The sequence below is a fragment of the Centroberyx gerrardi genome, chromosome 12 (genome assembly GCF_048128805.1).
Source record: "Centroberyx gerrardi isolate f3 chromosome 12, fCenGer3.hap1.cur.20231027, whole genome shotgun sequence".
Classification (NCBI taxonomy): domain Eukaryota; kingdom Metazoa; phylum Chordata; class Actinopteri; order Beryciformes; family Berycidae; genus Centroberyx; species Centroberyx gerrardi.
Window position 1 is genome coordinate 17,483,408 of NC_136008.1, and position 283,482 is coordinate 17,766,889.

Here is a 283,482-nt window from a genome sequence, read left to right on the forward strand (position 1 = left end):
AACCCTTTCACATAATTTGGAAACTATAATTTTTCAACAGTATCCTTTACTGAGGCTTTGGGTCATATTTATTTTTCAGTTACATAATGTCATTGAGTAGTATTTAAAACAACACAGAATAAGTATTCCAGATGCCATCACCCAGGGAGAAATTTCAAACTCAAAATGCCTCATTGTAGCCTATAATCTACATATCATGTGTCATATTCACCCAGATCATTGGTGCGTCTGTGTATTAGGCGGCCATATCGTTACAAATCAGCTTCAACTATTAACTTCCAACCAAGCTATACTGGAATCTAATTCAAGCAGATAGAATACACAAACAAACTTCCGAAATGTCTATGATAAAGGGGAAAAAAATAGATCAGGGAGGTAAGGGTCAGTTTACTTATTTTGACTAAATTAAAATGAAATCCACTGATTAATACAGAGCTGTCAGTCCCAAATGATTGGAGCCAAATGGGTTGTCAGCCTACTGGCAGTCGATATTAACATGTCAAGAGTGTTTTAATGAGCCGGGGCCCAAGAGTGAGATACCAAATTTCTCATTTGGATACCAAGATGAGAGTCCCTAGATTCCAGCTCTAGTCCCCTGATGTAATTCAAATCCAATTGGAAGATCCACCTCCTGAATTGATTCACTTCAGGCCTAGAAACAATCACACTACTCAGTTGTTCAGATATACTAATTGCCACTAGGTGTCAGCAGAGTCAAAGATATGAATGTGGGACTGCTGCTGTTTCAGTTCATGCCAGACTCTTCAGGCAGTTATTAGGGGGTAATAAGGGCGAATATCCCAAGTGCCACATGTCAGCTGTTTCTCCCTTCAACTCAGATTTTTGATTTTGTTTGTCTTCATCACCCACTAAGGAAAATAAACTATATCTATGTCATAGTTGTCATTAGGCCCTAAGGCATCCAACTGAAACCTTCTCCTCAAACATCAGGATTTACCTTTAATGGTATAACCTGGATATCCCACAGAATACTTCAACTTCAGTCCAAAATCAATAAATGGAGATACATCTTGACAACAGTATCTTTATTCAGTTTAGAACACGCAGATGTATTTTAACATGCACAAGAATAAGGGCCAATTTGTTGCAGTGGCATGCTTCCTTACGGGAAAAATATTTTTTACCACAAAAAATACAGATTATTATTATCAGCTGCAATACACAAACCTACAAGTGAAGAAAAGCCATTCTATATCCACACCAAATCTAACATTGGGTAACATTAAAAATTAAGATTGAACAAATAATATACTGTATAAGCATCAGTGAACAAAAAAATATATATCTTTGGACATGTAAAAAAAATCTTTTTCAAATCCTTAACAAATTAGTTCTCTCTTTCTTTTGTCTCCTTGTTCTTCCGTACTTCTTCAAGCTTCTTGTCCTGTAAAATTTTTTTTTTAAAGAAGATAGAAAAATCACAAAGTTGTAATTACTGTTTTCATTTATTTAAACATTGAAGATGAAGATGAAGACAGGGGTTTACCTTCTCCTTGAATTTCTCATTGAGTGCTGCCATGCGCGCTGTGCGGTTCTCTTTGTTGGCCTCCATCTTCTGATTGAGCTTCTCTTCTGCCATCTTGCTGAAGTTGGTGTTTTCCTCCATGGCCTTCTGGATTACTTCCTTCTCATGCTCTCGTTTCTCAGCCAAGTGTTTCAGCACCTCAGCCTCTTGATTCTGACAACGTGAAGAAACAGAACTTTTACAGTAAGTTTATTTCCTGGAACTTGAATGGAAATAAATCTAAAACCCTAAACCTGATGTGTGGGCTGGTAGGCTCTAGGCTGAACTGCTCAGTCATAACAGCGGTTTGCACAGGGATAATCTGTCCTCATCCGTTAGTGATTTATGTCATTTCTGGAGATACCTTGCGTCTCTCTTCTGCAGCTTCCAGTTTCTTCTGAATCTCCTCCAGGGACATTTCCTTCTTCTTAGGGGGGGACAGGGGAAATTCCCCCTTGGCATCTGGGGCCGAGGGGCTCAGGATGACCTCAAAGGCTTGACCTGAAGCACGCTTGTCTAGCTCCTTAACTTGGATGTCTGAAAAAGAGGAGGACTGAGTGTTGACAAGTGCAGGCGATGGTCAAAGTTAAAGTTAAAAGTTCCAGTTGTCGGTATATGGTTAAATGTTGCACTTCAGTTATGATTTCAGAGGTCTTAAAAACACAGCTGTTTCTCTTTGCGCTATTTTTCTAGTGAGAAATGTTCCTGGTTTTGATAGATGTATACCTGTTTTATTTTTGTTTTTTAACTCTTCTGGCTTATTTGGAGATGAAATTGGTCTTACATTTGATTTGAACTGGCATTAAAAAAGTATTTAAAAGTTTTGAATTTAACTTAGGGACCTGTCGTCCCCCTATTTGGTTTGCATTTAGATTTTGTTTCCCTATAAATAAAAAAATACTGAACCCAGTATTGTGTATTGAACTGAACCGTTTGCTGAATGTATCTTTAGGCTACATCCCAAAGGACCACTCATCCACACAACTGTTTTGTTTGTGTGTAAAATCCACCTACCTCCAGAGGTCGCCATTTCAGCAGAGTTGTTACAGTTAATATCACTGGAAGAAAACATGACAAAATAGAGATCAGTCTAGTATGAAGCAACACATCAAGCATGTCTGTGCACATCTGTGAATGGATAATGGGCAAAAATATCTATTTCACTTGGGCCAAATGTCCATTTGTGAACGGATGCATCACTAGTTTTGCAGCAGATGTGCAGCCATGGTGCCGGAGCTGAGGAGCGCTCATGTTTTGACAGAATAGCAGATCAGTCAGGCATACAAGTTGATATAGTCAACTCTCCTTCGACTCATAAAGCTTTTTTATAAGTAGCAAACACGTAGGTTCAAGTGGCATTTAGTTAATGACTAATCTCACACGTGTACTGTATCTTCTCACTATTCATACGAATTGCACAGCGGCAGGTACGTAGGCTATAGCGTGAATACTGGTCAACATTACTTTTTTGGCAAATATAATACGTTAACTACTAGGGGACTAACGTTACGTTAGTCGAATATTCACCATCTAGACTCTACGAAATGAATCATCAGTTAAATTTGCCTAGCATGTCACACATGTTGCAGACAAAACAAGTTCCCCGCCCACTGATGCCCCAGCTGTTGTAACGTTAGAAAGTGAAGCAAATTCACACAACGGAGGGTCTCAAGTCAGGCAGGATGTGAGTCTGTTACACATAACTACATACATTTCCGCCAGACTCCATTTACCATACAAACATTTATCAGTCAATGCAACTTTCGGAAAAAAATACAAGTAGATTCCCAAGTAACGTTAGCGGTAAGAAAGAAGTGAACCACCTGACCCGAGCCTCAACCACTGTAGGTTTATCTCAGTTCATAACTAGATCTTCACCCAAACAAAGCTGTCTAGCTAACGTTAGCTGACTAAGTTGGTACGTTAGTTCGCTCACCTCAGTATCTGACAAGCTATGAGGTTGAATGATGCCTTTCATACATTAATAAAGACCAGATACCTTTTGAAACATGAATACCTCCAGATATTCAAACCGCGACACAAGACCAAGGCGAAATACTTGACACCAATTCGACAAATGATCTTTGTTAACAAACCTGAATAGCGGCCATAACGTTAACGTTAGTTGTCGAAGTTAACGGCTGTTACCTGACGTCTTCAACTATGCTGAATCTGTTCCAATTGAATGCTGCAAATGTGTCCAAATTAATCTAAAATACATTATCATCGCTTGTGCCTTTGTTTCAGTTGTCCTAAAGACTAGTTAAACATTTAGCAACCAGAACTTTGTTCTCACCGTCAAGTGCTTGGGGTTACGGTGCTGCCCTCCGGTCACCAAGGTCTTGTCTGTCCGCGCCAGCCTCAGCAGCTTCGCGCAAAAATCTACTGAATTGCAACGTCATCACAGCTCTTCTCAGGCATTGGCCTAAATCCACCAATCATGAAAGTCTTTGCAACTGCGTGTGCTCAGACAAAACAAAGGCACAAGACCCCAGGGTCAACCATCACATTATGGCAGCACTGTTACTGTCAGTTAAATCAGTTACAATAGCCAAATGTTTGATGATAATTATGTAAATCGAAGGGGACCTGGTAAGTCTGACTGAAATAAATACTGGTGCAGTGAAGTGGGCTTGGTATGTGGCAGTGTATAGTAGTGAAATCACTGACACTTTTGAATTATGATGTTGCCATAAACTACTTCGTCACACTGTGTTCCTCTCTCTCTCTCTCTCTCTCTCTCTCTCTCTCTCTCTCTCTCTCTCTCTCTCTCTCTCTCTCTCTCTCTCTCTCTCAAACATCCACCAGATTATTCTGAGATATTCTACTAATGGCAGGTCATGGTCAATTAGAATGTTTACCTGTAAACACTGACTCATCTTTTCCTTGTCCCTGTAATTGGTAGCTGAAAATGAATGGAGACTTTCATCATTCCCTGGGTTGCTGTGTTTCAAAGGATACATTAAACTTAATTTTTGAAAACCAGATTGTGGCGGTAAGTGAGCTGCCACCAACTGAAGGTGTGAAGAGTGTTTACAGACAACCTCAGAGAGTCCCAACACACTCCCTGTTGAGTGTTATGAAACACTATATCAAAACATTGTGCCTTGTTATACATGGTGTTTTGATGGCTTTTAAGTGCATCAAAAAAAAACAGGGAGATTTTAAAAGCCTGTTTTGCATTTCAGAGAACTTGAATGCTGATGTTTGGTGTAGTGTACACCGTTTTAGCTTTGCACCCCTGCAAATCCCAGTTCTCAGCTTGGGTGCACTATTTTTCTTGCTTTCAAAAGCCAGTGGTGGTGTTTTGAGCTGCCCTCCTCTAACAGTGTAGAACAGAAATAATATTCTGAAACACATGCTAAAAGCTGTGCAGTTATGAACATGATGCATGAGAAAGACTTTGGCCACATGTGGATTTTGTCTTCAACAAAACTGGACAAATGCCAGTTGGGACATTTGCAGATGCCAATTATCAATATAAAAGTACAATTTTAATTTGATTCAGCCCTTGACTTACACCAGTTATCTTCAGGCTAGGTTTAAGGAGTTTCCCAGATTTATTGTTGTATTTAATCGCATTTCACAGTGTTTCCATAATACCCAACAAACAGACAGTCCTTTTTATTCCTCCTAACGTCTTTCTTTTGTTTGTTTGAGTGCAGCCGTTGCTTAAGTGGAAAACTACAAGCATTTCCTTGGAGTGAGTGATGAAAGAGCAGCGATGGATGAGAGTAAAGTTGTAATCCTGGCAGCTGCGTCCTACGAACAGCACAATAGTGAGGCAGATATCAGCTGCTCAACTGCTGCGGGCCAGGGGAACCCGCCAGCACCAGAACAAAAGAGGTGATTATAAGTGCCTGAAAAGAGTGAGTGGCTAAAACGCCCAGTAGGTTACAGGCGTTGGTAGCATGGAGTTTTGTTTTCAGTTAAAAATCTGCCCCCTCCAGACACATTTTCACAAACTGAAAAGAAAAAAACTTTTAAGATTTAAGATAAGATGAACTTTATTGATCCCAGAGGGGAAATTAAGTCATTGAAGGTAATTTCTGTATGTCAAATGGGTGTGAAATATGCATTAACGTTGATCCTTTGTCAACTTGTATGCTGCAACATATTCTTTAACCAGTAGATATTACAGTTACTCTTAAATGCATCAGGAATATCTACACCTTTTTATCAATAATAATCAATAGGCATATTGCTAAAAACCGGTTCATTGTCAATGTCTGCATGTATATATTCTCTAAAGATGCTGCACAGTTGGTTGCCCAAATTTCTCTTTGCATGTCTTCCCACAGAGTGATAATAGCTTCTCCCGGCAGAAGTTTGCTATTACAGTAGATGAACTAAGTGCCCCCCTCCCCCATATGTTGAATAAAACATGGACATTACATAAGGTATTCCCTTCCCCGCAGCAGTATGGGGATTCTCGGTCACCCATATGCTGATTCTCTCTCTTTCTAAAATTGTTCTTTCATCTATCAATCGTTGCATTGTCCTTTGCACTCTATACTAATAGGCCCTGAAATTACAGATAGAGTCACTGAATATACTGTCAGCAAATATACATTTTTGACATGAAGAAGGACGCAGTCAATTCAAGTCTGTCACTCAGGATGATAGTATATGATATGAACTAGAATAGTTATTCCTCCCCTCTTCCCTCTGGTTCTTTGCTGGCACTAAGCTGGCACGTTTTGCAGCATGTGCTGCTTGTCTGAGCTCAACTGACCCTCTCTCTCCCCCTACAACCCTTTGACACTCTCATTGCAGTTTGATTGGCTCTAATGCACGGCCGGTCACTGGTGGCATCACTGTATGGTAATCAGATTGAGGTGTATGAAATGGTAAGATCTCAGTGGATAATCATCCCTTTATATCATGACATTCAGGTTTCTGTGTTCTTTAGCACTGGACACACAGATTTTTCCACTTCGGTAAGACACTGAAGTACATGACCTTACTGTGGTTTATCTAAACTATTAGTTAACCATGATTCAACATTACTCTACTGAGATTGCCTCATCAGTCAAGTACTTGCATTAATGGATTGATAGCTTATACATCCTCTTTAAATATTTGTCTGCCCCAGTTGACTGAACACTGGCCTGGTGTAATTTTAGGGCAGCACAAATCATATTTCTTCATTAGTAGGCTGTAGTGATGTAGTAGGCACTCTCGTTGAGCAGCTCCCATTCATTTTACTCACTAAAAGCATGTAAGACTGTCTTGTTGCCATAGGAATGATGCTTTTTATTTTTAGCTCAGGGTGCTGCTGTCCAGGGCGGATAGTAAACTCAGCATCAGTGTCTGCGCCTGCTTGATTACAGAATTAATGTTGTGTTTTATTAAACATTGTTTGTCAGAGCAAGTGCAGCCCTGCACAGGTACAGGAGTTACAACTCAGTCAGCGTTACATATACTTGCGCCATAGTTAGCTATTAATGTTTGCTTTTTTTCCTAAGCCCTAGAACCAGTTAGATAGAGCCAGGTTTAGTGGGTTTATTTGCATATGTGGATTATTTAGTAAAAGTTTGGTTTGCTGTTATGAACTACCAGATAAAGTAGTTGCTTTTTGTTATATGTCACTATTTTTTTAGAGGGTGTTTTCCAGTCTCTGACCCCAGACTGGACAGTTTTTATAAAGCTGGTGGCAGCCTTATGCAACTGTGCTTATTACAGTAATCTTAAGCTTTAAAGCCCAAAAGTGTTATTACAGTGATGAAGTTAAATCATTCTTAATTTTTCTGGAGGCCCGTTGGAATATCGTCAAGGGCTTCTTGGGGTCCCCGGACCATCCTTTGAGGATCATTGTACTGAGTAATATATGCAGGCGCTTGACACACACTGAATTTGATTATCTGCAACTTTCATGTCTTTAACTCCCTCCCTTGAAATAATCATTTGATGCCAACTTGTGAGGATGTTTTTAAAATAAAATCAAGCCATTCAGGTTTTTGAAAATGTAACAATTTAGTTTCCTCATTGCAATTACTTTTCAAATAATTAATTCCAAGAATAAGAGCATAATCCCCTGAGCTCTACCACACATCAGGCTAGTCGCCATGTCGCCCCTAGCCAGCAGGACGTCCCTACTCTTATGATGATTAAGGTGAGCTCCAGTGATGAAATGCATTCCTTTCCGAGTAGACTGGAGTTTGAATGAATGTGTCCTATTTCAAATGCCATCCTGGACCCCCCAAAATGTAGGGCTGGCTCTGTCCTTCAGTTCAATACATCATAACTTTATCTTCAAACACATAAGTTGCAGAGAAACGATGTATCTAATATAGAACATATTGACAATCACAGTGTTTCTACGCAACCATATGATTTTATAGATAGAGCAGCTGGCATCATGGACCAAGCTCATGTCACCCTCTCTGATGATCCGTGAGCTGTCTCCGAGCCTGGTGGCTATGGCAACAAGACAGACAAAGTTAGATACAGTATCAACAGCACAAAGTTACCCTTCTTCATTCATTCTGCTGCCAATGAGCACTTTATGCAGTGGAATGGGAAAGCTGAGAGACGAGGAGTTGTTGTGGTCATTGGGAGTGGCACAGATGGGTTTGACATTATGAAGGATCTTACTTTAATTAAACTTCCTTTAATCCAAAACACCAGATGTCTCTGTTCAACCAATAGAGAGTCAAACAGTCATAAATGAAGACATTAGCAATAGACCCAAGTGTCAAGATATCTGATATATGATCTTTCTCCTTTTGCGTTCAACCTGATTTAGTGTTGATTACAGCAGCATCAAAAATGTCTGAGAATTATTACCTGAAAAGGTTGTTGTTTTTTTAAATCTATGAACCATCAAACGGGGCTGTAAGGCTGACATTTTCCTTCTTCAACATGACACAAAGATCTTAGTGAATTGGTTAACATCTGTAACAATGTAATAAGTGGCTTGTTAACCTCCTCCCAAAATACTCCAAAAACAACTGCACCAGAGTTCAGTTTACAGGCTAAAATGCAGCTCTCTAATGCTGCTCTACTGATAGATTAGATTAGATTTGACTGCCGGGGCTGGTGTGGTGCGAGGCATGCTGGGACTGGGACATTAAATCACAGACAAACTGTCTCCCAAAATGACCTAACTCCACTCCCTCCACTTTAGGATGCTTGATGTTGCTCACAGTTAAAAGCACACAGTTTACTTTTAGTTTTACAGTGTGTAATGTTTCTGTGCAGGAACATGTTCAGTGAAGAGGTCAAGCTCTGTGTGAAGCCCAACCTGATGACCGTCTTAATATTTTGTTGTCAAATTATTGAATATTGATTAATCTTTTGTGATCTGAAATACTGTATATTTTACATAGTAACCTACCATACTGCTTGGCAGTAGTGTAATTGAGGAAATGCTGCCACCTAGTGTTGAATAGATGGATAGAAACTGACAGAAATGAACAATGCACAGACAATTGTGTAGAAAATAGAGTATTTATTCAACATACATAGGACCCAAAAATATATGCTACTAATTAGAATTTTAATTAAATTCAGCAACAGATGTTATTCATACCTATATTAAGTGGACAGTATCATGATTACATAATGAGTCCTTACTTGTAATATTTCAGATCAGTGCTGACACTGTGTCAACAGTTTAATTTGTTTACCAGTAAACAACAATATGTGATAACAACTTCAGTAATTGACTAAAACAACGATCATTATTGTTTATGATTGAGGAATTTTGAATTTGCAAAAGTAGTAGAGAATGAACATTGTTGTTCTATCAAAAGATTATTGTTCTATCTATCACCACATCCAAAAATCAATATTTTATTCATGCGCTACACTTTTTTTGATAGCACTGAACAGTGATGTGACCTTTTTATTCTGCTACAGATTTAATGTACATAGAAATTCCCGCTTACTTAAACCATGCACAAAATTCATACATCATAACTATTCTCAATAGATTGGTTGTAAAAAATCTTTGTATAAAATCATCCTCCAATTGAAAGAAAATAGATAATTAAATAAAACCATCACAATCATTAAAACTGTCACAGCTGCATCTTTTGCTCCCCTGCCCTTTTATCTCATTCCTTCTCAAACATACTGCATTTTTCATCTTTGGTCTGTAAATTTCAGTCAACATAGTTGGTTGTTGGGAAGGAACACAATGACTAGAGAAGTGAGCTTGTTACCCGAAGGCTTAAATCCCAGTTTTAGTCTCTGGACTGGTTGGGAAAAATTCTGACCATGGGAAATAAACTAAAAGTGCTCTCCCCTCGCTTGATTGCCCTTCCCAAGTGTCCTTAAACAAGGCACTTGACCTCTTAACCCAACAGCGGAGCTACTACAACAGGACAAACTTTGGTATTACTCTGCAGCTCTCAGGAATGGGTGTTTAACCTTCCCTACCCTTGCAGCAACTCCTTCAGGCTGATGTTGTATAGAAACTGTGTTCTTAGTCTACTTTCCTGATTAAATAAGTTGTACTTTGCTAAATGTGTTTTGGGTTCCAAGACATATGGAGCCATTTTTATCCATTAAGAGGCTTCCATCCCTTCTGTGCTGCCGGTGGGAGTGGAGGAAGGGTCCACTGTACTTGGCGACTGGGGCCCACCTGGACCATCTGAGAGAGGGGAAGATGATGCAGTTTGTTATTTAATGTACGTGCACGTGCTCAAGACCAGATGTGTGCATGTGTGTGTGTGTCTGACCCTGCAACGACCCCACCTGTTAGGGCCAACTCTGCCAGCTTCAGGGACAGATCCACTGGGTTGACGCCTGCTGGTGAGGCCAGGATGTCCGGCAAGGCATTTCTGCGCCCAGTGCGGCCTGAGGAAGCAAAGTCCAGCACAGGCGCCTCGGTCATCTCAGTGTTCCTCAACAGGCTGCAGGAGAGAAGCCACAAGAGAGATATAGGCTAGAAAGAATGACATTCAAAACAATTGATATAGTTTGGCCAGGTTGTGCTATGGGAACCATGTTGCTGTTCCTTCAACCAAAAAGTGTATACCATATATATGTGACAGTGCCACGTGGAATGGGATAATAATAATAAGCTTTATTTATATAGCACTCATCTAAAAACAGAGTTTATACAATGCTTCACATAAAAACAAAAGAAACAGTATAACACATGGAATAAAAAATAAAACGGGACCAGAAGAAATAAAAAGGATAGGAAGATTAAGATAAATTAGAAAGCAAATCTATAGAAATGAGTTTTAAGAAGAGCCCTGCCAGAGGATCTCACACTGCACTCAAGTTCATAGGGGGTTAAAAGGTCTGTGATATAGCTAGGGACCAAACCTTGCCAAGTTTAAAAGTAACGGTAAAGCCTTGAAATCGATTCTAAAACTGACTGGCAACCAGTGTAAAGATGCAAAAATCGGGGTGATAAAGTATCTTCGTTTAGCAACACCTTAAATCCTAGCTTATGATGATAGTAGGAACAACTGCCCCGATTCTGTTCACTTCTCCTCCTTCTCTCATTCGCTTTCCTCCCTTCCTTCCCTCGCCTCCTCCGTGTTACTCCCTGGTAGGAGACGAGTGGTAGTGAGGGAGGAAACGAGCAGTAATGAACGGGACGCACCCCCTGTTTGCTTTCTATTTCAAGAAGCCAAACAACTGCAGTGGCCCCAGGAATAAAAAAACAAGCGTGCTGCAGATTTCAAACAACAAACCCCAATGCGGCCTCCATTAACATATCCTTGGGTAACATGTCATTACAAGAGTTTGTCTCTGTGTAAATAATGTTTACGGTGAAACCAATGCCAATATGAACACTATACTGTACATTGCATGTGTTAAACTAAACAGTAAAATCCATGCATGCTGAGTATATTACAGGTAATATAAATCTTGTATTGCATTTGTGACTTTGGTATTCATGGCTATATACCTTCATTGAGTTTATTTTAGGCTGTAATACCAATAAATCTATTGCTATATGCTCCTTTTCTCCTTGTCAAGCCGATAACAGAATCATGGAGGCTGACTTCATGTGCATCAGAGCTCTACAACAGTTAAGGTCTCCACCCCTCTCTTTCATCCTGTCAGCCTGGCTATACATTTTGCATGAGGTTTGGGGATTATGAGAAACAGGAGGCTCTGCTGTAGATAAGCTGTGGACCAAATGCATCCCGAGTCTGTGTCCTTACTATCTGAGCTTAACTTTCCCCTTCTGCCTCATCTATTCTCATGGCCAAGATCCTTAGCTTTGCCCAGACATGTCTAATTACAAGATCAGCCACTTTGGTTATCCTGTGTTTGTTATGGTGACATCTGTGAATAAGAATGATTTATTTATTTGTGAACATAGCCTATTCTATGAATTTGTGAACATACAAAATCCTTTCTCAGCATTACAAAAATGCCCATGATAAGGTTGTGTGCTGTTGGAATTGAGTGCACAGATACATCTCTCTCCCTGCGAGACTTATGTAAGACCTCGGTGATAGGAACATTGTCGGGGTGACACTGTAAATAAACACAGACAGAAATGCCTCTGGGATGCAGAGATTCCTAACAGTTTGAGATTAATCACTCCCCTGAAAAAGTTCTGTCTACCTCCTTTAATGGGGTGTTATCACCAGGCCTATCTGTCATAGAAATCCCCTCAGGAGGTCAGGGATAAACCTGTGCACTCTGAAAGAGATGAGACTTCTATAGTGTTCACATATATTGATTATAGATCAAATCCAAATAAGAGCCTCCCCCAAAGACAAACTATGAGCAGGCTCTCATATTTTGTCTCTCACTCTTCTTTTATTGAATTAAATCTTAGTAGTTTTGCCTAGAATTGCCATTTGTGTAGAATTCACATTGCATAAGCTATTTGACATTTGGGGGTTTCTCTGCTGCAGTAGGTTATATGAGATCATGCTTTCATCTGGTCGCAAGGGCACATTGACCAGGACCCTTGTGCTTATATTGACAGGCTGACGTTAACTCATACTTTGACAGCTTAGCAACAGGCACGGCTATAACTAATTGGTCTATAAACCTGACTTAAATCTAGATGCATATGCAGATCCATCGCCTTTTCTAACACACAATGCAAAACAGCGCGATGTTTCAGAATCCGATTATAAAATACGACTGATGTTGCCAGGATATGATTCTAGTCGTGTGTTTCAACTTCAGTGCAAGCGTCAAATACATGATTCAGTTCTGGGTTAATTAAGGAATGTTCAAATTGCTGGTTTAGCCTACTTACCAGTTGGAAATGCCGCCCTTTAACAGCAGGAGAAACACTTTAACCTTGTAGCTGTCCCACCTTCATGCCGGGCAAGAAATGATAAGATTGCAGCAAAGAGAAAAGCTTGCGAAGAGACATATTGTATCTTGGCTGTTTAGGTCAATTGGTGTGAAGTAGAGCGTGCATGCTCAGGACAGAACCAAAGCGAAAACATGCGGGGGTGTTGAACCGATCCACGTTTGCTAGGAGAAATCTCTGCAAAAAGGAATATATGGGGAAAATTGATATAGTATAAATTCCTGGGGACTTGCGTCTGTGTGGCGGGTTGGGTTGGTATGAGGAGCTGTCCTGGGTGCTGGCGTCTCGAGCCCCTGAGCTCTGCCGAACAGCCTTCACGTGCAGGTGGCCTCTGTCAGACACCCTGCAAAGGAAAAAGATCCAAGCATTTAGGTAACAGCATGCATGGCAATTAATCGTGTCAGAGCCATCATGGAGATAGGTCATTGCTTTTCTTGCAAGCATTTCCTATGCATTTTCAAAGATCAGTGGTTTTTTTATTCTTTTACACAATTTTACACTCTAAAAACGTTATAACTTTGCCCACTAGATGACGTATGGCGCAGTACATAATTGGAGCCATAGACGTTTTGTGCAAACTGCTAATTTTCTTTCACTTAGTTGTGGAATAACCTCTGGATATATAGTCCCTGATATAGTGTGCTATTACTTATAAGGAACAGACATTCCAGAGCATGCCTTTTTAAGGAATATGTCACTCGTGAGTCGTGAAACCCCTGTTGCAATTGAACGCTCCTAACCATTATTAATGAACTTTAGCCTATAGTGTTGGTTACCCACCATACCGGCGCACTACCAACAGTTTTTTGCTGTAGGCTGTTGCTGTAGCTGTAGACATATAATGAGACTTGCTGGACTATTTCGGTTGGCTGAAATAAATTGGTAGCTCAACATCAGACACAGTTCAAGTAACTTAAGGTAGGCCTTAGGTTAGCGTAGGTTTTGTGTTCTCATCCTCAAAAATAGGTCTGTACAGCTAAATTTAATATGCAGTTGTTGTTTTTTGCTGTTCCAATTTCATTTTCACTCAACTCACTTTGTTCATGTTCATTGCATCGCCATTGGTACTTTCTAGGTCTATTACTCTGAAAAGCTTGTCATTTAGGTTTATCGTGAGGACTTTTATTTTGAAAAACCCAGACGGGAACGCCTGCCTGTGTGTTTGTGTCTGTCAGATTGTTTGGGAAAGCAGGTTTTACTGGAGCTAGCAGCAGGACGTCGCGACCATACTACTGATTTCAGCGTTTTGATATCAAAATGGGGGCTTGTCTGGCCTTGTGTTCCTTAGCTAGTTGTGTAAGTATCTACCTCAATACGAATATTAATAACGTAAGGCTTTTGTTCACTTTCGTCGAGCTAAATTAACGTTAGCTAACGTTAGCTGTTTAGCTAAGACTAGCGTTTAACGTTTCAGTTAACCTCTTTAGCTGAAGTTAAAACGTTTACGTAATATAAATAGCTGTAGCTGCCACATCTTACACAGGGATACATTAATATATTTCGAGGAAGTTGGCTTATCAAGCTAGTGAATCACCAGGCCACAACATGGTAATGATTGAGGAAGTGTCAGGGAAAAGGCCATCATTATTTGCACTGGAGATGTTCAGATCGTTATCACCATACAGGTGTCTGTTCCTGATCTTGGACAGCAACACCGCCCGTGGTTATAATATGAGCCCATGCCAGTAAGCAGCTAGCTATAACGCAGTACAGTATAAACAGTGTAAAAGATCGTCTTAACCTGTTTTCAGGCCGTAACGTTACATCGTAAAAGTCAGGTTGAAAGTGCGGTCTGATGTCCTAGTTTTCCTTCATACACTATAATTACCACAGGCCCATGTTAATAGGTGGTAATTTGGATTTAGACTTTGAGATAGTCGAGTCAATCATTCAGTTGTGAGTTAAGCTCTTCGTAGACTTAGATCCAGTGTAGGAATCTTCACTTTTCACCGTTCACGTCCCAGGCCACAGCGGCTAATGGATTCTAAAAATCCAGCTATCACGATTAATATTTTAACGTCATGATGGTTGGTTATCTGCCAAAGTAGCAGACTAAATGCCAATAGCTTTTAGCTCTCTCTCTCTCTCTCTCTCTCTCTCTCTCTCTCTCTCTCTCCCTCTCCATCCCTTCTAGGCCTCCTGTCTGTGTGGCTCAGCACCATGCCTGCTGTGTGGCTGCTGTCCCTCCTCCAATAACTCCACCATCACTCGGCTGGTTTTCTCCTTCTTTTTGCTGATGGGGACCATGGTGTCTGTCATTATGATTCTCCCTGGAATGGAGGCCCAGCTCCAAAAAGTGAGATCACTGTTCCCCTAATACAATTATGTTATCTCCTTCAGGATTTATTGCATTTTGTTCATTGCTTTACCAGTAGATTTCTGGAACTATGCAAAGGGTTTGTGTTGTATGCTTTGGTTCTTCCTTACAGATGCTATATATAGGATTACCTTGCTAATATTTGGTTTGAATTAACTGTGATGAGCCGTTTTAGTTGGTCTGTGGCTTGACTGCCTGTGAAATCCCCTGAGATAAGCTGATAAGTTACACATTAAAAGCAGCGCGGAAGGGAAATAGAATAATATGGCCATTGTAAACAGCCAACAGGAGTAATAGAGCATAGTGCCAGTGGTTGTTATCACAGTTATTTTATAATTTAACAATAAGAGGGAAAATCCCCTGTTGGTTACCTTCAAGTACGCTCAAGGAAATCCACTTACAAATTCTTTCTAGTAAACGCTGTCTAGTAAAGCTTAATTGAAAGATGTTTTTTTCTGCCTTTTTCCTGCGGGTTTGTAGATCCCGGGGTTCTGCCAGGGTGGAAGCACTATACCAGGTTTTGAAAACCAGGTTAAGTGCGACGTCATTGTGGGCTACAAGTCTGTGTACCGTATGTGCTTCGCCATGGCCTGCTTCTTCTTCCTTTTCGCCGCAATCATGATTCGTGTCCGTAGCAGCAAAGACCCACGTGCAGCTATCCAAAATGGGTGAGTACTCTTACGGGTTGAATCTTATATGAAATTCATGTGTTCAGGGATGAAACTATTTAGCTGGCTTTTCCTTACCATCTGCATTTTCATCTCTGTATGTGTTGCTGTTCACTCTGACTACCATTGTGATGGTGGGTTTGTAATTAAAATTGTTTTTTTTTTCCCAGGTTCTGGTTCTTTAAGTTTCTGATCCTGATTGGGATAACAGTGGGAGCTTTTTTCATCCCTGATGGAGCATTTCATACTGGTACTAACAAGCATTGTTAAATTAAGTTAAACAGCAATGTTTTTTAGCTTGAGGACACTGACTTCATCATTAATCAGTGGCTCAGACACAGGAGAAATATCTTTTGTTGATGAACAGTTTGAGGAAATGTGATCAGCTGCGCTTATTGCTCTGTCTGTTTCCTCTTTACTTCGCAGTGTGGTTTTACTTTGGAATGGTGGGATCCTTTGTTTTCATTCTCATCCAGCTCATTCTCCTCATCGACTTTGCCCACTCCTGGAACAAGGTGTGGGTGGAGAATGCTGAAAGCAGTGACAACAAATGCTGGTTTGCAGGTACAGTATTCACTTAAAGCCAGGTGTTACTGGTGTTCTCGTATTGGTTTTTGAAGGCAGGATTCATGTCACACTAAGCTACATATTAGTCATATGAATAAAGTTTTGTCTTAATCCTTGAATAGATTCTAAACGTGTCTACCACTTGCAGTCTTAACCCAAGGTTTCCATGTTGTAACCTCCAGGCCTGCTGTCTTTCACCGTCCTCCACTATGCCCTGGCTTTCACTGCTGTGGTGCTTTTCTACATTTACTACACGCAGCCTGATGACTGCACTGAGCACAAGGTCTTCATCAGCCTCAACCTCATCCTCTGCATCATCATCTCCATTGTCTCCATCCTGCCCAAAGTACAGGTACAGCAGAGAGCAGTTATACTTTGCAACTTATTATTAACTCATTTTAGGAAAAGGTTTTGTGATTAACAGCAGAGCCAGAAGTAAAATGTAGTATGGTACTCCATGTTTAACGACTGTTGCTCCACTACTGGATTTATTAATGAATTGATTCATTGGATTGAATATATTGTTTCCAATCTCAATTGAGTGAGCTTTTGATGCAAGGGCTAACAATATTTGACATCCAATGATGACTAGTTTGACAATTTTGTTTTGAGGCAGCCAAAGGTTTGTTTATATTTTGCTGTTTATTAAGCTTGTCAGACCTTTGTCCATGAATAGCTCAAATGTGCTTATATGCTTGCATTGAATGCACTAAATACACAATTTGAGATTACTGCAAATTTAATACCTTTACCAAACATAGTACTACCAGTGGGTTTTGATGAGGTTGTGAACTGTCAAGAGTGTCATTCATTTGAAAAAGGTCTTTGCTAAATCATAAATCGGCTGTATCCTTTCATGGCTTTAGTAAAGACAAAATATTGCTTGAGTGTTTTTTCTTAACATGATTAATCAAAGTTTCACACATTTGGCAGAATTTAGGGTTCAACCAGAGAAAAAAGTAGCAATACAAGGAAATATAGTCACAAAATATGATACTCTGGAGTCCGTTATTATGGCTCCCATTGGTTTTCTGGGGAAGGTCCATATCCATAACGGCTCTGGCTCTAGCAATGCTGATGCAAACTGTACTCAAGTTTCCATCATACACAGCTGTGTCGGGGGCAAAGTGGGTGCACTGACCAAATTCTAACAGGTTATATTTTACAAAGTCACTGGCACAGTGGTGTGGCCTACATCAAACCCTCTAATACTGTATGTATTTCTGTATGCATGTTACAGGAAGCCCAGCCACACTCTGGTCTGCTCCAGGCTTCACTCATCTCCCTCTACACCATGTATGTCACTTGGTCTGCAATGACCAACAATCCAAGTGAGTCTCCTGTTGTCTCATTCCACAGTTATCATCTCTCCTCTATGGCTTTTGTTGCACACTCATTTGGGATTATACTTGCATGTATTTTGAATATCTATGTTTGCTGTCCTGGCTACTGCAGCATTTTGATTATACTGGTGAGTTTTATAAGCTGTAATATACGAATGAACAGCTACTTTGTGCTAATAGTTTGCTCACCTTCCTTGCCTCATGCTTTGTGATCTGCATTTCCCAAGCAAATCTTATTTTAAAAACAATTGACAAGCTTGTGGTAAATGTAGTGTTAGTGGTAGACTGCATAAGTACTGTTACGCTTTAACATTTGTCCCGTATCTAGACATAGAAACCATGCATCTCAACTATCCACATAGAATTCTCTTTCCCTTGCAAAATGCAAATGTGCATCATCATTCTGGTAACTTTCTCTACTGAAATGTTGTAACACTACATGCACTTCCTTTGCTAATAATCCTTTGCTAATAATGTTAGCATATCACAGGCAACAGCTGTTCTTCTAGAGTTATTTTTTATCACAGAGGACAAACACAATTAATTAGACAATACACTTAAATACACAACAGACATTTCAACTTAAGTGAGTTATTGTATAGTATATGGTTGTTGCATTTACACTTTATTAATATGGCAATGACCAGCTTCTGAGGCATTTTTGGGCTTCTTCAGTGTGTCTTGGGTGCATTACACCTGAATTTTTAGACATTATCAGGATGGAAAATGCCCAAAGATGCATGTTAATGCCAGGTGTAAACAGGGTCACTTTATTTTTCTTTACTTCCTCTATATTACAATGTCTAATTTTGTGTTTGTGTATGTGATGATGTCTTAGATCGTAAGTGTAACCCCAGCCTGTTGAGTCTAGTGTCGAACGTCAACACCACTGAACTGGGCCCCGACAGCGCCCCAGGACAGGTGCAGTGGTGGGACGCTCAGGGCATCGTTGGTTTGATCATCTTCCTCTTCTGCACTCTCTATGCCAGGTAGGTGTAGCAAAGATAACTCCAGCACATTTTCTGTTGTGTTTTTTTTTTTGTATTTACCCTCATGGAACGGCAATGTTAAAAAATGACTCCCTCTGTTTTCTCACTCTGTCTCACACTACTCTATCCCCCATGCCTTCTCTCTCCCCCAGTATCCGTTCATCCAGTAACACCCAGGTAAACAAGCTGATGCAGACAGAGGAGGGCGGCGGAGGTTCAGGTGGACAAGGTGAGGTGGGAGAGGACGGGATCCGCAGGGCCGTGGACAACGAGGAGGAGGGCGTCACATACAGCTACTCCTTCTTCCACTTTCACCTCTTCCTGGCCTCTCTGTACATCATGATGACCCTCACCAACTGGTACCAGTAAGTATCTCTCCCTGGCAGATTCATATGCATGAATCTAAGTTAGATATTTACCATAAATCCTAATGTGGAAAAAATACACTTTTCAGCGGTGTCAGAAATATAGCAACCACAGCTGCTGCCATCTTGGAGGTCCAGTGAAGAATTTTGGAAACAAGAAACAAGAGGGCTAGAAAAAGAAAGACATCTGAAACTTTTATCTTTTGCAGATGCAACAGGCTGACAGTGTCCAATCACAAATTAGTTCAGATGCATCAATGACAAAATGATCAGTCCTGAGACAAAAACGGCACAGAATTTAACCATGTCGATTTGGTGCTGTTCATGTGGCCTTAAGTGTCAAGTTAAATGCAATCGGCTGTTCTGTCATCGTTGCCCAAGAGTTGTTGACCTCCAATATGGCCACCAGAGGGCGCATCACTTCACCTGAAAGCTCTCTATTTCTTGAGCCTAACTTGAATGTCACAGCTTCTTTCCTTTTGTTTCCAAAATGAACTCGATTCAAAAAAAAAAAAAAGTATAAATATACTCATTCACCATAGTGATTTTTTGTAATCTATCTTTCACAAATATATGAAAAATATGTGTAGATAAATTTCTGTGGACTTGACATGTTGACTTGGTTTTACTAAACCAGAGTGTCGCCCCTCTGTCCTCCCTCAGACCAGACACTACGACCAAGAGCATGCAGAGCAGCATGCGGGCAGTGTGGGTGAAGATGAGCTCCAGCTGGCTGGGTCTGGGTCTCTACCTCTGGACCCTCATCGCCCCTCTCATGTTCCCAGACAGGGATTTCGACTGAGCAGGTCTTGTCCTGTGATTATCACGTGGTTGCTGTCTTTTTCTGTTTTCTGGCATAGGATGTTAATCAGTGTGAAGGATATTATAGTGAAAATACAGTTCATTATTCTTTTTATTGGTTTTATTTTATTTTTTTAAATTATGGTCTCTGCTGGTTTGTGTGTTTCTATTGTTTTACTCTTCTCAGTGTCCGTTGGGTGTGATAATCACTACAGATGTTATGTTTGAAAATAGAAGTGGATTTTTTTAATCTGCCTGCTGGTAATGGTTTTAACCACAAGAAGTTATTTCATTTGCCAATAATTGACCTCAGTTGTAGTCTCTCTACCTTCCCTATAATATGGTGATTCTATAAGCTTACTATAAGCATTAAGCATGATCTTTTTACAGGATTTTAGTTACTGGACTATAGCAAAGACTCAGCAATCAGGCACATACTCAATACCTCAGACGTTTCAGTTAGAGATTCCCCAACTAGGTCAGACTTCTCTGATTGGTCAGGTCTGGAATCCCCTCCTGATTAGTTGGGCTCCATCAGTGCTGGGGGAGGCGAGGGTAACCCTCTTTGCGCCCCAAAGAGACTTGAGTGTGAGTGCTAGATAAGGCTAATATGACACACCCTACAACCCATAACAGGGTTTCCCTGTTGCTGCTAGATTGTATGCAGATCCACATCATTGCTCATCAATGCACCTTGACCCAGAGAGTCCCTATACACAGCTAGTCTAATATCAGCTCTTCCTAGTTTACCACACTACACCCTAAGTTAATTTATCTCTGGTGCTATTCCTTTCCAAGTCCTGCTGTGTTAGGCCTTGTTCAGCCACGGGCAACAATCTGTACCTGTATAGCAGTCTCTTTGCAGTAGGGAGACATGTATTGATCCATAGCAATCAGCATCATGAGATGTGCAGTGGTGGTTGAGGAGGTGAGGATAGCCTCAACTCCACTCTGCTGCACTCTCACAAATGCCACCAGTATGTTGCCGGACTGTTGCAGAACTTGTTATTTAGTTAAGAAAAAAGGAATTTTTAATGTTGCAATGTACAGAAAAATAACCAAGCATTTCAGAAATGATAAGTTGCTGTTAAATGGTATTGACTAAACAAATAGTATGTTGAGTTGGTTGGTACAGTAATTTTATGCATTATATATTTACCTCAACTTGAATATGAATGGGATGAGTTAAAATAACATCAGTATGTTTTGTACTTGTGAAAAAATAGTTTTTAACACAATCATGGAAATGTTGCCTACGTCATGTATTTTCAGAAATTTCAATGCCCAGAAATATTGATTGAATTGAATTTCCTGTTTCACTGACTGCTTGTACAAGTGAGTATTGTGAATGGATTTTCTCAAGTGTTGTGATAAATTGAAAATGCAGTTGTTATATCAGTTTTATTGTTTATCAGACATGTCAATATTTAAATACTTTACACATTTAATACTCTAGCCCTGCTAATGAAGTCATCAAGGCATAGGTTTGAATGATGATCTTGCAGAATTGCCAGTGCTATAACCAATATTTCAAAAAACTATTAAGTGCCTTTTTGTAGTCCTGCATTTCAAAAAGAATGTGTATTTAGTATGCCTTGCCTTACACGTTGTGAGTCAGCCCTTGCATGCCATAAGGCATAGGCCTATCACATGATTGAATATATGAATTGTTATGTAAATATTGTTTTTAATAAAGATGGAAGTCTTTCTCTCATTCACTTTCCTGATCGGGTGTGTCCCATGAGAAAATGTCCTGCTTAACTTGAATGCTAAAACAAATACACAGAATATGATTATTTGATACTGTCTGCACAAGGACACTATGAAAACAGTAGAGGGTAAAAAGAGTCTCTACATGACTTTCACATGCCCTCATAATTGATAAAAGCATGAAAGGCGATTACTTTTACTCCTTTGATTTACTGAGATAAAATATATACATTTAGGGGAGTAGCAGAGGTGCCTGTGGATTGTTATTGATTGTACTGACTTAAACTCCTTATCTCTAGTGGTTCACCAGAATGAGAACATTATCTGTGTGCGGGCGTATGATAGCATTTCCATCAGTTTCTGCTCGAGGGGTCCCTCTCAGCCCCAGAGATTAGGGTGAAGAGGTCCCACAGTTGGGGACTGAAGAGGGGCAAATAGGGACAGCACAGCATGCTCTTTACTCTGGGTGAAAAATTAGGTATGGACATCTGCCTTGATAAACAAGCCAGGCAAACCACATGGTTGACATGTTGCTATGGTGCAAGCACTGTATGTCTGATGGATAGTTTTAGCACTGGGCCTTACACTGCCAAACCCCTGCAGCGGTTCCCTGTCGGCTACTTAAACTCTAACACCATTTCTCTCTGCAAAGGCCCCCCTCTCCTCCAACAGCTTTGTGCCGATTTTTTTTTTTCGACGTACAAGAACAGTGTTAATTTCACTGGTCGCGCCGTGGTGGAAGCCACTGGTGTCAGTGTCCTAGCTCCTTGCTGAGCGTTCACTCTGCCAATTAGCTGCCTGTGACAGAAGTCATCGTGGGCAGCAAAGCCAAATTGAAAGCACATGACTTGTGCGTGCTAATTATAGTCTTGCAGGATCTGGCAAGCAGAGGTGTTAAATCAAAACAGCTATAGTCTTCTGAGCCAAACAAAATGTCTTTCTCTCAATGTCACTTTAGGATCTCAGAAATGCCACAGTCACTGAGACTAGGCACTGAAAAAGAAATAGAAAGTTATTGTGATGTTAGGTACATTAGTTTTTCCTATCTTTTGCCTAACTGTAAAACAGGCCACAGTAGATGTGTCTGACTTGTCGCTTTACTGTTACAGAGTGCTGTGTGCCAGTGCTTGTAGCCTTTGCTGTGTTATTTCCTTCTCGCCTGGCTGGCAGACGGAGCTTGTTGACTTTGGCTGCTCCAGTCACCAGCTCCAGTTGGCACTGTCTGGAACTCCTCAGGACACACTACCTCCTGTCGTCTCCGACCCTCCTCCAACACCACCCCTCTGTCAGCCTATCGATGACGACCCAAAGCTGATGGATTGACTCACAGCCTGGTATGAATTCTAATTTCCTCGGTATAGAGGAGGAGACATCACATCCAGCATGGACAACTGGAGGTTAGATTCTAGGATCTTCAGCAAGGTCTGCACCTATTGCCACCAGTCTGAAAATGTTGCTCATTAAAGGAGAAAATTTGTGTAAAATAAACACAAATGAGCAAAGTGAGCATTATGCAGGGAATATTATGCAATAATGCACCAGAATCAGACAAGGTTTCTCTGAAAGAAGAAAGCAGTGATGCAAATTGCACAAAAAATAGAGCAATGAACATAATGAAAAAAGTGTTGTGTGTGCCATTACAAATGCTCCTTATTTTTCAGTGTTGAAAGTTGCAAACCTGGTCTTTTTGTATAAACTCCCTGACCCTCTCAGTGCTTCTCCACTGGACTTGCTGTGAAGCTGGAACATTGCACATTGCGTGAGTGTCTGGTAGAGTGGAAGTCCTGTCTTCTCTGCTTATAGTAGTGTACACTGGCCTGACACATGGCTTCACTTCGTGGGTCAGTTGTGTGTGTGTGTGTGTGTGTGTGTGTGTGTGTGTGTGTGTGTTTGTGGAGGGGGTGGGGGTGGGTGGGGGTGGGTGGGGGTGGGTGGGGGTGTGGGGGTGGGTGGGGGTGGGTGGGTGGGTGGGTGGGGGGGAGTCTGTCGGCTCTTGTGCAATCATCATAGTCAAATGCACGGACATTGTAGTCTACTCACTACACGCTACCTTTCCTCTAACCAACAGCCATGAAGTCACTGCTCTCATGTCAACAGCAGAGACAGAGAGCATCTCTTACAAATCTCTGGCATCTAGACCATAACTGCTTCAGCCTGTCTTCACATAATCCCAGCCTCTACTCCTTTAAACAGCTGCCCTGACCCTTGTAAACTAACATCTTATTTCTTCATTTCTCCCTCAGTGATTGAGAAAGTTATAGTATATAATAAGTACTTTGAACGGAGCAAGTTCTCCCTCTTAGCGTGAGACTGAAGTGGTTTTCTCACCGCTCTTCCATTAGCCCCATCTGAAATTTAACAACTTCCGAACACAGCCAACAACATCTGAGCACAAACTGGCTCGATGTCATAAATCCCACATTTATTTCCTCTGTTATCATCAGGTGCACAAATAGTGAGCCGAGTTTTTCTCCTAGGATAGATTTAAGACACTCTCCTTCTTTGGCTATTGACTGCAGTGTCATAAATCCCACCTTCATTTCCTCTGTTATCATCAGATGTAATTTGTCGCTGTAATAAGAGATCAGAGGCTGTAATGTGTTGATTATGAACCACTTAGTGTAACTCTGCTGCCATGCTTGGTTAGGCATCATGGGATTTTTAATTGCAGATTGACTGAAACAATGGTTATCATTTTACAGTGTTATCCCTGACCTTAATCTTCACTTCCCTTTTCCCACAGTAGTTTGGAAATGTCATCATTTAGCTACATTTTGCATCTGTCAAAAATAAGGTCATCCTCTATTGCCTGTGAAATAGATAAATCATATTATTCCAATGTTGTTCCAGTGTTTAATATTACAATAAATGAATCTTGTTTGGTTCTACTGATGTGGATAAGCGCTCTGATGAGAGGCTTGTGCATCCCTGACCACCTCTATTGACAGAATGACTGGAAATGCCTGTCTGAGGTGTAATTGCATTTTAAGTGTGGGATCCAGGCACATTAAATTATACTCTGCATGCAGGGGAGCTAATTGAGTTTGGGCCCTGCTGGCATATGTGCACTGGAAACATTTACCCAACATTAAGCCCCAATTAGGCTTTCCAGGATGGGGAACTTGTTGCTGGGTGACAGGAAGGGGAGACGCTGATGACTGTCACACTGAACCAAAACTCAGTACAATACCTGAACTTCCACTGGACTTTCAGGGCATTCCTTATTTTGTTTCACCGCCTGCATATCCCCCTTATTGACTGCATGCTGGCTGCAGTGCAATGCAGTCACTCTGTCCTAAGCTGGAAGTCTGAAAGTCTGTGTTTGTGTGTTTGCGTGTGTTTGCGTGTGTGTGTGTGTGTGTGTGTGTGTGTGTGTAGGGCTATCCTGTGCGCATGCTCTCCCCCGGCTCAGAGGAGCAGCTAATGCAGTTATATAACAGGCAGTGCAGCCGGCGTCTGCTGTGAGCCAAATGCCAGGCCAGTCTGGTTACATAAGCCTGTCAGAGTCATATTGTAGCAGTACGGAGCGCTCACACCACAGCGTGTCCCTGCGCTCCTTCTCCTTCCGCCGTCTCCTGCTCCGTCTCTCGCTTCCTCCCACTCTCTTTCTTTGCGTCCCTCTCCTCTCCTCTCCTCTCCTCTCCTCCTCCACCCCTCTCCTTCCCTCCCTCCGTCCCTCCCTCCCTTCCTTCCACTTTCCCTTTCCTTCCCCTTTCTCCTCGCTGCGGTGCTGTTCTCAACTCGGGGAACAAAGAGTGAGCGTGCTAGATGCAGATGCACAGACAGCTCCCAAAATATGAGGCACAAAGAGTCAGACTAACTGTACACTCACTGGCATGCAGAGGGAGGGAGGGAGGGAGGGAGAGAGAGAGAGAGAGAGAGAGAGAGAGAAACTCTACATCAGTTCCTCCTCTAGGCCTACTAGACACCCTGAAACATATAATGCAGTTTCATGGTGGGTGCCGATGCTTGTTTTGGTGTCGCCCCTGTTTGCCCGATGGCCCTCGGGGTTGATTGAGAACAGCTTTCTCCCTCCACGGGCTCCCCGTGTCACCATGACGATGCCGTGAGTCAGGTGAAAAGATGAGACGCGCCGCCAGACAGCAGCAGCACCACCTGCGAGCTCTGATGCCCGCTGGCCTTTACAGCACCATTTGATCTGCAGGGTCCCGAGGCAGCGGTCACAGCCAGCCACGAGACGGGCCGCCCGTCTGTCCCCACTGCCTCTCACATGACCTTTCCTGTTGTATCTAACCCTCCGGCCTGCCTCGTGGTCCCCCAGGTACGGACAGGTCGGACACACAGGAATATCATCAGATCAGCAAGAAATGCACTTTGCGGGTGTATGTGCAAAATCCCAAACTCTTTCTCTGACCCTTTAGCAGTGCCGAGCATCTAGGAGAAGTTAATTGATTTGTGGCCTCGGGTCCTGACCTCTGTTATGTTTCCCGTGTGTGTGGTGCAATGTCAGCATCTCCTTATAGCTCCCAAGGTAGGCTGTTGGTAACCATGCAGTGTTGGAGGAGAGCGGGGTCAGGAGATACCTTGTAAATCATGCCGTCAGCCTGTCCCGGTAAAATACTGCTGCATGAGGCAGGAGGAAATTGAAATAAACCAGCTTAGACCGGCGGGGACTATCCCGAGGGGATGCAGCCTGCGATAACGGGATGTATGATTACCACCATCACTCTAATAAAACTCATATTATCCTCGTTTACGTGACTGGGGTTGACTGGCTGATTAGAATTAATGGCATTAACCAGGAACTGCTCCGTTTAGCCAATGCCCGCTTCCACTCCCTCATGATTATTCATCGGGCGGGCTCGGCGCGCCAGGCCAGTGGTGGAGGCGGAGAGGGGGCGGCGTCCTCCGGACCTGCCGTGCCGTGCGGGGTGGTGCGGAGACGCGGAGCGGTTTGCGTAGGGCGAGATGTTGTTTTGTTGTGGCGATCAGCTGAATGTGGCATCGCTGTCCGGTCTGACAAGCCAGTGGGAAGCACCCCGAGCCCCTCCAGCTCTCCCTGCCCAGAAGCACGGGCACCAAGATCAGCTCTATCCGACGCAACATAATCCAGGAAATGCGGACTTCTGGTCCTTTCGCTACGGGATAAATGGCTGCAGCGCACGTACTGTATCCAGCTGGTAAATATAATATTACTACCTGTTTATTACTTTGTTTCGATTGTGTTATGGGGTTGTCAGCCCCGAGGGGAGGACTGTGGCCGAGTTATAGGAAGCATAGGCTACATCTGGTGTGAAGTTGAGGAGAGGATCCCACACCGTATTTGTTACAGTAACAGTGTGTCATGAAGTTGAGCTGCCTGTCTAGCTGATAGGTGATGAAAATGTGAAGCTGGGCTACATGTAGCGGGCGAATTTTTACTGTACCAGTCAGTTCAGTGGGATTTGGGGATTTTGGGACCGCCGCGGTCCAATGGAAACTACACGCAGTCTTGCCTGAAGTAGCGGCGGCGCTACATACAGTAGGCAGCAACATATGCCTCAACATTTACCTAGATTCACCCCAGTTCCCGCTGTCTTTAATAAACCAGTTGAACTGAGTGATAATGCTGACTCCAACACACACATACGCACGAATTTTGGATTCAGACTATGCGATCCATGTCACATTTGCAACGGGCTACTCTTGCCAGATTTTTAGGGGATGACATCATGCTTTTGTACTCAGTTGATGCACTGTGTCATATGATAGGTAGGCTAAGTTGGCCAAAATAGGTTTATTTTGGCTGCTACACAGGCAACAATACGTGCACTGCTTCACGTTCAGTCCTTACATCAGTTATTTTAATGTAAGGCCAAGTAACCCCCTTTTGCCCAGCTGGCACACATACACTGTTTTATTCACGGCATGGTAATGAGAATATTATTGTACAATGGTGAGATAGTCGTTCATTTGCATACAGACACAAGGAATAGGTGTTTCAGGTCAAACGGCTGTTGTCTTGCATGCACATGATGCAAAATAGTGGTGTTAAATTTTTGTGACACATTTATAATAATTCATTTATTCAGTCTTTCATCATGTCATTCATGTCATTAGCAACATTGTCTTCTTCCTGATGGACAAGAGTGTAAAAGGAACCTCTTGTGTGTCGAAGAAAAGACCTTTAACTTTTTCCCTTTCTCCTAGTATTTGCCATTATTTGCACTTGATTTGCTTGAAACATTTTGTGATGACAGAAGTCTGTTGGTTGATTTCTAGTTCATTTTTAGGGACAGATACACACTTCACAAAGTTCTTCCGCTCTCTCTCTGTCTGTCTGTCTGTCTGTCTGTCTAATCATTCCATCTATGTTTCCATCTCTCTATCTGAGTTGTAAGTTGTCTGTCTGTACATTGAGTTGTATGCTGTTTAAACTCATAACACCTCATGTCCCTTTCCCATTTTGCTTATTGCTATGATAAAACAAGAGCAACCACACGCTGAAATAGAAGAAATAGGCCTACTTTAAGAAGCAGGGGGAAAAATCAGGAAAATAAGCAACATGACATGAGGTGAAGTCATTGTGCTCTTTGCCTCTCTGATGCCAATTTGGCAAAGAGGTGAGGCAAAAAAATGTTCCTGAATATTCTTCCTGGGATCGCTCTGGATCTGAATCAGAGTGGTTACGTAGCTGTCTAGTCTGAAGCCAGGCTCTGCTGAGAAATACTCTGTTTATGATATCAGTGGAGGCCCGGCGCCCTGGAACATGTAACTCCCCATCCACTCCAGGGCAAAGGAGACGATGCTTAAAAAGCAACAGGAGCGGCGGTACTGCAGCGTCCTTCCCCGGCCCTGGGCCCGTTCTGTAATGTACAGCACGGAAATACAGTAGAGTTAAGTGTCAGACCGTGGTGGTGAAGGGGGCTGAGTGGGGAAAGGCCAATATGCAATTATTTCTTATTGAATCAGCACAAAGTGGCAGTCTTACAGCGCTCCACTCTGGCCTGGATCAAGACCACTTGTGGTGCGGGCTGAAGAAAGAGGCGCTAGCTCAGCAGGGAGACCATGGAGAGACTGCTCCATTTCCTTGCACATTTCTGAGATTGTTTGACATCATAAAGCATTTGATCATTAAAAAAAAATTCTAGGCTTTAGGGATTACTGCCATTTATGGTTACTACATGGATGGGGATAAAAGCTGCAAGCCAGTCTCGCTTTGATGTTTTTATACCCATTGTAACTTGGCAGAAATGTTTAGGAGATATTGGCTTGTTAAGAATAATTACTATGATTTAAAAGTCAAAGTGAATGTGTTATTATCTATACAAGTGTAGAACCTGTTTTTATATTGCCAGTCAACGGTCTCATAGTCAGCAGTGCATTACCAAAAGGTTTGGTATTCAGAAACATAGCTGACGACTTGCGCAATGAGTTGGTTCAGGAACAATAAAGCTGAAACATGATTCTCTGTCAGTTCTAACACTGCAACACTACAGAAGACACCAGTCAGTTAGTCAGTCAGTCAGTTAGGTGTGTGTGTGGGTGTGTGTGTGTGTGTGTGTGTGTGTGTGCGTCTTTATATCTCCCCCTGGCACAACGAACACTCCAGATGGGAAAGGGCAATTTTCTGCCAATTAACACAGAACCACTCAACACCTTACATATCCCTACTTGCGTGCACACACACACACACACACACACACACACACACACACTCACCTGGCATCCCCATCCCCATCTCCATCTCTCGCACACTGAGTCAGCCTAGCAGGTGGCAACATGCTGATTTAAATGCATGAAATGCCATCGGCAGCACGAGGGTCGCGTGGAACTCCTGCTGCACTTGATCCAGCCTCTGAGCTTCCTGGATCCAGACACACTTCCTACAGATTACAAGGTTTGATAACCATGGAGACACTGGAGCAAGGGATCAGGGGAGGATTGTGGATTTCAGCAAAACAACTTTTTTTTTCACCAGTAAGAATGGCAGCTTAGTCTGAACCCTTGAAGTGAATTTGCTAGATGTTACATGGATGGTGTGATGCATACTGTGCCATAGAAAGGGTCTGGTCTGTTCATCTGCTGCATGCATGACTCTTGTGTTGACAGATAAAGTATTAAATGGCATGTAGGAGCACAGAGAGTATGAAAGTGGGATAAGCGTTATTGTTGTCAATTTCCCTTGCTTTCTCCTACCTGTGGTTGTAAGAATACACACACACACACACACACACACACACACACAGGCTGTGTAATCCTGGTGGCTGGTGGACACAACCTTTTCATGTCCCTGCCGCTGGTCATTAATCCTTTTCTCTGAAACACCAGGGAAGAATAGAACCACTGTAGTGCTGGGAGACCAGAGTGAACCAGGAACAAGGCCTTGGACACACACACACACACACATACACACACACGCACACACACACTCCAAAATGGAGACCAGGAGTGCCAGTCTGGCATCCTCTCAAATGTCCCACTAGCCTAATAATTTTATTGCAGTCATTCAGTCACATTGTAATGGACTTTGAATAGCTCTTTTGTTAAGACGTTTGAATGTTTTTTGTCATTTGGTCTTGTGGCCTCGTGTGTAGTCAGTGCTGTGGTTCTGCTCTTGTATCATTTGGGTCAGTGTGTGTGTGTGTGTGTGTGTGTGTCGGGAGGGTGGGGGGTCTATCAGCGTCTGGCCTCGACTCAACCTCTAGACCAGGCCGGTGTGTTGCCCAGTGTGTTGGCGTCCTTTCAAAGGAAGATAGAATTTCCTTGTCTTTGCTAGTGAGCAGAGTCTGGATGTGTGTTAGTGTGGCTGCTGGCTGGCTGGCTGCTGGCTGGCTCCCGCGCGGGACGGCCCACGTTATGTAATGATATACGTACAGCAGGGCAGGCAGTGCAGGTTCTGCAGGAAGAGGACACAAAACAGAGAGGTTACTCATTCTAACACTCCCTTCATAATGGTTAATCATTACCTACCGCGCCACAGTTGGTAGCCAAGTGGAATGTCAAGGGGTTTGTTGTTTGCAGTGGCAAATCTCTTCTCAAAATAGACCAGAAGTTGTTGTTACAACTCTAACCCCTCAGTTTCTAGCATATGCACCGAGCTATAATGTGTCATTCTGATTACATTTCAAATTTTCTGCACTGTATATGTTATTATGTATCTACTATTCCTTGATAGCAGCAGTAAGAAAGTGTGTATGTGTGTGTGTGTGTGTGCTTTCCACGGTGGCCATTGTTGTGTAATAGCGTCAGTGTATGCTACTGTGCTCCACACCACAGGTATGGCTGTGGGAAGGGCTTGGCCAGAATCTCATTGGTGAGGTTTGTGTTATGCTAGGGAGAGGCTGATGCCTGTCTGATAAAGCGAAAATACACACAGAACAGCTCAGCAGTGACTGGAGAAGCAGATTTTGAATGAAGTTAGCCCAGCCTTCACTATAGGGCGGACCGTGCATAACTCTCCAGCGAGGTTCTGCGCTGCCTTGAAAGATTAGCGATAGATGCATGCCTAGCATATTTATTGATTGGTGTTGCAGGCGAGGTATTATATTTCACGAGTAGATATCTCCCCCCCCTCCCGCGTCTCTCGCTCTTTCTCGCTCTTCCTCTCGCTCTCTCTGGGTCCCAGGATACCCTCGCCTCGCACCACACCCCTCAGCACACACTGCATTTTCACAATCTCCAGGTGTCTCCTCGCCCCACAAATCTGTGTTTATTAACTAGAGAAAACTTGCGGTTCGCCTCTGCTTTCCCTCCTCAGTGTGTTCTTCTGAAATGTGTTTCTCACTTTCATTTTTCAGGTCTCTTTGCTGTGTTTCACTCTCTCTCTCTCTCTCCCTCTCTCTCTCTCTCTCTCTCTCTTTCTCTCTCTCTCTCTCTCTCTCTCTCCCTCTCTCTCTCTCCCAGAGTCTCTGCAGCTCTCAAACGTCCCTCTGCTTTCCTCTCCCAAACCTCTGTTTTTTCTGTCCATGTGTATCTGCATTTGTTCTGTACAGACTGAAACTGGTCCCATGTCATCGGATAGAATTGGTTGTGTGTGTGTGTGTGTGTGTGTGTGTGTGTGTGTGTGTGTGCACGCGCGTGTGTGTGTGAGACAGAGAGAGGGGGAGAGACCTCTATAGTATACTCTTCTATACTTAATATTTACATTAATCTATTTTTTATTTTACATATATTGCTATTATTACCATTATTATGATTGTTTCTTTTTTATGTTATTAGACTTTTTTATCATCATTATTAATGTTATCATTATTGATTACTACCAAAGCTTTGGCAATATATACTGAACTGCACTTGCACCCGAATTGCACCCATGCCAATAAAGCTCACTGAATTGAAATTGATAGAGAGAGAGAGAGAGAGAGAGAGAGAGAGGTAAAGAAAATGAGAAATATGAAGCAGATCACCCATAGACATATCTACTTTTTTGCATCACCCTAGCTCCCTTCTTCATTTTCCCTCCCTAAACTTGACTCCTCTCCTCTCCTCTCCTCTCCTCTTCCTCTCCTCTTCTTCTCCTCTTCCTCTTCCTCTCCTCTTCCCCTCCTCTTCCTCTCCTCTTCCTCTCCTCTTCCTCTCCTCTCCTCTCCTCTTCCTCTCCTCTTCCTCTCCCCTCCTCTTCCTCTCCTCTTCCTCTTCCTCTCCTCTTCCCCTCCTCTTCCTCTCCTCTTCTTCTCCTCTTCCTCTCCTCTCCTCTCCTCTCCTCTTCCCCTCCTCTTCCTCTCCTCTTCCTCTTCCTCTCCTCTTCCCCTCCTCTTCCTCTCCTCTTCCTCTCCTCTCCTCTCCTCTCCTCTCCTCTTCCTCTCCTCTTCCTCTCCTCTCCTCTTCCTCTCCTCTTCCTCTCCTCTCCTCTTCCTCTCCTCTCCTCTCCTCTCCTCTTCCTCTCCTCTCCTCTCCTCTCCTCTCCTCTTCCTCTCCTCTTCCTCTCCTCTCCTCTTCCTCTCCTCTTCCTCTCCTCTCCTCTTCCTCTCCTCTCCTCTCCTCTCCTCTTCCTCTCCTCTTCCTCTCCTCTCCTCTCCTCTCCTCTCCTCTCCTCTCCTCTCCTCTTCCTCTCCTCTTCCTCTCCTCTCCTCTTCCTCTCCTCTTCCTCTCCTCTCCTCTCCTCTCCTCTCCTCTCCTCTCCTGTCCTCTCCTCTGTGAGTCCTTTGTTTCAGTGTGTAAGGCGTCCCTGCGGTAGCTGGGGCTGGAACAGCAAGTGAGGATCGGAGGGGATTTCTGCTCTGTGGGAGGGTAAGAGGGCTTTGGGGAAAATCCTTCCAGCCCTGCCGCGGATCTGCCGAGCAAATCGAGGCGGCGGGCGATGCTCCAGCACAATCCTCCCCAGCCGTGTCTCTGTCATTGAAGCAGAGCGGGTGAACTCGACCCCCCGTTCCCCCCGCTCCCCTTCCCCGTTCCCCCCCGCTCTTTAAAAGCCGTGGAACAGCCTTCAGTAGAATTCAGATGTGTTATCCCGTCTCTCCTATGGGTGCTGACTGTCTGCAGCCCGCTGTGTTCAGCCTTGAGGAACGCTGTCTTGCCTGGTGTGCCTTCATGCCATGAAATGCGTTGGCTCGCGGGCCGCTCTGGGGCTGTGCTCGCAGTGCTGTGGGTTCGAGTGCCTCTCCCAGTGGGTGTCACATGTCGTTCTCTCGCTCTCTCTCTCTCTCTCTCTCTCTCTCTCTCTCTCTCTCTCTCTCTCTCTTATCTTTTGGGTCATAAAGTATAACTACCATTAAATAATCCAAGCTGATAAAAAATCAAAAAAAGTTTGTATGTTTGGTGTGTATGAGCATATTAGTGCTGAAAGATAAAAAATGAAAAATGAACATGAAAAATCTAATTGCGATTATTTGACATAATGTTGCAATTGCAATTTAAACTGCGATTCACGTCATCAAGTTTTTTAGAACTTTAAAATTGTTTAAAGAAAATTGATTTTGTTAAAAAAAAATAGATGTCAGTATGCAGGATTTACTGAGTTTGAGTATGATGTAAGGTTTCACCAATATTGTACTTGATTCATGGAATTGTGCACACACCCATGCGCATATACATGCATATGCGCATGGGTGTGTGTGTGTGTGTGTGTGCATGGCTGAGCAGGCACGCATGCAAGTTTATGTTTGTTATTTACCGCAGAGTCCCTGTAGGCAAGCTGCGCCCTGACATTGTCAGGTAAGGTCATACAAAGAACACGTTATTTCAGATGCTGTTAATTATGCAGGAGTGTGGTGGACTGCCATCACTTGGGAAGGTCATTCGCTCCTCACCCTATTAAAAAGCCCAAAACTCGACAGATTTAGGTCTCTCGGTGTGTATTGGGGGAGAATTGTTCGTTCTTGTTATGGCTCTCTGCTGGTGATGTTGTGCTGACATCCTGTTCGAGGTTAAAACTACCTTTAGAAGGCTGAAGGTTTTCTGATTTTGTTTTCCATTTGATTTCAGTTTGCAGTGCACACAAGCGGTTGCGTTAAGGTATATTTACACAGTATGTGTTTGTGTACACTGTGTAGGTATGTGTCTGCATGTTTATATATATATTCTGTGACTGTTTATGTGTGTTATGTTTTTGCTGATGCCTCCATATTGCAGCCCTATGCGAGGGCGTCTGTTTCACCTAATTGAAGGTCAATATTTGCATGAGCATTCCTACAGACAGCTTTCCCAGCCTGGTCTGGACAGAACACAGCCTGGCACTGTACTTAAATAAGATTGGAGTACTTGTCATAGTCAACAAAGTGGTGATGGGACATGTGTAGCTTTGGGCCTACAGTACGTTGCATCAAGTGTACAGAGCAGCGCAGCATGTGGCTGCACGGTTGCAGCAGATGCAGGAAATACATGACCTGGTTTCTTAAACTATGGGTTGGGGCCCAAAATAGGTTGCAGACCTACTTCTGCTTGGTCCCCACTTGGCAAGTCTAATAGTATGTTTTGAATGACCGTGGGTCCAAGGACAAAACTGAATTTCCTTATTTGGGTGCCTGGCTGTCTAATAATCTTTGATGTGAGAGACTGTTACTGCTGTTGAGTTCAGCCATCTGTCACTATCCTCACAGACAAACAGAAAGCAGGGCAGTAGGTGAGTCATCTTGGCCGGGATCTAGACCTACAGTGCACTGCAACATTAGTGAAGTAATCTCATATCACATCTCTAATAACTGTCACTCACACTGCTAGGCTGGATAAACAGTTGATGTTGAGGTCAGGCTGCCAGGTAGAGAGGACAGAGTTTGTTCATCAGTCATGTTGACGACCCAGTCTGTCAAAGCCTGGACATCTCTCTCTCTCTCTCTCTCTCTCTTTCTCTCTCTCTCTTTCTCTCTCTCTCTCTCTGTCTCTCTCTCTCTCTCTCTCTCTCTCTCTTTCTCTCTCTCTCTCTCTCCCTCGCTGCACATATCACAATGATCACACAAGGCAGTTTTCAGTCCTAGTCACACTCGCAGGCATGCAGGCACACATACACACACACACACACACACACACACACAGTGCCTTCTATGCTATGTGTTGTGATGCTCCCTGTAGGAAGTTCTGTGCCCCAGGAGAGGAATCCCCCCCCCCCCCCCCCCCCCCCCCATCCCCCACCCTCCTAACCCCAGAGCTGCTGACGCAGACTAAGCCACTGTATTTGAGAAAATAAACATTTGATACAAAAAAAAAAATGTGCCACTCGTCATAGGGCTACGTGTTTACCCTGTGCCCCTGGGTATTAAAGCCACAGCTTTCATCACCTTTGGAGGAGCAAGGGATGGAGTGTGTATGTGGGGGGTGGGTGGGGGGATTGGGGGGTGAAGGGGAATGAAGACAGAGAAAGAACGAAGGGGAAAGGGTGAGGGGAGGAGTGGTAGGCATTTGAAAACCCCACACATAACAGTAAAGTTTGATTTATTGGATATTACAAAATCTTGTGGTCAGGGATTTTACGATTACCAGCCTGCAGGCGTAGACTGTGAAAGACATGGGGGAGAAGGACAGAGGGAAAGGCATGTTTTTTTTTTTGTGGGAGAAGGACAGAGGGTTGTGCAAGAGGCTCTTCATCACTTGGAGGTGTTGTGGTGTTTTCTGTTATGTAATCCTGCTGTCCCCAACAACCCCAAGCAGTCAGCAGTCCCAGTGTTTGCACCCAGGTAGTCCCCCGCCTCCTCCCTTTCTCTCCAGCTTTGCTCTGTCAGCACTCTGCCAGGGAGCAACCCTAGCTTAGTCGCTGCAGACTTTGATTTTTCATCTACGCTCTGCAACTTTAATATGCTTAATGGCGCCGCGCTCGTCCTCCGAGGACTCCCCCGCCCCGGTGGCAGCTGATTGACGGGTTGTCGGGCCAGTGGGGAGGCGTGGGAGAAGGAGCGGGAGCGCTGTGCCAGGGAGCAGAGTAGATGGGCACATGGTGCTCCTGGCGCTGCTCCGGCTTAGGGCTAGGTGCCATATTTCACTCTGACACCCGCGCCCATGGGGAGACCAGAAGCTGCTCGTCTGGTAGCATGTGACCAGCTGTAGGGTACAGCGGGTTCAGCTCTCCTGACTCCTCCTCTCCTCGTTCTCCAGGTCCTTGTCTCTCTTTCTCTCTGTTTCTCGCTCTTCCTCTCTGACTTTCTCCCCATTGTGCTAATGATGGCTTCCCCCTCCAGTCGCTGCAGTCGAGGCTTCGGTCCGGGCTGTGTCCGTCCGGCTGTAGTGGTATGTGAGTAGGTATCTGAGAGGCTGATTGAGATTCTTTGGGAGTAGTGGTAACAGCAGGGCTGGGTTCCCACTCGCTGCCCCAGAGTAGGGTGTCCATTACAGTGGGAGTGCCTAAATTACAGAGAGCAGGGAGACCAGGAGAGACCTAGTGAGAGAGGCAGAGCTTAGGAGAGAGGGAGGGAGGGGGGGAGCAGGGTGGTGTAGAATGAAGAAATTGATTTGTCTTTGAGTGAAAGATGGTAGGACACACACACACACTCACACACAGAGTACAGTATGACTCTCCTCCAGCTGTCAGTCCTAGGTGTTAGCAGGTCTGTCTGCCATGCCTTCACTTTACTTTGTTTGTTTCTGCATGCTTACATGTATGCTCACTTACACGCCACACACACACACACTCACGCACGCACACACACACACACACACATACACACGCACACACACATAAACACATTATTGCTGAGGTAGGAAAGATACAAGGTTTTCACCCAGCAGCAGAACCTTATATCTCAAAAATGTCAACTTTTCAGGAATTATGAAAAACAGCCTTGTTTTCAGCTTTGTTGGCCAGGAAAATTTTGAATTTATCAAACTGGCTTCCTCAGCCCAAGGGCTGTAGAATTGTCTCATCCTACACAAAACCATGCAATCTTTCAGTGGAAATTAAAATATGAGAATCACCAAATTTGGAGTTACAAGGTCTTCTTCGCAGCGATGTAACAAGATTGTAAGCCTTGAGTTAACTTGCTGAATGCCACGTGAGAATTTTTGTCGCTGTGAAAGGGTTAGTGTATAAGTAAAGTATAATGTTTCTTTGTCAGCCTGTGAGATGGATGTTCTCTCTTGTCTTGGGAGAGCAGTCCCTGTTGCTAGGCCGGACCCAGCCGTCCTCCTCCAAAGCTCTTTTCTTTTATTGGTCATGCTCGTGGTTTTGCACTTGTACGATTGGTCGATTGGTTGTTGTCAGCCTTACAGATACACAGGTCATAGGTCTGCTGTTGTTTGTCATCGGCCAGGTGGACAACTCTATGGCTTTGGATTGGTTGCATAAACGGAAAGGGGGAATGTTTTCCCTCGTCTTCTACAGTGAATCGCTCTTTTGTTGCTCAGCTGCAGCCGCAAAACTCAGGACCTGCACTTGCTTTGCTGAAAAGTTCCTGTATCAGTGTTTCAACCTGTCAATTTATGTAATGCGCCGTTTATTGCTTTTTTATGTAACTACAGCGTTATCAGATTAGCCACAATGCACAGTTTTTCATGGTGAATATTCTGTTACAATGCATTCTATCTCTCATTCCCAATGTCTTCACCACTGTGTGAAATCAAATAGCCTAAAGATTCACTAAAACATGCCAAGACGTAAGTGTGCCTAAAGTGCGTGTGAGTGTTTTTTTCTTGTGTATGCGTACATTTGTGTTTAATGTGTTTTTGGTTTGTGTGTGTGTGTTTGTGTACGTGTGCATGCATATGTGTGTGCCTGACCATAAAATCCAGGCACTGTGCTCGATGAGGCCGAGGCCGCCCTGATCCGCACTTCCTTGTCCCCGTCTTCCTCGTCACAAGCCTCAGCTGCGGCGCTCGCTCTCCACACACACTCCCCTCACTTTGTTGGATTTGCTCAGATGCTGTTTAACTTTAATGGAATGCACAGTTTGAGGTCTTAGTTTCCTACAGTTTGTATTCAGACTGCTTCAACAATGAAAGCTATCGTACTTGCCAGTCCCCAGATTAGATTTTCTTGTTCTTTAGATTAGATTTCCTCTCTCAGTTTAGCAGCTCACAGAACGGCACGTCTTGTCATTTGTTTAAATTTTGCAGGTTCAGGCTTATGACTCCCTCATCTGCTATTTAAATGGTCTATAAACAGATTGCTAGTCTTCCAGAAAGATCTGTTCTTGTTCTGTAGTTTTTGCTGAAGTATCTGGCCTACTGTAGCCAATGTCACTTTGTCTCGCTCATTTGGCCTCTGCTGTTTCATCTCTGTCAGAGGGCGACAGGTCGGTCTATTCTGACCGATTGTAGGTGGTATGCGAGGCTCCAGTTGCATCTGTGTTGTTTCAAACTAGTGATAAATTTGAGTGAGAATTTGTTATAAGTTTTGGTTGAGGTATATAAAGTGAGGCGCACTCAAAGCAGGGACAGCTGTACAAGCTGGAGCGGTGAGAATTTGACCCCACTGACCAGAGAGGCAGTGAATTCAAAGCATGAAAAATATTGAAACTCCATCAATAAAAAAAATGAAACTGTTTTAGAAAACCTGTCCTGGGATGAAAAAATATATCCAAAATATCTCCATGTGCAAATGGTTCCTCTGCGACGAAAACTGTCATTACAAGAAACTGAAAGTCCAATTTCGTGCCACATATATGAGGGCTGTGTACGACTATTCAGCAGGAATTTGAGAGGGTGAATAGGTCTATAGTATGTTTAGTGATGGCAGTGCATTTGATTGTACAGTAGCTGCCTTTCATTGATTAAACAGAGAGCTACACAAACCAGATGGTGCTCAGCCATTGCTTTCTCTCAAATCCTTTACCTCCCACAGAAAATGACAGGCACCTTACCACTAGGGCTGCAACTAACGATTATTTTCATTGTCGATTAATCTGTCGATTAATCTGTCGATTATTTTCTCGATTAATCGATTAGTTGTTTGGTCTATAAAATGTCAGAAAATGGTGAAAAATGTCGATCAGTGTTTCTCAAAGCCCAAGATGACGTCCTCAAATGTCTTGTTTTGTCCACAACCCAAAGATATTCAGTTTACTGTCATAGAGGAGTAAAGAAACCAGAAAATATTCACATTTAAGAAGCTGGAATCAGAGAATTTTGACTTATTTTTCTTAAAAAATTACTCAAACCGATTAATCGATTATCAAAATAGTTGGCAATTAATTTAGTAGTTGACAACTAATCGATTAATCGTTGCAGCTCTACTTACCGCTGTCCCTCTGCTGCTCTGTCCCGCTGGTGCAGTCAACTTGCTGGACACACACTCTGGACACACACTCTGCTGTGACTCGCTGTGTTTAAGCAATAAGCCGTGAGAGGCTGTGCTTCGCCTCTCTGTTCTAAAACCTCTGTAAAGCACCGCGTCGAGTGGCTTTTTTATTTAGGAAACAGCAGCAGAATGAATAGAAATGTTCAATGAATCTCATACTTTTAATCAATAATAATTAAATGTTTAGCTCTTGAAGAGTAGCTAAACAAAGTGGTTGCTAAGCGACACATACGCACCGGTATGAGCGGTTTTGATTTGTGTAGTATTAAATTAACAGGTATGCGGTCTCAGGTGTGCGCTTATTGGGTGTTTTATAATGTCTTCAAACATGTCTCATCCAATCAGAACTGAGGATTGGAGCCATCTATTTTCTAATGAGTAATTACCAGCTTGTTCCACCAAGTGCCAGTTTGACACCAAGCCTAAAGTGCTATCAGTTCTATGCCGAGCAAATCGCAGTAAACATTCCCAGTAGGGAAACTTTCTCTCAGTAACATAATGATCCAGTGTGTGTAAATCCATAGAGAGAAGCCAGTGAAGCCCGGCGCTGGGCATGTCGAGAGACAGTGGTTCAACCTGTATTGGGTGACGGATCAGCCGTACGTAACTGGGCAAGAACTAACAGGAAATCGATGTATTCAACCACCTATCCTACATCAATACAGTGTCTCACTTTCTCCCGATAAGCCTCCTCCTCTCTCTCCCTCGCTGTCTCCCTCCCTCTCCCCCTTTCTTTTTCTCTGTCTGTTCCTCGCTCTTTCTCTGCAGTGTGCTTCTTTGAAAGCCACAGCATCTCTATTTTAAGGACATCTTTGTTTCTCTGCTTTGTATTCAAATGATCAGGCTTACAGGCAGGAGGATGCAGTTTTGACGATGGGTAGGTTGGCGGGAGAGGAGGGGAGGGAGGGAGGCGGCGAGTCGGCTGTGGAGTCAGGTTTCTCCTAACCAGATCTTTATGAGCTGATGACAGCTGGAGGAATGCACCGCTAATTCCCCTAACACGGGTCACGTGACCTACGGGCTCAGTTACCTTTTAGAGCGTTGTGAATGGTCCGGGCGGTCATGGGAGAGACGAGCGCGTGCGTCCGCGTGCGTGTATGTGTCATATACGTTTACTGCATATTCATACTATCGTTGTATCTCAATCAGCAACTGTGTGTATTCGAAGGAATGTGGGTTTGTTACCGTAGCCTGCAGCCAGACGGTGTGGCTGTGTGTGGCCTTCCCTAGTGGCCAAACAAGTCCGCACCTCCCAGCAGCAACGAGTACAGCCAGTGACACATTTCTGTCTGTCTGGTTACACAAAGTGGGCCAGTTGGTTTACAGTAGAGTGGGCCATGTTTGACTTAACACACGGACACACAGAGGTTATTATTGCTTGATTCTTTTCATCTTGCAAGAGGCATCTTTTAAGTTACAACAGATTAGCTGTTTGCCCACCAACCTTTTTCCTTGGAATTGGATTCCTGTGTATGTTTGCTTGTTCTGACAGTTTGTTACTAAGCAGCACACAGGTGTTGACAGTGATCTTGACATCATAATCCTTGTCAACCTTGTGTGTACAGTGCTGTAATGCTCTGTTTCTTTAGCTCTCTGTTGTTGACAACCTTCGTTGTAAGGTAAAGTTAGCGAAGGCAGCATGATGATTTCAGGTCTAATAGTGTCTTAAGGTATTGTGTTGGGAATGAAATAAAGTAGAGCAACATGAACACTTTCACAGCAAAAAAAAATAAATAAATAAAAAAAAATCACGACCCAGCTCTGTCAAAGCCTTGTGCATTGTTGCCCATGATTGCTTTGGAGGAATAGAAGAGCCTGTGCATAAGCAACCTTTTATGCCATTAATGATAGGCATGTATTCATGTATTTTGTCGATTCAGCATTGCACAGCCACGTACACACACACACACACACAAACACACAGATTTACTAGGGGACTGTTTTAGCTGAGCTTGATTGCCGTGTGTGATTGATGACTTGTCTCTCTCAGCCCCGGAGCTGCAGTCCCAAGATATAGAGGCTGCACACTGCACACACATTTGATAGGCTTTATAAGATTCTCTCTCTCGGATGGCAGATAGAATGTAAAACCTAGGAGTCACTGCTGTGTACTGAGGACACGGTCTGAAATGACCACATACAGCACAAGAGCTCTCTCTCTCTCTCTCTCTCTCTCTCTCTCTCACACACACACACTTTCTCTCTTTCTCTCTCTCTCTCTCTCTCTCTCTCTCTCTCTCTCTTTCACATGCACAGATACACAGACAAACATACTTACTCCCTCAACTGAAGCACTAACTCAAGTGGATGCACACATAAACACAAAAACATAGGCCTTGTCCATCAGCAAATACACACTCACACACACACACACACACACACACGCACTTACACACTCAGGCGCTCGGGCAAACAAACACACAAACAGATGGGTGAGGGCGCGTGACCGTGTACATTTGGTTTTAAGGCCGGCTGACAAGGCGTTGACGCGTCAGGAGAGTCTCTGTTGACAAGCCGCTAATGCAGCCAGGCAGTGTGGCGCTGGGCCGGACAGAGTGGGGCAGCGCTGGACACACAGAGGAGGAGGAGGGAGAGTAAACTATGGACCGACGCTTGGCCTGAATGGAGTTGTTTGTCACTGTGGGTAGCAATTACTGGCCTGGCCCTGAGTACAGTCCCTGATCAGAAGGGTGCCCCTCTGCCAGGCTGGGAGGGGGGGGGGGTGAAGAGGAAGGTGGTGGTGGAGGCAATGTTTATACATTCTGCGGCCTGGTCCTGGTGTTTGAACACACTCAGGCAGAGCTTCCACCTGTTGACTCTCCCCTGAGCCTGTGTTTGTGCAGGCAGCGCTAAAAGCACCAGCAGCTCAAACTTAACAGCTCGAATTAACATAGTCACAGGTTACAGAGATGTGTAGATAAGGCATGGCGCCGGGTCATACGCAGTGCTACAGCAATGCTAGTTATACATAATGCAGCTTCACACACAATGAGGTACAGTGAACTCAGCTGATCGAGGCTTTCCATCCTTGGGGCAGGAATTCACGTGGGGTGACATATAAGAGTTAGATAACTAGATCAGTTCTGAGAAAACTGAAATTACTGTACTAATTTGATTGCCGCTGTAACATGAAAGATAACCACAGGTGGCTTTTGGACGAAAACACATTTGGACTCCAAAATCCACACAGTTGTCATTGGGGAGCTTGATCTCCCCTATGAGAAATCAGAAAACATCAGAAAATGCTTTAATCGTTGGGCAATCACAAGACTTTTCCAACCTCAACCTGCCAAAACAGGTTGGAAAACTCAGTTCTAGCAAGCAGAGCTGCTGTTAAAAAGCCTGGTAGATATGTTAAAATGAAAATGAATGTTTTTATTGTATATTTATATTTACCAGTAAGCTATATAGTGTGTCTTTTCCCCCTCTCCATCCATGTTAATCTGACTCGATAAGTTCACATCATCACAGGTTTGCCTAAACCCAATTCTTGTGACTTCCAGCATGATTGAGAGAGCAAATTTAAAGCAGCAGAAAGTGAAAGACAGACACGGTAAGCTGTGTGGGAGGATTTTGCACTGTGGTCTTGACATCCACACAACATCAGTGAAACCTGTGGGTGCAGGGAGGACAGCTTTTGAAAATGTCACTTCCTCTTTCTATATTTATCCTCTCCTGCTCCCCCATGCTTTGTCACTCTTTTATTTCATTTGCGCACCGCCGTTGCTGCGATTGTGTTTTTGATGTGGAGCTATCCAGAGGCAGCTGAAGTGACTTGACAGACATGCTGTATCTGTTTCACTTCTGTTACAGTAGCTCTCTACAAGGCCCTGGAGTCTGTTTGTTCACTGCTGCAGTCCCTAATGTATCGCTGTCATGTTACCAGACCATTTTTGCCTTTGTGGTATTGACTCAAACCTGTTTTTTTTTTCACATTTTACTGTAATACTTAAGACTCTCAGGAAATACTAATAATGTATAATCATTTAAGTTAAATATACCTTTTCAAATTGCTGATGATATATTATGTCTACATATGGTATCTACTTACCAATCAGGGAGTTTACTCAGGGCCGGGCTAATTTACATAATCACTACCCACAGCAACCCAGCAGACATGGTTTCCGGGTAGCCTTCCTCATAACATACATAAAGTTTACTTGGCCACATTCAGTATAAAGACAGCGGTGCTTGCTAATGCCTCAGCGCCGTGGTAAGGGAAAAGATAATGAGAGTGGGTTGTGAGGATGAAATTGAGAACTAAATGGGGAGAGAGTGACTGCAAAGAGGGAATTGTGCGTGTGTGTGTGTGTGTGTGTGTGTGAGAGAGAGAGACAGAGAGACAGAGAAAGAGAGAGACTACAAAAGAGAAAAAGCGAGATGATGAGTGAAACAGAGAGGGTGGTCAGTCTGTCAGTGTTTTACAGGATCAGATGTCAGATCTGCCGAGGATAAGTATCGATTGGCATTAACAAAAGACTGGCATGCAAGACTCCATTAGCTGGCTGGTTGGTTGCATGTCTAAGAGCCCTCCCCTCCCGCTGCATTGTAGCTGTCTGTATGTGTGTGTGTGCATGTATATTTATAGGCCTAACGCATGCGTTTAGCGCTGTACGCTTCATTAGGTCTATACACTAAACCCCGATATGACATAACAGACACACCGTGCTCTATAACACGCATTCATCGTGTCTTAATACTGTTTACTTCTGCTCTCCAGTCAAGATCATCAACAGATTTTCAATAAGAGGCAGCCGTGCATCACCTGCTCTTCTAATACACACTAAGAGAACCAAAGACGTAGGACAGTAGCTGCACTTAGGGAGAAAACCGATGGCATGTACTGTAATGTACACTACTAGTCAAAAAGTTAAATGTACTATGTTTTTCATTATTTTAAAGCCATTTTGATCTAAAGGCTTATGCTTAAATGCTTGAAATGTGTTTCTTAGACAAATATAAATAGTGAAGTTGATGCCTATGTATGAAGTTCTTTCCAAAGCCTTTGCCTTTCCATCAAGGCAAAGGGTGGCTACTTTAAAGAATGTAAAATATAAGCTAGTTTTGATTTGTTTAACACTTTTTTGGTCACTGCATAATTCCATTTGTGTAATTTCATAGTTTTGATGTCTTTACTATTATTTGCAAAATGTGAAAAATAGTAAAAAAATAAAGAAAAGTGCATGTGTCCAAACTTTTGGACTGGTAGTGTATGACCCCAGGGTGGTGAGGTTACATTTTATGTCACACCATAAAATGAATTTATGTTTTATGTAGGTTCTATTCTGAGCTAGAGGGTGAAAATGAGGTGATGATATAGCTGGTGTTTGCCCATGTAATGACTGGACTCGGTTGGTTTGACAGCCAAATCCCGTTCCCAGAAGACCACCTCAGACAGGGACACTCAGCCTGCTTGTGAGGTGGGTGTCTCCTTTGCCCCCAGTCCCTTTCTGAACAAACACAAATAGATACAGCAATACTGAACCACAGTGGCTTTTATACACTAGGTGGGCTCCCTCTTTAATTGGATCTTGTTTCTATCATAATACCACAGTCATATGGACTGAGGGGGGGGGGGGGGCGCGGTTTACTGGAAGACCACACATCTGAAATAACCTGCCCTCTCTGCCCTCAGAGAAGAGAAAACCCTCTTAGAATACTCCCATATTTGCCCATTTTACTGCCTGTGTCTGCAGTTTATTGGGTGAAAGTCCAAAAATATGTCATCTGTACGGTTGTCTGTAAATTCACACACCGCTCATTTAGTCTAAATTATAGTCTGTGGCTGCACCAAAACAACATGAATTTTCTTGTAAAGCATGATGTTTGCATTTAGGTGTTGCTTGCCTCTGCTTTATATTTGTCTGTGTCATATATGTGAAATTGCCTCATGTGACCATACCATTGGGGAACCCGTGTTTCCATTTAAATGAGAAAAGTTAGCTTGGCATGCCTGGGGCCTATGGATGGGATATAGTCTCCAGATAATTGTGCATTGTGAGGACTTGCTTTCAGGCCTTTCCTGATCTTTGTGCTTCCAGTGAAAAACCCATTTTCATCCCAGTTCTCAAAATTCTAATCTACTCTTTGGGACTGTTGAACTTACAGCTCTTTTGCCTAGCTTCCAAGCAGAGTGTGTGGCTGAAGCCCGGTCCCCGGCCTTGCTAATCGTCATGTCTGTGTAGAGCAGCTTCCCTGTCAATCATCACCACAGAGGCAGTTTTGTTCCTCGGCCTCCGCCCCCCCCCCCCCCCCCCCCCCCCCCCACCTTCCCGTCAGAACCCCTCAGTCTGAGGAACAGAGGACAAAGGGATGACGGATGGGTGAAGGTCCCTCACAGGGAAGTACAGTATAGAAGGTGCGTGCAGCAAACGGCGACAATGAGCACATTCAGACAGACACAATACAGTCCCTCGGCCAGCGAAACCCAGCTTAACCCAGCATCAGGCCAGCACAGTCCCCCTACAGCAGTCAGCCAGCAGCCACACGGAGCCAGGGGTAATCACCGAGTCCTGAACAACACTCCTATTGACTGCAACCAAATAAAATAAGAGCGGAGACACAGGGCAGGGGAGAAAGAATAGGGGGAAATGCGGGCAAACCGCGAGGAATGACAACACAGGGGAAGAGGAGAGGGAAACAAAAAAAGGCTAAATGGAGATATTTAAATGGGATAATGAGAGCAAACGAGGAGGTGTAAAGACGAAGAGCTTGAGAAGAGAAACAAACAAAATGCATAGAGGAATAGACCCAGGGAACAGTGACCCATCCCCTCCTTTGACTCATCCCGTCATCCGGCTGTGAGTCCCACCAGGCCTCCGCGTGTTGCTGGCCTGTGAGGATCCATGTTCCCTCTGCCTGCCTTCTGATCAGTAGCCCAGCCATCCGCTCGTCCTGTGTGCCGGCTCGTCACTGTGTGAGTGTGTTTATTTTAGAGTATGACTCACACTTCCTGTACTCTGCCAGTGAGGCGAAGCTCTATGGAACAGCAGGACCTCCTTTCATTCTCAATTCTCTCTCTCTCTCTCTCTCTCTCTCTGTCTCTCCCCCTCTCTCTCTTTTGCTTTCTCTCTCTCGCTCTCTCTCTCTCATGTTGCACTAGCGATAGGCGTAGCCTGAGTTCTGCGTAATGCGGGGGTTTGAATGGATGTGACTCTGGAATTCATTTATGTCATTTACAGATGCAGCTCACTGGCGCTCTAGCTGGAACTGGAAGATTTATGTGAATGAGACTCGTTCACGTAGGCAGAGAGTTACTTACCCAGAAGCCCTCCGCATGTACACGCATGGCATTGTGCATGGCATTGTGCTTCAGAATGAGTTCTTCACCCATCACTACAATTGGCTAACTTTGTCGATAAGGAGGTGATAATTGCTAGGCTCCTCTGTACAGGATCCGCCTCCAGGGTCCTGCGTTGCAGGGGAAAGCCCCGTGTAAGACCTGTTTGTAATCCTATCTATCGGCACGCTGCCACCGCCACTGAGTGTGTGAGTTAAAGAAACAGCAGCAAACGCTCATGTCCCGACTGAATGGTTGCATTTTGTAGTCTGCGCTGTCCTGGTTCGTCATGCACTAGTATTGCGATTCATACCGGCAAATCTGGCAAAAAGAAACATGATGATTTATGGTATGATGAAGATAATGATGATGGTGTTGGTGATTTTTGATTGCGATTCGCACCTAGTTTTTTCTTGCTACCGCATCCTTCCTCCTCCCCTTATATTTGTACAGTGGAAACATTCATTTAGTTTAGTCTCTCTCTCTCTCCCTCTCCCTCTCCATCACTCTGTTTTTGCCTCACCCCCACCCTCTCTCTCAGCAACACACCCACTCAAACAGTCATATCCGCTCTCACTCTCTGGCTCTCCCTGCTTGTCTCACAGTGCCTGTGAAGCGTCTCTGAGGGGGAAGACCAGACTGCTCTGTCAGGTAATCAACACTCTGTCTCTCTCTCTCCCTCTCTCTCTCTCTCTCTCTCTCTCTCTCTCTCTCTCTCGTCTCTCTCTCTCTCTCTCTCTCTCCCTGCCTCTTCTCTAACTTAACTCCATCTCTCTGCCTTCCTCCCTCAATCCACCTCTCCTCAATCTTTTCGCCCTTCTCTCTCCCCAACTTTACTTGTTGTCAGTCAGGGTAAATGAGTCATTAGGGTCAGAGTGTATCATATCGTTAGTTCTTGCAGCTGTTTCAGCGGTGTGTGAGTTGTGTAAGCATTTGATCATTTGCTGTTGCACCTTTGCAGTTTTTGACTTTGTAATCCATCTCAGTGCTTCCTCAGTATGTGTTGTTATGGCTTCAGTTTGTTAGTTACAGGATTTAAGCTCATCTACTATCTGAATGTTGGAGACTCTCTTTCATTGATATAAAGCAACAAATCTGAAGTGTTATATAGGGCATAGGGCATCACTGAACGGTATGGATGTTATTATACAAGGCTTCTAATTCACAGATTTAATTAAAGTTTCGTTTTCCTTGCTGAACAAATAGATGATTGTCATTCGCGAAGGGCCTTGCCCCGAATAAAATGATGGAATTCCCAGCGACCTGCGATTTAGTTGAAGTTTTGGTCAGTTTGTTATTACAGTTGATTATGTTACCAGAGGGACAGATTTCCCGCTGCCGGGGGTATTATTATTAAAAACCCCTCACCACAATCTCCTCCTGCCGTCGAGGTGTGCGTTACCCTCCTGTGCCACTCCACTCAGGCCAGTATTGACCCGCAGTTCAGTGGCTTGTGTTTAATCAAAGTGAACACTGCGATGGTTGTGAACCGCCTGTCTTTATCAAAGCCCTGTAAAATCCTCCTCGACTCCCCGCCTCAGAGGTACAGCGATCCTGATGCATCCTGCACAGAGCGGAGAGGCAGAGCGGGAGGGAGGGGGGGGGGGGGGGGGTTGGGGGAGTGAGAGAGAGCTGTGGTATGTGGTCTTTCCAGACAGCGTCCTCCTCAGTGCGTGGCTCCGACCCACAGCAGTGATATCCCCGGGTGAGTCTGAGTCTCGGGCTTATAGGTTTCTACGCTCTCTCTGCCATCTGGTTCTGTCCTCTCTGGGTTTCTTTTATAGTCGGTTACAACCAAGCCAAACAGTTTCTTCCCTTGGTTGGGAGTCTGGTTAGCATTACTGTCTGGGATTTGGGGCCTGAGTCCGATACGACCAGAGCGCTCTGTTAGACTTTTAGGTGGAGGCTAGGACTGTGTTTACATCTCTGAGAAGCTCCTATTCACCTTATAATTAGGGAACACTGCAGAGCTTCTTGTACAGTATCAAGTGTTGTATTGCTCCATTGAGACTGTGATTTTGAGAGTAAGCTGAGCCTGGACTGTGTGTATTTGTCTGCTGCATCTTCAACCTGTCGCCGCTCTAAGGGGTTAGAGGTCAGAGATCATGCCAGCTTGGCAACGCACACAGAGGCCAAGCTTTTCCCCCACTTCCTGCTGCCAGCGTGCGTCTGTACTCAGAGAGGATGCTGGGAGATAAATTTAGACCTCCAGCTCCCTCTCCATCTGCCGTTGCTCAGAGTAGGCTGGTTTCCATGGGAACCTGCACCAGGCTACCGCCAGTAAGGAAGAATGGGGGGGATGACAGCAGATTTTTTAAAAAGCACTTAAGAGGGTTTATCTCCTCTCGGGGCACAAGGTAATTTAATGTTTAGCCCATATTTTTATCCATCATTACCAGCTGCATGAATACGGCGGAGTATTGATGAGGAAATGAACACAAACTCTGCCTGCTGTACTCTCCTGTGCATGTTAATGAAGTTTTAACTATGGAACCGCTGCAAAGCCTCTTACCAGTATAGCACTACTTACTGAGCAGGAATTGAGCTAATGTTTGCTTTATTGGAATTACAGTTTTAAATGTACAGCGACTGGACTTAGTAGACACAGTAGAAACGGTGGAAAGAGTGTGTGTGTGTGTGTGTGTGTGTGTGTGTGTGTGTGTGTGTGGGTGGGTGGGTGGGTGTGAAGGCGACAGAGTGTAAGCGTGTGCTCGTGCTCCCTTGGGTACCTGCATCAGTGTCTGTTTCTGCTGACAAAGCCCCTATACAAGTACATACACACACACACACACACACACACACACACACACACCATCTCTGTGCACATTTCTCACTCTCACTCAATCTCTCTCCTTCTCTCTCTAAGGAGCAATCTTAATCACATTTTAGGCACAGACACCAGAAACTAGTCCACACAACAAATCACCGCGTCCACAAGCTGTGACTGCTCGGCAAATTAGCATACAACGGTTAAAGACCGATCCAAGGTGGAATACTGGGGGACACGATGCTGCAATGTTCACAGTTTGTTGTTTCGCATACTGCGACTAATATTAGCTTCGTGGTTTTGCTCTGACAACTCATATCAAAGGAACATAACACTATAGAACAGCTGCATCAATGGCTTCCAGTAACTGTAAGCTTGCACCTCGCAGTCTATAAATAGAGCAGAGTGAAGAACAACCTTGCCCCACCCTCATCGATCACGGTAGACAAATTTACATAACCTGTGTGTTGTGCCAGAGGTCTTACCATTGTAATATGGTTTTCACCTGTGCGCAACTGATCGCGTTGATTTCTATTTGTGTGTATGTAATGCTATCGTACATGAAAGTGTTGTGCGTAATAGGACCTCTCGACTATAAGTCATCTTTGTGGAATGAGGATGGGAAAGGAAAACCCCTTGTGAAAGAGCAGGAGGTTACCTCAGGGCTCAGCCTCTGATTGGCTGGTCAGATCTGTCAGAATACATTTAGCACGGCTGTGTGTTAGCGGGCATCGCTCTGAGGGGGAGTAGTACTGTATGTGTATACTGTATGTGGGCTGTAGGGTGTTTGTGTGTGTGTGTGTGTGTGTGTGTGTGTGTGTGTGTGTGTGTTGGCTTATTGTAGACCAGACTAGACACTGGCATTCCTTCCCCTCGTCTTCCTGGCAGAGTCCTGACGGTGTGTTTCCCCGCTCAGAGCTGGCAGTCTAGACTGCCATGAATAATGTAAGCAGTGCTCTCCCCAACCTTAAAGCCTTCTAATCGCCCTGTTTAAGGGCTGCATCAATAGCTATGCCAGAGATCATTAAGCTTACACTGTGATGGCCAACTACATGTGCTCAGACATCTATTACAAGGAGCCTGAGGAGGACACACTGGCTTGCTTTCACTCTGCTTCCCTCTCTCTCTCTCTCTCTCTCTCTCTCTCTCTCTCTCTCTCGCTCTCACTCCCTCCTTCTGTTTTCTACACACAGAATCATCCCACTTCACATCCAGACTCCTGTTTTACACCCACCCACTTTTTTACCTGTCTTTTCCCATCAGGTTGCTCCTCCCGCTATATTTTCCCTCGTCTGCTTCTCCGCGACTCCTTTTCTCTGCTTCTCTTTCTCACACGCCCCCTCCTTTTCACCATTGTTCTTTTATTGCCACCTCACTTTTCTCTCTTGCATTTAGGGGTGTGAGGAGCCACACTTGTTCAGCATCTGACGTACAACCCTTTTGTGCGCTCCATTCCCTCCGGATCTAACTTATCCAACTCCAGAGACGAATGCCTCCCCGGAGCTCAACAGCTCGAGACGGAAAAAGCTATAGCTGCCGCCACGTAACAAAGTCTTCCCAGTTGTATGTCTGCCTGTCCAGCTGAGAAGGCAGAAGACAGACAAACGAAGACAGACAAGTGAATTTTAATGGTGTTGATTTGGTTTGTTATTCTGCCTAATTGCTGAGTGTTGATGGTAAAAGTCTGCTGTAATCAAAGTGTGGGTCTGCTTGGAGAAACACACTAAATAGATGATCAGCCCTCAGCAGATGTGGGGGAACATGGAAATGGAGCCGAGAATCTGTCAAGTCGTTTCCAAGAGGAAGAGTGATTCTCTTTCTTTTTTCCACTGTAAACTGGCTCTAATGAAGGCTGACTGTGCAATGTGTTTTTTTTTAGACATATGGGGAGAGCGAAAGTGTGGCTCATTAAAAAAAAACCTGTCAGTGCTGCCTTGCCACCACTGGCACCTCAGCTGCAGTCTTCTGCTAGGCCTGTTTATTCAGCCACTGGATCACTGATTCACTCCATAGTCTTCCCCTTCTGCTCTCTCTCTCCACCTCTTCCCACTTCATCTGACTCTCTTGCTCCTGCCCCATACGCTTGTCTCTAATATTATAGAGTATCTATATGTATTCTGTTTCTCACCGCCATTCTGTCAGTCTCTGGATTTGCTCTGTGTCGGTGTGAGGTACTTAAACGTAGAATATCAGTTTGTTTTTTACATTTTTCCTGCTTATGTAGAATCATTGGCACATTATTTAGAAGCCTTGTTATCTTTTCTGCCGGTATGTTCTGGCTGTCAGAGGTGGTGCACACTGTCCACATCATCACACACGTCTGCAGCTGTGAGGTGAACACACACCGCGTCCTCCCTCACCGAGCGCTGATCTCCAGAGTCTGACAGAGTTTTGAGGGGGTGCAAGAAGTGTGGATGTCTCTGATGATGATTGATACTCTGGATTAGCCTGTGCTGGGACTGTCAGCGGTTGGGCACGGCCGCTCAGTAAAAATGTTATGATTGGCCCTATCCATTCCCAGAATGTGTTTTGATTGGCTGTGGTACAAGAATCCTGTGTCTTGAGTTGAGGCTGAGTGCAGGATTTGTAGTAAGTGGGAAATATTACAGTACATATATCTTGATAAAAGGGGAGATTTCATCATACCCCCATCCAAAAGTCTTTGTCATGACCGGCTATACTTGGCCCCTCATAAACGCTGCTCTCTGGTAGTGTGTGAGTGGGAAATATTACAGTAGATATATCTTGATAAAAGAGGAGGTTTCACAGTACCCTCCCACAATAGACTTTGTAACGAGCAACCATACTTGGCCCCTCATAAACACTGCGCCCTAGTGGCTGTACATAACAATACAGTGTGTGGGGCATAGGCTGAAAGCCAGTAGCTGTCAAGTCCTCTTATCCACTAGAAGACAGCCCCCCCTCCATTTACCCCCTTTAGCTTTAGTGCCAGATCAGATAAGCATAGGCTATATTTCCAACATTTGTTTTGACTCTTTGCCCTGACACTGCGGTCTCCTCAGTTGGTGCCTGTGCTCTGGATGCCCTGAGCTGCTCTGACTCCTGCAGAGTAGGCCAGTCATGGGTCAGATACACATTAGTCTGTTTAGAGAAGAAGTGTCTATGTGAAGGGAGTTTTTCCATTTTGTCTCTATGTAGATTCTAAGGAGATTCACAAGTGTTAATGTGTGTGCCTGCAGACATTTACACAGATGCTTGTGTGCAGATCATGCATTTTGAAAATGTTACAATAAGAGAACATCTGGACCTAACAATCCTAGAGGTACAGTAGGTGTGCTGTCTCCTGAATTAGAGAGAAGTGCACTGCACTGTGATAGCCTTGTTCTGTATCACTGCACATTATCTGACAGGGGTGCTCATTTAGAGTTGAGGCTAGGACAGATGAGAGCAATAACATGTTACTGATGCAATTACGCTGCTAATGTTCTCATTACAACACTGACCCCACTCAACATTACGGCAGGAAAATGTAACCCTATTTGTCAAGATATGATATGTGGGGGCAATTCTTAATAGGGAGTTTGATAATAGGACACTAATGACTTTGGCCTTTCTGCTCTACCAACATAACTCTTTTTCATCAAAGGTTAGCAGCATGGCAGGCTTTTTGGGACTGCTTATGATGTCAAGAAAGTCATCAAAAGGTCCTATGTGTTTTCTAAATTTTGCTGAGTGTGCTGTAATGAGCTGTTGGCGTTAATGGAGTCAGCAGGGCAAGACTTCATCACCTCTTTCTGTTTTGTTCTTTTTATTTTGCAGCTACAGGAAAGTGCTGTAAAAATATGGTTCTTCGTAGCAGTAGTAGTAGTATCTAATAGTTGCCTTTGTGTTTTTCCACTTTGGTAACTCAGTGCTTCTGTTTCTGTGTTTCTTCAGACCCATCTAGGAGCTGAACGACTAATTATCTTGAGAACCAACCAGAACAAAACAGACATGCAGAGAAGACCTTGGGAGAGCTGTTAGAATGGCTGAGGCTGGACAGGAGCAGAGCTGTTCAGTACAGAGTGATGATCCATGTTTACCTGCATCCATGCAGCTCCAGGGCACCTTTTAATGATGCCTTATTTGGTCCTCTTGAATAACTTTTGGCCCACACCAAAAAAGGCCCTTTGTTGTGATTTACGACTCAGTCTGTCGATGTTCCCCTGCCCCTGACCTCCCTGCTGCCATGCGATCAGCTCCATGAGGCTCCCAGAGCCCTTACTTGTGTGTCTGTGAGGCCTCCTCCCCACTCTATGGAGGCTGAGCCCAGCCGTCCGGCCGATGGGGAGCGCTCCGGAAGGGAAGAGCAGCAGCCTGTGTCTGCTGAGAACCCACTGGGATCCCGTCCACCTCAGCAGCCGCAGCAGCCTCCCAACCCCCGTCCCGTACACAGAGCCCTGGGCCGCCTGCAAAATCGCCAACCCAAACGCAGTGACCTTCTTCTCCGGTTGCAGCAGCAGCAAGCGGTAGCATGGCAGCATTCAGACACCCCAGGTCCCTCAGGAGGCAGCTTCCTCTCTCCAGCCCCCTCTTCCACCTCACCCCTTCCCTCCACCTCCTCCACCCGGGGCGAGCATGGTCCGGGGGTCCCATCCCAGCCCAGCCAGGAAGGCCCAGAAGGGGGTGGCCCATCCAAAAGAGGGGAGAAGAAACCCCAAAAACCAGGGAAATATGTGTGCACTTACTGTGGCCGTCCATGTGCCAAGCCGAGCGTCCTTCAGAAACACATTCGCTCCCACACGGGAGAAAGACCCTACCCTTGTGCCCCCTGTGGCTTCTCTTTCAAGACCAAGAGCAACCTGTACAAACACCGCAAGTCCCACGCCCATCGCATTAAAGCGGGCCTGGCATCCAGCCGTGATGAGCCCAGTTTGAGTGGACCAGAGGGCACGGGTCTGGGAGAAGACCCTGAGGAACCCACAGAGGGAGAGAGCACAGAGTCTGAAGAGGAGACGGGCCACCACAGACAGTCCTCCTCTAAGGAGATGTTGGGCCAGCAGAGGAGAGGCGGTAAGGAGCTGTCAGGAGGCTCAGAGGAGAGCCAGAGACCTGAGGACTCCCAGGCTGTCAAACAGAGGCTGGCAATGAGGCTTAGCGAGAGGAAACGAGGTCCCATGGCTTCTCCAGATGACCCTCCCTCCTCCCTCTCCACCTCATCTTCCTCGCTGGGCCCTGGCAGTAAAGGCAGCACAGAGTCTGGCTACTTCTCCGGATCCGGCAGTACTGAGCTGTCCCAAGTTAGCCCTCCCAGTGCCAGTGCCAAAACCTACGCAGAAATTATCCTGGGGAAATATGGGAGACTGGGAGGGCAGCAGCGCAGTCCCCATCAGCAGCAGCCCCATTCTTCACTCTCCTCACCCTCAGGAGCAGAGGAGAAGAGCATGCCCTTCACTGTACCCAAAACACAAGTCATAGAACACATTACCAAGCTCATCACCATCAATGAAGCAGTGGTAGACACCAGTGAGATTGACAGCGTAAAGCCCCGACGCTCCTCTCTGTCCAGGAAGAGCAGCATGGAGTCACCCAAATTTAGCACCCCTAAAGATCCCTACGCATTTGACCCCAAAGCGGACGCCCCTGGCCCCAGTGGTTTTGGGCACCTCCACAGTCCTGAGGTAGATCCATCAGGTTCCCAGGAGCTGTCCACAGTGCCTCTGCTTAGAAGCCACTCAATGCCCTCATCTGCCAGCCAGGGAGACCCCTCCACCTCTGGCACCATGTCCCCCAGAGGCTTCCGTCTCTGCCACTCCTTTGATGAGCAGCAAGCGGTGGTAGCAGAGATGAGGGTCGGCCATGCCCAGCGTATGCTGAGGCGCCAGCCTGCCATAGAAGTTCCCCTGGGAACTGAGCTAATCCTGGAGGAGGCAGGGCCCACCTCCTCCTCAGCCAGAGGCACTGACCTAGCCAGGCAGCAGCAACAACAGCAACAGCAAAGGGGTCCCAGCCTGTACGAGTGTGAAGCATGCGGGGCCCGCTGCCAACAGAGAGAGGGCTACGAGGCCCACAGAGCCGTCTGCACAGGACAGCAAACACTGGAACAAGAGAGTGGGGATGTGAGTGGGACATGCAGGGAGGACCGCCCCCAGATGATGCACTATAAGTTCCGAGCGCTGGCCATGGCTGTGAGGAAGAGGAGGAAAGAGGAGAGTCTGGAGGAGGATCCTCCCAGCCCTGGGCCTGCAGCCATGTCGGGCAGCTCTGCAACCCTCACTCCAGTGCCAAGCAGACCGGAGCACAGCCAGGCCCTCTCAGGTTTGTTAATGTATCCCCACAGTAGCAGAAAGAATTCTAACATGATCTTCCTCTATAAACAAACAAGTTAATTTCTTATCTTTCCTCCCTTTTCATCCTTTTTAACATCTAAAAATTTTGAATGGCTAAAGAGAAGGTATACATATAGAGTAGATATGTGCATCTTCATCATGGATGTTAAGCACAGAAAAAGACAAAAATGAAAACAACACTTAATAGACTGCAATATAAATAAAAAGCAAAAACTGCAATGGAATAACTACAATGGAATACCATTATGTACAATAGTGAGATGAGGAAAGGAAGTCTGCAATCAACTGGAATTCATTATTCAGATGCAATATACCAGTGTAATTTGTTGTTCATTTATTGATTGTTTTCGTAGGTGTTCCCTCCCAGACTGAGCCAAAACAGCAGCAGCAGCAGGACAGGAAGGGTGTGTCTGTCATCCAGCACACCAGCTCTTTTGAGAAGCAGGAGAGTATATCCATGGAGAGTCAGGAACCAGACCTCAGAGAGAGTCAGACAACACAGCAACCAGAGCCAAAACCATCACCCTCTACATCCCGCCTCATCCGCCAGCCCAACATCCAAGTGCCAGAGATCCTGGTTACCGTGGAGCCTGATGCTGACATGCCATCTGTGTCACCCCCAGTCACAGCATCCTCATCCAAGGTACATGATTATCTAAAAGAGAGTTTGGCTATTTATTTCTGTATATTTTGTACAATTTGATTGCTTTGCTGCTTTATGGTATTATATCTATCATTGAGTGTTAATCTGTTTCACCTGCCTCTCTACAAAAACCCTGGTTCTTTTATACTGAATATTTTACCCAGCGGGATGTTAAATTGGTAAACTGTTTATTTGTCCTAGGAGGCAGAGAGAGTGGAGGAGTTCCAGTGGCCTCAGCGCAGCCAGACTCTGGCCCAGCTTCCCGCAGAGAAGCTGCCACCAAAGAAGAAGAGACTCCGCCTGGCAGAAGTGGCCCAGTCCTCTGGGGAGTCTAGCTTTGAGTCTGTGTCCCTGCCTCGCAGTCCCAGTCAAGAGAGCAACATCTCCCATACTTCAAGCCTCTCTGCTTCCTGCGAGGACACAGCGAGGTCTGAGCCAGCCGCCTGGGCCTCCACAAGCCAGGGCTCCCAGATGCTGATGGTGCCTTCCGCTTCCCACCAACACCACCAAACCCACAGAGAGATGAGGCGCTCAGCCTCAGAGCAGACCCCAGCCAGCCCCCAACAGACAGACCAGATCTCAGAGACCAGGAGTAAGTCCTTTGACTATGGGTCCCTCTCCCCTCAGCAGTCTGCATCTACCTGGAGAGAAAGGAGGAAGTGCCTCCTGGTGAAGCATGCCACCCTAGGGGAACCTGAGCAGGAGGAAGGGGCCGCCATGAGTCACTCACCCAGATCAGAGAGCCCAAAGCCTGGACCCTCCCACTCCCGTCATCCTGCTCTCTACTCGGCCGAGGCTAGCTCCCGGCTCAGCCCGGAGGCCATAGGAAAAACCCTGCAGCTGTCCCAGCCCCAGATCCTCCCTCTCTCTCAGGGTGTGCTCCCCCTGCAGCCCGGAGGCCAGGATGTGTTTCCTCCAGGATCGCTAGCCCAGCTGCTCCCGGTCACCACAGCCATCTCTGAAGTCCTCTCCTCCCAGATCATCCACAGAGCTTTTTTACATTCACAGACAGCACCCCCACCTATACAGGTACACCCAATGCAGATCCACATGGCTGAACGCTTGGGTATACCACTCCATCAGCTTCCTACACTACTTCCTCTCCAGTTCTCTTCCAGAACTAGAGCTAGTCAGGCTCTGTACCTGCCTGTTCCCCCGAGACTCACCGCACAGCTCTCTTCCCCTCCCCCTATAGAGGCCGGACCCTCCATCTCTTCTATGTCTCCTGCCCTCACTCACCAGTCCCTCGTACCCATCTCCTACCCTCACCCACGACCGGTCATCGCCAGCTGCCTGGCACAGCTTACACCGGTAGTGTCTCTTGTGGTGCCAGTGCGCCTCCAGACCCATATACCCACCTACACCAGTGCCATGTATACCACCCTGTCTCAGATCCTGGCCTCTGCCCGCTCACAGGAGCCCATTTGTTGCACAGCTATGGTCATCATGGGCCAGGTGGAGCGGGACAAGCTGCAGAGGTCCTACCTGAAGGTCCCCACCCCAGACATCAAGAGCCTCCTGCCCCTGTCGCTGCCTGTGGAGCTGGCCTCTGGGTCAGGATCTGGGGAGGGCTATGGCCCACTGGGGGCTGGGGGGAGTAAACGCATGCTTTCTCCTGCTGCCAGTCTGGAGCTCAGCACAGAGGCCCAGCGTCACCAAAAAAGGGTAAAGGAGGAAGAGGAGGGGGAGCAACACAAGGCAGGAGAGGAGGAGGTGGGAGAGAAGGTGGGAGAGGAGGAAGCAGTGAGCAGTAAGGCCACTGGGAGAAAACTGGAAGGAGAAGAGCCAAAGAGGGTAGAGGTAGTAACTGTGAAAGTGGAGGGGGAGGAGGAGCAAGCACCAAGGAAACATAACAGAGAGGAAGAGGAGGAGGAGGCTAAGCCAAAAAAGGAAGAGGCGCCAGTGGTGGAGGAGGGTCAGCGGGTCGGTGCTCCTCAACTTCAAAGCCCAGAAAGACCCAGCACCCCCTCATACTCCAGCCTCCACACCACCACCTCAGTCAACTGGTGCTACCTGAACTATGTGAAGCCCAACCCGTCTGCCCAGAGGGACCCCCAGACTTCAGTTTACTCTACCTGGAGCGTCAGTGTTCATAACCCCAACCTGCCAGGCCTCAGCACCAAGGTGGCCTTGTCTCTACTGTGCTCCAAACAGAAGCACAGCTCAGAGACTTACACCATGGCCACCGCCCCGACCCCAGCCAAAAGCAAACTGGCTCCTGCCAGTAGCAGAACGCCACGTGTCTCAGAGGTAAATATAACAGCAATATACACTTCTTAATAGCTTAATATAGAGTCCTCCTCTGTCAAAGAGACACCAAACAACTTTTAGAATGGGTAAACACTAAAAGGAGCTTTTTGACTGAGAATTTCATATCTGTGACTTTCACATGTAGCCCCATTAATGTGCGAAATAATAGAAATGAACAGACATGACATTTTAGACATTTTATTTTAAGTTTTGCCTGCAAAGAATCCATTATGTTCCAGAGTAGGTGAATTTTCCTATGTCTGTCTGGAGTGTAGGTACATGCTACCCCACCCAGCGCCCTCGTCGAAGTGAAGGATCCACCACAGCATGAAAAGGAGGAGAAGAAGAAAGGGAGGAGAGACGAGGAAGGACCCTCCACCTCCAAACAGAGCGAGCCTCCTCGCGTTCGTATCTTCGAAGGCGGGTAAGAACAACGAGAGCCTGTCTTATTATTCAGTACTCAGTATTTGAGAATAATAGCAGTGCCTCATTACGCAAATAATCTGTTCATCTGTCACTGCCTGGTCACTCAACCAGCGACTGATGACAGCAAAACAGCAACCATGGAGAGCAGAAAAGAGTGTACTGAGAAATAACAGATGGGAGGCACTGGAGCCCTCAGGGACTTCATTTGTACCCGCAGCCAAGCTTCTTCCTCTTACTGCTGGCAAAAAAGTCTGTTTTTTAGAAGTGTTCATTTAGAGAGATAGTGGTGTGTGTGTGTGTGTGTGTGTGTTTAGGGAAAAGGTTGTCAGCAGCTTTTCTCCATCTTCATTTGGGGAGATTCTCATTAATATCTGTATGTATAGCTGTTTTTGCAGTGATATTAATGCAAGTGACTGAAATTTAGCTACAGAGAAAGGACAAATCCAGCACCTGGATTTCCCTTGAGTAATCATTGTAATTATGCATGGTACGTGTGTGTGTGTGTGTGTGTGTGTATAATATGTGCATGCGAATGTCTGCAAACATGCACGTTTGTCCACTTTAGTGGTTTCACATGCTGCTTTTCATTTATGTTTGTGGGTGCATATTGTTTCCAGTGCAGTCTCTTCTTTCCCAGGTTCTGTTTAGAGCAGAGTCTTTCCCTGGCAGCTGATTCAGCCTACATCAGTTCATGCTGAAGCAGTAGAGGAGATAGAGACAAGAGAAAAAGGAAGGAGAGAAAAGGTAGACATGTTAATAGAGGAGAGGGGTAAAGATAGGAATGAAGGGGTTTGAGAGTTTTAGAACACTGGTTTTCCTCACGATGGACACAAGGAAATCTATCAACATATAAACATGTAGAATGTTTTAGTGAGAAATCCCTATTGATAGGCATTGGATTTTGTAGAGGGAGTTTGCTTGTGTGTGTGTGTGTGTGTGTGTGTAATGTACAGCAAGGCCTGTGTTTTGTGTTTATGTGCACACAGTTGAGTGTGGAGAAGTTGTCTGCTTGACAGTAGATAAGGCGCTAATTACCAGTCTTTATCACTCGCAACCACACATTACACACACACACAACCACAGGATGTGCTTTGCCATCCACAAACAGCCTACAGCGCTCTCCCTTCTTTCCCTTGTCTGTCTCCATCATACAACCCGTCTCTTCTCTGTCCACGCTCCCTGTTTCACTCCGGCAATTCACCCAGTTTTACTTTCACTTCCCCCTCTCTCTCTCTCTCTCTCTCTGTCAACTTCCTGTGTCCTCTCTCTGTATACCTGCTTCCCTTGATGCCCTGCTGCAGCGATTTTCTCCATGCATGCAAACAAGCACAGCTGCACACTCTTGAATACAGCAGAATGTTTTGTACCCTTACTCTGTTAGCGTTCATTCTCCCTGTCATCAACACTCAAAAACCGTGGCTGTGTTTGCCACTCATTTTATTCTCAGCCCTCACTGGAGGACAAGCAACACATGCATCTTTTTTTCGCTTTCTATAAATATGCATCATACAGCTTTGTTGATGTTCCAGCGACTTGTATGATTTCATCCTGATCCAATTACAGAGATCCCTTTAAGTAAAGGGAGGGCCGGGGTCTCTGGAGTGTATTAGTATCACGCAGCTAAAGAAACAGATACGGGATCATGGCAGCTTTCTCCCCAATAACACTTGTCTTAGCAATTAAGGAACCATAGCTGTTCCTTCTTGGTGACGGTAAAGGTCCGTGGAACATTAGACTTAATCCCTCTTAGTGAGCACAAGCTCGACTGTCTACTTCTTGATGCTGTTAAAACATGCAGATTGATTTCCATGGTGTAAGTGGTGAACATTGCAGATTTGCCGTAACGCCTCACCACACTGGTGAAATGGGCATAACCCTCCCTGTGAGAGCAGTTTACAGTATGTGTTAACAGGATTAGTCGTGTCTCCTTGACAAACTCCTATCTGGCCAAGTGTATGCTCACGTTCAGTGAAGTGACTCAAGTGTGTTGCTTCAATATTATATATTATGTAATATTATATAGTGTCCCCTTCCACTGTCATTCAGTTGCTGCTGCTTTGAAATTCAAAGGCCTTATCAAATCATTCCGGTAAGAAGTGGTATTCTCTGCACCAATCTGCCCTGTCAATCATAAAGCTATTGTACAAGCGGGGGCGAAGTGTCAGTTGTTCTTACCGGGAGACATACTGTCTGATTGAATGGTAGATGTGTGAAATGCAGCTTCCGTCTAGCTTTTCTGGAGACGTAGGTGGGTATTTTTAGCAGTGGCAAGAAATATATTTCAGTGAACAGTAGCCAGCTCCTGAATGAATGCAACATAATGTCACTGCTGAGACAATTTTACAGTTGTGTAACAATTTGTTTTGACTTGCTGTCGCTGGTTCTGTTATACAACGGGGACTATTCACAGCCTGCGTTCATGTTAATGTGGTGCATATCCTGTAATTAAACATAGGCAGCACACATTGGATATTTACAATGCAGAATGGATTGAGTAGTGAGAGCAGATGGAGTTTTTCATAGAGGACAATTCATTCAGATATAAAACGTCTGTGGTTCCACTTTTTGTCCATGAATAGCCTTTCGGTAAACATCAGGATTGTGTATAAACAACGTTTTTATAGACTAGAGCTAAATGTGTCGCTTGATTTTTATATATGCTGTCTATTTTGGGTTGTTGGCTATAGTCAGGCTTCCCTTCCCTCTCTTTAGCTGCTGCTGTTGTTGGCAGGGCCACCCAAACGCAGCAGAAAGGCTGGTATTCTCTGTGTGCCCTGGGTGCAGTGGGGATGGAGGGAACAGCCAAGGGACTCAGAGGAACTGGGGTTTTGGTGGGGCTTCCCTATCCTGCCTCCATAAAGAGGGCCTTGTGTTCACAATGTTGAACACCCATTTCTCTTGTGTGTTTATGTGTGTGTGCGTGTGTGTGTGTGTGTGTGTGTGTGTGTGTGTCCACCACACCCACAATCATCCTCTCAATTAAGTTAAATATGAATTTCATTGTACTTGGTCAGTGGATGATCCTGGAAGCTGTATTCAGCTTCCACACCCAGACATTCCACCACACAGTGAGCTCAGTTGTTTATGTGTAAGTAATTAACTCTCTCTCTCTCTCCTGCTCTCTCTCTCTCTCTCTCTCTCTCTCTCTCTCTCTCTCTCTTTCTCTCTCTCTCTCTCCCCGTTTTCAGGTATAAGTCTAATGAGGAGTATGTATATGTGCGAGGCCGCGGCCGGGGAAAGTACGTATGTGGAGATTGTGGCATCCGCTGTAAGAAGCCCAGCATGCTGAGGAAGCACATCCGCACACATACAGATGTCCGTCCATACATCTGCAAACACTGCAACTTTGCCTTCAAAACCAAAGGTAAGGGGACATACCTTAAGATGTACAATATGCAAATTACAGAAACATGATTTTATATTGGTGTTTTGTGCTGCTATTCTTGCCTTTATATTTTGGAAATATCTACTTCATGCCCCGTTAGCGCACACAGTTTGCTATTCCTATTGTTGAAATATTGTTTTCTTTGCCCTTTGTGAGTCAAGTGTGGTTTTAATGTGCTTTCCTTTTTGCTTCATAGGGAACCTTACTAAACACATGAAGTCAAAGGCTCATGGGAAAAAGTGCCAGGCAATGGGAGTATCTGAGTCATCACTGGACGAGCCAGAGAGCGAGGAAACAGGTACTTAAGGGGGGGGGGAGCATCACACATAACATTCCCTTACACTGTAGAGAAATATTGGTACACAGCTGGATGAACTTCTGCCTCTGAAGGATTCTAGCTGCTCAGCACTGACAGCTTACGCAACGCCATGTTCTATTCTCCTCCCTTTTGGCCTTGCATAAGAAATATGAAAAAACAAGTATAAAATAAATAAATGAAGAATGCAGAGCGCTCCACAGACTCCTGATGTAGTTGCGGCAGTCTGGCTAGCATGCTGCGTCCTCAAGGATGTACTCCTGGCCCGTAACAAGATGCATTCCAACACTTATGTCTGCCCCCCTCTCAAAGCCACAAAAGAGCCTCAAAGCCGCCCATCTCACGATCTCCTCCATAAACTTCCTCTGCCCACTCTCCTTCTTCCTGACAGACTGCACTGATCACAGCCAAGGACACACTATTTAATCCGTCTTTTCATTCACAAGGCTGTCGAGATAGTTTGTCAATAGAGGCGCAGCGCAATTCAATTAAATTCTTGTCTCTCCATCCTGAGTCTATTTATAAGATCGGTTTGATGGGTGGTGGGTGAGGTCTGTCAGACAGGTGCATTGTCCTCATGCTTTGTGCTCGTTCCCGAAATTTGTTCTGTTGTGTAAATAGTCTATTAATATGTGTCTGCGTCTGTCTGTGTGGGGAAGTTTGTCACCACTGTGTGTGTCGGTTTAATAAAAGAACTACAGCGGTATTTAATGTTTTCATAATTAGGAAATTGACGTAAAGGGATATTATACGATTATATGCAACATGCAGCAATTTCAAATATATTTTTTCACATATTTTACTGAGTTACAGTTCATGTCATTCGATTGAAAGAAATGCTTGGCAAAGGAGAAATGCTCACTAACAGGGATGTAAACAAATTTGTGCACAAGATTTGAGAGAAATAAGCTTTTCGTGGTTGGGATTTTTTTATTTTAGCTAATGAAACATGGGACCAAAACTGTACATGTCATATTTATATTTTTGTTCAGTATATATGATTCTCTGTGTGTGTGACCCAACAGCAGGCAGCGATGAGCGTGTGTATGGCTCAGAGGAGCAGGAGGAACACCGGTTCTCTGATGTGGAAGAGTCTGAGGAAGATGACGACAACGTGGACGATGATGAGGAGGAGGAGGAGTCCTCATCCCACGACGACCCGCCGTCGTCCTGTTCGTCAGACACCCACCCGTCGACGGGGGGGCGTTCCAGCTGCAGCAGGCAGTCTCAGCAAGGCACCCCCGACCCCGAGCCCCCGGGCCCCAGTCCCAGCCCCAGCCAGGAGCCCTCCCCCAGAAGACTTTGGCCCAGCAGGCGCGCCGCCTCGCCCGGCAGCCGGAGAGCGCTGTTCTCGCGGCGGGGCTGGAACGCCTCGCCCAGAGCCTTCTCCCCCAGCAGTGAGAGCTGCTCCCCCAGCCGCAGCCTGTCCCCCAGGCTGGAGCTGTCCTCCCCCATCCGCAGCCTCTCCCCCAGGACGGAAATGTCCTCTCCCGGCCGACACGTCTCCCCTTCCCCAGAGAGAGGACCGTCCCCCATCAGAGCCCTTTCTCCTCTTCATCCCCTTCCCCCCAGCTGCTACCGGGCATCACAAGCTCGGGCCCCTCCCTCGCCGCTTGGGGTGCAGCACAGGAGCCCTGGATACCTGCCCTGGGAGAGCCCCGGTACAAAGGGTAGTCATGTCAGGCTGGTGAGTTCAGTTGTGTCTGTGTTTTTTTATTGGTCAGCGTAAATCTGTACCAACAAATATTAAACAAATGACGAAATAGACCAAGCACAATATGTATCCACTGCACTTGCCTCCTCTGAAGGTCCCAGTGTGAGAGAGCAAGTTCATGAGTTGTTGTATTGATGAAGTCTTTGCTCCCCCTACAGGAGAGAAGTGGTACAGCAGGGGCAGTGCCAATGTCACCAGAGGCCAGCCTGTTTCCACCTGTTTTCCGTCTTTCTGCCAGCGAGGGTTATCCCAGCCACCAGGCGGCGGACAACGTCTTCAGCCATCTCCCCATGCACTCCCAGCAGGCCAAGGTCCCCTATCTGATGATCCCCATCGGAGGGATCCAAATGGTACAGGCCAGACCTAGGTCCCACCCCACCACCACCCCTACTTCCCCAACGTCTCCCCCGATGGAGGGGCCGTCACTGGCCAGGTTTGAGTCACCCTGGGGCGGGACCCCCAGAACTCAAGGGCTTAGGACTCCTGGAGACCACTGGTTAGAGAACCAGGAAGCAGGAACCAGCCAGTCGGGGCTGCGCAGCCCCAGTGCAGCACTAACTTGTTCCAAACCAGAGTTGGAGACCACAGACTCAAAGCAATATGGCAGCTCGCATAGCTCCGCCCACACCCACCGGTCCGCTACTGAGACCAGGGAACGTTGCGTAAGAGATGTTCGTCGTTCGAGACCATCCCTCAGTCTAGCAGCCCCCTTAGCCTTGCATGTCATTGGACAGCAGTCGGAGGGGGAGGAGCCACCACCTGGTGCTGGTCTGGAGGAGGGAGGAGCTAAGGGAGACGCAGCCAGAACAGACCAGAGCACTTAACAGTGTCTACACCTTGATGCATCATGCATCCCATTTTGCTTTATTGGTTGCTACACTAGTCTTGTTTTTTATTGCTTTGTTTTTATACAGTTTTCAATACTATTGTTAACTTAAATGTTTGTTCTTTGGCAATATTCAGGTTTGTTATAAAATGCACTTTTTTTCTTTGTGAAAATAATGTTTCTGTAAATCTATATATAAATATATATCCCTCCTGTATCTTTATTGATACTGCTATCTTAATATCTGTTTGAATATATGTAAAAGGAATATGAATAAATTTGTAAATGACCAAAATCTTTAATCAAAAATAATTCCATTTTTGTTTGTCCTTTTGTCCAGTATTACTCAAACTGTAGTTACTTGTGCCTTTTCTGTCCAGGTTTGTGTTTTGAGATGTACAGTACAGATAGACAAAGAGAAGGCTGTGAAATTTTATATCCTCTTTTTGTGTTGTTCAGGGGGGTTAATATTTGGTGTTCTGATTGTTTCTATTCTAAAGGCTATTGCTTTAATGCCAGGGTAACCGAGAGTTGCATCGAGGAGGTATTGAAGGAGCGGCAGAAAATGTGTCAAAGGAAATGCACTGAAGTTCTATTTTTTATTACAAAAGATTTTAGATTAGAACATATCTCTGTCCAGGGAAGAGTGCTCCTTATTTATTGTTATTTGATGACATTGATCATTGTTTCAAGGTTGTTGTTTTTTTTTGTTTTTTTTTACTTTTTGTTATTGGAAAAAAAGGAAGACCATGCCTTTTGTTATTCAGTTATGTCTTGTGTCTTTTTCATGATGTTCTTGTGACTTGAAGTGGTGACAGAGATGAGGGATTGAGGTTCGCTGGTACAGGAGGATCAAGTGCCCTGCAGATTTCACACACAGCAAAATTTCTAGTCATTGAACAAATAAAAAATGCGCCAGACTCCCTTGAGGTTGTGCCTTTCTTCATGAAATCATTTCATCATATTTTTTTTATATCATTATCTATTAATGTAGGGTTTGAATGGTCAGCGATCACAATTCTCTTACAAATCCCCCACATTGTTTTTAACCGAGTGGATCCTTCCAGAGTTTTGTACCATAGTTCTTTAAATATAGTGTGGGAGGCCTGGAACACCCTGTTCAGTTCAGGTTTTACGGTTTCCTTGTGTTATCAGCCATGTTGACTTAGACACATGATCTTCCGCAAGAGAACAGACTTCCTGCAGTGAAGGCATCCAAAGTTGGAAAAGGGAAATATTCAAACTACGTCATAAATATCTTGCGTCACAAAGTACCACAAAGCACACAACAAAAGACCACAAAGTACCAGATACTACTACAAAGCATTCCACTAAGAGCCACAAACTACCACAAAGCAAACCACAAAGTGCCACACAGAGCCACAAAGTACCGCAAAGAACCACAAACTACCAAAGTACCAAAAGCATCCAACTTGCTAAGAGCGTGGCTGAGGCTGCTTTGTGGTAGTTTATGGTTCTTTGCCGTATTTTGTAGTTCTGTGCCGTATTTTGTAGTTCTTTGTGTTTTTCTGTGTTACCTTGTGTTGTGTTTTCTGGTAGTTTGTGGTTCTTTGTGGTATGCTTTGTGGTAGTTTGTGGCACTTAATGGCAGCCTTTGGTTGTGTAGTGTGTGATCATTTGTGGTACACTTTGTGATATGATTTGTAGTACTTTGTGTTACTTTGTGGTACACTTGGTGGTAGTTTGTGGTGTTCTTTGTTGTAGTTTGTGGTAGTTTCTGATTTACTTTGTAGTACTTTGTGGCAATTAGTTATTTTATTCAGTGCTAGTTTTGCTCCTTAAAATCAGGTAATTTTGTGTCTGAATGAATGTAAAAATATCTCATCTGTAGTATTTCCACATGCAATATTTCATTTTGTGTATTTTTAAAGATTACCTTTGGTAGTTAGTATAGTGGTAGATAGTATACATTGGAGAGAAAAAAGGAAGGATCGGACAGAGAGGGTTATATGAGGGTCAAATACCAGATCTAAACCCACATTGTCACATGTACATCATACTGTATGCACTTTAGTCCTCTAAGTTGTCAGGACACTCCTGTTTACTCTCGTGTGAGTGCAATCAGGCAGCCGGCTGTGTCTCCACTAGATGTCCCTACTAAGTCACCAACCCTCAGCATGCATCAAGACATTTTTCTCTTGAGTGCAGTTGGTTTGAAGTAGATAGATATGCGCTCTTTAACTTGAGAAGGAGAAACATCAGTGCTGGCTCCCTTGGCTTTAACGATTAGGGTCAAGAGAGGCCGCTTCACAAAAAAATTCTCCTTATCATCCTTGAGCCATAACCTGGATTTTAATAACATGACTATAAATTCGACAACCTATGGTTGGTTATATGGGTCAATTGCAGGTTCCATCCTCGGGTTTCCTTAAACACCCATTTTTATTATGTAAATACACACATTTATCACTTCAAAAGCTGATTTAGATTCTCTAAACATTAACATTTCCATCATTCTGTCTGACATCTCACATGCCAATCATTTACAGCGACAGTTTTCTCCTCGACTTACAGCAGTCCGACCGGACACCTGGTTTTCTAGGTTTGTGTCTATGACTGTTGTAGGGGAATAAAACCATATTCCCATAAACTGTGACATTCCCTTCCCCACCCCAGCAACCTGATTAATTCACTTTCACTGCTCCTTCGCTTAACAACGCTGAACACACAGCGAGACTTGGATTATGTAAACTCAGGCACAGCCAGCCGAGCCCGAGTGTGTTGACAAGGAGCCATTGGAGGTCCTAGAGAGGAATGTTGCTGTGACTTGACATTCCATAGAAAACATTACAAAACAGGCAGCAGGGAGGCACGCTCTTTCTAAACATGTATATCACAAATAGTTTGGCGTGCATAATCCTTCTTCCTCCTTCATTTCCCCGTACATGCTGACAGGAGTTAGGCAGAGGCAGAAAGGATTGGCCAGGGTTAGTAGGAGCCTATATTTTCAAAGGAGTAACCATGCGCGGAGGAGGTAATGTTGCTAATTAAAAATAAACACCTACTTCTAGGACAGAGGCTTGCAAAGAGACTCAACAGTGGAGTCTGGCAGAACAAAGTGATTACCCTGCGTTTCCTCTGACTTGCAGCCTTCATCGTTACTTCATATCCATTTCTTAGTGATTCGGCAGTCTTATGTGATGTGTTGCCTGTGGAGAGGGGCACATCTGTGCTCCTGAGGGAGGTGAACTTGTAACCTCTGGCGCAAGACTGTGTAGAAAAATCTATGCTATCGTGATGCAGTGTGGCAATCTCATCACCATGTCACGCATTCCACACATCTTTATGTGAGAAAAGAGGGGAGAATGTTCTCCCCTCTCCACTGGGAAATCTGGCAGATTATCTTTAGATATTGGAGTATCCTGATAGACTGAATAATAGCTAAGTCGTCCTCTCAGAGTAGGGGAGGGAAAGATCTAGAAATAGATTGAGGGGGGGTTTGAACTCACGGTCCCAACATTAGGAGGTCTTGAGCACAACATCATACTTTGAGACTGAATAATGTATTGTATTTTATTTTAAGTATTGTAGACTATATAGTGTACTGTATATTATAATAATCTTATTGTTAACTGTCTTATGTTCTGTTCTGTTCTTCACCTTGTCCACTCCTCTTGTTTTGCAATATGCTTTTACTGGTACATACAGTATGTTCTGTGAGCATTGGACATGCCCACCACATGGAGGAAAAGTACAACTTCAAGAAGTACTGTATGTCCTCTGCTATTTTCCACGTTCAGGTGTCAAGTTTCAGGGTGGTGGATGACAAGCACCTTTAAGTAAATAGTGGATCTGGGAATTAATCTCAAAGAATCTTTTGAAAGATTTAGGCAGCATATTTGAAAAGTAAGTGTATTTATAGATGAAAGTGCATGATTGAAGTATGTTAATGTTGTAAATAATAGATAAGATATTGTGTTTCTTGAAGAGAGGGGCAGATGCAGCAGAGTAATTAGAAGAGGTGGTATAGCCTTCCAAACTTCTTTTGAGTAATGAGCAAATTATGTAGATTGGTAGGATATGTACTTGCCAGACAATATTGCAGTACATTGATCTGCAAACCAAACATCACCACTCTTACTGGTACTCATATCTCGCTTAGGGACTACTGTTTTTTTTCCTATGGCGCAACACGAGGCAAATTCAGGTCAGTCAGTCAGTCAGTCAGTCAGTCAGTCAGTCAGTCAGTCGGTCATCTGTTGCTTCGTGAGATAATGCGCATCATCAGATGACCTCTAGAGGGCGTCTTTGACTGTGAGATGCAGTGTTTCCCATACAGAGGCACAAAATCAAAATTTGGTCAAAATGGATCTAAATCGATCTCCAATGGCCTGATGTGTGCATCACATCATGTTTGTCATGTGGAGATGTACAGACAGCAGACCAGCAGCATCCACAGTCTCCCGGTGTGACAACAAAAGTGACACTTAACATTCCACAATTTGCTGCAAACTCGCCTGTGTTAGTAACGAGATTTGTAGACAGTAACACATCTTCAATGTAGAGTCCATAAATAAAAATGACAAAAATAGAAAGCAGATTCAGTCCATAAGATCTGAGTGGAAACATTCTGAATAAACCACATCAAACTGATGAAGACAAAAACAATCCTAATTCAACAATCCTAAACATCCTTGATGCATTTTGGAATATTAAGTTCCTCTCATGTTCTGACCTTTAGTGCTCTGTTGACAAGGTTATCACAAAAGCACAGCATAATCAAAGATAAACAGTTTAACTGTTTTTATTGGGAACCAGCAGACAAGGTAGTAGGATGTTGCTGGGAACCCTTAGTTGTCATTCATGTCCAGCAGCTCCTGCAGCAGGCCGTCCCCTGCTCTGCTGTAGTCCACCTCCAGATAGTCGTCAGTGAACTCTTTCATCAGCTCATCCAAGTTGTAGTGAGTGGCTGTCTGTGGCACTGACCTAAAATGTAGGGAGAGGCAAGTTAATATTCACTCATTCTTCTTCTTAAGTGACGGACAATAATGCTGCATTCGTGTCATATGGGAATAACCATCGGAACGAGTCGGAGGTGTTCACACGTTCAAACTCACAGCTGTCAAGGAGCCATGATTGAAGTTTTCCATAGACTTTGGTTGCTCCTGATTTTTTTTACACTTCACACATTAATTTAGTGCTGAAAACATTTGAATTCATGTTGTCGAGCAAGCCAAACATTGTAATGTCAACCACAAATAATGATAATAAAAAACAGCATTTGGCTGTGTCCTGCCATGTTATTTTAAGAATTGTGATCACCAAATTATTTATGATTTTTTAATTTTGCCTTCAGGCATTTCTTTGGTGATGTCAATTAAGGAAGCTGGAGAAATCAGGGTTCATCACCAGACCCCGAGTTCCCAAGTTGTATTCATCACCTGAAGCCTGAGGTGAACAGTATTCTCTTGTAGGAACCTCGTCTTTCCCATATGATGTAAATGCAGACATAACCATAAATCAATCATGACATCTCCTCTCTCCCATACTTTACCTTTGAGGGACAGTGACGGCCTCCCTGGCTGCAGTGGTGCTGGCGGTCGGCTCGGTTTGGACCGGACTCTGCTGGAAAGCACGGAGTGTGTGGAGCTCCTTTCTCAGGGGGCTGGAGTTGGAGCCTGAGTCCAGCAGGGCGGTGGGGCTCCTGGGAACAGCAGGGCTCAGCTGAGCCTCTGCACCGGAAGACGGGAACACCTGGCAATAAAATAAGTCAGAGAAAGTCAATAATAGCAGTGGAACTACTTCTTTCTTTTATCTATGTGTCACATTAACACATCTACAGTCCGACATGCATATGGACACAAAGTGTCATGTGTTGTGTACATTTTTTTTTACAATTTACTCCAAACGTGGGCCCAGTCTGCCAACCTACCTCCATCTGTCTGCGTGCTGTCTTGTGCAGTGGCCCCGCCACTGTGGAGGCGCTGTTGAGGGGCGCTGCCTTCCTTTTCACCCGGGCTGCAGGCTTCACGTTCCGATCGGCCCTCGCTGAAAAGGAAGCAAATTAATAATGCCATGTAATGGAGGGACACATACATGACTGTCCATAACAAAGAAACAATCAAACAATGAAATAATTCAGCTACTCTTGGAAAAACAACTTAATGGACAAAACTTAATATTAAAAACATACGTTTCGGTTATAGTAGGCTTTGTCAGGGCTATAGAACTGAATGCACGGTCATCAGTAAATATATTCCATGACATCAAAGATGGCCACTTCAACACCCATAGACAAATCATATGCCAGGCTTATTCATGCAGGGCTTCTTAGCGCTGGGTGCTTCAGTGCCAGGGCTTTTCAGCTAGGGCCACATGACTGGGCAGGGCTGTGCTCTTGTGCGGGGCTTTCTCACCAGCCTGCTTGGTCTTCTTCTTTCTAGGGCTAGGGAAGTTCTCCCGCCTCTGCTGTTCCTCCTGCTTTTTCTTTTTGCCATTGGTCTCATGAGTTCCTGCCCTCATGTCTCCTTTGAGCTGAGGCTCGGCTGCAGTGAGGAGAGGGGCAGGTGGAGGAGGAGCTGGTTCCTCATGTGGATGCTCCTCGTTCTTCGTTAGACCTGAGATCAAACAAATTACGTACAATATCATTATTGTCTTTCACAGATGTATGTGAGATGATCTTGATCTCTCTACTTGACACTCCTAGTTTGTCTGCTTGGAGAAAGCCAACTCACCTTCAGTGGGCGGGAGCCAGTCATCACCAATGCAGCGAGGTTTTTCATGCTGAAAGGCACATTGCAGCCTCTGGCAGCCGGTCTGCTGCTTCTCCCAATAACAGGGAAGTTCGTTCCTGTTTTTCTGTTGGGGTGAACAAAGTACACAGCATGTAACAACATTCATAGTATGTCCTGCAAAAACTCGATTGTTCAACTCCACTTACAAAGAGGTCTAAAGCCAGAATGGACCACAATGTCACAGAGCAAATTATCCCCATGGATTTACCTAGAGATTGGATCAAATTTCAGCCTGATTGGTCAACTTTCAAAGAGTAGTAAAGAACAGTAAAACTGAATGAAAATTAAGAAACTTTTCTCTATATAATGACACATTTCTGGAGGAAAGTAATCTGAAAATGTCCAGTTATCCCTGTAATTTAGTGTTCCTCCCAACTAATTCATTGTCCATACTTTCTACACCTATGTAAGAACCCTGAACAACTAAATGCTTCTTTCTTTAAGTTCATTTGAATACAAGGATGAACCAAGTTGAGTCTTCTGTGAATTCTGTTCACTGGTAAGTAACATATTAACAGGTTTTCTGTCTGACTTTATGGATTGTGCAGTAAGTTCCTGCCAACAGGTTCAGAGGCAGGAGAGAGGCTTCTGACCCAGGTTTTAAGGGAGGCTTTTTTCTACCCTTCTGTAAATGGCCATTTAAGACACACACAGCCTGGAGTTGACAAAGCCTGAAGGAGATAGTTCTGGGAAATCTTCAGTTTGCCATTCACTTACCTTGATTTTCTTGTGCCGAAACTTACAGTCTGCACGGACGCAGAGTCCGTCCTGCCACAGGGTGCAGACCGTCTTGGTGCCCTTAGCCGCCTCGCAATGCCTGAAAGGGCAGCTCTCACCCTGCAGAATAAAACACAACAAGACCATGATCTTCCCTCTGTTCACCATTCATACTATCACTACAACTGGTTGGATTATGTTTTTTTTGCTCAAATGGAAGCTTTACATACTTTAGTGCAGGTGGAGTTGAAATAGAAATAGCAGTCCTCTCCACGACTAGTCATAGTGAGGCTGCTATCCCTCGTGCAGTCCTGAAGAAAGACATGATCATGAGGTAAGAGAGAAAGAGGGGTGAGTCGGTTAGAGACACTTGTCTTGTCCTATGACACCTTCATCTCCACCAGACTGCTAAACATTACTGATGGTTGGTGCAACAGTGTCTGTGGGGGATTTTTATTATTATTATTATTTTATTAATGGGTGGAAAAATCTTCAGCTTCTTCTTGGGCTCGGTAGAACGAGGGGATGAAAAATGTGGCTTTTAAAGATTTCAGCTGTCGATTATCAAAGTGGAGGAAGAAAGGCCCAAGAAGCTGGTTTTAAACCTATACATCGATCAAAAACACTCCCTGGGAAACTCAGAAGGGTTGTCAGAAGACAGACATTTGTGCACAAATACAAATGACACAGGTGGCAATTTCCACAGATGTACACCATAATGAGACAAATGGCAAAACATGACAAAAATATGCTCTCAACAAACGCTTAAAACTGTTCAGGCCAAACTGAGGAATTTGATTCTTACAAAGATCCAGGTCAGTGGAGGGCCACATTGTCACTGCCCTGTATAATCAACTCATATGTATGCATTTCTTGTATTTATTTCAAAACAACCAATAATTAAATTTGCAATAAGAAACCAGACCTGAGGCATCTGTCTATTTCTGTAGCATGAACGCCCTCACTGGATACTGACAATAAAGGTACGTAAATAACAGGATTAATTGTTGTTAAAGCAAACCTCTTTCGTTACCTGTAGAATTGGTACCGTTCCTTGCGTATCGTGAAGTTTAGTTAGAAAGATAATATAGCAAGGTATCTTGGCAAATCATCAATTGAAGGCCGTCTGCAGTTGTTTCACGGGGAAGTATAGAACACAGATAATGTTAAAGAGGGAACAAAAAGCTTTGGTAAGCTAAATCTCTACAAGGAGAAGAAGATATTTATCCACTAAAAGACATTTTTTGAAAAACAACACTTTAAGTTCAGTTATTTGATTATTTGTTAGCAAAACAAGCTAGTAGCATCATTTTGACAGTTGAAGCCATAGCTACCTGTGTTGCCATGGAGACCAAGCTCAGCCTAGAGTGCAGGCAGATAGAATGCCCTGCTAACTGCAGAAGTGGAACAGCCAGAAAGAAACACAGAGACAAGGTAATGGCAGCAAATCCTGAACAGCTTTATGTGGACTTTAAAACAGAGGAAGGCAGGAAGAAAATGAGTGACCTCATCTTCTACACCACCGATGTAAAGGTATGGAGAGAAGCTGTCTGCCGACACTACAACCATGTTTCAAAAGAAGGTATTGGGAAAGGGTGACGGTTGAAAGTGTGTCATGATGAGAATCTGGACGCCAATAACCCTGTTCTCACCATTAGTTACTACCCCAGTACAGGAAAAGTGATGGCCCAGGCTAATGAGGAAAACCTCACTTCTTTTGAGAGACTCTTGAGAGTGAAAGGGTTTCCAGAACCCCTGACACCTGTGCAGAGTCCCAGAGGCCCTAACAAAGCACAAGCCAGCCTCTACCTCTCCATCACCATCCGACTATGTCCACCAACTGAGAGAAAGCCTGTCCCTGCTAGAGGTGGACTTCATCGAGTTCAGACAAACCACACAGGTCAAGCTCACAGATCTCAACTACATCCAGCAGCTCAGAGAGGAGCTTCAGCTGTTAAAGAGGGACAATCAGCAGGCCAAGCTGACAGATACAGTAACCAGCCTGCAAGAGGAGAACCACGCCCTCAAAGCCCAGATGGCCAAACTGAAGGAGGAGACAGCAAGCAAAATGATGAAACACAGCCGGAGAGAGAAGAGCTCCATGACACAAGAGGAGTCTCTACAGCTCCACTCTGCCCCCTCACTGTCCAGCTCCACTCACCTGACTCTGACCTGCTGTCTCAGCCTTCTACATCCTCCCAGACACTGAGCCCACCCAAGCCAACCGACCCAACCAGTCTGGACTCTGACCTCATCCCTGTGACACCATCGCCCAGCACACAGGCTGCACCAGATAGCCAGCCCTCCTCCTCCAGTACGGCTGCTCCAGATGCCCAGATAGTCCTACTAATGGACTCGAATGGAAAATACATCGATACCCAGCGTCTGTTTCCCACTCAGCGGGTCAGCTACAGGCGCTGTAGAAATACAAGCCACGCCATCAGTCAACTAAAGGAGGAGACATTCAGGAACCCAGATTGCATCGTCATTCACACAGGAACTAACAACCTCCATATGCTCCACCGGGACACAGCAAAGGCAATCACCAATAGCTGAAAAGGCCAGCAGGGAGTTTCCTGACTCAAGAGTGGTCATCTCTACCCTTCTCCCTCGGACCGACACCCCCACCCCATGTCATCCATGACATAAACATGGAGGTAACCAGAAACTGCTCTGCCCTGCTGAATGTCCACTTGGCCCATCATACAACTATAGGTCCCTGGGATCTATATGATGGGCTGCACCTGGATAGGAATAGGGTCCGAACATTTGCAAAGGTCCTAAAAAACGTGGCTCTCGGACGAAACCCCAGCAACCCCAGCCACAGCAGCCACAGATCTGCCAGACCTTCTAGACCTTCTAGACCCTCCAGACCTCCTAGACCTTCGAGAGTCCCCCCCCCCCGCCCCCCCGCCCAGGACCTGGTACTCGTGCCCATCCCCCTCCTCCTGCTCCACACATCCAGAGGCTCCCAACCAGCGGACCCTTCCAACACCAGCAACAGCTCAGCTATGCAGCGGCCCTGACCAGAGATCTGCCTAGACCTCCACCATCACCTCCCACCTCAGAGCTGGGAGAGATCAAGCAGATGCTCTACACACTGTGCAGCAAACTTCTACTTTAGAAGACAGCAGCTGAAAACACACACACACCTACAGACACACACACACACACACACACACACATATACGCTTGCACACATATACACACAGACACATCCCACACCATTTTTTGACACATAGATATATAAAAAAAAAAAAAAACATTTTATTGTCTTATATAATAGGTTGCCTGTGAAATTTTTTGCTGTGTATCTGTTTTGCTTTGTCCATCCTAAGTCGAATTTCTTAATGCGTTCATTTCAGATCAGTTCTTGGAATATACAGGGTCTTTGCTCTTCTACATTCGGTGTGAAGAGTAAACACCCTGACCCAGGCCGACACCGGCAGACCTGGCAACCCAGAGAGGAGCGGCTGTGTTCACTCTGCTCACAGGTGGAGGTGGAGACGGAGCCGCACTTCCTCTTGCACTGTGCAAACTATGCAGCAATCAGAGATCTTTATCTCCCCAAATTCAGAACAATATGCACATATTTTGAAAACCTCCCAACAAATGAAAAACTCCAATACCTTCTAGGAGAGAAAAAGGAGTGTGCCACTACTGCAGCCAAATACGTCTCAGCCTGTCACTGTCTGACAGGAGACACACTGACACTGTCAAATATTTATAGAAATTGATTGACTGTTAATTCATTGTTTAACTTTGATTACTGTTATTTGAATTTGAATTTGTTGACTTTGCTTTGGCAATATGTACTTTTGTATTTCATGCCAATAAAGCACCTTGAATTGAATTGAATTGAATTGATAATGTAACAATCATATATTTGAGTAGAGAACTCATTTGTTGCGCAGCCTAGTTGATGACATTGTTAATAAACAAGTTGGCTTGCATGGCTAACTAGTGGCTATTGGGAAAGAAATGAATGAATGAATGAATAAACAAAAATGTTAGGTATTTATTTATTTATTGATTTATTTTTGAAATTATTAATTTACGGATTTCTATAAATATTCCCACATTTATTTGACCATTTAGTAATTGATTGATTGATTGATTGATTGATTGATTGATTCCTTTATTTTTTATTGCATTTATTTATTAATTGATTCATGCATTCATTCTTTTATTGCTTTATTTGTTATTGCATTTATTTATTGGTTGATTCATTCGTTGATCCCTTAATATGATAGGCCTGGCCCTCTCGCTGAGTGGGTGTCTTTGGTAGCGACTGGGCTTCTGTGCAGAACTGAACACGCGCCGTGGGATCTGAGCTTGTTAACTACTGTTCAAGAACCGCATTGCTTGGTGGCGGAATAACATTTCATCATCTTTATTATGAATTATCATTATTTCAAAATAAATGATTTATTGGACATTTGTGTTGCCTTTTTTAATGCATTTGTATTACATTTATTAAGCAGTTAAGCCACTCAACGTGGACTCATGAACTGTTCTAAAATTACTGCAATGCACAGTTTCTTGTAGCTTATTGCTTAAATTCATTATATGAGCAAGTATGAGGCCAGAGATAGAGTCCTACTTATTTAGGGCAGATCTGAAGACCACTGGGATCTAAGCTAGCACCTTCAACTCATTCGACTAATTAATATGATGATTGTTTTGATGCATGTGGTTTGAAATGTTTTAGGAATCCCAAGACAGCTCCCTAAGCCATCACTGTTGATTTCCACCACAACAGATCAGTCACTTCAGTCACCAATCATCTCAATAATCTGAGTTGTATTTAGAACTTGTTTGGCTCATCAGCCTGTGGTGGCCTCAAAGGTTCCTCATGAATAATTCAATATGCATTAATTTAATATCAGCTGATAAAGAAAGAAAAATATTGCCTTTATCCTCTGTACAGGTTACAGGTTAACCAGTTTGCGAGGGTGTATTGAACGCAGCATTAGAGGAGCACATATGGGAACTTTGTACACCCAGACTTGCCAAGTGTGTAGGAAACCCCCTTTTGGGGATTTTAGTTGCTGGAAGGTTGTTGGTTTTTCTCATCTATTTATTTGTAGCCATTAATTTAAACAAGAAATTAGAGGATTATTCAGAACAATCTCATAATCTCACAATTAGATACATTAGATTAGTTAGATACATAACTTTAAATATACAGAGAGAAGGATAGGGGCATTCATTTAAAATGTATCTAATGTATCTCTCGATGCTCTCTCCCTCTCTCTCTCGATCTCGATAGATAGATAGATAGATGAGAAAGAGAGAGAGAGAGAGAGAGAGAGAGAGAGACATATTAGATACATTTTAAATTAATAAGATTGTGTTGTTACAGCAGCAGAGAGAAGGATATAAATAAGAATAGAAATGTGTACAGAGCATCTTCATTGACAAATGTACAGGTTTGAAGTTGATGTGCAAATCCTACATCATTAAATGTTCAGATCGAAATACTGTCCATTCAAATAACATACCGTAGTAACTGACTTCTGGCATTTAAATGACATTGTGTACATCTCCACATAAATGAATCAGTGAAATATTTATGATAAATAAATGGGTATGTAGAATTATTATGAATTGCCCTTATAACTAGTGAACACTGCTTTGAAAGCTGTTGTTTATTTGTCCATAAATCCAAAAGATCTAAGTGTGTAAAATGATTGCACATCCATCATTCTACTACGGTATCTTTCCCACAGACACAGGACTGCCTGTTTCACACGCTCACACTGTTTCCGTTGGACACAAATCATCCAAGCCCACGGTGGCAAAAACTGACAACTTGATCTACTCTGCATTTCCATACTCATTAGTCCATTTCCCTATCAGATACTCGATACTCCACCTGTCAGCTTGGGATGAATGAGGGCAGCGAAGACAAAGCCACTTTATGAAACCTTGGCGATAACGTCTACACATCGCTAATCTGAATGTACGGGGAGAGTAATGATTCATTGCATTTACATGAGTGAAGGCTGCCATTTGGCTATCTGCATGGCTATGGCCGGGCTGCTGGCCTGGTTACTGGGCACCATGTGGGTGGGACACGGCCAGGGGCGCTCACTGCCTTCAGGCAGGGAAGAGAGCTGTCAGCCTATCTGTGCGTGGGCCATCGCCTGCCACCATGTAGTTACTGTGGTACACACACAAAGAGACCATTTTTCACAAATACACCAAGAACATTTTGGCCAAATGTAATTCTGGAATTCCTTCTTTGACAGTTACAGCCACTAAAACAAACACATTTTCCAGCAGTTTATTTTGTTAAGTGTTAATAAAGTTTACATTTTGATATACTGTATGTTCATTAAAGCTACATGTGCAATTATGATTTAATTAAAAACAAATCATGGCAAAATCATCACTCTGGGAACCCCAATGCAGGATTTTTCTTGGTACCAGTTTAAGACTTTAGAGATGGTCAATAAGCCTGTTGCTGGTTTATTAATCCATTGTTACTCAAAACACAGGTTGATTTTTCAATAAAGAAATATAAAGAAACATTGTACTGCTTCAAAATACATTTAAAAGTCATGATCATCTCTGACATATTGCCAGTTAAGATTGAGAAGGAAAATCCTCCAGTCCTGAGATTTGGACATTTGTGGCTGGGCTAACCGTTTGTTTTGATTTGTTTCAATTGGGAAATAGGCCTTGGAAAAGCCATTGACTTTTATGTTAAAATGTCTCCTCTCTTTCCACTCCAAACACTGTTTGGATCCTGTTCCTTGTTATTAGAGCATATACAAATCAGGTGGTCAGTGGTAATTTTTCTCCCCTTCCGTAATGGGTCAACCCTTTGCTCTCTCTCTTTCTCTCTCTCTCTCTCTCTCTCTCTCTCTCTCTCTCTCTCTCTCTCTCTCTCTCCATACTCCCCCCTCTTCAGACTTCATGCATATCTCATATAGCCAGAGGGGGGGAAAAAAACTCAAAAATTAACTGCAGACCTAAATGTCACGCAGCAGGTGACAGGAAGGTGGAGAGACTACGGAGCAGCAGAGATTCCTGGAATGTGTCGCTGGGGTTGTACGGCTCCACAGTGGGCGATGGGCCATGGGCAGGGCTTCCACCGTGACACTGTGGGAGGGAGAGGAGGGAGGAATAAGGGAGTGACACAGCTCAGACACCTGCAGACACACAGGCTAGCAGCACATAAAAACAGCTCTAACTCTCCTTTGAGTCATACGGATAATACTCTCCCCACAGAGCTCATCCAGCTGGCATCAACTATGTCTTCTCACACCAGCTTTCTCCTTCTCATCAGCCTGTGGGCTTCCATGCAGGATGGTGAGTCTGTTTGTCTATTTTTTTGCAGCAGATATTTATTGCAATAATTTAACATGATTTGTAATAATGCATATGCTTTAGAAGGATGTGGATGGCATTAGTTGTTAGTTCACCATCCTTGGATCAACTTAAGAACTTTCCCAGCTGTGCTAGAAGACAGAATTCCAAGAAATACATTAAATACATTGTTTTGTTTTTGTCTAAAGAGCAATGTAGACAGTGACTCACACATGCACAGTGGCATTAGTCTCTGTCACACTGTGCACAGAGCAACAACAGTCATCCTCGTATGTTGGTCCAGACACGTTTCAGCAAGCCCTTTAACAAATGTCGAGCCTTGAGCATCGAATACATAATATGATAGAAAGTTCCATCTATGTTGCTGCAGCTGGATGCACATTAATGGATTATTTTATCTTATCGTCAAGGTGATTTTTCCGGCTGTTAAATGTTGACCTATGTATGCAATTGCTTTTTACAGTACCTCAACCTCAAACTTATAGGAGCATGACAATGTTTGCCCTTACGTTATGCAGGTCTTATATTGGGAAAAAAAAAAAAAAAGAGGTACAGAAAGGCTCCAACAGTGACCTTTTGACTGGCCAGTATTGACTGTCCATGACTTTAGCATGACTGTGCCAATAAATGAAGCCCTTTGCTCACTGGAAACAAAGATGTGAATTGTGTAGGAAAAACTGGAAATAGCGTAACTTCTGAGATGAACACTTGTACCTACATTTACAGCTGTTTTTTTCATGTTCCAAATCACAACCTCTATCATCATAATCATCTGTTTTGTGTTTTGGAAATGCAAGGGTAAAGCGAGGCATCGTCTCTGATGATTGGTTTGGCTTGGGGGAATGCTGTGTTTGGATAACTGAGCGTCTCTTTGTCTCTTAACTAGGTTTGGGTCTTCCACTGATGAAGCAGCTGGAAACAGAGGCCAGTGATCTTGTCCCGACACACAGAGTGAGGACCAAGCGCTGCGCCTGCAGCAACCAGCTGGACTCTGAGTGCCACTACTTCTGCCACCTGGACATCATCTGGGTCAATACTCCAAGGTGAGCACAGGCAGACACACTGCAAAGAGACACACACACACAACCACACACACACACTTGCACACCCCCCCTTCTCTCTTAATTAACACACACTCAGTCAAAAATGGGTGTAAGGATTACCCATATATGTAATATAGGGCATAATGAAGAGCTTCAAAACAGTAACTTTTCCCTATGAAAAGCAAAGACCAGCATCTGTGTCAGAATGAGCTAAATTACACTCACATAGGGCGGTGCCTTATCACTTTGAGCCCAATATCTGTAGTATTTATTTGTTCTATCATTATTACTCTATAATTATATGGGCAATGATTCATATCAAAGAGCAAAGTCTGCAAACCTCTTTTTTTATCATGAGGGTGATACTGAGTTTCTCTTTCTCTGTCTCTGTCTCTCTCTCTCTCTCTCTCTCTGTCTCTCTCTCTGTCTCTCTCCCTGTCTCTCTCTCTCTCTCTCTCTCTCTCTCTCTCTGTCTCTCTCCCTGTCTGTCTCTCTCTCTCTCTCTCTCTCTGCAGTAAAACAACAGTTTACGGTCTGGGCAGCGCTCTGTCCCGGCGCCGTAGGGCCGCTGGCCGCTGTGCCTGCGCCAACCCTGATGATCAGGCCTGTGCCAGCTTCTGCCTCTACAGGTGAGTCGAGGCCAGACCATCCCAGACGGAGCCACAGGCAACTGTCAACTGTCCGTCAAATGTCCTTATGAGCGTTACTACCCAGATTTGTTTTGGAAGGCATCAGGTGTTACTGAGCTATGTTTGTAAGGGCAAGTATTGCAGCCCTTTATGGAGCACAAGGAGTGGTATAGTGTGAGAGAATAGCTCATTTCACTGTAATGCTATTATTAGCCTAATGTGTTGTTACTGCAGATACTATAAGTCAAACTTGCCCTCTCTGGGAGTGATCATCAACACAATGCAGCTCTAGCCTGAGGGAGTAGAATAATCCCGGGCTGGTGCGTTAAGTTCACACAGCTTGTTTTTGATTGGCTGTGAGGACCAAGGAGTGAAGTGTGTAGGAGTTTGGAAGCACTGGAAGGCTGAGTCAGGGATTAATGCTTCCTAGAGATGATGGAGAAACAAATAATATCACCACCTAGAGACAGCGACAGGCCAGCACATCACATGAGGCAGGCCCGTTTAAACAGTGCCATTTGGAAAGGTTTCGATTAACAATAACCGTTGTGTTGGCGCACTTTGTGGTAACAATAAAACCTTTAGTGAGTCAGTAAAGATAAGACCTTTTTTTAGTTTGCTGAGTTTGTAAAAAATAACAGTGCAGTGTTGCATGTTTTTGCACTAGATGGATTTTCTTTTACCACAGCAATAGCAATAAAACATCAAGAGTGGTCAGACTGAGATAAACTGCAAAGTCATTCTTGCTCTGTATTTCAAAGGCACTGGTCATTTGTGTTAATTATTTGATTTCCTTGTGTGCAGCCATGAAATCCCTTCCCCAAAGAGTGTCATGAGGAGACTTCGACCCAACATGCTCAGTATCCTAAGGTGAGCCTCAGATAAAGTCTATGCATGCCTAAATAAAACACGAACAATGACAGCTTCATGTACATGTTGATCGTATTTTTAACTATGTAACTGTCTTTCCCTCCCTCAGGGCTGTGGCCAGCATGTCTCAGAGAGCCCGAGATGCAGCTCATTCAGCTCCCGAGGAGGCTCCCGAGGCCTGGGGGGAGAACGCACGCTAAACCGCGTGGCTCCTGAGGCAGCGAGAGAGAGCGAGAGAGAGAAAGAGGAGCGCGAGCACCTGAACAAATGACACTCCTTTGATAGAAAAGGAGGAAAACAAAGGGCTGCTGACAGATGTGTCCCATGCAGGAAGGCCAAAGCGCCACAAAGCTGTCTGTTTGTACCCAGGAATAGAGGGTAGAAAACATGACGGAGTTCTGCAGACAGATCATGGAAAGTAGATGTTGAGGATTGGCATTGAGAGGGGCTACTATCAGGTTAGGAGAATATCATGCCTGTGGTTTGTCTGAGTCTGGCCTACTAGTCTGTAAGAGTTGGAGCAATTGTCTCAGCACACTACCCTAAATGACAGGCCATCACTGACTTAAAAAATGTAACAGGGGAAAAGAAAATAGACCACATAAACTTTCAGAGGAATGTCTGATATAACCATTGTGTTTTAGTCATTCTTTTGCAAAATGTAGTTATTCTCTCCTTTATTCGATAGCTGAATAGCTATGGATAAAGTGGCTTTACATATTATGTAACACATTAAATTGCTGTTGTCATGAAAGACCTACAGTAGGGCTTGGGGTTTTGGGAGTTACGTCTTAAAAAAAGTTATGTAGAATAGTGAAAATTGTTTTATAGACTGCTCATGAAAGATTGACAGTTTTGAAATAAAACCTTTATATCAAGTGTTTTTGTGTGCAAAAGTGTGGAATGAAATATAATGAATAAATTGAATTTTACATTTGAATCATGCAATATTTGCCTCTGTCTTCATTTAGTATGTCTCTGAATCAAAGTCATTGATTGTAATATGGCATCAGGAGTATGTGATGGGGTTTGTAAAAATGCAAGATTCTGTTTTTGTCTCTTTTTTTTTCAAAATCTATGGTCTTCTCTCTGTGGTTTAGAAAACAATACAATGTCAACACAATGATCACTGCAAAGAATTCACTTTAACACAATTGAAACCATACATGAAGAGTCTTTTATGGGGGAAAAATGCTTCTGAGCGGCATGTGTGATTAAATTGTGTGACTAGCAAACACTTTTCTGAGTTCAAATGGAGGCCTGAGGTGGATGAATGGTCCAAGAATTCCAGACCCAAATAAATAATAAATTTACCTGCTATTCAGAAGCAGGACAGCTCATGTTATCGCAAGGATCTGCGGTACGCGGGAAAGAATGCAGTGTTTTGTAACTTTCCTCAAGGGATGAGGGAGAGGGAGGCTGTGCTTCTCTCAAGATACAAAAGTGCCTTGTCACCCGCTGTTCTTTTCTGATTGCTTATACAAACTGGCCATGCACACTCACACTCCAACAAGACAGACAGGGCTGCAGCCTGAGAAAATCAATCACAAGAGCTAATTCATCTCCATAGTCATTTTGTTGCCACCTAATGAATTTAGTGGTAGTGGACTGACCTGCGTTTGCCGTCTGATCGAGATGAGGAGTAATGCTGATGAGCAACACTGAAAACACTGAAGTGCTAATCTGGTTCTTATTTAAACATGGGCTTTTGAATGTTTGAAGGCCTTGTAATGCAATTCATTTCATTCCTGTCATACTTCCAGTGAAACATCTTCTGGCGAGACTCCCTGCAGCCATGCTCTCCAGACAGGCCCGGGCACAGTCATCGCCCGGCTGCAGCCAGTATCAGGGATGGGCTGCATAACATATTGTTCACAAGTCTGCATCCACAGTAGAATCATGGACACTGCAGTTGCACAATTGTCACGAGCATTCAGTCATACTTGAGTCAGTCTGGCCGTATCCATCTCAGCACATTGTGAAATCCAGCCTTTTCTACAGCCGTCCTGCTGCCATCCAGACCCAGGTGTTTAGGCTCAGCCGAACTGCCACACTTTCTTCTTTCATCTCTTCATAGTTACACTTACTTTAGCCTCACTCAAACGTCACTGTCATGTCTTCAGCTTGTAGAGAAGGCAGCTGCTAGGAATTTAGCATAGAAAAAGAGTGGAATACATCACCCCAATTTTAGCATCCCTACACTAGCTGTCAAGTAGCATAGTTATAGAATTGATGATCAGATTTCACTCATCATTTTGAAAGTCCAGCTTGGTCTGGCCCTAGGTTTTGAGTACAGACTATCTCAAAGTGCAGCCTAATCCTTGGGCAGTTTCCACTGTCATGCCTTAAGACAAAAGGTGGCCTTTTGCCAACAGGAAAACTGGACTGTGGATCAACCTGCAAAGAGACTTACACTCACAACAAAATCAGCAGCAAATTGATGAATGCATTTTAGTATTGTTATAATGTCATAAATATTTATAAAGAACATGCTCAACATCACTCAGGTGTTATTGATCACATTCTTGCCTCCATCAGAGTTCAACACAGAAAAACAGGATATAGTTTCTACATTCAGGTCCGTCCGCAGCAGAGAGGGGAGAAACTGCAGGAAGCAGCAGGCTAGTTGCTGGTCAATCACAGGAAAAGATATGCAGCGGTGGAGGACTGATGATGTGGCAATTCATTTTAACTTGAGACATTTCCATTACCAGTTGCCAAGTAGCACCAACAGCAACAATAAACAATAGTAATCACTGCGCTGTAAAACATGCAACGAGCCAACTAGCCTTTTATTCCAGATAAAGATGACGTAAAAAACATAAAAATACTTAATAATTTTTAACTGGCCTGAGATAATGTGAAGATAACACCGTGACTCAGCTGGGCTTTAAGAAACTACCGGCATGCTTGAATGTGGAAATGCTTTCGCTGACAAATCTCTGTCCATGGTGCTGGAACAGGAGCGACTTTAACCAATCGGTTAACTGTTGCCCCAACAAATATGACTAATAAGTTTGTTGGTTGGCAGTAAGCCTTTGGGTGTACCCATAATGTGTGATAGTGTGCCTTCAGAAAGTCTATATCAGTTCTAAAGAACAAAATAAATCAATGTCTTAACAATGTTTACAAGCATTTTCAATTACAATCTTCAAATTTGACAAGATAATGAACCTAAATCATCTCAAGATCAGTCAAAATCTACTATTTATAATTCCAACAGCTTCATAACAACCCAACCAGTATGTAGCTGTACAAGGAGGATGAGAATATGAATATGACCACACCTGGCAGCTTTACTGTGAATAGAATTTAGATATGGTTCATTTCAACATGTTGACAAAATTCAACAAAATTCACGATTCATGATTGTATGATTATGATGTAAATATCATTGTAGGCTAAATATGTCAGAACATAATAAAATGCATACGCCTTTGAATAAGTTGCTGTCAGGGGATGAAAGACTAAAGTTCAGTTCCAGTTGTGCTGTCGCCAACTATTTCAATCAACTGTATCATCAGTCAAATTAATTCTTCTCAGCTCATTAATCTCAGAGGTCACAGGGTTCACAGTTCTTCCTACAGTGAGTCAGGATAACATTTACTGTTCTCTTGGTTCACAGCTTTAGTTTATCTAGAATAAACTCTAACTTCATCAGCTGTGTAACTGTGAAAGTGATGATGAGCATGCAGATTGACCTTTCATAAACAAGGACTCAAGGAATTTTTGGAAAGAGATAATAGGTGAAATCATTAGTGCAAGGAGAGAGTGATGATTGGGAGAAATTTAAATAATCAGACTGACATTTGTGAGGATACTGTTACATTATGGCTCATTAACGATAGCAAAGATAGCCTAATATCTTTTTAGTCTATCTTTTTAGTCCCTAGATTACAGACTGCCGACTAACTAAACCATTGTATCCACTGCAGCCGACCCCAGTCAACTCTGGTGAGCTCCACAACAGGAAGGTCTGCTTCCCCAAGAGCCCAAACAAACAAGCAAACTCTCACTTTTGCTCCTGTTATTTTCTCCCTGATAGGTCCACCTCTCTCCTATTGTCCTCAGTTTGGCCACTTTGCAAACGACCTCCGTTACCCCTGGGAAGTCTCCCGGGGCCTCCCTGCACGCTCTTCTGTTGCGTCTGGGATTGTGTTGTTTGGCTCCTTCGGCTGTTAATTATCTATAAAACGTGACTGTAGAGAGCGCCTATGGGGACTGAAGGTTAAAGGACATTGTTCTAATTGCTGTTAAGGGAAATATAAATAATCTGATGAAAAGAGTGAGAAGAAAGGGGTTTTAAACAGTGCGTGATATTACACACCATAACATAAGAGGATGTATACTGTAGAAGGATTTTTTTTTTCAAATTGTTCAAAGTGTGAGTTTTTCTTCTCTGTGTTTAAATATTAGTCACATAGTCACAAGGGTTTGCTGTCTTTGTAGGTTTGATGTAGTCCTAGTGGAGCTTTTGCCTTTGTTGAGTGATAAGTGAGATGCTAAAGAAGCCAAAGGAAAAAATATTTTCACTTAGTCAAGCACACAGCTGCTCTCATTGGCTAGAGAATAAGCAGATTATGCAACTTTTATAGGACTCCGTGTACTTCAAGGTGAATGTATGTTAATGACAAAAATCCCATTTTTGTTGAGTTTTTGCACCCTACAGTTCAACTTATACATACTATCTATGTACGCTTGTGATGAACTATGTGCCTGTGCACAGACTGAACACATATCAGCACATAGCCTGTATTTACATGACATTGCACTGGACAATGAAGCAACTCCCTCTCCCACTCATTCTCACATACACAGTCAAGTAAATTACTGATAATTGGGCTTGAGAGCCTGATTGCAATGTGTTTAGATTAATCTCACTTATTGCCTATTTCTCTAACTCCCTATTCACAGCAATGTAAATACAATGTAAATACAGAGTTCCTAGCAGTGGCCTGGATAGTTTTACTTCATTCCGAACTCGAGTTCTTACTGTTGCTATAAGCCTGTCTGCAGACAGCACCACTGAATAATTTGCATGTAAAATTATAACCACCCAAGTTTGGAGGAATGGGACACCCTGCATGGCCCAGCGGGTGAAACTACATTCACTCAACTCGAAAGAAACATTTTGTTTCATTCTCACACCAAAGGCAAAATGAAGTCTCTAGGGCTGCTTGTTCTGCACACAGCCATCTGGGTGTCCTTTACACATGGGCTGAATTAACATCAAATAACACAATACACAAAACAATATCATTATCAGCCAATTATACATTGTGGAGTTTTTCAATTAATGTACTGCACACTGTGGCTTTAAGTGATTATGTAAACTGGCATTTGAAGATGCACTGAGCTAAAAATACAGCATGTCCATACAGCCCATCTGAGAGGAGATTTTTGCCTTTCTGCTGCCATGAACTCATCATTTGAGCTGTTGCAACAATGGGTTTATGCAGTTAGTGAAACATTTAGTCAAAACTAAATATTTAATGAGAACTAAATGCTTTTTAATGGAGAACGAGTCTGAGCAAGAGGGTGAGGCTTCAGCTAAATGGGGGAAAAGATGTCCTGAAGGCTCTCGTTCTCTCTTGAGTTTAATCTCCACTACCAGTATCAGTCACACGGTTGCTAATATTTAAGATATACTGTACTGAAATGTTTCATCTGGCAGCACTCTAAATATTGGTTATGTAACCGATAGATTTGTATACATTGTGGTTGTGAGTTCATGCATGTGAAACACGAGAGGAAGTTTTTTTCTTCATTGGCCTGAAATAGTCTAGAAGGATGCAGGTGCCGGCTCAGTCACATCTGGTGCTGATTTGAGCTATTTCGTGCCTGCAGATTTAGGGAAAAGCCATGTATATTTTTCATTGGGAGGGGGGTCACACAATGGTCTAATTGGCATCTGTTCCCCAAAATCCCAGCGGAGTGTGGCTGAGTAATGTTCTTATGTTCGGAATGCAAAATCTGATTCATTCGCATTGTGAGCGTGATACGGACAAATAGCGCTGAATCCTCTAAATGACTTGTATATCTTGCCACCTCTGACCTCTGCGGCACATTTAGCTTGAAACGGTCACATTGCATTAGGTACAGCCTCTACTGATTTAACACACTCAGTAAACATTCCTTAAATGCTTTAGCGCTCCATGTGCAGATTTACTGAAAAGGCATTTCTGGGTCACAGACAACCGGCATTGATCATGATTGGTAACAGCATGTTCCCAGTCCTAAAATAACCTGCTGTATCATACATATTTTCAGTTGAGTGAATTGAGTGAAATGGTTTCAGCAAGAGCTCAATCAAGAAAACAGTCCTCACTTATGAGCTATTTACAATAATTCCTCAAATATCATAAAATCATAAATAATGGGATGTAAACAAACACCTTATTCTCCTCCTATTTATTATGAATGGTGAGTTTCTTGCCTCAGCATTCATAAGCGTTCATAATGTTTTATAAGCATGCGTTCATAAGCAACATGAGAAACTTGTTGAACATGAACAGAGACTGCTATCTGTTATCAAACTGTCCTGGAGCAGCCAGTGATCAAATCCTCTACAGCTGTTCCCCAAGAATGTGCACATTGTCTCAGCCATGCCCCCCCTCTACACACACACACACACACACAGTTGCTGGAGTATGGAGGGGGACCACGAGAAGAGTGTACAGTGACACGTGAAGGCGAGCTGATCCTACAGTAGAAAAACATAAGCTAACCCACGCAGCACCACCAGTGTCTGCTTTACCCTCTACTGTGCATTGCAGTGATTCTTTACCGCCAGTGTTCAGGATCATGTTTCTTTACGTAGGCTGAGGCAGCTGGCTGTCCTGTTTACATCCGAGCCAGATCGGTTCTGAAGAAATAACACATACAGTATAGTAATAATCCATACTGCGTAATACTGTGTGTCGCCTTGCTGTTGTTGTTGGGCCTGACTAATGCGGTGCAGGGCAAAGTGCAAAAGCTCACTCTGAAGGACTCTCCGGATAATATAATCCTTGATTGCTTTATAAACACTCAGCAAAAGAACTATCTCGGCAATCAAAACATAACCAAATTGTCTGACTATCTTTCACTTGAGGAAATGTCATGACAAGGTCTTTGACACACCGTCACTATCAATGGGTGGTTCCAAGGAAACCTCTGAATTTATGGCCGGCTCATTGATGACAAAAACAATAGATACCATTCACATGTAAGCAACATCTGATGATAAAGGTCTTTTGATAAATAATATAGGTTTTTAACCCCTATGGACCTGTGTACATATTCATGCTGTATTCATACTGTGTAAGTTCAAGTTTGTTTATTCATATAGCCTTTTATGACATGCATGTCTCAAAGGACTTTACAGAGAATGAGCCTAACTAGATCTAACTGATCAACAACCATAGAACAGAATGATATCGGACAAACATCAGGAAGAGCAAGACACACAAAAAATGCAATGTAATGTAAATGTAATGTCTCCATTCCTGTATATTCTACAATGCAGATTGTATTCTATTGCATTGTATACACACCATAAACAAAAACAGTCAAAACACCTTAGAGAGTGAGAGTGTTATTTGTAGCTGGCACATACTGTAGCAAGAACTTCTGATTTCTGACTTTAGTTACTTTTAGGTTACTTATCTGTAACCCTGTGCTTCAGCTTTATGTTTGATTATGGTTTGATCCTTTAGGGTCAAGGCACAATAAGTGTGTTATAAAGCACTGAAATATAGTGAAAGACAGCTGGCTTGCATATGTTATGCAGTGTCATATTGCTGATTCCTCATCCTAAACATTTCACAATTTTCAAGCTGTCCCTAACTCAGTGATATATAAAGGGATTCAGTCCCTGATAAGAATATATAATGACTATTACTTTGCCTCTTGAAACAGATTGCTGATGTTATGATCAGTTTCTGTAAGTTATCACAAAACAATCTTGTGTATTGTGTTAACTTTGATTTGTTATGTTGATAGCATTTTTTATGTTGTACCAGACTTATTTCCTCATGATAAAACTGAATACCATAGCATATAACAAGCTGATAAATGGTATCATGGCAAACGCCAGCCCTTTGTTTGATAATTTCCTTATCTAAGGCACTGAGGAAATGATTACATATAATTATGTCAGATAAACTACTGAACCAAGGTAAGTTTCAGATATGATCACGCCGGTGTTGTTTAGTTCACATTAATAAAATCAAATACAAGTCATGGAATGTGTTACATCAAAACACTATCCAGGATAAAGACAGATTTTATCGGCTCAGGTTTTTCCCCTCAGCCTTCCCAGGAGCAGTAAAAATGCTTTATTGTGTTAGTCACAGAAACAAAAGCAATAGAACAGCCACTTCCTGACAGATCAAAGTAATCTCTTTTGGTGCACTTCAAGATGGCTGCCATAGAATCTTGGTGTTGTAGTCATGGAGATGAGCGTTGTGGACAGAAAGTGTGAATGTTCAGCGTGGCTGCCGTCAGACTGTGAAGCTCTGAGATAAATGATGCCACGGCTGTTACACATGATGTTCCCTGAGTCTCATGCACCGAACCAATACTGATATCCATGGCAACATCATCAAACACTCTGCAGCTTGAGTTGAACCAGTCAAATGACAATTCAACAGAGCTGATTTGACAAGGTATGGCCATTCTAATCATTCCAGCTCTGTAGTGTTGGTGTTTTGATATTTACAGAAGCCTATCAAATTATCCAGTTACAAAGCCTAATGGATTTCCATGTCAGTGTAATTGTAGGTGTGTTATACAGTCTATTTACAATAATCAGCACCTCATTTTCAAAAAATGGCAGGCTAATTGCATTTGCTTAAATGATAAACACCTATGTTTATGACAGAGATAAACTCATATTTTTGCTGTTTCTAGGCTACGCTCCCTCTTAGAAATCAGCACAGTACAATGCTATCATTGCAGTTGGCCATTAGATGGCCTACGTCTACCATAAACTCACACTAGAACAAATCTCTCACATGTTGCATTTAGTGTTGTAAGACAGTGGTTCCTTAACTGCAGGGTCCAGAAAGTCTTTAACAATGTGTACCAGGCAGTTCCCAAGTAAAATGAGGAAGAGTTTAGTTTCTCTCTTATTTAATTTATTAGAAGTTACCATAATTGGAGAATATAAATCATCATCATCGTCAGAGACTTCACTCCACTGTGTTGTGTCCCAACCTAAAATATAAATAGACAACAAAAAGTTTGTTAGACAGGACGACACCCTTCTCAGAGAGGGGTCTGTGGTCTAAAACATGTCTATTTGGGCGTCCTCTACATGAAAAGGTTTGGGAACCACTGGTATGATATGACATCAGGTCTACAAAAAAATAAGATCATTTTTACATTTCTAGACATTTGTATGAATTACTCTGGATCCAATCTCAGTAAACCATAGAGTTATGACCTTTCATGGTAGGCTTATCTTGTCAAATAGCTCCTATGGATATTTGCAGTTAAACAGTGACCTATTCAAAGCTAGTATCACTCTCTATAGGTCTATCATAAGCTATGAGAACTGTAGCCTATAGGCCTATGTTGATCCTATAACCATCATAACTTGGGAGTCTAAAGTAGATAAGGCATCATCATATTCAGGGATGTAGTTTTAAATTAAAATTTCAGAAAAACATTTTTTAGACTTAAGCTTTGTTTTTTTCTTAAAATAGCATATCTTCCATATAACTTATGCCAATTTGGTCCTACTTACCAAGAATTCACATCTTTAAGATTTATGCCAGGCTAAAAAATGGGCATTTTTTTTTTTTTTTTTTACTCCTTAACCAAAAAAGATGGGTAAAGTGAGTTTAGGTGGATTTACCCTCCACTACATCCCATATTCCCATGGTGGGAAAAAGTAAATCAAATACTAACTGCGTTGTATGTTTCATTAAATCACGGTGGGAAGCTGCATAGTATAACGGTATGCCCCCCCGGACCACTGTACTGCAGTGCCTGATGGGTAGTGAAGTCTTCATAACACAGAGAATAGGTTGGCTTGCAACGCCCGCAGAGGAGCTGCAGTTCCCATCTAGAACTACCGGTACCGAAATGCCCTCCTAATGGCTTCCGGTAAGTGCGTAAAAAAAAAGTTTGGACCGGGCACTGGAAAGAGGGGGGAAAAGTGTAAGGTGAGGAAATGACTGGGTTGCTATTTTTAAATCGACTGTAACTAATTTCAAAGGAGGAGGCGGAGGAGGCCAGCTGGTGAGTCAGGAGCGAGGTAATGTGAGTGCTGAAGTCCCGGTGATGGAGCTGGAGGGGACGTTTCGTTTCTCTCTCTGCAGACAATACAAGTTGCTCTAACTTGACCGACAAAAACAACCCGATTTCACGAACACAATTTGCACGTTTTCAGCACTGCATGTAAACACATTGTGGTAGATTGTTTCCCCCAGCCCTGGATAGCGCAAGGCTTTTTTTAGTTTATTGTTTTTTTTCATCTGAAATCACTGCTGGTGCTATTGTCCGCGACCTGAAACTCCATTTTCCACTGATGCTCTGCACTGACGACCCCGCACACAAAGGATGCGTGCGATCTCCCGGATAGATGTTGTGTTTCGGTGTTCGTGTTGTCCGGTGGGTCTTTCAGTGGGATGCACCGACAGGTCCGTACGTCGTTTGTTTCCCTTTACGATGCGTCATGTTGAAAACAGTTGTACTTGAGGCCTCGCAGATACACTGGCTCAGATGCTTTTTCGCTGGATACGTTATCTTGTGTCCAGCATACGAGGCAAGCCGTCAGACAAGGATGCTGCGTAAATTTGAAAACAGTGATCGATTTGGGGTGCTGAATCAAACCACTTTGAACTGTAAAGTGTTTATTCATGAAGTGAGGCATAGACTTGCGTTGGTCCAGTGGTATTTGGCGTTTCACGTAGCTTAATAGGCTAATTATGATATCCATGTTGCCAAACGGTTACAGCGTTGCAGTCTAGCTGCTACTAGCTAACTGCAACATTAGCTTATCCTCGTTGTGTGTCTCTGTGAAAAGGACATATTGGTTAAAAACATCAACAACAGTCATGTTTTTTAATTCCTTACGTATTTCTGCATACATATATAATTTTTTTCACTTTGGTACTGTGTATTAATCGCAAAACGTTGCAACATATGTTCAGCGACAGTGATTTTACTTTGAAAGGTATGGCCGGAAGTTGTATGCGTTTATTGTGGCTGACTTGACGCTGATCTCCCATTCATATCATCATCCCGAGTCAACTGGCGCGAGATACACACAGAGAGACAGGCTCGATGTTAAATGTCTACACACGGCGCTGCTTTCTCCTCTGGTTGGACTACGAGCTATTTAATGTAATGTTTTTTAGACGATAGATCGAGACAACCTCGCAGGTAACTATTATTATGATTTTTTTACGAAGCGGTTAAGTTATCGTCTTATCTCGGTGATGCAATTAGATATCAGCGCTCCATTTAGATCTAATTAGGACATGGATTGATATTACTAGGGCAAAGATGGAAGACGTGCTATATTCGCCTGTTCATCTTCACACGAAAAATTGTGCTTGTATGGCTCTGATATGAAAGTGTAGTTCGACAGATCGCAGTCTAGGAGAGGATTTCTCAAGTGATGTAAAATGTTCATTACAAATTCCAACATTTTTATATAGCCTATTCATTCGTTTTATTGACCAAGGAGAGTTGACTTTTTCAAGGACACTATGAGATATTGGATGCCAGAGGCACATACTTCATATAGACAAGAACAAGTGTGACTGATGATGTAGATGCCCAATCAATTGAGATGGGTTGTGTCAAGGCAAGGGTAGCAAACCTGCCACAAAGCTTATTGATGGGAGGTTTGGTGTGTTCTGTGTGTGAAAGATGGTGTTTTCAACAGGGTATCAAAATATTGTGTGTGTGTTTATGTGTGCATGCATAATTAGGCTATCGTCATTTTATCAGCACCCTTCTGTAATGTCACAGTGTTTATGCTAATCATGACCATCTTCATTAATTTAATTGTAACTAGCAAACGCCACAGGTAGACTTTTGTTTGTGGCCTATTTGATTTGATCTCCTCAGGTGCCTCTCACACAACCTGTCATCTCCTCCTTGATCCTTCTTTTCTTCTCATGTAACATGCATTTCCTTTCATTTTATCTGATCTTGACTGTGGCGGAAGAGCTCCTGAAGTTAATTTACTCTTCAGAGAAAACGCTGCCTCATGGCTCTTGTAGCTCTTTCCACTTCCCATTGGAAGTCCCTGTAATGGGCCATTAAGAACCCACCAAGATGGTTAAGCCATCAGCTGGGCTTGATTGATTCAGTTAGACCACAGATGAGACTGGTCTCTGCCTTTAGATTCCTCCATAACTCTCAGCTAATGTCTCTCCTCCCACCCCACCACCCCACCCCGCCCCCACCACCCCGCCCCCACACTGCTCCCTCAGACCGGATGCACTGGCATGGGACAGAGGTTGATGGCCTGGCTTTATGTTGTAAAACCTCAAACTGGAAAGGCGACAGATGTAGAAAGCAAAACATAAGTGAGCACACATGTGTACCACATTAACACTCTGCTCTATATTGTGTATGATCAGTTATCTCTACCTTTAGTGTAATGAAGAGTGTTGTAGGACAGTGAGTGGCCAAGGTCCAGCCTCCTGCAGCACAGTCTTCACACAGGCGGAGGGACACTGAGGAAGAAAAGTTTTGCAAAGGAGACAAGCATTTTGGGCTCCTTGTAAAAGTGGGCCATTGGTCCCTGTGGTGAATGATGCTTTTCTGGGGCAGGCTTGGTGATGACGCTCAACCAGCCGGATTGGGAACAGACACCCTCGTCCATCCATTTCGGAGAGAGGGGCGCGGGAACCGTGCTGCTCGGAGAGACGTGCAGGAAAAAGGGCCAGGCAGAGAGACTGCAGGTCCGCTGCTGCATTCCTAAAACCCAGACACCTTTGCTGGGCTACAAATCTATCATTGATACCTTTCTGGAGCAGGCCTGTAAGTATGGTTCAGCTCAGTCCACCTGTCTCAGCATCTATTTGTAGAATACTGCATCAGTACATGGTGTGAGAGTTGCAGTTATTCACCCTTTTTTTTTTTTTAGTTTTGTTTGCTGGAGTGTTATTGGTTAGGCGTTCTGTTTTAGGCAGAGGTCACCGCTGGCAGGCTAAGTGTGGAGATAATGATTTTCCTCCACTGAGTTGGCGGCTTTTGTGCCCAAACCCAAGCCCTCCAGTGAGAGGCGAGCTGCTATTTAAAGATGGCATAACCAAGCCAGCTGCTCCCGTTTCCGCTCCCATCGTAATTGAATCATCGCTAGTAGAGTGCGCCAGTGAGGGTGTGTGCACTCCACAGTAGATTATACAGTCGGGACTTTAGGCGGTCTTTAACGGCTACTTTTGCATACCTGATTGGCGCTCTGCTACTCCTATTCCTGGTGAGTGCGTTTGTGGGACGGGAGCACGGGTTAGAGCCGGGGAGACGACAAAATCCCAGCTGGTATCCTCTATCTTATCTATGCAGAGGTTGTGTGTCGTTAATGTAAGTTTTCAAAAAAGGTTGTTAGTCCTGGTTGTATAGGCTTTTTAGACAAGATTACAGCATGAGTAGTGACCGATGAGGTGGGGGTGGTAAGATGATAAGGAGTACCGAAGTTGTTCCTTATGATGGACTCAATCTGCTTTACACCTGACAGAATGCTGAAGCTCTAATTGGTTGGTTATATCATTTATGGCGTTGTGCGTGCCAAGGTCTTCCATCCGTCTGCTTGACACCATGAAAGTGACATCACTCGTCTGCTTGTGCAGTGACGGCTGTCAAAGGCTTCTGAAAATATATCTGACTTGATGGTGAAGACGCTGAGTGACACAGGAGTCCTACACAGTGAGGAGTGAGGATGGAGTCGCCACATTCATATTGATCCGTTCTGTACGTTGGAGAGCAGGGAGAGGGTTAACGGCTCAAAAGGGAACTAGGCCATCAACATCCTTTTTTTTATGGGCACCATTCTGCGGGTGGGCTGTGAGCATGACACAAAGAGCAAGCGAAACAAGTGCAATGTTTGAGTATGGCATGTATCCGCTCAAGCGTGTTCCTTTTGGATTCCGATGTTGCAAATGACATGCAGCGATGCATGCAAGTGTTATGCATACACATGAGGCTGTGGCTGAAGTGGCTGGAAATTCTGTGTGTGTGTGTGTGTATCTCTACCCCCCTCTCTGCTTCAAATCCTCTTTCTTTCAGACACCATACAGATATTTTCTTTTTGCCTGGATAGAGAAACACTCCCTACTCAGCTCCAGATTATTCTGAGTCATCCAGCCAAGGCTGTGGCACTGGGCGGGCGTGTAAAAAACTTCATCTCCGACCACGGATACATCTGCTACCTCTCAGTGGTGTTGGGGTTCTCCTCAAGTCTGTTTCTGTCTGTGCTACAAAAAAAACTAGGATGTACTTTCTTTTTAAGTACTCTGGCAAGGGCGTGGTTGTACGCAGGGTTATAGGCAATTTACAATAGTGTTTTGGGTCGTGTTTGGTGTCCAAGTCTCGCCACTCAAGGTTCTTCTTTTGATGGGGAAGTTCACCTTTGACCCTGCCAGTAAATTGTCCTGGAAGAGGAACATAGCAGGATAGCGTGACCACAGAACAATGCAAAAGTGCAGAATTTTATTCAGGTAGTTGGCAATGTAGGGCAGTCAACAATTTTAGGATGTAGATGTCTGATTTGTATGTTTCAACGCAGCACAACCATGCATGTGCCTTGGGCAGAACATTACTTCACGGCAGGACATTGATCTCCGGTTGTATTAATAGTCTTGTCAATAGGGCTTCCTACGGCATCAGCCTGGATACCATCACATGGTCTAAAGAGGCTTTTGCTCTTATCTGACCATTTGTTGAAAATGCTGTTAGCCCACAAGACAATTCACGAAATCCAAGATGAGATGCAGGCCCATTAGATCGGCCTACTAGAAGGGTTACTTTCCAATTTAACTTGTCAGTAATGTTAAGAAAAGAATTGGAGGAATTCTGTGGTCTCGTTCTGTGATACTCATATGCACCTCTGTCACTGAAATCAGAGGTTATGTCCAGAAACCAGAAGTTCTAACAACCACCTGTTAGAAAGGTATGCTGGTTGTTTTCCACAGTATTGCATTGTTTGTGGGTTTCTCATGCAAAGCAGCACGCTCAGTCGGCCTGTTTTTCTGAGTTTCCCAAAAGAACAGTTCAGTTTGACTTTCACATTATCGCCATAATTTCATATTGTTTAAAATGGAGTATCTGTAGGCAGTGTGTAACAATGCAGTTTAGTCTAGCAAATGTATGATGCACTACACAGGCCAGTTGCATAAAGTTAGCACCCTGGATTGATGTCATTCAGTCTTTCTAGCCTGTCCCATAGTGCAATGCACACCTAGAATTTATGCCCCATCCTCTTTTCTCTTTGAACTGGCAAGAGTGGAGGTTGACACTCCTCAAGGCAAATGCAACAGGTCCAGTAGGTGCAGAAAAGCCAAGCTTCCTCAATAATTTCTTTCATGGTAACCTTTTTCAAGCATAATGGGTGAACTGACAAATGATGCATATAACAACCTCTGTTTGGAACAGGCAAATCCCAGTCTCCCCTCTCAGTTGACTCTGCTGCTCTGTTGCTCTCTGGCCCCGGACTCTTCCAGTCTGCCCCGTCTTTTAACACTACGTCCCAGTCCAACTCCAAAAACAGGAAGCTCCTGTGCCTCCCATTTAGCCTACATGCTGAGCAATCAATAAACCTACATATCCGTGAAGACAATGCAGTGTAGACTTCTTTCCAGCAATATACCTCATTACTACTTGTTTGTAGTCTTGTTTGAGACTTGTCAGTCTCAATTAGGGCTGAAACGATTCCTCGAGAAACTCGAGTAACTCGATTACTAAAAATCATCGATGCAAATTCTTTGCATCGAAGCTTCGTTTAATCCATATAACTATATACACACTCAGTGTTTCGCACGGATGATTATTACTGTTGCACAGCGCGCTGGAGAAAGAGAGAAAATAGCGAGGGCCGAAGAGAAGAGACAGGCCAGAGAAAACGACAGAAAGTGTCCAAAGTTTCGGATCCAGTGTTGCCAACTTGGCGACTTTGTCGCTAGACTTAGCGACTTTTCAGACCCCCCTGGCGACTATTTCTCAAAAGCGACTAGCGACAAATCTGCCGACTTTTTCTGACCATGGGAAGCAATGTTAATGTGTTGAATCCCAAAGCATTTGGCAATAAATTGGTTCGGCTGATGCCGGTTTTCTCTACTTGCTTGTCTAATCCAGAGAGGTCTGACGGTCACAGCGCTTCCCACACACAGCGTAGCTCCTTCCCTCCGCTGAGAGCAGGGACTGTAGGATAGGGTCCACTTGTAATTGCTACCGGCGTACGCCGAAACTGGCCCGGGTGGGCGGAGTCAGCACTTAATATTAAAACGGGATGAGATGAAGGCTAGTAAAGAATGCACGTTAATTATGGCTATATGTAATGGCTAGTTAAGAACGTAAATCAATATGGTGGCTAGTTATGATGTCCCTAAGTTAGCTAAGTTTTGCTCAAGAAAATAACCACAGAAAATAAAATGCTGCAGTCAATTTGTGAAAGCCTGAGCTTCATTCATGTTATTATTATGATAGTCACACACACATACACACACACACACACACACACACACACACTCCCCTCACAGTGATGCATAAAATACCCCAGAAAGCAAAATATCAGGTGGTGTAAGTAGCAATTGGAGCCTAAAATGCACCAGTCCAATACAGCAGGTATATTCAGTTTAGTTTGATTGCAGTGAGTAGGGTCAGCAGGTGTAGGGCAACCCTTCAACATAGCAAATAAATGTACATTAGCCAGTCTTATGAACTTGTATGATATTTAGGCCTAGTAATAAATATCAATAATTATTATTATTTCACCTCGTTTTCAGTAAATCACAGTGTCGTATGGACAGCTTTGTGCGGACAGCTTTTCTCTTTTGTATATTTACTATTGCTCTTTAATAAAGCAAAAGTATTTCTTATCCGATTACTCGATTAATCGATGAAATAATCGGTAGAATACTCGATTACTAAAATAATCGATAGCTGCAGCCCTAGTCTCAATCAAAAAACTCTGTTTCCCCAAATGGACGACATCTAATTTAACTAACCAAGGCTGTCCAAGGGTTATGCATCATGAAAAGTTGATCTGTAACCTACCTCTGTCTTTTGTCTGGTCTCTTGATTGTATTTGAATTTGCACAATTATCTCAAACTGAACTTGGTCACAGAAAATGTATTTCCCTCTGTTGCGTCTTTACAATTGTTGTGCACTGTTATCTGTCAAGCACGTAAAACAACAAAGCATGCTAAGGCAATGTATGGAAGCTATTCTAGTTTCAAGCACATTTCATCCTTGTTAGAAATATGTAGGGCAGTGAGTGAGCAAACAATTTTGAACTTAACCTTTAGTTTGCATATACACTCAGTATGCACATTATTATGTACACATGGTATAGTATAGTGTAGTATAGTATAGTGTAGTATATAGGGATGCAACTTTTAATCAGTTTCCTTAATCGATCGTCAGTCACGTTAATGACCAATTAATCGATTAATCATTATGTAAAATAGCTTTTGACATAGAAAATACAAAATGCGTGTTACTCAACCAAGCACAATGATTTCAGCAAAAAATTAGAAATGGCACATAGCCTACAGTGTCGATTAATCAGTTAATATATCCTTGATCGATCAAATTCTTAATGGTGATTAATCAGTCGTCGATTAATCATTAACATCCCTAATAGTATAGTATAGTAAGTACCAGGTTGGACACCCTTTTGCCTCCAGAGTGCATTATCCTGCAAGTATACATTTGGAAAAAGATTAGACTGTGGCCATGAAGGGATGCACCTCGCCAACAGTGTTTAAGTGCATTATTGAAGTGTATTGATGGTGTGTATTGACTTTGGAAGACCAGCAGAGTCGCTGGTTACACCTGAGGAGTTCAAACAATGCTTAGTTGGTACCAAGGGGCCTAATGTAAGCCAAGAAACCTTTCCAACAATGACACCACCACCAGCAGCCTGTACTGTTGACACCAGGCTGGATGAATCCATGGAGTCATGCTTTGTACGCCAAATTCTCACCCTGCCATCAGCATGTCGCAACAGAAACCAATTTGTCAGACCAGGCGACGTTTTCCCACTCTTCAATCGTCCCAGTTTGGTGATCATGTTCCCACTATAGCATGATCTTCTTGTTTTAGCTGACAGGAGTGGAACCCGGTATGGTCTTCGTCTGTAGCCCATCCACTTCAAGGTCCGACAGGTTGTGTGTTCTGCGATGCCCTTGCACACACCTCCGTTCTACTGAGCTGTTATTTGCATACTTTCTCTTTCACGAGCCTTGTTCTTTTCCCTGCCTCCCTCTTTCTCTCACTGCACACTCATGCACATACATTTCACATCCTACAATTGTCTTACATTGTCCTGCTGCTCATGTTCATTATCCTCAAAATATGCACTTCTTCACGCCTTCTCTTTTCCTGTCTCTCTCCCTCTCTATCTCCACGCTCACATGCACCTTTCCTTTGCCTGTCCTTCATTGTCCTTGAAAAAAATACCGTTACAGCAGATCTGCTCAAGTTAGCGACACTAAAAATAAGTTGCAAACGTGTTCACGTTCCGTTCCTCAGGTTTAATATTGTCCCTCTGGCTGTGACACCTCGACACGGTGCTGCAGCTAGAGGCAGTGTGTGAGCTTGCCTTTGAGTGGACTATAAATGTATGTGGTGTTGGCTTTTAAGTACTGTCAATAACACTTTTTTTTTATAAAATGGCAGCTATTTGATACACGACAGGCAGAGAATGCGAATGCTTTTGTCGCATCTGCTATGAAAATCATGATGCCTAAATGAAGCGTGAATCTCTTGATGCCGTGGGCCTTTACTCCCCAATTCCAGACACTCTGCTTTAAATATATTATGTGTTCTTTGTTGTGGATACTGGTACATTTCTGAGTCCACTGCTCCCCATTAATCTTTGATCTTCACTCTTCTCGGGCTTTGCTATACAGACTGTATAATGACTAACTATGCTTTCATTTTCCTTCTTGTTTGTCAGAGGGGTTAAGATGGGAGGAGCTGACATCTTCAACATGCTGGAGACCTGAAGAAACACTGATATAGTGCTGCTGAGGACATCTACCACCCCCACCCCAATGACTTTCTACAGTGTATGTCTACACCTTTTTATACGATACACATATTAACAATCCATGATACATGCCAAAAAACAAAGGTAGTTTATCATGGACACAATCTCCCACACATCCTAAAACTGGGAATGAAATACTTGAACTGCTCTTAGAGAACAAAAGCCAAAGCATTAATCATAAAACCCAATGTGCGGGGCGTCCTGGTGGTTCAGTCGGCTAAGGTTCGCACCATGTAACTGTAACATCCTGGCCTGGGACCTTTGTTGCATGTCATCACCCCTCTCTCTTTCCAATTTTTTCCTGTCTATCTCTACTGTTGACTCTCTGATAAAGGCAAAAAAAAATCCAAATTTTATAAAAAATCTTCATTTGGTTTAACTTTGGAGACAATTTCATTTGGTTTGAAAATTGTTAAGGATTCATGTCTCTGATTAATCTGAGTTACAGTAGTTGCTTTATATGCTGAGATCACTCAATGGGGCTTTTTTTAGGAATTATAATGAAAACCCTTAAAACCAAATATCTCACGAATTCAAGACCACAATGCAAATCTTTCTTGGAGAATCAGTTGCATCAAGGTTTGAGAAAATCAGCGCACTGGTGTTCTGTTGTGCATGAAATACTCTTAACTCTCCTAACCTTGGTTTAACTGAAAGTCTCTCAGCTCAAACCTTAAACCTCTGTTAATATTCAAAATCTTGTTTTTCAGGAACCGTTGATTGGTGTGCCTCAAACTCTGTAATGGAAAATCGTGGTGAGTTCTAAGTTGCTCGTTGTGGTTTGTTAAGTGCAGTGTTAAGTGCTGGGGAGAGAGATGTAAATCCGCTCATCTCTGTGTAGATCCACTGTGTTTATGGGGTCTGTCTAGCCTCTGGGGATTTTATGAGCCACTCAGGAATATACAGCCACGCATCTTCTCTGCCTCAGGGCCTGATTGAGGATCAGTTAACCCTCCCTAACCTCAGTCTTTATCAAAGAGAATGAAACTAAACTTTAGTCAGCATGTGAAAAAAAATCTGCCCTCTCATCTGCTATCATGAGCGCTAGCAGCAGTGACTCAGAGCTTTGTAGCCCCCTCCGTAGGGCAAATTGACAGGGTCCCATACCTCCTTATTGCACGGGCTCTCTGTGTGTGTGTGTGTGTGTGTGTGTGTGTGTGTGTGTGTGTGTGTGTGTGTGTGTGTGTGTGTGTGTGTGTGTGTGTGTGTGTGTGTGTGTGTGTATGCGTGTGTGTGTGTACCTGCCTCAGTCTGCGTGCTTGCCTGCTGAAATGGCCTGGCCCAGTCTGTTATCCAGGTCAGGCCAACAGGTTCTGGGCTCATGCGGATTGGCTCAGCTCTCTCTGGAAGCCGGCCCGGTGTGGAGGCTGTATTTGGGGCACAGGGAGAGAAAAGGAACGCTGTCGAACACTCTAGCTCCATCTTTAGAAACACCAGAGATGCAGCCTAACACTCAGAAAACTCTCATCTACCCAGGCATAATGACACAGCTCAATGCTCTGGATTCCTCTGAGGCGGAGTTGTACAAGATTTTCTGAAGATGCACAAACCTCAAAAGGAATCAAAGCACTAATTCAGCGGGTCCAGTCCCCACCCCTTCCTTTCTTCTAGTTTAAAGAAAGTGGTCTCTCTTCCTTTCTTGCTCTGCCTCTGTGTTTGGGCCCCAAATAGTGCAGCTCTCCTTGGCAAACACGTTTCAAAGGCATGCTAATACCTCCAAGACTGTTCAAATTGTGATAAGAGACTTGGAGATTTGCAGAAAATGGTGTCTAAAGGCTTTTAGAGAGGTGCGCAGCATGATAAACACCCTCTGTGAGTTCTGAACAACAGTATAGCCTAACATTAGCGTGCTTACTGGAGATGGGAAGATGTGCTGATCGGGCACACGCTGCCACTTAAATTTGTTGGGTCGTTTTGTGCTGCTCCATTCCTCCTTTTAACAAGTTTGTTGACCTCCCCGGTAATAATAGCTGTAATTCTTCTGCTGGAATACTTTGTGCTCTTCATGTTCAACCGTAGGCATCTTGACAGCTGAGAGGCAGCAGCTTCCTAGACCCACTTGACCTTTACACAGCTCTCACAGAGAACCATGTCCTTCATCATGTTTAGCCTTTCTTCTAATGGAGGCCATGGATAGAAATGGACTTATTGCTCTTTCCCTCCAATTGCTTCCCACTCCATCCGTTACAGCCAGAATTAAGGTTTTATTTGTCTATCGAAGTGCATTGCTAATCTAGGAGTGACTTATAGCAGATGGTCCCACTCATTCTTTGTTTTTTTGTGTTTTTTTTAATCTGTGCGCTTGCTTAGGCCGTTCTCCTTCTCATCTCAGTTCTAAGGAAATACTCTCACCACTGAGTCAGGCAGATAATTGTTTTGTGGAATGCCTATTTAAACTGTGGTCTAAAGCGAGTCTCAGGTCTAGGGGGGTTTAAAGTCTCTGACCTGGATCAGAGCATTGAGATCACATGAGTCATTTGGGATCTCTTTCTCTGTAACCCTTCAACACACACACGTGCACACACAAGCACCGCACAGATGTACACACTTACACTGCACCACATAAAATACGCTGCACCGCACATATACACACACATCGCACCGCGCACATCAAATTGAAAACATAACCAGTCTTTCTCCCAGGAATGGTAGGCATCCTTCAGTGAATGCTGACCTGTTCTATGAGCCAAGGAGGGAGGGTCAGCGAGTGAGGGAGAGGGAGTACAGCTCCTGAAGGGAGGGAAGGTCTTAAGGAGATTGAAAGAGGGAGGGAGAGGGGAAGGACCGAACTGAAAGGCGTATAGGAAAGGAAGACGAGAGAAACACAGACTGGAAGAAGGGACCTGAGATGGTGGAGGCCAGGAGACATTGTTGAGCAAGGAGCAAGGCAGGTGTGGCCCCTCTCCTGTCCAGTTTAGTGTGCATATTTCTGGGTACAGGACAGGGAGAGGCCCCTCGGGGGCTGGATCATGGGACAGAGCCTTCATCTGGAGACCCCAGCTCAGGACCCACAACAACACAACAATGGCGGTGAGTTTCTCTCTGGACTCACTCGTACACAACACATTCATGCACTCCGTCCGTCCTGTGCACAGTTACACATTCTTACACCAGTAAACACACCCATATGCAGCATGAAGTGGTTAGTTTTCTTATTTTGTAGCTCTCTGAACTGTTTCAGTGAGGGAGAGTGTAGAAGAGAGGTAGGAGTTGGAGATTGTGTAATCAACATTGTACACTGTGCCCCCTCCGTTCAACCCCCCCCCTCCCCATCCCCCCTCTCTCTTTCACCACCATAAGGAATGTTAAATCGCCGGGATCAGGTGGAAGAATCTCAGCTGTGTTTTTGCACACGTGCATGTGTGGCGCACTTACATTTGTATGTTACAGTGCATAGGATAATATGAGTGGTGCACATGCCTCCATATTTACTCAGTAAAATAAGACATTGAAAATACATTTTTTGAGGGATTATTGGAAATAGGATTGTGTCTGTCTGTGGAGGGTTTTGCATAATTTTGGAACCATTCCAACTAATTTTCCCCATGATTATTGTAGTTTTTCATCTCTCAGAGTGTAAACCTACAGACTGAGGCTTAATCTGCAAGTATAGAACATGACCTTGAGTTTGACAAAGTAGCAAATAATGAATTTCCATAACAAAGTAAAATGTTTCTTAACCATAAACAGCAGGCCTCAATGGTATTTATTTGACTTGCAGTTATTTTACTGTGGGTGTTACATGGTTGGATGAATTTAGTTTGCATAAGATTCCACAAGAAGCAATCATAGTGATTATAACCTCTTTGTGCTGTCCAATTAAGTAGATTACATTTCATAATCTGCCCTGGCAAGGGTAGGGGTTATAATGAGGATGGAGGTATTTCCCAACTGTTGCACCCCGTGGAAGCAGACTCTTATGTAAGTGATCAGGATGGCCTTGTTAGCAGATTGGCTGTAGGCCGGGATCTTTAAAACAACAATCTCCTTTAACCACATGCTCACCTGACCACCCCTGCCATGACTCACTGAATCATGAGGTTTGGAGGGAAATCTGGCCTCTCTGCTCTGACAGAGGAGTTAGTGTGGGGTGGTGCAGGAGATTTCTGACAGAGCGGTAGGTGTGGCTTCAGGACGGGGGGACGTCAGAACCCCCCCCCCACCCCCCTACACACACACACACTTTTCAGGCCCCGTTTCCTGATTGGTAAGCCTTATCTAGGCAAAGTTGCTGATTAGACAGCATGACTACTAGAATTCGAGTTTTGGCCTCGTTCCTCTGAATGGAAAAATCCTCTGTTTTATATAGGCAGCAGAATCTTAATGTTGATTAGTTTCACTGGTGTCACCGTGCTGTACCTTGCAGCACTATGTTTCCATGACCAGTACAGTGGGCTGTGTTTTTGAGTGTGAGGGGAAGAGGTTGTCTTTGTTCTCGGTCACAGTTAGGATCAGGGTGGAGTGCCGTTTCCTCCCTGTGTTTCCAGGCTGCCCCCCCACACCCCCACCCCCCTCCATAACTCCTGTATTTTTTCTCTTTGTAGCTCTTTTTTACCCTCTCCTCCCACTCCCGGTCCCAAGTCACACAGCTGTAGTGCCTACACACACCGGACCTCTACTCACTACTCTTGAAACAATGACACGACGGAAAGTTTCTCTCCGTATCTCTGAAGAACCTTTTCGAGTGGATCCACAGCTCTCCTGAATATCCTAATTGAGTTGGATCTACTGTTTGTTTGAGCGAGCAGATACATTTAATTTACTAGTCTCCCAAGGATAGGGTCAACTATCTTTTTCATACGGATTCCCGCTGTATGGGCTGAGTCCTCTGCAATCGTCATCTCTGCAGTGCTTTGGAGTGTGCTGGCTTGGCACAGCCAGCTCTTATCCTGCTTCACTGGCTTCAGCTGAGCCACCACTCTCAGTCACAGGCTGCTCTGACAGAACAATCTGCTGTGTGCGAACCTGGCTTCTGTGGATCAGAAGGAGCTGCCTTAAGCAATGCTTAATCTGGATGTTATGGCAGCTGGTCTGAATCCTCAGATTTCTACCTCGCCAGTATAAGCTGGATTTCCATGGTCCGGACATGTCCCTTGAACTCAGACCCTTTCTGCTGTAGTTTGGAACAGCCCTCCGTGGCTCTTAATGCAAATAGTCATTCTGGCATTTTCTTCCTGAGAGATTATTGGGATATATACAGGACAGTTGATTTTGGGGTTAGTGAATGCTCCCTGCTTCCCCATGGCATGCTGCTTCAAGTCCCGCCACCATGGAAGCTGGACACCGAGCACCCCTCTTCCAGGTAGACCAGTCTCATATTGTAAAAACATTCAAGTCTGTCACTATGTGTGTTAGTTGAAAACCTTGTCGAAAAATTTAACTTTTCAGGATGTAAGAATTAAATTGACATCCATGCATGAAATTACACAATTTTGAATTGAGCCGTTTTGTAGGTTTCATAGACCTGAGGGTCAACTTTTTAATTAGTATGCAAATGTTCAGCAAGCCCAAATAAAAACATGGAAAAAGATTTTTCCATGACGGCAACATTGGGGTGGCAGGGTGGCCTAGTGGTTAGAGAGGCCATCCGGCAACTGCACAACCTGGGTTCAACCCTGTGTCAGCAAGCATCCACCCTGCTGACGTGTCCTTGAGCAAGATGCTGAATCCCTGTGGAGGGGGTCAAGTGAAAAGAGGAATTTCCCTACAGGAATCGAAGTATGACATTATTATTCTCCATATGTTCTTAAGCTCTTTATTGGACTGGCAGATTAACCAGGTCAGTATTGTAGGTATTGTGTTTGGAGCATATTGTTGTGGGAATCAGACTGCGAGGCAGTATTGTCGCCAAGACATCCTGTGTGTGCATGGGACTGGATGTTTTGCACCGGACCCTATTCTCTCTCTGCTGGTAAATATTATGTCTGCTGAATACAGCAGCCCAGCCTTGAGAGAGCTGGCTCTTAGAGCCAATGTTTGAAATGTCCTCCTGAGCTCAGCACCCTGTCAGTCGGCTTGTCAATCACCTGGCCAGCAGAATGTCATTCAATTGCAGACTTCAGGCTTCAATTACATCTTATAATGATAAGTGTTCTTTTAAAGGTTTCACTTGATTGTTAGTTGTGTGAATGTATCATGAGGCACAGCTCTGTCTGCTACTGTGTGATTGTATCCATGTGTGTGCCTCTCTATAAAGCCAGTCATGGCTGAAAGGCTGATAAGGCATTCTCCCAGCACTAGTCTCCATCCAGCCGAGGAATGTGAGCACTTGACAGTGGGAAGCTCTGGCTGTAGGCCAGCATCAGACCTCTCCTGTTGACTGTGGATATGTGGAGGAGTCCATGAGCTCTCAGCATCACCCTGCCAAAGCACACTCAGTCCCCGAGAACTAACAGCTAAAGATAATAACAGCCTTAATGAGCACAGCCTTCTTCTGCTCTTTACCAAGAAGGCAGATGAGTTTGAAGCTCAGTTAGACTAGAAAGCTCTCAGAATATCATGTCCGCTGATGGCTGTGATCTGTGGCTCTATCCTCCTATTTTGCATGTTACTGTGTCTTGTTGTATAAACCTTGTTGATGCTTTTAAACTGTTGGTTTCACATTTAATTATTTCTTTTCCGTTTTTAGATGATGAAGTTGAGCAGCAGCACAGCACAATGGGGGGAGAGGGGGGCAGCACGGGGGATGGCACCCCTCCCCCCAAGCGCAAGGGCAAGTTCTCTACCCTTGGCAAGATCTTCAAACCATGGAAGTGGCGGAAGAAGAAAAGCAGTGAGAAGTTTAAGGAAACTTCAGAAGGTTTGTGTTCTGATCTCATTGTTTGTAGAGTGTGAAAACCCCCATTCTCACAGTCAGCTTTCATCAAAATTCCTCAGTGTGTGTTTTCCTGCCCTCGATGTTACGGCCCTCTTCGGCTCTCCTTATGTGTTCAGTCCACCTAAGACAAAGACAATAAGTTGCTAACACAATATCCTGCTGATTGAAGATCTGTAAACTTGCATCTTTGGATTCTGGATCATGATGTCACACACTAAATTTGAGCTACCTTACACCAATTTTTTTTTATCATGGAGATCTTGAAAGAGAAAACTCAGAAGGTAACGTGCTGGCTTAAATTCTGTGTGTTGACGGCAGTTCTGGAGAGAAAGATGTCGATGAGGCGTACGAGGCAGGAACTTATAGAACAGGGAGTGCTGAAGGAGGTCCCGGACAACGGTAAGAGCACTGCCGTGATTCATCTGATCTCTCTGCACAACTGTGTCTGTATCTGACAGTAGTGGCTACAAGACTATCACACCCACACAGACAGTACAGTTAACTCATCAGTACATTATGACAGAAACACCATTCTATCCAGCAGGTGTCTGAGACACATTTAGAAAAGGCAAATTTACTTTCACCTTGCTGTTTTTTTAAAGTAATATCATATATATATGAAATGGCATGCCACTCTCTAGAGCTGGGGAAAAGTGGAACGAATTGTGCCCTGCAGCAAAATAGCTTTGAGAGGGGGGGGGGTGTGTGAATGTTATGTTGGCCCCACTGTTGCAGAAGCCAATTTATTAAACTTACAGCTGCTCCTTTATCACACCAACAAGCACAGCTTCTATCCACAGGGTTTGGGTTAAAGGCACCTTCCCTCATTCTGAATATTTTTACCACTGTGAAATGACCTGCAGGTGCACCGAGGGAGAAAGATCCATAAATTCCAATACTCTACAACACTCAGCCCACCACTGCCACCATAAAACATTCTCAGACTGAGTAGATCTACCAATTATTATCTGATTTCTTACTAACACACTTGCTTGATGACTCAAAGTAGTGTTAGTTTATGGATCTTCTCAGTTGCATGTGTACCTGTTGTGTATGGACCGAGGACTCATGTTGTGTTTGCACTGCGACAGAAGCCGATGATGTACAAAACCTGAAGCAGACCTATGTGAAGAATGGCCACACTCTGCCTGTGAGCGGTGGGGTTGGAGGAGGAGGTGGAGGAGGCGGCGGCGGCAGGAGCCCGTGCAACCAGGGGAAACTCCCCTCGGACTTGGACTTTAGGATGAACCCAGCCTGGCTCCCTCAGCCAGAGGACCGCAGGGGGCGCTTTCCCCCGGACGGAGACCGGCGGGGAGCTCCGGGCTCCAGGGGCACTGGACTGCAAGAAGACGGGCGGAGAGGGGGAGGCGTACGTCAGCATGGCGAGGGGGAGTGGAAGTCCAACATGGCCTGGCAGGGTCAGATCCAGGGCCAGATGGAGGACGGGAGGCGCGGGGGCAGGCTTCACCCCGACGATGGGCAGAAGAGGCCCGGGCTGCAGAAGGCTCCATCAGAGGACGGCAGGAGGGCTCGGCCTGCGGAAACAGACTGGAAGCCCACCCTCCCCCGGCATGCATCCGCTGAGGAGGGCAGGGCCCGCAGAGGTGAGCCATCCCATCACCTCTTTTCCCCCTTGTGAAATGCTATGATCACAAAATCCCTCTTGTGTATGTTTTACAACCTGACCTCCATCATACATGTTTAAGGACAGCTGTGGCTTGTTCCGTCTCTCTCCTATGTGTTTCGCCCCCCTCCCTCTCGCTGTCTCTCTCCTGCTTATGTTCCGTCCGCCCAGATATAGACAGGCTCCTGTCAGCTCCCAGGAGCCCTGCTCCAGCTATGCTTCTTATTCAGGAACAGGAGGGAATAGCTCATCCTCTCCTCTCCTCTCCTAATTAATGCGGCACAATCAGTATACCCATTACTGCCCTTTAACGCTAATGCTGTCAGCTCAGTGATAATGGGTGAAGAGCCAAAGCTAACTGATTTCACTGAAACATTTAACTTTTGAGAAGTAATGGTGCTTCTGCGCTGTATATAGATGTCACTTTTCCATCAATCACTTCCCTCACACACAATTTTGTCACTACTTCTGTACCCATGTACAAAAGTACGTCGATAAGACAAGAGGAATCTTTAATGATCCGGAATTTGGGTCATAGCAGCAGAGAAAAGAGTATAGATAAGAATGCATCATATAGAACATATTGGAAAAAAATACAACCGACAGAATACGTTGAAATAGTGTCTTCATCATGCTAATACACAACAACTCTTGGCTCTTGACTCTCTTCTTGTCTTGAGTTAATTCTTGTTGTATTGACAGATTTGCAGGTTAACATTGCTACTACTTTTGTGCCTATGTCCCTGGCTCCACTTTTCTTTTACCTCTACCTTTTATATTCCTTCTTTCTCTTCTGTCTCTTTCTCTTTGTTGCTCCTTTTCTCTCTCTCTCTCTCTCTCTCTCTCTCTCTCTCTCTCTCTCTCGCTCTCTCTCTCTCTCGTCTTTCTCTTTCTCTCCGTCTCTATCTCTCCTTTTCTCCCCGTCTCTCTCCCCTCCCTTCATCTTCACTTTTTTCCTTTTCTCTGGACTATTTCCTCTTTGATTGTATGACATCACTGCGATACAGGCTTGTCTGTAAATAAATAACCCTGAACTTAGGGCTTCAGCTCTGAGGAATGGCGTGGGAGCAGCAGTGTGGGGGCTGCTCGGAGGTGTGGGGGGGTGAGCAGAGGGAGGTGGGCCGGGGTGGTAATTACAGCCGCCTACTCTGTTTATCTTCACAGCTGATCCCCAGATAATGCAATTCTCAAACAAGTGCTATCATAGAGAGAGCTTTGAGTGGTGAAGCAGCAGAAAAGGGCTCACCGCTCAGTCCCTGAACTGAAACACTTATAGCCATGAAGTTGAGGCATAATGTGATGAGATGTCACTCGTTCAGTAATGGAAAAGATAGTAGCACTTCAAAAAAGGCCTGCCATGTAGAACATTTTGTATGCACTACAGTCTAACTAAAATGTAGTGCAGTGAGAGATAAAGTTTTTCTGGGATCATTGTTCATATTTAATTTATCCATTTATTTGCCTCAATCTCAGTTGAATGGGGGACTATAGAAAGGAAATCTGTGGAATTCAGGTGGAATGAACTTTTATTATGTAACATATTTCCTGTTTTACTGTATTTTCATAGAGTCAGACAGCCACTTTATCCCTGACCCGGAAGCGTTGCGGGACACCTTACGGGAGCCGCTGCCTCCCAAACAGTCTGTCATGCCTCCAAAATGGTTGATGAGCTCCACCCCTGAACCTGGCAGTGAGAGTTCGCCTCGCACCCCATCCAACCACCCCACAAACCAGTACTGCTCTTCCTCCTCGGCTGCAGTGGCCAAACCCGCTCGGGCCATCTCCTCTGCAGGTGCCAACCCCCAGCTACAGCCTTCAACTGCAGTGTCCCTCGCCCCGGCCTCCACCCCTCAGGCCACCAAGCAGCCTCCCCTGCCGCCGCCCAAGCCGGTGAACAGGAGCAACGCTGCCATGCTGGGTGAGTGCTGCTGAGTAGAAGGGTCTGCAGGTGCCTCTGTTAACAGAGGATGGCATAATTAGCCAAAGGGAGGGGAGTGGGGGCGGGACCAACATGATCAGGTGCAGCCTGCACTAACAGTCACACATGTCAACACGTGCATTATGCACAATCAAATATTTGCTCAGTTAGCATGCAGTTTGACCACTGGCGCACGCACTGTCTGCATACAACAGTATTCATGAGTCAGTGCACAAATGGCCACAAATAGAAGTTTTCTATGCCTGTGCAACATACAACATAGAGCGGAATCAACACAGCCAGCTACACACACACACACAGACACACACATCCTAGTAATGATGTTATCTGTACAGCTTGAGCAGCTTTTCCCTAGCTAATTACTTATTACGCCTGGACTATTTTAGCAGCAACTTTTCCCCAGCATCTACTCTCTGAAGATAACAGGGACTCTGGTGGCTGTGAGCTGCTGCTTGCGCAGATGCAGTTTTGTTGTTGTTGTTGTTTTTTACTGTGGGCTTCTCTCCGCGGGGATCTTGACTTAATTCCCGCTTGGGCAAGGCTGTCTACTTTGATTCGTTTTGATCTTATCAGCTGATCTGATGATTTTGGTGCCTTAAAAATGTTTACACCTCCTGTCATATCTCTTCTGTAATTATGTCAACGCTGACTGAAATGTGCAGGGGTTTCTAGAAATGTTATGCCTTGAGGTGTTTCCTTTTTCTCATATATGTTAATCAATCAAGTCTTCTGATAGTCTTGTACTTCTTAACTAAAGTGACTTGTCAAATGGGGCAAATATATTGAAAGATGCCTTATTTGTTACTCACTTAGGTTATATTGGTATATATGGTTATATTGCTTATCATTAGTAGCAGATGGAATGAAATGCAACACGCTGCTTGGAAACTAAGAGAGGTTGCCAGCATTTTCTGCTTCACAAAATTCAAGAGTAGGCCGATAAACGATCTGATTCTGAGAGCAAATATCTGTCGATACAGTTGTTGCCATTTTATTGGAGCTGTGCATAAAATCATAATAATTAAACATTAACAATTTAAGAAGTAAGCACGCTAGTGACATAGAGTAGGGTTGAAAATTTGTGAACTGAAAGACAGAATGATGAGCAGTGACAGGGAACCCATCCCCACCCCAACCCGCTGCTTTGCCCTCTCAATACAGCCACATACACAACCATGTACATGCATTCATTAAACATACCAGCTGAAGGCCTCCATCTCCTCCCTGTTAGCCTCCGCCCTGCAGGGGGGAGAAAACGCCCAGCTTCCACTCTACTGGTCCTGCTGGAAGCGAGAGTGCGACTATGATGTCTACCTGTCCCTGCCAGTCTACCTGTGCCGGCGGGCCGGAGGCCTGCGCTCAGGTAAAAGGATGTCCTCTGGTGTCACCGTGGCCAGGGTGCCCGTGTCTGGAATGCCCCCTTCAGAGTCTGCGTTCTTCATCCTGTCAACTCCGTTGTAGTTGCCAACATATTGCCCCTCAACGCCTTGGATGCTACACTTATAACTTGTTTATTGGCCTTGATTGCTTTTCTTTGGAGTTGCATGCACATAATAAGCGCTGAGTGTGGATGCCTTGTGTATACGACAATATTTGTGTGAGTGATCAGTTGAATACTGTTGGTGTAATACTACCACCTGTCATGTGAATGAGGGAGATTCTTTCATAGGATTCAGCTGTGGCCTGTGCTGCATCAAGTGAACCACATAGGGCTAATCCATTCAGCATCTGCTCAACTTGGAAGGATGGATGGATGGATGGATGGATGGATGGATGGATGGATGGATGGATGGATGGATGGGGGGACAGGGAAGAGAAAGGGTTCTAACATAAGGCCTTGACTTTACTTGACTTTAGAGAGAAAGTCGTAATCAAATTCAATCCAGTCTGTTGCATGCTTCAAGTCTGGCAGCTCTGATCTCTGATTATGCCTCAGTAGCACGGCTATGGCTTTTAACATTGATGTCTTTATTTAAAGCTATTCTACGTTGAAACATTCTTAACAATCATCAATATACCAAATATACAAATGTGCATGCATTTAATCGCAAGGTTTGCATTTGAGCTTTTTGTGTATGGGTTTCTCAGTAGCTTTTTGCACTACGAAGATACTCAGGAACGAGGTTTTGATCACAGGTTTAAGATGTGGCTGTGTAGAGCATGTAGGCTATGCTTGTCCTCTTCGTCTCTGTGACCTGGGTTGCCATGTGCAGCGGTTTGTTAGGGCAATGTAAGCATTCATGTGGACCCAGTCATGTGACCTGAGTCAGTATATGTATGCATTCATGGTCAGTCAGACATGTAATCTCAGTATTTATATCTGTTCATGTGTACTCGATCATGTTACTTGGATACGTCATACATGTACTAGTAGAGTTGTTGCATGTGCACTCACGTCACAGTGGCAAACAAAGCAATGACACTCACTAACAGCTCACTCACAGGCCTAAGCTAATAGCTTCTTGACTTTATGACTGGATGTATTAACTGTTTTTCCATCTGCAGGTGACCTCACCCAAGCCACTGGGGGTGCCAGTCTTGTGCCAGCCAAGCCCTCTCCACCAATGCCCCCCAAGAGGACCACTCCTGTCACCAAACGCAACACGGACGACTCCTCTGCGTTGGCTCATGCTATCAGCCCCTCACCGCTTTCTCCAGAGGACCACAGCAGCCTCCCGCTGGGCTTTCAGCTGCCTCCCCCACCCCCATCTCCACCCCTGCCATCCCATATACCACCTTCCCCGCCCCGCCAACACATACACAGCCACCACCTCCACCATCAGCACTCCTACCCCCACCCACTGCCCCAGCCCATACCCATGCTGTTTGACCCACCTAGCCCCACCAATGAGCCTCTCCAGCGCCCAGCTCCGGTCCCTCTGCATATCATGATCCAGAGGGCCCTGTCCAGTCCCGGGCCGGCCCAGCCCCATCCGGACGGTTCACAGCGTGCGCACTCCCTGCTCTTTGAAACCCCTCCAGAGTACCAAGGAGATCGTGGTCGCCCCCTGCCTGTCAGCATCCAACCACTAAAACTGTGAGTTCCCCTATACATGTTAATTAAGAAAAGAAAAGATAAAGAACAGGGCAGCTGCAAAAACAGACACAGACACATAAGGGAAGGGGTGGATACTTGTCGATGCTTGTGTCCTTGTGTAGAAAGTTCTTCCCAAGTTGCCTTGGGGAGAATTATTTTCTCATGAAAGTAAGCACAGAGAAGCTTCCTTACAGTTTGAGATGGACTGTGTGCTTCACATTGCGCGCGTCATTAATTAAGAAACAGCTGTTAATTTTCCCACCTGTTTCAACCGGCTCTGTACTGTAGACTACAGCGCTGCTCGGATGTGATGTGGCGCAATGAATCTTGGGGCTTTCCATTCGTTCTTGTTGGTCAAGTCAACATCCGATGCATCCTCGATATTTTGAGGTTGGCAAGGAAACTTCCGGGTTTTCTGTCCGTCTATTTCTATTCCATCCTTCCGTTCTTTTGTTTTGGAGTCATGCTTTGGCAGTTAGATATTATGTAAAATGCGTCATGGAGGCCACAAGAACACACAAGAATGCATATTGATAATCAGCCAGAGTAAGTGGCGTTACTGTGGTGGTGGGATACATGTTGCCACTCGGTAAGATTCGGTAGTGTGAGTGCGTCACTCTCATTTAAGTGCTGAAGGTAGTCTTTCTCATCTCATTAATAAGACATGAAAAGAGCCTTTATCTGTGTCCATAATACTCAATGTCCGGTCATTTATTTGCACTTACATTCCCTTCCCATCAGAGCTGAAGATGACTACTCGGAGGAGGAGGAAGAGGAGGAGGATGATGAGGAAGAGGAGGAGTACGATGGGGAGATTCCCCAGCCGGAGCTGGAGCCTCGGAGCCGCCGGTGCCTGATCGGGGAGCCTGGTGTCTGTGTCATCCCCGAAGGAAACAACAGCAGCGAGGAGGAGGAGGAGGAGGAGGAGGAGGAGGAGGAGGAGGAAGAGGAAGAGGAAGAGGAAGGAGAGCATGACATGCACGGGGAGGACAGTGACTCAGACGGTCCTGTGCTCTATAAAGATGAAGACTCAGATGAGGATGAAGAGGATGAGCCCCCACCCAGTAAGCATACCCCTATTTAATGAGACAAAAAGTGAACGCGTCTGAAGTTTGACACTTGTGTTCGGCCCTCTAAGTGTGTTTGTATTTTGTGCACCCACCCACCTGACCGGATCTCTCTGCCTGGCTCTTAGGTGCCCTGGCCAGTAGGGTGAAGAGGAAGGACACCCTGGCTCTGAAGCTGAGCGCCCGTCCCTCTGCCCCAGAGAGGGACAGGTTCACCCAGGAGAGGAGCAGCAGGGACGACCAGCCTCCAGGACAGACCGGCCTGACCTGGCAGAGCAGAGAGCAGTGGGAGGCCATCCGCACACAGATTGGCACCGCACTCACAAGGTAAAGACAAGCGTGGTCCTACTCGTGTACATGTGCTAATGACTGTGCATCATTTAAACTGAAAATAGCCATTGTGCATTTCTTGAAGATATCAAGACATAGTTTCTTAGATTTTTGTCCTACTTCTTGCCTGAATGACAAAGTGATGAAAGTGTGTAAAAATAGTGCTGCTTCTTTTTTTTTTTTTTCTTTTTTTTTTACTCCAGACGACTTAGCCAGAGACCCACTGCTGAGGAGCTTGAGCAAAGAAACATCCTTCAGCGTGAGTATCAACTCTTCCTTTTCTTCTCACCTTCCTTATCCATGACCCGACTGCCTCATGCCACACTCCTTTACTTACAAAGAAGCATTCTCCTTTGTAACTCTCTGCTCCTGGACACGTTTCAGTGCCTTGCCAAATCACTGTTCAAATCCTAGACATACATTCAGAGATTCTTGAGCCACTTCACCATTTAGAACCATTTAGGTTCATGTAGAACATGAATTTCGCAAACAATATTAGCAAGAATTCACACTTTCAAAGACTATTTAAAGCATGGATTACAGTGATGATGGCTAATTTTGGAAATTGCTTTTACCTTTTCTGCAGATGAAGCCCGGCTTTCATGCGGAGTCTAAATTAAGCTCTTGTTTTTTTTCCTCTCTTCAGCCAAGAATCAGGCTGACAGACAGGCTGAGGTCAGAGAGATCAAACGGCGGCTGACGAGGAAGGTAACACAAACTACAAACTATAAACATCCTACAGTTAGATGCTGTATTTACTTGATATTGAGCTGACATAAAACCTCTCTCCCTATATAGCTGAGTCAAAGACCCACAGTTGCAGAACTACAGGCTAGGAAAATTCTACGATTCCACGAGTATGTGGAAGTCACAAACGCCCATGACTATGATCGCAGAGCCGACAAGCCTTGGACCAAGCTGACTCCCGCTGATAAGGTACTCGTTCACTTTGTCGTCTCCATCAAACCGTTTGTGAACCTGGATGAATGTACGCATGTATCTCCCTGAAGTAGACTGTGTTTCACATGATACTGGTATCTAGCATGATGGTTAGCGGAACACGGTTCCCTTTTTAAGTCCATATTTAATTGACAATCCCTTTCATGTCTGTACTTCAAGGCTGCTATCCGGAAGGAGCTCAATGATTATAAGAGCACTGAAATGGAGGTTCATGAAGAGAGCAGAATCTACACAAGGTAAACATTTATCAACTGGATTTCAATTCGGTGAATTTGTATGTCTGTTGTGCCTCATGAGATGTCCTCATTTTGTTTAGGTTTCATCGGCCTTAGCGTCCCCCTTCTTCCAGGATAATGAAGCACTTAAGTTCTCTCTGGAAAGGAGCTGCTCCCTATACAGACAGACAGACAGCCCTCTTATGTTTCCCGAATGTACTGTACAGATAATCAGGGAAAACCTGGAACTGAGGAAAAACAGGAATGCTCCTCCCTTCCCTCCATCACCCTCTCACTACATTGCTTTCACTAAACTGCGGTGGTGGGCGGTGAGGACCAGATGCAGTATTTCTCCCGGAACAAAAGGGGGAACCACGTGCCAATGAGGTTGGAGAGGTGGCAGAGGACTCGCAGGGCTTCACTCTGGCTCTGCTGTGATGTGGTCTCCCTCAGGGACTTGGTTCTAGTCACAACCTTTAATGCGGCCTCATTCTATGTTGCCTTTTTTCTTCTTCACTCCGTATGGAAAAGCTAACTCATCTCGTTGACGTAATAACATACAATAATAATAGTAATAATAACGATGGTGACAGTAATAATATACACAGTAATAATAGATAATAGAGACAAAAGGCTGAAGCAAGAGTGGGCAGGAGGATGAAGACTGGGATGTGCCATTATAGGACTGGACGTGCTCTGGGATATTATGTGTATTTTATATAATTGTGTATAGATTGCAATTGTGATACCTTAGAATGAAACTTGGAGAGATCTAATAACAAAATATTCTGTAATGCACAAGATATTTTATATTGTAATTTTGATCACATGAATAGTGACAGCTTTTATTTGAGCCTTTTTTTTTTATTATTTGGCTTGCCTGTATTTATGGTTGTGATGTGAGGTGGCCATTTGAGCATCAATCTAGATATAGAAAAGGTGCAAGTCAGGAGGCAGTTGGTCTTGATGTGTGCCAACATAACCTCTATGCCTAAAGGACTATAGAATACTGGTTTTCATATCACTGATTTCTGCAATCCACTGCATGAGCCAACACAGAGTCCAGCGCCATTGGATCTGGATAATCTTTCTTCATTTATACTTTTTTTATGAGTTTTTGTACTTCCCTTTAAAGATCAAACATGCAATGCGTTCTGTAGCCATTTTGAATAAGGTCATGCTAGTTGTATCTATACTAAGAGTTAAATGTTGCAAAAGTTGCAGAATATCTCAAATTGCTGTGAGTGTAGATCAGGGATTTATCAAAAATCAGAAAATGAATCAACGGTCAACAGGGAGTCATTTTGGCAGGAACATTTTGAAACTACAGAAGTGTTTTATCATGTATTGTCGTCTGGCCAGTAGCTTACAGGGTTCTTTATGCTGTGTACAGGTTGATATAGATTTAACTGATGCTTGTGTATATCTTGTCTTCCTTTCATTTGAAAAGAAATTTTAAATATAATAAAAAGTATTATAGGTTGCTATTTTTTTAAGCACAAAATATTAGTGTATGATTAAATGCTACAAGAATGGGAATATGAAAGTGTACCTTTTCTGTAAAACTAAGTTCATTTTTTTTAATTGAATGTGGAATTATATGGACTGACAGTTATTTTCTTTTTAGTTGTAAATAGACACATCTGGATCTAATTAAAAATCTTAAAATTCCTTGAGTTTTCTGTGTCTTTGTGTCTGGGCCCACTGTCCTATCTACTTTGTGTTCAGGCTGAGATTTGCAAAAAAAAAAAAAAAAATGAAATGAAAGTCAGAATGTGAGATTTCAGCGACACCTGGTGGCAGTGCAGTGGCACCACCACTACCAAAACTGACTGCTATTGAGCCTTGCAAGGACACCGCAAATGACACAAGTGAACTGGTAGAAAGGAATAATTACTGACTTTAAGTGAGACTTGTAGTGAGATACTGCAGTTATATACTGCAGTATTCAGCAGAGAAGATGCCAAAAATCCTGTCCCCATTGCCTACATGCAGCCTACTTCAAGGTAAACACAAATGGAGAAATCTCAAACAGCTGGAGTGTGTGAATTAGTGAGTGTGAACCACATATCTTAAAGGGGCATGTCTCCCTGCCACACAGAACACTTATGTACCAACAACATGCCCATTCTGTATATTGTGCACTCAAAATGTTATGGGCTCTTCCATTCATATGTTTGCCACTGTAAGCTACTTTCATTCTGGTATTAAGTGAGTTTATTATCATCTAATATCACTGGGAAGACAGTTATATTTCTCCCAAAAAGACAAAAATGGGGGATTTGTATCAACCTTACACACTTTTCTAAACGAATCATCATAAAAACCACAAGGTTGTTGATACAAAGACCTATCATTTAAAGAATTGCCTTGGAGACGCATTTATACCAGTGTGAAACTGGGCGTCACCTCCTCCTCAATAGGATTGTATAGTTTTTAGTGGGTCATCTTTCCACTAGATGGCGCTGACTGGATGATAAAAGAAGACAAGTGGTTGCATAGATGATACAGTAATGCTGTGTGTGTGTGTGCGTGCGTGTGTGTACATGTGTGAATGGATGTGTGCTATACTCTTTTCTCTGGTCTGATTACAAGCCTATTATTTTAATTATAGCTAAATACCATATGAAAACCACTTTATTACATTTGGCAAGTCCTAAAACCATTAATTAAATGTCATTTCACTCCTTGTGTGTGTGTGTGTGTGTGTGTGTGTGTGTGTGTGTGTGTGTGTGTGTGTATTTGACCCCAGTTGATATTGTCTATTGAAAACTGCAGCCTAGACCAGAATGTTAATGGTCTCCACGTAAGTGAACATGCACACATAGGAGCCATAGGAGCCCGGGCACCTGCCCAATTGCCCTGTTATGAGTAAGCCTACATAACTACGCCTGCGTCTGTGGGTCTTGTCGTCTTTTCTCATGTCGCAGGCATCTTCAGCTTGTTACCAAGAATCTTAAAGATTTAAGGGTGTTACCCGATTCACACAGGTATACAGTCCAGTTCAAGGGCATATGTGCAGGGTGCGCAAAAGCAAATGTCCACATTCAAACAGTTGGGGGAAGTCTAGAGCATATGCACAGATTAGAAATGTATCCATGATATGTACAGAGCTGAGCATAGGAACAGGGCCGTACAGTGCAGAACTTCAATGCTTCAGCACCACAGCAGTGTGTCAGACATGGTAAAGACTAATATGCAGGTACTCTAGGGCGGTGTTCCTCAACACAGTCCTCAAGGCCCACCTGTCCTGCAAGTTTTTGTTCTGGCCCTACACTTACACAAAATGTGGAGTAAGAATTTACAAGACAAAACAAGACAAAAGCAGGACTTGCAGGACAGGTGGGCTTTGAGGACTGGGTTGAGAAACACTGCAGGGTACCTGCATATTAGTCTGCACTGTAACATTTTCTGTTCACTCTTTACATCTCTGACTGAGAAGCTTTTGGCTTCTAAATGTGAAGACTTTGCTGTCTTCTTTCGTGACAATTTTTCACAAATTAGGCATAATATTGCTAAATCTAGGCCTGATATGAAACTTGCTTTCTTCCTCTCCTGATAACTGTACATCAGCTGCACACAAACGTCTCTAATGTTAACTCCAAAGAACTTGATGAGGTTGTGCAGTTGTGCAGCAGCTAGTCATCCGTCTATCTCCTGGATCCACTCCCAACAACATTTTTTATATGTTGCCAAACTTGCTGAATTGCCCATCTGATTAAGTACTGGCAATCATTAACACCTCCTTGCAATCTGGTGTTTTTCCTGGGTCTCTTAAAACTGAAATTATCAAACCACTCCTAAAGAAGAGCAATCTAAATCCATCCGTAATCAGTGTAACTACAGGCCACTATCTATTTAACCTTCCTTTTCTTGGCAAGATCCTTGAAAAGGTTGTCTAAAAGCAACTGCATAATAATTTAATCTGAAATAATGTCTATGATGACTCCCCATCTGTTTCTCATGCTAACCACAGCACAGAAACAACCCTTGTAAAGATAGTTACTGACCTTAGACTTGGTACTGATGCAAACAGGCTTTCTGTGTTAGTACTATTGGACCTGAGCACAGCCTTTGACACAGTCGATCATATTTTAATCCACAGACTTGAACACTAGCTTAGTCTATCTGGGCCAGTTCTAAATTGTCTTGGGGCAAATACACGAAATGCAGAAATTTCTCTGTTTCTCTTAGTAACTTGATAAATGTGTGATGCTCCACAAGGGTTAATTTTTGGGCTCCTGTTATTGAAACTGCACACTCCCTTTTGGTTAGGTAATATGGAACGTTTGTTATGATAATTGCTGGCACCATGCACTCAGTTCACAAATTAATATCTCACTGGTCCCTGTGGATTTGAATCCTGTTAACTTAAAGATTGACTGTAGAGAAACCTGTGAATGTCTGAAAAATGTTCTTCATCTTAACAAAGACTGAGATACTTGTTTTAGGCGTTCGGGCAGAAAGAAAGGAAATTAGTTTTTTCTGGCAGACTGAAAAAAAGAATGTACATGCTTTTATTACTAGTAGATTCGACAACTAGGCCTACAATGCCTTCTTTTCTTTGGGGAAAACATTGCAAAAGAAATTGCAGCAGGAGATATAGGCCTGTATTAGGCTATATGCAGAGGATATTTATTTTCTCTGCGTGTTATCTATTCGTGTGCCTGCTTTGCACTAGTTATAGGTGTTTTTCTTCCTTGTTATGTAGTCTACAAATACAGTTGAACTTGACATGACTTGCCTCTGCGGAGCCTGACCAACACCCTTCTAACCTGAGGCAGAGGGGAGCGGCAGAGAGGGGCGGGACCACACTGGCACCGGCTGGCCGCCTGTTAGCAGCAGAGGAGAAGGTGGTGGAGGTGGAGGTGGAGGTATTGTGTAGGCGGATGTGTGTAGCTGCCCCAGCTCCTGAGGCCTGTATCACGAAGCAAGTTCAACAAAGTCAGGGTATCTTTGAGTTAGCCGGTTTCACTAAACACTGGCGATCCTGGATAACCGGTCTCACGTAGCTGGTTATAACCCAGGATTTACCTATCCAGCTATGAGCGCGTTCACATGAAATTCAGCGGGGAAAAGGACATAGAATATAAGCGCAAAACTCTGAAAAGAAGTAATAACCTACAAATAGGCGAAAATAATAAAATAGTCTAATCAAACAATAAAAGCCATAGACGATATACCTAATTATAGGATGATATAAGCCCTAATATTTCCTGCTGACATGTTCAACACATGGGTATCGGAAAGAAATGGATAGCTACTAACATTGGGTTCTTTTCTCAAGAAGAACAAATTCTTATAATGAATAACTGTCAGCATTACGAAACATAACCGCGAAAAGTAAAAGTTGTTTCTGCTTTCAAGGCTAGAGAGGATTACTGGAGGAACTGGTACTGATGCAAAGGACACAGTGGGCATATTTTTCATTGATAAAATAATTTGTGGACACATTGAGGCTGTAAAAAGATTTTCTATTCATAAAGTCGGCCTCGTGTTCTTCGGGGCTGCGGTAATGGAATATAAAATAGCCTAACGTTACATTGAACCAAACACTCTCGGGAATCCAATTAAATAAAGTCAGCGCAAGTAATATATGCAACAGTAACTTTAATCCATTAACAATATGGTCAATTAAGTAGCCTGCCTGCTATATCTCCGATATAATAAGTTACCATGGAAATCAACGTGATTCTACTGGTCTGTAAAACCCTGCGAACAACACTTCTTACTGTCTGTTAATTCAAAAATAGCCTAACAGTTTTCAGTTTTTTATTGTGATTTTCATTTGTATATTTGTCCATATCTGGATCCTGTAGGAATGGTGACTCCCTGTTTCCAGAGAGCTGATTGGTCAGAAGGCGGGCCTTTCATACGTTTTGATCCGACACCCTGAAGCCGTGCAGCATAAGTTACCATGGTGATCTACCCCGGTTAAAAGTGAACCACTTCGTGAGACCGAAAAGCCAGGGTTAAACCCAAAGTTAGCTCGCTAACCCACTAATCTCGCTTCGTGATAAAGGCCTCTGGTCAAACCTGTTGAAAAGTTGTGTTAACTCGTCGGCTCTCTCCCGGTCCGCTCCACCAGGTACCTTGGCTGTTTGTGATCTTCAAGGTAAACCCATTTAAACTCAGTTTATCGACAGTTTTACTGGTGAAATAGATTGATTGGCCTACACCTTATACCATTCCAGTCAGTAGCCATGTGATACTGTCTCTTTAAGAAGGCAGGGAGTTGATGTAATGAGACGTCACGCGCGTGGTGTCTGAAAGTGGTCCTGACCGGGAACAACCACTGCACGTTCACTTGGGTTAACTACAAACTTCTAAACATTTCAGGTTAGTAAATTACATTGCTCCTAAACTACATAAGAGGGAAAAATAAGTAATAACAAAGGCCTTAGTTAAACAATATGTAATCGGTCCATTCATTAACTTATGTTACTATATTTTCCATTCATTCTCAAATGTCATGCTAACGCTGTCGGCTAGTTAGCTTTGGCTAGCTAGCTCATGACGTTAATGTTATGGACTTTAACATAGCTAACGTTAGCTAACATTTGCTACCTGATAACATATCAGGTATTTAGTGAACTTAGCAGGGTGCATGTCCGCTGCATTAGTTAGTAACCCACTGAACTTCTGTCAGCTCAACCTGTGGTCAAGATTTCCATTTATTTTCAAGCTTAGCTTAACTAGCTAACCTAGCTATGCAACGGTAGCTAAGAGACATGCGTACCGCTAATGTTGGTTCACGCTGCTTATTTTGAACTAGCGTGTAAATGTTAACACTGACACCACTGTCGACGCATGTCCTTCCGAAAAGTTAGTTCGCTAACGTTAGCAAATACACAAAATAATTATGTTAACTTTGGGTGTATGGTTAGCTGACTGTTTCTGAGAAGCCTAGCTGCCGATTTTACGGTAGCAGAATGATTAGCTAGGTTGGTGTTAGTTTCCTTTTTGTTTCGTGAACGTTAACTTGCATACCAGAGCAGAAGCACAGCTGTACAGTGGAGATAGTGACACTGCGCCAGTCATTGAAATAAGTCCTTGACAGCTGTTTTGGTCCAGCAGCTCCTGGCTAATGTTAGCCTAGATATTCTCAGGCTGAGCATGAAGTTTTGTCAGGATAGATTGCTTGTGATTCATGGGTCCACTGGCTTTGTTGTTATCAACCCTGTGTGTTGATATGGCTTACACTGGGTTTTTGGTGAAGTTATACCCATGCTCGTTGTTGGCTGTGGCTAGGTTGATAATGAAATCGCTTTTATCCAAAGACTCGTGTACTGCTAATCTGTATTGGCCTATATGTTCAGTGGTGTTCAAGTAGCCCTTGGCATCAAGTGCTGTTGCCCTCTAATACTTTCATTGTTTTCATATTCACAGCTATCATTGAATTCGTGGATGGTGTTTGGTGTTGCCCATTACGCACTGTCCTAAGCAGGCTATTGTAATGATGCATATTGCATAGTGTCAAATCAGATGACTCAAAGGGACAAAACAATATCTTAAAAATGCACCATTCATTTTGGTGGTGTATATGGGGGTAAATCACTAGGCAGTGTACACAGTGGGATTACAATATTGTGATGACTAACTAAGCAGCCCCACCTGGTGGCGAAACCACACCACTGTTAACAGCTGGTAGCAAACAAAAATATTTGTTAATGATAAAAGTTCTAAATATCTAGTTTTAAATATCTGAACCAGCCTCAGTGACTTTATTCCATGGTAGGATATTCAAATCTCACACACAGTCTACTCTTATGTTTTGCCCAAAGTCTGTTGCTGTCATGCCTGCTAAAAAGACCGCCAGCAAGAGGAAGTCTGAGAGTAAAGTGGAAGATGATAAAGACCCAAAGAAATTGAAAGGTAAGGTTGTACATTTGACCCCAGGAATGAAAAGTAAAGTAGTCATTAGGTCTATTTTGAGCTTGTTTGGTATCTCCGTAAAAACATGTTCGTCCTCATTAGATTTGCCATTGCTTAGATTAAATTAAATCAATTTGGCATGCTCTCCAGTTCTTTTTTTATTTGTGTGCCAGTGTCCCACAGGAGTCATGGGAAGGAGGCGGGTCAGGTTCTTGTGCTGGGCCAGGGTGATGTTGGACAGCTGGGTCTAGGAGAGGACATCATCGAGAGGAAGAAGCCGGCCCTGGTGACCCTACCGGAAGGCATTGTGCAAGTGATAGCTGGAGGCATGCACACCGTCTGCCTCAGCGACACTGGCAGTGTAAGTGATCATCAGCCATATTTCTTTTAAATAGAAAATGCTGTTACTACTTCCATGCCACCGTTGTGGGCACTGGGTAGAGAGGTTCCCAGATAAACTGTACTTCCCCTTTGTAGGTCTACACATTTGGCTGCAACGACGAGGGTGCCCTTGGTCGGGACACATCAGGGGAGTGCTCCGAGATGGTTCCAGGGAAGGTGGTGCTGGAGTCGAAGGTGGTTCAGGTGTCTGCTGGGGACAGCCACACAGCTGCACTCACAGATGACGGGACAGTGTACCTCTGGGGCTCCTTCAGGGTTAGTTAACTGCTGTTGCAACCAGCTAGGCCTGTGCTCTCAAGTGTGTGTGTGTGTGTGTGTGTGTGTGAGAGAGAGATTCTCCTTCCCCCTGCAACTATTGCCCTAAGTTGTTGCTGTTAATATGAATGTGCTCTTAGCCATCGTGCCTACTTAACTAGTGATTTCTGTACAGGGCACTAACTTTTTTACTTAGTACTGTTGCTCCCAACATCCAAAACCTAGGAGCACCAGCAAAACAAAAATTTAACAAACGTCTTGTTTGTTTGTGAAAATAGTCAATGCTTTAAAACCATTGCAATTTTTTATTCTGGATATACTTTCTATCCACATTTGGAAAGTAGAAACACATAAAAACAATAATTATTTGCATAGAATTTTCGAACAATAACACATACTACTACTACTACTACTGATGATGATGATGACGCTATACACATCACATTTGGTTCAATCCCCCGGACCGGCAGGATAAATCTGGGTGGGGAAAGTGAAAAGCAGCGCTTGCCCCTCCCTCATTACCACCACTGAGGTGCCCTTGAGCAAGGCCCTTAACCCCAACCGCTCCAGTGGAGCTGCTCAGTGGCAGCAGATCAGACTGTGGTTGTACTGGTCAGCTTCCAGGTGTGAATGTGTGTGAATGTGATCAGGGCGTTCCTGAAAAAGAGAGCATTGCTCTCAGTGAAACTCCCCCTGAATAAAAAAATAAATAAATAAAAAAATACTCTCTAAACGTCACATCTCAAATCGGTTATCATAGAAAATCCAGACTGTTGGATTTTTAAATCTTAAAACAATCGAATCAAACTGGTCAGTAGGGTAATGCTATCCATGAGTGGTATGGCACTCATGGTCACCTTATGTCTGACTATTGTGCAATTTTACACATCTCTGACAACTTAAGTGTCAAGTTACTGTCTAGGACACACTATTACAAATACATTTGTGCAGTTTGGAGCATAGAAACATAAGTTTTACTTCTGAGTTCATAACAAGCCAGCTGATAGGAGTCAGTTATCATCTGATCGACAGCCAGTGCTTGTGGAAAACACGGTCTCTTGTTAGAGGTTAATTAAAATTAAAAAAACAACTTTGATATAAATAAATTCAAGTTGGTGTTTGGCTGTAACAGAGGGGTTGCCGTGCTTGCTTTAATGAAGTTATTCCAAAAAGTTGCACCAAGATAATTATTTGTAGGCACACCAATGTGCCCAAATTTAATTTTCAGGTCACACAAATTTGGACATTTGTAAACAAAATGGTTGTACTAGAGCCCTGCTGTATGTTTTCAGAATCCCAAAACATGAGGCTTTCATATCTTCTACAGCTTGAAGATTTACATATTGCTCTCTGTTTTTGTACATTAGGATAACAATGGTGTTATTGGTCTTCTGGAGGCCATGAAAAAGTGCACCCTTCCAGTCAAAGTCCCCATGACAGAACCTGTTTTGAAAATTTCATCAGGTAAGAGATGATCCCGCACGACGGCTCATGTATTACTTTGTACTTTGTACTAATTTGTTGCGCTGTTTATGTCTCATGCTCATGAATGCTTTGCCAGGCAACGACCACCTTGCAATGGTGACGCTGGAAGGAAATCTCTACACATCAGGCACTGGAGAGCAGGGGCAGCTGGGAAGGGTGGCTGAGCGGTTTGCCAGCGGAGGAGGCAGGAGAGGCCTTTGTAAGTAACTTTACAGCCCAAATACCTCAACTCATGAAGCAATAATGGAGCAGAAGATTTGACATGAACATTACCCTCTGATTGATGATAGCATTATCAATAGATAATTTCTTCATGTCTAATAATAGTAATTTATAATACTGTGGCTGACTGTGTGTCCACTTTGATTTCAGCCCGGTTGCTGACACCCCAGGTGGTAAAAGTCAAAGGCAAGGTTCACTTTGTAGACGCCTTCTGTGGAGCATACTTTACCTTTGCTGTGTCAAAGGAAGGCTATGTGTACGGATTTGGCCTGTCCAACTATCACCAGCTTGGTTAGTATGACACACTAGTGTTCCCGTCCTCTTCAATATATATTGTGTATTTTGATAGTACTAATGGAAGTGTTTTGTATTGGCTTTTATTTACCTGTAACGAATGCTTATAATGTTTGCATTTCTTTTAGCTTTGAGTTATTTGTTACACGCACATTTTTCTGTCCTGAGCTCACTGTAGCATACATTAGCAGGTTATTTTTTGCCTCTGTGTCCTTCCAACCTCTTTTTCAATCTTTCCAGGGACTAAAGGCATCAACATATGTTTTCTCCCAGTGAAACTGACGTGTTTCAAGAACTCTACAACCTCCTGGGTTGAATTCTCAGGAGGACAGCACCACACAGTCTGCCTTGATGCGGAAGGTAACATGTAGCCAACAGATGGCATTGCCGAGCCATATCTAATCCAGATTCAGACTATGATCCTACCTGGATAGAATTCAAGAGCCACACAAAGTCTGATCAGCCTACTTGTAACATCAGCTATATCGGTACTTTTGATGCACTACTACAAGTTTCTAATAGTCGGACTGTATCAGTCGAGTCTTGACCTCTTGTCTGGTCTCACGACTGCATCTTGAAAGTCTTTTGACTCTGACCTTACCTGGGTTAAATTTGGTCAAATCATATTTTATCTATGCAGCATATTTCATACAACACTGTAACCCAGAGAGCTTTACAAATAGTTAAAAATAGTTGGAAAAAGAAAGCCAATACAAGAAACATGCCAACTAACATCATAAAGGGACACAAGAACAGGAGAGGTAATGTTTAAAAAGTTTTTAAACACAGACTATATAGAAACTCGAATAAAAAACAGCACTAAAAAGTGTTTGTTTTGGGGGGTTTTTCCTCTTAAAACTCTGTGGCAAATTAGTATATCGGAGATCAGCTGGGAGGCTGTTCCAAAGGTGGGGGGGGCATAAAAGCGAAACGCTGCCTCCCCTGCCATTTTGGTTGTCACTGTAGGGAGAGTTAAAAGGCCCACACCAGATGATCTGAGGCATCTATTGGGCTCATATGGAACAAGGATATTATTTTTATTGTCTCGGGTCTATTTTTCATCGTCTCTCTTGTTCTTGAGACCAACCCAAATAATCTCAAACAATTATATTAAAATCATACAACATGCAGATTTCTCGCTGCATATTGTGCTATATTCTGCTGGAAAACCTTTGACTTGGGCTCAACTAGGCCTGGTCTTGTTTTGTCTTAGACTGGACTCAGGTGGTCTTGTCTGTTGCCTTGTCTAATAATTGAAAACAATAGATCAGTCCCTGTTCTCCTGTCTTGTAGGACAAGTATATAGCCTGGGCAGAGCGGAGTATGGTCGTCTCGGTTTAGGCCAAGGAGCTGAGGAGAAGAGCGAGCCCACGCCTGTGACAGGGATGGAGCCAGCCAGTAGAGTGACATGTGGGGCGTCTGTCAGCTATGCTGTCACTAGAGAGGGTGAGAAAGAAAGCTAATGGACCACAGTAGTGGATTTAAATATTACCAATACACCACATAGTGCACAGTCTGATGTAAATATATTTTGTGTAATGGTAGCTGTTATTAATCTATTGTGTTTCCAAACTGTGCGTCAGCCATGTTTGTCAGAGTTTGTGATCTTAGCTAATTGGAAATGAAAGTATGTTCATTCCACTAATTCCTGGCTGTACTCCAGGATCTGTGTATGCCTGGGGAATGGGCACCAACCTCCAGCTTGGCACAGGTGAGGATGACGAGTGGAGCCCCGTCAAGATGACGGGCAAGCAGCTGGAGAACCGCGCAGTAGTAATGGCTTCCAGTGGAGGGCAGCACACAGTCCTTTTGGTCAAAGACAAACAGGAGAGTTGATGTCTCCCTCGGGCAGAGCGTGATGGGTGACCTTTTGATCTGTTGCAAGTGGGGCTTGTTAAGATGCCTAAATGTGGGGACGGGGTTAAGCCAAATGTGACTTCCTGTGCTGAGCCAAGAGAGCGAGAGGTGCAGGGCAGAGGGGAGAGGTGAGATTTGGCCCCATTTATGAGAGCTCTCCTCTCGGTATGGAGAAACATTTCCTTGGGTGTTTTCTGTAGATCATGGCAAACAAGAGGCTATTTTTTAAATCTAGTTTTTCATTTTTGTTCAGTGTTCTTTTCAATAAAATCATTAGTATGATTGTAAGATGGTATGTGTGATGTTTGTGAATGTTTGATTGTGCTTGTATGCATGTAAGTAAGGGAAATGAGCGGGCAAGCCTTTTAATGACATCCCAACAGTTACAACTTTTTTTAACGCTTTTATTTTCTTTGAAGCAATAATTCCACTTTGGCACTCGTTTAGAAACATAAACTCAAGGACCTTTCAGCCCAGTTTAGTCTGAATCTGTGAGACTACTGTTAATTTTACCTGTAGCACACAAAATTGCTGTTATTATTTGGACATTTAAGTAACAACTCATACTGTATCATACATTTTCTTGCTTTTCTTCCTGTCTGAAAATAAATATTAAAATTTTACATTTTCAAGTCTTTTCTTATGCTGTGCAGTAATCCCAGTCATGTTGACACAGTGCTAAGTCTAACAATAGCATCTCTGTTAAAGGGGAAAAACCACGCTGAAGCAGAATTTACATGTTATTCTAATGAAGTTTGACAGTTCAGGCTTCATCTGGAAGACTTCTTTGTTTTCATAAATGATAGAAACAACAAAGACACACTCTTTTTTTCATCCAGTGAGAAGTCTTGCAGCTGCTCCACTGTAATTGAATGGAAGGAAAAAAAATTGGGAACACAGTGACCATACCCAGTGTTGAGGATGTGGGCACATTTTGTAGTTCATGCCTTTTCTACTGTAACAAAATGACTTGTTAAAATGTTAAATCCCAAGCAGAGGGCACTCATTAATTCTTAGTAAATTAAAGTTATGTCTCTTGCTTACAGTATAACAGATGAGGGTCTTCACATTGTTGGAGAGATGTTCATGTTTGATCATAATTATGAATTCTGTTTATTTTGTCTTAAGGAAGTATTCAATGCTATCCTTACAATCAAAGTGGTTGGTTTAGTTCACATAAGCCTGTACGTAATATATGCACTTGCTTAGGTTGGTAGTACCCTTGCATTTTTTTGCATTTTTTATTACAATTTTAATTTGCTTATCCCAGTATTAGGCAGTAACATCAGCCCTCCAGCCCTCTCACTCCTTGCCATTTTTAAGAGGGGGGGAGGGGGTTAAAATCCAAGTCTGCTTGTCTAACTGTGAGGCCACTGCTGCTCAACAGTTGCACCCTAATTACTGCATGTCTATTATGCATGCAAACAACACATTCCACATAGAGAGCCACGAGTGTAACTGAAAAACACTTAGGAATGCAAATGATGACACTAGTGTATACATCAAAGCTACATGCTTTTGTGTTAAATCTGGAGTGAAAGGTATTGGGCCCTTGGTCGTCTCGTCTTGCTTTCATCTGACCGAAAGGACCCGTGATGAAGTATAAGGGATGGGCCATATGAAAAGCCCTTGTGGCACTGTGTTCTCCGAAGGCTTTGAAATGCTAAAGTTGCTTTCATAAGCAGTTAATTGACCAGCGTGAGCCTCTCTTCTTGTGTTTGTTGTGCATAGCTGTTTGTTCTGTGACAAAGAAACATGTCAGGAATAAATTTGATTGTCAGCACCGTTCACTGCTGCTCACTTGTGGTTATGCAGGGTTTGATTGTGCATGTAAGCATCTTTCAAATCTATCAAGTGACTGGAAGGAAAATTGTCATTCGATTGTTTTATATTTTCGACAGTTTCCAGGGCCGCTGTTCTGCCACTTGGTTGCTAACTCTCTCTCTCTTGTATAAAGCATGTATTGTATTTGAAATGGATATTTAAAAAAGGTGAAGTTGTCTTAATCACACCTGGCAAGTTCTCTGGTTCAGCCTCTACAAAACTAAATCCTACAAATGTTTTTCAGAAAGGTCACTAAAGTATCGGTCTGATGCAAAGGACATAAAGGTGCTAAGACTTTTATGTTGTTGCAATAAAAGCAGGCACATCAAATTTAGATTATATAAAAGTTCTAATTATGTTTAAAGGGATTGTTATGGTCTCAAGTACAGACTTACCGCAGTATGTTACCCGTACTATTTCATTTGAATAATTTCTTACACTTTCTATTCTGCTGTGATGTGAAGAAAACCAATTACAGCCTGTCTTGATAGTGGCGCAATAATTAAAAAAATTAATTAGACATGGTCTACACATTGCATTCTGAGGTGTGATTGCACTGTTGAATACTCAATATTTTTTCTCTCAACCACTGAATTTTATTTATTGCCTAAATACAACACTTTACAGCCTGTTGATTAATGGGTTAGATTTTTAGGTTGCAAATGATTATTTCTACCCTGAACTGTATGTGATGGCTCAATTAATATGCCCTTATAATAATGTCAAACACCAGGCTGAGTCAATTTTCAATCACATTGATTATGCATGTTATGTGGGGGGAATAATGAAACTGATTGTTGCTATGTTTAAATGTGACCTTTATCCACCCACCCACCACCCATTATTTTTCTTCTCACCCACAGAGCCAAAATCTCAAAGTCAAGCCTTGTTAGGTGTGGGCAGTGTTACTGTGGACCTGTCTGGACCACATTAAACCTCTAAAACCTCTTCAAATGTAGTTCTTGTATCCCTGCTCTTTGGTTCTGCACCTTCCATACTTCATGAATTCCCCAAAAATGCAGTCCAAAAACTAAATGCTTTTATGGTTATCTGTAAATAACAGGCTCACTGCGCTGACTATATTAGATAAGCAAGACTGATTTAAGCTTGCAGTTTAAACTGTTGGAGGTTAAGAAGTCTAGATTTGCATATCTTAATCATCTTTAAACAGCCTCTCAGATGGGGGAGCATTCAGAATTGAGACGGATAACGTTCTAAAACCGAGTAACCTCATACATTTCCAATGGAAGAGAGATATTGTTATACAGATATGCAGTAATGACACTCAGTGATTAATTCCTTTCACTCATAGAAAATATACAGAGATTTTTTATTCATATGGGTTCTAATCCCCCCTCTCCTTAAACTAATCACAGAGGAGACAGAGGAGTCTCAGGCACCTGGAGCAGCACACACTCACTCTAATAAAGGAGGGAGCAAAATTAATCACAGCAAATTGGCTGCTCCACTCAGAGCTTTACATAAGGCTTTCATAACCTTTGCATGAGATTTCCCAAACCCTTCGTAATGGGTTTACATTGCACATTCATTGCGGGCTCGTGACATGCTTCACAACACATTCATAAATAACGGCTACATGCTATGAACATTATAACCGTGCTATTTAATTTAGGAAAGTGTTGCTCAGAATTTTGCTCTGCCTTGATTGGGTTGTGGTGGCCCTTGAATCATCCCTGCTGCTTTGTTAATTAACTTGTCATTTAGAATTGTGCTGAGTGCCGTTCCCCCCAATATGCCATAATCAAGACATCCAAAGTTTTGTGATGCTTTGAATGCTTCGGGGAGGTTTTACTGTGGCTTTGTTTTCATTAAGTGGCCCGTCGAGGTGGGAACTTGTGGAATATGGCTCAGCAAGCTGCTGCCATCCATGTCTCTCTCTCTCTCTCTCTCTCTCTCTCTTTCTCTCTCTCTCTCTCTCTCTCTGACTGTCTCTCTCTCTCTCTCTCTGTCTCTCTCTCTCTCTCTCTCCCTCTGTCTGTCTCTCTCTTTTTCTTTCTCTCTCTCTGTCTCTCTCTCTCACACAGACACACACACACACAAAACAACAGTCACTTTGGATCACATTCTATTTAAATGTAAATGTGTATGTATATGTTTGTGTGTGTGTGTGTGAGAGAGAGAGAGAGAGAAATATGGATAGAGAGCATATAGTCTCTCACACTGTTTATACATTCAACCCACTCGTCTACATATAACTCTAAAAACACTTATAAAACACTTAACGTCCCATTGTCATCTTCTATTTTGAAATGGTTATGTGTGTGTGTGTGCGCGCGTGTGTGTGTGTGACAGAAAGAGGGCGAATGAGAGAGAGAGAGAGCATATATTCAACCCACTCATCCAACATATAACTCATAAAACACTTAGAAGACATCCCCTTGTTTAATGGATTGCATTTTTCAGTTGCAAATGATCATAGAGACTCAAAACACAAAACTATTTCATCATCCATCACATCCAGGAGGCACTGTGCTGTACCTTAAGAGTATACTCCAAACCCCTCAGGACAAGTGTATCTATGAGAGACAACATACCTTGAAACTAGGACAATGTTCAAAATTCACGTTACACTCTGTGACACTTCCTGTATTCTTGCTGTATTTTGACTGCTAGCAGTGAGCTGAGAGTTTTGAGATAAAGCAAAAAGCATCTAACTGGTAGCAAGCACTGTTGTAACTGCTTAAAAAAAATAAAGCTCCTGGCTGTTACTAATGGCAGATGAGCTAGAGAAACAACAACAGTGTGAAGTACTCACCTGTTGCCATGGTATAGTAGATGTTGTTTGGTTTTGGCCTTTTGAAAGCCCTGCGGACTAATAAGAGAAGAGTTTACACTGAGCAAACATGCATTTGTGTGAGCGTGTGCACAGGAAACCAAATAGGGCATTATTTGGAAATGAATAACCTTCCACAGCAGTGCATCTCTCTTGCTCTTAAGCTGCTGGTGCTCCATCGCCTGCGGACCGTGGCTGTAATTACTGAAGATTGCCTTGATAGATTGGACTCCCTCGTCCAGCGGGCTGAAGGCTTCTTGTGCGGCTGCGAGCCCCACAGAGGAGGACCAACAGCTGTGCAGGGGCTCGTAAGAGAGGCCAAGCTCTTGAATGCATGTTCACAGATCTGTTATGTTCACCAGATGTCAACAGGCGTCAAGCCCCAATCGTGCAGCACCATGGTGTGTGCGTGACTCATCCCCTTAACAGACTTTTCCTGGTATGTACCTGATATCCACGTCAGAGCGCCAATAATCCTGTGCTAATTATTGGCAGAGCCCTACCTAAACTGCAATGATAATCTCTCATGGAGGGCAGCTGAATTGAAAAACAGAGTATCACTCTTCTGAGAGATTTGGTAGATATAAAGGGATGGATACGCTGGATCCTGTGAAGGAAGCGGGTTTGCCAGCCCTGCCTCTTATGACTTACTGGGAGCCTCTCAGCTGGCAGATGGCACCCGGTTTGAATCCCTCTCTCGGCTCCACTGGCAGCTCCCAAACATCCAGTCAGGCTGCCACAGAGCTTTTTGCACTTCTGGCATTATGTAAACACCTCAGTCGAGTGCGAGGTCTGATGATCCGTCTTGTGGCAGGATTCCATCGCTGAAAGCTGTACGCCAAAGTGCATTACCAGAATCTCTGCATATCTAATCATTATAGCAAAAATTGATTCCATTTGGGTCTAAGTGGGTTTTTCCATCTTTGGTTTCTCATTATATGGTTTTTGACTCAGCACTGCCAGGTTTTTCCGCTGTCAGCCAAGATCCAACGCCTTTGTGTGTGAAAAACAGATGAAAAGCCTTGCTGCTGTAGGTGGCTATTGTGGAGGAGCCAAAATGTTTGTTACACTGACACCCACTGAGGTTTTTTATGTAGTGGCTCAAGGATAAATAGCCCAAGATTTACTCGGGTTTGATATTGTTGCACTGGACAAGGTCAAGTCATACATCTATCCAAGCTGCCAAGCAAGATGATTGTGTCGTCCCAGGCCTAGCAACAAATCTGTCTCCACAGTGAACGGCACATTTAATGGCATAGTTCACTCCACAGGTCCCTTCATAAAGTCTCCCTTACAGCCTCATGAGCAGAAGTCAAATAAAAAAAAACTGTCCAGATGAAACATAGAATGAAAAAAAATCTTTCTCCAAAAATACAGTATGCTTGGAGCTTTTGAGGCCGGCAAGGGACTACTAGCATTGCAATATTCAAAGCTGTTATGAATACTTCAGCAAGATTCATTCCCTCTCTCTCTCTCTCTCTCTCCCTCTCTTGTTCCCTTTCTTTCTCTTTATACCTCTCTCTCTCTCCTCCCTCTTCCTCTCTCTCTCTCTGTCTCTGTTAATTTGCCTGAATACATGGGCTGGCAGTTGGGTCAAAAGATCTTAGACTATCTGCTTAGAATCACACAGAAAAGAGTGCTATTTCTACAGAAGCAAAAGTCATAATGCATAATACATTTGAGTTTTCAGTACTGGCGATCTCACCAATCTGTTGAATGAAGCACATTGGATTTCACAGTTTGAAAGGGCCATGGTCAATGGTCAGGAGTCAACTCGTGGCATCTGTCTTAAATTATTAATTTTGTTGCTCTTCCGCTTGCCGTTCACACAGTGAGCATCAAGACAGAGCCATCTATATTTCATAGGAAACATATAGGAGATGCTCTGCTTTGTAGCGCAGAGGAAATCTTCAGCCCACAGCCCATCTCCCCCAGCATGAATGCCGCTGATTGTCTGGTCTGCCGCTTTGCTTGATGAGCACTGTAGGCACTATGGTGAATGCTGGGCTGTCTTGTCAAGGAGCCACTGAGAGATTGTGGTGCATTATCATACGTTTGGATTGAGTAACATCCCCTATTTCGATCTAAAATGCCCTTCAAAACTCGGCTGTTTGAGTGGTATTTTTCCACATCCACAACAGCCTGGGGGAGAGGAGGCATGTGGGGGATTGATGAACTGTAACCCATGTCTCAGGCCAACTCTCTGAGACACCGTAGGTCTATTAGTCTAATTAGATGACACTTCAGCAGCAGAGCATGATTTCAGCTTTTTTATGTGTGCAAGAAATTAAATGACAGATCTTGGGGATTTTCAGCAGGCAGCCGGCTGATTTGAGGCTCATTGGGGAGATTGTGGATTTAACATAGCTTACTGTGATGAAAAATACAAACAAGTGATCTCATTTTCTCTGAGAACATAATGTGTTAATTAACAATATGCTGTCCACTATCATATCAACCACTTACACATGTAACTCCCACGTTCCATGAGGCCTCGCTGGTATTTATAGTAGATATGTCTGTTACAAGTGTTTACTTTACATCTGTAATAATGACCACAGAAAACAAAAATATTGGACTAAAACTGAAAGATATGTACAGCTATATTTTGACCTAAAAGCACTTACGAGATACAAGTTATGCTATTTATTATGACAGTTGTATTCATGTTCTCAAAAGACAAAAGCATTTATTACAGCTATACAGTAAAGTATATATCTACTGAATCACAAAATGTGAGAAATATTAAAGATCAAGCACTTATTTTCTACAAAACAATTCACTTTCTGCCAAAAGGACTGAACATAATACTGAATAAGGCATTACGGTACGTAATTTCATTCAGTTGCAAATATTGTAGACCACACTTCTCAGAAAAATATCTGTAAATGCTGCTTTTACAGTAATGGTTAAAACGTTTGGGATAGTCCAGACAGGAGACAGCAATAATAAAGTTATGTAGATAGAATATTTTACACAACATTTATAGCACTTTGTGTAAATACATAGTAATATAGCATTTGAATTTAATAATTGTTTACAAGTGAAGCTTAATGGTATAGAAGTTTAACAGCACATAGGAACAAAAATAAGTCACTTTATCACTTAACATATTTGCCAAAGATTCAGTTGTTACAGAACAATAACACATTTTTACAGTTGAAATAAATGCCTTGCCAAATGAAAGAGAGAGATGGATTGCCTCAGCTGCAAGATGAGGGGCATCTGTTCTTGACTGTTCTCTCAAAATGTGCAAAAAGATGTTCTGTTTCTGTCCAAGTCTCTGGATCACGAGTGGAAACTCGTCCATTAGCTGTAATATGTATGGGAACGCTTCTTGTTGCTTGCTAATGTTTGTTCAAATTCAGACTTGTCTCCTTGCTAGTGGCTGCCAGTTTGAGGTCATTCAATCACCTAACTATGATTTAAAATAGCAGTGCCACTTTACCCTTCAGCTCTTCAGTCTGGGTTTACTGTCAACTGAATGTTTGGTTGTGAAAACAGGGGCCAGCCTAATTGCTAGAGGAGTGAAAACACTGAGTCAGCTGAACACTGATGTACAGGGTGAATATAAACTGGCAGTGCCAGTCATCTCTGCTTATTCATGAAGGACATATTTTCTGTCATTTAATGTGTCTTCACAAGCATCCTCCATGATGTCTTAGATGGAAAAAAGTGAAATAAATGACAGAAATATAATGCTGAGGTCTTATAGAATTTCACCTCCTTGGAAGTTTACTATATTCTTGACTATTTATAGCCTTTTTTCTGTCGTCATTTCTCTCTCACCCGACTACCTTTCTCAGTAAAAGTCTCTTACAATGGCATTGGATACTTCCTCCAATTAAAACAGCAGGTGCACTGAGACTGTGAAAGTATAGTCTCAGCGGAACATTCACATTATCGGATTCACATTACGTTATCAGTGAGGTTGACTGACATTACTATTACCAGTCTACATATATCTGTAATACGATCAGTTCACATGGGTGCATATGCACATGGTCTAACAGGCATGCACGCTCTCTAAGAATGTATGTACGTTTGTATCCATTGCTATAGGTGCAGGCACACATATACAAGGTCTTAGAGGGTTTTTTTTATATGTAGCTAAACTGTATACCACACTCTTGTGTCTGTGATAAATATTTATGTTTTTGATTGTTATCTTTGAAGAATGGCATCTTGCAAACCCATTGCATGACACCAAAAACAAGATAAAATCAATTAATGAATCAATAATTTATATAGATAGTAGGCCAGAAGCCTAGATCTGTAGACTCAGAACTCTGTGGTAGAAAGCTGTGTGACTTCAGTCTGCAGGTCATCCTGGACTGTTCTGCAGCCAGGCTCTCCAGCAAACTGATCCATGCCTAGTCATACAGGCTTCCTCGCTGTCTCTGCAGGGGCGCAAACAGACACGGGCTCCCGCATCGTAGTGCGGGCTCTGGTGAAGCTGTTCTGCTCCATGCGGGAGCGATAAGGCAGGCAGAAATCCCTGAAGCACCTCTTGAAGTTCTCATCCAAGAAGGCGTACAGAACGGGGTTGAGGCTGCTGTTGGTGTAGCCCAGGGCAATGCAGAGATGCCAGCTGGCCACGACCAGAGGGTTCTTCTGGTCGATCTCCACCATGGTCTTGACGATGATGAAGATGTGGATGGGGGTCCAGCAGACGATGAAGGCCGCCACAACCACCAGGACCATGCGGGTGATCCGCCGGAGGTTCCTGTCCTTCTCCTTGGAGCCGGACAGCAGGCGGACGCTCTTCAGCCGCAGGATCATCAGGCCGTAGCAGATGGTGATGACCAGCACGGGCACCACAAAGGCAAAGATGAACACACAGATCTTTGTCACCGTGTCCCAGTACCACTCCGGTTTGGGAAAACTCAGCTTGCAGACAGTGTTGCCTGAGGAGTTAAAACAATTAGAAGTTTAATAGAGGGCCATGTGGAGCAACTAATCCAAGTTAATAACCCAGCTCAAATGTACCCTCGCTTTAAGGGCGGAATTACTCCCCGAGATCAACAGAAGCACTTGCCACTAAAGGTGCTAAAAAGCCTAGGTGGAGTACTTAAGTTTTTATACAATGAGGGCAATTTCCAGGATTTTCGCTGCCACAAGAAAAATCCCTCACCTTTCTCTGTCACCCCTGTAACCGCCATGATCATTATAGGGACTCCGATGGCAGAGGAGAGGATCCAGATGCAGACGTTGATGAGCTTGGCTTTGGCAGGCGTGCGGAAGTCCAGGGCCCTCACCGGGTGGCAAACGGCGATGTAGCGGTCCACACTCATCATGGTGAGAGTGAAGATGCTGGTGAACATGTTGTAGTAGTCGATGGCGATGACCACTTTACACAACAGCTCCCCAAAGGGCCACGTGTTCATCAGATACTTGGCGCTCTGGAAGGGAAGCGTGCTGGTGGCCAGGGCGTCCGCAAGAGCCAGATTGAAGATGTAGATGTTGGTGGCGGTCTTCATCTTGGTGTACCTGATTGGGAAAAAAGGCACTGAGCTCTTTTAAAGCTGCAATAAGCAAAATTTTCTGACCACTAGAGGGTGACAGAAACCGCAACACATTTGTAAATAAAACTCAGCGATGACAGATGCCTACTATGGACAAATCTAGCAAAGCACCTGCATAAAGGCTACCAGCTAAGCTAAACGTACCTACGGAGAAGTCTCACCGGTTACCAGTATCACTTTGCCAGATCTTTCTCCTGCTGAAGGTTACATGTCCCACAATGACAAGAGGTATGTAGCAAGTTTACTAGTTTAACAAGTTTACTCGCTCGCTTCACCGCCATTACGAGAATTTGTTTCCGGAATGGAAGGGGGTGAAGGCCGCTTTTAAACAGCGAGGGAGGAGACAAGCTAGTTTAAGAAAAATGAAAAGCTACTGAATGGCCTGGGAGGAGCTTCGTTCCGGAGCGGAATTTGACAACAAGCTTTAGAAAAGAGGCGAAAACAGCAACACAGCTGGACCGTGTGTGGATATTGGTTTATATCATTATGTCTCAATGAAATCTCCACATAGCACACAGTTTCCGGATTGGTTATAAGGTCTGATATAAGGCCTTATTGCAGGTTTAATCAGTTTTAGACTCACAATTGCCATAAAGCGTTGTTAGTTTGTGAAGGTGGAATTTTTGAAGGTCGACCAGCTATTGCATCAAGCTGAAGCATCATGTGGTTGAATCAAGACTGCCATTATAATGCTGCAAGGTTAGAAAGCAATTTATTATTTCATCTAATCCATTTCCTCTCTCAACCCACTGATCTCCTGTTTGCCCTAGAAATATATTGAACTAGTAAAAGAGTTTATTGGATTCATAATGTTTTTATGGCACTAAATGCATTTGAGAGCTTTCTGTGCGCTGCCTTGTAGTCGGCCTGGCTCTACTCTGAATCACCCCTAATTACATATCATTATACGCAGGGTGACAGTGAGAGGAACGCCTAGAGTAAACAGACCTTGTTCTAAGCAGTTTTGTTTCTCTATCCTATTTTGTTTCCTTATGACGTTATTAAAAAAACTGGTTCAAAGTGACTCTAAGCCTCCATTAAACTGCTCGTCCAAGTTTTGAGTAGATTACAGCTCGAAAATCCTCTGAAAATCCTCTTTGTATTCTTATTGATAACATAGTCATTGTTTTGCTCAGTGATGGTCTTTTCCTGTCCGAGTGCCAGCTGAACAGTTGGCTGGCTGTTTAAAAGATGGATTCCACCACATGCGTCGACAATATGACAATGGTTGTTCAAATTTAATTAAATTGCGTTTCTGAAAGCTTTTGCTGCCAGAATTCACAAAGCAATAGGCTCTACTTGGATGAGGGAAGACAAAAGGACGTTACCTTTTATCTTAATCCCCCTATATGAATAGATATATTCAGTAAGAGCCTATGCACTGATCTCACTAAGAATGTAATTGTTTTGTAATTACCAGGGAGAGCGTACGTAGAATGTCTTTTATATTCAATACTGACTATTCTGAAATGGAAAACCCAATAAAAATGGTGTCAAAAGAAACTCTTCTTATTCCTTTTAGCTCCAACATACCCAGACATTCGGTCTATAGAGGCTACATCTTTCACATATTCCCCCAGGAATTGCAGTCCTAATGTTTAGTGAGAATCCAATAATCACATCATTGCTTTTGGATTTTTAGCTACCTCTGCAAAAGTTTAGCAAAAAATCTGGTGCTAAGACATGAATTAAGACACTGCAGTCATTACCATTGACCTGGAGGTGAGGGATCAATATGGTTCTTATTTTCCATGCAAATGAATCCTCTGAGCTTGGAATATCATTCTTGTAGTGAATATATGCTGCAATGAAGTAATTTAATTTCAACACCAAGCTGGAAATTCATTCAGCCCCCCCTCACCCCCACCCCCAAACCTCTCTCACCCCCCTCACCCCTCCCTTCTTGTGTAGGAGTTGAGTAGGTGTGCTTGAGAGTGGCTCTCAATAGTCTGACACGCTGACAGAGACTGTGAGCAATTACAAAACATATAAAAATGATTTTCCTATATGAAGTATGGCAGTGGTAAATGCATTTTTACTAAATATTCCCTGAGATTAATCACTACAGTAGTCCTATAATATTCCTATAGGAATTTAAAGTGTGGCTGGTGAGTTTGTAATCGTCAACATTGTCCTTTATGGTCATTTATAAAATGCTCTCCCACAGTATCACTATTATATTCTTATAATATTCCTATAGGAGCTTGCTTTTAAATTTGTACATCCTTTTAAAATTATTATAGGATTACTATAGTTATTTTTCGGATGGGTTTTTACTGATCAGCATAGCCAAAGACCACTTGGGAATATCAACTGTCAAAATCGAAATAACCTCTTCAATTTGTTTTGTATTTCTTTTCTTTTCTTTTCTTTTTGTTTTTGTTTTTACTAATAGCCCAAATTTGTTTTTGTTTTTTATTCTATTGGTGGTACTTTCTTACCTGACCACCCCGTACATTACTAGGACGTTTCCCAGCAGTCCCACCACGCAGATGAGCGAGTAGAGAGCCGTGATGCCAATGATGATGATGAGACTTGTAGTGTCCCTTGTTGTAACCCTGTTGGTCTCGTTGCTTTTGGAAGGCACAAGCATGAGATCTTCGGAGAATGTCACATTGAAAGGGATTACTGAAACCGAGTAGAGGTCGGAAAAATCAGCAGCGGCAGCGGCAGAAAGAGTGGGGAACTCCATTTCTTATTTCAGGTGAGATTTCAACGCGCGGAGCTTTGCGAAAACCAAGCTTCTCCTCCTCAAATTTCCAGCAGGTGCACAGGAGCGCACGAAAACTGGATGGTAAATTACTGAAGCTCCCAGAGGAGGCTGGAGAGCATCTCTCTCTCTCTCTCTCTCTCTCTCTCTCTCTCTCTCTCTCTCTCTCTCTCTCTCTCTCTCTCTCTCCCTCCCTCCCTCCCTTTGGCAAAGCGCACTGGTGCACAAAGCAAGCTCAATTCCTACCCTGCCTAAAGCAATACCATTTGTCAAAATGCTTTAATAAGATCTAGGACATAATAATGTGCTTCACCACATAATTTTGGTATGCCTCATCACCTGTTATGCAATATAACAGATTACAACCGACGAGTATATCCACATCATTCTACAAAGCATGTGCTTCACAATAGTTTGTAACAGTAATCAATTTTGGGCAAACTTTTCCTTTAGTGATTCAAGCTCATGGCTTGTGTAAAGGATATAAAAGCAGAGACACATTATTCCATTAGGGTATTAAGCCTCCAGACCAATTTATTGCCTGGGATTTTCTCCCTCTTCAGCTTTAAGAACCAATCATGCATAATCTGCCTCACCATCCGCCCCCGAAGCTGCTTCCCACCTGGTATAAGCAGCTCATCACACCTGGACTCAAGTCTGTTACAACCACATGTTTGTCACAATCTTGGCCAGGTTACAAAGTCAACAGCTGAACATCGCTCCTTGTTGTAGCTTTACAGCTCAATTAGAGATTTTTTATTGAGACATTCTTGTTATTGCTACCTTCAACCATGGGGTACCTCTCCCACTCTCCATGGCCTGCGGCCCGTGGCGGTGGCGCTCCATTAGTGGACTGTTCTCACCAGGCAGGCGCCTCAATGAAATTACCTTACTAAACCACAGCAGTGATGCAATTACCTGCCAGTAGCAGAGGTCTGATGAAATATTTAAGACGGTTTTCATAGCCTATAGCAGTCACATGCATGGATTTGAAGTGATTCCTGCAAACTGTTCCTTTGCCCTGTATTTTCCCTGCCTGAGCAATTGTGCTGGTATTAGTTAGATGCATGTGCAAGCACACACACACACACACACCACACACACACATGCAGACACGTTCATTCAAGGACACTGTATTTATGTTGGTCAATATTTAATCCTGTTGCTGCACACGTTTAGTCAGATTAACCTTATTTTCATCCCTCTGGAAAATCCATCATCCCTGGATCCAACAGACCAAACTTCATAAAGTCGGTTTAGAGATACTACCAAGTATCTGAATGGTCTTTTTTTGAGCATAAAATTTTGTTGAGGGAATTGTTGATGCATCTTTCCAACCTGGATGTGCTGCTTGACCTGTTCAGATGAAGCTGTGTCATGTAAATTCCAATTATACAAATGGTTGGCTTTCTAATGCCAATCAGGTAGTGTGTCTTCTTACAATTTTCATCAAAGCCCTCATCCATCTAGCTGTCTTTTGTCAGCGGACCATTACTGAGCATTTCAAAAAACATGAAGAAAATGCAACTGTGTGTGATTGTGTGTGTCGGCTGAAATGTGTGTGTGCATGCGTGTATCTTTTTGAGAAGTTTTCTCAGGGGTAATTGCCTGTTTGAATACATACAGAGTAAAATCCTCCTCTGGCGTTGCCGGTAGTGTTCATAACTGAAACAGTCTTTAAGCACTTTGCAAAGTGACCTTTACAAAATCACGCTTTTAGCAACTATCATCAGCACAGCAAAAAAAAACAGGGACGATCAGAAGAATAGACCAGCTTGTCGAACAAAAGCTCTAATGCCTCCCTCTTTATTGTTCCATCTAAAGATAGATTACGCATGTCTTCCTAAGATGAAGAGCAGTAATTAAAATCATCTGGCTCATTTTGGAAGTTCAGAGAACTCATTTCTCTTTCATTAATGGAGGATGTTTATGTTCTAGCTTTCTATTTAACCACAGGTGAGCATAATGCCCGAGATGTGCTTTATCTATGATGCAGGTTCCTTCAAGAGAGATGTTTTATTTCGTTTTTTGTTAAAAGATTCAATACTGAAACATACTGTTGCCATTTTCCATGTGGGATTTAAGGACAAGTATATTGGAGCAAGCTTGAATAAAATAAAATAAACTAAAATGAATATAATGCCAAGCTTTGGGCTGTATCAGTTTGAAATGAGTGTACTTTTAGCACCATCAAAGTGTTCCTTCAGTTTTTCTCGGTGTACTAGAGAGAGAAAGAGAGAGAGAGAAACAAGTAGGAGGAGAGCGACTAGCAGCAAACTAAAATTAAGAAAAGATAAAGTGTAAAGCGTGGTTAGGAATCTATTACAAGCTACATGCTTTTCTGTTGGAGGAAGTTAGAGAGCGTGAGATATGTTTTCCAAAGTCTAGGATCTGATGTAACAGCCCTCATGCTATTTAAGGGTAAGTGCCTTTGCAGAATCAGAGCTTTGGTGGATGTTAAAGGAAGGAGGGGAGAGTTCATAGGTCATCGGGGCTAGCAAGTGGGCAACTCCCATCACTGATTTAGGCCAGCGACACCTCCAGAAGGCTCAGCAGTAAATTCTGCTTTCAACACTGATCCGACACTTGGGATAAACCCCTTGTCCACAACATCAATCTAAACAACAACAGTTCAATGGGACAGCTGACCTCGCCGAGTTCAGAAACTGAATTGTAACTGTAACACTAAGGTGAATTTCTGCTACACCAGGAGCGGAGAGCAGCGTATGACACCCAGCTGTGTCATCATATGATATATAGGGTTACATAATGGGTTAGAGTACTTTCTATCCCTATAATGAAGAGGACTAAAAATAATATAATGTATTAGAGCAGGGACAGCAGAAGGATGATGGGCCATTTATTTTCTTATACACAATTCTGAAATGATCTAGAATTCTTTCCATAAAATGTTCAAGAAATTGAGAGAGACAGAGAGGGAGAGAGAGAGAGAGGGAGAGAGAGAGAGAGAGAGAGGGAGAGAGAGAGAGAGAGAGAGAGGGAGAGAGAGAGAGGGAGAGAGAGAGAGAGAGAAAGAAAGAGAGGGAGAGAGAGAAATAATATGGCTGGGCATAGCTGAAATGAACAAAATGCTGTTGTTGTGCTTATGTTTTCTCCACTCCCCTCTGGGAGAATCACTCATGATTAGTCTGTACAGGCAGTGTGATTACTCTCATCACTCATCGGCCCAATGGAAACCTTGGGAAGCATTACACTGCCTCCCCAAACCTATCACATTCATAGCAGGGAACACGGAGTGCAGACAATTTCCAGTGGGCTTGCTGTTTGTTTTTGCATAAGGACGGGGTGTTGATGCGCGTTGGTGTCACTTCATATAGTCTTAAATGGAGATCACACAAGACACGTCGATTGTGGTGCTAACTAAAGCTGACGGTCACTGATTAAATCTTAATGAATCGTGTGCCTTCATACTTTGAAATATCAGTTCCTATCGATTAACTTGTGATAGGTGGAAATCCTTATTGATTTGAAGCTCTATCGCCAGTCAAAGTAATATAGGGAATTGTTTGCATACAAAACAGTCTCTTATGGATTTAATATAAGCTAGAATAGAAATGTGGCACTCATTCTATTCTATTCTATTCTATTCCATTCTATTCTATTCCATTCTATTCTATTCTATTCTATTCTATTCTGTATTACACATTATATATTTTGATCAGGTTGGATCAGCTTTGTTGTGCATGAGGCCAGTTTTGTTATGAGCTGCTGCGTTTCATAACTTATTTGAAAGGTCAGAGAAACATACATACATACTACATACATACATACAGTACATGCTATATTGACATTTCATTTCTCTGTGACTTGGCTTCACCGCACCCTGCCAGTGCCTCTCCATGCAGACAGAACTGGAAGGGAGAGGAACCTGAACAGAATACATTTGCGGAGGCTTTGGTAATATTTTGGGTTACCTGTGCGCTCTACAGCTGTCAGGGCTGAGGCATGAAGAAGAGCGGAGCCCCTGCTGGCTGTCACAGTGCATCCATGTCTGACAATGGCTGACCACACCACACATACCAGTCTACCCTGCTCAAGCCTCTGGCTATTCAACTCATGTTAGCCTCTGAATGGCGGATGGGAGAGCACTGTTGCTATTTTCTATAAAAACGCAAAAATTGGAGTGAACTCTCTGTGATGTGGTCACATGTAAAGATGCCGTCACACGTCACCGACTTGATAGAGATCGAAAGCTGTGTGCGGGTGATCTCTCATTCATATTGATGCTCTTCTGCAGGAGACTGAATTTACACACACTAAGGTCAAGGAAGGCTTTACTGTGACACAAAACCATGGAATCAAATCTGACACTGCATGAATAGTGTTACTGAAGTGGTTCATTGTATGTGCAGTCATCTCCATGGGACTGAATAACTGCACTATACAATTCATATTCTGCGTCAATATAAAAGGCGCGTCTCTATGTATACATATTACCTCTAAATATTCTTTTGACTTATTCTGAACGAGCAGCAAAAATAAATCAGAAAAAGTCAAGTCATTACAGGGAAAGACTGGAGCAGGAGAGAACGCAGGCTGCATTTTCTACTCAGCATTTATGCATTGTGCAGCGAGTAACCGGATTAATTTTGGACTATGTGATAAATTCAAAATTTAGTTAAGCATAATAAGGCGTCTCTAGGTGGCAAATAAAATGAGAGGGGGAGGCATTCACAATAGAGCACAACCATTACCTGCAGGCTGTGAGGGTGAGGAGGAGGGGGGGGGGGGGACAAACAACAACCCAGTCGAGCTTTTAAACATCATCTTATTGGCTCATTTATGGCTCACAATTGGAAAATGCTATTTCCCATACATGAACAATGATCATTTTCATATGTGTTACTAATCCGCACATCGGACTCCCTGCTGTAGTATGATGCAGGAATATGCTGTGGCCTGCAAATCTACTGTATCTCACACCCATGCTCTGCATCTTTAAAACACACACACACACACACACACACCAAAACACAACTTCTGAAGCCTCTTTATATCCCTGTTTATCTTGTGACTTGAGCCATATATGTCACTACAAAGAGACTCCAGTATTTTTGAAATGATGTTTATATCATGTCAGAGTGGTGTTTTCAACATGCGTATTAATAATGGATACACTGCTGGTGATGGCGGTGATGAATCACAGTCACACAGAGAGATTACGTCTCCAGATTTGCATAATTCCTCAGATTCCAACTGAGGATAAAGAAGTTGCTGATATTTCTGTATACATCCTAGTTTTTTAATGTGCTTGTGTTTTTAGTTTGTTTTGCCTTTGCATAATGGTTTGGTTTTTCTTAATTGGATAGGGAAAGGATTGGGTAGAGTGTAAAATTTTATATGGGCGACCACCAAAATTAGGTACTTATGCTTTTATGCGTCTGTAAACTACTGAGTTGTCAGCACAACAGGGCAATCACTTAGAGAAAATTGGAATATTGTTATTTGTGTACCGTTACACAGTGTCCTCAGAGAGGTTAAGGCCATGCTCAGTGTTTTGTGTTTGTGGTCTGTGCTTTATAACACAGGTCTGGAACTTGACTGATACCAGACTGACTTTCAAATGTAAGCACCTACTGAAGTAAATCGTATAGAATTAATTCATAAATGGTTGACTGGTTTATAAGATTGTAATTAGTCACACTAATATATTATCATTTCAAACAATGTTTATATTGGCACGGCTTCTGATTGCAAAGTTACTCATGCTTGCCAAATCCATTTAGTGTTTTTTTTTTTTTATTATAACATCATTAGAAAGGTAATAAATCAAGCTTAATGTAAACTGTTAACACTTCTCCCTGATTACAGTGCTAATAATTTTAAATGAAAGACCTCCCTAGGCACAGTAGCTGTGATTGACAGATATTTACATTCATTAGTTATTCTGCTAAATGAACATCCCACTGTCTCCCTCTCACAATGTTATTTCCATCTGTTTTTTTTTTTTCACAGTGGTATTCACCAATACACTCAGTTTCAACTGACAATTAGTTATGCAACAGCGATTTGTCTGGGTCTAGGACATGATTAGTTTTCTGATTTCCGTATGGTGGAGGCAGTCAGTGCAGTTTAGACATGACAGAGGCACAGACAGCAGGCTCTAATTGAAAATGTGTGTAACTGTAACTGAAAATTCAACGACAGACAAACCATTAAATATGGAGTATTGTATCTCAGAGTGCCATTAGCAGTAAGGTTGAGGTCGGGCTAATGCGGAGGAACTGTACGGTGTTCAATGTTGCTCGGTTCATGATACGTCAAGGGGCAATGATGCCATATAATGATGACTGGATCTGGGCAACAAAACAACCCAGAGAGGAAATCAAAGCCCGGTTTCCCTGCTCTCCGGTAACAAATGTTGTTATCTGCAACTCCAGGAGAGGAGGAGAGACAGCACACAGCCTTGAGAATGGGACAACTGATGACTGCAAGGTTTTTTTTGCTGCAAATTCTCAGGCAGCTGTTTTGAAAGAGGACTGTTGAGTCACTGCTGTCATCCGCCGATGAGAGAGCCTCTGTCCTTGACCTATGTAAAGCCAATTCACGTGTCGCCATGTGGTCTCTTTGTTACTGTCAAGGATTGCAGCTGTGAATCATAACAGTGGTGTGAAAAAAAGAATTGTGTGAATTGTTTTGGGGGGTTTCCATAGAGAGGTAGAGAAAGCAGAGTGGAAATAATATTCATTTTCATTTTACTTTTTATGTAGATATAAATTATGCTTGAAAAGAAAAAGTGAACTGAAAATGTGAATATGTTGTGTGAAATGAAAAACAACGCTCAAGACTTTTTGAACCGGACACATTTTTAGTTGAAGCTGTCAAATTTATCAGACTCAAATTGGTTAGAGGTAAATTAAGTGTTTTACATTATGAAGGCTATCAACAGAAAACAAAATTAGTCAGTTATTATCATGAATTTAGAAAACATAGGGTCACTGTGTTTTGCGTATTGCTCCTTTAATTTCTTCTGTTTTTTCTTCAGTCCTCTTTATACTTTTTTACCCGCATCACAGCTTTTTATCGCACATCTGCTCTTGAAGACGCAAACTTCCACACAAAGTTTATTCAGTCCCATCCCGCTCCCTTCCAGGCTGATGTTGGACTGACGCAGCAACACTCTTTGTTATTGTTATTGCCATTGCACAGCCTTATCCAGGGTCACTGGGTGTCTGTACTAATTCATGGTGACGGTGCAGATTGAGGTAGGTGTCAGAAAGGTGTGAAATGAGACAGAAAAGAGTACAATGTACCGAAGAGGAGCAGCCTTGGCCACTGATTCACGAACACACTCGTGCACACACAGAAACACACTCACAAAAAAATGCACACACGCGCGTTCATACCTAAACAGACCAAATAAATAAGCTTACGTAACTCTGCAGAGAGGCACAGACCGGCAGCTAATTATACACATGATCGTCGGAGTGCCAGATGATCATCAACACTCCCTTGGGCTTGCAAAAGAGAAACCTGCTAAAAGAGCGTAAATGGACTTGGCTTTGTTCTCCCCAGAATCCCCAGATGCCAGTGCTTTTAACATGAAGTCAAACCTGGAGGGGTTTGTATCTTGACGGGTTGCCCTTATGCACTGTAAGGCTGCCTGAGCTGAGAGGCACCTGGAATATAATAAGCCACAGTGCAGCAGCTGCCTTGAAAACCAATCCATTCCAAGTCGTATAGGAGTCTGGTAGGATACAAGTTGAGGTCAAGGTCTAGAGTCTTGCAGCCTGCCATTATTAGTGTGTTGTGTATTGGTATGTATTAATGGCTAGAGGCTATGGAGTGTCCACAGCCCACAGATTGCCTTGACCCACATCCGCTGGAGGAGCAACTGAATGGAGAGAAGAGTGAAATATGGAGATGAATGGAGGCAGAGAAGGAAAAAAACTGACCGACCGACCAACCGACTGACTGACTGATTGAATGACAGACTGTCTGTCTGACAGACTGAATGACTTGCTAGAAGAGAAAAGGCAAACAGGAGGTAGGAGAATAGAGGAGGGTAGAGAGGGATGAGGAGATAAAAACAGCAATGACAGCTTGAGTTTGAGAGCAGAGGCTTAGCAGAAGATTGAGTGGAAAGTTCATTAGATACACAGGCTGGAAAAAGATAGTGGAAGGTGTTGGGGAGTTGTGATAGAGGAAATCAGTGATCAGAGTGACAAAAAAAATCCAACAAGAATCTAAGTTGGTAAAAGGTGGTTGTCAAGGAAACAGCTGCCTCATCTCCATTTGAATTCTCTCTGAAAGAGCAGAGGAGGATTTTTATAATTCTGCCTTCTGCCATCCTCTGGGGAGATTTGTCTTCGCTGTCACACCTGAAGTATAATGGACCATATTGAGATGTTCACATCAGCATTCAACTGGCAATGTAAAGACACTGATGAATATGAAGCAATAGACAAGTGCAGTTTAGCTGAAACACACCAGGAAGGTTTCTCAGCAAACCGTGTTGCTTGGGATACACAATAACAATGTATCACCCTATCGCCAGTTAGGGCACTTTGCTCTTGAATGCATACCTACCAAAGTAACAACGGGGAGCGAGGCTATTTTTGGGCGGTGGCGCTAGCCTGTTGGTTAGAGAAGATAACCTGTGACCGGAGAGCTCCTGTTTTGTATTCCAGCTCGGATAAGTGAATGGGACACGCTCTTCCTTCCCTCAGCAACTACCATTGAGCTGTTGTTGAGCCAGGCACTTAACCCATAATTGCTTCAGTGGAGCCAAATGGCCAATAGCAGAAGACACTGGCATTACTGGGCAGCGCTCAGATAAGACCATCTGCAGCTGAGTAAGTGAGAAGTAGATTTGTCCCTAAAAATGATTAGCAAATCCTTCACAGTTAAATAACATAACATAATAAGATAACATTAACTACCCTAAATTAATCTCTTTGTCTGATTTGACTGTCAAAAATTCTGATTCAGCCGGAGTAACCGGTGCAATCCTCTTTAATCTTATTAATGGTAAGTGGTATACTGCCTAATATAGCAGTAAATGATCAACATTGAATGGTGGCTGTATAATTTCCCTGTGTGGTTAAATTAGCCCTGATCTGGCTTTCACACCTCTGTGCCAAATGAGGTTACAAATCAAAACATTCTAGCTTTAAATAAAACATAATGCACTAGATAGTGAATCTGATAAAGTGCATCATTCATTAGTCCTGTACAGGTGTGGTAGAGCTTAGATTTCTTTGATGTCTTGAACAAATTTAAATAAAATCAACCTTAAGGAAATTGACTTAAACAAGATTAAATGAAATCAGGAGATGACATTTTTTTTAAGAATGCGGTGTGCCACTACCATAAAATGGTAGTACTGTATGATAGTGTGGTACAAGCAGCTCCTATACTGTATGTGTGAAGACTTTCCTCAGGTGTGAAGAGGGTCAGAGGAGGACAAAGCTCGGGGATTGGAGAAGGAGCTCAGTGTCTCATTGAGTCTCCTCTCTCTCTCTCTTAAGACGGGCTGAAACCAAGCTAATGAGCATGGGGGCTGAAAGGAGGCAGCGACCAAAACCAGTCAGGAGGGAGCTTGAAGGTGAGGGACGCCAAGAAGGCAGTGGAGTAGAAAAGCGAAGAAATAGAGAGTGAGGGAGAAGGAGATAGGGAGAGAGGGGGGTTTGAAAGCTTTGGATAGTACAAACAAAATCTATTTGTTGATTTCTCATTGAGAGTAAATGCCATTCGGGCCTGAATCTGTCCATGTAGAGAGCTTCACTCGTTCCCTTTTCATATTTGTTGCTTGATGACAGCATTTGAGTTGACAGCAATTGTGAAGGCTGCTATACTGACATTTAGATCTGTCTAAAGGCCTTGGCGCCATTCAGGCCTAACAATGTCTCTGTATTAAGGCAGACCAGGCAATAACCTGAAAAACTTAGGCACAGACCTATTAAAGGGTCTATTGTCCAGCTCAATGCACATCCACTGACACCAGTAACCAGCACACTATTCAGTTCTCCAATGAGTCCGCCAAGAGAGTGATTTTCCACCCAGAGCCCTGCTGGATTTTATTCTTGCCCCCTAATCAGTTTACACCTGGGACGCCAGGTGAATGCGAGCAATAGCTGATAGGATGGAAAACCAGCATTTCTCTGGATTGAAAACCACTGCATTAAGATAAGTAATATCTACCTTTCCCACACTGTAGCACATGTCTGGCAGCATTCCCATCCTGTCTCCCTCTTAAGTGCTCAGCGGTGATAAAGCATTAGCCTACTTCAATAATTCAACCACTGATTAAGATCACTTGGAACTGAGAAGAATGGATCTGGTTCAACAATCATCAGTCTCTCAGCTGGAGTGGCTGTAGGATTGTCCCCGATGACAGAAGTGGGCTTCAGGCCTGGGGGGGTTAAATCTAATGAATACCTAATAGGGGAAGGAACTCCCCGGACTGTGGCGACATATTACTGTTTGACTCTGGAGAGAAAAATTGATTATTTACTTATCCAAAACTCTGCAGCTAGACTTTTAACAAAAACAAGGAAGCGAGAGCATATCACTCCGGTTTTAGTTACATTGCACTGGCTCCCAGTGTCCTTTAGAATTGATTTTAAAGTTCTCTTACTTGTATACAAAGCTCTTAATGGCTTAGGACCGGCCTACATTACAGAATCCCTGCTGTTCTACATTGTTAGAAGTACAAAACCCCACTCAAAAGAAGATTGAGGATGCAGCCTTTTTTATATGCTCCTAAACTGTGGAACACCCTGCCAAAGAATATTAGAGAGGCGGGCTCTGTAAGCATTTTCAAACGACTGCTAAAATCCTATCTTTTCAGCTTAGCTTTTAAATAGCCTTCATTTTAACTGTTTCTGTTCAGGATCCCAACAGAGCTGACACGGGCATGTACGAATTTTCATTGGTAATGCTTACTTGCACGAGTGAACACTATATGTGGGGGGGACAGAGCTTTACCCTGTATGATTCTCATCCATCTGTGGATGGTGAGGTTTTTGACCAAGAGGAGAATCTATGATTCTCGTCTGCCTTAGGCAGTGAGACCTGACGTAAATATCAGATCAAGAGTAGAATCAGGAAGGACAGGGGAAAAGAAAATTAAAGAAAAACATATGGGTTCACTCACAATGTGCATCTAAAAGTGGGAGTATTTGTTGTGTTCTTTTATCTTTCTATTTTACTTTGATTTGATTCTTTTAATGCAATGCATTTTGCTTGTTCTTTTATATGAATTTTATCTTTTTATCTGTCTTTTATCTGCCTTTTATTGATGTAAAGCATTTTGAGCTGCATGTTGTGTATGAAAGGTGCTATACAAATAAAGGTTATCATTATTATTATTGTTATTATTATTTGATGACACTAAATCCAAGATGGACAGTATTTCCCAGGGCCCTAAACATGAGATGATAAGATAAGATGAACCTTTGATGATGTGGAGGGGGGATTGGGTTTTCGCAGCAGCAAATAGTAATAGGCTACATCAAAGAAAAATAGCACATAAATGGCAAATGGGGGTTATGTAAACATACGCAGACGGCAATTTCAACACTAGAACATGTTAAGTAGAATGTATGAAAAATATGGCAAAAAGTCGCAGCATTATGAGAAAATAACAGCAGTAGAACTTTCTGAGACAAAAATGAATGCATGAATATGTATGACATGAAAATATACCAAGAATATGAAATACATGTAGTATGAACAAAGTGAAACAATTATAAAAACATCAATAATGTATGTGCAGTGTATAATAAATGAAAAGGATATGAGAATATGAGGAATAGCAGCATATATACAAGATATATAAACATGTACAGGTCCTCCATGGCAGCAATGCAGTTTAAGAAATTGTTGCAATTAAGGACTACAAGAGCAAACATTAAAACCGGGCAGATGAGCAGCTAATTGCAATCTGGGCTTCCTGTTTTCCGTTAAACACAAATGTTGGAGGCCAAGCGCTCAATGTGAGAAGGCGGTCTGCGAACCAAAGCCCTCATTAGATCCTTGTGGAGAGACAGGGTGTCATTAGTGAATAAATGAAAATGAAATCTCACTGATGTCACTGCAGCGAGATTAGTCACCCAGGGAACCACAAGCAAGGATGTAGACTGTGTAGCTGCTTCCACTCGCCCTGGCTTTAGTCTCCCTGCTAGTCCTATCCCGCAATTATAGCAGAGGAACAGTGTTTCGCTGCTGCCACACGGCTGTAATCTACCCCCAAACAGATCACAGCTCTGTCAGGTCAGAGACAGCCCAGAGACACCGCCTGACCACAGGGACCGGGCTGTAAACAAGGCTGCACCTCCGCTGCTGTTGTGCCAAGAGGAGCGCTCCTTCACTTTGAGATAGTGGCAGCATCAACCTTAGAGCTTGTATCATTAGAAAGCACATTACAGAGAGGGTTTGACTTCCCCTTGTGTTCAATGGGCTGTGAAAAGGCTCTGCAGGGAGGGGGTGTAGTGGGACCTCCCAAGATCTCTGATAAATCTTTAATGCATCTGACTAGTGAGGTTGAGATGAATTAGCAGGAGAAAAGAAAAATTGGATTGAAGTTCCCAGGTTATTCTGACATTATTCTGCCAACATCCCCTAAACTAAACAGTGTATTTACAGGCATATTTTGTGATGATGACAGCGTATCCCACGGCTGTAGAGTCAACCATGGCAGCGTTACAACTTCAGAGACTGTTGCAAGTCAGTTCTTCAAGAGCAAGATGAAAGGAGGGAGATAGGAAAAGGAGAGGATAATTGTCTGAAGTCCCTGTGTTTCATTGAACACATGGGTTTCATGGCAGCAGTAGAGATAGTAGAAAGCAGTGGCAAGATGACAGAGAATGTTAATAAAAAAAATTCCTGAGACACAAATGCATTACTAAATAGCATGACGCTTTTATATACTTTTAAACAACAGCTGCATCAGGTGACGTTTTGTTGACTTTGCATCCTTCCTCATGCTCCAGTTAAGACAGGAAGCTGCTGTTTCAGTTTGTCACCCTCAGCTCAGCCACTGGAATCATGACAAGGCTCATTGAATAATTTCCAACAAAAGAGGAGAGGGGAGCAACATTTCCATGAGAACGGCTTCGGCCTCATTGCACATGATAATGGGGATAATAAGGACTCTGTGAAATGGACATGACATTTTGGACATCATTCAAGTATCTGCATAATACCATATAGTAGCTGTTTTTATTTGTTTATCTAATTTATGTGTCTAATCAAACAGCTGCACCTGGAAAAGATGACTTCACTTTGACAGGCTGACAAAGGCTGACTTATACTCGGATATCAATACTCTGTTAAATTGGCTCTTTTGTTCATATTCTGCTGTCTAATCGATCATAATGATAAAGGTATACAGAAGCCCTTTATATAAGCTGGCAGACTATTTTTGTCCAAGTTATCACACTTCTAGGGAGTAAAATATTATTGATTTATCGGTAAACCCCATGGGCTTTGTCTGTCTCCCTGCATGAATCCTCTACCACTGTACATCCTCCTTTAAGACTCTGTCTGACTCTCTCCTTCTCTGTTTCTGTCATTCCAAAATCTTCCATTGTCAGATCTGTCTGTACCGACAACTTCAACTTCAACAAGCTCTGCCGTCTGTAACTTAACCTACATTTCCATTAGCTCCTCTCACAGACACAGTTTGCCTGAAGGCTTAGTTTTGTTTGACGCAGTTTTATAGTTTTTCCTCCATCTTACCTGTATAGTCGTAGAAAAAGCTGATGACAAATAGCTGTTTTTGTCAGAAGATACAAAGACATCACACTTAAATAAGCTTTGACTGTTTATGGGAAAGTCTCACAACAAACAACCTAAATGGCTCCTTATAGCAAAATCTCTGCATCTTCACATGATGACATTTATTGCTCTTAATTCTGATGTACATTGAGGATGAAAATATTCCTCTATAGTTCAACAGCTCTTGACAGAAAATACATTTCATCCCATCACGTATGAGCATAAGCAGTGACCCGCCATTCGTTCATTTGACAGCAAAAGACAGAACAGCAAGAATCAGGCTCCATCAGCTCCATAGGAGTCCAAAGTTAGAGCATCCATCCACTCTCTTGCCCAGCGCACTTCCTATGTGATTTAAAAAGTTGCTTCTTAACAGTGAAGTTTTACTTAGCCACAAAGGTTTGCAGTGGATGTGAACATTTACCATTTTACCCTCACTCAAAGGCTTATTATAGAGGGTTGAAAACTATTAATGTCAAAATGATTAAGTGCTGCTCCTGCTGCTGCAATCATGAAAGATTAATTGAAAGATTGATGCATTAAATTTCTCTCCAGTAAACTGGACAGGATGTAATATTTGAACACAGACGAGGGCAGTGAAATTTTTTAGTTTAACAATTTGTAAAAGAACAATTTTTGAGGTGAGGATGCAGTGCAATGCTATTCAAGCCTTTACAACATGTAGGCCTGCTATTTGAATGGGTAGTTAAACCCCCAAAAAAAACAATGGCCAGAGGATTATTCGATTTGGGTTTGGAGATTGGATGAAACAGTTGTGGAGGATGGACAGTGCAAAGGATAAAATTTCAGAGTGTGAAGAGCTTTTCAGAGGGTGAGGAGGTTGCAGAGGTTGAAAGTTTACTGCAGCAACAGGTTGCAAAGGTAACCAAGTGGTTCCCACACAGCGGTCCCAGAATAAACTGCAGTCAAAGGCTGCCGTACCAACAAAACAGACTTTATTTGACACTGATAAAAAGGTAATAAATAGGGCAGTGCGGGGCACAATTGCAGTTGTGACAATAGGGACCAAAATAAATAAATAAAAATACAAAAAAAACAATGAATCAAACAATAAAGAGTCCCTTTAGCCTCCCTATCGCTTAGCCCCCAAAGTAGCACAACAGAAGCCCCATAGGGAAAAATAAACAGAAAAACTGTCCCGTACAGTCAGATCAGTTAAAACAAAGGCACATCTGTACTGCAGCTCTGATATGGGGAAAACTGTGGTTGGCTTTCTTGTGATTTGGCGCTTGACAGATTCTTGTAACATTTCGAACATCCAGAACTCAAGAGTCTGCGGCCCAATCTCACCCTCAGGATACACTTACTGAGACAATCCCAAAACAATCCCTCTCTCTCAGAGGCAGGCAGGTGACTGGAACCGTGGCTCTTGGCCGATGAGCTCCAGCAGCATCGCTCCACGGCCTACACTCCCTCACCAAACCACCAAGAATCACGAGGGAAGTCAAATCCTCCCCCTTTTCACACTCTCTCCTATTCACCTGGGTCATAGTGCTACTTCGCTCCACTGAGGTTCCTTGGTCCTAATGCTTCCCCCTCTACACAAAGCAGGCAGAAGTTTCAGAACATCAGAAGGCTTAAAGGGGTGCAGGGGGTGACAGGATTTTAGAAGGTGACGAAAGTCTGGATGTTTTTGAGCTCGCAGCAGACAAAGAGGCTGCACATTAAATTGAAAAGTTTCACAGGGGGATAATCTTGTTTTCTTCAGTCAGGCCCGGTTACTGTAGGTGGATATGACACCACTGCTTTTAAGATGCTCGTCTCGCAGAGGCTGAAAAGTAGTCATATAATGAAGATCACAGGGATCGAACACCAGACCAACCACTAGAAAAACAAATTAAGGATCACTTACTTTACAAAGCTATGCACCAGACTCTGCAGACTCTGTGGGCTCTGCTTGTCTCAGTACAGAAAATCTCTGTAAAAATGGTTTGGCACTGCTTGTGGTAGCGTCATTAATGCAGTTGGTCACACAACGTAACTACTGTTTTTTTTTTTTTGTAGATTTGAAAGCAATTTAGCTTGTTTATACCAACATTTCACAGTGATAACAGTGATAAGTCATTTCTTTTTATTTCCAAGGCCGTACACACCGGCACAAATCATACAACACCAAACATAATTCATTGTTTGATGATATGAAACACAGAGAGCATGTGTACAATTTCAAAACATTTGACTGGTCCCATCTACAGATAGTATTTGACATTTATAAAGTCCTCTTTGGTTCCCTTGAGTTCACAGCCGTGGTTAACAAACCCTCTGGAACATGATGAGCTGTCATGGAGATATGATGGTGCAGACGGCTGTTGGCAGCAGTGCATTTAGACCTAGCAGGCCCAATTTGTGAGATTTAAAACAGGGCTTTGAAGAGGACATATGCCAAGATTTTGTGAATAAAAGAGAAATTACACACTACACAGAAATTACAAGTACATTACTGTTTTTCAAAAATGTGTAAATAACAGAAAATCTATCCAGCCAGACGTTTAGAGTTCTTAAAGCAAATTTGCAGAGCGAGGCTATATGGATGTTTAGCAGATTTGGTGGTTGTAGGGTGAAGTTTTTGCTACATATATTCTTTCAAACCTGTAGATATGCAATAGCATCACCACATGGATGATGCTTCTGTATTGCAGGAGACATGACACTGCATGGGATTAAACGCTAGCCTGGTAAGACCATCCTGATCACGTGACCTCACATTCTGTTTCGGAACAGAATGTGAGGTCACGTGATCAGGATGGTCTTACCAGGCTAATTAGACACTGCCTACCAGTTTTCTTTTATTCATGTTCATGGAAAGGCTTCAAGCAGCAGTGGCAGGAGGCTGAAGGGGAACAGACCCTCACCAGATTGCAGAGGAAGAAGATGTTTTATGGAATGAAAAGATTACAGAGGAAGAAATGTTTCAAAAAGGTTTTTTTTTCTTTTTTTTTTTTCTTTTTTTTGGAGTATGAGCTATTTACCAAAGGGGCCATATGCTTACAATTGATATGAATATATTCACAGTGCCTCCTGTGTAAGAGGCACCGCTTTCAAATTTGTGCCATTCATGACAGGATAGACTGCGTATATTTAGCCTGCCATTCACACATCATTGAAAAAACAGCAGAGCATTACTTTGAAGAGCTCCAGCAACGTCTGTGTTCATCTGACATCTTTCACGGTGATGTAATCATGTTCAAATGAAAGCCAATAAGTTCTGCTGTGCAGTGGCGCCACATCCATGCTGATGGATGGTCAACACAAGTCCTGAGGTCTGGTTAATTTGGTGTAGGCACAAATACATGGCACTAGATTAACGGAGTATGTGATTGGTCTTCGGTTCACATTCGGTCACGTTCGCTGACATTGATGGATTGGCACATTATGCTCTAGAGAGAGATGGGACATCTATACTGAGTTTTATAGCTACATCTCACTGCATCTTTGATTTACTTGACATGCCATGTCATGCCACATTTCTATACATTTATATGATAGGTCATGTCAAAAATAAATCATAACCAAACTACTAATGTCCCAAATGTCAAATTTCCTGATATTTGTCGCAGTCTATATATCTGCCATTTATAACAACCCCCATCAGTCAATTTGAAAGTGACTCAAAACAGCCTTGTTTGCATACTTTACATTGCTGTTTGAAGTTTCACAATCACTGGTTAAGCTCATGGAGATATAGAGTACCATTAACACAACAGCAGTAGCTTTTGATCTATGGTTTGTTCAATGTTTGAGATGTCAGAAGTCAATCATTATTTAGAAAGCTCTGAAGATGGCAGAGTCCTTTTCCAAACATGGTGGAAATGCAAGAAATGTACAGAAAAGATGTTCTTCAAAAGAGGCAAAATTAACAGAAAATCTGCATATATGGATTTTTATTGTTGTGGAGGCAATTTCTTAAAACAGGTTTCATAGATACGCAAACCAGGTTTTGGTACAAGTGATTGTGGATTAAAGGTTGAGGGAATTATGACTTTTTAAATTTTAACAAATGTCATCTCTAGTTGTAGTGGCCCCACCTGGCTGATTGCCTCCAAACTACAAGGTGCGACACTGGCATGAGACTATAGATACATGAGACTATATATACATGAGACTATATATACATGAGACTATCAATACATGAGACTATAGATACATGAGACTATAGATACATGAGACTATATATACATGAGACTATCGATACATGAGACTATAGATACATGAGACTATCGATACATGAGACTATAGATACATGAGACTATCGATACATGAGACTATAGATACATGAGACTATATATACATGAGACTATCGATACATGAGACTATATATACATGAGACTATAGATACATGAGACTATCGATACATGAGACTATAGATACATGAGACTATATATACATGAGACTATAGATACATGAGACTATCGATACATGAGACTATCGATACATGAGACTATCGATACATGAGACTATATATACATGAGACTATCGATACATGAGACTATAGATACATGAGACTATATATACATGAGACTATAGATACATGAGAATATAGATACATGAGACTATCGATACATGAGACTATCGATACATGAGACTATAGATACATGAGACTATCGATACATGAGACTATCGATACATGAGACTATATATACATGAGACTATCGATACATGAGACTATAGATACATGAGACTATATATACGAGACTATAGATACATGAGAATATAGATACATGAGACTATCGATACATGAGACTATCGATACATGAGACTATATATACATGAGACTATCGATACATGAGACTATCGATACATGAGACTATAGATACATGAGACTATCGATACATGAGACTATCGATACATGAGACTATAGATACATGAGACTATCGATACATGAGACTATAGATACATGAGACTATCGATACATGAGACTATATATACATGAGACTATAGATACATGAGACTATAGATACATGAGACTATAGATACATGAGACTATAGATACATGAGACTATCGATACATGAGACTATAGATACATGTGTTCCGTTCTGTGCATGTTCATTCATGGAAAGGCAGCTTTAAGGATGAACTGTTGTTGTTGTTGTTGTTGTTGTTGTTAAAAGACAGTTTGCCAAGAGATATCCACCTCTCAGCCTCTTAGCATAAAAGTATTTTCCACTTAATAGAGAGCATCATTCTAAGTGTTACTTACTATAAGTTAGAGTCTATAGAGTGGTTCTGTTTCAATAGCTCATATTCCCTCAAATCAATATTCACCTGCTGTGGGTGACACTGTGCACTCAGGCCACAGAGCAGAGAACCTGCCACCGGGTGAAAATATGGAAATCTGTTTTGCTGAATTCAAAAACAAACTATTTGGAGGAAAAGTTTTGGGCTCTACTCTTATTTGTTATTTCACTTGCACAAGTCTGTGTGAGAATTTCCACCACGTCATGTCTGTGGTAAATAGCAAGGTTATTTTTGCAATATGGTTTTAATTTTTGTTTATATTCATATTTGATTTACATATTTGATTTTATTTTCATGCTTAAGTTTAGTTATTTTTTCCCAAAAAATGTCCATTTACAGCAACAGTCATTTCATTGTTGTTGTTTGCTTTAAAGTTTTAAGATGTCAAAGATCATGTCTTTATGGAGGGCGTTGGAGTATCTGTTCTGTCTGCATGCTGACAGAAAATGTATTTGCATAGGCTAAGTATGCATCAGTGTATTGACAGTTGACCTTTTTTTCCTGCCTAGCTTCAGTCTCGTTTCAGCTCTATTATCCTTGACAAGGATGAATTCCATCTCTCTTTCTTTGCAGTGTAACAAAGGTCCCAGAAATGCTGGAGAGATGAGACATGATAGGATGAATGAGGCGTAATGATGAGACCGATGTACCACTGTAGACAGTAATCCTCCATCTTCCAACAGCTTGGAAGAATAACACCGTCAGTGTGTCTGCTTCCTGCGACTCTGTGCTGTGTGAGCTCTGCCTGCAGACCAAAGCAGGAGTTGTAATGGTGGGAGTGATGCAGAAGAAGTAAATGAATGTGGTTCCAACTCACAGGAAACCAGATGGTGGATATTCAGCCGGAGGCCAGCTATGAGGGTTTTTTTCTTTTCTGTTTTAAACACATACAGAGCATATTTCTCACAATCACACCCAAGTATATATATTATGCAATGTATATAATACAATTTCTTCACAAAATGAGGAGTGGGGGAGTATAATTTTGACATTGCTCAAGGCACAAATATATTTCTCATAACTGTATCGCATTCGGTGCCCTGTGATAACTAAATTTGAGTAAATTGAAAGTGAGCAAGAAAAAGGTTTATATTGTTGAAAGCTGTGGAATGGCTTTAATATTGGCGTGTTTGTCTTCGACATCTTTTTCCTCTGGCTTCACCGTCCGATCAGACTGTCAGGCTGACTGGATGGTAAGCAGGGTAACCTGAGGAGAGGAGGATTAAACTGTCTGGACTGATGCTGCCTGTTTCTGCAGAAATGATGCATTGTTGCCATCTACTGTATGCTCATAGTGGTACAATAGACAAACTCCATATCACCCAACTCCCATTACACATTTTGAATAAATAAAGCCTTAGCTTGAAATATGTTTATCTATTCATAATAGAAAGAAGCACAGAAGCATATTCTAAATCGAGCCGAGCCTCAGTTGTCCTTAAACCCACACATTTAGTCATAGTCATTAACATATCAATTGCATATTGAATGTTAGGCCCTCTTGAAACATAAGTGGATTGCAAATGTAATGCAAATTTTGAACATGTATTACATTTTTAAATTTCTAATCCAATTCAGTCTTGGTTCTGACCATGTTTACTGGAATCATTCTGCAAAACAAGATAGTGACACCTGACACCTGGCAACTGACTGTGTTTATCCCATTTGTTTAACTGACTCAGTTTGTGAGAATTGTCTAATGTGTCGTGTCCACACTCAGTGAATAAAATCATCACAATCTCATACAAAATATGCATCTACAGTACTGTGCAAAAGTCTAAGCACATGTAAAAAAAAATCTGTAAAGTGAAGATGCTTTCAAAAATAATGAAAAGAAAAGTTTCTAAATATGAAAAAATTACTATAAAGAGCAGTCTACTGACACACTAATGCAGAAAACAAATAAATAAACATCTAAGACAAAATGTATATAAAACATTGCACAGTACTGTAAGGGAAACCTAATAAGTATAAACAAATAAACAAATAAACAGAACTGTATTGTAACTGTGTAAAATGTATGTGACGTTCTACGAATTGACAGACAAAAAAAGGCTGATTGTCAAAATAGTTTATTAAATGTGACAGTTTAGAAAGCCTTTATATTGTTAATCTATTCTATGCAGTTTTGGTGGAATTAAATATATACAAGTGAACAGCTGCAATATGACATGACATATTAACTGGATTGTGATAGCCTCTCCATCATGACAGCACCATAATCATTACTTGTGTGTAGCAACTGAGTTGATTTAATGACTCATCATCAAACTGACATCCATGCACAGTCTTCAACTCCTGGTAATACAAAACCTGAATCAATTCCGATCAAAAGCACATGCTTACAAATCTTATATTTTCAAGTATTCATTGTAAGAACACTACTATTTAGTGAAATCACTAGCTGCAATATTTTATAACCTCCCTCCATCATAGAAAACATGTTCAGTGTGCTCAGCAAAACTGTTGTTGGAGCTGGAAGGCATCAGCAGAACTGAAATTTAGGGGGGAAAAAAGTTAATTTAAAAAGGTATTTCTAAAAGTATTCGGCTCAAAAAGTACAAGGGGTATTATAAAAAAAAATACACTGTACAACAACATAATACACCATATAAAGAGCAGGGAAAGGACTCACCTTCCAGCGGTTTCCACACTCGTTACACAGGACAAACGTGGTCATCGGCTCATCAGCGCTGCGGGTCTGCACCTAAAACACACACACACACACACACACACACACAGGAGGCTTAATGAGCTGTGATGCACAGGACTAAGAGGAGGTGGGGGTGTACAATCTAGGGAGCTGCTGCAAAACGCTGAAACAAAACCAATTACTCCTAATTACTTAAGGAGTAATCACTCCTCTCTAAGTGGAATCAGTGTTTTTCTTACACTTAACCTCAACCTTGAAGATCTGAAAAACTGCAGACCAATTTCCAATCCTCCATTCCTCTCCAAAGTGCTAGAAACGCTGCAGCCCAGCACACTTTCTCAATTTAAACAATAGCTAAGACATCATCCCATTGGACTTCAGACCAAGCAGTAAGAAGCTCTAGTCGATGTATTGCATCAGCTCCTGTTATCTTCTGTACTATTGATCATGGCTTTTCTCCTTGACCACTCAAAAGCAGAAAACATGAGTGAATTACTCCGGCCTCAAAGTCTCTATTCACTGGCCTTCTCTAAATGCATAGTGATTTTAAAGTCATGCTACTGACTTCCAAATCCTTCTCTTACAGGGCCCCCTCCCTCTGGAATAAGCTATAATTGTATATTCTATAATTATTTTGTACAGCTTATAACCTAACTTCACTTCCGCCTTACCAGACACACACACACACACACACACACACACACACACACACACACACACAAAAGCTCTGGTCCCATTTCTCTGTTTGTAATGTGTGTAATCTCTTGTTTTTACTCGGGCAAAAATGCATTCAAATGTATCCTGTTATAAATGACAAAGAGTTGCTCATTAAATTATCAAAATATTTTTTTAAATACTGGTGTCAAGAAATGTATTTAATTACAATATGTGTAATTTGTATTTTCAAATGACAAACAATCCAATGAAGAAATATTAATTTATTATTATTATGATTTAATTAGCATTGACTAAAACTAAAACATCTATAGAGCATTGGTGTTCTTTTTTAATTGCAGTTTTTTCTAAATTTCGCCGTGGGCATCATTAGAGTTTATCCTCATCTCATGTAATTAAAATACTGCCAAGGCACCATGACCCTCAGATTCAGTTCAGTCAGTCTGGATTGAGGCATTTCACTCACTTTATACCTGTGAGCTATCAGACTTCATCACAGTTCACAGCGCTTGAGGAAATCATTCTCTGCAAATCCTTAATTGAGCAGTATCTGACTAATGAAATGAATTAGTTGAATGAATTAGAAGTTGTGAACATTGTGAAAATGTAACTTTAATGAATCTTCACACTTTTATGAATTTTCACACCCACAATCCTCTTCTCGCATTCAGAATGAACTAAACGTCATTGCCACAAATGTATCTTGGGACTGTACAAAATCTGTTCTTGTGATCTGGATTGTCATTTATTTTCTGTAAAGCACTTTGTGACAAACCAGGGACAAAATGGAGTTATGAGAACGAGATCATTAGCTATCCAGCTGATCATTTGTTTTGGACTATCATAATGTGTCAAATCCCATTGCAATGCCCAAATTCATGCAATGGCCTAAATAAGATTTGACACTTTCTCTCTCTAATGAATAATTTTGCATTGCCAAAACTCAGTTACAAGATGCAGAGAAGCCTGTAGAGAGTGAAATTTGAAAGTGAAAACTGACATGGACATTCAGAAGTACAAACATACGCCTACACACACACACACTGTCTGGATCTGTCTCTCTCTGTCTCTCTTTGGAATTCCTATCAGAGCTACCATGGCTGAAGTAAAGCAAGACATGGAGCATTCCAGCAGCCTTTTGGTGCACGTTTGTGTGTACGTGTGTGTGTGTGTGTGTGTGTGTGTGTGTGTGTGTACCTGTACAGTATGATTGTATGTGCCTGTCTGTTTACCTGATTGTAGGTGCAGTTCTTCTTCCTGCACTTGCCGCACTGCAGCAGGTCGGTGGTGGTGCCACCGGTTTTGGCCATCTGATGCTCCCTAATGGCCTCCTGGGTCAGAACGTTCCTCAGCTGTTTCAGCTCATCACTGGCCATTTCCTACACAGGAGGAGATGGAGGGAGGGGGAGGGACGATGTGAAGCGAGAGGGGAGCAGAGGGAGTGGGAACGGAGGAGGTGTGTGTGAGAGGCAGAGTGAGAAAACGGCAGATGTGAAAGGCAGATAGAGCACCAAGTAGCAGAGGAACCCTTCACACAAACAGTAATATGTAAGGAGTTAGTTCTGCGGCCTGCTGTACCTCAGCAGTCATGGTGGCAATGCGATGCAAGTCAATGGCTCCTGCGAGGACGTTTCTGCGAAGCCCGGGGTTCTTGGGGTCCTTCAAGTTGCTGATGCGGCTTCGCACCCTGTTCTTATATTTCATATCAGTGGCCTTTGACTCCTGGTAGATATGTGCGACCGCAGAGTCAAGGGAGCATCAATTCCACTGTGACTGAGAACACAGATCCAACCACAGTAATCATATCAAATGGGATGTTTTCCATTAGGCCCATCAGTGAAGGAATGATGAATGATTAGTGCCATTAGGCCTATGCAACAAAATCAAGCCAGCCATAACAGCAAATTATTGACTAAATTGAAGGATATGATCCTCGATCTCTGCTGCCATGCCGTCACAGTTAGCTCCGAAGTCTTTGTAGTCATCTATGAAGAGAAAGAAACAATTCATGTTCATCTGCAGTGATATTTGTATTTGTGTGTTCCTTATGAAGTGCAGTGCTAATGACTTACACTATGCAGTTTGTCTATGAGACATTGGCTGCTATAGTGTATATTACTGTCAGTGCCACTCTGCTGATATAGTAATCTCTGCCTCACTGTCAGTGCGCAGGGCAGCAGTCAGCATCTCGATGCACTTGTCTCTGACGGAGTCTCCTGTGGCGAGGCGAGGGGACAGCGGCCCGCCGGCAGAGCTGAAGCTGGGCGACATGGGGCTGGTCGGGGTGGTGGGCGTCTTAGGGGCATCGGTTTTGCCCCTTCTGCAGAGAAGGAAACAACATGATTCTTTGCTAAACTCCCATAATTAGGGATGGGTAGCAGAAATCGAATACTTATGAAAATGGAGGTTACTGAAATTCTTTATTTACTTCAGTCAAATAAAACATCCTTCCTAGTTCCTGGTCAATGGTCCCTTTTTAAAATAATTATGACCAGTGGTGTGGGTAGTGTGGTCAGTTGGGTAGAAACTCATTTTAGATGACAGGGTCATTGACTTGGAGAAGCTGCTGAGGAGACCCTGGAAGCTGGCATGAATGATGGCGAACCTTGAAAGCACCATAGTGACTAACGCTCTTTTTGAGGAGGAAGACTGTGCTATAGATGCAGAGCAAACCGAGACAGAACTTTACATAAATGAGACGCGTATCCCACCTGACCACAATCCTCTCCAACAGTAACATTTCAATAAACTTTGTGTTTTTGCCAAATAGTATCTTGCCATTCCTGCCACCACCGTGCCCACTGAGAGTGTTTTCCACAGCGGGGTAAGTGTTACCACACTCTGTATGCGCCTTGGCCCACAACATGTAGATATGCTTGTTTTCCTTCACAAGAACTGGGCTCAAATATGGTCAGCTAAGGTTGTGATTATTTTCCTTTTTAAAATACTGATCAGGCCTATTAGTGAAATTTGGTGTAATTTTCTTCAGCTATTAGCTCTTGCACAATCCAGATCAAACTGTTTTGGGGAGCATGTTAACTTGCATCAATGTGACTAAAAAGCCTTAATTTTGACTATTCAATTTGAATTCAATTTTTTCATTTATTAGCCTACATTTTGGCCCATGGCCCTCCTCACCAAAACGTAAGGGCACCCCATTTAGACTGAAATTAAGAGGATCATCAGTACAATTTATGATGAATCTATACTGACTGGAAAATTGGATCGTTTTTACATTAAAATACCTTTCAATGCTGTCAGTTGAGGGCTTCCTCTGCAGGGGGGCCAGGTGAGAAGACTTGGAGCCGTGAGACTCTCTCCTGGAATATAAAGTCAGTATCACCATCTTCATGCTTTCCACAGAAACAGAATCATACTCAACAAGTGAGGGCTAGATTGTGAATCTATTACTAAAACCTTTTTTCACACAATCAGTAGTTGGGTGAGAAAAGTGAATCGGCACTTACCTTTCACCTGTAAGCTTCTTTGCTGGTGGTGAGCTGCCTTTCTTGGAGTCTGTGGACTCCCTCCTGAATAATTTGACTCTGTTTTAGTCTATTGTTTTATTGACAATGTTTGTTTATTTTTTTTAACTATGAATGAGAATGAAAGTGGTGCATATCAGCCCTACCTGTCAGATTTGGAATCAGTTGACTGCCGTTTCACAGGATGGCCCGGCTTGGAGTCACAGGAGTCCTTCCTACAACAAAAGAGAAACCACCCTTGAAACACTGTGACACCTTTTTTTTTAAAGATACGAAATTACACAGGTGTAGTTTAGATGTTAGAGTGTAAATCATAGTGCTATATTCAGTGCAGCTTATTTTTACTGCCACTGAGTTACAACTGGTAAAACACTTTTAGTGCTTCATCTCCCTGCTCCTGCACACCTGTTTTTGTCTTTCTTGACATCCAAACTGGGCTTTTTGTGAGGTGGCGGTTTAGAGTCAGATGAATCTTTCCTGGAAGAGGAAACATTTGCATGAGTCTGGAAAAATCCAGCCATGGCCCACATAACAAAGTAGAAGTGAAAGTGAAAGTAAAATGTCTCTGTGAAGAAGCTTTAGTCCAACCACACAGCCACCATGCATCACACCTATAGCTCAGCAGGCATTGTCACACTCTTGACTAGCCAACCTTTCTTTCTTGGCCTCCACTGAGGGTTTTTTAGGCACTTTGCTATCCGATGAGTCTTTCCTGCAAAAAGAAAACAGTCTTGGTACCACCAACAAAACTATTCCAGTATCAACTAGGGGTGTGAATCACAAGAGGGTCCCGATAATATCACATGATACTTGAACTGTGATTCTCAATATCTAGCAAATATTTGTAATTTGATTCTACAATGAGATTTATTATTAACTTAACTGTAATAAAAAGCAACAAATAGAAAGTCAGGACTTTTCTGACTATTAAACATTCCTTTGTTTGACCTTGTCTTTGCTGTTCCAAATCTTATTGTGTGGTCTTTCCTTTGTAGCCAAGTTTGACATATGAAAAGTAAAAAAAATAGATACAGTACTTGTCAGCACATGCAGCACTGGGCATAAGTACTGTAGTGTTATACGGTATCAATTTTTTCCACTATCCTTAGTATAAACCAATCCAAAAACACTGATTTCACACTCTTTAGTTCACAGCTTTTAGTTCACAGTTCCTCCAGAGAGCAAATTAGCAGGCAATGGAAATGTTATTTTCCAAGGATGAATGAGAGTCAGGATAATTCCCAGATCCCAGACCTGTCTTTCTTCACATGCTCTGATGTCTTCTTCAGTGAAGGGGGTTTAGAGTCCGATGACTCCTTTCTGAGGTGGCAAACAACACAAGAATTCAGGACAGAAAACAGCACAGGATTTGGGAACAGTGAGAACACTCCCAAGAGAAATTACAGCTTATCTCTCAAAATGGTCTTCCCAGACTCTTCCAGTGACCACATAACTATCATGCAGCCTGTGTAATGACAACACATCTGATCCAGACCTCTCCTTCTTCCCATCCACTGAGGGACGCTTCAGAGCAGGAGGGGGGTGAAGGTGAAGAGGAAGCGGAGGAAGAGGAGCGTTGGGGTCTGCAGGCTCTTTTCTAAATGAAAAAAACACCTTGTATTGTGTATCAGTGGAATCACCTCCTGGTGGTGATGAGTCACAGCAGCAAATAGATGGGCAATAATGCAAGAGGACATGCAGACCCTGACCTTGGTGGAGGAGGGTGCAGATGAAGAGGAAGCGGAGCAATTGGAGCGTTTGGGTCAGGTGGAACTTTCCTGAATAGAAAATCAACATCCTTTGAAATGCTCTCAAAAGTCACACTTTCAGCACCATTCTCTGCACAGTGAAAGTAAGTAACTCACTCAGCCGTTACACACAAACGTCAATGCATGTGAAGAAAGCGTGCCTGACCTCTCTTTCTTTACTTCCAGTGAGGGGCGCCTAGCCGGAGGAGAGGCGGGCCGAGGAGCGTGTGGACGAGGAGGAGGAGGAGGGCGAGAGGAAGAGGAGTCTTTACCGTCCTTCCTGAACAAATGTCACAACACCACAGATCAGCGCTGCGCCTGTCACACACACACACACACACTCCACTCCCCAGCATGCCGCTCCAGCTAATACCACTCAGACAGACCGAATCTTTTTTTAATAGAGACACACCTGACTGACCCTTCACATCATGCACCATGCACAGCAGCGCTTCCCGTTAGGCCGTGTGTCCGGTTACAAAACTGTAGGAACACGTGAATATGAGTCATTCAGAAACTGTTCTATGGATTCATGCAGTGTGTTATCAACAGGAACAATTCAATCTACTAGGGACAGGACGATCTGCTTATCTCACGCTACGATTCGATACGCGATATGGGGTTCACGAGTCAATACAACCACGATACGATGTAATAAATAAAAGTTCAGTGACAACAAAGTCTGACTGTGCAGAATTATGTTTATTTCTGAGCCACAAATCTTTCTAGCGATGGCATTGTCTTGCTAGAATGTAAACTACAATTTAAAAATGTCATTACAAAGTGCAAATAGTATAATTTCAATGGAGAGTTTGTGAAATTGTGATGGGCAAGCCGTCTCATATGTGATTACTACAGCAGAATAAAATTTAGCTAATATCGCGATTCATTTTTCTGCCCCACGATACGTATTGTCACATTTTTGTATTGCGATGTATTGAATTTCGATATATCGTCCCGTCCCGACAATCTACGCATGGACTCTTCACCGCAGGCGCGCAGGCGTCCTGACCTGTCTTTTTTCTGGTCCACAGAGGGACGTTTGGCAGGCGGAGGGGGGCGAGCGGGTCGAGGAGGGGAGGGGAAGCGGTTGGGATAGAGAACGCTGCTGTCCAGGACTCCTCTCCTAAAAGGAAGAATTCAACAGCTCTGAATCCAAGGTCCTGCTGGGTCTTATTCATCGGGAATAACGATGAACTCCCTCTCACCTTTCAAACAGCGGTTTGTGACTGTCACCAGGTTTCTCTCTCTGGGGTTCATGCGGCGGTCTCTCTCGTTGGGGCGTGTGTGTCGGCCTTTCATTCCTGCTCTCTTCAGTGTGTTTTTCCCTTTTGATGTCGTCTGCATGTCTGTCCCTTTTGATGTCGTCTGCGTAGGTGTGCTTTTTGGGGTCTTCGGGATGCTTCTCCTTCTTGAGCTCTTCCACGTGTCTCATCTTTTTGGGTTCCTCTGATGGTCTCTCTTTTCTCGGCTCTTGCTTGTGTTTTTCACTTTGCGGGTCTTGTGTGCGCCTTTCTTTTTTGTGATCCATTTCCTGCTTGGGCTCCTCCGCAACTTTTTGTTTTTTGTGTTCTTCCGAGTGCCTCTCTTTTCTGATTTCTTGTGGATGTTTCTCATTTTGGGGTTCCTCAGGGTGCATTTCATCTCTGGGGTCTTCTGCGTGTCTATTTTTGTTTTTGTGCTCCTCGTTATGTTTTTCTTTTCTGTTTTTATCAGAGTGTTTCTTTTCAGGATCTGAGTCATGTTTCAGTTTGACATCCAGTCTCCTGTGACTAACAGAAGAAAGCAAGTCTCATTTTTGCTTGCATGCAAGCCCCGTAAAACATTCACCAGCTTCACTTACAACAGGTACGTCTTGCAGCTTAGAGGAGACTTGCAGTTTTGGCAGTGCAACATTAATCATTAATCATTCCAGAGAGAGTGAGAGAGACAGAGGGAGAGAGAGAGAGATTGTGTATGTGTGCATGTGTGTGTGGGTGTGTTCTACATTTGTATGAAATACAATTGTGGCCATTATCCCAGACAAACAGCACCTACGACGCCTACCTGGAGCATCTACACTACAGTTGTCTCCACTTTGATAGTCATCTCCTTAGAAACGTCTTTCATCTGCAATAGTCAAATCCCAGCCTCAATAACAGAACTGTCAAATACAGAGGAATGGTTCACCAAGTTTGCCAAGACCTTAAAGTAAGTTTCAGATGTCTGAATTTGATCGCAATATTATCTAAGCAAGTGCAAACGCAATGTAGAACAATTCACAGAAGCTTCATACATTTATCAGGCTCTTATTTGCCAATTTGACATAAAATAAGCTATTTTATTGTAGGAGCATCTAGGAAATTATAGGCTAATAGGCTAGACAGAAGGTCTATTTTCATTCTCTGCGTATTCTCATCATAAAGGTCTGTCCATGGTGCTGAGTTTCTCGTCTGTCTCTGGACACACTTAAAGGATAAGGCTGGTGTTTTTTTAATGCATTGCTTACCGTCAACAAATCCTATGAAAATAATTTTGTTTTGCCAACAAGTCTCGTCCATGTAGCCGGTGCCCAATGAAGCCATGTCCCAGCAGCCATAGAACTCCATTGTATTAAAAAACGATTAAAAACACGTCACAGAGCCTTGCCGTTGCTCTGGGCAACATATTTCATCATCACGATGCACCGGGCCGGCCGACTTTTTCCTCAAACAACTTAATAAGCCGGCTGTAAACACATTTGCGATCTCAGGAAAGTAGTTCCGTAGCACCGAAAATAGTCCCCGGCGAAATGAAGAATTTGTTCCCATTTGAATTTGATTTGGTAATAATTACAACAGCCTGACTTTTCGTGGTAACAGTTAGCGATTTTTAAAATTGAAACTATGTCTTTGTGAGCTGTATTTCAAGGTTTTTAGCTTACAATTGGAGCCAATGACTTCCGGGTTGACGGCTAAAAACGGTACGTGGGAAGTCAGAAAGTAACGGGAGTAGAGCAAACGCATTGTTGATTTTGTTATTTTCATAGGATTTGTTGACGGTAAGCAATGCATTAAAAAACACCAGCCTTATCCTTTAAGAGAGGTAGGCCTATTCCTGGCATTTAGTGCTTCATGTTTTTGAGAAGGCAAAGCACTTTGGGGATGATTTATTTCGTATTTGCCGTGAGGCGATGGTGATTTTTTGCCCGACTGCCTTTCCCCCTGGTGGAGCAGCAGGCTGCGAGGGGATATCCCCAACACTGCCTGTCAGAATTACATGGGTCAGTGGATTGAAAAATTGTCCCTAGGGTCTTGGAAGATGATCAGAATGTTTTTGAACTGATACTGAAATGCTAGTTAGATGGAAAAAGACCAGCATTTCAAGTGGTAATAAATCGCTCTACAGCTTAGGCTTCCCTCAAGTGGACAAAAGTGGGGATTAAAAAAAACAAAGCCTTATAAATACATGAATCTGTCTGCATAATTACCACAGGGATGAAACAAAACAAACAGCTCTACATTGGGTTTAAACAAACATTTGAGCACACTGCTGGATAAGCTGATATAACTTCCATGCAGTATTATTGTTCCATGCCGTATTATTGTGATCAAATTAGGACATCTGACACTTTACTTAGGGTCTCGGCAAGCTTTGTGATCCATTCTTGAGTCTATTTGACAATTCTGTGCTTGAGCTTGGGGTCAGGCCATTTTTCAAAGCAGGTATTTACACGTGCAGAAGTTTCTAAGGAGATAACTATCAAAGTGGCAATATGCTCTGATTCATAAACGGTATGAACATGTGTGGCGTAGGTGTGGCACAAGCGTCATCTACACTCAAAGATAACACTATGTGACAATGACATGTGCACCACACCTAAATGAAAGACATTACACCAACATTACACTTAACGCCTATGTCTCCATTGTAAGTCGATGTAAATTTCTGGTGTAATCTCAATGGTCTGACGCTGGGTAGGCGTTGTAGCTGCTGGTTCTCTAGGATAAGGGCCACAATTGTATTGTAATGTGCGCACTTGTGTGTGAACCGGCATGTTATCTCTGCCTGTTTCTGTTCAGCAACTGGAAAAGCACTAACCTGCTTTGTGTCTCAGAGGGCGAGTGGTTTGGAGACGCTGCTGTTTTGCCGGAGTCAAAACCGTTCTTCATTTCAGTCAGTTTCTCACTCTGAGTATGGCCAGAGTCTGTGGGGGGGGGGAGTCAATATCAGCAATATCAGTAATCATTCAATTCGATGAGGAGTTTTATTGCTCGAGTACAAACAGCTGTTGACTTGCACAGTAAATCGTGTATCTGTCTACAAAGTCACGTACCCAGAAGTCTTTTCCAGTCTTTAATGAGGACTTTTGCTAAGGCGATGACTTCCTCATCTGTGCAATGCTTCCTGATACCATTCACAGACATGCCAATCCTCGTTTCCTGAAAACAAAAACAAAAAATGAATTGTGCATGAGTTTAGATCATCAATAACCATCTCATTCATCTGTTTATTGATGCCCTGATGTGGCAATACATTGATGGGTCTTTTTTTGTTTTTACTGGCACTGCATTTGTCATTATGATTATGTAATTTGAATGGGTATAGTAAAGTTGTATTGTAACCTAAATATAAAGCAATCATGTCAAGTATATTTGCCTGTGTGTGTACATCCTGCAGACTAGAGCCTACCTGAAGAAGTTTGAGTGTCATGTTGAAATTCTTCAGTTCCTTCAGCAGGTCCATGGCGCCCTCCTGCACACACAAAACACATAGCCGGTTTCAATTAGACCTTCTATCTTCTATGTTGAATCTACCAATAACATACATTTAGAAATGTGTAATAACAGTGTAAAATAAAGGCGGAGAAATTGAAAAGGGGCTGAGTCAGAATGGGGTTTCAGAACCACCAACCTGCCAACAGTTGACCTACTTTTGTATTTGCAGAATATGGTTTACCACCTGTTTACCAAGACATTAATATTTCTGGCATGAATTCATAATATACATCATAATAAGTGACATCAAACTGAAGTTACTTAGGCTACACTTTTCTGAAAATATAACAGATTTTTGTTTATAAACACTGCTGACAGTTTCGCAGACTGTGGTCATAGTTTACTCAGCTCTTACTACTACATCACTGTTTACAACTCTGCAAAACTGTGCAAGACCGCCTAAAACCACGGCCTACTTTCTGCTCACGGCTTAGTTTGCACACACTGGCGCGCGACCTTGCCCAGGCCGCGTTGTTTACTTTCGGTTGTATACACGGAGTGACTGTTTCATATGAAAACCATGAAAGGACTAGCAAAAAGTTGGCAAAAAAGTTAGCAAAACTTGGCCCACATTAAATGCTTTGCTGCTCATGGGGACCGATATGTCCTGCAAGCAAAACCCTGTGCCAAACACCTGTTCAACATTTGTTACAGTACGGCCAACTGTTCATGTTACAATGGAGGCTTTCTAAATATACTTGTAAGTCAACGAACTCCAACTCTCCACAGCATAAACCTGGGAAAAACAAAACTGGACTGTCGGTTTTTGAAGAAGCATTCACAGGCCTACTAACAACACGAGGTGGCAGAAAAACATGCCACCTGTGGGTGTCAAAATAGTCTCACCGTGTTATTTCTAGACACCATCTTGTCCAGTTTTTTTGCGATCCGGATAAGATCTTCCTCTCGCGTCATCGCTGCATTTACTCGACTGCACGCGAATTTATAATGCGAAATATATATAATTCAAAAACGGAGAAATGAAAGAAGTTTTGATCCCTTGCAGATCGGGCTTTACGCACGGCGCAAGAGGCGTGTCCTGAGACGGAGGCCAGCTGACCACCACGACACATGACAACAACTAAATATAGGCTGCATGCTGTAGTAGACCTAGACACACAGGGGCAACACAGATATCGCATTTGGAAGGTAATTCATGTGAGAGTCCTGCGGTTTGTCATCAGGTTTTAAGTAGTTTTCATTTGGTGATTTCCGCCATTCGAGCGATCGAGTTGATTCAGCTTTTCCGTCTTACATTTTGCACCTCGTCTGTATAAAATATAGACAGTGGTGTATGTTTTAGAAGATGTCGATTAGCCGCTCAAAACTGGGTCAATGTGTAATGATTAATCTGTCTAAACTGAAGGCAGGACGCAGTGTGCACTCAGGTTGTTTGCACACCAGCACCACGCGCACAGCTGCTGCTGCTGTGCCAAAGAGCAGCCCGACACTGGGTCACAGTTTACATGGCTCGCGAGCTTAAGGGTTTTACTTCACTTCACCCGCAACTTCAACACGTATTTTATCCCAGAGCGAACTTATGGCAAAGATCCTAGAGGTCCAACTGTTTCCATTCAAGATGCGGGGAGTAAAATTAGTTTCAATTTTCGTTTTGCTTATAAGATAATGTTAACGGGACGATCTGTTCCTGGATCTGTGTTTACACCTCACTACCACCAGAGGATGCTGTTACGTAAAGCTAGAGCCATAAGTAAATATATAATCTAATCTTTGTATATAAATCGCTATTGCGGATTTCCCACCTATTTTTTCCACTAACCTTTCCCTAACCATATGTTGTTTCAGGGCCTCCTCTGGCGCACAATACTGTATTTCTGGGGTAAACCACATACACATTTACCAATTATTGAAAAATTGCATTAGTTGCTGTAATGTGGCAGACAGGCTCTTTGGAGCCTTTAAAGTCAAGTGGAGAATTAACCAAGTTTAAGTTCAAGGAATCAGTTCAGGATATGCTCATTAAACCTTTTAGATAACATATTTTCAGATGTTTTTGTATATCAGAGGAATATCTTTCTAGGTGTCCCAAATGCTTCAGGCACACTGGAGAGTAAAAGTGTGAATGTTGCTTTGGCTGCAGAGACGTGAGTGTTTGAAGTGATATTGAATTATCCTAATATTGACTGGAATGAATAAAGCTGTTTTTAAATGGCCTGAGCCTATACCCGCACGGGCCTGTGTTGTGCACAGTTTTCTTTTGAATTTCATAGTGTCTACAGTGAGTTTGTGGTGTGAGCTGAGGTCAGTCATACAAATATTCAGAGAATGAAATTACTCCAGATTACTCTAGCAAGTGCTTTCTGCAAGGTCCTTTGTATCCTTGTAAAGTTTGTTTATATCGCCCTCTTGACAGCTTCTTGGAAGCAATCATTTACAGACTGTTTTTATAGGAAATTTCTTCCAGGGAAAGCATGCTCCCAGAACCTGAAGGTCTACTCCCCCAGTCCAGCGGGAACTGAGCCCCACACTGCAGTTCAGATCCTAGAAACGTCCCACTGCCGAGTGTCTCTGCAGCTGTGGGAAGGGAAGCCATGTAAGATGTTAGATTGGAGCAGTGGTTTACTGAAGTTAGATAAAATATCCATAGGATGGGGCTTTGAGGCTTTAATTGGCTTGGAAATTTTTGTCTGGAAATGTACACAGTTCATCTAGATGGCAATTCTCTCAACTCAATTAACTTAATTGTATATCAATATAAAACAGTACTGGCTGTAAAAGTAAATGAAGACATGTTTGCATCCCAGATAAAAGATAATTGTTCTGTTTTATTTTTTTCATAAAATTAAAATTACAACCCATCTGATGTGAAGTGTGTCCCGTTAATCTAAGAGCAAACTGAAGCAGCCTTGTTTTTGATTGAGGGATTTAAAAGATAACTGTGTTAGTGATGGCAGGTGAAAGTACAGGCGAACGGCTTGTCTGCACCAAAGAGTATTATCTCTTCACATGGGGCTTACACAACAGGCTGAGTGTAACCTCTTCCTGCCTCTGCCTGCAGACAGCAGTTTGTCTGGTAGGCAGAGATATGGCTAGCCGGCCTGACAAGTGTGCCAGTTCACCAAGAGGTTAAAGAGGAAGCAGGCCAAGAGGAAGAACCAGCAATCAAGATCAACCTGCAACATCCTTTAACTCCAAACACTAAACACTAAACCCCTTTGGCCTGAGGATCTGATGCTGCTGAAGAAAAGGAAAAGCTGAGGATGAAAAAGAAGACCTGCTGCACCTCCTGCAACCTTTGCCCCCCTTCCTAACAGTCTGATCTCTTCATTCTAAGCTTGATCTTCACCACTTACTGTTTTCATGAAGCACACTAATGAGGTGAATGCAGGTAAAAGCCATCGTCCCATATTGATTTCCCTTATTAAATCTATACCAATCACAATGGAGGAGATGGAGATAAAGAGAAGCAGACGGGTTAGAGAAGGATTTCTAAGCTTTGAGACAGTTGAGGTGTGGCTTGTGCAAAAGGGGCAATATGAGGAAGATGCCCCTAACATTTTGTACAGTCAGTGTATCTCCCTCCACTTGAATTCCAACCCCCCCCCCCCCCCCCTCCCCTGCTCTCAGGTTCCCATGGTTACATAACTGCATCTGTGTGCATTCCCATACATTGCGCTGAATTACACCGAGCCTCTGGTGCTGCTGGGTCTGCAAGTCTATCATTAGCCTCTTGGGTCTAACCACATCAAGTCCCGTCTTGTCTTTGCTTGTGACAGCAGTAGAGAGTTAAGCGTGCTGCATTTGGTCTAGCTTCCAACACTGCAGCGGTCAGAGGAAAGGCGTCCTGCACCCATAGCGCCCTGCAAGCTGCAATTGACGAAGAGTTGCTGAACGCATCCAGCACAGGACATCCACCAGTCAGCTCTCCTCCGCATGCACCTCTCCCAGCCGCTGGTGTCTCTGCCAGTCACAGACCAGAGACGCCAGGCCTGGGCAATTATGGCAATTTTTGGATGACATCAGACCAGAAAATGAATGATTTCATTTAGCTGTCTTTTTTTTTCTTCCTGGAGCTGGTGTAGGACGGGGAACCTGTAATAGAGCACGTCAAAACAGTTGGGGAGAATTGTTTAGACGTTCACATCTGCTGTTGGCTCTGAGGTAATCCCAGCCTGGTGGAGCGGGTTTGTCTGCTAATAATGACTACTGTTCAGTGTTGGGACTCTCAAAAACTAGGCTGGATCTCCTTGAGAGGCTGGACCACCCAGAGACTTTAAGAACATCCTTGTACCTTCAGCTGTCTCGAAGTCTCTATTTATCACCACACACACACCAAATTCACCACATCCAAAGTTGTGCTGGTGGTGCCACCGGTAGACTAAGTCTGACCAAAATAGCTGGTGGTGCCACTGTTAGATCAAGTCCAACCAAAATAACTAAATAACTAACCAAACTGAACCTGAATTATGCACTGAGCAAGCAATGTCTCACCCATGTTGGCCTGACTGAGCCTGTGCTGTGTAAAAAGACTGTCAAGTTCCATTACTGTGTGTCATTTAAACCACAGGACATGAAGAAAGGCGACAGAAGAGAAAATGATAGTCCATTCACCCAGACTATAGCTGCACAGTGAATTCCCCATAGATACCTTAAAAGGCAGGGGATCTGAAAAGGGATATGTAAAATATGTACTACAACCTATCCACAGCCGTTAATCACACACTGGCACACTGGGCAGACGTTGAGTCATTTCTATAGCATGTCTGCAAAAAGAAGCTGCGGTTTTTCACAAGGCTGCGATTTGATCTCAGAGCTCCCTTCATCTGAGCCTGTGCCTCGGCTTTATGCTGACAAACAAGTACATAACCCCTCAGGCTGGAGACAGAGAGGGGAAAATCCTTCCAATTAAACCTCAAATCAGTCTGATATCAACTGAGAGGCAGCTCTAGGAATGCTGCAAATTTCATGTTTCAATACCGCAAGGAGAAATCTTTGAAAGTCTGACTCACTGCTCAGTTGTAAATCTCAGTTTATAATGCCATTCAAAAATTCTATATAGCATTCAGTAATTGTATTAAATGCTATCTAATCTATTTGTTTACAAACATCACATTTCATAAGCCTGTCGGATCAGGCTCTTTGATGCTCATTGATAAACGAGAGATCCTACACTAACCAGCCAAATTGTGTTAGTGTGTAAATCCCTTCTTACTCTCATTTCCTCTTCAACTGCCCACTAATCCAGTGAAAGCAGCATAGTTGAAAACCTTTAAGTGGCAACTGCCTTTCCTCCCTGTGGATCCCCAGCTTCTGTGCTGTTTTTTCTTGGGCCCAGTTTCAGCTGCTGTTTATGTGCATGTGACAGAGCTGCAGATTTAAGAGAAGAAGGAAATGGACTCAATACTAAATTATGCATTTAATTGTAAAGGTTGTACAGAAGCATCTAAATCCTCAGGTGTCACACATTTGGAGGGTTTAGCTCTAAATGAAGACCCTATTTGGTCTCTGCTAAAAATGGGTGTACCTGAACGCCACAGAGTTCTTCTATGAATTAAAGTGCTGTATATCTTTATTCTGAGAAAGATCAATCATCGAAATGCAATTCGCAATTCAAAAACAGAAACGCAGTCAGAGGGAGTGAATGACATAAAACCAAATGGGAACCAGACTTCAGAATAACGAGGGTGAAAATATTTACCTCTTCCTGCCACGCACAGAAGCACATTTACACACACGCAGACACATTTACAAGTCTCCAACAACCATGAATTGCACATTCAAGCAAGTAATCCATAAGTCTTAAAAAGACAGAGGTTTAACAAACGATCTATGTGATTAGACACAAACTAAAAATCCCCAGCAGTGACCTGGGTTAACTCACTGCTCCCTGGGCCAGAACAAGTCTGATGTGCTGACAGTCTTCAGTCAAACAGGCCTGTTAGACATAATCATATTGGCTTTGTCTCACTGTTTACGATCTCACCACTTCCTGTATGGTAACACTATATTCCTTCATGTCTTATCAGCTACCATAAACGAATGCATACGTGCCTTTATGTGCCAGTAGCCGACATTTTAACCACTATCAGCTCAATGGTGTGCTCCTGACAATCCTAAGATCTCAACAAGTTACCCTAAGGAGAAATTTTAGGAAGTTCTTAAGGGGGCCCTTAAGTTTCCCCAATATTTTCATCATCTCTTGCAAACTTCTCTTGGTTTCTGACATACGAGCTTCTTAAATAGCACCTAACTAGCAAACATGTGAACAAGCATCAAAGGACAGAAAATGTATGTTCAGGAATTTAAATAAGCATGTTTGGTGACATGATGCACTGTCTGCTAGCTATAGAAATATGACCTTTGTTGGTTTGAAAATTGAAACCTGCTTGCTGTATGAACAGTATAAGCTGATGCAAACCTATAACAACAAACCGCTGCAGTCTAACAGCTAGCTACAGCTAAAATGGAGCACAGAAAGAGATAATCCATAATACTTCCATTTAGAAAACCATTTGGAGCAATTGTTTAGGGTGACTATATTAATGGTTTAATTAAATAATTAGAAAAGGGCTCAGACATTGGTGACTGCCTTTGCCTAAAGCCCTATTAAGTGTAACTGTCTAATTAGCTTCTTTTCATGAGACATTCACCAAATGAAAACAGTGACAAGCTAAGCTTAACAATAAAATGTAGAGCTTAAAATTTAAGATGCAGTAATTAAAATTAATAATACTTTGAAATGCTATACCTACTTAATTGTCTAAAATGTGTTTAAATGTAGGAATTTAGAGGCTTACCATTTCACTGCAACAATTTTAAGAGTGGAAGGTTATCGTCTTTGTAAAGTAAAGAAAAATGTAAAGGACACATCTGAGAAACTGGCTTTGAAGAAGTTTTTTCTTAGGAAGCAAAATACAAAGTTAAGAAAATATTTTGATTAATATTAACTTTTCTTAACTTTTTTAAGACTAAAGTTAAGAAAAAATAGCACTTAAGAAGATTTTTTTTTCCCAAGAAGGTTTTGTGAACCCGGCCCCAGGTTTAGCTTGGGGCTATAGCTGTGCTTAGAGATCCTCTTGTCTTGCCTTTGGACTTGACCAAAAACAGAGAATACAATATATTGTCTCCGTGTCGGTCATTTATTCCCACTCCAGTGGAAGCGTGTGGGAGGAACTAAAAACAGTGAAATGAGGAACAAAACAAAAATAAACACCCAAAAGAAAGAAAATCAAGTTGCGGGAGCGAGAGAGAGCATTAGGGGCAATCCAAACATCTTTCAGCTGTGTTCGTTTCAAGTCTGTGGTGGATTTATTGCTGCCACATGAGACTCCAGCAGCCCAGAGGAAACGGGGAATCCTGTCCAAGATCTCCGATGGAAAAACCCTTCCGATGGCCTTGGGGGTCGCCCCGGGGTCAGCGCAAGCAGACTTGTTAATGCGTGGGTGATGTCATGACCAAAGGCTCTCTAGTGATGATGTCATTACACGCCATATACTTGTGTGCGTTTGTGTATTTCTGGGTGTGTGTGAGCGAGGGGTTTGCACGCCATGGGTGTGTGTGTGTGTGTGTGCGCGTCTTGGGAGGGGGTTGAAGCGCTGATTGGACTTCGGTGTGTATGTTTGTTTCTGTTTGGGTTCACTGACAGCACACAGACGCTCTCTGTCTATGTGGGGCACAGGAAGTAACAAGGTCCCGGAGCAGAGGAGGCGTCTCCACTGAGGAGAGAAGGCCTCGATTCATCTGCTCGGCCTTCCTGTCTGAAGATCAAATGACACCGCTTTGCTTTGCACTTTACATTTAGCACTTACACTGCGATGGCATCAAGGTGCCGTTGTTCCACTTTTGGGACGGCTAAGCTGTAGCTTGCTTTGTGCAATTTGGGATAGAGGATGTATACAAGATGAATTATGGAGAAACTTAGGGATATCTGGGACATCTGTCTTTCCTCACAGGAGGGGAAAGACCGAGGGAGGAAAACAAAAAGATTACGGAGACGAATGAAAGCAACGTTATCCAATCAAATCCTTAATGTATCTGTGCCCAGAGGACTCTGGAAATCAGGTTAGTGTGTTACATCACGTGGATGAATGCCAGTGGTACAATTAGCTGCCACAGTATTATTACTCTGACAGGGCAATTGCTCCGCTGTAACTCATTCTGAAGTTAGCAGGTGTCGCAGTCTTCGGTGTATTACCAAGATGTGAAGGAGAAGAGAATGAAGCTGCCATCTCTTGATCTAATCTTTACACAGAGAAGATGGGATCTATGGAAACTGCATCTCAGCAAGGGAGATACTGTAAGAGAGTTTTTAAAAAAAATGTGTCTATACAATGTTTTCCTGCGAGAGCAACTGAAAGAAAAATAAATGTATAGTTATCTTGTCAATTCCATATTAGCTTTAGCCACTGGAAAATAAACATCAACCAGCAGAGAAAATAATATTTTCTTAGGGATATCTGGGACAATAATATTTTCTCTGCTGGTTGATGTTTGGACTGAACTTTCTGTCTCTTGGTATATTATACCAAGAGACAGAAAGTTCAGTCCAAATAAACTCACTAAGACCATCAGGCAGGAGCAGTGTGAAGCCTTGATCCATCATCTTTCCTCTTACGATGCCTAGAGTTTGTTGTTTTTATGTGTTTCATATGTTTTTATCTTAATGATGTCTGGATGAAGTCTACCTGATGCAGGTTGACACAACTGGATGAAGCAAGTTGCTCCACATCCAAACTTTCCAGGTAAAAACCAGTGGCTGGAAATTATTCTGTCCAAAGCACACAACAGAATAGCCAACGTCAACACAGATTTCTCTGGAAATATGTAAGAAAAAATACAGCATCACCTGGTCATCTGATGAAACGTTTGATGATAAGTTTCTCAGGCTATCACATTAAGGGAAAATAATGCCGCTTTTCATTTCTTGGGTTATTCATTCAACCTAAGCAACGCCCTTTAAACAATAATCTACTCATACTGGTTGTCTGACATAATAGGTTCATGGGAAAAGGAACTGCTCAGTTTTATATTGTACTATAAAATTGACAGTATGAGAATTAAAATAATCAAAACAACAGCTGGAACGAACTATGGTAATTACACGTTCATAATTCACTCAGTCTAGCTTTTTAACAAGCTTTGAAATGCTTTGAAATGCATGGGAGTGAGTAAGCGGACACTTCATTGTGTTCATATAAAAACAAGAAAAGAATGGCACCCAAAACTTTTGACCTCGGGAATCACTGTGTACCATTATATATATATGCGCTTCTATTTTTGGGGTGCTATTCTTTTCTTGTTTTATTATTTCTCGTTTCATTTACAAAGTGATTTATGTGGCTCCTGCGGCTCATATGGAATCAAATGCTCATCTTGGTATTCACTATGAAAGTTATGGCCTGAAACATGCTCTATTTTAGCATAAACAAGATGCTGCTAAATTCACATGGGTGGATTACAGCAGCATGGTGGACAGAGTGTCAAACTGAATAGGATTTTGTTAGCGCTGGAAGGCCGTGTGACATTGAATTAGATTCCTAACATGTGTGTGACATGCTGCTTACAGTGTAGATCAGAAGTAGTAGAAGAATGACAGAAAAATGACATGAACAAAAAAGTCTGATAAGACTGACATGGTTTTTCTCTGATTATTCATGATGATAAATAGTGTAGAAGGGACATGGTTTGGAATGAGAAGCTTATGTTTCAGAAGTGAAATGCATGCTGGCAAAACAAGTCACTGATTTATGTGTTCACAGAAGTTTTGAAGAGGCCCAATTTTCCATCTGATCTCAGTTTCAGGCAGAGAAACGCAGTTTTGCAAGAAATGTTGGTTTTGAGAGGGAAATAGCTTTTGCTCAAAAGTTCTCCAACGACTTTGGAGCAACATCAAGACATGCAACGTTTAAAGATCCCACTCAGATTAATGTCAAGACAAAGCCATGGAGCCATTATAACCAGACCTTGCTGATGTGCTCAGTGAACTGGTAGCCAATAACCCAGTCATTGGGGGAGCAGGCAGACCGCGCGGGGGTGAAGAACAGCTTTAGGACATGTGGAAAACTGGAAATGTGCAACAATGACTTTTACTGGGCCCTAAGCAAGCAAACCCACATCTGATTGGACCCAATTCCTCGCACATGACTCACCGCCGTCGCTCCTGTCCCGACACCCACACACGGATACCTTCAACCACGATCCCTCCGCCCACGACGAAGAGCGCGACCGGGCCCTTCTCTCAACATTAAACTTCCTGTTTGAGTCCAGGAATGCAGGAAGCGGGACATCAGTGAGAGGCCTTGGTTACGGGCTCCACATGACGTCTAGCTGGTGAGAAGGGGCCCAGTGGGGGACGGGGGGGGGGGGGGGGGGGCGCCGACCATCGCTGGATCCCATCCAGCTCGTCGAAGGAACTTCAGATCACTTTCCAGGTTATAGCCTCGAATAGCTTAGATCAGTGGTTCTCAACGTGGGGTCCGGGGACCACCAGGGGTCCTTGAGGGGGTCCCAAGAGGCAAATTGTTAAACTTCAGCTTTATTTCATTCACAAGAAGTTGAAGAATGACTCTTTTGATCATAGTTTCACTGTTATCTCTCTATTCAGATAGTCGTGGAATTCTGGACAAAATCATATCTAACAATAAAAAATATTCTCTGATTTGGGTCCGAGAGACAAAATCTCATCAAATGGGGGTCCGTGGCTCTAATGTGGACTAAATTAGGGGTCCTTGATATGAAAAAGGTTGAGAATCACTGCCTTAGATCATTCTATATAGTATATATCACAAGGAAAGGAGCATATGTAATACTATATTTTTAGCCTTATTACGTAGATATGAGACAATAATGTGAATCATGTTACATAGTCGTAGTGTATGTAAGTGTTAGTGTTCATACACACGTGTGTCTGTGTGGTTGCATGTGGGTTAATGTTGGTAAATGACAGGCAATAGTTTAATCTCAGCCACAGAATGGAGGCTGTTGCGTTCTCATTAGCTCACTTTTATAGTTGTGCAAGGCGGATGTTGTTGTGCTTTGAAATCCTTTTTCATTCGGCTTGACAGAATTCTGTATTTATAGAACCAGACGTGTGTTTATGTATCTGGCAGTATTTATTTTGTAACGAAGAGTAACAGATGATAACTCTTTACTCCAAGCAGAATCCGTCTGGTGCTCTGCCAGCGACACTGAGAGTAACAAACAAATGAAAATATAAGATGAAATTACTACAGAGTTACAAAGACCGAGAGGTTATCAGGTACATCAGTCCAACAGTTTTACTCCCTCGTTTTAATAAATAACTCAGAGGCTTGCTGTAATATGGATAGAACAATGATGTGGGCAGTTTGAGTGTCTGACGTTACCAGAAGAGGCGATGCACTGAGGTGACAGTCCCACCTCAGACAGTTTAGTGTTTGGGATGGATGGGGGTGGGGATGGAGTGCAGGATCGGGTGGGGGTGGGGTAGGGTGGGCTGGGTGAGTGCTGTGGTGGAGGGCACTGCCCCCCTCGGTGGGTAAACTCCACACACTGCACCCATTCAGTTGGCCCGGCGCACTGGATAAAGTTAGGATTGTTTGTCAGCGGGCTGCAATGCCAGGAATGCTCAGTGCCGGCTCCCCCTGTGTGTGTGTGTGTGTGTCCCCTCACTCACTCACTCTCTCTCTCTCTCTCTCTCCCACTTTATTTTGCCTCTCCAGCAGCAGGCAGGATCTGCGGTCACTCCCTACGCACCCTTCTCTCTGAAGTGGAATAACAGATTTTCTCTCTCTCCTGTGAGCTATTTTGGTAACCCCCCCTCCCCACACATACATACACACACACACACACACACCACCACCACCACCAACACTCTCACTAACCCCTCCACCCACCCGCTGCCTCCTCTTCTTCCCCACTGCCCCAATAGAGAGAGTACTGTCTATACTCTGCGCTGGTATTCTCTGGCATATTCCATCAGGCATCATGACATCACCTTCTACATACACGCACACACACACACACACACACACACACACACATTTCTCTCTCTCTCTCACACATACACACACACACACACATAGTGGCTTGGTGCCTCACAGCTTGGTGCTAACCACGGTCCATCCAGCTGCATCTTAGTCTTGCTCAGCTCTTTCAGATCTTCTGCTTTCTCAGTTTCTCCACAGGGATCAATAAAGTTTTGTCTTATCTTAAAAGAGGAAAATGGAGATACTTGTTATTTGATCTATTTATTTCCCATTTGAATTTAATTTACTTTTGTATTATGGTACAGAAGGTGCAGAGCTCTGACTATAGTATATAGTCTATACTATACTATATGATAAGTAGTATTAATAGAGAGTAGTAGAGAGAGTAGTAGAGATAGTAGTAGAGATAAGAGTATTGATATTCTCTGTTAATCTCTGAGTCTTCTGAATCTGAGTCATTAATTGAGAGCAGATATCTATGTTATAGTATTATTATTTGGATTTATACACTCCCTCCCCCGGCCGCCCATCCCCCACAAATCCCTAGAACAAATATTTGGTGAAGAACTTGTGGACATCAAGGCCACACTCCAGCAGCACAGCAACACGCTGACATGACCCAGACGGCTCCTCCAGCTGAGGCCGCACCATCAGCTTGGTCCAATCACGCAGTTCAGCGAAGACATGTGTTTCCCCTTTGCACCCCCAGGATGATGTCACATCCACAGAGTCATGTGCTCACCCAGGACAGCTTAATTTGAAACATCTCCTTATCCCGACTTAGGTCATTAAGGTCTGGATTGAGTCAAAAAAGTTTGGCGTGCGTTGGGGAGATGATACGGATAGAAAGTATGCACCGAAGGGAGACACTGAGGCAGAAACTTCCCATGGATAATGGATAAGTGGGACATTATAATCGCTCCCTCGGGTGAATAAATCCCTTTTCAGGAGCGGTAATAGCACAGATAACGGACCGGGATGATTTTGATATGTGTTGTGGCAAGAAACCATTGAATCTCTGTCATTACTGTGTCTGTGTCCTGTCATCACTCTTTCATGCGCACACACACACACACACACACACACACACACACACACAGATACTCAGCCCACACACTAATTCACAGACTGGCCCAAATTAAATGTCTCAGAAATGTTAGACTATTATCCCTAGCTATTACCTTCATCATCTTGCCGTGGAAACTAATAATACTGTGATTTTAATCAACTGTATCAATGCTACTATTGCTTGGTCTTCTGTTAGATATGTCAAAGGTACAAAGTAATGTTCCACTATCTCTTATTCCAGTTTAAATTGATGTTCTTGCTCTATAAATAAAACTGGGGGTTGCAAGCTGGTGGATGGAAGCCAGTGACAGTCCAGCCAGCTCTGTACTGTAGTAGCTCCTCAAATGTCTTATATGTAGCTGTCGCAGCAGTTGGCACGTTATATCGACCTCATGAAGATATTGCTCTTCATGTCTTTCAGTGCAACGTACGTGCATGCAGCATTTCAAAGAAATGAGCACACACCCTCGGATGTTCAACTTCTCAGAGCCTTTTGCAAAACCCTCAGAACGGCTTGGAAAACACACAGCACAAAAGGCACAACTTATCAACAGTGCATGACAGAGCAAAGCCTGGACACCATGCCAAGACAAGCACAGCCAATGGCAATGACAGATTACCAGGATGTTAGTTTGGAAACTCTTATATCAGAATATGCTTTGAACCAGCATGGAACAATTTTGAGTATGTTTGCTTCTAAATTATACAACCCAAAATAATCATTCATCTCATAACACTTCAATGTTCTCCAAACAGTTCAATGTTCTGTTGAATGGTCAGAATCTCTTACTTCATGTAGAGAAACAAATAAAATGTTCAGAGTTAACAGCCTAACAATACAATGGATTACAGATTAGTTGGAGCCAGGTAAATCAGAATAACCCTATTAGTAAATATGTTGCCATTTAGGCAGCTGCCAAAAGGTCCCTGAAATAATGTCACTGGGTTCACTTGGACATCAAATTCAAGGACTTTTCAATGCTTCAAGGTCTTGTTTGGTGAAGTTCAAGGACTCAAAGTGCCATGTTTTGGGATAAAACATGACGTTGGTCAAAAGTAGACATCATGGAGGCCTCATTTTTTACGCATCAGGTCAAGAAATCATGGTCAAATCATTCACTTATAAGGCCATTCATTCATTATCAAAAACTTTCAAGGCCTTTTTTTATTTTTCTCAAATCCACAAACTTTCAAGGGTTTTCAAGGCCTGTGGGAACCCTGATGATAAACCAACAGGAGTGCAGAGGTCATGAGCCTAAACAGGCAAGTGGCAAACTGTGGAGTTTGTCACCCGTCTCTCCTGGCACAACCTATCAAGAAATAACCTTGACACTAATGAACTATCAAAACCATCTAGCAATTATACTCAAGCAGTTGAGTGAGTAATTGCTCCATTGTTAAGCCTCCCCTTGGCCCATAAGGGCATTGAACTATAATTGGCTACAATTTTTACTTTATTTACAATGACATTAGCCAACTGTTTTTCTTCTTTCTGTTAAGCTCGTGTGAGAGAGAGGAAATCAGAGAATCAGAGAAACAGAGAGAGGGAGGGAGAGTTTCACACTGGAAAGAGACCTACTGGCTTTCTCCAGTAACCTGCCTGTCCATTTAACTGATTAGTTGACACCATGACCAACACTAACATCCTTGTACTAAATAGGTTATTTGATAGCTCTGGAAACATAATATGCTACTGGAAATACATCCCCTTATTACATCTTTTTTCTACTATATTTCTAAGCTTGTTTTTAATTGCTTTTCAACATCTAGCTTTGTTATTCAATGAAAGCTCAATATGGAGAAGGAATGACTGGGTGTGACTCGCATATGACAAAATAAACTGTATTTATTGTTCTCAGTGTGCACAGCTGATGTACATGATGCTAGTCAAATGGGACTAGCAGGGCCTCTGAGGAGCCCAGGCCAAACCCATATGAATTAGGTCATATCCCCCATCTTTGCCTTTTAATAAACATTCTGGCCATGCTGATGTCTCTGAAGATTTTGATATCAACACGGACAAAATGACATGGATATAGTGTCATTCAAGCAAACAGGGCTGGGTTTCCAGTGGCAACATGGGTGGGAGAACAGGCCAGTCTTTGTTAGAAGCTTTAGTATCACAGCAGAGAGAGAAGCCATTGTGCTCCAGAAAAGCCTCCTTATGGTTCATGTCCTCAGATTGTAATGGATCCTCAGCCCCAGTTTAACAAATGCAACTCACTCCAACCGACACTATATGCATTTCAATGGGGCTAGTTACTGGAATTGAGCTGTCTTTGTTGTCATCAGCAAATCAAGTATACCAAGGATATACAACCTCCCATCCATCCATCCATCCATCCATCCATCCATCCATCCATCCATCCATCCATCCATCCCAAAAGAGAGGACTGAAGTCACAGGTTCAAAGACAACATACTGTTCATGATAGTAATGTGAGAATATTCAACTTGATGGTATGGATGGTGAGCTAGTTCAGATATTGACCAAGTGAAGACTGTGATGTCATCATTTAAACAGACCAAGGGTAAATTAAAATAACCAGAACACAAAAACTGGATTTTCTCTGTTTTTTTAATCTCACAAAAATGAATGCTTCTGTTCCTGAAAAGAGATATGGAGTAGTCTAGAAAAGAAAACTTCTTTGAAAGCACAGTTCTCACTTTACAGAGGTGTTTAGAGGAACATTTCATGGTTTGTTTCAGGCACTTGGAATAATAACAACATTCCCTTCTGAATGACAAATACATCTTTGGTCCTGCATGTAATTAAAAAAATAAGTCAAGTGAAGCCAGTGTATGAAAATAACACAAGCTCCGATGTTTGTTTCCTCAAAAATGTATTTCTCTGTCATTTGACATATAGAAAGCTTCATATAGACTTTATCTTTTTTTTTACTTAAATAAGAAAAGATATTATCGCTACATCTGAGAAATGACCAGCAATCTTATAGATGTTTTGCAAGAGAAAATAAGTGAGAAAAAAAAAATACATGTGTCGGCTCAAATCAGATGTACAGCAGTACAAGATTGTTTTTCGTCAAGTCACATTTGGCAAACATGGATTTCTATTTTTTGTGTGTTTTCAGTTCTTTCCAGTCCTTTTCCTTTGAAAGGTAAAGAGCGATGCCACCAAGCCTCCTCTCATCCCAGAAGACAGAGACAGAGAAAGAGAGAGACATCCACCTCTGTCCTGGCTGTAGTTCAGTTACAAGGCAGCCATGTCTGGTATGAATTACTGCAGGGCGAGACCAGAGGCGGCTGCACATGAGCTATATAATAATTACTGAAGTTGATGTCCTGTACATAAGGAGCCGGCTGGTAGTAACACGTGACGTTAGTGACAGTGGGGATGGCGTTCTGCTCAGCCAGCACCTTCAGCGCCAGCATGGAGATGAGGCTGAGCGTCTGGCGGCGCTCGTGGCCCATCAGACACACGGTGCTCTCGTTCACCACGTGGTGCAGAGTCATCAGGCACTCGTACCGTTTGTGCTCCATCCCGGCAAAGTGGTTCTGGAGGTAGGCCTCCAGCTTCCGCTGCTGCTCGCCTATGTCGGGGAAGTCAATGAAGAAGCGCGAGCACATGTAGCGCTGCATCTGCTTCATGTCCGCCTCCGACGAGGCTCTGAACCCCCGCACCAGCAGGTGGCAGTACTTCAACAAGCCGCCCCCTCTGATTTCCTCGGGGCTGCGTGTGGCGATGGTCCTCCGACACAGGTGGTCCATGGCCTCTTCGAAGTCCCCGTACACGCTCTCCCCGAGCACTGTGGGGTGAAAGCTCTCGGACATCGGCGTCTCCGAGCAGCGGTCGAACAAGAGCAGAGAGTCTAGGCAAATCTGGAAGGAGTCCACGCTGAATTCAAACTGCCGTCGCAAAGAGTCCACGAATTTTAGCTCCACGTTCTTGCCCGTGTTGTTGGACAGCGAGATGAGGCTCCAGCGGTCGGTGTCATTGCAGACTTTCACCAGTTTCTGTACGTAGGCCTCTTTGAGGGTCAGTGCTGTGATGCGCTCCTTAGAGACCCCGGCCGGCAAGAAGTCCAACAGGCAGTCCAGCACCACATCCTTCACCAGACGGAAGGCCTGGTCGTCTTTCAGCGACACGCCAAAGATCAGGTCCAGGTCCTTGTAGCCCAGTCCGGTGTCCTGGTGGAGCACATGGCTGGCAGCAGAGCCATTCAGCCTCACATTGTTAACACACACACCCCTCTCCTCCAGCCTCGCCTGCACCACCTGGACAGGGATGAGACACAGATACAGCACGTTATTCATACAATCATATATACAGTATATACAGGCATGTCTACATGTTTTCTCTACAGAAGATAATAGTGAGTGAAAGGAAACTGAATGAATGAATCCAAAGAATTCTGAAATCCACCATGGACTTTGTAATTATACAAACACTGAAAAACCCCACCGAAATCTGCAAACACTCAAGTCAAACTCTTGAGATTTCCTAATAAGCTCCACGTGGGCCTAATGAAAATCAATAGTTTGTGAAGGCGAGATCAATACTGCTGCTCACAAAAGTCCATTTCATCACCGTCATCCTCAGTCTGAGTGAAACCTAAGGGGCTCAGACAAAGAGCAGCGGAGCTGGTGTGACTCTGCTCCAGGTCCAGCTCCCTGTGGGTGTCTGGATGGCACCAGAAACCACAGCAAGATTTACGCCTATGAACTGTGAGTGACAGAGAGCAAACACTCATCTGCTAGACTGATAGTGTCCTATGAGAAAACTCCTGCTTTAGGCCAACCCTCCCAACCTCGGGTCACCAAGGGTCAGCAGCATTTCCCTTCCTCCATCCCAATGACCTGTAAGACGGTTAAATCAGGGCGTCTTGCCACATGTGAAGTGGATGTCTAACGCCTGACACTTGTAGCTCTGTGATCTACAGCTGGGCAGGGCTGAGCGCTGGTATGTCAACTTCACTACGAGCAAGCACAAAGGGAAAAGACATCAAAGATGGGATACATCCAGTGCAGTCACTCGCCTAAGGGGGAATGACAGTTGTTAAATCTCAATCCACTTGGATAATTGCGCCATAAAAAATGCACTGTTCGAAGAACATTTGGAAGTGATCAGAGTTCTCAGTGGAAAACCTCAGATCCAAGCGCTACGACACAACAACCGCTGGCTGCAGCTTCAGTGTTATATTATGCAAAGCTATTTTTGAAGACTGACATTTTTTATTTATCGTATACACAGCAGGCTGACTTGATGCAAAGTTGATGCACGGAGCAGGTATTTACAAAATGATGAATATCTGTGACTGACCCTAACTCTAGCCTACACCTGGACTCAACAAGCCAATATTCCACCGAACAATTGAAAACTGCATATAAAACACGCAGCAAAACCTGCTGCACATCTGAGTCATTTCACACAGACACACACGTACGCACACAATCCTAAATCTCCCTTCCGGCACTGACCTGTCAGATTAGTGTCTGGGGGTTGTTAACTCTCTCTCCCATGGTGATCAGATAACAAGCTGGCTCTATTTATACATACTGGGTCAGGCTACGGACAAACAAACACATCTGAAGGCAAGTCATCACCTCAGACAGGGGAGGTGTGGGGGAACAAAGTCATAATACTAGCTTGGCGATAGTAGCATTGCGATCATTTATCCATAAACCAGCCCTGATTGGGTCCAAATTCCAATTAGGACCAATAATCATGTCACTTATTTGTCATGAGCTCCTGTGGTCCTTCTGATATGGAGGTACTTCTCCCTTGTAGTCCAAGCCAAAGCTTAGGTTTAGGCCTGCACTTATCACCTTTCCTCCCTCTGCCCTCCAACTACAAGGAGTCGTGTGCGCCCACATACAGTTAAGTGGTTAAGCCCAACGCCTCTGCGACCACAGGTATGCCTCCGCTGGCGAAACATCAAATCCTGCCGGTGCCTCCTCTCCTGTGTCTCCCCTAATCTGTCTCCCTCACTTCTTTCCCACTGTCTAGGTCTGCCCACGCTGCGTTTTTTTTTTTTTTAGGGGAAGAAAAGATCAAGGAGTCGTATCGTTTAGCCCGACTCACTGATAACTTCTCCATAGTGTAATTAGGCCATGGCTCAGAGTTGTGAAGCAATTAAGGACAGAGGGTATTGTTATCTTGGATCTACAGTTACAGGCAACTCCTTGGACTCTGGGGCTTTGTGATGCTGCAGTGGAGTTAGTGGCCTGTTTATCTGAAACTACCTCTGACATGACTTCTGACCCTGTGGGGTGACAGAGGTCCACACTCTCAGCCAGGCCTCCTATGATGGGTAATATAAGAGGTAAAATCACAACATCAAAACCATTTAAAAATACATAAAAGCTCATTCTTAAAAAGCCTCATTCTAGCTTGTCATTACAGGTGAGGAGTTTCTCTCTCGGGAGGTTTACAGTTGACTGATGTTGCTGTTAGAGCAGAACTCGTGTGTGTGTGTGTGTGTGTGTGTGTGTGTGTGTGTGTGTGTGTGTGTGTGTGTGTGTGCAGCAAATTGTAAGGTTAATCTATGCCGCAGATGGCAAATCTTGGTGAAATAAAATTATATGGGGTTCTCTGGAAATCCAGGGGAACAGGGATTCCGCACATGAGGGGCTCCAGCCTACATTTAAGTCTCCTGCATACTCAATGGAGCATTCATCTTTCCAGAACCACAAGCATGAGCTCTGGGCTTCGCTAGCAGCTGATCTCATCTTAAATAAGTAATTTTGTAAATGAAAGGAAAAAAGGATCATATAGCAGGTTAACCGATCATGACACTAAAACCCTAATATGTTAATATTACTAATCTGATGCCACATTTGCTTTGCAGCTCCGTACATACAGAAGTATCTCTCTGGACACCGCAGGGGAAGTGAAATATGATCTAGCAACAATGCAAAAGAGGCTGGAAATGTGGAGGGACTGTGGCATGCGCGTGGTTCATATATTTGAACTGAAGGCAAAGGGTTGTAACAGCTGTATGTTCCTCACTGTTTTATCCCATTCTGTTGCTTGAATGTAAAACACTGCTGGGCGCAAAGGCAAATCAGCATGAATGCCTATCATTTCGATTATGTAAACCAGTGTGTGTAAGCGCAATAAAATGGATATGAAATATAGCTCAGGAAAGTGTGAGCAGTAAGTGAGGTAGGTTGACTTCATACACTACAGTCATAGCACCATCTGAATCATATCTGAAGCAAAAAATAGCAGTGTTTGGAAATATTTACGAGCAAAGATGCAAAAATTCAAGCAACAGAAGAGTCAAAACTGTGAAGTAATCTATCATGGGAATACAATAGCAAGGAAAGACCCAGAATCTATAAAGTGATAGTCTTCACTGATGTAGGCTACAGGTGTGGGCTACACAGACTGTGTTGCTCTGCATCACTGGTTCTTAAAGTAGGGGTCTGGAGACCACCAGGGGTCGTTGAGGGGTTTCTAGGGAGTCCACAGCCAAATGAAGAATAATTTAATTTCACTCAGTAGAATTTAACACAATGAGGGAATATGTAAGGATCATTATTTCTGTCATAGGTTGTCTCTGTATTCACTATTGCTAGAGAATAAACAGCTGTGGAATTCAAATGGGTCTGTGGTGTAAGTGCATCTATAAATGGGAAATCTTTCTCTAACTTACACGATATTTGCATCTGATAAATTATCCTGAACTGTGTGTGTGTGTGTGTGTGTGTGTGTGTGTGTGTGTGTGTGTGTGTGTGTGTGTGTGTGTGTGTGTTTGTACCTGAACAATCTGCCGGGGCTGCACGGCCAGTGTGGGGAAGTTTCCTCGGCCGTGGATGGGGACAGCCTCTCCCAGGATGGAGTCCAAGCGCTGCACCTGATCCCAAGACAACACGCAGAACCGCCGGCTCTGAACCGAACCATCACCGCAAGACATCGCGATGGAATTTTCAGCCAAGGGAAAAAAAAAAAAAATGAAAAACAGCAGAATCTGAATCAGTGCTTCCTTCACAGCTCGGGTTCTTCTCTCTTTGGTTTGGTGTGATCTTTCAAATGCAAGTAAAATATCCCTGCGAGTTTCAGCTGCTGTCAGCGGGGGCCAGATAAAACGAGCAAAGTCCCACTGTGTAGAATAACCTTAACGTCAAAAAAGTAGAGCAAGTGGTGTTTTAATGATCGCCAAAAAAAAAAAGTTACTTGAGTCAGGAGTGTGTGGGTTACAGCCTGTTCCCTGGTGTGTGGCGCGCTATCCGGTCAGCCTGCAAAGAACCAATTCATAAGGTTGGTCCAAAGGGTTTAAAGCCTCCTCATTAGCATAAGCGCTCTGATTGGCTGCTGTATTTGTTCATTGATTATGAAGGAACTGCCTTTTGGGAACACCCTTCGCGTGACGTGCGTTGCCAGCCTCCTCCCCTCTCCATGCTCACTGGGCTTTCCTCAGCAAGTACCACACAGTCAGCCTGCACCAACATTAGATACAAGAGTTGATCAAACTGGAATCCAGCCATCAATGTCTGACTAAAATCAGATAAGTAGAAAAAGATTTATTACATGGGTCAGATTACAGGGGTGCAAACAAAAGCTCAGGTTTTTTTTCCCCTCATGGTGTATTTCTTTACCTTTATTTACCCAGGGAATGTTAGCTGAGCACGCAGGTTGTTTTTCAGCAACGCCCTGCTTCACGGTCACGCTGTTACGCACACAGTGTGCACACCTGCGAGCTGCCCAAGAGAGAACCACAGGCTTTGACTGATGGCCACCGAACAACTCCAGTGCAGGAGTGAGAGGTTACATGTCTTGCTTGAGGGCACTTCAACTTGAAAAAGGGAAAGATGTCTCTTTCAGTGGAAAAATGTCTCTCTCAGTCATTTTGTCCACTCTAGATTTTCACTGACATCCGGAAAACTCCAAACTGGCAACCTTCCAGTCACAAGCTCAATTTGCTTAATCTCTAGGCTCCCACCATCCATTACTTTCACTTAATTTTATGTCTTCACTTGACTCCAATTAAAGCCATTTTATTGATGCAATTCATATTCTGTAGCCTTTTTTTTGCTCTTCTCTCAACATTCCCCTTTAAAATGTATAGTCTCCGTCCCTCATGGGCTTCTGCAATCGATCTACACCACCATTATAGAGCGTATGAGAAGCAATATGTGGCTTTATTAAATTTGCACTCAATGTCATGTGTAGGCCTACTATGCCTAGCAGAAAATACTGTGCAATACACATGGTAATCCATCGATTTGTAGCCTCACTGTTTGTTCATTTATATTTCAGAAAGGTTATGTGCAGCAGCTTATAGAATCGTATTTATAGAGTTGAAGAGTTTAATCCCCTTTCTATTTCACTGAAATATACCGGAAATAGACTTGCTCAAAATGGTTCAGAATCTGGTTGCACGTTGTCTAGAGTTGAGTATATTTGAACTAGATATGCGCTATTAAAAGTAGAAAATGTTGCTTGCTAATCACAAATTTTTATAGTTTCTTATCATTTTAGTGAATGGCCGTGTGTGAAATGGAGCGTTGTTATCTTTGAGTTGTTGCTCCAGTAAACTAATGGAAAATTAAAATCCACAACCACATCAACAAGCAGCCATTTAATGTGCTCCTGATTGTGCAGCAGTGTATGAATAGGCATTGATAACCCATGCTGCCCTTTCAGCTTTCCACTTACCTTTTCGTGCAGTAATTTCAGATACCTTGTTGCACTTCTTTCCACTCTGCCTCCTTATCTGCAGCACATAGCATTTCTTTACTTGATTTAACGCAGATATAAAGAAATTCCTCTGGTAAGAAGAGAGCATTTGGCAGCCTTTTATGCCATGTACTGGTGCATCTGAAGCATAAATTTGAAGTAGCCTATAGTGACAGGAGGCCTGATTTAAAACAAATACTGCGCACACACATTTGACCACTTTACTTAGTGATGCAGTCATTGCACTTCAGTTATGTTGACCCCAAGTCTGGGAGTCTCACCTGCATCATTTCTGCTAGGGGATCATTAACATTTCATCTTATCTTGTCTTACATGCGGTCTTATTATATATTATGACTTTACGTAAATATCCCTCATTGAAGGACCTCACGCAATGGCAGAAATCACTCTGTTATAATCAGACTCGACTGCAGTTTTTTCACCACAGCGGCATATAAAGGCTTCAATATGTATTTGTACTACAGGATATAGTATATTACACACATTTGTGACTTCCCAATGAACAATATAGGTGAAAAACTGCAGTAATTTCCTGTTTTCTCAGACATAACGCGATTACATGACCCAGATAGTCTACGGTTTATAATATCAAACCACTCAGATCTGTCCACACAGCATCTTAATGCACCTGTAAAATGTTTATGATAGTGTAAAGTTCATTTCACGATTGGCTAGTGTGTCTCTTTAGTGATGCAGCAATAAAACACAGACAGACAGACAAATACGCACATATCATAATGTGCCTTTCCCAGAGATTGACTACTGTTCAGTGTGAGTGTGTGTGTGTGTGTGTGGGCACGCGCACGCATGCAAGAGTGTATTTGTTCTTCAGTGTTTGGTTCACACACTCCTCGACTTTTGCCTACAACACAGCCGCCTCACCTCATGGCCGACAGCAGCTCACGAAGCCATGAGAGGTTCGTAACTGTCATGGGGGCGGAACACAGATTTTGTCTCCATGGAAGATCATTTCAAATCCTGTGATGTCAACATAATCCTGTTCCCATGGCAACAGCATCCACGGTTGTTGGGCAGCTGGGCAGAGGCGTCTCCAGCTGAGGGTCCTGCCAGGTGCTGATGTGAGACACCTGCGTCATCGCACTATAAATAACCCGCCATGTGGCAGCTGTGCATCCTGGGGGCAAAGCCGCCGTTTACCTGAATGTGAAACATTTGGGAATGAGAGAACAATAAAGGGAGATAAATGTCAGGCCTCTTGACATTCTCAGGTTCCCTCAAAGCCCTGATGCTTGTGGCTCAGAGGGACGCAATCGGATGAGTCTATTCTTCTGCTGAGGTCCAGACAATCAGTGGAACAAAAAAAGACATAAACAAAACAAGACAGAAAAAAAAATGGACGTATATACTGCATTAAGCTTGGTATATAATTCTGTATTCCTCCTCTTGTGAATTTAAGTCAACATTGTCAGATCCTCTGTTCATCCCAAAGTCCACATCCTGCTGGAACCATGACAAATGAGACTGTGAGTCTAGTAGGCGGGGTGAGATAGCCAGTATTTGATCACACCTTAAATAAATGATGCGTAAGACAGGCCCCTAATCCTGCTCTATCCGTGATCAAACACTAACACTATGTGTTAGTCCTGAGCACTCAAACATTCAACACTTCAAATGAAAGGCTGTGTAAAAGGAATAATTCATTTGAGGCCGCACTATGCAGTCTGTTGTGGTTTTAATGATCTGTGTTTGTGGTCCAGTGATACGGCAGAGGCTGATAAAAGGCATCAGACAGTAATTCTTTTTGATCTAATATCTGTCTATCTGCCTTTGCCTCATCAACAGCGAGAAGAAAAGGGAGCAATCCAGTGGAATGGCCTTTTTTCAAGTAGAGGGACATCATCGGACGTCACAGCATGTTATAAAAGCATGGCTGAAAATCGATGTTACTAAACAGTGAGCTGTCACGATGAGTAATCATGTGAAGACAGATAACACATGCTCACTGTCACACTGGATGAGCTGTGAAGCCCGTTTTAGTAGCTTCTGCTGTCATGTTAAAGATCTATAGGGCTCATATCGTATAGCTGAATTATTTCCTCAAAGGACTTCCCTTGTTTGTCATGGTGTATAATTATACTGTGCATGAGTTGTAACTTTGTACAAGTTAAAACAGTATTGTTATAGCCAGGAGTTAAACTAGAGTAGAGATGCAGCTGCTGGTATGTGATTCTGAATTGAACTCTACTACCGCTGTGTTTCTTCTTTGTGATTATGTCAGCCAAAATGACCTGGATCAGTCTGATCTTATCAGAGGCTTGTTTGTCGGAGTAAGAGGTTTGGACTACCATGGCAACTATTGTCTGGCAGTTGGTATTACCTGGCTGAGCTGACCAGTCGGCCTAGACAGCGGGGCCTACCTGCGACAGAGAGAATGTGTGATAAGAGGTAAGTTTACTTTCCTGGATTGCTGCAGACGACAAATCTATGGGACAGTGGAACAGGGTTACGCAAGTAGCAGCGCTGCTGACGTCAGATTCCTCTCACTGTCTGCTTGATTGATTACAGTAGTGCTTGGCAGAACAAACATGTGTGTGCTACTGGTAAAAGTAAACACCCCAAAACACAGTATACATTTGAGTGGCATCATACATCCGCTCTCTGCTCCACTGCGGAAAACCCTGTCATCTGTATAGTGAGCTGGAGCTCATATACAAGAGCCTACGCATATTATTGTTTGTACTTAATCTGAGCATAATTTGTCATACTATTGTTACATTGAAATTAAACCGTAATGATCCTTTCTATTCTTGTTGTTAACTAACCCTGAATTTAGGTGTCTACTTTGTAATCATACCTTATTTCCCATAGGTTACAAGTAGATATTAACATTGGTTTTAATAGTGAACTCATTCCCATCCATCCTATTAATAGTGTTTACATTTCACAGAATCAGTTTTGTTTTCTTGTCTTTCTTGTCTTTCTTATTGATCTATATTCAATAATGATAATGAAATCAGTCATCAAAGTTAAGAACTGAACACAGAGCTGTGGCCTTACACTGTGCCATGCAGTAAAAAGATTATTCCAGATACAGGCCCTGTACTTCTATAGTTATGCCATCGCCCGGGTAGCGACTTGGGATAAGAGAGGTGATTGCATAGTTGCAGAGCTCAGAAGCTCAAAGGTCAAATATAGTGTTAGACTGTACATTACATGAGGTTCAGCTCGCTTTACACCAGGGTGTGAAGGATTGAAAGAAAAGAAAGAATAAACAAAAAAAAACCACTCTGACTCACATTGAAGGTGTGTGGAAAGTTGATGGCATTATAGAATGAATAAAAAAGTGCCATTGTGTTCTAAATTCATGGACCAAAACAAAAACAATATTCAAACCATCCCAGGCATACCACAAATGCAAGATCTGAAATGACTTTAAAGGGTGTGATAAGATCTGTACATCTCCAATAAATCAATTTCCTAGCTTATCTGAGCTGAGAGCTGAGAGCCGAGGGAGCGACGCTGAGGAGAAGTCATGCACAAGCATATGTGGACCTGGACATTAGCCAATCAGTCAAACCTCTGGTGCATGAGGTCCCTTATAGCCAAACTCCCAGCTAAGCACATGCATGCCTCAGCGTGACTTCCTGCTTAAAGGGGAGCTCACGTAGAAGAGAGAAATGCATGACCCTGGTAATAAAACACCCCTGCCTCCTATGTCTGGGACGTCCCAACATGGCCAGCTCCCTTAATTGGAGCCTAAATCACGTTATGCAATTTCTCCACACCCAATAGGACAGGAGAAGAAGACTATAGCTAGGGATCCTTGACCAAATGGCCTTTCTTGTCAAAGACTACAAAAAAGAAAAAAAAAAGTCAGTAATAATAGGTTTTTTGTTGTTTTCTCGAAAACTGTTGGCTTGCTGCGATTCCCAATACTGGTGTAAGTAGATGTCCATGTGTGACTTTTCACTGTGGTTTCCCATCCTGGTATTATTCTCCATGGACCAAAGGAAAACAACTGAAGCAAGTTGTTGAGGTCTGCCTGCGCTGTGCAGATCCAGGTCCACATTAAAGTCTTGAATACCACTCAGTCAGCAAATACAGCCATTGGAAGTCTTTAAAATAAATATGCTCTGTAATTTTCTCATGTCACCTCATAACATGTGAATAACACATGTGCCTAGTGTGGCCGTGGCATATTAAAAGCTACCAGGGGAGGAAACGGCCCCTTCCATTCTCTGGAACATTTACCAGAAGTGAGGGGGAACCCCTATTTAGCAGTAAGCTCCGATTTCATTCCCAGAAATCACCTCACCCCCGATCCAGTAGCCGAGAGAGAAAGTCGTCTTCTTCCTTGGGTAATAAAGAGCGCAGCACATTGGAAAACAATTGTGACAATCCACCAGAAGCCTGTGAGGCTCCGCACAGCAGAGATGTGGAACAGTTCCATCCACAGCATCCATATCCACAGCAGTTTGTAGCGGTTTGACAGTTATTCTTTAGGGGTGCCAGTCAGAGTCAGGTCTGACAAAATATTATGAATATTACACAGGGTCAACATAGGTCAGTGGCTCTGCCTGTTAAGGTCGTGATCACACCAACACAGTTCAGCACATGCAACTGATATCGCATGTTTGATAGCAGGAGGGCCGGTTTTAACCCTCGACTGTCAAATTTCAAATTTAACCATCGTCTGAATGAGATACTGAATAGATACTTTAACAAAAATGTGTCAGCTGCACGTTTCTCAGATCATCGTCCAGCTTTCTTAAATCCTCCTGCTGCAAACCCTGAAGACGCACGTGCCTTCCCATCATGCCGAGGGCCAGCTGGATGCTCCAAGAGCAACACAATCTTTTACAACATCAAAAGCACAAGGGATGAGATTTATGCAGCACTGTAACTGGAAGCAGGAGGGAGGCAGACATTGCTGCACACATGGCCAAAGGCTGCTCGGAGTTACATACCGTAGAGCCGCTAGCAGCAGCTGCGGCTCATACAGTGTGATCCTTGGGCGTATGATTACATCAACAAACCACTCGCCACTCACTTCATACTCTCCAGCCTGTGCACCAAGCATTTGACTGTACAATTAAACACTGCCTAACACAAACTGACCATGGTGTTTTACCATAGAATAGATTCTCTCTCTTGCTCTCCATTTGCCCCCCTTTATCCCCCTTATATAGTTTCATATTAAGCTACATCAACATGATAAGTGATATGGAGTGTTTAACCCACTCTTGCCTTAGCTAAATTAAGCACTGGGTATATGTCTGGTCTTGTCCCTTCAATGACTCAGCAGCCAGTATCTGTCGGTCACCATGTCCTGCCTCCTCTCCCCTCCATAGTGGAGGGACACAACCAGAGGCTTATCGCTCACTTTATTGTTATTGCTTCATAAACCTGGGCCATGACCGAGTGCCCGAAGTTCAGTGGCCTAACTATTGCGCAAACATTATGGTACATAACCAAATCCTCTCTCGATGTATGTATTTGTACAGTATAGGTACCTCAGGATTACCCATATTACCAATATTACCTAATAATATAAAAAAGAAGAAGAAGAAACATTGTAATCACCTGGTGTAGAAGCCACCATAGGGGTTTAACCATTTAATGACATAATCAAATCACACATGTAGTATATGATGTAGTATCTATATGACATGTACTGTATATGATGCTATGTAAAGCCCTTTGAGACATGCTTGTGATAATGGGCTATATAAATAAACTAGACTAGACTATCTTACAATATAGATCATAAAAACACATTTAAAAAATTTGGAGAAAATCTTTAAAATTGAATTCCTCATTCATAAAACGAATGAAGATACAAAAGGTCTCACTTTGTTTTCTGACTGGGCTACAGAGACCTTCTCAAACCTATCAAATAAAAAACAGATATAGGATGTTTAGACTCTCATGGAGTATATTTATTGTGTAAACTGCATGCAAACTGTTATCCTGAATAAGACTATTACAGTCAAAACATATTGGTTTTCAATATTAAAACTTTGCGTATTGTTCTGAAGAGTAATTGAATAATTGCATGTTTTACTTTACTTTAGTTGCGACAGATCTTTTTTCCTTTTCCTCTGATTGATGCTCACTGGATAATGATAGAATGAGGCTTTATGGTGATTGTAGTACTGTAGTACAGTACATTGTGTGCACTGATATCCACTTTCTGTTGCAGCGGCCAACAAATTACCATTTTGTTTCATCTTGCACAGTGGAAGTAATCTCTGGATATGGAAATCCATTGAGAGAAGATTTCTGTTTTCCAGCTGTTAAAAAAAACATCTGGCTTCAAAAACACAGTGGCTGGAAGAAACAAGCAGTGATGGGTTATCTGCTGGTAGGTCAGCCTTGTTATGTTTAATACAATCTGTCAGCAACTAGGGCATTTTTAGTAGCTTGATTGAGTCCATATCAGGCCGTCAGTATGATAAACACTGTTCTGATAAGGCCTGACCCTGCGGTACACTGGTACACTAATCCAGCTGCATGGCACATGCTCAGGTTTCCATGGGGAGCTCTTTCCACAGCCACGTTTTTCCACTGCGAGAACTGGGGATATCACGTCTTTTTACTTATCTAATCTGCGCACTGAAGAAAAAAAAAATCACTCAAATACCCAACTCGTGCATTCACTATAATTTGGCTGATATGGTATCTTGGAAAAGTGGAAATGTTTTTGCGATTAACAGGCAGATAGGAAGATAGGGGGGAAAGGGGGTTCTGAGTCTGTGAGTTAGTGAGACAATCACGACCGACCATAAGATCAACACCATCCATTTATAACGTGCCACCTTTAATAACTGCTGCTACCTGTGTGCGATACAGAAACAGCCAAATCCAAAGTCCAATGATCAATTAACAATCAATAATACGTCTAAGATCATCTCATCGACCATCACCCAAGATGACCTATGTACGGTCAACAGACTGTCCAGACCCACAACCCGCTCACTGGCTGCTAGATACTTATCCAGACTAATCTCTGGACAAATTGCACCTGTCAACAAACCTAATGCACAAGTCTAACAATAAATAATACTCAACTGATCCAGCAAGGCCTGGAAGCAACAAGAGGCTTTCGAGGCTTTTTTAAGGTGTTCACACACACTGCCACCATGCACAAACACTCAACGCACAGATAACCAAATCCACCCATGTTACACCCAGGAGATATACCTGGAAAAACAACACACAAGCATGTGGCGTTGCAGTTAGTCCACACACACACTCATCGAATTTTCTCCACTTCATGGTCTTCTATGAGGAAGAAAATGCCACCTAGTTTTTGTTAGTTGGTAACTTAATTTGTTCAAGAAAGTTTGCCATGTGCATCCACTTTTAAGCAAACAAACACATGCAAACAGACAGCATACTATCCATTACAGTTCAACATTCAGACTTTTAAGCATCACGTGCAACCTACAGCATCTTTGCACAGTATGGACTCAGTTGCTTTATGTCTCTCTGGCAATTTTAACAAACTGTGCATGTTGGCAGGTGCAGCCCGCTGGCAGCTGGTTCATTCTGCTCAGTACAGGGCTAATTTGGTCCAGCTTCACTGCCCAGTGCAGAGACCCACTTTAGCTCTTGAAATCATGACGATGATCCTGACAACAGCGCTGACTGTGAGTCACCTGTGTATTTTTTCACGGGGGGTACTTCAGTGCTCCGCTGGTCAGACCAGCTAGTGATGAGGAAAAGACACATGACAGCAGGCCAAAAGAGTCTCGCTGAAGAGGAACAAGTATAATGAACCACAGAATGGACGACATTCTGGTGAAAGAATGGTGAAAGAAGCTCCTTTCCCCACAGTTGGGTTGCTGCGGCTTCCTCATGGGTTCCAAGAAAAGAGCAAGCCTCAGCTAAGTAAAAGTGTCACATTAGACACCCAGCTAACCAAGTCCTGTCGAGTCTGGGTCTATTTAATTACCATATCCACTGAAAATAGGGAAACGGAACCAGCTCAGCTCAGCCGCTCTGTGTCCAGTCCACTGATGTGTCAGCTCATCTGAAACACATTACTGCCGTGCTTGTAAATGCCACCTCCTCTTTCTGATCTAACATTTTCTCTGGAATAACACGTGTCTGCTAAGCTTGCATAAAATACATCGCCTCCTTCTCCAAACCAACAGTAAAGCCGGACACACACTGGGTGGCCTGGTCTGGTCTGGCCTGGTCTGGTCTGGTCTCTGTGCCATACCGGTTGGGGTAATAAGCGTGATGCACTCCACTAAGCGAATAATCACCTTCAACCAGCCAGGAATCAAACAAGCCACATGTGAACTCTGCTGAAAAATAAACCCATCAGATAGTGAGGACTTGGTAACCTCCATCAGCATCAGATTCATATTCTATAGCAAACAAATATCCCCTGCTAGTTGATAGGAGGCTGTGGTCGAAATGCAACACAGATGCTGAGGCAGCGATGCTTTGGCTTTTTCATTTTGCGAGACATATATCTATATGGGTTGATACACTCACATGCCTCAGCAAGGATTCTTTTGATGTCAAATGAGTTAATAGATACATAAATATTTGTTTAAAACAATCCATTAAGGGTATTATATTTCACTAAAACTAAAATTAAGACTACAAAGAGGAATTCAGATATATGAGTAAAGAACTCGAGGTTGAAACTACAATGAAACTGTATCACTGCCTCCAAAATTAACTCAATTTAAAAAAAAAAAACTTCTAGGTACTTCCCAAACATCCAGCCTGTTTCCCAACAGACATTTCTATAGAATCTTTTTCACATGTATGGAGTCACCTTGACATTGCATCTAACATATTACACAAGGGCTACATTATCATAACATTGCTCCAATAACAATTCAAAAGCTTCCTGTACAGGACACCTGCATGCAGGACGGCCTCAGAAAAAAGTTTTTAGGAGGGCCTTGAAGCAACATTTCACTTGGATATACCATGCTCACTTTTTAGCTCACAGTAATATCTAAAGAAGGGTCAACCTCCAACTTTAGCCGCCATGGCGATTCGTTGTGATCACTGGCCTTCAGGCTATTTTTCCCTGGCTCTCAATTTCAATAATTACAGGCAAAACTACTTCTTTAAAAGTATAACCCTGGGCACAGGATAAACATCATGTCATCAGCAAAGCCAAGGAAACAATTTACCACAGTCTGAAAGATTATATTCCATTTTAAATGGCTATTTGCAACAAAAAAAAATGTCTAAGCCACAGTCCACATGATTTAATCTTTTTTGGTCTGCATGCATCCCAAAGCAGATCAAGGGAGGATATGGATAATAGTATTATCAAATTAATATCTCCTCTTACAAACAGTCCTTTACCTTTGACCTTTCTAAGGAAGTAAGAGACTGCAGACTGGTGTAGAAATGTCTTGTGAAACAAGACATTGTGGTCTGTTAGGTAACACGAACGTAACGATCTTCTCCTGACTGAACTGATAAGAGTATTGTTGCCCAGTTGCCTCTTTTCATCTCTCCATCATGAAGAACTCAATACACAGTGAACAGGGAACAGTTTTGGGTCGTCTGCGGTCCACACTGTGTACCCTATGAACACACCTCACACAGACCCTTTTCATTACTGGATGTTTGCCCTTGTGAGCACATGTGGTCAACATGCGTCTCTTCATTGTTTCCATAAGGGAGCTGTCAGTACGACTCGCACAACGTTAATTCAGAAAGGGTGAACCCGTTGTTCAAACCGTTGTTGATTCATACTTTATAGTTTCTTTAACATGGGGCAGTTTGAGATCACTGTGGTTTGTCCCAGTTGGACACCGGGTAAAATGCACCATGTCAGTGTTTATTTTTTGATTGTGGAGAACGATCTTCCAGTGAAAGGAAAAGTGACAAAAATAAACTACCGGCACAAGTCAACAAAACTGATCATTTTTATTGAGCAAGTGTTACAGTTCCACTGTTTTATATATATTACATTCTACAAAATACAAAAAGAAATTTGCTCATACAAGCACTGCTTGCAATTGTCTACACATTTTAACAACTGAGTAACCGAAGGGTCTTGATGCAGATTGACAAACTGACAACCCATTGACTATCACAAAGTGGTTCTTCACAAACTCACAACCTATGTACAGCTTATTTCAACATTCAATTTAAAAAAAAGCATCAAAAGGCCTTTCTTCTCAAAGTTTTCACGTTACTAAAATGTAGTATGACTAGACCTCCTCATTTTAATAAGATAGCAGATCCTGCCCCCTAGTGGCTCAACGAATTACCTGCAGTTTACTCTCAAGAAAATGTACTCGGCCATCAGCGACTAGAGGATTGAGTTTCATGCCACAAGAACAGAAAAAGGTCACAGCCAGGCAAGTGACACCTTGCCCTGCCTGTTAGAGGTGTCGTCCAACATTTCTAGAACTTTACTCTGCTTGAAGCATGGCGTAACAGTCCACATGTCACATGGAGCCTGTGCTGTAACTGTCAATACACTCATGACAGGCAATGCACAGTTGATGTGCACTGAGGAAAGAAACGTAGATGCCAGCTCATATTTCAAACATCCTAGTAGATCACATTAATAGAAAACACAGAGTCAGCTATAAATATCGCAGTCCAAAACTCAATAGGCAGTGGTGAATTTGGTTTTGATTTAAATAAAATCCTTGGTTCCAACATCCAAGACATAAGAGAAAGCAAAAAAGTGGACATTCAAAAATATACCGATGAACTGTGTAACTTTGTCTAATGTGCTACACATCTCAGTCAGATAGTATGCACAATCAAACATGAGTACCTGAACAAATTCACTTAAAGTCTTACCTTTTACAAGTACATTCTCTCTGCATCACACGCTCATAAGCAGTCTCCTACAAAAGTCAAAAGAAATTCATAAATTTCCCCATTTAGTCTTAAAACAGTCTCTAATGCACAAGACATGTACAACTGATTACAAAATAGTTACAGCAGCAATCTTGACATACTCACACTTTAAAATCAAACTGGACCTTGTCCTCCTCAAATCAGTCAAACTGATTACCCATTCAAAGAGCAACCACTGACAGTACATGTTAAACAGGATCCACATGACAATACTGGGATGCTCTAGATCCAGGTGACAGCAAAATGAGAGGACATCACATAAAGCTAGCTCTGCACATCCTGAAATGGCTCACTATCCAGAGGGTACCAGGGCGATAAGAATTAAACTTCCTCTGGACCCTTTACATCCACACACATAAATATTCCCAGATTTAAAGACCTGTGAATTGTTTGCATAAGAGATTACAATGAAAATAAATACTGTGTAAAGGCTGTGAGTTAGGATGCTGAAAGACGCATGGCTTGAGGCTCTGTAGAGGGGGTGGAGGCATGTTTTGGATGTGTTTAAAGAAAAAGTATGGTGTTAAAAAATATATTTTTCTTGTGCTTCTCAGTGTTACTAAGTTTAACGCCCAACCTGAAGGGCAAGTAGGACATTGTTAATATAATTCACAGAACATAATGAACCTCCAATCAATGCTCTATCAACTCATTATCACAATGACATCCTGAGATACAAAACGATGAAGCACAGCATGACCACCACAATGAAAAAGTTTCTTTGCCCATCCAGTGATACTAAACAGTGTGGGAGATTCAACAGCGTTTCATGGCTGTGGCGGGTCAGGACCGCTATGATTATTTTGTCCTCTTGTGGTTGCCGGGTTCGCTCAGGGCAGCGGGATGAAGCCGACGTCGGGTGCATCCCCTAGAATCAGGGTGACGCGGCTGAGGGAAGGGGAGGGAGAAGCCAGACGGAAGGCCGGGTTGATGGAGTGCAGCGAAGCCCTCTTGCTGCTTCTGCCGAACGGGGGGCAAGGACCGGCCACAGGCCGGCGGGCCTGCTGTCCGGAGCAGCCTGTGGACGGAGGCTCTGCGGGGGGAGCTGTGGTGCCGGACGCCTCCTGGCCCAGGGGAGAGGTCTTCGGAGTGCCAGGGGGGCACAGGCCGTGAAAGTCAGAGGAGTGGACCACCCGCTCCAGCATGTCCTTGGTGCTCCGAGTGCACTGTGTGAAGAGCAAGAAACAGACAGGTCAAGGAAAAGGGAGAGACAGGCCACCTGATCACATTTATGTTATGAAATGCAGCAGCAATGACACAACAAAACAGTGTTAATAAAACAAATGTGTCTAGAAAATTCTGCAATGTGATTAAAAGGATTAGTTTGGAACAGCATCAAGCACAGTGAAAACGATGAAAGCACTGATGATAGCACTGTCATTGGATTAAAATGGAGTGGCATGGAGGAAGTGAGTTAGATATAAGCAATGCAGTTGGAACAAGACAGGATGGAACAAAGATAAAGAAAGATTTAGATTAATGTAGGGAAGCTGCTTCTCCCTTTGTTTCTTCTGGCTCTGATGAGTGTAGGAAGGAATGCAAGACATAAGACGAGGACTTGGGTTTTGCTTGGGTCACCATGCATGCACAATTAGGAAACTATCTCATCTAACTGCAGAAAGGAAAGAATAAGAGCATCAGCCTTCATATACGAGCTCCATCCAGCACTGAGTGAGGAAATGTTAATGAATGGAAGAATGTGAAACAGTAATGAATGGTAGTGAAGCATGCACATTCAGACATAAGGCACACATTGCACCCATCTATACCATGGCTCTGTGCAAAACCAATCACTACATCTTCTCCAACTGCCCTTGAGTCTTGAGTGTGAAAATGAAAAAATGAGATCCTCCAATGAATTACTAAAGAAACAAAATAATTACAGGATGACTGAGTCAATCCAAACAGATATTCCTAATCTATAAATGAACTGAATGAAGAAAGAATGAACGGCAAGTGGAGAGATGCTGTGTTTGGTTTGACGTTCAACCCTACTCTTACCATCAACCGTCTACATGCAGCAGTGCCCTTCAGGCTGTGCAGGACAAAGCAAAATCCTGACAGTTCTCCTCCTAGCAGGGTGGAATGGATACAGCACAACACTGGGTGTTAAATCTTAAATCTAGTGATCAGGCTATAGGGATAAAGTACACGTTCATAGTGAATGATCCCGTACATTCACTAATCTAGACCTCAGAAGACACAACTTTGCCAAACATCTTAAAATCCACAGTAAGTAGTAAGACACATGAAGACTTGAAGACATGAAGAGGGGAAGTAAACTTAAAACAGAGGCCAAAATTCCAAAATACAAAAATAATGTTTATTTAACACATAAAAGAACACTTGTTACGTCTTTAAATGAAATAAAATAGGTAAAAGTAGAATAGTGTCCCAGGGTTTCAGAAAATAAAAAGGAATATACCCAAGACATTTGAAATGCTGACAAATTTGGTATGAGTGACAAATACATTGAAGGCATGTGACACATGATCAGTGATAAAGTGCTAAGAAATTTAACACAAAATGTAATCTAATACCCACTGCTTGAAAGTATGTATGTGCTAAAACGTACGTGCCAAAAAGAAAAAGCAGTAATCAAGTCCTTTGTGTGCATACAACTTCACCGCAAATACAAGCAAACTCAGTAGTACGTAATTAAGAGGTAGATAAAGAAAAAAGTATGATTCCTAAAGGTAAACAAACATGAATACAAGAAAAATATTAAAAGGTGCAAACGGTATGATTTTTACTGTCCCATAGCACAAAAAGACCATAATATATCTGCGCAGGTTTGAGTGTCATTGATCAATACTGATAACCTTGCCAGGTGTTCAGATTTCTGGCTTTCAAAACTCTCTTTCTGGCCCATACTTTGTTTTGGGACAAAAACTCCCCACCAACTTGCATTTTCAACTGCTCAACGATGGAGGACGGTGCTACAAGCGACATTTTGTTCTCAAGCCAAAAAAGCAAATGACAAAGCAGTATTATTATTATTACTACAGTATTTTGCATCGTGATAAAAGACCTCTTCACTAGACATTTCTGTAGGACTCTGCTCTAATTAGCTAGCTTACTCATCTTTATTGTGAAAATAAAGATTATTATTTATGTAAATTACAAGCCATTGTAAGCTGTGTCAGAGACCTAAAGATGTTGTTGCAATTCCTTGGTCGCCAACAGAGGTCAATAAAAGTCACAGATCACTTAATGACCCATTAATTGGTAAAATATCCATGGTTTGCTCTCCGTTTGCATGGGCAGTGAGTATAAAATGTGCAACTTTCACCATAACATTAAACTCAGCTTCAAGGTGTGTAGCCAACTCTACTGGAGGGTGACGCAGTGGACACTGACTGAATGGAGAAGGCACACAGGGTGCAGGGTAGCAACACAGGAGCTATGGGACACTCAGGACTTGGGAGGGACCACAAGCTGGCTCATCCTACCATGTGCGTGTCACTCTTGGCTGTGAAGTGTGGCAGCTCTATCTCCGAGGCAGAAGCAGCAGAGGTTGCCTCATCGGGAGACAGGAAGCCTCTTCTGTCAATCAGACTGCAACACATAACAGAGGATGACGTGAGGATGACATCTAATTGATGTGATAAAGGCAATGTCCCTGAAGCAATTTCATTGATATTGAACAGAAGAAAATGTCTCTAGACTTTGCTGTGACAAGTGAGGCGCAGGGCGAGCCTCACACAAAATTGTAGAAAGCTGTGTGTGTGCGCAACAGAGTCTTAGCTCATGGGATGGAGATTCCTGACGTCTCTACTGACCTTGGCGGCATGGGGCCACATAACGTCACACAGCAGTTGGTCATAATGCTGTTGTAACTGTAAGGATTCCCAGTGTCCTCTGCACCCCTTTTACTTGACCAGGAGCCCTTTATCTGCACATTGAACATAGAATGTAAGCTGTTAGGTCAATGGTCTTTAGTGGTCTTTAATGGTCCATTTAACAGTTGATTTGAACAGTCATTACATATCATTACAAATTATCGAGTCATATAGGGGTAGAAGTACTTACATCTTCATTTGTTGTGAGGTTGGAGGCTACTAAGTAAGTGTGGAAGCCTGAGAGGCCGAGGACAGACCAGATGGAGAAGAAACAAATCACCACCTCCACCACAGTACACAAGAGATAGTCAAGGCATGACAACATGTCATCATTATTTATGATTATTGATGGCACATGGCAATAATAAAGGCTACATGATTAAAACTGATCACAAGGCTGAATATGTCTAAGGTTTTTTTTCCCTCCACCATTACACATTGCAAATTGACCAATATGTCTAACCATCTCACCACAGCACATTTTTGACAATAAGGTAATTAACCCACATCTTGTATAGTCATGTTGACTGTATTTATCCAGCCACTGACATCATCCCATAAGGACATGAGGCAGCAAACCTGCCACTACTGAAAAGCCATCTGCCTAAAAGCACTGATTTAAACCATGCTAGATGCTAACTCTCTGATCCTATTAAGTGTGGGCTTAGGCTGAGGAGCAGCAGGAAATGCCTTGTCAACAGTGTAGCTTCTGTTGTTTCTGGGCACAGGGCAATAACGCTGCTGAAGAGACCTCATCTATCTCAGCTATGGACCGATAATGTGGGAATGTGGCGCATAGAAAGGATATCTGGCGGGGCTCTCCTGAATGGCTTGGACAAGGCCTTGACCTGCTTGAGATCCTGGAGGAAATAGAGACGAATCAGAAACCAAGCGATCTTAAATATTGTCTTTGATCAAAACATGACAGGTACACAACACAACACAAACTAAGTACTGAGCGCACTGGTGAAGTGTGTTTTTGCGGAGTAAGAATACTTACGCAGAGTGAGGTGTGTGATGACACAGCCAAATATGAACGATGTCAGAAAAGAGAGAGAGATGATGAAGCTGTAGAAAAAGCGGTAATTGCGCTTGCCCACGCAGTTCCCCACCCATGGGCAGTGGTGATCGAATCGTTCTGAGGACAAAAATAAAGTATACATAGCAGAGATTAGAAATAAGTTTATAGCAGTACATACGTTATTGGGATAATACCAAACAACATACATATTAAAAGATTCATATGGATGATACTGAGACAAAGAATGACACAGAAAGGGGTCCATTAAAATCATTTAGTGTGTACCTTGAAGGATATCATCCTGTGCAATGAATGGCCACTTACCCAAGATTGAATATAAGCAGTGTTCATTTATATTTGGAGTTTCATATTCAAAATGAAAACTTTTTTACTAGCAATACCTGAAATTACTAATACCTGAAACACAGTCACTTACATCCTACAATGAACATAACATTCTCAATCTCATCCAATGAAAACTTTCCTTTTCCAGTAATAAGGACAAACCTTATGAGTTGGCAATGGAGATACTTTGTAGTCACAAACAGTAATGAATTGCTTGCTTCAGCCTGCCAAATGATGAGCTAATGCTTTAGAGTCCATGCACTTTATGACAAACTAAATAAATACTGCACATTCCAACATAAAACTGATTTGCCATCTTTGAGTAACAAAGATGTTCACTCGGAAAAAAAAAATTCAATACATAGATTTAGCTACTCAGTGAAAATATTCATGTGAAGTTGTGGTAAAGTTACACTGTCAAAATCACATATTTTGAAGCCATTGATCAGTGGATTAATTTAGAACCATGATCAAATGTTTGCATCATATGTGTCCAGGTATACTGTATGATTATGCTAAATTATTTGACACTCGCCAGCTGATAAGAATTGAGTTTTCCCCAAGGCAATGGTAGTAAATTGGTGAGTTTAATTAGTGCAGTTGTAATTATTTATTCCTCCTTACCCACACAGTTGTCACACAGGCTGCAGTGGGAGGTCCGAGGAGGGCGGAACATTTTACAGGTGAAGCAGTATTTGAGCTTTACCACCTGCTGGTTGATGAGGATCTCCTTGGTCCGCGGAGGGGGGCGGTACGTGGAAGATCCTGAGGTATCTTAAAATAGAGAAGAACCGAGGGAGAGACTCAGTCACACATTTAGTTCAAAGTAATGAGCAGCTGTCAGAATGATATAATTTGGGATAAAACCATACAAAGACAGCACTGTCTGGCCTTTGTGCTTTTCGACAGTGACAGACAGTAATCTGCTTAGGTCAGCCAATTGTTCTGCAGTTCTATGAGAAGCAGTTCCCTCAGTGATCCCCCATATGGCAAAGCTCTCTGACCCCATCTGTCCCACCAGTGTGCAATTCCCAGCATCTGCCTTACCTATCTGCTTCTCTATATCTGCAGCTTCGTCTGGCGTGGCCCTCGGCAGGATGCCTGGATCTGTAAAGCTGGTTTGCAGGAGGGAGATGACCACGAACACAAAAAGCACCCCACCAATTACAGGTATGAAGACGGTCAGATGCTCCACCAGGAAGGGGCAACTGCAGGAGGAGACATGACAGAACATGAGTTTGTTTCAGTCTGCCCTTTGTGAATCCAGACTTAAAGTTGCAACATACAGTAATACAATACCAATACACCATAATACAATACGAACCATCATATGCCCACGTTAGCTAACACACAAGAAAGTAAGTAACTTTTTGATCAACAATTATAAATATGGCATTCATGGACTTGCTGGAAGGAAACATACGCCTTGACAATACAATACTCACTCGAAAGCAAAGAAAAGGCCACAAGTGACAACAATAAGGCCCAGTGTCAGAGGAAGGACACCGCTCTGTCTGGCGAGAATGATCCGTCCATCGCAATAAAATCTGTTCTTCCCTGGAAACACTTCCCATTTCCTCCGCAGCCGCCGCACACTCTTCTCGGCGCAGGGTCGACTTGACGAGGGGGACACCGACAGTGCCCGCGGGTCGATCTGCTGGTACTCGCAATTCTTCATCGTGTAAACACTATCCACACAGTTCAGAGGTAGCTAAAGGCACACAAAGCTCTCTTTTCTCTCCACGTTTTCGACAGATACTACTTCAAGATTCATTCATGGTATAGGAGACAATAGTTTTAGCGGCTGGTTAGCGTATCTTTCAGTTTCCCATCCTGACAGCTAACGTTAGCTAGCGGACCAGCAACGGCATTCTTCTTCGTCGTCCAGGTTCACGAGCCGAATCAGTTCCCAAGCTGAATTAACGTTAACTACCATGTTTGGTAGTTAAACCGAAACTACTCATGAACATTAACCCTAAATCGACTAACTCGCTCTTTTATCAAAAAATAAAACACGAACGGACTGGCTGCTCGTTCACTCACGCAATTCACATTTCCTTTTTCTTTTACCGTCAGCCAACTAACGTCATGGTGTGGATGTTGACGTATTCACCCAGAAGTCACCGCTGATTTCTAACCACACTGACACTCCCGCTGAGCACTGAGATGATTTGTAGATCAGTTGCAAGCAGCGCCTGCTCATGATAATCAGCTTTGCTTGGCATTGGCAGCCCCAAGTGCTGTGTTTTTCCACAAAGATTAATTACATTTTAATTGGTTAATTACAAGCAAAACAAGATATAAAACTATTGACACTATTGTTTTCTTTTTCACAATGGAAAAGACAAATAGATATGTGGATTAATATAAGCTTATTACAAAACTAAAATGGAGTGAATGTGACAATGTCCACTTATGCGAGAGACAGCTCTATGATCTGAACTATCAAATCCTTAAAGAGGAGTTATACCTGTCATACCTCATGCTGCTGTGCATTGTTGTTCATAAGTATGAAATAATCATTCAGCCATGTGTTGTTTTGTCAACTATATTCTATCTTTTCTTTTTTAGTATAACTCAAAGAGCTTCCACCATGGGTATCTTGTAGATTTTTATCTCAGAACATTTTAGAACATTAGTCAATTTTGAGATGATCCATCGAAATGGTACCTTTAGGTGTTCCTCCTCCTCTAAAGGAGATAAAGAGATATTTGCAGAGCAATTAGGCAGCACCATGCAATTTATTTCAATTTCTTTATATCCTCTTTCTCAGACATTAAATATGTGTTACTTGGTATACAAACAAACCTGAGTACACCTCCACTTTGTCATCAGCCAACTGCTGTTTATGTATGTTTTTGTATGTTGCTCCCTCAAATGGCTCATTCTTTCAGCCCCTCTGCACTACTGGTGTAATAGACACAGGTCATCAATGTTAAATTATGCTGATATTAGCTCATATAGAGAAGCTGCATATAGTCAGTGCATGGAGATGTCAAGTGTTTTGTGTGTCTGTCTATGTGTGTGGGGAGACGGTAAGGGAGAATGTATAATGAATTCTTGATTAAAACAAAACAGGTAAGTGCTCAATTCTTGCATGAGTCTGTGGCTAGCTTCCCACATTGTCATGCATTCACTGGTGGGTAGATAGGAAATAAGCTCAGAGCAGATGTGTCCCATACTGGGCACTACATAAGGGGTATCCATCATGTCGTTCACTGATTTGATAAGGAGTTGTGGACTCCTTGGGTTCCTTTGACAGGAGCTTGTACACTTGATTTGCAACAGCCTCTGTCGTCGCTGTGACAAGTTCCTTCCTTCGTAGCCCTGCAGCCCCTTCTCAAATGCCTGAGACCAGCCAGTCTGCTTCACCATGACAAATTAGTTTGGCTACATTCTCCTGTTCCAAAAGGGAGGTTTGGTGCCAGTTTCGCTGAGCCTGTCTCTCTGTGCTCAGCTTGACAGGGTTGGAGAAAAGCTCTGCCATGACAGCATCCATGACTTTGGTAATTTTGGTCAATTCTGGTAATTTCATCTGAGCCTGGGAACTGTTTCCATCCCTATGAGATCTGATGGGAAGGTATGAAGTTCAGGATCCATGAACTATGTCCTCTGAAATTTCTGATGCTGCTTAGCATACGAAGCTTGCTCATTGCTTGTCACACTTAAACAATTACTTGGAATATTCCTTAATTCATAAAGGACATTGTCAATGATGCTCACAGCTGTAACACTCAGCTCCAGACGGCTAGGTCTATGTCACCCCTCCAGGTCTGCCTTACTGTACATTTTGGCAAGTAAATTGGTAACAACAACAAGAGTGTCCACTGGAACTGAATGTAAGTATCTGACATAGGGAGATCTACAGTCTGACCTGGATCTGTCTCTGCATAGACTGGTTCTCCAGAGCATTGAGTCACCCTGAGGCTCGCGGCTGGGGGAGTTCGGCTGCAAGGCCAGTCCTCTGTGTGTGTGTCAGCTGTGACGCTGTGCAGTGTTCTCAGCCTTGTTCGGCTGGGGAGGCTCAGAGTTCATGCCAGTTCTGCATCTCATGAGAGGGAAAGGGGTAGGAGTGTGCAAAAGTTTTATTTTAGTTGCATAATGTCATGCCATTAAATTAGTTAATTCATTGGATTCATCTTTTATTCAGTCGTTTCATCATTCAGGCTAAACATAGGAAGGAGGAGGATACAGAATAAATTATGAAAACACTGATATACAGCAATCTTGAAATATACCGTACATCACAACTGTTTTAATCTTAGTTGTTTGACCTGACATTGTTTATAGTGACTTAGTGATTTGGGTCCTGGGCAAAGGCAACATCCACCCTTTCCAATCCATAATTTCTATGCTGCAAATTGGGACTGAGTTTGGAGGCAATATTGCTAGCAGCAACACTAACAGTTGATTCTTTCATGAAAAAAGTTGTCAACAAAACTTATATTTTCCTGTCTCGTTTGTTTTTGTGTGCCACTTGGGTAGCTTTGCTTCATTTTTTTATGTCTCTTGCAGCCACTGGTGCAGTGGCAAGAAGTCAAGAAGAGGCAATATTGTGCTAAAAGTGGAACAGCCCACTGTAGACTGAGGGGGGGGTGGCCATGACTCAAGATTGAAATATTTTTCATTGTATCAAGGAGTGTTACAAAGTCATTTTTTTTTATTGATTAAATATGTTTATTAGCTCTATTCTGGTCTTTTAGGGGCCCTCTAGCTGTCAGGGCCTATGGCAGTCACCTTCCTTTGCCTAATGGTGACCCTGCCTGCAATACAGCCAATTTAGCTTATCTGACACATTAGCAAACAAAACTAGCTAGCTACCTTTTAACTCTTGACAATTGGCTTTTACGTCTTTTCTTGTTATGTAAACTAAATGCTGAATGCTGAATGAATCCATCTTTTGTTGAATTATTAAATTTGGTTTAATTTGAACTCCAAGGCTAACTTACCAGTGAAGCTTTGGGAAGGACGTTTCTTTACTACAAAATGCAAACTAGCAGGCTAACATTAATTACTCGAGGAAATTACAATTTCCTTTCTTTACTATGGAAAAATAACATCTTTTTTTTTTTTTTTTTATATGAAATTGAGGCACCTGAGACAGCATCAAAATTCCCATATCCCATTTTTTATTCATTCACATCCAAAAATCCCAAACTGTAACTTAGATTCATTCTTCCAATCATGCAGTGCAGTCTTGAATAGAAAGTCAACATTTGAATGTTCTTAATGAAAAACAAAGTATTTTCTAGTACAACCAAAGCTCTTCCCAAGATTTACAACCACACAGTAGTAATCACTCAAATTTCAGGTATGGTTTACATTTGAGTTTGTTCTCAAACAATTGCAAACATGTTTGACTAAGATGTGCAAATCAAATGCGTTGGCTATTGCATCAATAAATTAGCATTTAAATCGAGGATACAATAAATCTTAATTATGTCAGAAAAATGTACATAACTGGCTTCTATTGGTATTTTGTGCAGGTAGGACTGGGCGATATAGCCAGAATATTGTGATAAAGTATTTTTCTTACTTTAGATGGTATAACAATATTTGTATTTTCCAATACAAATTACAGTAATGTGGTAGCTTTTGTATTTTTTTCGATAAAATTGTAAAATTCTCATTGTGCAGCTTTCATTCAAAATAATATATTTATGTATCCAATTAACATGATAAAGTCTTTGTAATAATATCGCAATGTCCAATTTTTGTACTTATTGGATTAAAAAAAACAATAAATACATTGGCATATTGTAAAAACACACCTTGTGTGGATTCATTTTGGTATAATTTAAATGATGGTATATAGCCCAGCCCTGTATGAAAATATTGCATTTGGAGCTCAGAGGGATGTATCAAGTCAAGTCCATGGCAGGAAGTTGCAATGCAGTGCCAGGCCCAGCACCCAGTAGGAGATGAAGTATCCCAAGATGCACTGCGTGGTAGGGGAGCAGGCTCTCCAGTGCGGCAGCAGTGCTGTAATGGGGTTAAGGGGTGTGTGCTGGCATCCATTTCTGGAGGAGAGCTGTGTCCGTAGCTGTACATTGGGTGTTGATGTTTTCCTGCGATGAAGGAGCGGCTCGTTGAGTAAGAGCAGGTGAGCACTGATCCAGAAGGGAACAGGAGTAGAGGAGGCCATGAACCTGGTCAGAACCTGCAGATTGAGATTAGAAAAGGCAGTGAGAGGAAATCAATAGTTGTTCCCTGTATGTATTTATTTGCTGATTATAACCTAACACTTTCCACTAGACAGTGACCACAGGACTTCCTTACCTGCACATGCATGCACAATGTTCCAAATACCAGGAGTGTTGTCGAATGTACAATATACACAAACACTCTGGGGTTGTAAAGTCCAGGTGTGGGTTTGTCTAGCCGTTTATTTGCACCCGTGTCCCAAAGCCCGAGTCTCAGACACAGGTCCGGGTTAGCTTGATAGTACGCGTAAGCCGCCATTATGCCGAGGGTGGCCATAGGCAGAGCCAGAAGGAAGTTGGGTATCTGCTTCAGCTGAAAGTAGCGGAGGAAGCCCACATCCCAGTACACATCCTGGATATGAGAGTAGAGCAGGGGGAGGGGTCTCATGCACCAGAGGGGCGGGGGGCCGTTTTCATCTGGAACCCTGTAGCCCTTCTTTTCAGCCAGTGACAGAAGAGCGGGGGGGATCCGCTCCAAGGAGACAGACGGCGTGCAAAACGTCCTATACCCATAGTACTGGAAAGCACAGAAGGGAAGGGCAATAATTGCAGTTCCTAGTAGAGAGGTGAACAGGAGACGAATAACGACCCAAGCATAGTGGAAGACTTTACTGTGACCTTTCGTAGTCGTACGATATACACGGATCTGGGAAAGAGCATGTAGTGACGGAAGATACAGCAGGAATCCTATATTTACGAGTCCGTTGGATCGTGCTGCGGTGGCTATGCCGAGGGCCAAGCAGGCTCTGAAAGTGAACCCCTTCTCCAGGAGGAACAGACCGCCAAAAGTGAGCGCGGCAAACAGGCTCTCCGAGTATCCAGCGGTCATGAAAACATTGGCGGGCGTGAGGCAGTAGAGCAGGCTGGACAGCAGAGCCAGGCGTCTGTCCTGCAGAACTAGTCTGCTCAGCGCGTACAGGGCTACCGCGCTCAGCAGGAAGAGGGCACTGTTCCCCAGAGCGACGGCCAGCAGCAGACGCCCCCGCACCGTGAGCCGGCCGCTGAGGGGCCACAGCAGCGTCTCCGCCAGGCCTCGCAGGATGACAGGGAGGAGGGGGAAGAAAGCAAAGTTGTGCTCGTACAGGTAGCCTCTCTCGGCGATGAAGAGGTAATGCTCAGCGTCCCAGTGGGAGAGGCCGCCCAACAGCCACTCCACTGCAGAGTCCAAATAGAGAGGCTCCTCTGTCCGTGGGGGGCTGAATGCATCGGCTTCATGGTCAGGGATGGCAGCGTTCAGGACAGCCTGAAAGGAGATGACAGTTACATGAAATAAGTCCTGCCATCACATACTGGCTGTTGTTGTACAGTAAAACACAGGTTTAACAGCCACAATGTCATCAACACATTTACCCTATATGCATTTCCTTCTGCACTTTGACCATGCACTAACATGTCATTACCAAGGTGATTCAAATGTCTAGGAAAATCTAGGAAAATCTAGGTTAACTAGCCACGCGCTGGTTAAGGTAGGTTTCCAGATTTTCACATTTCACCATACTTGCCAAAAACTGACCTGCAACAGTAACGACAGACCCCTGGTAATGGTGGCGAACTGCAGAACTGCTCTGACATCCATGGTCAATGATTTGACGGACAAAATCTTGGTAAAACGCTGGGTGTAATAGGCCTGTACATTGTCGCTGGCTCACAGGCACGCGCTACGAGAGAATCTTTGCTGCCGGTCCCATCATCTTTTCATTAAACACAGCTGGAAACAACTGTTCGGCCAGTGAGGGCTGTGTCCGCACGCGTCTACTTTCATTTAACACAACAGAGGAGAGGGTGAGCATTAATGATGTTATTTGCTAGCTGTCCATCTTCAAGCATCGTTTGTTTTCGCTCAGGTGCAATCTTTGTCCTCACATCCTGATCCTGCAGCAGGCTTCGTTCGAACGGCACTTTCCACTTCCGGTGCAACGCAAAATTCGAATTTCAAAATAAAAGCTCTACCGTGAGCACATTATCACATTTACCAAGCCCGTTTTCTTTTCCATGCCATGCGCACCTCCTTTCTAAAACATAATATGCATTACAGTAAAATATGACCTTGCATTTAAATTTAAGTTTGTCTAAACATTCATTTATCCACTTACGTTTTTCTAACTTCTCATAATACTCTGAACACATTTGGTATAAAACTTCCAACTCTCCTGTTCACATTATGGTTGGAATCAGATTTTTTCCAGCAGGCTCATGCTCTCACACGGATTGAGTTTTTCCAGTGGTGGAACTATGGAAATTCTTTACTCAAGCAAAAGTGAAAGCACATTTTTAGCCTAGTTCTATTGTATTTGGTACTGTAGCTAAATATTGGAGTATGTGCTGCTACATGTACTAAAGAATTTAAAAAGCAGTCTTCCTAGTCCAGTATGAGGGAGCATCCCACCTTTGATTCATTTCTAAAGGTAGGCTAAGTGGGTTGGTCACTCAACTGAAAGTTGACTGGCTCAGATTCATACATGTGGATTTGAATTGAAAACTCACCATAGTGATGGAGGAATGGATCACATCTCACTGGTGATGGCAGTGGTGGACAGCTTCAGTTAAAAATAGCCTTTATGCAAACACTATAACCCTTCACTTTACAGTATTTGTCAGTTTTATGAAAACAGAAGTGCAAAATGTCATCCCCTCAATACCATCACTATATAGTGTGCTGAGTGTTATCTTATGGGCTCATAAAAACGGATATAAGGCTTTGAATGCAACAAGAATTGGTTATGCATTAACAATCCTTAGGTCCAATGAGTATGAACACGTTTCCTACAAGTTTCCTGAGCACTGAGGTGATAATATATGTATACAAGAGTATTCTTTTGAGCCGACCTTTAGGTAAACTGACTTATTTTCTAGAACATTTGTTGTATCTGGTTTATCAAATAATAATTATACGTCTGCATTCCGTAAGACATGAGAAGTCCAGAGGAACAAAACCATCAAACAGCTTACGAAGATTTAATGTACATTTATTCTTACCACGTGGAACATATAGTATAAAGATTTCATACTGAATAAATGATATTCATTGAGCCAAAAAAGGGAAAGGGAGGAATTTACATGTTGTCTTAGCTACATAGTCTGAAATACAAATATGCAGAATCCATATTACTGGAGAAAAATTGTCAAATGTGTACTTCATCTAGAGTTTATTTTGTTGTACCAGGAGATAACAGGTTTGAGCCGTGTCTGCCGTACTACGGAGCTGTGGAGAGACCAGAGGAGAGGGTCTAATCAGTGGGGACTGGAGTCAGGGACCAAACTCACGTCAGCCTCCATCCCTCACCAATAACAAGTGTGAGAATAGTGACACAGACAGAGACAGACACAGAGAACGGAAGTGTAATGTACAACATTATATATACACCACAGCAAAGCTGTATTTGAAGTTGAAAACCAGTCCTAAGAGGTGATTTCTTTTCATAAGGGTATTCATACAATCAAGGGATAAAGAGAGGAGGTAAGGGTGTTGTAGGTTCTCGATACTTTGGGGAAGAAAGCCATTTTCTCTTTAACATCAAACTAAAATGACCTCAAAACTCTAGAAGAGCTGCATTGTCAGCTTCTCTGTGTGTGAAACGTGTGTTACAGAATGCTTACACTCAAGAGCAGTACGGTACAGAAAATGTCCTACAATCTACTGCACACTGCACAGGCCTCCCCGGTGAAGGTGTCTATTGACAGCATTTTGTCTGTCGGGCTGACTGGTGAGAATCCAATTACAGCAACTATAACCAGTAGGCCACTTGTCAGTCTGCTTCACCTCAGAACAACAACCAGTTACAGACTCATTGTGCCCTCAAGGGGAGAGCTAGGGCACACTTTGTCTCCCAAACTCACTGTAAACGAGACAGCAACTTTGGTTACAGTTTTTGTTTTTCAGCTATTTATTTATTCATTTATTTATCTTTATTAAAAAGTACTTTCCCCCAAGTGCAGAACAGTCTCCCAACCTCGGTGCTCTGCTCCGTGTCATCTAGTTGGCATTCACGTTGCAAGTAGTGTCACTTTGTGGGCATCTCTCTGGTTTGTAATCCACCGCAGCTCTGTGATAACCCTCCTTGAGCAAGGACGGCCTGGGGAGGGCTCAGAGAATGGAATCTGAAGGGTTTGCATAAATTAAAACAGTCACTTGAGCTTTCCTTGCCCCTTTACACACACACAAGCCAGGTTACCAGGGAAGAGGGGACAGGGATAAAACCCCGAAAAGGTGGAGCCACGGCTCCCTACAGCTGTCATGACTGGCCAATCAGAAAGAGTACATCACAGATGACATGAGACACCAGCGAGTTCATGAGGGGAGACACCGAGAGGTCGAGGAGCCGAGACTCGTATAGTGTGAACTCTGAGTGGTTCTCCTCCACCTTGGCTAAGGCGTGCAGAGCCCGGGCCGCTCGCCGCATCATGTCCGGGCTTGTGGGCTCGAAGTGCATCCCCTGTAGGTGTAGCAGAGAGCTCTGGCTCTGCTGGAGCTGTGTGGCTGCCAGGCTGTCCTCCAGGAAGCCCAGCAGGTTGCCCACGCTGCCCTTCTGTACAGCGATAGCACGCGCTGCCAGGCTATCACCCTGGGCCAGGTTGGCCAGTAGGACCACCGCCATCTCCCTGCAGACTGCCACCTTCCTGTCTCCGATTAGCCGCACCAGGGTCCCGTACAGCTTCTCCAACCGGCTGAACGGCGGAGTGGCCAAGATGAGGTCCACGTTGTTGTCTTGGATGCTTAGCTTGCTTAGCGTCTCCAGGACCAGTCTCTGAGGTGACAAAGCACTGTGGGGACCCAGGGTGGGGAAGGGGTCCTGGGCCTCGGCCGAGGGGCAGACGGCCCAGTGGAGAAGGCCGTCCAGCAGAGGCAGGCAGATGCTCTCGGGGTAGACGGAGAGGTCCAGTTGGCCTGAGATGTTCGCCAAAGTGACCAGTGTGTTCTCCCTCAGGAGCTCCAAGCAGTCCCACCACCACTCATCCCTCTGGCCCACTCCCTCGTCGGTCTCCTCATCTTTCTCGTAGGTGAGGGGGGCCTGTTTGCGCTCAGGGTGCCTGTGATGGAGCAGGATGAGGCGTCCCAGTAGCAGGAGCAGCCCTGGATGTTTGGACATCTCGTGGTCATTGCCTGGAACAAAGGAGAGGCTGCGGACAATATTGGAGATACAGATGCAGCGGCGGGCTAAAGAATCCTGCCAGTTAGCCAGTGTAATGAGCGGCCCCTCATCTTTACTGTGAGGCTCATCTTCCAGGATGGTACCAACACGCTGGACCAGCTGGGATAAATCACTGCTGGTGGAAGGGATGGGTCTGTTATTCTCCTGGTAAATTTTAGCTCCCTCTTTCTCAAATGTCTTTATCTCATCATCGGCTGCCTTCTCCTCGCTGCTGACCGAGGAGCTGGCCTTTTCTGACACTGATGCTTTCTCTGAGGAAGTTGTTTGTTTTGGCCTGTCCTCTTCTTCCTGATTCTTCCTTTTCTCCTCTTCCATTGCAAAAAAAAAGTCCTGCAGGTCTTCTTCTGGGACTTTCCTCTTCATGGTAACCGCAGGGACTGGGACTCGTTGTCGCGGTTCCAGGAAGTCTTTGCGTGGTTCAAAGTGGGTCTGGATGTGTTCTGTCGAGTCTCCCCCTCCAGCACTCCAGTGAAGTAGGCCGCTGTCAAACTCCTGCACTTTGCCATGACTGCTGGAGCGGCCGGCCACAAACGGGTCTTTCTTTCGTACCACCTTGAGGGGAAGCTTGTCAAACTTGCTGGCCTGTTTGGGTCTCTCATGGGCAGGTAAGGACTGTGATGTGCTTGGCTGCTCAGATGAAGACGCCTTCCCCTTCTTCTCGTCATCCTCTGCCTTCTCATCTCGACCCCGAGACTCCGAGCACTGCTGCTGCTCTTCCTCCTCCTTCACATGAGCTGGCCCCTCTGTTGCCCCTTCCTCCTCTTCTTCATCATCCTCTTCATCCTGCTCCATGTCCTCAACCCGTGGCTCCTCTTCCTCCGTGCTGTCCCAGTCTCGGTTCAAGGCATCAGGATCAAGTAGTGTCCTCTGGCCAGGGTCTCCCACCTCATACTCCCGCAGAATGCCAAAGATTTCAATGAGGCAGCGTCTGAAATACTCAACCACCAACTCTAGCAGGCCAGGCAACTGAAGAGGGAAACAGTGAAAATATTAAATATGGTCAGTATACATAGTTTAGTGTTATAAACAAACCATCTTGGCCACACTTGATAGGACTTTACTCATTGACTCACCGTGTTGAGATTGAAGGTGGAAATACTGCTGTCATCATACAGGAGGATGTTGATGGTATCTAAGGCCCACGTACTCTCAGCCAATAGCCCAGACTTTAATGACATCATGACTCTCCAGGCCTCTGGGGTTCCTGGGTGGTGCGAGACAAAAAACACAAATACTGAATATGTATTGAGTACTTCCCAAGCAAAAACATAGAACTGTGGACAAGCTAAATTGACTGAGCAACACTTAAGGGGTGCTGATAAATGAAACTAACAAAGAAGGGCAACATCTCAACAAAAATGCTTTTTATTGCTAGCCTATAGTCATACCAATATCTTTCATGGTGAGTCGCCGGCGTGGTTTCAGGAGAGGATGGGTAGCCTCTATGGAGCCCGGGGGGAAAGGCATGTCTCGCCTTATCAGAGGCGACTGCACCGAAGGGGGCACTATGTGAGACGCAGGCACTGGAGGGCCGGCCTTCTGCATCTTCATTCCTCCGTGCATGTAGGGAGATTTACTAGGTGACGTCCTGCTCTCCAAGGGGCGGGGCATGGAGGCTGGACTGGACACCTGTGGAATGTGGTTCTGCACGCCCTGGGGGGACTGGTAGTTGGACTGTACGGAACGGGACATGGGCTGGCCCGGCCCTCCGGGACCAAAGGGAGGCTGCCGCGGGCCCATCTGACCCCCCCACTGGCCATCGTGGTTCATGCGCTGTTCTGATGACATCAACTCCTCGGAGCGGTTCATGCCAGGGTAACCGGGTCCCTGCGCTGGGCCCCCGGGGCCGCCCTGCCGGTTGGGGTAGTTCTGATAGTTCATGTCACCTCGTCCCTGCCACATGCCTGCCTGAGGACCCTCGGGGCCCGACTGCATCATTTGAGGGGGCATGCTGGGCTGAGCGTTGGGCCCTGTCGCACCCTGCATCCGCTCCCTGCCGAAGGGGAAGGGGAACTGATTGCCTGGGCCAGGTGGACGGCGATCAGAGCCGGGGTAGGGCCCACTGCCGCTGTACTGATTGTATGACTCCTGCTGTCCTGAAGGGGGTGCAGAAGCGCCTCCTTGCTGTTGCTGCTGCTGCTGCGGTGGTTGTTGTCCACCAGGGAAGGGCCCGCTGTACTCCGCTTCATGACGCTTTGCTGGAGGGTAACCCCCTTCCACAGGACGCTTGTAACTCTGCACATAAAAAGGTTCAGAGTGAGGCAATCGTTTCACCCAGAAATTACGTAGGTACATAATACTCAGTTTACTTACAATAAAAACATGATTCTTAAATATAAGAGTACTTCCCTAACCAAAATCTATACTTTAACACTGAAAAGCAAAACTTTGACATTATCTGATCCCAGTGTATTGTGGGTAGTGTGAGAGAGAGTGTAGTGTGGAGGATCATTTACCTGTTGTTGCTGTGGGTACATTCCAGGTTGCTGATTCGGGTAGGAGCCACTAGGGGGCGTTCCCTGGCCAGGATACTGATTACCATAGGAATCATGCCTGCAAACATGATCTCCTGTCAGCTTCACCATCAAAATATTATGCATCACTGCCTACTCGATTAGTCAATTAACTCATGGCCAAATGTTACAGACACATACAATCAGTGTACGGCTTATTGTGATGAATTTAAGACCTAAAAAGCTGCACCTATAAAGATAGCCTGTAGAAAATGTGTTCCTATTCGTTTTCAGCTCCTCGTCAATTATACTAAATCCTCATCTATAAATGCCTCCATTACATCAATATGTTTGTCATGTTTTTATAAAATTTATAAAAATAATAATATGTAATGTAATTTTCTTATTAAACATAAAGGCCAAATTACTAAATGTAAACTGACATTGTCTATGCTTGGATATTACTCACTGTCCAGTGATTCACACGATTTGGTGTGTGGGTGGGATTTAAGCAATTTAAATTGAAAGCAATTAAGTTTCAATCAGTGCAACCCTGACTGATTGGATCCCCATGGTGATGTGCTTACATGACAACGTCCACGTAACCCCACCCAACCAAAGCCCAGTGAAGACTGAGGAAAATTTGGGAAAAATATTATAGATATTATAGAGAAGGAAGGTAACAAAATTTCAAATTTTCAATAATTCACATTTTCCATTTCAAACTTCCAGACTTTGGATTTGAAGATTTTGGTCAGTATTCAATATGAGGCTGATAGTTCCTGGGCAATATCGCCATGTCACTCTTTAGCTGAACATTATTCTTCAAAAACAAATGACAGTGGGTCTAGAACTACCATAGTCATATGCATCAGAACTAGAGCCCCCTCCCCAACCCAGCCAGACTTTTGGGGCAATTCTAAAACCTTTCAAGTCCTGGAAATGATCAAATTCATTTTCCAGACTTGCGCAGGAACCCTGAACATGTCGAGAACCACACAAAAACAATATTTGTTTGATATAAGGGATGATCGGTTTCCAGTGGCAAAGGATTTAAACCTACAAAAGCTTGGCCAGCAAGTGCTATGTGAACTGACCGTGGCTGCTGTGGTGGGAAGCGGTTTGGCGAATACATCCCCGTGTCGGCGTTGGCAGGCATCATAGGGTTTGGCTGAGGAGCACCGGATCCCATGTTGCCCTCTGGGCCCATTCCTTGCTCCGATCTGGCAACACCACAACAATAAACGGGGTAAGTTTTTTCATATTTTGCTACACAGACATCAAACAAAGAGCTCATCAAACCAAGCAATAAGACAATACATTGAGACTAGAACTTCTATAAGAATACCAGGGTGGGAAATTAACAACAGCCACTAGCCAAAATTTGTTAAATTTTGCTCTGGTTGGCAAGTTTGTCGACACTACCAGTCACTTTAACAGGTAACCAACCATTGTTTGGAGGGCCTATTCTATTCTTAAATTTCAGTTTGATGGTAAAATAATGACATCAGCCACTTAATTAAGGAATTAATCTACCAATTTGTCCTACAGACAAACATTTCCCATTTCCAGCACTAAGAAATACATTAGAAATAATGATTTTCTTCAACTTGTCATTACAAGCACTTCCTAAGAGAAAAACCAAGCTCTAATGGACAATAATTCAAGTGTTGGTATTGCTTGTGCAAGAATTGTGAAAGAATGAGAAGAAATCTCATTTTCTTATTAGAATTTTAAAGCCTTGTTTTGGTGTGATGTGACACTTTGCTGTTATTGTAATGAATTATACTTGATGTCTCGTTCCATTTAGGTTCACTGGTGTAATAGCCTGGCCGCTCATTAATACTGCTATCTGATATGGTTAGACACCAGAGACTTGAAGCATATATCATTCACTCATCCCTGATTTGGTTGAGCTAGTGGTCTGTAGCTAGTGACCCATTTTGCTGTTGTTCCTGCCGTCTCTTAATAACGCAGCTCTTCAACCTGCCTCAACTAAATAAATTAATCAACATTCACTCAAATAATTTGTCCTGGGTTTTAAAGTACGTTTAATTTGGCAATTTGTTATTTCCTTTGCAATTTTGTCCCGGACCAGCCCAAATCCGGTGCATGGCCCTTCTCCTGTCTTGTACTATGTACGCAAGAAGATTTGTATGAAAATGCTTCCTAGTCATCAGGAAAAGCAGGTGCATAATTCAGACTATAGGCTTTAGCAAAATAAGCCTGCTACATACGCTTATATTTAAATTTAAGTTTCTACTCTGTCATCAAGCATTTCTTTTCTCATGTCAGTTATGGATTTGTGTCTGCAACTGTCTTCAATAAGTTGATAAGATGGCTAAAATGTGACTGGGCATGTGAGACAGTGAACAGAATGATAGAGAACTTGAGGATAAAATTACCCCATCCTAAATGTAGGACAGAATATCTGACTCAACCATGTAAGTGAGCGAATCACTGCAAATCAATAAAATATATGAACATATAAATAGGATTAAACAAAATTGTATTTCATGAATAGCATCCTTTTCAGAAGAAAATACTTGAGTGATGATGATCAGAGATCGCAATATGATGCATGAATTTATTATTCTAGGACTCCGATACCAACATGTTCCACTGTTCCTACACATCTTCCATTTTTAAATTCCCAACTTTTTTCAGATCACAATTTGACTGGATTTGAAGATTTTATTTGGTCAATTTTTTGCAACAAATATTACCAAATCTGACATGACATACAACTCAAAACATAGTTATGTGTATTGGGAGTGAACAACAGCAAAACCCCACACATTTCCAGATATTTGGTCAAATTTTAAGACTTTTCAAGACCTGGAAATTATCAAATTAATTTTTCATACTCTTCCTGACCTGCATAGAAACCCAGAGGTTTGCCAACTCCCATGAATTTACCACTCTGGTTACATTTATCGGCGTTAGTTACAATCAGCAGTGTCCTTGACCTTGAACATGCCATCTTCCCATCTCTCGCTCTCATGCCTACCTCCTGTCGTAGCCTGGTCCATAAGGATACTGCTGCCTGGGCCCCAGAGGCATCGTGGCCATGGCCCCAGGCGGCCCTCTGTTGAACGGCGGCTGCTGCGGCTGCTGCTGTTGTTGCTGCTGCGGCTGCGGCTGCGGTTGCTGCTGCTGTTCAGCCACTCCACTGTTCGGGCCTTGGCTAGCAGGCAGAAACTGTTCCCCGACTGGAAGCACATATTCAGAAGCCCATTAATGACATGATTAATTGAAGTAGATACACGAGAAACAGTTGAAGCAGAAACTGGTACTTTTAGTTTCCAGGGTCAACCATTCAGCTACTGTCCATGTAAAGTGCCCACCTTTTCGCATGGCACCAAAAGGGTCCTTGTTGGGTTCATAGGGGCCCATGCGCCCCTGCATCTCTGGGGTGCTCATGCCAGACTGATAGGCAGAGTTGGGAGTCATGTTCCTCCTGGGGAATGCAGGGTCACTACCTTCAGAGAAGGGGTCCTGCAGGTTAACACTGCTCCTAGGAGGGAAGCAAAGGTGGGAAGGAGGGGGAACGAAGGGATAAATGGGAGAGAGAGACAGAAAAGGGAGAGAGAGATTGACAGAAAGAGGGAGAAATTAGTTTCTCTGCTTGTAAACTTTTCAAAGCTGGAATAAAACGATTACATGTAACGGTAATATCTTGCACAGGTGTCAAACGAGACTCACCTGGCCCCAGGTGGCATGGGGGGCATCTGGGTGTGAGGGGTGGAGGCCGGGGTGGGAGGTTTTAGGTCTCCCCCCTCAGCCATTGAGCTGCTGGTGGACTGGGGTGTCTGAGGACCCTGCAGAGAGCCTGACCCAGCTGTGGAGCAGAGGGACGCTTCAGTTTGGAATAAGAGAGGGGCAGACAGATACGGTACATGACTTTAATGACATTGAAACACAGCAAGGTATTGGTATTCAGTTTGGTTTAAAACACAAGCTTGTGGGTTCATGAATTGTACGACTTGGAACTGCACTGAAATAAATGTGTACATTTGAAAAGGCGGCAGGAGTGCGGCTCTTACCTGGAGAGGGTGGCTGGACCTTAGCAGCCTGGTTCTTTTTGTTGTCTGTGAAAATCTCAGGAGGAGGATCTTCACCACGCTCAATCTTGCACTCAAAGGCATACAGACACTGGATGTACTGTTTCTTCAAAGAGCTGGCAGCGCTGCTGGATGTACCCACATTCAGGGAGGTGGCCAGCTCACGCCATTTCTTGTTCTTACTCACCTGAGACACACACACACACACAAAGAGAAATCATTAGAATAGAGATATAAGCAAACCAATAAATTATATTTTGGAACGTGTTTGTGTATAAAAATGCTATATTTTATTTACCTGTGCCATGCCTCCGATCTCTTTGACCGACATATACAGTCGGAAGAGGTCAAGGGGTTTGCGTCCTACAGCGGGCAAGTTGTTCATGCCCATGACTTTCTCTTCGATGAAGGCCAAATAACGGTCCACCCACATCTTCCTCTCAGGCTCCGGTCCCAGCTCGTACAAACGTGTTATCTTTTCATTGGTCGTTGTGGAAGAATTGGACTTCTGTTTCATATAAGAGAAATGAGAACCAAGCTTAGTGGAAACATTACAGCTGCTCCAGCAGAAGGTTTTTGGGGACAGTGTTAAGATTTTTAAAATGTTGTTACTGCATAAAAGTAAACAGTTTACCTTAGATTTGGGTTCTGGTTTGGGTGTTACACTCCCATCTACTTTGTTATTCATCTTATTGTTCATCTCTGGACTGGGGGCCATACCTAGACACACATGGATAGAGTTGGGAATAAAAATGTTTGATAGCTGTGGATTTGACACATTAATAAGAGCCTAAAACTAGCTGCTGTCGTTTCGGTGAAACTCACCACTGGAGTTATTGGCCATGTTTGGCCCCATAGGATAAGGCGAGCCACCTTGGGTATTCATCATGCCAGGCATGTTGTTCATGGGAGGGCCATAGGGAGGGCCGGAGCCCATCATGCCGGGAGACATGTTGGGGTAACCAGGCATCCTGGTGGTGGAGGAGAAAATATATGAGCATTTGGTCATGGGGAGCCGACCACATCCATCTTATGGTGCTCAGGGAAACATTTAAACACTAGATCAATAAAAATGGCAACACTGGAGCACAAAGTTCGCCTCAAGATGCGTGATTACATGCAATTCAAAAAATCTGTCTGCCTAAAGCCAAACACATGTTCTTTTACAGATGTGAGAATGAATCATGTGATGTGTGAAACAGCTTAAGCCTGAGTATTTTTACATCCACAAGGAGCATCCTGAGATTTTCTGTCTCATCAGACTGTCTGTCCGTTTGCTTTTCCTGCTGTTCTAACCTCTCCTCCTTTCTTAACTGCTTTCACGTGAAGAAGAATAGTGAATACTGTATATTCACACAAAAATAACAAAAAAGTGTGGTACAGTTATCTCGTACTTAAATAGAAGTGAAGCGACTCAGAAATGCTGTGTGAGGTGAGTTATGTCCTGACTTGCAAGGGTACACCACAAACCTACCTGTTGTGCATGGAGTTGGTTGCAGCATGCTGCATGGCTGCAGCGTCCTGGGCCTTTCTGTTCATGCCTGGTGGAGGGCACATCCCTGAGCCCACCTGGGGCGGCATGTTGCCCATGTTAGGAGGCATGTTGGGGCCCATGTTGGGACCCATATTGGGGCCATAGGGGCGCGCCCCCATCTGGCCGGGAGGCATCCTACCAGGAGGAATGCCAGCATACGGCGGCCCTCCACCCTGACCTGCCATGGGGTTCATTGGGCCCATGCCAGGCCCGGGGTAGTTGGCATTGGGCATGTTGCCATAGCCAGGTTGCCTGGGGTAACCTGAGGATGACAATACATCAAAATATAAATCTGTAAATTAATAAATCACTGAGATGTAACAATAGATTGGTCAGAAAAAATAACTGATCAGTGTGATACCCATCGTGACTACAAACACAAAACCCCATTTGTGTTCATAAGTATAAGTGGGCAGGTATATCGCTTTCTTAAGGTGTTGTGTGAGGCAGACTTTTTCCCTACAGTGAGCTAGCAGTGAGAGCTATGCACCCTGAGCACCAAGCCTCCGTCACAGTCTCAGCTCTACTGACAGGAGGCTCTGCTACGTCAGCTGACTCTCTGCTTCACAGCTATAAATAGCTGCACCACAGCCAGAGGGAGGGACTAACGATAGCATGGTATTCCTATGAGCCAAAGAGACATATTCCATAGGTTTGGCTAATAGGAAGCGTGCGAGATAACTTCACAGGTAGATGGAAAATTAAGAGGAAAGCCTTTAAAATTCAAGCATAATACAAACAAGTCTTAAAAATTCTATATGCGGGAAGTGATTTCAAAGAGTCAATCTTTTCACGTATCTGAGAACCACATAACTGAATTTAAACACAAAATACAGCTCTCTCTTAAAGTCAAACCCCAATTGTGCCAGTGCCCAGAACAATTCTTTCTGGTACCAATTCAAAAACACACACCTTGGGGGCCATATTGTCCTCCCTGAGGCCCATAGGCACCCATGGAGTTGTTCTGCTGATAGGGGCCCATCCCAGGATGCATCTGTCCCCCCGAGGACTGGCGGGGCGACAGCGCAGAGGCTGACTGGGGGGAGCCATAAGGGGGCATCTGAGGGTTTCTCTGCATAAACCCTGGCACATAGAGAAAGACAGTGTTCAGTCTCTAATACTACAGTAAAAACTCTTGACATCTTAACATCTTGAGCTCTAAAAACACTTTGGAGACTGACAGGGAAGGACCGCAGCATACCTCTGTCCTGGGCCATAGGAGACTGGCTCATAGAGGGGTGTAGGCTCCCATCCGACTGCACACTTGACGGCCTGGGGGGCATCTGGGTCCCTAAACAAGAGTGTTGTTGGAGTAAGTTAGTGTGAGCTCAAAATATTGTTGATGGGCTCAAAAGCAGGGTTGTAAAAGTCCTACTCCATTCCAAAAATGTGGTTGGCTGGAAAAATTGGTTTAAGTGGCTGGTCAATTTTGTGATTTTCCAGCTACTGTGGTCAGCGGACAAAAAAGATAATGTCCTTCACAGCTTGAAAGCATCTTACAATATCAAAGCGGTTTGCAAGATATAGCCTGAGGAATTCCTTTCACACTAACAAGAACACTAGAGCATTAGTTCGAGGAGGCGTTTGCAAGCAGCAGGTTGCACTGAAAAATGTTACTTCGGTTTTGCTCGATCATATATAGGCACTAATTACATCAAGTTCCTCAACTGCATTGATTTTTGCCTCCTTAGCAGATTCTAGCGCTGTGGTGTATTGTCGAGTATCTGTGTGTGCATTTGGCTCAATGATTACTGAAATGCCCACTCTCTTTTGTCAAACAAGCAACAAGCAAGTCAACCTCCAACCACTCTCAAAGGTATACTTTTAATAAAGTTTGCTCTGGCTCATTTCCACCATGGAAGTTGTAGGCAAATGCCTGAAAAAACTGAAGTTGACTTAATAAAAGTGAAATGAAGATTATTTGCTCTGTAACTGTGAGAATCATAGCAACAAAGCTGTCATGTTCAAAAGTACCGGTACTTTGGCAAAACACAGACATCAACAAAACTTCCAGTGGTTCAAGTTACACAGCGCTACTGGACATTACTGTGTCTAGATTACAAGTTTCAGAAGTCTGTCATTGCTCATGTGCGTGACGGATCAGCCCACCTGGCATGTTGGCGGGCGAGAGCGGCCCTGTGCGGGGTGTGCTGGCGCTAGCGGGGGAGCCGGCCGGGGAGGGCGAAGGCCCACGGATGCCTGGCAGGTGGGGAGAGGTGTGGGGAGAGAAGGGCGACTGAGCCGGGTTGCTCTGCTCGCCCTGGCTGCTCGACACGCCTGAAGTGCTCACGCCAGGACTCAGGGCGACCTCTGCGCCCGTGGGCAGGTCATCGATGGACCCCGAGAGGTCCTGAAAACACACACAGGAAGATCAAGGCATAGTCAGCACAGACTGTCAAAAAACAGGCTCTGGTTTGTGATTGCAGGAGATTCAGCAGCCATTACTGCATGTTTACTCTTTATCATTTTGACACAGACATAATGTGTATAATTTTTCTATTTCCAAACACAGTTAAATCCCCGCTTTTCATAGCACTGGCATAGTTTAATTCCTACACTGGCTTTAGCATTAGCATAGTGCAATTCCTTTACTGTGGTTTAGACACAAGTGGCACACATACTAATACTATACACACACGCACACACACAGACCCAGAGGCTTTTGTCCTTATTTATCTTTTCAAAGAAAAAAAAAAAAGAGTGCACATTAGTGCTGGGGGTTGTCATGGTTACCAAGGTTTGTAGGATGTGAGCTGAGTCAGCGTGTAGCAGCAGCTTTGCCATGTGATTTCAATACACAAACACACTCCTTTGTATTCATCTCAAATTTACTAGTCATTTACACAGCACCTTTTCCCCAGTGCTCAGCCACATTGCTTTCTCAACAATCATTTACATACGGCATATAAAGTATAAAATCACCAGGGGAATGAAAGCACAGCAGCTACGAGGCAAACGAGTGACAAAATGGAAAGACTTTAAAACAGTAATAAAACACCCCCCAAAATTAACATAAAGAGATCTCTAAATGTAACGAGCCTCAATATATTTTCAGTGAGTGATAAAAATTTGTAGGTCATGGAAAAATGTAAATGACAAAGGGCCATGTAGCTTTTCAATTCTGGTTAAAATGCAAAAAAAATTAAAAAGACAGAAAGGCTTTCCGTGTCCCAGCAGTGAAACAACAAGCTGAACTTACCGGAAGGCTGGAGGGGCGGCCTTGAGAATCCTCTGAGCCAGGTTTGGGCTGAGCGGATGGAGGGGCGTTGGACTGAAATGAGTCCTGGGATACCTCCTAAAAGACAACAGAACACACGCTGAAGTGCATTACCACAGGAGATACAGGAACGCATGCATTTGAACACATACAGAGGAAGAAAACAAAGTAGAGAATATGATCCCTGGTTGAGGGTCGTACCTGCTGTTGTGGAGGAGGAAAGCGTTGATAAGGTGACTGTTGTGCTTGCTGCTGCTGCTGCTGCTGCTGCTGCTGCTGCGGAGGGTTCTGGGGGTACGCTGCAGGCTGGCCCTGTGGGTGTTGGCTGTGTCCTGGTGGCTGCTGTGGGGGCTGAGCAGGCGTCTGTTGTTGCTGTGGGGGGGGCTGCTGAGGCCCCTGCGTGGGTCCTGGGTAGCTGGACTGGGCCTGTGACCCAGGGGGAGCCTGGGAACTCGGCTGCTGTGGGGGCTGGCTGGGAGGACCCTGCTGCTGGGGGTAAGGAGACTGGCCAGACTGCGGCGCTGAAGCTTGCGAATAAGGTGGCTGAGACTGTGGGGGCCCTTGGGACGGGCCTGGCAGTGGCCCCTGGGACTGAGGGGGCATGTGGGGCTGCTGATAGGGTGGCGCACCCTGGCTGTGTGGAGCAGAAGTGGGCGGAGGGTGGGGTTGCCCCGGGTAAGGTGTCTGCCCACCCTGCTGTCCTGGTGGGGACTGGGTGTAGGGCGTTTGCTGCTGGCTGGGGTGAGGAGCTTGGCCGGGCTGGCCGTAGTACGGTGCCTGGCTCTGAGACCCGTAGGCTCCTGGTCCCTGCTGTCCATAGGATCCCATCTGAACAGAATATACACACACACTGACTTAGAACACAACTGAACAAATACTGGTGCACAGAGGAAGATGAGATATAAAAATGGAGGGTTTATTTGTGTAAAAGATGAATCACGTACCTGTGGCCCATAAGGCATGCCTCCCATGCCTCCAGGGGTACGTCCTTGCATTCCCACTGGGTATCTCTGGGGACCCGGAGGGCCGTAACCCTGGCCAGGGTAACCAGGCCCCTGCTGCGGACCTGTGGGAGGCCCCTGCTGCGGCTGCTGAGAGTAGGGACTGCCTGCTCCGTATGGCTGACCTCTCATCTTCCCCATTGGGTCCATGGGACCAGGCGGCTAGGCATGGCAGGAACACAGTCAGTAAATAAAGTCAACAACCAAAGAGCATTGGAGAAATATAAACAATGACAAGTGCTATGACTGATATTCAAAACCCCACAACTTTTCTACAGCTTACCATTTATTAGTACTTTGTTCAAAGTGTCTAAAAAAATGGCAGGTTGCAGTGTTGCACTTTCACAGAACTAAAAGAGTATAAGCAAAGTTCAAGGAATGAGGAAGTGATTTTTTTTCCATATTTCCCACGGTCATTAACCTGATTTTTTTCACCTCACTTTGCCATAGTTTCGGAAGTCAACAGAGCTATATATATCTACTTTCGAATGGAGGGCAGTCTGCCCAATCTTAAACATATCCCAGCTGTGCTCCTGTTTTGAGTCTGGTCCAAGCTTGCTTTCCTTTTTTTCCCCAGAGAAGGCAGTTTTGGCTCTGAATGAATGACACCAGAAATGGAGGAAGTACCTCCACAACGGCCTGACAGAGTGCAAGAAGCAAAATAGCATCCTCAACCTATCAAACAACCATGCCATGGTTATAAGCATACCTTGACCTTGGGTAAAAACTAGGCTCTATGTCTATATCAGCCACTTCTTCAACTAACCTTGGGCACTAGGCTAGTGGCTTACATTTAGGATCCAATTATTCCATCACCTCCACCAAGCCAGTTTAGCTCTAATTGGCCAGGAATTTCCTGATAATGTATATATATAAAACTATGCAAACTCATTTCAACAAAAGAGACTTGAAAACGAAAAGTATCCTCTTGCATTACATCAAATGAATTCCCACATGTGCACTTGAGAAGAGGCCTCTCAGCTAATGATGGCCCTTACAAATTGTATGCAAAATGCCTTACGTGACATTTCGCAGATGCAAGATAATGAAATAAATAAGAACAGCACATGGCTAATCTGCATAAGACAGAGAGGAAACTCCCTTGGCGGGTGAGAGATGGTGGACTGCCTTCTGATTGGCTTGGGGGGAGGGTTGGGGGGGAATTCTTTGCAGTCACATAGTGAAACTTGTGTGGCATGCCAGACACAGCAGCAACACACACAACCTCACAGGCAGAGCTCAAATTTGCCTTTGGTTACTATGCAGAGCCCATACAAATAACAAGTTAGAACATGAAACAGACAATGGTAGCTACCAATCCATAATTTGTTTATCTAGGGACCATCAAGGACAAGAGGCTGATATGTAAATCATTAATAAAAATAAAACATACTAATATAACAGTAGCCCTTATAGTACACTACTGTGTTATAAAAGTGTAATTACCGTAGTAATGTTGTGCTCATAACCTATGACATGATTTTTTGTGGCTGCAAAACAGCACACCATACTGGGGTCATATACATAGTGGTCATATACACTGATGCAGACTGTTGCCATATGCTGCAATTTCAGGCCATTAGGTTACAAACTATGTAATGGAACTGATTCAGTTCAAGTAAGGCTGATGTTTAACCATATTGCATCAATGTTTGAACGGGCAATTGAGGATCAGTTATTTTACATATAGGGAAAAAATTGCCAAAGGAAAAACTGACAAAAATGAAACCACTTGTTAGCCATATCCCAGTTTCTCCCTTACTGCATGATGTGTTAGCAGGGAGAGGAGCAGACTTCAGAACAGGGCTGAATCAGTAATACCTCTGGTGACCCTGTGATGAGTTAATGCTGTGTGTTCTTATCAGCAACTGTTGCCTTGCATCACATGTAATTATAAATGGCCATGAGCAGCGGATGAGGAGCCAATCAGATTTCAGCTAGCATGTCAACCCAAGACCAACTATCTCCTGGCTTTGACAGCAGGATTTTACCTCCACAATTCAAATCCCAGTGCAAAGCAATCTGCAGCTGCAGTCACTCACTCATATGGCCGGGCCCACTGTTTACAGGCAGCATGCATGGAGAGCCAAGCAGCTTTTTAGCTCAGGGAAATATCCTTTGATCAATATATGATAAAAGTGCAATATTTTACATCATTTGGGGATATCATATAGGACATGTAAGCCATTTAAACTGCACGGGCCCAAGCTATTTAACTAGCCGTGAAAGGCTGATTCGGCATGCAATGCATTTCCCCCTTCATAGCCACACAATTATAAGCTACGATAAGGCAAGAAAATAACACAAAAGTGAAATGTATAGCCTACTTCCACCGAGAAATATATGTGGGGACGTGATGATTTTCACACATTAATCTATTATAATCACTCGTACAACAGAATACATGCTAAATTCAACGTGTTGTGCGTGCAGGCGAGCGATCGGGGAAAAAACAAGCCATTGCCCTACAGTGTATTTTCACCCCTTTTCAAAGTCGGGCCTTGTTGGCTCCCTGAACGTCCTTAGATCAATTTTAGAGCTTATATCTTCTTTGAGCGGCACTCTCGTATTGCTGTATGCCTTTACAAATAAATTAAAACAGCAATTATTTAACGGTCTGGTGTCAGGGAAAAAAACACGAGAGGCAGCCATTTTAGAGTCTTTGCGAACTAGTAACAGACAATGGCTGGCCTGCTACGTTGTGAACTAGCTACGAGGAGAGAAGAAGACATGATAATAGCCCACATAATGTTCCTATAATAATGTGATTTTACCTGGTTTCTACCTAGCGGCTGCCCTGCACTTCCCGGGCTCATAGGCGGCGGGTGATGGCTTCTTTGTTGCCAACCCGGATTGCTCCCTCCATACTGACCGCTACTGCCCATGTCTGCTGGTCCCTTACTAGCTCCTTCTTGGCTACTATAGTCGCTAGACGGGTAGTTTGGATACCCCCGTGTGGAGCTGGGGGAGGTCAGGAGCTTGTTGAGTGTTGGGGTGGACGTAGGCTGAGGATTTCCCATGCTATATCTCTGATTATTGTAAGATCCAGCCATCGCTGTGGGTCCTCCCGCTGGTTGCTGCTGCTTAGCTGGCTGCCCCCCAGCTGTCGGCGCCTGGGTACTGCGAGGGGAGTTCATGGCGTATCCTTGGCCGGGATAGGGAGTCCTGTTCGGGAATGGGTTGTAATTGTTAAACTGGTGGTTGGAAAAGCCATGGTCGTGCGAGTTGGGTTGATACGGGTCCATCATGTTGCTCGACTGCACGACTGGACCCGCAGCAGCTGCCATGCCAGGGCTTTGTTGTCCGCCATGTTGATGAAAAGGGGCCCGACCGTAGTGCTGACTGTATCCGTACGAAGGTGGAGGGAAAGCGGGCCCGTGGTGATGTACCATACCGGGGTGGTTATTTCCCTCCGGTCCGACGGAGTCATTCTGGTTATTATTATTAGCCCTGGGCGGGTTCCCATTCCCGTTCTTCATCTCAGGTTCCCCTCCTCCCCCTGCATTTCCACCTTCGGCCCCGTCCTGCAGATCCCCCCGGCCCGGCGATCCGCTCTCCAACCCGGGTTGCTTTTTATCCGGCTGCTTCTCCCCCGGTACCGACTCCTCCTTAGGGTCTCGATCCGGCTTTTTGAGTTCGGAAGGCGGGCTAGTGTTGAGAGTGGCGGCGCTGGCGACCTGAGCGGCCATGATACCCCCCCACCTCTCTCTCCCTCTCTCGGCGAGTCAGTCACAATCAAAAGCTAGCATTGAATATAAATAATTGTTTATAACCATTTATCCTTGTGCCGATTCATTCCCACCCCTTACACCGGACCGAATCCGGCCGCCATTCCCCCGATTCCGTTTCCGTAAATGGGTTAGAGAAATGATGGAGGCTCCATACAATGCGTAAAAAAGCGACAGAAATTGTTGTGGGAGTTGTGTTACTGAGCCCGGGTAGAGGCAGGGAGCGAACCCAACCAACACGAGGCTCGGCTAGATACAGCCATTTTACTGAGCCGCACGGAGGGCTGCAAAACACGGATCGGATCCACTCTGCTGCGGAGTGGATTTTCCCCCACTCTCACATTGTCTTTTTTTTTTTTCTTGGTGGAATATTTTCTCCGACATGAAGGAGTCTAACGTTCACATAACTCATTTATGTTGTGTATACTAACATGAAAAATACGCGCAGATTAAATACACCACCCATGAATCAGTGTGTAATGGGAAAATTCCAAATTATAGCACACATGGTACATTTTGTGAGTGATTACTGCGGGGAAGAATTATTCCATAATATATAATATACATTTTCATTAAGTCTGGTAGGCTATTTGTGCTATTTGTGTGCTTACATGCTGTGGATGCATAGATTAAACCTGCTGTATTTCCTCACTGCAGTGTGGAAATACAAGTAACACGAATAGTGGAAACTATTTGCTGTATCTTCATTAAACCTGGCTTGCATGCACACATAGTTATGATTCCTGCTTTAGTTTGCACGCATTGTTCTCACTGGGAAAATAATAATGGGGAAACAAACCAAAACCCTATCAATGAATTAACACAGCCCTAAATAAAAACTACCTAAATTGGTGTTTCTTTTTCTTTACTTGTTTCCACCCAGATTCTGTATAGTGGAAGGCGAGCAAGGCAACACACAGGTTTTTCCAGAGCAGAAGGAAGCCTTGCAGCAAACGAGACTACCAATGTACATTCCCTCTAATTCCCTCCCCTGCCTGCCTGCCTGCCTGCCTGCCTGCCTGCCTGCCTCCTCTCCTACCCACCCCCTCTCTGTCTGTCTCTCACTCCGGCAGAAACACTCCTCTACTGAGTGTGGGGGGATGGGCACAGACTCAGCTCTCTCACCCCGCTAACGTTGAACTACACCGTGCAAACCAGACCTTATCTGGTCGACAGAGGATGCATGAGCAGCCTCAAAGTCTCCAACAATTGGGGAAATGTAGTTTTTTTTTCCTCCCCTTTCCCACCACCACCCCCAGATGGAGCAGATATATTTGAAGCAGATATATTCATCCACAAAACGCACGCACACACACACACACACACACACATACAGAGAGAGAGAGAGAGAGAGAGAGCGTGTACACAGCATTGAGCAAAGGGTGGGATGATAATGAGAAGTGTTTGCAGGCTGAGGGACTGTAGCTAAAAAGGGAAATGCAAATAGATGGCTTTGTTTATGAGGAGTTTAATGGTTTTGGGGAGGTATTGATTGAGATTAGAGTGGATTTCGGGTTTTGGATGCAAGTGGGACGAGGTGCTGTCTTTCAGTTTCTTCTCTCACTCTCTCACACGTACACACACATAGAAACTGTCGCTCTTACTCACTCTCTCTCTCTCGCCCTCGCTCTCTCTCTCTCACACACACACACACACACATACACAGACACACACACACCTACCTCTAGGGGGCTTAAAGGAAGAAAAAAAAAAGGCAGGAAGTACCAGTGAGGAGGCATACTTGATCACATGTACAAACATCGGAACACAATTTAACATTCTGCCTGACACACCCCCTAATGCACAGAGAGGTTGCAGGCAGAAGGCAAAGCTGTCCACATTTCTCAGAGCTCCGCAGCCACGTTACACACCAGGCAGGGTTATTATTATTTCCCACAGCAGTGAGAGCTCTCACAGTGAACCACACATGATTTAGTCTGACTGTAACAATGCAGCACGGCTATGAAGTCTCACGTTAAATGTCTGTGAAGGAGGAGAAGAAGGAGGAGGAGGAGGGGGGATGTCTAGACTTTGCATTTTAATAATTTGATTATGTTGGGATTCAATTATGGATTTAAAACTTTAATCTGGGTTAGACGACAGAGAAAGGAGCGCGAGAGCGATAAGAATAATCTCTGTTCTCCAAATACAGAGTTTTAGTTGCTTAGAAAGACAGAGGGTCTTCCATCCCAGAGACCAGACACAGGGCCAGTTGTGCAGAAACACAGATTTAATGTGGCTTCCTCTCCCCGCCTGACTTAATTTTTCTGCTCCGGTTGCCGAGAAAAGTTGGAGTGGCGTTTTGTGGATCCGGGAAGGGGATTTGGAGGCGCATGTGCCATCTGCTGGATAGAAAATAGACTCAACTCCTCAACATAAGAGGACTCGGTATTTGCCAAAGTCGTTACTTCTGAAGTGCTGTTGATGTGTTTGGTGTAACAATGTATTAATTTAGCCCGCGTGATAAACTGCTCTATCAACAAAATTATGCAATTATGTTATTACAAAGTAGCCTGTGATTGTATTAGATTTATTGGATCACACATCTTTTGCTAGTTGCACATGTAGAGAGAAAAAAAAATCGTTGACTAAAAATTTTTTTTTTCCATTCCTGCTGTAAATAGACTTCCTTTAGTTAAGAGAGTGAAGGCTAATTTTGTAGAGCGCTGCAAATTTGTGGTTCAGTTTTAATGGAATAACTGGAATAGCATACAGTGTGTGTGGCATTTCTTTGTCAGACATAATATTTCATGAGGGTTTTGATTCTGAAGAACCTTTTCAAACCAGTGTAGTCATTTTGGGACTTGGACAACTATGGTATTTGTCGGGACACACACATGCTGTTTTGTAAATTTTGTAAATTAAACTGATTGCTATTCGATCTGTTCTACAGTTTGTTATATAATATAAAGGATCTAGTGGCCCCATGCAGATTTGAGGGGGAAGTATGCAAATTATGTAAAAATTTCAATAAATAGTATAACAGTATGAGTAGAAATACAAACTGAGGGGGGAGAGTGTTCCAAGGTGTCTACCCCCGCCCCCCTTCTCTCTCACACACACGCACACTCACACCGATTGCACTCTCATGTCTGAGGTACTGCTGATTGTCAAGTCCCATTATATTCTACTGCACATCAAGGGGAAATGCTATCTGTTCTCTGTACGTCTTTATTTCAGACATCATCCTCACTAATATATGCACACGGTGAGAGGATATGCATCAGGAAAGGCCGACTTCTCTGTCTGTCTCTGCCATCATCTCCCCCACTGAACTACAGACCTGCAACACTGCAAACTGAACCCATTTTATACAAGCATGTACAAGACATAAGCTATGCACAGATTATCTAAAAATAATTAGAGGATAACAAAAATAAATGAATTGTGTTGTATTGTATTTTCAGCTGGTTAATTTGTGTAAACATGACAAACAACAGTGTCTATTTTCACACAGGATCTCAAGCCACTTTATTTTTCAGAATGAATATGATTATATAGACCAGTTATCTTGGTTGTTCACCATGGAAAACTAACTCTGAAGAGTTCCCTTGAAAATATGGGTCCTGACTAAACAAACATAACAAAAAGCTATCGTTATCAACCATAAACTCATTTCAGGATAAGGTATTGACATTTATTGAGCATTTCCCTGTTCTCATCTGTAAAGACCACAGTAGAAAAATGGGAAGAGCCACGCCACTTTCATTGTTTTGGCTATTCGGTCAGAAGAAAAGGACAGCATTTGCTTCCCTTCAGTCTTCCTCGGGTGTGATTTTTACGAGGTGTGGCGTAACCTTGAAGGGTCTGCAGCGCCTGAATTTGGTTCCCGTCTCCCCAATGCTTTTTTTTTGTGGAAAGGCTTAGAATTCAGGCCAAGTGAGATGGATGTTGCCAAGACTCCGCTGGTAAACTAGTGCTAAAAGGACCATCACTTGTGTCCTTTCATTTGGGTTTTCCCATTTACAGGTCCATCATTTCCTCTTCCACAGTCTTTTCACCGGTTTCGACATACCTCTCCTGCGCTCCGTGAGCTCTGGAGGGTCAAACGTTAAAGAAAATACAACAATTGAACATTCATATTGTCAGACCTAAGTTTCAGCTGGCATAGTGTTGTCATTCTAAAAATATAGCAGAGCGCTTCAGTTTTTCGTTCACCTCCTGTAAAATCTCCAGGTTTGATTTTAACCCAGATGAGTCACTATGAGTCACCAGAAAGATTGGGAAAGGATACAAGTTGAATTGGAAGTCTGCCCCCACAGCAGCTGACATCATGGCCTGCAGATTCCTCTCCTCCAGGTCCCCAAAGCAGTAGCCATTGGCCTTGTCCACTGTCCGTAAGACCTGAGTCATGCTCTCTTTGTCCTAGAGATAGAAAGCAGCAGCATGGGATTAGAGGTTTTCCTATACAGAATATTTTAAATCGCCTGAAAAAACTCTGTTCTGTTTTGGTGACAAGATATTTCTTTTTGCTTCATAAGAGATGCTAATTTTTCTCTGTTCTCCAGCTTTGCCTCCCTCTCAGTTCGCTCTACTGGATAGCAACATACAGGCACATTTGTAGTACTGCAGCCTTGAGCCTAAGTCACAAGTTTCGTTCATCGAGATTTGTTGTTCTGAGATCAGCTATGCATGCGTACAAATTGACCTTTAACCATAAAAGCCCCAACTTTAACTGACCTCCGCTGCTCAGTTTAGTGTCCTTTCTTTCTCAAGGTCATGGGTGTTGTGTGTTCCTGCCTTTAAATTTGCTCTGTTAACTGCCATGGTAACCAAGGTCACTACTGGCTGCTGAAGTAAAAGGCAGAGAAAACAGAGCAATGCTGCAGGGCCGGGCTTTTTTACCATGATGGGAATAGAGTGCCAACCTGCCATTTGTGTAAATTACAAGTCCCATTCCCAGTGATGGTGCAGTCAACACCCGTCTCTAGACCCACATGTGTCCCACTAGATCAAATCCCAGCAGAACCCTCTCTCCTGCGTCTCCCTCTCAGATTTCCTTCTGTCGGTCTCAATCAAGAAAACTTAAGGAGTGGATGCTAGAGCGGACAGCCCACTCCACTTTTTCAATAAGTCCAATCTGTCTGCAGCAAATTTATGCAATGTTCAATTTAGAATGCTAAAAATGATTTGACATTTTGTCCACGGTGAATTCATGTGGGAGCCGCAGTGTCTGGGCCAGTTCTACTGTATATGGATGTGGAGTGGGTACTAACACCCTTCATATCCCATCTACAAAAATAAAATGAAGGCGCTGTACTAACATTGTCCAGCCACCATCTGTCATCAGCCTCAGACCTTATCCATATTCAATATTTTTTCCTCTCATAGAAAAGAAATAAAAAATGAAAAACACGCCAGACAGTAATTTTAGTGAGCCTGCTATTGGGCGCAAAGTTTGTTTTCAGTCAATAAGTGTGGTTATCAGTCAGATATTAAACTAGGACAAAAACTATGATGCTGGGACATTTGCATCTTTTCATCCTGTTCATATACAAAAACTGGGCCTACAAGCCTCCAGTTCCCCATATGAGAGAGAGGCATTTGGTAAAGTTAGTCAGGCTACATTAGCTCTGTGATTTTTGGATTTAGCTCAGAGCAGACCTCAAATTTGGTAGTCACTGAGCTGTAACCTATTCTAAAATGACAGGCTTGTAGTGTGGCCCAGTGCTGCAATATAACGCTGTTAACATCTCACAGAACACGGAGGTCGCTCATCGTCTTGCTCTCCACTGGACTGTTATTGTCAAAATAAACTTGATCTATCTGGAAATCAGTATTGAGTGCCACTACATGGAAATACAGCCATCTGTTGTAGCTTCCTTACTTTTCTTCCTGATTTAGACATTATCAAGTTACATTAAACAACACGGAAACAAGAAAGAATGTTACCTGAAACCCTATAAATTTATTAGAGCACAGAATTGTCCGTATGCGCCTATACAACCTCAACTGTGACTCAAAAACTTCTTATTGTATCTGGTGATCTATAATGAAGAAATTGAATTATTTTGGAGTCAGGAGAGTTAGGATTATTGAACAGAGCTGTTGAGAGCTATCAATTACACTATTTAACGAAAACAACTATATGCTAGTATACCCTGCATTAATTAAAGTAGGGTAAATTAATTTAAGTTCATAAGGTTGATGATAGCTGTGTACAACTGGCCTTAAGACACGCTTAAGCTGCATTCTGTACCACCTAAACCCTTTTCTGGATCAGGAAATCCACGGCGACCCCTCTTTATTCACTGAAACAGCTTGTAGTTGAACGGACATACTTATATAATATATGGAATACTTAGTCCTCATGGCTGGAATACACTATAATCAGTATATAATACTGAGGGCTACCATGGGTTATTTATTGTGATGTACAACAACAAATGGTTCAAAGACAGCAAACTTGCAGTGATACCTGTACATTGAGAGGCACAAAGGAGACCAGGCTGTAATCTTGTATGACCTCGGCCAGTTTCTCATTTAGATGGTGGAATTTCTTAAAGAAGGGGTCTGCAGCCAGGTGATCGAGGAGATAGGTCAGGTCCATGACCTCTGTGTAGAAGTCCAGGTTGAAGGCTGTCGCAGAATAGACAGAAAAAAGAAAAATGCCTCAATACTTTGTACAGATGGTAGTTACTAGTGTATGCCTGAAAAATATGAGAAAGAATTCTCAGTCTTCATTTGTAACATCTGTTTTTTCTTCAGTCCATCCAACAACCCTCTTCACATCTCACCCAGTTTGCCATACTGCTCAATCAAGTCCATCTTGGAGAGGACGTTGACATGGGGAAGCTCCACATGCAGCATGGTGGACAGGGAGGTGCACAGCACAGAGATGAACTTGGCTGGGTCAGCGCAGTAATGAGAGTCCACAAGGTGCACTGCAGTCAGCTGAAAGAAGGGAGGAAGGGAGGGTGAATGATAAGACCAATAAACACATTGTATTTCATCTGAACATTACAGTATTTATGTTGCACACACACTTAGTGAACGATCAGACAATAAAACAATTCTGCTAACAATTCTGTCTCTTTTTTTTGAGGGGGAAAAAAGCATACAATGCAAGAATAATCAAGAAGCTTAGCTGTGAGATATAAGATATAAGAATGAGGTGGTGCATACTGAGCATCAGTTTAATACTCAGAGGACTCATGTTCATTTCCATCTCTAAATCTTGAGGCTCACCCTGAAATTCCACTTGGCGAGTTGTGAGAAAATGTTCTTCACTGAGCTCTGGTGGGTGTAAAGTTCCACCTGTCCAGGACAGTCAAACAGGAAGTAACAGTCACTGTGCTGTTTCAGTTTGTTTTCCAACCAGTCCAGATTTTTCTCAAGATACTCCATACAGTACAGCAGCCCACCATTGGGCCCAAGCTTCAAGCCCTCCATCACATCGTCCAGGGTGACCAGCTCTGAAATATCCACAGCACAAGGATACGGCAGCCCCTCGTTGGCAGGGTCCATGTTCACCACAACCACCTTGCGTCCCAGCTGACCCAGGAAGTCATGCATTCCTTGGCAGTAGGTGGTTTTGCCCGACCCTGGGGGGCCAATAACCACCTGGCCGAAGCGTAGCGACGGGGGTGCTGCAGGCTGGCCGGACATGGTTAGGGTGCCTGGTCACTCAGCGGCTGGAGAGGTTCACATCTGATGGGACCAGGGTATAGTGAGGCTAGATGTGCTGTACCTGGTAGGACAACAGGCTCCAGCTAGGGTGTTACCTGGCAGAGACACACCTGTCAGTGTCAGATAAAAGCATTGAAGGAGCTGTAACTAAGTTCAGCCTTTACTTTGTAACACTATGGAATCAAAAACTACTAAAACAAAAACTACTAAAACTGATACACTCCCAAAACTACTAAAACTTATGAAAACTGATAGTTAGCCAGAAAGAAACTAACAAGGCAACTCTTGGAATGGTCACCCTGTGCTAACGATGTGAGCTAGTAAGCTAAAGGAATTGTGACAAAAGTGACAAAAGTGAACCGAAAGCTAACGTTATACGTCACTCTTATTATACTGTTGTGGACTTGAATCAGCAAAGTTAACGGTACCCGAAAATGTAATGCAAGTAGGCTACTGACCAATATGAACATCTGCCGCCGTTACATTTGTGTGCGCACAAGCGTTGCTAGCTGACTGGCTCAGGTTCACTCTGAAGTACTTCCGGGTTACGTCACCGAGGTATCAAAATAAAATCAGCTTTTGTCCTCTAGTATGCAGCGCTACAAACGTGAAGATACAACAGCTCTATCAAGGTACTTGATGTATTCTTTCATCAAGCTACACGTGTAGTTATTACATTCTTATTACAATCAATCTATGTATTGCAATTGCGTAATATTATCATCGAAAAAACAAGTTATTATAATAAAGTGAGTGAGCACTTTAAACATAAAATTAAGTAGAACAATAAAAGCAAAATGACAAAATCAAGACAACTGGAACGAAAGGTTTGACAAACATGTTTTAATAGAGCAGAGTGATGTATAAATAAATTAAAACATAAAAAAAGTTTACAAAAAGTCATCTTCGTGGTCCAATGCTGCCACCTGGCTGCCAGCCTCTGTACTTCATACTGGTGTTTGGTTGGCGTCTCAGTAAGGTATCACCTTCATCTATGTCTTTGGGTTTATCAAACACTGTGGTTATATGAAAGCCTGGTCTGGCCTTCTTTACAGGGCCTGAGTTCAACTTCTCTCCATGATACCTGCACAAAAACAAGGAAATGCACAATAGCATCATGAAAACATTCTGAAATAACGATGTCCTCTCACATACCAACACACAGTTCTGTTTTGTCAAGTCTGTATTTTTTTTAGTTTTTACTCACCCAAAGCCCCTTTTGCAGTTGGGATGTTGTCCCTCATTCTCAAGGGCCTCTGGGATCCCGGCCTGACTGTTCCCCAGCCCTTCACCGTCCTTCCAGCCCTGCTTCTCCATCACACGACGGCCAAAGCCCTAACCCAGGAAAATATATGTAGAAAATATGTCTAGTATAGACTATGGTACACAGAATGGAGTCAAATTAATTGCTGTGGAGACCTACTTACCTTAGTGAACTTCTCAAAGCTGCCAATAGTCTGGCTGTGTCCTGACCTATCTTCAAGGCCATCCCTCAGCCTCTTTTCATACCGCATGCGGACATAGTCACGGGAGTCCATGTCCCCTCCATCTGTGGGAGGAAGATCTGAGTTAAAGGCAATCTGGCTCCACAGGAATAATTAACACTTTGTGCATTTTCTGTTTGTTTCCATTTGTCAATCAAGGTAACGACAGTTGAATAATAGTGAATTTTAGTTACCTTTGTCATAGTAAACGCTCATGTCAACATCCCAATCGTCTGCTGTTTGTTCATCAAAATCTAAAGAAAGGGAGTAAAGAAACATAATCAATATTTCATCAAGAAAGTATATTTCATGTATGGCAGTGGTATTCAACCCTGGTCTTCTGGACCCAGAGTACTGCTGGTTTTCTTTGATTTAGATCTGGGACGTCAGGTGAATGCAGTTAACCACCTAATAGGACAGAAAACCAGTGTTACTCTGGGTCCGGAGGACTGAAGTTGGGAACAATTGAGTTATGTCTTGATGAAAACAATTAAATAAACTCAGCGTATTCCTGTACATAAGTTTGTTAAGTATGTAGAATTTCTTTTCCATTTTAACAGAGTAGAGCGCTTTGTGTAGATCACAGAAAAAAATCCAAATAAATGTTATTTAAATCATTTGGTAGCATAATAACATGTGCAAAAGGGCAAAGTGGGTGATTTTTTTTTTTTTTTTACAACTGTTTTGTTGATGTTAGTTTCTGTTGTATACCTCCTTCTTCCTCCTGCCAGTACTGGGCGTCAGTGTAGAACACCAGCCCTGAACCGCCCTTTTCCCATTTCAGCTCAATCTCCTCTTCATACAGCCTCTCCTTGCTTCGCTCCTGGCTTGTTACATCCTCGTGCAAAGCTTCATGGCGCTCCCACTCCTCACAGCGGTCATCATCCTGCAGCCGATAAGAAAAACAAATGATGATGGCAATTCTTCCAGCCCAATATCATAGCCTAGACATCCCATCACTAATAACAATGTGCAAACGGATATAAACCCACATCATCTGCATTTGACTGCACATCCTCCTCCTCCTCCTTTGGGTCATCGGTGTCTGTTGTTTCTGGGTGGTCACCTAGCTGCCTGGGTCCTGAGGATGGAGCGGCCACACCGCCTGGCCCTGATATTTCGTGCCCAGCAGCTGTGAAGATATTCTCTTCTGTGGCTGGTACTGTGCGGGTGTCGTAGTACTGGAAAGGCACGTTGCCATAGCGGCGGTTGGAGCTGGTCTTGGGGAAAGTGAGGCCCAACTTGCGGATGAGACGCGGAGGCAGACGGCACGACTGGATGAGCTGGAGGAATATTTTCACTGGTGTGCCCACATTCCCATTCTGCATCAGGGAGGGTGGGTTTAGCTCGCATAAGCCTTTGAGGTCAGCCTCTGTGAAACACTCTGTTAAGGACACGCGGTGCCGCTGCTCAGACTTCGTCTTATAGGGGAAGGAGTCCTCATCTGAAACAATAAGAAGAAGAAACTTCATTTGTATAGCACCTTTCAAAACAGAGTTACAAAGTGCTTCCTGTTAACATTAACATAAAAAAAAAAAAACAAGAAAGACATAAGTAAATGACAGCAACATATACAACATTAAATCAGTGCAAAACACAGATCAACTAACAACAAACCTAGAAGCAATGAGATAAGAGCATAACATACTGACAACCACTACTGATGGAAATATCAGATAATCAGATAATTCCTGTACTCTTTCTCTCGGAGTAAGGATCTCAAGTAGGAAAAACAAGTCTACAAAAGTGTGTTTTAAGCAGAGAGACTGATCTGATAATTTACTGATCTTCTTAACCTAACATCCTCAGGCAAGAATCAAATGCAATGTAATTAGGACACCGTGAACGGCACAACAGAAACATACCATGGCCGGGCCCAAACATACGGTTGGTGTCTACTGACCTGTGTTATATGAAACTTTTACTCTCTTGATAACACAACGTCTCGCGAGCCAGCTTCCTTTCGAGTCAATCCACTGATTCCCTGAGTACATCTTGATAAATCTGTCAGCTTCCTTAGCGTGGACTGAGACTATACAGCAACATGATTTCACGCCTGGCTTCGACGAGGAATTGTCTTTTGTGGTCTCCGAGGAGGTCGAGCTGCCCTCCTTGCTGTCATCCAACGGTCCAGTTTCAGGTCTGTGTTTCGGGTCGTCGGACTCCTTTGAGCCCTCGGACTCTCGGAGAACCTCCGGCCGGTGTCGATAGTGGAAACACTGGAAACCACCGCTTTCTATGAACTGGCTGAAGTAATTTCTGAGGTCCGCTGAACGAAAGGCGGCGGGAATATTACTAATTGCAAGATACACAAGTGGTACGGTGTCCGCCATGATTGTTTGTTTCTGAGCTGTATCGTCCTACGTCATCAGAACGACGTCCCAAGCGTACGTCAGATCCGCCTAGGACGTGATTCCAACGTCGTTTCAACCAACAACAAACCTTCTCCCTACTACTATCAAGACAGTGAATCATTTCTAAGAAATTATCCGTACAATTGTCTAATATTATAAAAAAATAATAATAATAATCAATAGTTAGCTTGCAGGATATTTAGTGAATGCATTCAGCAGCTAATTTATGCAAGAACCTTCGTTATTATTCATAAAACAAACAGGGACACATGCTAAAGAAAACTGGCAAAATAGTTTTTCCTAATTTAAACACATGTCTAGGTGTCACAACGTTCATTAACTTACTAAACATTATACTGTTCGGCTAAATCAAATAAGCGTCTCGCAGAAAAAAAAATACTCCCTTCCAAAAAGAAGCGGTTTAGTTTGCCTAACAGGATTTAAGCGAAGACGGAAATAAGCAGAAGTGACACCTCTCGCTTCGCCCAAAGACTTTCTGATTTCATGTTGTCCCTGGCTCAGTGTCTTATTAAATACAAAGCTACTGTATTTTCAGTCCAAACTCTGTAGTGTCGCCCGAAACATTTTAAATCCAAGCTCTAACCAAGACTTAAACCAGTGACAAATTAAACTCATTATAAATCTCACATTAAATAAGATTAAAGTAAAATGTAAAGCCTATTAAGACAATATGAAAACCTTACACATGAATCCTTGGTTTTTCCCCTATCACAGACGAGAAATGTGAGAGCTCGGTCTATTAGAGTTCATTAACCCAGAGGCTACGCCTTCCGTTGGCCTTCAACTCAGCTTTTATTACAGTGTTTTGATAGTAATAGGCAGTAAAATTACTTTGGCTTCTGGATCCTGACATCACTACACATCACTTTACACACTCATTGTTCAACACTTTTTTTTTATGCATTAGTCATAACCTGTCCTGACCCGTGGGAGGATATGTAGGCCTAGTCGTACAAATTAAGAGTGTTGAGCATTTTTGGGACTCAGACTTAAAGACAGGGAGGATATACAAATGAAAAATTAGTATTCAAAATCTGATTCTAAAGACACAAACCCTGTAGTGTGTACAGGTAAGTTTGTTGGGATCTTACTTTTGGGTTTATAATGAAGAAAATCAAGACAGCCAGAGGGCTTTAACATAATGTCCCTGCTGAAACCAGAGCCTTTTGTAGATCAGGGCTGGTGTACAACTGAAAGATTCCAAAAAGACACATACACATAGGCCTATCCTGTAAGCTGTACACGCACATGCACAACTGCACTTGTTTAGATCTTATATTTTTTAGGTATGCAATGAAGAAAATCCAGGCAGTCAGACAGGCCTATAGATCAGAGTCATGGATCCATTTTGACCCTCAGCCCTACTGAGCATTCTGGTTTTCATTTCATGGGTCTTTCTTGAATGGTTGCAAGGATATCTTGTTGGACAGACACACAGAAACGCGCGCACACACACACACATACACACACACACACACACACACACACACACACACACACAGACACAGACACAACAACTACATCTCCATATACCGTAATGTAAAAACTAAAGTGAAATAAACCAATAGGGAGCCTGGAAGAGAAGAAGTCTTTTTTTACAGACCCAAAATACTTGAACACCCTTTTTTTGGCTTCTTTTTTTTGCAAACCATGAGATTTTCCCAGCCTGTTAAGGACAGTGACATATCTGTCTGATTACAGGTGTTTTCAGCCTATATAATTATATTTTCTTTGAGACCTTGTGTCCCTTGCTCTAACTACATCATTTATTACTGTTAAATTATTCTAAATAAAGGATCTTGATTAAAACAGGTGCTCGTTACAAGCAAGTAACATTTTTCTCCTACATTTTTATTATTAAAACTGAGCAAAAATAGAATTTAGTCAATTTTTTTAGCATGTATAATTTCTTACTATTTCAGTAAACACACACCTGATATTTGGTGATATCATCAAATTAAGATTAAAAAATACCATCATAACAGGGTAGGCAAAACACTTTTAATTGGCCATTTGTTTGATGTGAGGCATTATTATCTTCAAAAAGTGTCAAAATAGTCATAATCACTTATTGCTCTTTAACTTTAAAATCAGCAAATCCTAACATTTCATTTGACTTTTCATTTAGCAGTTGTGATTAAAAAAAAAAAAAAAAGACAAAAGATATTTAAACCAGGAAATACAAAAACAATATTTTATTTTGTATATTTGTAATTGAACTTGAATGAACAAGTTCAATTATATGAATGAGTACATGACACCTTCCCCCCAGTGCAATTAAATAATTTATGGGCTCATATAATCATTTTTATGGTACATTTGGCCTAACCATGTATGAAAATCTTTTTGGAATTTGAGTTTGTTTACATTTAAGAGTAAAAGGATTTGTACTGAGGACTGAACTGGAACCGCAGTGGGAACGACTCTCACCTTTGGGTTGATGACCTTGTGAAAAGGGACCCAGGCAAATGAACCTGTATTGCATTAGCAGTGGGTCAAGGCCAAGTGTCAGGTCCAGGACATGGTGTCCATCACGCACACAGATGAAATGGTAGCCTACTGCACCGGCACCAGGAGTTCAATGACCCAGGAAAACTAAATACTGGAAAAACAAACATCCTTATGAAGAAGAGTTATTGGGTTTCTGTAGCATGGATGATCGCCATGCTCACATATATCTTCATATTTATCCAGTGATTGTGTTTTTTTTATTACAATCTGAACTTTATAGTGCTGTTCCAGTCAAACCTTGTAATGACTTCTTTAGGGATACACAACAGTATTGTGAATGTAATAAAAAGGTAAACAAGGCCTTGACATTCTTCAGGTGCCAGCCAGCCATTACATCATGCTTCATCTGCCTCCGAGTGTTTCGCTTCTTCGATTGCAGAACACAGCAGTTGCTCCATTTATGGAATGAGGGACTTTTTTTCTTTCTTTTTTTTTACTGCCTTGGTGGAGATAAGTGTCTGTCCTCCGTGCCCGTCTCTGCCTGCTCCTAACCTCTATAAACACAGGCCTTATCACAGGCATTTACAACTGTCAGCACGCTGTGTGATTACTGTCGCTGGAGTGTATTATGGGTCACACTGAAGAAAGCACAACTCAGATCACATTCTGGAATATAATGTAGTGCGTGTGATCATATATGAGACTGCAGTCTGTTATGATTCCTGTCGGTTATTGTGAGTATGGACATGTCACCTCTCGCATGAATAACACCTGTATCGTAATGAGATCACCCCAGGAAAGAAAATGAGGCTACAAAACCTCTTCTGGAGGGTCGTGTGGAGAAAAGAGTGAAGAGACAGATGAAGTAAAACAATCATTTGGTGACTGGTGCCGCCGGTTGTGTCTGGCACATAATCTCTTTATTGCAGTCATTCACTCCATGAACTGACCTTGACTCCGCTGCTCTCTGGTGCAGATACTCCTCTGGGGCCTCCAGCGTTATGACAGGTTACACAGCTTGTGCTTCAGGTGCCTCATCTAAAGTAAAAGAGCAGAACATATTATATAGTTAGTGTGTGAGATATCTGTAGCATTGTACCTTGTGGTGTACCTTTTGGTAAACGTCCTGACCAGAGGAACTCCGTCTGTGAGGATTTGCTGTTTGTTTATTTGTCACAATAATAAATCAGTTTGCTTATCAGCCTCAAACCTCAGTGCTAGGCACAGAGAAGATAACAAATTAGAGTAGATCATCAGTCCTACTAATTAATATGACAGGTACAATGGAACATTTGTCTCGATATTAATAATTATTTTCCAGGACAGTTTGATCAATGCCTATGAATAGAAGGAGCTGTCTTACAGTTAGAATCCAGACAAATAATACTCTAAACTATGATAATGTCAAAAGACACTTTCTGAAGTCGCTCCATTGAGAATAAATAAGAGGCTGGCTTTGTGGACCCACCGGATGCTTTTGCAACCAAATGAGCTTCTTTACATAGTGATAATAGTTCAGACCCACAGACTATATCAATATCACTCAACAAAATCAGCCTCTTTATTGTTGCACTGTCTATCAAACCATTATCCTATTCATTATAAATAGAGCAAGAGCAGATACCTGAGCTGTATCTCTACATCACAGATTCTAGTCTTGGCAGTCTTGTTTAGGATACTTGGTCATGGACACACATCTTGGAATCTTGGAATTCTGCTTTATGAAAACAATTGTAAACAATAATGATGTTAAAATAAGAGAATAAAGTGGGCACAACCATGCTGTTGAGTTTCAGATCAACTTTTAGTGTAGATAGGTTCATATGGTATATATTTGCTTAAAGGAAGCAATGTTGTAAAAAGAGTGGAACAAAATGGGAAAATGATATTAAAAGCCTAGACAGACATGAGCTTGGGAAATGTCACCAAAAATACATTTTATAAAAAGACAAAAGTAACAGTTTAATTAAGAAATGCATTGCAAAATAAACTGATTTAAGGGAAAGGGAAAAACACAGTATTTGGTTTTAATCTTATCTAATCTGACAGAGGAAGTTCCTTCAATGTGGCAATGATGGATGATCAATTCATCTATCCATTATGGATACAATTTTGTATCCATAATTTGAAATGAAAGCCAATCTGTCCACAAAATTACTTTTCATGTATGAGTAAATGAGGAATGAGGAATATTTGGAGCCAATTTAGGGAAGACAGAGGTGTCAAACAAGTGATACATTATTTTTATGTTGATTGACTGAAGAAAAGAAAAGAAAAATGTAATTTTGTAAAAAAAAAAAAAAAAAAAAAAAGTTTGGGGTTTTTTGGAAATATTCAGTGTTCCTGAATTAGAAGAAAATCAATTTAGTCAGAAAAGCTGGCTACACCTCTCAAGGACTTAACTTGTAGGTCAATGCCCCCTGTTGCTCTGGCCTCGTTCCACCTCTCTAGGTGTGAGCTGGCAGTGTGCACGGACATGTAGTGTGTGCTGATTGCCTCTGCAGTCCTTGGTAGCTTGGTACTGCCTGGGTTAATGACACCGGCTCAGAGATAAGGCCCAACCCACTTGATACACAGGCATTACTCCATCGGTTCCTCTTCATTGAGAAAAGCTTATCTGTTTCCCAGGGTTGTTCAGCCAGGTACCTGGCACTGCACACAGTTGTTTTTCACTGACTGAGTATTGACAAGTCAAGGTCCACTGAGCAGGGAGGGCTGGCCTTATAAATAGAGGGACAGTGGAGGCAGCAGCAGCAACACTCACAAGCTCATGAGGATCCCGTCCTGCGAGAGGAGAATATCATTTAACTGCATAGACCTCTAAAGTGTACAAAATGGATAACGGATGTCATTGTTCGGTTCACAGCGATAGGCATTTGAATCCTATCCTCTACAACATCCTGAGCCAAATGGATAACAGCACACCAAGTCAAAACAACTTTGACTACAACTCAATACCTCATCGATGCAACTGTGAGATGCGGCGGACAGTCTGCTTGAAAAGGCCGTCTGAGATTTGCCAAGAAGCTTCAGCCGTCCTGGTTAAGACTGTACACTTCATGAAGAGCTTGCCTGCTTTTAACCAGCTTCCGCCCAACGACCAGTTCTCGCTTCTCCGGAGCTGCTGGGCGCCGCTCTTCATTTTGGGTCTGGCCCAGGAAGGCGTGGACTTTGAGGTGACTGACACCCCCGCTGACAGCATGCTGAAGAAGATCCTGCTGAACCGTCAGGAAAGCTCGGACACGGAGAGAGAGCAGCCCACCATGGCTGGTGTCAGCAAACTCAAGTCCTGCCTTAAAAAGTTTTGGAGTTTGGATTTGAGTCCCAAGGAGTTTGCCTACCTCAAAGGCACCATGATATTTAATCCAGGTGAGTCCACAATAAATGAAATGACATGACAATATTTACAAACTATCAATTTGATGTCTAGGTTCTCATTGATGAATTTTCAATCCCTGTTATTATCCATAAAGAGGAGAATACTGTGCTAAAGTATCTATCACTTACTAATATACCATCTCTACATTCAACAGATGTTCCAGATTTAAAGGCGGCTCTGTTCGTTGAAGGGCTGCAGCAGGAGGCTCAACATGCTCTGAGAGAGGTGGTCCAGCTGCTTCACCCAGGGGACCAGGAGCGCTTCGCCCGCCTCCTGCTCACAGCGTCCATGCTGCAGACCGTCACTCCCGGCCTCCTCACTGAACTGTTCTTCCGGCCTGTGATCGGCCAGGCTGACCTGCTGGAGCTGCTGGTCGACATGCTCTTCAGTAGATAGGACAGGTGGGCTTCAAGCTGTCCTGGAGAAAGTTTAAGAGCAGAGGACTTTCATGGTTGAGACACAAAACTTTGTCTTGATCTACTTTGGCAATGTTTCCTCATGAACTGGAGAAATGTCTGACAGTGGACTGCTCAAATCAGCACTTACGACAGCCTGTATGGGAGACAAAATACGTGAATTAGCATTTTCTATTGTGAACATGAAACTATGAATTACATTTACATTGGAGCTGAGGTCACTTTATCCATGTCTGCATTGGTTTTATTTGCTGTGGTGGATAGTTGTAAACTTTCCACTCAATATGCAATGACAGACTGTACCAACTGTTCATATATCTTATGTTGGTGTCATACTGGAGATATTTTATGTTTGCTTCAGTGTTGTAAATAACTTTTGTCTGAATTTACAGAATGTTTGAAATAAATATATTTTTGTACACTAACTGAAAGGTGAATGTATGTCTCTATACTTTAAGAAGAATCAGCGTAATCAGCGCCATCAATTTTCAAAAATGACAAAAGCGTGTATTTATAAACCTTATTTCACATAGTATTGACGCTCTTTGTTCTCAAAGCAAATAAGCACACACTGTAACATATTCACTAGAGTATAAAAGTGAAATTGAGTAATCGTATCATCTGATTCCGCCCCACTCTCTCCTGTTTCTTGTTTGACCATGATGTGTTTGAAGCCAAGTTAACCATCAGTGTTTTATGTCAGTGGTTACTTCACTGGTGCATTTGCACAGTTGGCTTTTCACCCACTGCACCCTGTGCTGAACTCCCTGATATCTGTTAGGCTGCTGGCCTGCAGACTTCCTAGTCAAACAAGCACAGACACATGACTGGAAAAAAGGTGTGGAAGTTATATCAAGAATCCAGCTTTACATTAAAGTATCGATAACTAGTGGGCTTTCTGTAGGAATACGGCAGCAACTGCCAAATTTGTTTCCATTATGGGCATAAAGTTGAAGAATGAATGGTAGGTCAGTGGGTTGTTTTTTTTTCTAGTGGTGCTTTGTCTCCCTCTTGTGTTAATTATTAGAAGTCACTTGTGTTTACTCAAGCACACTATGGAAGGACTGAGGCATAAAAAGTGGATTTCTTCTTTCTGTGTAAAAATACAACACTGTTAACCACAATCAGAAAGATACCCTACAAAATAAAATATCTATATAAGAATGCATCATAACAACTTTTTATATGCAACGGTGACTGGAAGAAAAGTGTGAATGCTAAATCAATTGTGTAAAAAAATCTCGATTCATTGACTATCAAGGAAATATTCTTTGGGCCATTTGATATGGAGCAAGTCCTTTTGATTCGTCCGTACCTGTGGTATGTTAGTTGTGAAACTGTGAGCGTTTACACGACACCTCATACAGGTAAAACAGGAATGTACTGGTGGGGGCAGAAAGCCAGCGGAAACGGGGTTACACTGGATAACTGCAGCACAACACAAACAGCACACATCAAGTCAAGAAGATCCACATGTGGCACAAAGGACTTCAGTTAATTGGGAGGAGGGTCGCTATGGGCTCAGATGAGTTGGTGGGTTATCTTGAGGCAGGATGTCTATTCAAAGGAAATGGACTGCAGTCACTTGAGAGCATGTTTCAATCCTGCAAGAGATTCTTGACAACATTCATCAGTGTTTGTATGTAAGATTTCTACTTCTATGCTAAATAGTACACCTGTAGATGACAGGTGTATCTATTTAGCTTGATTAGAATATTCCCACATTGGTTAGGCTTGTATAAAAAACATAGATAATATACATCCCGAATTTCCCCTAGGGGATCAATAAAGTGCATCTTATCTTATCTTACATATTCACTGAACAAAAAATAGCATTATATATAACATATTGTTGATAAAGGTTAAGATGGTAAACACATAAGGTGACCAGCTGTTCATAAAACAGTCAATAGTTGATAAATAATCCATCAATACACACCAAATTATTGGCTAAACACATTTTCCTTACTGGTCTTTGGTGCTCACTGAATAGGTGCATTATATGATTTCTGTAAAGACTTAGCATGTGTGAGAATGTCGTACTTCAGGTGAATGGATGGACCTGTTATCTAAAGGTATCCTATTCAGCATTGAAGTAGATCTATTAGACACTGATGACGGCTGAAGGGTTGAAAACATTCTGCCCTTCATGAAACTGATTTTAAACTTCCAAATATACATTCTCTTAGCCGAGTGCAACCCTAACCCTCTGAATCAACACGGGACTTAAGGATACAAAGAGCAGTTCCTGAAATCAGGTTGATTTTCTCCAGTGCTTCTTTGCTGTGTAATACATGACAAAGACAAACCCCAGGATTTTATTTCCTTTTTGTCAGAACCAGCCAAACAAGTTCCTTCTTTTGCTGAGGGCGGAAAAAGCCTGCATGGTACAACACAGTGACCTAGGGGAGAAGAGCTTGACAACAATAATCCAAGAGATAAAGAGGGAAACTAGGGTAGAAACACAAACCTGCTAAGAGAAAAACTGGCAGACTTGTTTATGTGGCAGAGCAAATCGTGTGATGCAAGATAAATAGATTTTTTTGTATTGAAACAGTATATTAGATTGGCTGATGAAGAGAGGTGAAGACAGGACTGCTGAAAGTTTGGTGTGACAGTATGTTGCCTGTTCACTCAGGACTTCTCCAAGCTTGAAACTTTACACTTTTTTGTTATGGCCAAAATGAAAACTAGACAACTTAAACATCATTACTATACAGAAAAAAAGACTTCAATAAGACCCTTATTGAATATACATAGGACAGTAAAAACAGGCATGGAGATTTTTTTTTTTATTTTGGTAAAAATAAAACTTAACATTGAATTTAAAAAAAACAAAAAAAACAAAAAAAACAGTGAGCAAATGCCACAAATGGTTTAACAGCCCAAGAAGTAACATTGACGTAAAAATATGTACATCAAAATATGGCTTAACAATACAGCAGTATACTCAAAGTGTTCAGGTCTAAATGGCAGGGGGTCATGAAGCCCGTACACACAGGCACAATCACCTGCACAAACAATCACACAGACAAGAATGAGGACGGTTATGTTTTAGGATCAGACTCGCTCCTTTGGCCTGAGCTAAAATTGCATGGAGTGTAAGTCATGTCTCTTTTTACAACATGGCGTTATAGAGCAATGCAAGTCTGAAAACAACTTTAAACATGGCAAACAAATACATAAAAACTTCCATTGCCCCCCCCCCCCCCCCCCATCTAAAAAAAAAAAAAAATACATCTTTGTTTCCTGTATGTTTGTGCAGAAGTAGACCATTTGCTGGAGAGATGGGGGCCAGCTAGACATGCTGTGATGTCCCATCTCCGAGTCACGCAGAGGTCCGTGGATTTGAATCGACACTCCAACATCAAACATTAAGCAGGACCACTATAAGGAGAATTGAAACCGCCCGGGGGTGCAAAGGTGCTCCACTCAGTAACAGCATTACAAATGATAGCAGAAGGATAAACTTGTCCATCTAGCTGGCTACATCCCTTGTCGTCAGTTTAGGTACTTTTGATTTTGCGCAGCCGTTCAGAGAAGCAGAGGAGCGCCCGAAGAGTCCGTTTCGGTCTCATGCAGATAGGGCGAGTAGGCTGTGGCAGTGCTGGAGGAGTACACTGTGAGAGAAACGGCATTATTTACTGAAAAGCATTGATGAAAAGAAGACAAACAGCAGAAACTAGACTAGCCAATACAGTGGATGATGGCCCACTTAAATGGTTCGTGCACAAATTGCGAGGCATAAAACAGTTGTGAGAGTTTAACCCGGGACCCTGGCACATTCCCAGGCCGCGATGTGAAAGATGTGCAAACATAATGTGGTGCACCCTCATTCAAAGACATGTAACAGGACACCCCCTCCTATTTAACAGGCTCTCCGCTGAACAACACAAAAAAAAAAGAGGCTGCTGCACAGTAATCCATCTGTAACCCAAGTTGTTCACTAAAATGACATAATAAACCATGGGACATTATGTGGCATATATTTAATGTGATTTGATCCGCTGGTGTACGACCCCTGAGCTAGACGGGAAACGGGGCGGGGTGATGGGTGGGTGTAGGGTGGCAGAGGAGAGGAGGAGGCAGCTAATGAGTAAGGGATTGCAATATACAGAGAAAAGGCAGGAATGTAGGGCTTTCACTATCCAGGAGTCCCATCAAAGCCTGGTATGCCACTGGAAAGCAGAGAGGAGGTGAGAAAACGCCTGCAGCTGCAGCAGGTACAATAGAGCGTGAGCACTGAGCCCCAGAGACTCATGACCGATTCGCCAGAGTAGTAATTATACCTCAATGAGCAGGACAAATAGAACTGGGGCTCTAATCAGCACAATCAACTCCTCTATTAATATTGCTATGAGGTACACTACCAGTTAAAAGTTTAGACACACCTGATTGAATGTACTATGTTTGTCAATATCTTAAAGCCATTTTGATGTAAAGGCTTATGCTTAAATGCTTGAAATGTGTTTCTTAGACAAATATAAATAGTGAAGCCTGTGTATGAATTTTTTTCCAAAGACTTTGCCTCTCCATCAAGGCAAAGGGCGGCTACTTGAAAGAATCTAAAATAAAAGATAGTTTTGATTTGTTTAACACTTTTTTGGTCATTGCATAATTCCATTTGTGTTATTTCATAGTTTTGATGTCTTTACGGTTATTCTAAAATGTGAAAAATAAAGAAAAATGCATGTCCAAACTTTTGACTGGAAGTGTACTTTTTTTTTTTAAACCACAAATCATACATGTACACTGAGACACTGATTGATGTTGAATCAGATTCAAGTCTTAATACCTCATTCATCCTCGTGTTTCGACCCAAAACTGTGTTGGAGCGCACGTTATGGAAAATTCCCACATGTACTTACTTCTCCCACTGTAGTGTCTCATCTTCCTCGCCAGTTCGTCTGACGATGTCTGCTCTGACACTTTCACCTCAGGCGCTGCAGCAGGGGACAAAAAGAGAAAATGAACACAAGCAGACAAGGCGGTTGAACAAAACAAGGTGGTGTAATCAACACAAAATTACAGATAGCCACGATACACTGGCAGTTTAAAGTTAAATTTGGTGACCCCCTACTATTATTCAATGCATGTTTGTAGAATACTCTGTGTACCCGTTTCCACTTGCCCCAGATAATCGTTATCCTCATGTCATTGCCTCTAAAATGCCTTGTGTATTGGGGGATTAATACAGTGAAACAAACAAAACAGCTTCAACGGCGTTCCAACAGACACCATGAGTCACTGGTCACATGACTGGTGTATTTGGTATGTTGCAAGGAGGGGGGAAAGTGTTGTCACTGGATATCTTGTATTGTATTACGAAAGTTATAGCCTAAATACTTATACTGCAGTAATTATTCATGTTGATCAGTTTAATAAACTGGTCTGACATGGCAGGACATCTATTAAAATCTTACTGTCACTGCTCATGAAGGTGTTGGTCATGGTCTCATTGCCGCTGTCAGGCAGGGTCCCGTCGCTCCTCCCATTGGGACGCTGCACCGCGGACTGGTGGCTTTTGTTCCTCTTGCCTTTTCGCGTGCTGATGCGGATGACGCCGTGCACCAGCTTGCACTCGGCCTCCTGCTCCTCCAGGTTGTAGTCCTGGGCGATGCTGTAGATGAGCTCGCTGATCTCGTTGGTCTTGCGGGAGAAAGAGGAGTCAGAGGTGCACTTGGCCAGCTGGTCAATCTGGTGCAGGGCGTAAAGCTCCAGCAGCTTCTTGGTGATAAGAGAGTCAATATCTGTACCCGTGTCGCTCAGGTCGTCTAAGTCGGGGTCGTCCCGGGAGTACAGGCTGGTGTTGCTGATTGGCCGCTGGCTGTCCCCCTTGCCGGTCGTACGGGTCCGTTTGGGGACAGAGTACGGATACTTTACCGTCTGACCTGCGATGCGCACATCTGGGTAGCGGAAGCTGTCGCTGGTGGGCAGCTTGGAGGGCTTGGCGGACTTGCTAGACTCTAAAGGGATGCCGCAGGTGGGGTTGGACACAGCCATGCCATTGGGCGGGTGGGTCTCGCTACCCGCTTTGGAGGGGTGGTCTGTGGAGCTCTCGTTGACGGGCAGGCAGGGCTCTCGGCTGCCATAGAAGCCGCAGGTCAGCACGCAGCAGATAAGGGCCTTACAGCCACTCCAGCCCATGGAGGCACAGGAGCCGCAGGCATGTCTGCTGGTGGGTGTGTTATCCGCCGACCCAGGAATGAAACCTATAGTCTCTGACCCCCGTCCGGTGCCGTTCCGCGGGTGGCCCCTGCGGCTGTGCTTGGCCTCCGAGTAGCGGGAGTGCTCGGCGTGGGGCTCGTGCGTGTGCTCCCCGTGAGCGTCCTTGTAGGACTCCTGGCTGGTGGTGCTTTCCCTGGATATAGTCCGACTCTGTCGATACCCGTCTGCCCTGGAGCTGGAGGTGTGCTTCTTGTGGTGGCGGGACGCCTGGGGAGCCCCTGTGCTGTGGCCAGGCATGGCTCAGAATGCCTGACACCTGGTGTGGAAGAGGAAATTTTGGAAATAGCAAACCAGGTGTTAAAACCTCCACTCTTGTAGCCACATAGGCCACCAGCCAATAAACACCCTGTGGCACTTTAAAAATAGCCTGCCTGAAAGACATAATAACATGGAGTAAACCATTCTGCTGTCAAGTTCCTGTCAAATTTTAATTTCCCCCTCAAGTCAGGGAATGTAAATACAGCAGTAACTGCATAAAGTGCTGGCCTGATAATAATTTGGCCCACTCGTCGCGCCCAAAAAGCTTTTGTTTGGCCTACTTCTGTAGGACTCAGGTAAGCCAATATCTCATTCAACAACGTATACCTATTTTCAGTTACGGTATAACACGTTCACCTACCGCATATGAGTCAACAGTTTGGGTTGTTTTGTCCCAAATAAGATCTGCGATAAAACCACGGAAGTCTCAGAGAGAAAACTTTCTTCTGCTTGCGCTTGAAAGAGAGAAAGAAAGAAAGCAAGCTTTCGACCGCTGAACTTTCCAGGTGATTTCTTTCGGGTCCGCGGAAAAAAAACAACCCTTTGCAAATCTCAGGTGTGGCGCCACGACCGAACTGCCCAACTCATCTCCTTCGTGTCGTCTCCTTTTGGTGAATTTCACAGTGTTGAGTTACCGAGAGTCTCCCAATGTTTGGCTATTACCTGCGGCTACAGCTAATCCCAGATCCTACACCCACCCACAGGTGAGTCGTGACGTCACGCGAGGCGGATATAAATGTGCAGAAGAAGAAGATGAATAATAAAAGAAAAAGGAAAGAGGACAGTGAAGAGAAAAATAAATAAAAAGCAGAGAAAGAAAACTAAAAACAAAAAAAGGGGGTAAAGAAAAGAAGGAAAAAGTTAAGAGGAGAACAGTTGCAGCCAAAGCTCATCACCCATCCGTCTGTGTACTGGACGTCCTTGTTTGGCTTTGCATCGTAGCCTGGTTGTAGTTTGGGACCATGAGATTTAACAGAACAGCTGATGGTGTTAGTTTGCACTGTGCGTTGTGGAAAGCGGGTTTCCTCATTCATATCTGACTCTCTCTCTTTCTCTCTCTCTCTCTCTCTCTCACACACACACACACACACACACACACACACACACACACAGTAGGTCTGAGAGACAGAAAGAGGTGCACAGCTGCAGAGCCAGCAGGTGTTTTTCCAACCAACATCTTTCATTCTGTCCTATTTTTTCCCTCTATGGAAACACTTAATCACCCACTCTTTGAAGATTTGAAATAGTAGGCCCATTAGGTGAGAAATATATGAGTTTGTGCAGCCTAGTAAGTTGTGGTTTCGCTGTAATCAGAATGAAATAGAAGCAGTAGGAAATGAAATACAGCAAGATTTTATTGAATATTGATAATAGAAATATCATGGTCATGAGCAAAAGTAACTTCAAGGTTTCATATAATATTAATATCTAAACCTTTTAATATTACATTTTCCAGATTACATTATAAATTCTACATTTCATGGTAAATATGGTTAATTTAATTCAAGGATTGTTTTCTGTATACATTAGTTATAGGCTACTGAAGCATACTCTCTCTAATAAAGAGCTATACCAAAATCTACTGGGTCTCTAAGGATTAAAAATATTTTAGGTCAACATGCACTACCCATGCCATGAAGTGAACAATATTCTGGAGTATGTAGACATATTCAAAGACTTCATACCAAAGAGGAGAGAACCATAATTGACAAAAACGTAGAAAAGCAGCAGTTCACTGTCCATTATCAGGTTCGAATGTAGTCTATGTATCTTTATAAAAAAAATGCTGTGAATAGACTGATGATATCAACACTCAAAACAAAGACCCACAAAAGGATGAAGACAATGCTGCAGTGCCTCAGAAACAAAAAGGCACTTATAAGGTATGAGCTTAATAAGTTATATTTACAGTATGTACAAGGAGCCTGGAAGCTCAAACATAAAATGAACTCTTAGAATCAGCAAACCTTTAATGGCACACACCATACACATTCACATCTATGTCATATCTGTCCGACTACTGTAGCTACAGAGAGTGGTCATAAGTTCACAGGGGGCGAGGTAGTCACCTGTTTGAGCTGAGTGTCTGTGGGCATCTGAACCATACAGGTGTCGGGCCGTAGCTGCGGCGAGGGAGCTAACCCAAAACGTCCTTGCATCCTTCCCCCACAGCCGTCTCCTGACAGGTGGCCGAGCCGAGGGTCCGAGTCGATCTCGTAACGGTAGTGATACCCCTCCAGCACGTCCCGACAGGCATCTCTCATTTCAATGATCCACTTCTTCATACCTTTGCGATTGAGATAGAGCACAAAGAGAAAGACCATGCCCACAAACCCCAGCACCAGCCCTAGGAAGACGTAAGACGTCTGCAGGGTGAGGTCAGTCACCTCTCCTTGGACAGGAACATCACACCCAATGGCCTGGACCCCAAGCCCTTGCAGCCGGGCGTCACTTAACCCTCTTGGCGAGGCGCACCTCACAGTCTCCACATCCGCCACCTGAGCCCTGGAAGTATTCAGCCAGGCCACAAAGCTACGGATCTCACAAGAGCAGGTGTAGGGGTTGTGGCCCAGCAGGATGCGGATGTTCCCCAGCCTCCCCAGCTCTCGCAACGCATCGGCTCTGAATGTCCTGAAGGCGTTGTGGGTCAGGTCCAGCACCTCCAGATGGTTCATGCCGGAAAAGGTGCCATTGTAGATAGCCACCAGAGAGTTGTTAGGAAGGAAGAGGTGCTGCAGATTGGGAAGATGGGAGAACATCCCCGGGGGCAGGAGCGCTAGGTGGTTTCCAGAGAGGTCCAGGCGGAGGAGCCCCCTCAGGCCGCCCCAGCGCAGTGCAGTAGTGAGGTCTGTCAGGGAGGTGGAGTTGTACAGCGAGCGGCTGAGGTTGAGCTCCTGAAGGGGACTGCCAGGGATGCTGAGAGCCTCTGGATGGATCAGTGCCAGCTGGTTGCCGCTGAGGTCCAGAAAGCGCAGGTTGGTCAGGGCAGAGAAGCTGTGGGATGCCACCTCTGTAATCCTGTGAAGACGGCTACACACTGTAAAGTTTGTCCTTAGACATTTAATGTTTAATATTCTCATGTTTGGATACAGTAAAAAATAACTGATGCATCTAATTTTAGTGATTACATCCAAGTAAACAGATGAAAGTAACCCACATCCACAGAAATACACATTATGCTGTATTTATTTATTTAGATGCACATCAAGGAAGTTAATCATATTATCCCAATATGGTTTAAATTAGAATCAAGATATATTTTCAGAGATGAACAAAGATCAGTGATGATATCCTCACCTATTATTGCTTAAAATGAGGTTGGTGACATTCTCCAGCTCTGTAAATGAATCAGGTCCAATCCAGTGTACATTATTCCCTGTGACAATGACAGTCCTTGCATACCCTGGAATACCTGGTGGCACCGCGCGCAGGTCCTTAGAAACACATTTCACTGTGCGTGTGACAGCAAAACATTCACAGCCAAAAGGACACTCCGAGCACTGGTATGGTGCACAAAGCAATACACCCAAAAGCATGCGGACTGCAAAAATACACATCTCTAAATTGTAGCCCAATAACAACAAGGAGTATTTCTTTAAGAGTAAAAAAAAAAATCCAGAATATGTATTAGGACAGAAAAAAAAAACCTTGAGTCTAGGTGAACAAAGAAGTCAAATTCTAAATGTTATCAAACCTCTTCTAGGGATACAAGCTTTTGTTCTCACCAACTCAAATACTACAGAGGTGGTAAAGAGCGCTTCAGCATCAGTCCCTCCTCATCTGCTCTACTCTGGGAATAAAGGTTCCAGTAAATTGATGGTAGTTCATATCACGCAGAATCTTGTGCAGAAAAAAGGTACGTGGTTCTCTTAAAGGTACAGTAGGGCATCCACAGCCTGTGACCTACACCACAGTCTATATGGGGAAATACAAAAGAAGCTTTGTACAGGATACATCCAAAATTGAATCATGTTACAAAAAAACACAAGTAAATTGATACGACAGGTGTATAAAATAATAATATTCATTTGGAATACATAACATCAAAAACAAACACAATGCATGTTGTTCATAAATAATAATACTGTAGTGTAGTATTGCTTGCAATCTGTATAATTCAGTAGAGTTACAGTAACAACCCAGTGTAAGGATGCACATTTCAAAAGCATTGAAGTTCTGTCTGGACAGCAAATCATCACCTCATGTAAAAAAACAAACAAACAAACAAATCAACATCTGTCTTTATACACCAGAGGAAAGTGAATAGGGGAGACATTTTTAAAAGAGAATGCCACTGTTTTTCACATTTGGGTCCTACATTATTCTTTCTTTGGTAGCAGTTAATAGGATTATAATATTTACTATGCATTTTGTTCGGCTATAGAGTTGCTATTTATCTGAAAATGTACATTAGCCAATTTGAAAGCACATTCATCACTGCAGTTCATGACAAATACCTTACTAAACTCAACAGTTTCTTTTCTTCTGAAAAGTTGCTCTATTCTGTTGTAATCCAGCATCAGGAAAGTTGTATTACAGCATAACTGAATAACTGTTTACATGGTGTTTTCATTAATTGTAGACATCTTCATAATAACAATAACGAAAACAACAAAGAACCCCTCTTGTGTAAAACAGTGTTAGTGCTCTTTGACAGATAGGATGTTTACACACCAGACTAAATGAAAAGTAAATAATACACTCTTTATGAAAATAACTGCCAACAGGAGAATCACATTCAATTGCTTTCAGAACTGAGTAAGAAATAATATGTTTGTTAAAGAATGCTTTGACATTTAAAATCTTAGTTTGTCATTTTCTTCAAACACATCACATCTGGTGTGAAAAGCCTCTCCATTGCCCATCAGTTTTCTCTAAAATAGCTTGCTTTCAATGGGGAATGCTAACCAGCCATTTTAGGAATGCTCAAGGGCAAACGGCCTCTCCCAGTGTGATAAATGCTCAGTGAAGAAAAATAACCCCTAAAATCTCAACTGTAAAAGTATCCCTTGATTATTGATTTCAAAATTACCAACAAGCAGCCGGACTTTCCCCTCAAATACCCTCCTGCTCACTGGAGAAGGTGAAGTCCTTCATTTGGTGTATTTCTGTATGAAGGAGTGTCCCAAACAGATCATTCAGTCCAACAGCCAATGAAACTATATAAAGTACAGGAAAAGTCTATGTGTCATCCCAATATATCCCCTCCTGTCCTTAAGGATTACTGCAGGTTGAATGTGAGGATGAAGGTGACGACGGCACCGGAGAGCATCAAGAAGGGCAGCCAGGTCTTGAGGAACGCCGCACAGCTGAAGGATAGAGAGAGGGCAGCGGATGCGTGTCAGAGCAATCATGAAAACCTAGACTTTGTATGTGTGTGTGTGTGGGTAAAAACACATTCTCCTATATACTTTGGACAGACAAGGACACAGGAGGTGTGTTGAGTTATCACATGGTCAAATGTCTCCTCTCCCAGAGGTGCAGCGCTCCCCTCTCCCCACGGCTGCGCCCCAGCCTGTGTCCTACTGTCCTCCCCACCCCTTCTCCTGACACCCTCCCAGCGCAGGGAGCCCCGGTGGAGAGGTGACCTCCAATGGTGACTTGGAGGGGAGCGCCGCTGTCAATGATGAATTACACGACTCCCCCCTGTTTAAAGACTCCGTGCCCTGGGAGCATAATGCAGAGGCAGCACAAACTGTGACGACAGCTTCCTCTATGTGGGTCAGCCGAGAATAATGAGGGGGTTTCTCTCAGCCATATGTCTCGCAATGTTTAGTACCAGCATCCAATAAAGGTTTGCGATGGAGATGCTTTAGCGGTGCTTCAGGCATGTGTTTGGCCCGAGATTGTTAGTATCCATATTTTCCCTGTGCTAACCACACAAAGATATGATCCACTAACCGTGTGTCACGCAATAACACAATAACAAAGCAAACTGAAAGAAAACTCACCAGAAAGTACAGTCACTGTAATTAGAATGGTAATACAAATTGTTAGCTGAAGCTACAATGCTTACCTCACGTGTTTTCCGTGGAGGAGAGACAGCAGACAGAGGTTAACCATGTTCCAGGATGTGCTGTTGTCGTAGCGCATAAGGTTGAGTGCCATGGCAACATGGGAATGGCAGTTATCACAGCACAGGTTGTGCTAACACAAAACAAACAAAAAAATAGTCCTCGTTATATGAATACAGGTGTATACATACGCACATTTGCAAATATAAGTTAATAAATATAAAAATAAAGATCAAGACATAAAAATTAAGTATTTTTTCTAAACAATGTGCCAATAGACACTGTTGTCTTGTCTGTATATGAGATATGCTCGTCATACCGGCCTACATTTGTATTCCTCAGATGCATCATGGACTGCTTTGTCCCATGTTGCAGGACCATTTCCACAGACCTTGTCCACATCAAGTTTCCAATACCTGTGCAAAAGAATATTTAATAATATTTAACAATATTTCATTATTTAAAAACAACAACATTTTAATTTAAACGTACGGTGTTATCTAGTATGACCCACCTCTTGAAACGCTACTACAATATCTAGTAAGATTTTTATTCATCAACTTACTTTGTTGGTCTACCAAAGCCCATGTTATCCTCCTGAAAATACAATTTGAAAACATTTAACAAGGTATACCAGTGAATAAGAGCGAGTGACCAAAGAGCTGTAACAAAAGAGCTGATGAAGGATTAAAGACAGTAGAATAAGTAAATGCAGGTTGCAGGAGCTGGAGTTCACAACTCAGTATCCCATTCATTATCAATTCAGCAGCTCTAGTCTGACTCTGTACCAGCATGACATCTCAGATTAAAGCTTTTGGTATCTGGTTTCTATTTAATTTCTATCTCACTGGACTCTCTTAAGCCATTACACGCTAGCTGCATCTTGTGAAGCATAATGCGTGCAAAAACGACACTCACCGAGACAAAGTATGATCCTGCAAAATCCCGTATGACTCCAGAAGAGGTGCATATACCCATGTGACCAATGAAGGGCAGCAGCCACCTGTGATGCACCGAGCAGAAAATAAAAACATCGATATGTGTCAAATAATTTGTATAGCTACTCGATGGTTTAGCCGAGTGAATGAGATGTGGCAGTGTCTACTTTGCAGGAGGCAATACATGGTTGTATTATCAGTATGGTCTTTGAAATCCAGCTAACGGCTAACGTAAATCTATTTGATGTGACGTTTGCAAAATAACAGGCTGCTGGCTGAGCAGCTAGCTGGCACATTTAGCTAGCAAGCTGCCAACAGAAACAAAACCCAGGGAAATATTATGTTAGCTACTTACGATAATATAGGAATGGGTGTCCAAACAACGCAATACGGGTAACGGCTGTTTTTTCTGTCGTTTTTCTCAAATCCCCCGTGGTAGTTCATCATGTCGTCTGCCTCCGCCATCACTGGAGTTTGACAGCCTGTGACGTACAGCGTCAAACCGAAACCGGAAACGCGTATCTTCCGTCACCGATCTGCGCATCATGCGGATGGGTGCGACTGCGTTCAGTGAACAGAACACAGTTTACTTGCGCATCAGTGCTACGACACTGTTTACCATGCGTTGATGAGTGCTGCAGTTTTGTCATCATAATTTTTATATTAAAAGCTTAATAGATGCTCCCTGTTTGTAAACTCTGAAAACTTTATATATATTTAGATAGAGTTTTATGATAGTGATAATATCTATGCAATTAAACACATTCATGCATGCATGATGTGAAAACTTTATAGCCAACATTTACAAGAATTGACACATTTTCTCACAGCACTGTATTTAATTTGTCTTGTGATTATGGACGATAGGCTGGCAACACCTTCGTCCAGAAGAAATCAGAACACATTTAATACACACGTATTAAATGTGTTCTGATTAGACGATAGTACACAGTGTGTACACACACACACACACACACACACACACACACACACACACACATCATAAGATGTCAAATTAAAACGAATGATGTCAAATTAAAACGATTATGTGCTCTTCAGAGGGAATATTAGCCTATGCAATATCCTAAAGAAAGCATTTTGCAAGCTTTTTTATGTTTTATCGAAATACTTTTAACAGATATGAGATAATACAAAAATCATGTATATCCGTTTATGTTATATATAGCCTATTATATTATGTTAATGCATGAGCAAAACGACAGGCGTTGCTTAATTGTTATTAATATGAAAAAGGCGACAAATCATATTACTGCGAGACACTCATTTAATCTGAGGAAAATCTTGTTTTTTTTCAACGTTTCTCACGTTAATTATACTCACTTCACAATAAACTCACCTCCATCTGTAGCTGCTGGAGCTTGTTCATCAGGTGGCGGTGAACCTACTGGGACATTTTAGCTTAATGAGAAAGAAGCCTTCTTAACAGCTACAATTCAGCTGAGGCACATTAGCTATAGCTGTATAGTCTCTGACCTAATTAACCTAACATGGGCAGTAAATTCATCTTTTCTGGTGGCAATTGTACTTATTTATAACCCTTCCTTACTGCTGTATGATTTTCTGTCCCTGATGTGACAGAGTCGCTTCTCTCGCAGAAAAGACAGGACAGACAGCCGGGCTAAACCATTCTGAGCTGGGCCATGGGCACAGATGTCAAACATTTGGAAGTAGGCCTACTGGAGGCGCTAGTCCATTATCCACACACCAGAAAGGCCCTGCCACCACTGGGGACACTTAGTGTTGTTTACATACCAGGTGTTAGAAGTTGTGGATATTTTGGGCATGATGATATATGATAATTTCACTGTATAAATGGCTATTTATATTTAAGGACATTTGTTTAAATCAACACAACAGAAACATTATTTTAGCAAATATTTATCCAGCAGTAATATCTATAAATCATGGCCTCTTTGGGCCCTTGGAACCTTCCAAACTTTTCACCCCTATGTGGCGCCCATGCTCGACAGGCTCAGTCAGCCATGTGCTTTATCACTGAAACCCCCATTTCTCCTCAAGCTGGGTCACCTCATTAGTGTATGTGGGCCGTGTGATGAAATCCCCTTACTACTCACGCTTGTGATGTACTGTGCTCACATTTAAAGCCTAACAGTCAGCAAAAACAGAGAGTGAAGAAGACATTGATTAATGAAAAGGATACCAGAGAGTTCATATTGTAGCCCGGGACATCCTCACCTGCATCTTGCCAACCTAGTTAGCAAAGCATAGCATAGGAATAGACTGCTGTAGGTGTGGTGCAAGTTGTACACCCATGGGACAAAGACATCACCAATGTCACCAGTGATACAATCAAAGAGAGGGAACACAGACAACAAAGGTGTTCAACAATATTATTCTTTTTTATTTGTCTGCAGCAAATGTTATTACAGGATTCCTCAAAGAAAAATAAACAGAATATCTCAAATGATTTAACAAAGAAAAACACATGGAAGCCTAGTGTTGCATGTTGCTGAGGACTCCTTACATTTACTCTAATTGGGACCAAGAAGGCCCAATGAGCCGCTCTCTGGGCAAAGGATGGAAGGGATTCCTGATCCTGTTTGCCCATAACTATGATCAGAGAAGCCTCATACAAGCAGGACTCCTCCAGCGCCTGACTGCAGCAGAGGACTAGTGCTATTAGGAAGGAACCCCATCTCCACCAAATACTTAGATTTGCTCCATGGGAAAGCTGAAAATGCTCCCAGTTGTCATAAACCGTCAATTAGCATCTATGCCCCAATGGACATTTCTGTGTGATATTAAGACTCAAGCTACTCCCTCTGTGCCAAACAAACGTTTCCCATTGATTTGCGATGAACAGGAGTGTACTTATACCAAAAACCTGTAATAGAAAGTTACCCATCTACAAATGTTTCCTCGTCAATATATTGTCGATCTTGTCAACACACTATTGTAGTAAAACTTAACCCTCTTAACTAAAAGAAGTAAAGAAAGCCAAAAGTATGTTTTGATAAAACAAACGCAACATTAATCCTTGGCCACTCAAATCACAGAAGATGACAAACCTTTGACAGAAGAAACCGCTTGTTTTGTCAGACGGGGTTTTAAAATAAAAACAAAAACAAAGCCGCAATCTTATAAACACACAATTAATTTGAGCAACACTTGCAACTTTCAAGACTTAGAGAGTGATGCTTAATTCTAGGCTTCCCGTGAACTCTTCCTGCGACCGAAATTCCAAATGAAAAGATGATCAAGTCTAACTCAGAATCAATGACTTGGGTGTGCAGCCTTTCTGAGATGAGCGGGCACTGTGATTCTTAAGCTCCAAACCGTGGAGCAGACAGGAGGCGCAACAAAGCACCATCTTCCGGTCTGTGATCTGATCCTCCATGGAGGACAGTGTGACTGTGGGGCCACACTCGGACCTGAAAATAGGTCAGCCGAACCGCGGGCTTCTCCTTCTACGTTTAGTGTGTCTCTCCAACACAAACCTGAGGAGGGGTTAAGTGCTCGACTCCTCCTCCTTCGTGAGAAATTGGGGAGTGACGTGGAAGGTGCTCTCCTCAAAAGGTGTACCCCCAACCACGCGGGGCGGAGGGAGAGGCTGAGGTGTTGCCGGTGTTTTTGAAGGGGTGGGAGGGGCGTCTCCTTCACCCCCCCAATGGGTTCCTCTCCCCAAAGTGGTCTCCACCCATCCTCTCTCAGGATAGGTGAGGGTGGTGCATAGTGCAGAGATGTGACATGACATTCACTCAATCAATGCTTCTTTCAGCTAGGGGGGGAAATTAACATTGAAACAGAATATCTATGGTGCTTTCCCCTCCATGCGCGCACACACACACACACATAAACACACGTGGGGAGTTGGGAGAGTGCTTTGCTTCCTACCTCCATTCTATTAGAATGTTTGAGGGTTTATTTAGCTGGGCCGACATTGCACTTGTCCCTCTGAGCTGTCCTCGTCGTCCGAGCCCTCGGGGCCGACGCCGCGCAGGCCCGTGATGCGATAGCCCATGTTGAGCAGCATTACCTCCAGGGGGTCGGCGTTCATGCGCCGCTGGTTGGCCTGAGCAGCACCCTCCATGTCCTCCACCACGCGCCCGTTCTCCGTCTCCGTCTGGATTGTTAAGGAAGAGAGAGGAGCAAGGTTTAGAATGATATAGAATTAGCTGTAATGGTATAGGATTTTCACTCAGACTAAACCCTATTGCTGCCAAAACTGTGAATATAGGGGCAAGTGAGATAGCCTTTTTTGTTTTTTAACATACATGAGAACTAATCATAAGAATGCTTCTGAACTGTGCGCATTTGTTGTCTAGAAATGTGCCTCGAAAGCCTATTTTGTTGGTAAAATTTCAATGATTCATTCTCTTCACTCTAATCTGACGCTGGATCTCCCGGTTACTTTCTGTGTTCTTTGCTAGGCAAACATGTTGACCACGCTTATCGAATTAAATAAATCGTTATCAAAATTGTTGTGGAATAAAACTTGACATAAATTGTGTATCGCCTCAAGCATTATTTTGCAGGGAGAAGGCAGAACCACCCACAAGAGGGAGTCACAGGGTACAGATCACAGTCTGAGGCACTCAAAGCTTTGGCACAGAATTCTCTGCACCAGAGAAAGTAAAACATGTAATGCTAAACGCTCTGCAGGAGTATTTCACTGGAAAAGATATGAGGCTCTTATAGCTAACATTTTGATGCTCTGTATAAATACAGCACCAATACAAGTCTCATAAGTATCATAAGATAAGTTTGAATGGGCCTAAAATATTTTCTCAGTGAAGTAATCTGGAAGCCTATTTTATTTGGACTTGGAAATGTACTGGATGCAATACTGTCAGTCTGATATTATTCATCGACATTCTTGTATTTCCTACCTGCGTTATATTTTATTACTCTGATTTAATTTACAGGGCTGCACATGCAACCACAATGGAGGAGGTGAAGCAGCTGCCTGTGTTAAATATTTAATGTTCAGATTATTTGGAACAAAACAACTTTCAACAAATCAGTGATGTGTTTCAGCCATCTTGGCCTTTATCAGTTCTATTACTTGGAGAGGTTAAGTGTGTTGAGTGCGGCAAGATTTTCTGAGTTGTAAATATTATTTAAAAAAATAAAATCAGCAGGGTCTAATTATATTCTCATTTTGTGCTTTTATGGCCACAATTCTACTCTAATATGTCCAGCGGTGTCAGCCAAATGTTATTGATAACACTTTGAGTTAGGGGGAAAAAAATCTAAATATCAATGCTATTTTATAACAGAAAATTATATCTAATACACTGTTTGTTAGGTTTTTTTTGTTCATGTGAGTGAAGGTTGTTTTGTAGTGTTATGTAAAATGTGGAACTCAAAGCCAAACTGTGCCCAAAATCCCTGAACCTGTAATGATAATGATGATAGAGCCAAAGGAAATAACCAGACTAGGGCCATTTCATGACTACTATAGGCTCTTGAAAATAAAACAACAGGACAAAACTGAGCAATAGGCTCAGCGTCAGAGGGATCTTTCCAGCTCGCTGCAATTTGTAAAGGAGTCTCAACAGAGTGTGGCAGATAGAGAGGGAATACAAAAAAGGACAACAAAAAAGTGAAAAAACAAAACAGAAAACAAAACAAACAGCTGTTCTGGCGCAGGGTAACTGTGGTAATTTTCCCAACCCTGTGGCAAGCCTTAAAATACCACAGTATGACAGTAATGCAGTTACTGTTGCCCAAATGATGAGGTCACCTACATTTATACTTTACTCCATTTTCATTTGTGAGTACTAAAGTTTATATTGCGTGTTCCTTAAAAAACAAAATCACAATACACAGAGGAGAGAAACAGATTGTTTACCTCTGGCCTGGGGTTCCATAGTCGGACCACAGGGTCGATGCCGCTTGTAGCCAGGAAGCAGTAGCTGGGATGGGGCTGCAGGCAGTTGACTATGGACTCGTCCCCCTGCAGGATCCTCACCAGATTTGTCGTTTCCTTTTCCCAGATGAAGAAGGAGCCATCGTCTGAGCCGCTGACTATGTACTGGCCTTTGCTGTAGAGGACATGCAAACGTTCAGACCTAAAACAATCTCTGAATGTATGATTACAGTATGTACTTGGCCAAGTGACCCAGGAAATGGGAGGGTGGGGAGAGGGGGGATCCCTAGTCAAAATCAGGTTTGAGACCAGGGTCAAACTCTGCTCCGCTTGGTGTGAAAGTTCAGTGCTTAAAAACAACTCCTTCAATAATTTTGAAATAAATAAAATTATTAAAAAGGTGCAGCATACAAGAGTGGCGTTTACCAAGTTGAGACACTGTGGCGGCAACAACAGAGAAGTGAGGCTTTTGTTGAGTGATTGAGTAAATAAAAAATAAAAAATCAACTAGTGCTTCACGGTAATTTGTTATGGCCTGCTGGGAGTGGTGCTACATTTCAATTGACTGAAAAATTAGTAAGCTCATCCCAAGGCAGTTAATGTTTACACAGAAGCACACTCGAGTTGCAGTTATGTAGTTGACTTGTATTATTGCAGTGTCTAGACACTATAACAACATTCAGTCAGTGGAAATCCCTTTTTTTTTTTATTTACCTGTATAGAATTGTAAGGTGTCAGTGGCATTAAGGTGGACATTTTTTAACACAGTAATACATTTTCAACTTTTGACCATTCACAAAATCTTGTAAATACCTAGAGTATATATTCATATATGCAGGGTATTTTCCAATCTATATTTGTGATCCACTTGTGGGTACTGTACCTGTGTGTAATCTCACACTCTCTCTCCAGAGTCACAGCGCTCCTGACTGCCCCCTAGTGAGGCCTCTGGGAACCGAGCATGAGATCTACTCACCTTCCAAAGAAGTTGGCCTCTTTGATGTCGGTGGTGGTGTTGCAGTGGCCGCAGTAACGATGCTTGTAGTCAAAGCTACGCTCTCTCAACACTATCTCATCTTCAGGGATGGACTCTTTCCTGCTGAATGAATGGAACCGAATGGAGCTATTTGCCTTCTTATCTTCTGCTAGAGATAACAAAACAAAGCAGTACTTGTTACCATGGGTTCATTCGTAAACATGTACAATTGCACAAAGGGTGCTTGAGATAGTAGGTCTGGTAATCCTGAAAAGCAAAAGTGAATATCCTTATTTATCATACCATCGGTGAAACCAATGTTAGAATTTGAGCACTGAAACAGTCCTTAAAAACTTTGTGACAATTGTGTACACATGGATTATATTTCAAAAACCCAATGTAAGGTTTGTGTTTGTGAGCACGTCTAATAACACAGACAGATTTGACAGTGCCATTTAGTGAAATCCACAGGACACAAGGGCTTCAACTTAATGGAACACAACATGATGATTGGCATTTGTGAAGAGAAGTGCAAGTCTCCCTGACATTTGTAGAGCTTTGTGTTTTTTAGTGATTAAACTGCCTGCTACATTTGTGAGATGAGGTGAGATACTTGATAATACGTTTCTAGACCTAATGAAGCTTTGGTTTAGGCTATATGAAACTCTCTGTTTCACTCTCCCAACTGAGTATACAGACTTTGTGAGTAGCCTTGAGTTCAAATGAGTTCCAAAAAAGGGTGGTGGTTGCGGTGTGTGCGTGTTTATTTCAAGATCAAACTGTGTTGAACATACGAGGGCCACTGCCTGTCAACCAAGCACTATTTCACCCTCTCCCACCTGATTCTGTCTTGGAGAAGAGAGCAGCCTTGATGTCTTTATCCAAGGCATCACAGGCGCTACTGTGCGCCTGCTCTGGGAACTTCCCTTTGAAGTCATCCAGACACTCCAGCGCTTCAGCCACATACTTCAGCTCAAACAAACAGCGTGCCAGCCTGAAATGAGCCTTCAGATGCGCGGGGTTGAGAGTCAGTGCCTTCAGACAGTCTCTGAGGGCATCATAATGGTCACCATCCCTATGAATCACAGACAAACACACACTTGATAGCTCCATTTATAGCCTTTGAGAGAAGATGACGAAGCAACTCTCTGCTGTGGTAAAACTTTAGGAGTCGAGATGAGGCCTACCACTTTCGTTTCATGTAGGCTGCAGCTCGGTTCCCATACAGCATGGCGTTGCGGCTGGCCTGATGGATGCCTAAACTATACAGCTGGATGGCCTGTGTCCACTGCTGCCGTGCAAATGCATCGTTAGCCTGTTGCTTTATCCTCTCCAAGTGAGGGGGGAGCTCACCAGAACTAAAAGAAAGAGAAGAGGGCAGAGGAAAGGAGAGATATTTTGAGAATGACCCCCGTGTATGCAAGCTCAAACCTTGCTACAGTCAGTTTGTGGGTAAAAGCAGCCGTTGGCAGGGTGAAAATACAGTTATTACCTAGAGCAGATCTTGCTTTCAGCTAATCTAAGGTGGCTGGTTGGCAAGTGGATTCCATTTGATACTCCATTGGTTGTCTTTCCATTCTGCACATCTGTTGGGATATCAAAGTTCCAGAAACCATCAATAGATATACATGCATCATCCTCTATGTACTTCAAAGTGAGGTGCCATACAGTAAGCTTTGTTAATGTAGATGGCACATTCCTACCTGCTGATGATTGGCACTTTTTTGGAAGCAAGAAGGTGTATGGCCTCTGTTTGAATGTCAAGTCAAATAGATACACCTAGAGGACAGAAATTAGCAAACAACAGTACAATGTTGAACCAGATATTAAGCGAGAATTCCAGACACTAATCCCTGTTTGCTTTAAGAAGCATTACCTGTTCTCCACCCATGTTAACAAGCAGCTCAGTGCCATCAGGGCTGAAGGTGACGTAGGTGGCCACCAGGACCCTCAGGCGGTTATTGTAGTCTGGGAGTTTCACTGGCAGATGCCCTGAAAGTAGAGGGGACCAAACAGAAGGTGATATTCCACCAAATCCATGAGAGTCACTTTCCGAAAATTCTGAAAATTGTACATTTCACAATGCTACATACAATACAGTTAGATGGAGTAAATTTCAGACAATACAGCAACATATGTACCTGCAACATAATACTGCCCAGCTCCATCTGGGATGGGCTTCTGCCTGTCACAGAATGTGTGCACCGCTGCCGATGTGCTCTGACTCATAGACTTCCTGCATGAGGTATAAGGAGGAAAAACATGTCCCATCATTAAACTCCCAGCTGTGCATGTGTATGTCAAAACCTGGACAGGAGGATGCAGGACATTTAAGTGAAAGCCCATAGCTGCTAGATCATCATAATCATGGTATGAAAATTATACATGACTTTTGGTCAAACACTTCAATTTTAATATTAAAGTAGGCAGCGAGGACCAACCTATAGTTGTGGATCATCCGGATGTCATAGAGGCGTACAAAGGGCCCATTGGCCCCCACTGCCAGGTAGTTGTTGTCCCGTGGGTTGACAGCGAGACACTTGGCCTCAACCAGCTGACCACAGAATTCAGTCAGGTCAATCAGCACCTCAGAGCGTTTACTGCTCTCCCTCAAGTCATACTGCCTGTAGGGGACAAGCAGGAGGTGAACGTATTAAGAATGACATACTAACAAACAGACTTATGATATGTTTTGGGGTACAAAAATGATACAAAACAAGGTAATGTCGTTTTTGATCCCTGGGTTCTGACCTGATGATGCCATCCTCCGCAGCGCTCCAGAAGGTATTGGGCCACATGGGTGCCGTTGCGATGCGTTTGACTCTGTTAGTGTGATCAGAGAACATGTGAATGGTTTCCTTGACTGTCAGGTCATGCACGTGGACCTTTGTGTCTGCTGCACCCGTCACCAAAATTCTGTCCCCGGAGTGAGGGAGGAACTGTATGGACAGACAAATACACCAGGATAAAGTGATGAGTAGAAACTGCACTTCTTTTCATTTTATAAGATTCCAGACCCCTTTCCTGCCTGCCATTCAGCCTCCATCTTACCTTCACAGAGAATATGTTTGCTGCATGTCCTGTGTGCATAGTAGTAAGCTTCTTGTGTTTGAATGGATCCCAGATAATGGCGTGTTGATCATCTGAGCCCGAGGCCAGTAGACTGAATATAAACAGAATGACCAGGATAAGTCAAGAGACATTTTGTTGAGGCTCTTTAATGCTCCTGCCACTTAAAATTTGCTAGCGTGACATATGTAAAGATGTGCAATAGCCAACTCATTGAATGCACTTGCCTCATAATTTTATTTTATACATTACAGTAATAACCTATGGACCTGGATTGTATGTTTAATGCATCTAAGAATAGGATTTCTGGTCCGAGAGCATTTTTTCCCCTTAATGTTATCTGGTCATATAACCCGACCAGTGATACCAGATCAGAAATACAATTCTTATAAGGTTTATCCATATGAACCATGTTCTGCAAAGACCTTCAATGAAGAATGAGACTTACTCTCCTCGTTCATTCCATTCCAGGCAATTCACACAGCCAGTATGGCCCTGTTAACACAATCAATACAAATTGTCAGAAAAAATATTTTGAGATAATACACAGATGGAAGTATCCTCTCATTCTCTCTCTCACTTACACTTACTCTTTCTCTCTCTCTCTCTCAGCACATTCATACACACATTAAGTTGTCAATCACCTGAAGCTCAGCTTCCAGTCCAAGTCTCTTGATGAAGGGATCGGTCACATGATAGAACCTTTGGAAGCTCAACGCTCTCTTGTCCTGATGACATGAATCAAAACCTCCATCATCTCTTCACCAAAACACCTCACATGGCATCATTGAGATTGATCATGTTTTTCGCATAGAGGACAATTAATGCCTGTTTCTTTAGCAAGTTAGTATCCTCACTAATGTGTCTGTAAAATGGAAGAACAGATTTCTTTCTGAACACATATCAGAATACAGAGTACAGAAGTATTGGCAGTCTTGCTTGTCATTCTTGTCTTGAATGAATTTCCATCATGCTTATTTGACTTGTCCAAATTTGAATTACAAGGTATTTGAGTTTTGGATTTAAGTAAAAAGATGTTGATTTATTTTCTGTGCAGAGGCAACACTCCACTCTTTTTTAGTATTTACTGTCTTTGTTCTTAAAGAAACGCACTGTATAGAGATAGGGGGTGTTGGGAGGAGAGAGGTGTGACAGTGTAGCATAAGCCTGTCACTGCACTGGCAGATCCAGCCACCAGGATGCTCTGGCATTTGTTTACTCACCCTGATCTGTCTGTGC

General features: G+C 43.2%; 19 protein-coding genes across 31 annotated transcripts in view; 6 read left to right on the top strand and 13 right to left on the bottom strand.

The window, feature by feature from the left end:
- Positions 1–1,025: 1,025 nt before the first annotated feature.
- On the bottom strand, positions 1,026–3,895 carry stmn1b (stathmin 1b). Of its 3 annotated transcripts, none has more exons than XM_071901609.1 (5): positions 3,822–3,895; positions 2,540–2,583; positions 1,890–2,062; positions 1,508–1,699; positions 1,026–1,405 (listed from the first exon to the last, which is right to left on the bottom strand). In XM_071901609.1, the coding sequence occupies exons 2-5, from the start codon at positions 2,553–2,555 to the stop codon at positions 1,349–1,351; spliced, it is 438 nt and encodes a 145-aa protein (XP_071757710.1). In that variant the 5' UTR covers positions 2,556–2,583; positions 3,822–3,895; the 3' UTR covers positions 1,026–1,348. The 3 variants fall into 3 exon arrangements, with proteins under 3 accessions (XP_071757710.1, XP_071757712.1, XP_071757711.1); XM_071901611.2 differs by having other exon boundaries at positions 3,811–3,832; XM_071901610.2 differs by lacking the exon at positions 3,822–3,895 and adding an exon at positions 3,622–3,687.
- Positions 3,896–13,952: 10,057 nt separating this feature from the next.
- On the top strand, positions 13,953–21,540 carry serinc2l (serine incorporator 2, like). Its single transcript, XM_071901606.2, has 10 exons — positions 13,953–14,072; positions 14,911–15,072; positions 15,574–15,761; positions 15,932–16,011; positions 16,188–16,325; positions 16,511–16,680; positions 17,569–17,659; positions 18,510–18,660; positions 18,813–19,025; positions 19,689–21,540. The coding sequence occupies exons 1-10, from the start codon at positions 14,034–14,036 to the stop codon at positions 19,825–19,827; spliced, it is 1,371 nt and encodes a 456-aa protein (XP_071757707.1). The 5' UTR covers positions 13,953–14,033; the 3' UTR covers positions 19,828–21,540.
- A 4,936-nt stretch (positions 21,541–26,476) lies between these two features.
- On the top strand, positions 26,477–65,961 carry hivep3b (HIVEP zinc finger 3b). 2 transcript variants are annotated; one of them, XM_071901600.2, is made up of 10 exons: positions 26,477–26,677; positions 47,023–47,068; positions 53,082–55,442; positions 55,828–56,117; positions 56,319–58,367; positions 58,643–58,791; positions 61,982–62,157; positions 62,375–62,476; positions 63,520–64,181; positions 64,367–65,961. In XM_071901600.2, exons 3-10 carry the CDS (start codon positions 53,441–53,443, stop codon positions 65,030–65,032), a joined length of 6,096 nt encoding a protein of 2,031 aa, XP_071757701.2. In that variant the 5' UTR covers positions 26,477–26,677; positions 47,023–47,068; positions 53,082–53,440; the 3' UTR covers positions 65,033–65,961. The 2 variants fall into 2 exon arrangements, with proteins under 2 accessions (XP_071757701.2, XP_071757702.2); XM_071901601.2 differs by lacking the exon at positions 47,023–47,068.
- Positions 65,962–79,699: 13,738 nt separating this feature from the next.
- Positions 79,700–83,169, top strand: LOC139913610 (uncharacterized). The gene is made up of 5 exons (XM_071901673.2): positions 79,700–79,826; positions 80,731–80,887; positions 81,403–81,516; positions 82,321–82,386; positions 82,496–83,169. The coding sequence occupies exons 1-5, from the start codon at positions 79,769–79,771 to the stop codon at positions 82,584–82,586; spliced, it is 486 nt and encodes a 161-aa protein (XP_071757774.1). The 5' UTR covers positions 79,700–79,768; the 3' UTR covers positions 82,587–83,169.
- A 9,268-nt stretch (positions 83,170–92,437) lies between these two features.
- Positions 92,438–119,232, top strand: phactr4b (phosphatase and actin regulator 4b). Its single transcript, XM_078287175.1, has 16 exons — positions 92,438–92,537; positions 101,511–101,622; positions 102,314–102,358; positions 108,232–108,402; positions 108,739–108,819; positions 109,512–110,024; positions 111,612–111,962; positions 113,215–113,346; positions 114,489–115,020; positions 115,762–116,084; positions 116,216–116,414; positions 116,621–116,676; positions 117,064–117,125; positions 117,216–117,353; positions 117,537–117,613; positions 117,694–119,232. The coding sequence occupies exons 3-16, from the start codon at positions 102,346–102,348 to the stop codon at positions 117,707–117,709; spliced, it is 2,664 nt and encodes an 887-aa protein (XP_078143301.1). The 5' UTR covers positions 92,438–92,537; positions 101,511–101,622; positions 102,314–102,345; the 3' UTR covers positions 117,710–119,232.
- A 4,640-nt stretch (positions 119,233–123,872) lies between these two features.
- rcc1 (regulator of chromosome condensation 1) lies at positions 123,873–130,605 on the top strand. Of its 2 annotated transcripts, XM_078287387.1 has the most exons (10): positions 123,873–123,931; positions 125,377–125,467; positions 125,641–125,828; positions 125,945–126,124; positions 127,492–127,588; positions 127,686–127,808; positions 127,982–128,122; positions 128,366–128,485; positions 129,419–129,571; positions 129,789–130,605. In XM_078287387.1, the coding sequence occupies exons 2-10, from the start codon at positions 125,389–125,391 to the stop codon at positions 129,959–129,961; spliced, it is 1,254 nt and encodes a 417-aa protein (XP_078143513.1). In that variant the 5' UTR covers positions 123,873–123,931; positions 125,377–125,388; the 3' UTR covers positions 129,962–130,605. The 2 variants fall into 2 exon arrangements, with proteins under 2 accessions (XP_078143513.1, XP_071757739.1); XM_071901638.2 differs by lacking the exon at positions 123,873–123,931 and having other exon boundaries at positions 125,371–125,467.
- Positions 130,606–138,977: 8,372 nt separating this feature from the next.
- oprd1b (opioid receptor, delta 1b) lies at positions 138,978–142,817 on the bottom strand. Its single transcript, XM_071901615.1, has 3 exons — positions 142,567–142,817; positions 139,735–140,090; positions 138,978–139,507 (listed from the first exon to the last, which is right to left on the bottom strand). Exons 1-3 carry the CDS (start codon positions 142,815–142,817, stop codon positions 138,978–138,980), a joined length of 1,137 nt encoding a protein of 378 aa, XP_071757716.1.
- A 21,074-nt stretch (positions 142,818–163,891) lies between these two features.
- Positions 163,892–176,175, bottom strand: tcea3 (transcription elongation factor A (SII), 3). Of its 3 annotated transcripts, XM_071901618.2 has the most exons (16): positions 175,979–176,175; positions 175,047–175,109; positions 174,691–174,796; positions 174,456–174,561; positions 169,903–169,968; positions 169,301–169,360; positions 169,054–169,125; positions 168,795–168,863; positions 168,631–168,693; positions 168,409–168,483; positions 167,323–167,483; positions 167,087–167,148; positions 166,742–166,891; positions 166,396–166,542; positions 164,471–164,542; positions 163,892–164,329 (listed from the first exon to the last, which is right to left on the bottom strand). In XM_071901618.2, the coding sequence occupies exons 1-16, from the start codon at positions 176,045–176,047 to the stop codon at positions 164,321–164,323; spliced, it is 1,350 nt and encodes a 449-aa protein (XP_071757719.1). In that variant the 5' UTR covers positions 176,048–176,175; the 3' UTR covers positions 163,892–164,320. The 3 variants fall into 3 exon arrangements, with proteins under 3 accessions (XP_071757719.1, XP_071757722.1, XP_071757724.1); XM_071901621.2 differs by lacking the exon at positions 169,903–169,968; XM_071901623.2 differs by lacking the exons at positions 169,054–169,125; positions 169,301–169,360; positions 169,903–169,968 and having other exon boundaries at positions 175,979–176,173.
- A 14,525-nt stretch (positions 176,176–190,700) lies between these two features.
- On the bottom strand, positions 190,701–196,314 carry tent5ba (terminal nucleotidyltransferase 5ba). The gene is made up of 2 exons (XM_071901636.2): positions 195,851–196,314; positions 190,701–192,362 (listed from the first exon to the last, which is right to left on the bottom strand). Exons 1-2 carry the CDS (start codon positions 196,004–196,006, stop codon positions 191,334–191,336), a joined length of 1,185 nt encoding a protein of 394 aa, XP_071757737.1. The 5' UTR covers positions 196,007–196,314; the 3' UTR covers positions 190,701–191,333.
- Positions 196,315–207,673: 11,359 nt separating this feature from the next.
- On the bottom strand, positions 207,674–215,888 carry zdhhc18a (zDHHC palmitoyltransferase 18a). 2 transcript variants are annotated; one of them, XM_078287344.1, is made up of 10 exons: positions 215,268–215,888; positions 214,870–215,030; positions 214,447–214,596; positions 213,457–213,594; positions 213,265–213,316; positions 212,647–212,749; positions 212,397–212,509; positions 212,067–212,172; positions 210,616–210,686; positions 209,654–209,780 (listed from the first exon to the last, which is right to left on the bottom strand). In XM_078287344.1, the coding sequence occupies exons 1-9, from the start codon at positions 215,498–215,500 to the stop codon at positions 210,645–210,647; spliced, it is 1,098 nt and encodes a 365-aa protein (XP_078143470.1). In that variant the 5' UTR covers positions 215,501–215,888; the 3' UTR covers positions 209,654–209,780; positions 210,616–210,644. The 2 variants fall into 2 exon arrangements, with proteins under 2 accessions (XP_071757772.1, XP_078143470.1); XM_071901671.2 differs by lacking the exon at positions 210,616–210,686 and having other exon boundaries at positions 207,674–209,780.
- Positions 215,889–218,950: 3,062 nt separating this feature from the next.
- On the bottom strand, positions 218,951–221,888 carry pigv (phosphatidylinositol glycan anchor biosynthesis, class V). Its single transcript, XM_071901650.2, has 3 exons — positions 221,539–221,888; positions 220,102–221,268; positions 218,951–219,982 (listed from the first exon to the last, which is right to left on the bottom strand). The coding sequence occupies exons 1-3, from the start codon at positions 221,599–221,601 to the stop codon at positions 219,689–219,691; spliced, it is 1,524 nt and encodes a 507-aa protein (XP_071757751.1). The 5' UTR covers positions 221,602–221,888; the 3' UTR covers positions 218,951–219,688.
- A 1,087-nt stretch (positions 221,889–222,975) lies between these two features.
- arid1aa (AT-rich interaction domain 1Aa) lies at positions 222,976–241,350 on the bottom strand. Of its 3 annotated transcripts, none has more exons than XM_071901670.2 (20): positions 240,219–241,350; positions 237,388–237,606; positions 236,645–237,271; positions 236,426–236,521; positions 235,336–235,576; positions 234,428–234,517; positions 234,139–234,309; positions 233,167–233,488; positions 232,518–232,663; positions 232,327–232,412; positions 231,991–232,200; positions 231,675–231,879; positions 231,334–231,469; positions 230,976–231,145; positions 230,639–230,840; positions 228,726–228,851; positions 227,632–227,728; positions 226,564–227,410; positions 226,249–226,379; positions 222,976–226,141 (listed from the first exon to the last, which is right to left on the bottom strand). In XM_071901670.2, exons 1-20 carry the CDS (start codon positions 241,131–241,133, stop codon positions 224,258–224,260), a joined length of 6,921 nt encoding a protein of 2,306 aa, XP_071757771.2. In that variant the 5' UTR covers positions 241,134–241,350; the 3' UTR covers positions 222,976–224,257. The 3 variants fall into 3 exon arrangements, with proteins under 3 accessions (XP_071757771.2, XP_071757770.2, XP_071757769.2); XM_071901669.2 differs by having other exon boundaries at positions 230,976–231,139; positions 231,334–231,487; XM_071901668.2 differs by having other exon boundaries at positions 231,334–231,487.
- Positions 241,351–244,630: 3,280 nt separating this feature from the next.
- gpn2 (GPN-loop GTPase 2) lies at positions 244,631–249,321 on the bottom strand. Of its 2 annotated transcripts, XM_078287247.1 has the most exons (6): positions 249,260–249,321; positions 248,361–248,896; positions 247,910–248,066; positions 247,591–247,751; positions 245,407–245,537; positions 244,631–245,208 (listed from the first exon to the last, which is right to left on the bottom strand). In XM_078287247.1, the coding sequence occupies exons 2-6, from the start codon at positions 248,778–248,780 to the stop codon at positions 245,136–245,138; spliced, it is 942 nt and encodes a 313-aa protein (XP_078143373.1). In that variant the 5' UTR covers positions 248,781–248,896; positions 249,260–249,321; the 3' UTR covers positions 244,631–245,135. The 2 variants fall into 2 exon arrangements, with proteins under 2 accessions (XP_078143373.1, XP_071757748.1); XM_071901647.2 differs by lacking the exon at positions 249,260–249,321 and having other exon boundaries at positions 248,361–248,906.
- Positions 249,322–249,629: 308 nt separating this feature from the next.
- gpatch3 (G patch domain containing 3) lies at positions 249,630–252,655 on the bottom strand. 2 transcript variants are annotated; one of them, XM_071901652.2, is made up of 7 exons: positions 252,189–252,655; positions 251,278–251,729; positions 250,997–251,171; positions 250,480–250,539; positions 250,229–250,350; positions 250,009–250,136; positions 249,630–249,885 (listed from the first exon to the last, which is right to left on the bottom strand). In XM_071901652.2, the coding sequence occupies exons 1-7, from the start codon at positions 252,616–252,618 to the stop codon at positions 249,702–249,704; spliced, it is 1,551 nt and encodes a 516-aa protein (XP_071757753.1). In that variant the 5' UTR covers positions 252,619–252,655; the 3' UTR covers positions 249,630–249,701. The 2 variants fall into 2 exon arrangements, with proteins under 2 accessions (XP_071757753.1, XP_078143422.1); XM_078287296.1 differs by lacking the exon at positions 250,009–250,136.
- A 5,290-nt stretch (positions 252,656–257,945) lies between these two features.
- nr0b2a (nuclear receptor subfamily 0, group B, member 2a) lies at positions 257,946–259,137 on the top strand. Its single transcript, XM_071901654.2, has 2 exons — positions 257,946–258,480; positions 258,645–259,137. The coding sequence occupies exons 1-2, from the start codon at positions 257,946–257,948 to the stop codon at positions 258,884–258,886; spliced, it is 777 nt and encodes a 258-aa protein (XP_071757755.2). The 3' UTR covers positions 258,887–259,137.
- Positions 259,138–261,683: 2,546 nt separating this feature from the next.
- On the bottom strand, positions 261,684–266,075 carry kdf1a (keratinocyte differentiation factor 1a). The gene is made up of 4 exons (XM_071901637.2): positions 265,754–266,075; positions 264,330–265,390; positions 263,775–263,849; positions 261,684–262,526 (listed from the first exon to the last, which is right to left on the bottom strand). The coding sequence occupies exons 2-4, from the start codon at positions 265,369–265,371 to the stop codon at positions 262,441–262,443; spliced, it is 1,203 nt and encodes a 400-aa protein (XP_071757738.1). The 5' UTR covers positions 265,372–265,390; positions 265,754–266,075; the 3' UTR covers positions 261,684–262,440.
- Positions 266,076–267,255: 1,180 nt separating this feature from the next.
- LOC139913570 (trophoblast glycoprotein-like) lies at positions 267,256–268,958 on the bottom strand. The gene is made up of 2 exons (XM_071901624.2): positions 268,690–268,958; positions 267,256–268,410 (listed from the first exon to the last, which is right to left on the bottom strand). The coding sequence occupies exons 1-2, from the start codon at positions 268,947–268,949 to the stop codon at positions 267,432–267,434; spliced, it is 1,239 nt and encodes a 412-aa protein (XP_071757725.2). The 5' UTR covers positions 268,950–268,958; the 3' UTR covers positions 267,256–267,431.
- A 1,609-nt stretch (positions 268,959–270,567) lies between these two features.
- On the bottom strand, positions 270,568–272,817 carry LOC139913571 (transmembrane protein 222-like). The gene is made up of 6 exons (XM_071901625.2): positions 272,700–272,817; positions 272,325–272,409; positions 271,972–272,003; positions 271,726–271,822; positions 271,409–271,539; positions 270,568–270,701 (listed from the first exon to the last, which is right to left on the bottom strand). The coding sequence occupies exons 1-6, from the start codon at positions 272,807–272,809 to the stop codon at positions 270,614–270,616; spliced, it is 543 nt and encodes a 180-aa protein (XP_071757726.1). The 5' UTR covers positions 272,810–272,817; the 3' UTR covers positions 270,568–270,613.
- Positions 272,818–274,706: 1,889 nt separating this feature from the next.
- The window catches only part of wdtc1 (WD and tetratricopeptide repeats 1), a 9,601-nt gene continuing 825 nt past the window's right edge, over positions 274,707–283,482 (bottom strand). Inside the window, exons 2-16 of one of the 2 annotated variants that reach the window (XM_071901629.2) lie at positions 283,467–283,482; positions 282,888–282,971; positions 282,692–282,738; positions 282,226–282,337; positions 281,926–282,113; positions 281,616–281,798; positions 281,316–281,410; positions 281,051–281,166; positions 280,878–280,953; positions 280,667–280,760; positions 280,362–280,532; positions 280,014–280,249; positions 279,175–279,340; positions 278,181–278,373; positions 274,707–276,449 (exon numbers count right to left, since the gene is read on the bottom strand). The exon at positions 283,467–283,482 is cut by the window's right edge and continues 120 nt beyond it. In XM_071901629.2, coding sequence (XP_071757730.1) covers positions 276,252–276,449; positions 278,181–278,373; positions 279,175–279,340; positions 280,014–280,249; positions 280,362–280,532; positions 280,667–280,760; positions 280,878–280,953; positions 281,051–281,166; positions 281,316–281,410; positions 281,616–281,798; positions 281,926–282,113; positions 282,226–282,337; positions 282,692–282,738; positions 282,888–282,971; positions 283,467–283,482 — 1,975 coding nt within the window. In that variant the 3' untranslated portion in view covers positions 274,707–276,251. Of the gene's footprint in view, positions 276,450–278,180; positions 278,374–279,174; positions 279,344–280,013; positions 280,250–280,361; positions 280,533–280,666; positions 280,761–280,877; positions 280,954–281,050; positions 281,167–281,315; positions 281,411–281,615; positions 281,799–281,925; positions 282,114–282,225; positions 282,338–282,691; positions 282,739–282,887; positions 282,972–283,466 lie in introns of both variants that reach the window. The other variant, XM_071901628.2, reaches the window with a different exon arrangement.

Excerpts from the sequence above, each read along its gene's own strand:
- stmn1b (XM_071901609.1), bottom strand. Across the intron at positions 1,700-1,889 it reads CTGCAGAAGAGAGACGCAAG|AATCAAGAGGCTGAGGTGCT; the intron begins GTATCTCCAGAA and ends TCACGTTGTCAG. Across the intron at positions 1,406-1,507 it reads ATGAGAAATTCAAGGAGAAG|GACAAGAAGCTTGAAGAAGT; the intron begins GTAAACCCCTGT and ends AAAATTTTACAG.
- serinc2l (XM_071901606.2), top strand. The coding sequence starts at position 14,034 with ATGGGGGCTTGTCTGGCCTTGTGTTCCTTAGCTAGTTGT. Across the intron at positions 17,660-18,509 it reads TGCAATGACCAACAATCCAA|ATCGTAAGTGTAACCCCAGC; the intron begins GTGAGTCTCCTG and ends ATGATGTCTTAG. Across the intron at positions 18,661-18,812 it reads TTCTGCACTCTCTATGCCAG|TATCCGTTCATCCAGTAACA; the intron begins GTAGGTGTAGCA and ends TCTCTCCCCCAG.
- hivep3b (XM_071901600.2), top strand. The coding sequence starts at position 53,441 with ATGGAGGCTGAGCCCAGCCGTCCGGCCGATGGGGAGCGCTCCGGAAGG. Across the intron at positions 56,118-56,318 it reads TCACAGCATCCTCATCCAAG|GAGGCAGAGAGAGTGGAGGA; the intron begins GTACATGATTAT and ends TATTTGTCCTAG. Across the intron at positions 62,158-62,374 it reads CTTTGCCTTCAAAACCAAAG|GGAACCTTACTAAACACATG; the intron begins GTAAGGGGACAT and ends TTTGCTTCATAG.
- LOC139913610 (XM_071901673.2), top strand. The coding sequence starts at position 79,769 with ATGTCTTCTCACACCAGCTTTCTCCTTCTCATCAGCCTGTGGGCTTCC. Across the intron at positions 79,827-80,730 it reads GTGGGCTTCCATGCAGGATG|GTTTGGGTCTTCCACTGATG; the intron begins GTGAGTCTGTTT and ends TCTCTTAACTAG. Across the intron at positions 81,517-82,320 it reads GCCAGCTTCTGCCTCTACAG|CCATGAAATCCCTTCCCCAA; the intron begins GTGAGTCGAGGC and ends CCTTGTGTGCAG.
- phactr4b (XM_078287175.1), top strand. Across the intron at positions 108,820-109,511 it reads GAAGGAGGTCCCGGACAACG|AAGCCGATGATGTACAAAAC; the intron begins GTAAGAGCACTG and ends GCACTGCGACAG. Across the intron at positions 111,963-113,214 it reads GAGCAACGCTGCCATGCTGG|CCTCCGCCCTGCAGGGGGGA; the intron begins GTGAGTGCTGCT and ends CCTCCCTGTTAG.
- rcc1 (XM_078287387.1), top strand. The coding sequence starts at position 125,389 with ATGCCTGCTAAAAAGACCGCCAGCAAGAGGAAGTCTGAGAGTAAAGTG. Across the intron at positions 126,125-127,491 it reads ACCTCTGGGGCTCCTTCAGG|GATAACAATGGTGTTATTGG; the intron begins GTTAGTTAACTG and ends TTTGTACATTAG. Across the intron at positions 128,123-128,365 it reads GTCCAACTATCACCAGCTTG|GGACTAAAGGCATCAACATA; the intron begins GTTAGTATGACA and ends CAATCTTTCCAG.
- oprd1b (XM_071901615.1), bottom strand. The coding sequence starts at position 142,817 with ATGGAGTTCCCCACTCTTTCTGCCGCTGCCGCTGCTGATTTTTCCGAC. Across the intron at positions 140,091-142,566 it reads GTAATGTACGGGGTGGTCAG|GTACACCAAGATGAAGACCG; the intron begins GTAAGAAAGTAC and ends TTTCCCAATCAG. Across the intron at positions 139,508-139,734 it reads TACAGGGGTGACAGAGAAAG|GCAACACTGTCTGCAAGCTG; the intron begins GTGAGGGATTTT and ends TTAACTCCTCAG.
- tcea3 (XM_071901618.2), bottom strand. The coding sequence starts at position 176,047 with ATGACGCGAGAGGAAGATCTTATCCGGATCGCAAAAAAACTGGACAAG. Across the intron at positions 168,864-169,053 it reads GTCAAGAAAGACAAAAACAG|GAAGGACTCCTGTGACTCCA; the intron begins GTGTGCAGGAGC and ends CTTTTGTTGTAG. Across the intron at positions 167,484-168,408 it reads TCAACTGACAGCATTGAAAG|AAGGGGCAAAACCGATGCCC; the intron begins GTATTTTAATGT and ends CCTTCTCTGCAG.
- tent5ba (XM_071901636.2), bottom strand. The coding sequence starts at position 196,006 with ATGTCTTGCGGTGATGGTTCGGTTCAGAGCCGGCGGTTCTGCGTGTTG. Across the intron at positions 192,363-195,850 it reads AGCCCCGGCAGATTGTTCAG|GTGGTGCAGGCGAGGCTGGA; the intron begins GTACAAACACAC and ends ATCCCTGTCCAG.
- zdhhc18a (XM_071901671.2), bottom strand. The coding sequence starts at position 215,500 with ATGAAGAATTGCGAGTACCAGCAGATCGACCCGCGGGCACTGTCGGTG. Across the intron at positions 212,750-213,264 it reads ATTCAGGAGAGCCCCGCCAG|TGTGGTGGAGGTGGTGATTT; the intron begins ATATCCTTTCTA and ends TCTCTTGTGTAC. Across the intron at positions 212,173-212,396 it reads TGTGGCCCCATGCCGCCAAG|TCTGATTGACAGAAGAGGCT; the intron begins GTCAGTAGAGAC and ends TATGTGTTGCAG.
- pigv (XM_071901650.2), bottom strand. The coding sequence starts at position 221,601 with ATGGATGTCAGAGCAGTTCTGCAGTTCGCCACCATTACCAGGGGTCTG. Across the intron at positions 221,269-221,538 it reads GTCTGTCGTTACTGTTGCAG|GCTGTCCTGAACGCTGCCAT; the intron begins GTCAGTTTTTGG and ends ATCTCCTTTCAG. Across the intron at positions 219,983-220,101 it reads CATTGTGCATGCATGTGCAG|GTTCTGACCAGGTTCATGGC; the intron begins GTAAGGAAGTCC and ends CTCAATCTGCAG.
- arid1aa (XM_071901668.2), bottom strand. The coding sequence starts at position 241,133 with ATGGCCGCTCAGGTCGCCAGCGCCGCCACTCTCAACACTAGCCCGCCT. Across the intron at positions 232,201-232,326 it reads AACCAGAACCCAAATCTAAG|AAGTCCAATTCTTCCACAAC; the intron begins GTAAACTGTTTA and ends TATATGAAACAG. Across the intron at positions 231,880-231,990 it reads AGATCGGAGGCATGGCACAG|GTGAGTAAGAACAAGAAATG; the intron begins GTAAATAAAATA and ends TGTGTGTCTCAG.
- gpn2 (XM_078287247.1), bottom strand. The coding sequence starts at position 248,780 with ATGTCCGGCCAGCCTGCAGCACCCCCGTCGCTACGCTTCGGCCAGGTG. Across the intron at positions 245,538-247,590 it reads TTGTGCCTCTCAATGTACAG|GACAAAGAGAGCATGACTCA; the intron begins GTATCACTGCAA and ends TTCTATCTCTAG. Across the intron at positions 245,209-245,406 it reads GCAGACTTCCAATTCAACTT|AGCTCACGGAGCGCAGGAGA; the intron begins GTATCCTTTCCC and ends TTGACCCTCCAG.
- gpatch3 (XM_071901652.2), bottom strand. The coding sequence starts at position 252,618 with ATGGCGGACACCGTACCACTTGTGTATCTTGCAATTAGTAATATTCCC. Across the intron at positions 250,137-250,228 it reads GCTTTGAGAAGTTCACTAAG|GGCTTTGGCCGTCGTGTGAT; the intron begins GTAAGTAGGTCT and ends TTCCTGGGTTAG. Across the intron at positions 249,886-250,008 it reads AACTGCAAAAGGGGCTTTGG|GTATCATGGAGAGAAGTTGA; the intron begins GTGAGTAAAAAC and ends GTTTTTGTGCAG.
- nr0b2a (XM_071901654.2), top strand. The coding sequence starts at position 257,946 with ATGGATAACGGATGTCATTGTTCGGTTCACAGCGATAGGCATTTGAAT. Across the intron at positions 258,481-258,644 it reads CACCATGATATTTAATCCAG|ATGTTCCAGATTTAAAGGCG; the intron begins GTGAGTCCACAA and ends TACATTCAACAG.
- kdf1a (XM_071901637.2), bottom strand. The coding sequence starts at position 265,371 with ATGCCTGGCCACAGCACAGGGGCTCCCCAGGCGTCCCGCCACCACAAG. Across the intron at positions 263,850-264,329 it reads CACCTTCATGAGCAGTGACA|CGCCTGAGGTGAAAGTGTCA; the intron begins GTAAGATTTTAA and ends CCCCTGCTGCAG. Across the intron at positions 262,527-263,774 it reads GAGACACTACAGTGGGAGAA|TGTACTCCTCCAGCACTGCC; the intron begins GTAAGTACATGT and ends TTTCTCTCACAG.
- LOC139913570 (XM_071901624.2), bottom strand. The coding sequence starts at position 268,949 with ATGTGTATTTTTGCAGTCCGCATGCTTTTGGGTGTATTGCTTTGTGCA. Across the intron at positions 268,411-268,689 it reads CTCATTTTAAGCAATAATAG|GATTACAGAGGTGGCATCCC; the intron begins GTGAGGATATCA and ends CCGTCTTCACAG.
- LOC139913571 (XM_071901625.2), bottom strand. The coding sequence starts at position 272,809 with ATGGCGGAGGCAGACGACATGATGAACTACCACGGGGGATTTGAGAAA. Across the intron at positions 272,410-272,699 it reads ACACCCATTCCTATATTATC|GTGGCTGCTGCCCTTCATTG; the intron begins GTAAGTAGCTAA and ends GGTGCATCACAG. Across the intron at positions 271,823-271,971 it reads GGCTTTGGTAGACCAACAAA|GTATTGGAAACTTGATGTGG; the intron begins GTAAGTTGATGA and ends TCTTTTGCACAG.